Raw genomic sequence first — 287,630 nt, 5'->3', positions numbered from 1 at the left:
AATGTACTTGTACACTTCCAAAATTACCTGGGCTTTTTCCTAGACAGAGAATGAGCAAAACTGTAACCTTCAAAAGCAGCCCTTCAGATTTCTTTGAAGAATAACTCATCAGCAAACAATAATAAGGAGATGCTAAAGGAAATATAACATCCACATTAAGAAATCATATCATTTTATGCTATCTTAATAGTTACGGCTTATGCTAAAGAATCCTAGTCGTTTGAGGCTTCTCTGGCACAAAGTAATGATAGTTAAATCCACTTAAAGGCTGCAGTGTAGATACATCAAAAGACACATGTTGGCATTGCCTTAAAAAGATCATTTTTAAGTTTCTTTATCCTCCAATTTACCAGTGAGGCTGATCACTTGTAGGCATTTCTGGTTTTCATTTTGTCTTCCTTTCTTCTTGCAGAAGGACACCTCTGGAGATTACCGCAAAGCCTTGCTAGCCATTTGTGGGGAAGAAAAGTAACCAGCAGGTGTGACTCTTGTGGAAGCTCGTCCTCATGTCTGTGCCGGCGTCACTCACATATGTGTAGCCTAGATATATCACTGTTGCTTTTAGAAGCATCAGGGGATGTTTTGGATCCACTGAGAAGATTCACATTGGCTGGGAGGGGGGGAAGATATTGCAGAAGAGCTTAACACTGCAAACAACAAAGACCACACGGATTGCTCAGTCCAGCGAGTAGGGGAGTTGTCTAAACTGGTGCAAAACTAAGTAATGTACACAAGTCCAATGAAGTAGCACTGTTGTAGGTATTTTAAACCAAAGAAATAAAATGTTACACGTTGCTGGCCACCGGAAGGCTCTGGTCTGCTTTTTCCCTCTTCTGTTGTAAGAAGAGAACATGTAAACAAGAGACACTGATTCTCAGTAAGGTGCTGGGCGTACAAAAAGCTCTCACTCACATAGTTCCTATGTAGCAGTTCACAACTGTGTAGTCACAAGTGGTGACCCTCTCTTGAGTTAGGCAGCTGCCTGACACAACACAAAATGAATGATATTTGGGGTCTAGTTTCCTTACACTGGACTTCAGAGAAACTTGAAGGCAATATGGCTCTTCTCTGCTTTTGAGTCTCCAAAGCTTAGTGTGACAGAGGAGAGACCTGACCTGTCTCCTAAGCCTGGAGAAAAGAAGAGCTCCGCCCCCATCAGCTTGCAGTGAGCCAGTTGGTATGTTTCAGTTTCTCGTTTTTTCATTCTTTCTCCACATTTCCACGTCACTTTTTTTAAAAAATTACAAAAGTCCTCATGAAAATTCATCAGCAACTTTGTGAGAATTAAGAAGACGATTATTATTGTTATTTTTAGTGCCTCTCCAGTTAGATTCTGTGTGTCAGGTAGGGCCGGGGAATAATAGTGACAGACCCTCACAGAATTGTCGTCATAAATAAGAACTGTATATTTTACATACCCACATTTAAATGGTTGCTTTTAATGAGGCCGTTCTAAGCACCAGTAAACATATTTTGCTTGTGTGAGTTCAGTTCACTCAAGCAAGTAGCTGGCAGGGCTCTCATTTAGCAACAAGATAAGCATGATATTCAAGTTACTCAATAAAACAGCAAATGTATAGGAGCTTTCCAAAGCTAGGAAGAGTCAACAAAGAGGCTTGTAAGTGGCTTGCTGATTATTTTATTTGTTCTGGCCTGAGGCCCAGCTGTAGAATCACTCACAACATGACCTGTTTCCACCAGAAACCATAAGCTTGAAATATTTGTTCTTGCACATGAGGATTTTCCCCAAGCTGCAGGCATAATAATATATTCAGCTCATCCTTATCAATTTCCAGTTTTCATTTGGGCTGAAGGCTTTAGAAAAGTTCCTTATGACCATGTGAAGGCCCAGTGTGGAAGATTTTTGTTTGTGAAGGCCTCTAAATCTGCTTGCAAGAACAACGGGGGGATCACAGGCTTCTCACTGACCTAAGGGGGCTTGAAGCATGGGCCAAGATGGTGCTCTCGCTCACTTCTTCCTCAGCTTCCTAGACTAAGATGGTTCAGAGAGGGGACCATACATCACTATCCTCCCAAACACCACTCCCTCCCCCATTTTATCCTCACAGCAACTCTTTGAGGTGGGTTACGCTGAAAGACCATGACTGGCTCACAGTCAACAACTTAGCTCCATGGCAGTGTGGAGATTTGAACCTGGGTCTCCCTAGCCCAAGTTTGACGCACCTAACTTAAGAGACACATGGTGCTGAATTTGTGAGGAGTTAAAAATGTTCAGTCATTTTGATACATCCATCTTGATCGTATCATGCTGTCGAATAAAAGGTTTTTTCCAATTGTCTGTTCCTCACACAGCTTTTCTCCCTCAGCTAAGCTCCAATATGAGAAGGGTCTTGCGTAGGAGAGAAATGACAGCGAGGGGCTACAGAGGGAAGATAATGATGGGGAAAGGGTCTGCGTTCCTCACCCACATGCCTATTTTGTTGCTAAAATGTGACCACCTCTAAGCCCCTCACCTATATAATTGGGCCCTTTCTATATTATTTCACATGGATCTGCTGCCGGACCCTTCGCTCTCATTGGAAGCAGTTGTCGTTGACGTCAAAAGTGACAATTGGAGTTGTTGCTCATGACTTCCCCAAATTGTGATCTGCCCATGGCTTTCTCAGCAGTGGCCCTGTTGCTTTGGAGGTGCAGTCTCCATCCCTGGCAAAGTTGAAGAGGACTTTTAAGACTACCTCCTTTCAGTGCCTGGGTTTTCAGGTTGCTCTGTTGCCTTATTAATTAGATTAATCTATGCAATGATTTTTATTTTTTTTAAAAAAAATTGTAAAAATTTTAGTGACGACAGAATTTATTTTGTGCAGACTATTTCTCGGGAAGAGGGGTATACATTTATTAAATAAACTTTTCAAATCCGTTCTCAAAATGGACCATTTCCTGCAACAAAGGGGCCCCACAGTGATCCATGAGGAATAAAGGCCTCTCCCACTCACTCAGTCACAGCACGTTTGAATCCAAAGATGTTTAAATAAGGAAACTAATTTCTTACAACATACTGGGAAGGACCACCTAACAGCTGCATATATAACTGCTTTAGGGACCACGTCTGAGCTGTAGGCTGCCAGCTGGCCATCTCTGAGTTAGAAATGGAGCAATATTTTTTTTCTACCCCCACCCCTAGCCCTATCAAATATGAATTGAGGTGTGGTGAAAACATGTTGCTCCTAAGGAAAGCTTTGGAAAGGGTTGTGTGTGCAAGAAAGGCAGAGCTGACAATCCACATTTTAACATTCAAAGGGCCCTGCCCTGAAGAAAATATCAATGTTCCGCTATAGTGAGGTGCCAGTTCCTCTTTCCTGGTTGTACCTCTAGTCCCTTCTTTTCCCCAGCTCCTACCTCTGCTAAGGGCTGTGCTGTGTTGAAGCGACACAATAGGAAATAATGTGTTAGTGTTTAGGAGAAATGTGGACAGCAAATAATGCATTTTAAGGAAGGCAAGGGAAAACTGAAGTCATGAGAAAAACAGTACCCTAAATAGTTCCCACAGGAAAAACCACCGTTGCTAAAGGTTACAGGTTCACAGTCACATCCAGCTGCATTGCATGTCCTCATTTCAAATTGGGCAGCCCAGATAAAACTTCCAGGAAATGCTAAATTATTGTTTGTGTGTTGCAACATTTAAAACAAAACAGCAAACCTCCACCAACTATAATTCTTCTCTTCATGCTGCAACCAGATGTCTGGAGTCATCGGGGAACAATATTTCACATCAGTTTTGCCACTAGCAGACTCTAGAAGGAATGTTTGCTATGGGGCAGGAATGGGGAAGCTGCCGCCTTCCATATGGTGTTGGACAACAACTCCACCCCACCACCCATAGGCCAAGCTTGCTGGGATTGGAAACTTATTTACCAGAGGAAGAAATAGCTGGAACCAGTGCTTGCCCCCACCCCCCTAAAAAAATGTTTAGGGGTACTCTCATTTTCCTACTCATATTGAAATACTGCCCCTCAATGAGGCCAAACTTAGATTCACAAAATGTTTAGGGGTATGAGTCCCCCCCCCCAAAAAAAGCACTGGGTCTGGAACATAAGTAAACCAGTGACACTCTTGGAACTTGGGTGTTGCAAAAGTACTTCCAACGTTGCAGGATACGGCATATCCTTTTAAGTATATGCTAGTCACGCCTTCTGGTTTCTCTTCCTCCTCACCTGTCTCGAGTTCTGCCATCATCTGTATCAAGCTACAGATTCTGTAAATATCAGCTCTGATGAGAAAACCTTGGGAGTTATCTTAGCATCTTCTTATTTGATGAGAGCAAACGAAACATATAATCCTCACAAGATAACGTCATCTTTCCACAGGAGCCGAAACATAGCAAAGAGCTGCTGGGTAACATGCATTGTTTTGGAATCTTACTACAAGAGTTGTCACCTAGTCATGCCGGGGGTGGGAGGGGGGTGTTCAAATGCTATTTTTAAGGTGTTCAAGACACATATCTTGCCTGTAGGGTTTTACTATGTATGAACCTGCTCACCCTGGCAAATGCATTCCAGCCACTGAATATACCTGCTCAGCCCAGAGGGTTTCATCTTTCATGCTTTGATGATACCAAGCATTAGGTCATAAATAAGCCAGATGCTGAAGGTGTGCGAGCTGAGCCATATTAGTGAGTTGAATTCGATTAGAAAGAAAGAGATTGTCAGGAGGCAGCATGTTCTAGCTAATACAGTGGTACCTCGGGTTACATACACTTCAGGTTACATACACTTCAGGTTACAGACTCCGCTAACCCAGAAATAGTGCTTCAGGTTAAGAACTTTGCTTCAGGATGAGAACAGAAATCGTGCGGCAGCAGCGGGAGGCAAAAGTGGTGCTTCAGGTTAAGAACAGTTTCAGGTTAAGTATGGACCTCCGGAACGAATTAAACACTTAACCCGAGGTACCACTGTAAGTATTTAGACGGCGTGGGGGAGAAGATAGAGCTCCTGTGCCTTTAATGCTTGTGTAGAAGAAATGGGAACTTCATCTGGTGTCTCTCCCAGGACAAACAGCACTGGCTGAAATCCCCTCTCCTGTACAGCTATTCAATGTTTTTCTCCATTCCTTTTACCTGGCCCCTCTAATAATGGATGCTGCATGCACACCCTACATTTAAAATATCGTGATTCCTCCAAAGAACACCCTAAGGTACAAATAAAAATTATTAAAAAATCCTTCAGAAAATTTACTTTGGATGCTAAAAATGACTTTTAATTTATCTACAGGGTGGTGCAATACCCAAGCCAATAGACTTTTTGTTACATGGATTAATTTAAGAAGTTCAGAACACACTTTTTTAAAAGAAGAAGAAGATCTGTGTAGGCCCAAACCTTCTTTTCTGGTTAATTTGAATTCTGTCATGTCATGAACCACATCCCAAGATTCCTAGGTGCATCAGGAAGCACCCATAGAGTCATAGAATAGTTGAGCTGGAAGAGACCACAAGGATCATCTAGTTCAAACCTCTGCAATGCAGGAATCTTTCATCCATTTTGCACACAAAACAGGCATGCTCAATTGGCTTGCCACGCACTGCTTGTGGGTCATCATCTGCAAGCCTTTCAGGCCTATACCATGCAGATTGATAAACATTTTCATAGGCCCTAAATCAGGGGTGTAGAACCTCCCCACATCCTGTCCTAATAAATACAGTAAAAGAAGTTGAGATGCAAAGCCAGGGAGGGATGGGGCCTGGGGACAGAAGGCATGGCTGGGGGAAGTCATGGTGGGCCAAATCTGACCCCCATCCATTAAGTTCCATACCCCTTCCTTAAGTTGAGCATAGGGTGTTCTAATCAGTAACTAAACCTGTGCAATTAAAAAAAACAAAAAACAAAACAGCATGATACTATAGGGAGACATTGCAATAGAGAGCTGGCTTATACTGAATCAGGCTATTCCTATCTGCTCCAGTTGGCAATAATTCCATGAGATATTTGGCAGATAGATGCCTTGTCCAGTTCTGCTGTCTGAAACACTTTTACCTGGAAATGTCAGTGGTTGAAATGGCGACCATTTTCTGCCACCCAGCTATGTCCCCACGATGTCATGATGGCAACATAAGCCACTATGCCTGACTGTGCAAGTATTGAGCGTTTGGGAGCTGATGAATTTTCTCAAGGCCTATGTTTCTCCAGAAAACATGAGTAAGGTTTCCTGCAGAAATGCCCAAATGGAATGGTTCATCTGTGGTAGCCATAAGCTTTTGCATAGATGGTTCCTCTCAAGTGGGTCTGGTAGTGATGTTGCCTTTAGTGCTTTAGGTTCTGATTTCCCCATTCTTCTCCTTCCTTGGACTTCTAATACTGCTTTCTCCTACCTCAGTGGTACTCTTTTCATTCCCCTGGGCCACTAGACCACCTTCTATAAGTTCACAAGAATCAGTTGTATTGGGCCTGTTCAGAATGCACTCAGGTTAACCCAAGTACATGATTTGCATATCTCTGTGTTCTGGAAATCCCCTTCTCTTGACCAAAACTTCCTCCCTAGGCTCAGAAGGCGTCATCATTTTGTTTCACTGCTTTCTTTCAGACCAGAGCAACCAAACAGAGCAAACTGAAGGGGTAAACAAAACCCACTCCTGATGTGAACTGGCAGGCAGTGCAAACAGCTTTCTTCTTGACTTTGTGGGTTCAGCCCCTTTTGAGTTACCTAACATCCATCCTGTTGTGCAGAATGCAGCTTTTCTTTCCAAAATCAAACTGTTTACGAAGGATGTTAATGTTTCATTCCATGGTGGTGGTGAGAGCATTACGGCAAATTTGTGCCACCTTTCAAGTTGTGAATTTCTCCCTATATGTAATAAAAATGTAAGAATGTCATCATGCAAGCACCATTGGAGGATTTCTAGTGCCACATCACAGTCCTGGAGTTGCATGAAGTCAGCGCAGGATTGGGGAGCAAATGCAAACGCAGGTTATACTAAAGCAGTGGCCATGGCATGAGATTGAGAAGGGAGAAACACTGAGAGGCGGAAGGTGGTGGTTATAAAAGTTTGAGTAAAGTAGGAATGGACAAAACTCAGAAGAAAATGGCAATTGTAAGCAAAGACATAGGTTTGAAATAAAGTACTTTGGAATACATCAGGGATCTGCATCCTTCACATGAGGCAACTGAGGATGAAAACCTATATTTGTAATGAACTGCACAATTTTGAAGAGAGTAAAATTTTCCTCTTACAATCATATTTTTTAATCTTATATTTTGCGTTTTATTTAATTCATCATTACATTTATATCCTGCCTTTTCCTTCAAGAAACCCAAGGGGGCAGATATGAGTCTCCCTGTCTCCATTTTATCCTTACAACAACGATCCTGTGATGCAGGTTAGGCTAAGAGACAATGAGCAGCCCTAGGTCACCCAGAAAGCATTGTGCCATTTTATGTTTCAGCAGTATGTGCCACCTTGATATTTTATGATGCAGCCATGTAGATATAGATTAGATATAGATATAGGTAAGCGGAATGTGGCGTCTTCTTGACATCCATTCACCTGAAGTCCACACATTGCCCTGTTCTTCCTGCCTGCTCCTTTTACCTCAGAGCTGTTAGGCACAACACTGTCTGGCCCTGAGAAATAGGAGCCAATGAAAAGGTCAAACAACGTAGCTTTCCTCCACTGCTTTCAGAGACAGAGCTAGACACATGCCTCAGTGCTTCCTTCTAACCTACCAGGAACAGGTCTCGGTTAATTCTGACAGACCAGACAACTGAGAACTCTGTGCTGCTTACATCCGAGCATTCACCCAATCTGGCCTGCTGTGGTGTGTGTGTGTGTGTGTGTGTGTGTGTGTGTGTGTGTCCCCAACAACTGGTGTTTCCAATCTGCCTCTGGCACCATAGAGAAGTTGCAAGGCTGCATTCAGACTGCACTTTATTCCACTTTGTTTCCTTATCCGATAATTTTGTGTTTTATGTGATCTTTCCCGCAACGTAAAAGCCACTTCTGGGAATCTAGTGGAAGTTTAGTGCTCAGAACTGCTTCCAGAAAAGAAAAGAAAAAGAACTGTTTTGCCCTGTAATTGCCCCAGTTTCCATGGATCATGCCATGTGATGAAATTGGGGGCTGTATACTGCAGCTGTCATGAACTGGTTGGACACAGAGGAGTGGTGGGTGGAAGCAGCTGGGGAACCACAAAAGAATGTTCAGAGTCCAAGGAGTGGTGATGGGGCAACAATGAGAGGGGGAAGACTGGGAAGAGGAGGTGTCAGAATCTGAAGGGGTAACAGGGCTCAGTGAGTTAAGAAAAGTCTATGACAGAGAGAAGTCCAGAACCAGAGGCAGGGAACATGAAGCAGAAGAGTGGGAGGGGGGAGACCAAGAGGCAGAGATGAGCCAGGCTAGTAAAGATGCATGGGTGTCTCCACCTCCTGTCGCAACAAAGTCCCCTCCCCCTAATACCCAGGAGCAGGAGAGGAATGAAATGAGTGCAGCAAAGATGGGCTGCACACAGACACAGTCTCCAGTTCCTTGTAAGAAGCCCTGGAGAGGAGGAGTCATGTCCAAGGGCATCTGCTGCTGTGCCGTTGGGGGGGAATGAAGTTTAGCAGGACAAGGCAGCATGTTCATCAAAAAGCCATAATTCCATAATGCAGAGTAGAAGGAATGTTAGCAACCAGGACAGAAATGCTAGCATTATAACCAGGAAAGCTAATGCAAAAATGCCCATGTCTAAATGCACAGTCAGAACTGGAAAAATTAAGGTGTGGGTAGCCAGTGTAGGCCCTCCATATGTTGTAAATCTACATCATCCCTGACCATGCTGGCTGGGGCTGAATTTTAGTTCTCAGCATTTGGGGGGGGGGTACCGCTGGGCTAAAGCAGAGTGGGTGCCACTTCCTTCATGGTTGTCCCCCTGCCACTCAGGGATACACCAAAGCTTCTGCATATGCTGTTTGTCCTGACAATATATTTACACACCACACAATGGATTGGTAAATGGGTGTTGTGAGTGGTGTCCTGTAAACACTGCCCTGTATAGAGCATTGCCCTGGTAAAGGCATATGTAAGTAAGGTCAGGCCTAAGGACATTTTTCTATATGACGCTAAAACCACCTTTAGGTCTCCCTTGTGCTATTTATGTTCCTGTCTGACCTTTCTTAATCTAGGAGAAAAAGCTGAAAAAGAAGACAGGAGAAGGCACCTTTTATCATATGTGGTGGAAATGTAAGGCAGTAAAAGAATTTTGGGAAATGATATATAAGAAGTTGAAATAAATGTTTAAAATAACATTTTCTATAAAAACCTGAAACTTTCCTTTTGGGAATTCTAGGTGCCAAAATCCCAAGAGAGCAGAAAAGGCCACAGTTACACACATGTTACTGGCCCAGAGATGGAAAGAAGATAAAGTCCCTACCAGAGAAGAATGACAGATCAAGTTGATGGATTGTGCTGAAATGGCTAAAATGACTGGAAGAATCAGAAATCAGGAAGACCAAAATTTTAATAAGGAATGGGGGAAATTTATAACATCTTAAAGACCATTGTAAACAGTTAAAATCGTTAGTAGGATTAGAATACCACTTGTAGTTTAATGGTGAATTTTGGATACAATAGAGAGATAAAAGATTAGGATTATTATGAAAGATGCGGGAGGAAATGATTAATAACAGGATGCACAAAGGGGAGAAGAAAAGTCCAAGAGATTCCTTGGGATCTTGTTTTAATGTTGTATGTTGGACATGTGACTGTAAAATTTTAATCTGAAAAACCAAATAAACAAATTTTTAAAAAAGAAAAGAAGAAAAAGAAGACAGGTATTTGTGGGTAAATCTGTCCAGCTAATAATTTCTCAGAGGCTGGAAGCATCTGTAGCAACGTGGTATACGTGCAAATGTGGGGAGAATGACATGCACACAGAAATACCTCTGCAAGAATATGTTCACTGCTGGAAATAAGTTTACTCTGGATTGTGCATATATAGTGTGGCCTGCTTTGCATTGTCAAAGAAGGCACACATACCCCAAAATGAGGACAAAAATAGACACAAATCTGTACATGCTACTCCATATGTACACTTGCACATTTAGAAATCATTTCCGTAATTTAAATAGAAAAGTGGCCTATCTGCCTTTTCAATTTGCTGTCCAGGTGCTAGCCATTGATGAGCATCCTCAAGGCTCCTGCACTCCCTTCTTATATGTTTTTTAAAAATAGACTTCAGTAGGACAGCCCTTCAAAGAGAGAATGATTTCAAAGACTGACTTCCTGATAGCCCTTTCAAAGAGAGCAGTGTCATCTGTAAAGGTTGACACACATGGCCACCCTAGCTATAAAGCAATACTGCTGTGTTATCCACCAGCAGACTTTGTGCTGTAAAGCAAAGAGGTGGAACCTCTTGAAGTTGTTGGACCTGACTATTGGCCATGCTGTCTGGGGGGCTGATGGGAGCTGCAGTCCAACCACATCTGGAGGGTCAAGCTTCCCCGGGATCTGAACATACCTGGGTTGCTGTCTACACTCTACCAGCACTCCTCCGAAGCTTAATCTTCAGACACTGGCTGCAAAAGGTAGATCCTGGCTATGTGGGTTGAATGCCGAGCCAATGTCCCTACTTTTCTCACAGAAAACAAAGACTATATTTGCTGTGATTTGACAGAGGCCAAAGACTGTAACAGCAGAAAAAATATTTAATTATGAGAAGCCTCTTCTAAGACCAGAGATGCAAAGGGGTGCAGGACAAATGGGATTTCCCCCCTTCCTAGCACCCATTTTTTATGACCCTTCATTTCATGGATTTCCATTTTTCCCAATTGCCATCTGTCAGCCACATGGAATGACGGCGGAATGCAAGTCAGGTGGCAACCCTGGAGCCTCAGGCCCTCAAATGATTGTGGCTTGGACTCATCTGCGACTGGATCTCTGAACTTCTTTTTTAAAGCAGCAACAGGCTTTTGATCAGCGGCCCTGAGGAAGGGTTTGATCCTTTCTCTTCCTGCCATTTCCATGACATAAATCCTCCCCCTATTTTCTCCACTGGGAGGCTTGATGGCATTATCCCACACTGTCTAGGGCATTTTCCCATCACTTTCCTTATCACAAAAAGTCTGGTCTTTGGGGGAAGTGGGGCTTTTTTGTGTGTAAGACCCTCCCTATCAGCTGTAACTGAGAAACCTGGATTTGCTGGTATGTGGTTGAATCTCACCCCTCAAATATTTGCAGTCTGGATGCACCCTCAGTCATGGATCTCCCGTGTCACATTGTAATGTTAACAAAATGAAAATGGTAGTTATTTCTATATTCCAAAGGATTTGGAATACCTGGTTATAGAGGCTTATCAATCATGCAGACTCCCCAGGAACAATAAAACAGCTTTGTGGTTAGAATACGTAGCCCTTTAAGGAATGTGGCATGGAATAATAGTCTTTCCAAAAGTGAATCACATTTTTCCTCAGTGAATTATTCACTGAATGGTGACGTACTTCAGCATACCCCTCTGGGCTAGAGGGGAGCCCTTTAAATTACTTTTGGATCCTCTTCAAAAACCACCGAAGAAGAGCTGTCTATGGCCTCCGCTGGGGAATTCCCCATCTCCTAAGCTAAAAGTAAGCTTAGGCGTGCCTTCTTCCTCACATTCGATTAAAGCACCCCGAAAGGATCTTTTGGACCCCCCTCTCTTACTTATCTGAGTGAGTAGTCAAAGAAGACATTTTTAATCCTTATTTTGGACATTGTGGGAGTTTGGGAGGGGGTTACGTAGCTTGTGGTATATAGCTCAGAATTTGATCACAAGAAGCTGAAATCTCTCTCTACTCCCTGCTGGCTCCCCACTCCCAGCTCGTGAGCTAGAAGAACGTATACTGTTGGTTCTTTGCCTCTGACCTAGTATAGGAAACACATCATATGAGAGTCCATGTTTATAGAACAGACTATCTGGAAGGTGGTGAAATGTCCTTCATTTGAGGTTTTAAAGCAAAGGTTGGATGTCCATCTCTCATGGATGCTTTAGTTGAGATTCCTGCATTGTAGGATGTTGTAGGTGACCATCGGGGTACCTTCCGACTCTACAGTTCGGGGATTCTGGGATTCTATGAACAAACCAATGTTTATTTGAGCAGCCTTGGTGATGTCAAACTGGCCAGCTGGTCAGCTAAAGAGAAGGGGGTTTTTTTGTCTACTTTTCCTATGGCACAAGCATGGGGAATAAAAAGAGAATCTTGATAATCACTGGGCTTGGAATAAAAGGAAGAGATGAGAAGAGATTTACTGGTGGGTCTAAAAAACACTCTTGGCTCTGAGAAGTGCAAGAGGAACTCATTAATTCATGTCTCAGGGTTGATGGCTCCCCAAACGGGAGCTTGAAGGAGCCCCACCTGCATAGCTTCCAGCCCGTGCTTTTAAGATCTGCCCTGTTCATGCAGCCATTGGTGGAAGGTAGTCTTTCAAAATCCTACGTCAAGCTTCTTGGTAGTGTCCCTCACCTATAGCACTGTCCTTCCTGACTGAGATTTGGTTGTCTTTTCACATTCGTAACATTAACATAAAATATATTCAGCTCAGCAGTAGTTGCCTACACTTTTCAGTATAATTTATTATCCTCTGAACTGTATTTTAAAGTTTGTTACTGATCGGAATTTCTGTTCCTGTTTTATGATATTTGTATATCGTTTTAAGATTGCTATGATATGTCCTGCACTCTGGCAACAAGAAGGGCAGGGTAAAAGAACTGTGCAGGGAACCTACCCACACCAGCATCAATCCAGCACTGAACATTATTAATGATAAGCAACAGCTCTGAGAGGAAAAGAGGATCCAAATGGTGGAGAAGAACTGACAGCAGTTCTTGGCCAAGAGGACGGACTCCTCTTCCTCCTGCTATTTCCATTGACCAGGTTGTTTATGTGTATATGAGAAAAAGCTGCTTGCTTTTTCTAAGGTTGATTTTCTAATACAAGTACTGTTTTTCAAAAACCCAACATGAGAACCACGCCCCATTTCTCACCACCATTTTTCATGACTTCTCTCTCATTCATGCATATAATTTAGAAGCTGGGTGCTCCTCAGGTGACCAGATGCCATGCAGAGGGCAGGGCTCCTGCACCTCCAACGGGTTGTGCAAATGAGGAAAGTTCTTTGGACACCACTTTCCCAATCCCTGAAGCACATGATAAAGCAGCACTGCCAAAATTCCTCCTTCTATGCAACTCTTAAAGGTGCAGAAGCTCCCTTCTCTCTGCGGCCAGGCACATACAGGCAGGTTTTTTTTTTAAAAAAAAGAGACAATGGTCAGCAGATCATCTACCCCCCACCTCGAGGCCCCAGCTACATCTGGTTGCAATGCTGCTTTTGGACCGGGGCTACTGAAAACCTTGCTCCAAAGATAAAGTGTGTCTGGGACACTGTTTAGCTGACAGCATGGAAAGGCAGCCCTGCCAAGCCTGTGAGAACCAGCTTATTACACCTGTTATAGGCCTAGATAAAAACCCTTGCAGCAAGGCTCACCCCCCTCCCCAGGGCACCCCCATTTTATTTCATGCTCATTTTGGAAGAGAGATCCTGTGGAATCTGGAAGCTTACTTGATTTCATTTTTAGCCACTAGTGTAGTATAAACACTGACAACTGGGAAACACTGGCCTGCGAGAACAGTCTTTACCAAAGGTGTCATGGGCTTTGAAGACGCTTGAACTCAGGACGAAAGGGAGAAATGTGCTAAGAGGAAGGCATGCTTGGCAAACCCTCACCGTGATCAACTCCTGCCTGGAAACCTATGTCCCCACTGTGGAAGGAGGTGTGGATCCAGAACTGGCCTCCAGTCACTTAGGACTCACTTTTAACCGTGTTTACAGCAGCTTACTCGGCTACAAGTGACTGCCAAAGAAGGAGACACCTGGTGGCCCTCTTGCTCTGCAATTCCTCTTAAAAATCGAAGAAAAATCTCATGGAGACTTCTTTCACTGGGCCAAGTAAAGCTTTGTTTTTAAAAAGGAAACAGACTATTTTATAGAGAGCTTTCATCGAATCCCCCGCACACCACCTGGGGGAAGGACAGGCAATTGCACAGCTTGCTCATTAATTATTATTACTTATTTCTGCACCGTTTTATTTTTTTAAGGAGGGGGGGGAAATCACAAAGCAGTTTACAACCTGCATTAAAACATCCAAAAATAATTTTTAAAAAAATCCAGAAGAAAACATTGCAGAAGAAAGTCAAATATAAGAGAAAGCCTGTTCCACTCCTAAGTCAGCAGCCTACGGGATCAGGCTAGAAAGCGACCTGCCTAGCAGTTGCCCTTGTCGGCGATGCCAGCTAAGCTCGCCCGCGCGGGCTTTCCCCTCGGCCCGCCGCCGCTTCCTTTCTTGGGCTGGCGGGTCCCTTCGCTCTCCTGAGGTTTTTCGAGACGCCGTCCGTGCGCGCGGGGGTGGTTGGGAGGAAGCAGCTCGCTGATTAGCCGCTCGGCTTATCAATCACGCGCCGGGGAAATTCCAGAGTGGGCGGTCCTTCTGACTCACGCTTCCTTCCTCAGGAGAGAGAGCGAGAGAGGAAGCGGAGCGCGAGGGGGGAGGGCGGGGGGAAAGGGGAGATGCCCGCGGCTCAGAGCCCACTAGATCCGGGAGCTGATTGGGTCCCCGTCGCAGGATCTCCCGCAGGTAGGATCGGGGTAGCCATTACCCCAAGCCAGCCTCCTTTCTCCTTTTCTACGGGGAAAGAAACGGTCCCCCCCCACCTTCCTTGTATCTGTGGGGATAGAAGGGATGCTTTACGCTTAAGGTCGGAGGGGATGGATGCTTAGCAACGGGCTTGGGGTGTTTTCTTGCGAGGGGGGCGACCAAATGGTGCGCCTCCTCTTCCACGGTTCCTTGTGCCCCAGAACTCCGGTCCTGGAAAAGCAAATGAAAATAAGGTCAGCCCACCTTAAGAACGGAGACCCCGCTCCCCAAAGCGGGGAGGTGTCAGGGGTTGAAGTTCTGTAAAAGTTGAGACCCCGTTTCTCCCAGTGCCTGGTGGATTCTGTGTTCCGTCAGAGGAGTCGTTTGCAACGTTCACAAGAGGACGCAGGCACAAGTGGCTGGTGCTGAAGGCAAGGTTTCACAAGCGCACCTGCGTGGTGTGTGTATCTCCTTTGGAGTTATCAACAGGGAACCTGTCACACACTCCATAGTGCTGGATAACAAACGCGATTTTTAGCTGAGGGGTTTATTGCCCCTGTTTTGTTGAAGTGACTGAAGGGTTTCTTTCTTTCAAGGCTCTCTACAGTGGCAGTAACAGAATGCTCAGGTCATGTTCGCAGGGTAGTGGTTGTTAAAGGAGGTCAGATCCAGGGTCGGATTTACCATATTTTTTGTTCTATAAGACTCACTTTTTCCCTCCTAAAAAGTAAGGGGAAATGTGTGTGCGTCTTATGGAGCGAATGCAGGCTGCGCAGCTATCCCAGAAGCCAGAACAGCAAGAGGGATTGCTGCTTTCACTGTGCAGTGATCCCTCTTGCTGTTCTGGCTTCTGAGATTCAGAATTTTTTTTTCTTGTTTTCCTCCTCCAAAAACTAGGTGCGTCTTGTGGTCTGGTGCGTCTTATAGAGCGAAAAATACGGTAGGTTTGATGAGGCCCTAAGCTACTGAAGCTAATGGGGCCCTTTATATGTCCAGCTGTCCTTTGTCAACAACAAATTGTTGTTGTTTTTTGCATTGAATATATGCTATATATGGTAATTTATGGACCTAATAGGTATCTAAAGCCATTTGCACATAACAAAATATGCATTTTATTGAAGTAATTGTTGAACTGAAATACAATTAAGAAGTATGTTAATAGTGAAATACAATTAAGAAGTATATTAATAGTGAAATAATTATTAAGCTCTAACTTAAAATGATTTTTTATTCATAACAAACAATAATGCAAACACATTGGCATTGGGCAATAACAAAAGTTCCTTTAGAAACACAATTTACAAAGACTCATAATAGAAACTTGCTATAATATGAAATAATAGGTGTAAATATATGATGCAAACTACTAATAATTATAAATAGCAGAATGTAGGCACCCTATATATAGAAATGAGCAAACCAGTGATATTTTAGGGAGCAGGCAAGCAGGCGGGGCCCATTATTTACATCATAACACTGTTGCTGTATGTAGGTTTTATTTTATTTGGTTTTTTTATCTTATATTTAGGATATGTACATCCAGTTCCCCCCCTTTAATTTCTTGGGGTGGGGGCCCAAGAGCGTGGGGCCCTAAACTATAGCTTGTTTAGCTTATATGCAAATCCGGCACTGGTCATATCTTTTGCATTAATGAGGCTACAATCTTCTATGCGGGGGTAAGCACCATTGAATTCCGTTGGATTAACCTCTGAGTGATCATGCCTTGGGTTGTGCTGAGAAAAACACGTTCAGGTTTAAAGATTGTTCCAGACTGGGATTCCACATAAAAAAGTAAAATTATTTACTGATTTGCTGAGTGTTGCTAGTGGCTGAAGATATGCATTATGTTATTAATGCATTTTTAGTCTGTCCTTAATGAAGGCATATGCACATCAATATAAGCACTGAAATACAATGCTATGCGACAAAGACCTGTTATTATAAGATTAAAAAATACCACTGGATAGCTCATGTGGTTAGAGCATAGTGCTGATAACCAGTGGCATGCAGTGACATTTTTCATCAGGGCCAGAGGTGCCAGCTTGCGAGGGCGATGGAGGGGGCAGGGTGATGTGCATGTGGCCATCACCCCCCCCCCAAGCTTGGCAAAAGCTTCCTGGGCTTTGGGAATGAGGCAACAGGCTTTAATATTTTGATTTACTCGGGACATTTAAGGGACTAACCTAGTTCCCCATGTCCATTGACCATATGCTACTGCTGATAACCATGGTTGCAGGTTCAATCCCCACATAGGACAGCTTCATATTCCTGCATCGTAGGGGGTTGGACTAGATAATCCTCAGGATCCCTTCCATTGTAGAATTGAAATCTATGAACACAAAGAAAACATGATTAAGACTACAGTACACAAGGGACGCGGGTGGTGCTGTGGGTTAAACCACAGAGCCTAGGGCTTTCCGATCAGAAGATTGGCGGTTTGAATCCCCGCGATGGGCTGAGCTCCTATTGCTTGGTCCCAGCTCCTGCCAACCTAGCAGTTTGAAAGCATGTCAAAGTGCAAGTAGATAAATAGGTACCGCTCCGGCAGGAAGGTAAACGGCGTTTCCGTGCGCTGCTCTAGTTTGCCAGAAGCGGCTTAGTCATGCTGGCCACATGACCCCGAAGCTGTACGCCAGCTCCCTGGGCCAGTAAAGCGAGATGAGCGCCGCAACCCCAGAGTCGTCCGCGACTGGAACTAATGGTCAGGGGTCTCTTTACCTTTACACTGTTGCACTACTCGTATAAACCAAATCTGTTCTTCATAGAGTTGACTAGCTGTATTATGACTTAGAAACACCAAGACCCTGATCAAACAGATATGTTTTCAATGCTCAAAGGTATGGTGCCAACCATACCTCTAAGGGGGGCATTCCAAAGGGTGTGTGTGTCACCATGGCCTCATAACTAATAACACCTGATGCGGACACAAGGAAGGACCTCCTTTGAAGGTCAATGCATGGGGAGGTGATGATTCAAATGTTTAGGTCCCGGGTTATGACACCTAGGGCCCAATCCTGTTAATGTAGCCTCCACTGATTGCAGTGGAGCTTACTCCCAAATAAATGTGATTAGGATTGTAGCCTTAACTTTATGTATTTATTTCTGTCCTACCCTACTCCCCAGGAGCTCTGGCTGATATGCATAGTGCTGTACAATCTCGTCTTCTCAGCACTTCTATGAGGTAGGGTAGACTGAAAGATAGTGGCTACCTAGTGAGCTTCTTGGGTGAGCAGGGAATTGAAGCCAACACTATAGCTATCACGCTACTCTGGCTTTTTATATCACTTTTGTGTTCTTCAGCTACTTTTCTTTTTCAAAATAGTGAAAGAAGGTATTATCCATGTTTTGCAGTTGGGAAAAATGAAGCCAAGGTTTAGTGGCTTCACTTTGTACATGATAGTGACTCTAAAGCTGCAGGTCTATGCATGCTTATTTGAGTAAATGCTCCTGTGTGACTTATGTCTGGATAAACATGCATGAAATTGGATTGCAACCTTGCAAGCCCAAATAATGACACATGGTTCATTGTCAGTAACTTTAAATGAAACAGGAATCAAAAGAAAAGGAGTGTTGTTAACATATGTCTAGTTCCAAACAATACCTTTCTACTCTTGAGAAAGAGTAGGCATGCCCTTCTAAAAATTTTCCACCATGTATTGGCTAGTTGACTGATGAAAAAATAAAGGATAAATTAAGGATAGAAATGATTCTCACGAGCTATTTGCCCTAATTCCAATAGCTGATGCATGCTGAGGTATTTTGGCCAGCAGAATTTGTAAATGTTAAAAAAGTTAGATGCCCCCATAGTGTCTATTCTCCTTTTCTAATTGCTACTGAAATACATCAAAATGGAATAAAGGTATTTCCACTTAAACTTTTCCAATGAGAAATTTGCTGAAGTGGTCTTCCAGCAGGGCACAAAGCACATTTTGTAAATAACTGCATATTCTGGGCATTGTGAATGGATATTTAGCTGTTTTTTTTATAGACCATTAAAAACAAACAAACCCATAGATCAGTTGTGTACTAACATAAAGGTGATACAGAATTGCAGTGTGCAGAAAGTAGCAACTCAGAAAATGCCTTTACAAATGTCTGCTAACATTTTGCTTATTAATCTAATATTCTGTTTATAAAATAGAAGCTTTTTTTGTGGATGTGTTTGCTTCAGTTCTGGAACATAGAACCAGTTGTTTCTTTCTATAGATCTTTAGCAATATGAGCAATCTCAGGGACACACATTCCCCCAAGCTATGTATGTTCTTGGCACTTATGTTTTACAGATGACCAAATGCTACCACAGTAATAATGGAATACTATGTTGAAATTCTGGTGATGATTAAGCAATTCTAATGATGGCATTATTAGATTACATATGTCAATGTTGTTAGTCTCCTCCAGTGATGCTGTTGGTTGTGTGAATTACCTAGCCTTCCCAAACTTGAATGGTTTGGTATTCCTGCATTCTTTTCAGGTAATCAGAATGTTACATGAGTAGTTAACTCTGGTCATGTAACAGATGGAATTTTGACTATTGAATTACGTATCTCTACTTTCTTGTAAGGAAAGCTGACTTCATAGTTTCTCCTCTTGCGAATGAAATCATATTGGAAGGCTTCACTTCAAGGTAGCATTCTGATGGAGATATCCTGAGTTTCTAAGCTGTAGCATTCATGAAGGTAGAACCCAGCTTTGTTACATGCAGTCATGTGCTTAGTGAACCCAAGAGAAGAGGGAAGTGTGTTATTGTTGCTTCTAGGCTCTTGTCAGTAATAGCTATTGTCTTGGAGCCTTTTTCATCAGTTTCTCAATGAATATATGTGTAGAATATATGTGAAGCTCATGTGATTCTAAGTGATGTATATAATATTTAGTGACTTCAGAAAGTCTGATATGGGGGTGGTAGTGTTTAAATGGTTAATTGAAGATTATTTTGCCTGCAGCAAACTTGGAGGATCTATATTGACAATTACCACCAGAATTTGTATATTGCAAGTTGCATAGAGTTGGAGAGGGGTAAATGTGTTGCTTATAAATGTGCAAAGAGAGGTGCTAATTTTAATACCATTATGGTGTGTTTGATAAGTTGATCAGAACTTGTGGTCTTGCTGGCTGTTTCTATCCTGTTTGACACAAAAAAAGGATTGGGTACCTGACAGGCTCTTTTTCTTTTCCCCATGTGGTTTTCTGTTTGAAGGTGAAGGTTTAGAGTAGGCCGGGGGGAGGACCTATGGCCCTCCAGATGTTGCTGAACTGCTACTGCCATCTTCACTGACCATTTGCCATGCTTGCTGGGATTGACATCTGGAGAGCCACAATTTCCGCAGTCTGGTTTAGAATCCATTGCATCAGGACCTAAACTTTGGGAAAGTGCTTAATGCAATTATCTGTTTCTCTCTCTGCAACATTTTTCTGAACTTTGTGTTCTATTAGGGATGTCTGATAAACAAAATTCTAAAGCCAAGCAGTGTTAGAAACTGGGATAGAAAACTAGGAGCCAAATGTCTTTTGGGACATGAGTTGTGGGCGCCAAAACAGAATGTCTAGTCGCCATGGGGGGGGGGGCAGCAACACTTTTTATTTATTATTTTAATAAGCATTAACTAATACACAGTTCACATAAATAACACATTGTTGACACATTGTTAATATCACATTTTAGCAGAAATTGTTAATACATGTTTAATTTGGTGTTTGCAATAAAAACATTGGTACCAAACTTCAGTTTTCAAAACACTCTACTCTTTATTGTTAAACTCCTTTACATATTGCCTATCCTTAACATATACTCCGAGGCTTCAAAGCACATACATTTCAGTAATCCTTGAGTGCCAGCCAGGCACAAAAAATGGCATCCAGACTTTTTGAGGTGCTCCCAAATGGAGAATATTTAGGCGAAAAATGCGCCTGGCACCCTGCTAATTTCGAACCCGGCAGCCAAGGGAAGCTGCAGTTCCTATTGAAAGTTTGTGAATGTGTTTCTCTCTAACTACAATCTCTTTAGTAAAATTAAAATTGTTCTCTGAATTGCATTTTGCGCTCTCTCTGTGTAAATAGAAGAATCGCTTTAGTTTTTCATGATCTATTGTTACCAGATGGAACAGAGATGAGTTGCAAGTTTAATTCTAAAAAGATTTGACAGGTCCTGGCCACATTTGATGCTCTGAAGCACATGGAGTTTTGCTATGCTTGTGTGCGTAGGCATGTGGGTTTTTCAATGCAAAGGTCAGTGTACAGTGTGCCTTCTTTCAGGTTGAGCAAGGCATGACTTGTGGGAGGAAGGAAGCATGTTGCCAACTGCTGCAGTTGCATCCAAATATCAGCATACTAGATCTTTGCCAGCATAAATCGGAGCAATGTTGATCCATCTTCCATTATTTTTAACACACACCCAGCCTCATGCACTTTTTAGCCTCATCCTGTGACATAGCCTTTCCGCACTCCCTTCATTGACCCTCTTGTGATTTTGTTTTCTATACCTAAGTGTTAGTATGAATGTCAGAAAACTGCAACCCTGTCGGACTTGCAAAAAATTTTTTAGACCTGCATTTAAGGTGGTTGTTGTTGTTTTAATTGCGAGCTGCTTTGAAAGTCTTCAGATGAATAAAGTGTGAAAACAAAATAATCTTCAAAGCAGCAGCGACACATCTTGAATTTAAAGCAAATCGGGTACTAAAATTTTAAAAAATCTGAAAGAAAATAATAAATAAGACCTGGGCAAATGAAAGTACTTAAAATACATAAGGGTCAACCCTAGGCAAGCCTTATTTGGGAGCACGTTCCACAGCTGAGATGTTGTCATAGAAAGCATATTCTTAATTTTATTAAGCATTTTTAATATCCTGCCTTTCCAACAAAATATTGCTGATGGTAACTGAAAAGAAAATTTGTACTAGTGCAAGCAATGTTTTCCTATATATGCCTACTCAGGAGTAAGTTCCACAGAGTTCCACAGGGTTTGTTCCCAGGTAAGTAGGTGTAGGATAGCAGTCTAAAACATTCCATATAAATTACACACACAGAGAGAGAGAACTGTACAAAGATGTACAATTCTTTAAGTCCCTCTCCTGAAAACCTATCGATTTGATTTTCTACCAGATAGCATTTTGTGCATCTGCTTGCCATTCCACAGATGGCAGGTGTCATCACAGAGGAGATGTTTGTCCATATCTTGTACACACAGGTGCATAAAAGTGTACCCCCCCCCCAAATATGGAGATTTAGTTACCAGATGCAGATTTTATGAAGATTTAGTTGACTGATCCATTCACACTCACACATGAATGAATTGACTAAGGCTGTACACCTGTGCACACATACCTGGGAATAAGCCTCATTAAACAGAGTAAACATGCATAGGGTTGCATTTCTGTGTGGATTGTGCCCAGAGTTTCTTTATACCAGTTGAAATGCAGTGTTTCATCTGAGGAGTACTGGTTTGTCAACCAGGATTTATTTGGATTTGTACACTAACATTTCAGTCTTGAGTCTTCTCTACACCAGTGTTTCCCAGCCTTTTCAGCTTGGTGATGCACGGGTTCAAATTTACCTATCAACTTATTGTCAGATGAATTTTGGAGCTTAGGTCTCTGGCAGCCAACAGTTTCATTCATTTTAACTGTAAGTTTGCCTGTTCTTGAGACATCCAAGCAAAAATTTGCTTAACATGGAATTTGTTAAAATATTTACAGTTATTCACTATTTTGTTTATAAGGATGTAAGAGTGCCAACCACCAGTTTGCAGGATATTGCTTCATAAGCTGGTTATTTAAAAAAAATAATTAATACAGCTGCACAAGCAGCGTTAGATGTAACAAACTTCAACTCACCCTTGGTTTAACTGTTAACTAACCTGGCGGTAGATTCAGTGATGGTTCGCCATGGGATCCTTGTGCAGGGAGTTTTTTGTGGGAGTGTTACAGCTCGCTTCTGGTGCTCAGGTTCCAAAGGCCGTGGTGATCACTCAGGGCTCCTCCTTGTGTGAACACTTTGTGGTGGGCCATCACTGCCAGCAGTTCCCAAGTGCTTTTTTGAGCTTTTCCATCATTTTGTTACAGGTGTCAAAGCAGCCTTATGATATACCAACCGAGCAAAAGAGTTGTAAGGGGTATTAATTGTATCAGTTAAGTATTACAAGCCATAGTTATTTTGGGTTTGCTTATAAAGCATGTGACCCATTTGCGCAGGGTTTATGACCTGCAGGTTGGGAAATGCTGTTCTAGATTATACTTGTATATCCAGTTCGTTACCAAAACAGATACAATTGTTTCAGCCTTGGGGCCTGTAAACACTTCCAGTGGAACAATCCCATGTAATGATGCTAGGCTCCATCCTACGTTGGTGCCAGCCAGCATAGCCAATTGGGGATGGTGAGTGCTAGAGTCCCTGATGTATGCAAGCAACTTTTTCCCCCCTTTCCCTACTTAAAGGGAATGTGATGGGAGTGTAGAACTCTCTGTATGGAGATTTTCTCCATTCTCTAACACAGCATGAACAAGTTCTTCTGGTCTGCTAAAGCCAGATACTCTCTGTTGCATATGCATGAGTATCACTTACTGGCCCATTCTATGTCAGCATACAACTGACGCCCGAAAAGACAAAGTTCGTGGGAGGACAGATTTAGCAACAGTGGAATCTAGAACAAGAAGGTTGGGTGGCAGGAAAGCATTAAGAAGCCCAGCTCATGCTGTAGCAATGTGTGTGTGCTGTCCATTGGGAACCTGTTGAAAACCTCTCACTCCTTGGTTGGTCTGTGAGTAATGCAATGACTGTAGTAGTTTCTCATGTGTTCAAGGTGTCCACTTCTCATATTCCAAAGATTTTCTGGGATAGCTAATTTAGGATGGAACCTAACCACTAAGAATGAAGGCCCCCCCCAAAAAAACCCCACTTCATTTGTGAACAGGATAGACATGTGAATGCTGACTCCATCACAAATCAGCATAGAGAAAAGAAGATACTGTACCTGCAGACAGGTTTTGTTTTTTTTTAAGAAACGGAAACCCCGTTTTCTCTCCTGATGTGACTTATTATTAGCCTTCAACAAATTAATTTGGCTCCTGTCAATATTGTGGTCATGGTCATAGCTTATCCTGTCTCCAGAAAGGTAGATTAATTATGTAAAATACATTCTTCTTCAAATGTAGTCACCCAAATGGCCAAATACCTAGAATGAAGTTGACCGTCCTTGTGACTGGGATGCTGTGGACTCTTATTGGTTAGTCTGTTTTCTATATTATACTGCCCATTTCCTTGACTAGATTTTCTTTCCTTTATTATTTTAATATAATACGTATAATATATATTAAAGTGTTTAGAGGGCACTGTTCATCTAAATGAAGTGTGAGTGCAAGTATTACCACTAGCACAAGCGGAGTTTCCCTGCCTCCCCCTCTGTCATCCCCAAATCCTCTGTAGAAGGTTGGGGGGAAACTCAGAACAGATTGAAGGGGGATGGGAGGGAGAGGAGGAGAACATTCCATTGTGTAAAGTGAAGTCCTTGCGTTGATGGAATCTTTGTTGAAAACAACCCATGAGCTTCAAAAACCAATATAAAACAAAATACATAATTCCCAATTATGCAACCACCAGAATTTATAGGCACCCAGTACACCTCACCCCTCCTCAAAAACCTGGGCAAACTGTTGTTTGACAGTGGAATGGACTACCTCAAAAGCTGATGGACTCCCCTTCATTGGAGGTCTTTAGACAGAGGGTGGCTGGCCATCTGCCAGGGATTCTGTAGCTGTGATTCCTGCAATCAGCAGGTTGTACTAAATGACCCTTGGGTTCCTTCCAACTCTGCAATTTTGTTTTTCTTCCGCTACTGAAACAGAAGCAATGGCATGGTGAGGTGTTCCAAAGGTGTAAGGCTGCCACAGAGAGAGCCTCCCTGTGGGGCCCCAGACTATTATTCTCATTAGGTGTGGAAACCACCAGCAGAATATCTTCTGTAGATCTTAAAATTCAGGCAGGTTGGTATGGGAGGAGGCATTCCTTCAGTATTTTGGGCCTGGGTCCTTTAGGGCCTCAAAAGCCAGCATCATCACCCTAAATTGGGCCCAGAAGGCAATAAGCTGTCAGAACAATTGTCTGAGAATTGACATTGTATGTGAAGACCCCAAGGCAATGCCTAGGGCACGGCCCTGCACCAGTTACCAGTTCTGGACTGTTGTCAGGGTCCACCCCATGTGAACTGCTCCCCCCCCCCCAAATAATTGGCTACAACATACATTCAGATTTGGCAGAGATTAATGTTCCTTGCTCCTGGGGGGTGGTGCTTGTGCAGTGTGTGATCAGCACGTTCAGAGACCTACACACACCACTTTTCTCAATCAGCTTCCTGTCAGCTGCTAGCAATTCTCCAGAAATAGACACTGTACTCATGTGTCACCTGGTGAGCCAGTGACTCTGTCTCACTGCTTTGATAAGCTTTCTGCTTCATTGTCAGCTGGGCCTGAATTGTCAGGTTTTGACCTTGACCTGCTTTCAGAGTGGGTGCCCAGTGGATTAAAAGTGCCGAAAAAATATGTCATATGCCAATGAGATAAATGCAGAGAGGCAAAGAGAGAGGGGTGTGTGTTTCTTGTGCCATTAGTTCTTGCCATTTCTTAAGCATGCAAAACTTCTCGAACTGCAGGAGGGTCACCAGCTGCAAGTATTTTTATTTATTCCTTTTCTTTGTTACATTTATATCCTACCTTTCCTCTATGGAGCTCAAGATGGTGTTCGCAGTTCTCCGCCTCCACATTTTATGCTCAAAACAACCCAGTGAAGAAGCTTAGGATGAGAGGCAGTGACTGGCCCAAGGTCATCCTGTGAGCTTCGTGGCTCAGTGAGGATTCGAACTGTGGTCTCCCAGGTCCTGGTCTGACACTGTAACCATTACACCACACTGGCTTGCTGACTAAAGCAAGCATCACAGAGAATTGAAAAGGCTTTTTATTTCCAAGAGGTTCCCCACCCCTTGGCATTGCGCTACAATATGTTGCCCAAATTGCCTGTAGAGTGTTTAATGCACTGCTTCCAGGGAGATGAATTTTTGTGCAAGTTATGAAAGCTACGCTTCTTTTAATGAAGTGTAAATCTTCCTGTGGTTGGTCAAGGCTTAAAACACACACACACCCCAGATACATGCCAGAGCATCTGTGCAGCTGGATGCCAAACACATTTTGCAAACTTCCAAAATAGTTACTTCTTGACATACTTGCATGTAATTTCTCAATCTGTATTTATGCATAAGATTTGTGTGTGAGTGGGGGGGGGTGACAAGAGAGAGTGCACTCCAAGAGAGTGGAGCACAAAAGTGAAATTTGTGACAAGGCTCCAAAAATGCAATTATGTCTGGCATGCTCTGGGATTTCTTGTTTTTGAGTTCTTCATCTTTTGCTTTGCTTAAGAATTGGTTGCAGCCAACAGTAATGTCCGTTTTAGTTTGAGGAATTCGTTTGTGCATTGGAGCTTCCTATCTCTCCCCTTCAGATTTGTTCTGGGAGTTCCCATAATCTTCCAGAGCAGATTTGTGGGGATATGCAGAGAAAGGAGAGGGAGGGAAAGTTCTGTTGTGGAGGCGCAAGTCCTAATGCAGAAGTGAGGAACCTTTGTGACCAGATCTTTATATTCTCCATCCCCATGGGAGTAGCTAGGATTTTCTGACTATTTTTATTTTTAGTTAAGTAGAAACTACTTAACTAAACTACTCCCGCTATGCCCCTGTCCGCCCCTATGGGCCAGTGTTGACAGCAGGATGGGGCCACCATGTATCTGCTAACCCTCCTGCAAACTGCATGGGCTTCAGTCAAACCTGGACCACTAGGCCAAATGCAGCTGACCAGCCATGTTATGGAGTCTCAATAAACCTACCATTGCCCAGGGCTGTAAAAACTGGAAAGTTGACAAGGATGTGGCAAAGCTGGTGGGCTACCTTACTAGAAGGGCTGTAGCTCAGTAGTAGAGCATCTGCTTTGCATGCAGTGGGTCCTATGTTCAATCCTGGGGTGTTTATATATATATATATATATATATATATATATATATATATATTTATACATACCCCGCCCATCTGGCTGAGTTTCCCCAGCCACTCTGGGCGGCTCCTAATCAAATGTTAAAAACAGTACAGCATTAAATATTAAAAACTTCTCTGAACAGGGCTGCCTTCAGATGTCTTTTAAAGATAGGATAGCTGCTTATTTCCTTCACATCTAAAGGGAGGGTGTTCCACAGGGCGGGCACAACTACCAAGAAGGCCCTCTGTCTGGTTCCCTGTAACCTCACTTCTCGCAATGAGGGAACCGCCAGAAGGCCCTCGGTGCTGGATCTCAGTGTCCAGGCTGAACGATGGGGATGGAGATGCTCCTTCAGGTATACAGGACCGAGGCCGTTTAGGGCTTTAAAGGTCAGCGCCAACACTTTGAATTGTGCTCGGAAACGTACTGGGAGCCAATGTAGGTCTTTCAAGACCGGTGTTATGTGGTCCCGGCGGCCACTCCCAGTCACCAGTCTAGCTGCCGCATTCTGGATTAATTGCAGTTTCCGGGGCACCTTCAAATGTAGCCCCACATAGAGCGCATTTGAGTAGTCCAAGCGGAAGATAACTAGAGCATGCACCACTCTGGTGAGACAGTCTGCGGGCAGGTAGGGTCTCAGCCTGCGTACCAGGTGGAGCTGGTAGACACAGAATTAACCTGCGCCTCCTGTGTTGAGGTAGGACTGGGAGAGAGCCCTGCCTGAAACCCTGGAGAGACACTGCTAGTTAGTGGAGAAAATACTGAGCTAGATGGATCTATAATCTGACTTGGTATAAGGCAGTTTCCTGTGCCCAGCTTGGTATGTCCCCAGTTATGGGATCCTGGCCTAAAGAGATCCTTGCTCTTTTTCCAAAGACCCTTGTCGTTCTCTTCCTAGTCACATGTGTCCTCTTTCCCCACCCCATCAAGCTCTGGGCAACCGCAGAGGCGATGGTGCTACATGTGCAAACTAAGGTCAAACATAAGGGAAATGTATTGGAAGAAGGATTTTTCTTCTCCTGTTCCAGTTCTCCCCATTCCTCCGAAACATTCCCTTGGAAGTCTTTCTTGTAAAAGACGTGGTGGTTTCCTTCAGGGGAAACTCCCTACATTAATTCATGGCAAATGAGAAGTTTGGAAACCAAAGGCGTTTAACAGCAGCCTGGAGTCATTCAACCCCCTGTGCACTGCCTTAAATCATCTTGCGTTCTTGTGGCTTTTGCATTGGGGGCGGGGACACGTCTGTGTTTTTGTATAGAGGGAAAGAAAGAGATCTTAAATATATTGTTGTGGCCATTGCGTGGGGAAAATGCTGTCCCCCGTCCTGGCTTTTGCACAGCTGATAGATAGATATAATTTGTTAATGAGTCCTTGATGATGGAAAAAGTGATTTTGGAATTGAAATGTAGCCTACAAAGACAGAAGTCTGAGCAAGGAGAGAGGTGTGTCCCAGGGACATGTTGTCGCTTTTGTGAAAATTGGGGCATCCCTAAATATGAGTATTGTCTACCCAGGTACTTGTATCTTTGTAAATCTGCTGATAGCATGAAAAACACCCTCGTCATAAAAAATGGCCTCTACAGAAACTACCTCTGAAGTATTTCCTACCACTTAGTGGAAGGATGAGATAATATATTTGCTCAAAGGTTGGTGGGAGTCACATGTCCTTGAACAGTTCAGGGAGAACGCTGAACAATTGTTGTGTCTCTGCGTTTTCACGTGCAAGCAATTCTCATTGAAAGAACTGGGACTCGTGCAGACATGAGTTTAGAGACAGGACACAACTCACTTTTGTAACTGGGTGCCCAGATCATAAATAAATAGGAGTTACTCAGTTTTTACTTGGTGTGTCAGGAGAACTGCTAGTATCATGAGAAATGGAAACTTACTTGAAAGAGCCATGCTCAGATGGAAAACATTTATGACAATGTTTTCTCACTTAGCTTTTTAAGAACCTTCCTTTGTGGGAAGAAAAACCCCTCATGTTCCTAACCATCAGGCATTTAATTGCTGTTCTGGTCCTGGATTATGCCAGGTTTCAACCCTTGGCTGGAAAATCCCCAGCATTCCTGACAGGCAGGTTGTGTAAACTGGGAAACACCTCCAGAGATGAGACCTTGCAGGCTTTTGTTGTGCAGTAGCGGTTGCCTGCTCTGTCGCCTTCTTGCAGCTGGAGGGTGCCATCTGTCTGTCTTTTCTTTGACACAGGTTGTGTGGCAAAGCATTTTCTGCAAGTTGGCTGCCTTTGAAGGATAAAAAGGATGGTTTTGTGCTAAGAAGACAGACCTATAGTGATTGAGAACTCTAGACCTAAATACTGGCGTGCTGCCTGAGGAGTTTCTTCTGTTACCACCTTCTCCTTTTGCCTCCCTCACCCCCTCTCCCCCTTTTGCTGTCACCTTCTCTAATTTGGGGTACCTCTGAGACCCCTTCTTGGAGTGAAGCTTTGTGACTGAGCTGGCTGTGGAGAGAGTTTGCATTACTGCCATGTTGCCTGATTGATGGCAAATCACTCTGATACCTCACTCTGTTTAAAAGGACCCCTTCCTCTGCGTGAGGACTGGTGGACTGGGACAACCCTGTTAGGAACAGCAGGTTAGCTGAATCCCGCCTCTGGAGGTATTGGCAAAGTTGAGTTCCTTGAGTCCTGTCAGGGAAAAAGGCAGGGTATAACTAAATACAGTTGACTCCCCATTTATGTGGGCGTTACGTTCCAGACCTCTGCATGCATCAGTGAAACCATGTGAAATGGGGAGTCGCTTGTATCAGCTCAGCTAACGCATGGGGAAGAAGCACACGCAGAAGTATGGCTTGCACAGCTGAGGTCCAGGGAAGCAGCTGCTGCCATGCCACATTCTCTTTGGGCTCCCAGGAGGGTCTCCTTGCATGTCAGGAGGACTCTCCAGGGTGCTCCCCGTTTTTGGGATCCACTTCTGGGTTCCCAGCACCACGCAGGTGTGTGGTTGCGCACACAAAGAGTGTGTGTAAATAGGAAGTCGCCTGCAACTAAATAACTAAATAACAGTAGTACTGAATTGTAGTCAACTTCATTGTTCACCCCGACTCCAGATAACTTGCAAGTAAGTTAGATAGCACCAGTTCCAAAGTCCTGTGTGGGACCTATCCAATTATTTTTTAACCACTGAATGATCCCTGTGAAAGTATATCACATTACCCATTTCTGTGAAATCATGAGGGGCTTTTATCAAAACTTTTTTGGAAGTCCAAATATTGTTCCTTGAGGTGATCTGATATCTAAATATAGTTGTGTTTCAAAGGGTTAAGATGAGTAAACTGATTCTTTCTCAACAAGGCTTATTCTGCTCTGTGTTTTCATTATTCTTGTTTTTAGCAATGCTTTCTACCAATGCAGCCTCCAGGAGGAGCTAAAGTGGTAGAAAACATTGTTAAAATCAAGACGAAGAGCAGGGCACAAATCGCTTAAGTCAGAGGTGGACCTGCAGTCCTCCAGATTTTTTATTCCAAATTCCACCATTGGCCACACGGCTAGGGGTAATGATAGCTGTCATTGTGGCCTGGAAGATGCCTGGAAGGCCTTTGATTAGCCTCCCTCTGCTGCCCTAAATAAGCAAACATATCTTACAGAACTGGTGCTAGTACATGTAACACGAGGACTGGAAACTTTATTTAAAAAACAAACAAACACCAAAATTCTCTGGAATCCAGGACTCATAGCCTGCACCTGCCACAATTGAGTAATTTGATTATTTCCATAGTCAGAATGCACAAAATTGCTGATATGGGGCAGGGTGACGGGAGTTCTAATGAACTATAGTGTATGGCAGAGGGGTTTATGCAGATCATGAATGGGGGGGAAATAGTACTTTTATATGTACATGGAAATGCTTGCGTCATTTAATTTAATGACATGGGTCTGTGAAAACCCTCAGAGCAGTTAACTCCTGACTCTTCCACCCCCACACATCTGATCAGTAGTTTGTTCTTTCTTCTTGACTAGGCAACTCACGGCTTATTCATTGGTTCTAATTGTTTATATTTCACTTTAAAAAATACAAATCAAGCTGGCTTATGAGTGAAATCAAACTACAGTAATAATGTTGCAATAAGTTAATACTGGAAACTCATCCCTCCCGTGAGGCAGATGGTGTCCATCGCCCCATATTGTAGGAATGAATTTTGTAAGGTGAATGTGGGTTATGTGAGGAAGAACTGAATGTTGCTTTCTTCTGAATCTGCTGCCAGCCACATTGGGTGAAACAAGAAAAGGAAAATCTCTTCTGCCAGCAGTATCTGCTTTGTGGGTGGATGGTCACCAATGGATTTCACCCATGGTGCCATGTGTTTTCATCTTTCAAGATAGTATACACACATATATATTTACACAGTATACTCCATCAGGATACACACGCTGCAAGCATTTTCATTTCTGCTCATAGAATTGTAAGGAAACAAACAAAAAACCCCACAAAGCTAAAACTGAAGGAGATTTGGGGTCTTCCGATTTTTTTAACTGTGTCAGCTTTCTAGAAGCAACCTATATATATATACTGAGACGCAACAGGCTGACACCTTTGAAATAGTTCAACAAGTTGACTAACTGTTCTAAAGATACTTTGTAACAAGTCCCTGCAGAGATAGTATTTATGTTTTTATGCCAATACAGTATCTTTAAATCGGGACATTCCCAGTGCAAACGATAGCAATCTGCATTCGGGAGGGACTATTACCCTTCTCATTTATCTAGAGACTAGAGATGAAGCATACTAATTCACCTCAAGTCCATAAGCAGAAATGTGATGATGCTTTTAAATAATGAAATGCAGCCTTGCAAATAAATTACGAAGTCCTGTATAGAACCCAGTAGTCAATCACACTATAAAGTTTGTTATTTTGTGAGCTTTTGTTGGGTCTCACAGCAGTATCTTTTTACTCTTTCCCTGAAGCTAAAGAAAAAAAGCTCTAACTTCGAAGCATTGATTTGCAGGAAAAGCCCTTCTCCCTTTTAGGAGGAGAGAAGGCATCTTTCTTGAACTAATTTATAGTGCTGTCAACTTGGACGGTTTAAAAGGAGATTAGAGAAGTTCATGGAGTTTTTGGTCATCAATGGCTGCTTGTCATGATGGATATATATTTCCTCCCAGGTAGGCTTCCCAGAGGAATCATTGGCTGCTATAGGGAACAGGCAGCTGGTCTAGCACTGCTCTTATTATGTTCTTGTATCTACATACCCTTGAATGTATTACTGATGAAGACAGTGGCAGGCTTGTAACACTCCTATTGAAGACTGTTTCCTGCCTCCACATTGTGTGTTGCTTTAATTGCTACTTCACCTGCTGTGCTCTGTATTCATGGACTGCAGCAATCCTATCCTCTGATCTGAAAATCAGGAGGCTCTTTGTTCATTGGGTAAAAACAGCACAGGGAAAATAATTTTTTTCCATCAATGTCTTGTCAAAAGTTCAAAATATGCCTTGGCATCTGTGGTGCATAGAAGCTATGCATTCTGAATTGAGAAGTGAATTACAGTTGTCCTAGCAGAAGATTTTTCACAGAATTTTAATGATGGAGGGGACTTCAGGTGTCCTTATCTGTTGCTCTAGCATCTTTGATAGGTGCTCATCCAGCTTCTGCATAAAAACACCAACAAAAGGGTGTGCATTGCTTTCCATGTGGGATGTGATACATAAGTAGCAGTCAAGTACAACATTCCTTGTTTTCCTAGAGTGGACATGCAGGGGAATGTTTGGTCCAGCCAGTTGAAAACTTCCTGTTTTCTCCTGGCTGGGACATACTTCCTTTGCATGTGACTAGAGGTGGGTGTGGCCTTACCTGTCCAGGTAACAAAAGAGACAAGGCACACAACACTCTCTCTCTCTCTTTGACTTCCTCCGTCATTGGAGCAGCTTTTTAGCTAACCAACAGAGGACACTGGGATTATCCCCATATGGGATAGCTCCACATGTATATACTTTGTAACTAAGCCTGCCTTCAGGGATCCAACTGTGAACATAATGTGAGTAAACTACTTTTATATACTTTACGCAAGATTGTGGCGAGTTTATTCTTTTAAGAGGGATATAAGGGAACATACCAGGAACCTAATAGTAAGAGGCTTACACAAGCCTGCAGACAGCTACCCGCTGTGTGTTTAAAGGGGGAGTGTGAAACTCTGCTAAGTAAAGGAACTTGCTAGTGCAAGTTAGGAAGGATATTAATAAACATTATATCCTCTCCTGCTTCCCTGAACATTCCCACATTCCAACCATGTCTAACTTGTCTCAGTGCCCATGGGCCATTTCAAGAAGGATAAAATTCCGGGTGGTAGCTCTATCCATACCTTGAACCAGGGGTAAAGGAGGAGCATGATCACCCAGCAAACTCCAGAAATGCCAGTGACCCTCAGGGATCATAATCCCTGATGCACTAAGCACTGAGTCATCTCCTTGCTTTCTGAGAGTCTGCAAGACTTAGTGACTTAGTGCATCCATACTGTACATTTAGAGCATTCTTACATGGCTCCCCCCAAAGAATCCTGGGAACTATAAAGGTGTTGAGCATTGTTAGGAGACCCTCACAGTGCTACAATTCCCAGCACCCTTCAACTATAGTTTCTAGGATTCTTTCGGAGAATCCATGCCTTTTGAAGTGGCACAAGAGTGCTTTGAATGTATTGTGACCAGTGTGGCACCAGGTGGGGACCCTGCATTTCTGGATGAGGAGTAGGGTGCTGCCTTTCCCTGATTCTGCCTTTATCAGCTTAAAATGACAGTGTATTTGTGGATCCTTGAATAGTGTTTTTGTTTTAAGAAATAGTATTTAAATGTACTTACCCCTCCTTTCTGTTCCCGTACTGATAATTTAATAGATATGTATATTATTCAGAACCAGCAAGCCTGTTCTAGTTTCAGACACTTTCACTGGTCTGTTATCTATTTATGACACTTTCTTTCACACGGTTTGAACTGAAGCAAGGTTTGTATCAGCACACTAAATATCCCGGAGCTGTTCCTGCATCATTCAAGAAGAATGTGTGTGCACTTTTTAATGACGCCTGCTGACCTAGTTCTGTTCTCTGTTGACCCAGAGTGCAGTAACCTAGCTGAACTCTCATTAGTTTGGTGCGTGATGAGCATCGTTAAATGATGCAGGATTAAATTTTGCAGCACAAGATGTGCATAGGTGAAGGGAGTTGAACACTCTGTGCATTCGATCTGAATGTTCCATCACTTTGGGCATTTTTCTTCCCAACCTAGTCAACTTGTGCTAATGGAGTGGATCTATTCATTCGTCTGTTTGTTTGTTCATTTTTGCTTGAAAACTGAGGTGTACGAACCAGAGTAAAATACTGGATCAAGTGGGCAGGCATATACACCAAGAATCAGTAAGCAGGGTGCCTCTGAGCACATACTCAGACTGGGCATTAGTAATGCAGTACCAGAACCAAGTTTATACATTCTCTCTCACAAAAACCCCAGTCCTGGTTTTCTCCCAAATGTTCTTTATCAGCAACCTAATTTGAAAATAAAAGGCCTTTTAGCTGGTTGTTTCTGTCATTAGAAAAGTTAGAAACCCTTAAATCTACTGCAAGGCACCCACAGACTTACTGGTGGATCTCATTTTACCTGTGTGTGCGTTTCGTAATGGATTGCTTCCTCCTATATTCTTCCTTAACTACAGAATCCCATTCAAACAGCGATCTGGTAGTGAATGTGATGACGTCGCAAAGCGAATCAGATTTGGCTACATGCCAATGCTGATTAGGGCAAACCAATTACATTGTCGTTGTTCTAAACCCCCGTCTCACCTGGAGTATCATTTGAGTGTATATCAGAGAGCAGAGTTAGGCATGCATCCTTTGGAGAGTAGAGTATCCACAATCAGGTGAATGGCCTGTGAGTAGAAAGGCGGGGGAGCACAACCCTATTGGTTCTTCTTGCTCTCTCAGTAGCATTTGATATCATTGAACATGCTGTTCAAACTGTTTTGGCTGAGACTGCATTCATCTGGAAAGAGTAGGTTTGCAGTTTGGGTGCGCTTTTAGATTCACTTCTGTCTCTACTAGTCCAGATGATGTTGCTGCCACAGACTATCTTTTTACCAGCTGCGCCATTCCACAACAGGCATAGTCTGGTTACAGTGTTCCATAGTCTGGTAATACTTGTGGCTGCCCTTAAAGATTACAGTACTCAGAAGTTCAATTAGTTCAGAATTTGGCTGTCAGAATTTTAACTGGTTATTATTATTACTTTTCCCAAATACGAGTGCTTCTTCCCCTATACCTGCCTGCGTGTGTTGAGATCTTCAACAGGAGTTCAGTTTCAAGTGCTCTGTAATAAGAAATGAGAGGTATTTGAATGCCTTCCCCTATGCCTGGCACCTATTTGGCAATCTTTTCAGCGCTAGGTTAAGACATTCGTATTTACTGAGGCATTTTAATTTGTATACTCACTCAGCCTGCTTTTGTCCTTTTAATCTGCTGCTTAAAAAAATATGTTATGGCTGCACAGTGCTAGTGGTTTTTTTTATTTGGTTTTAATTTTATTACTCTGGTTTGTTGTACAATGCCCTGAAATCTGTTTTTATTAAGGATGGTATAGAAATATGTTTATTAAATTGTATATCCCAGCTCTTTTTTATTTCCCCCCCTTTTTCTTTTTGCTGTGGTGTTTCCATAAAATCACAGACTCTTGGAGTTGGAAGGGACCCCAGGGGTCATCTAGTCCAACCTCCTGCAATGCAGGAATCCTAGCTAAAGCATCCATGAGAGATGGCCATCAAACCTCTGCTTAAAAACCTTTTGTTTTGCAGAAATGGAGAAAATTACTCTGGCAATCAGGGTGCCAGTCCTTTCTCTACAAACACAAGCATAATGAAAGAACTGCTCAGCAGAGTATCATAAGGATCATATTTTGCTATGATCTTATGCATATAGACCACTCCCAATATTTCAAGTCTTGGCTAAGATCGATGTCTCTGTTAGGACTAATTATTGGTTAAAGCCAGTTCAGACAGGGTTCAGGAAGAGCAGGGGAACTGGGGCAAAGGAAGGCAAGAGGATATACACTTGCACCACCTGCTCATAATCCCTTAACCAAGGTTAAAAATAATGAGAGCGTTATATCAGTCATGGAAGCTGTAGCCTCTGACCAAGGCCACCCTATCTGGAAAACCCCTGAAGTCCCAGTAACAGATGAACACTATTATCTCCCCCTTCTGTTAAATCCCTCTGGTTGTTCTAGCATTCTTAAAGGATTTACACTGGGGATGCTAACCTCCTGTTCCATTGTTTCAGGCACAGCTACCAGGAAACTGGAGTATTAAGCTGCACCCATGGAAGGAAAGGGGCCTTATCGTATCTATGACCCGGGTGGGGGAACGGAAAAGGGAGCATCTGCTGCCTTTGAACGGCTGGTGGAGGAAAATACCCGGCTGAAGGAGAAGATGCAGGGAATTAAGTCTCTAGGTAACGGTGAGGATGACATGGAAGCGGAAAAGCAAAAGTTACTCATTGTTGCTGTTTCCAGAATGCCCAGGTCTGCGACAAACCTCAAAGAAGCTGCTTTCTTGTGTACTTAGCAGGAAACCTCTAAAACCTCTGTGGCACCATAGAGGCATAGTTGTAGCAGCACTTGAGCTTCCGTTGGGGATAGCCTACTAGTTTCACTGGTGGTGACCAAATCTGTGATTTGGACTTGCTGCCCCTTGTATGCTAAAGTCTTTCTGGGGGTGCTCTCTGTGTTATTGCTGTTGCTCAAAAGGCCTTTGCCTCGTGTCTGCATGTTGTTCAAGAGACGTCCCAGATGATGACTTACTGGCATTTCTCACACGTGGGCTGTGTGTGGGATATGGACCTTTTAAAATATTGTGACAGCCAGTGGAAGATCTTAAGGGTTTTTCAGTAACGCTGAACATCGTAAGTGTGAAAATTGTACACAGGTCCCGGATGTAGTAGCATCACATGAAGAATCTTTTACTGTTTGCCGTCTGAGAACATAATCGTTTTCAGAGGCTGAGAAACAGTCCTGAATATGTCAGTGGGTTCCAACTCAGCAGCGTTTCATTCCACAGATGCACCTCTCTGTAGATAGGGTTTTGAATTAGAGGTATATATTAGGAATTTCTTTACTTCTATTAAAGTTTTTAGTTTTTTTAAAGGTGTAGTTCATATTACCTAGCCTAAAGGAGAATTCTTTGTGCCTCCAAAAGCTTTCACCATTGCATATTAAACATGCATTGCTCTTTATTCCAAAGCCTTTTAAAATGAGATCTTGATAGCGATACATTTCTTAGCAAGCCCAAAATACTGGCATAAAATTTGAGCTTTGTACGTGTGTGGCTGGGGTGCTTGCCAATAAGTAGACAAGGCAAAACATTGCAGTTCAGCTGACTACTTTTTCCTACAGTTGGGAATATCTCCATGCTCGTCCCTTCTCCCTAATCCATGCAAAAATTTATGTGGCTGCTGTATACATTATTCACAGTTCCATCCCCTGCCCCCCATGGCACAGAGATCTTCTCTGTGTAGTAAAAGTACTGTGTATAAAGCAGCCATTTGAACTGAAATGCAGTGGAGTTAGGCTAGAATTGCTAGAGTTTGGTTAGTTCTTATAACTATGCTGAACGTGCTGCTGTAAAGAAAGATCCTGCAAATACAAAGGAGTGTTAAATCATGCCCTTGTTGTTTTGCCAGGGGATCTATTGGAAGAGTCTCAGTTAGAAGCCTCCAGGCTGCGTCAGAAAGTGGAGGACCTAGTGAAGGACAACGAAATGCTAAGGTCCACCTCCTCTCTTGACAAGCTTGCGGAAATGGCAGGTATGAGCATCAAAGGACCAACTGTTTGGCATGTCCCAGTAACACGTTCTATGGCAGACCTAGATTTTCACTGCATGTGTGTGTGTTGCATTTAAGGGAATTGCAAGTTGGAAGGAAGAGTAATAAGCCTCCAGTGCTGGTGTCGGCTGTCTTGCATTAAGTGTAAAAAGCCCTTTCAAAAAAATATACATTCTGATATTACTGGGCCATCTATGAAGCCAACCTGCGTCTTCAGGTCTGCAGCCTGAATCTGTGCCATTTTAGTTCCTAGGGGTGTTTGGCTCATGCAACAGACTTCACAGTAAAACTTGCACCTCTCCTCTCCCCTGCAGCCCCCTGTGCACCATCAAAATCTGCTGCAGCAGGTTGTGGGACCTCCAGAGCAGATTCTGTGGATGCTTGGCGAGAGGAGAGGAAGGGGAGGTTCCGTTGTGTGGGTAGAACTCCATTTGCATGGTTTTAGCTACAGCCCAGCCTCCTTGGATTGAATCAGTCCTGTCTTGTTGCATGCTACTTTCTGGGCAGGTTATGCATATGCAAAAATAAATCGAACAGCCTTTAGACGGTGGAACATGAGGGAAGTTTTGGCCATGCTTTTTGCTCATGTTCACTGCTGTTCCCCTCCCTGAGAAAAACATGAAATCAAATGACCAGTAACCAAAGGTTTTGAATACATTTTTGCTTCTGCAACAAAACTCTTCCTTCCACACCCCTGCCCTCAAACACTTTTTTCTTCTTTGAGGGCCGTGTGGTTTTAGGGGGCAGCTCACGGCCTACACTTTTGCACGCAGAAGGTCCCAGGAATAATCCTTTCCATCTTCAGGCAGGTGATGGGGCAGGAGCTCATTCTGTCTGAGACCCTGGAGAAGTACTGCCAGTCAGAATAGACAGTACAGGGCTAGGCAAACACATATGCCTTGGTTTGAGCCAGCTTCCTAGACACCCCCCTGTCCCGGTGTGTTTTCTTTTTGAGTCTCAAAAAAATCATGGGTGCTTCCAGGTGACTGATTTTATCGAGCATTCATTCCTGTTTGTTGGTGGGGAGGTCCATCTACTGGGGGAAAGTGGGTTTGTTGTGCAAAACCTCCCCTTCAACTGTAATTGCACAACCTGGGTTTGCTGGTCTGCGATTGAGTCCCACCTGATACTAGCAAAGTCTGGGTGTAACTATGTGCATGCCACACACATTGCGCACATACCCCCAATTCAGGGCTTGGTCAACTGCCTTGGGTGGTAGAATTTTTCATACCAAAGAGCACCCAATGGTCAATTACTTGATTTATTTGTTTAGACCATTATTGGGGGTGCTACTTAGAGGGAGCTTACTGGCTGGGACTAGTGGGAGCCTTGCAGTGTACCTGGGATCACACGTTTGATAGATCTGAGCATGAAAGCCCTGAGAGCAGCCTCCTTTAACCTTAGAAAAGGTGACTGTCATTCTGATATGCACCATATCATTCTGATATGGCACACTCTCACCTTCATCAACCTGTTGCTGGCTGGAGCTAATGAAGCTTTTAGTCCAAAACATCTGCAGTGTGCCAGGTTGGCAAAGGCTGATGCAGTGTACTTTAAAAAAAAAAGTGACTGTTCTGTTCTCCCACCTACCACCCCTCTTGAGAACTAGATGGGCTTCAAATGGAAAAGCTGAGGGGTGATTTTTGATCTTTCAGTATTACCGTATGCTGAGCCCAGGAGGAAGGAGGGAAATTCCAGCTGACACTCATCAAAGGCCATTTATATACATTTGCATCGCACACCAAACATTGCCGCCTCTGTGACCCCAGAGACCAGCTACTGGTTCTTGCACAGGGAAGGTGGGGCTTGACATGGGGGGAGTGTATGTGTAATTTGTGCATGGGGACTTAAAACAAGATGGAAAAGGGCAAGTACTGTTCCTTGTAGACTCTCTGGTGTGTGTTTTTAAATTGGTTATAAAATGGATTTGTTTTAGGCAGGTAATAGCTGCTACCAGCCCTCCTGCTCTTGAACCTGTTTCCTGTTAATGCAGAATGGGAGATCTCTATCCTGCCTAGCAACCTGTTTTCTCCTTTCCCCAACTTTCCCTTTTCTTCTTTGTACTTTTGCTGCTGTTGTTTCTGTTGGCAGAGTTGGATCTCTGCAATTAGAAATGTTCACTTGCTTCTTTTCTCTTTTTCCCCCAGGAGGAATCCCAGATCTTTGCTCTTCCTCAGAGGTTCCAGGTGAAGATCAGAAGGAGATGGAAAAACCCACACAGAAGCCACCTAGCAGTGTAAGAAATCAAACTTTAAATAACCACAGCTACATAAAAATAATAATAATGATTAAAGCTGCAAGCCCTGCTAGGCAGGCACAGGAGTAAGTCCCAATGAATTCAGCAGCAAGTATTTCCGAGTATGTATAGAACTAGGCTGCGAGAATGCTAAACACATTGTAAAGGCAGTGAGGGGAATGATATCAGAATGACTTTTTCTTCCAATGAACTACTCAGGTTTGAGGACTCTGGCATTTTTAGTCTGTCCATGTAACTGGAAGGAAGTTTCTGAACTAGAAGAATGCTGCATAACACTTTTAATGAGCCACATGCTCTACAGTAAAGTTGATCATCCCAGCTACTTTGGGAGGTGCTTTCTATTTTGCAGAACTGGAGCTGAAAGAGCACTCTCTTTTAAACCGCCCTGTGATAGTCATTGAGGTCCAAGGCTGGTGCTTTTATTCCTGACCCAAGATACATCTATTAAGTCTTGCAAGGCTGCGGGGAGAGTCCATTCCATGGTTCAGTGTCTGATCCCAAACTGCCTGGCTTTGTTGAGTGCCACTTAACTACAAAGAGATGTCTCTTAGATTGTTTCTGAGAGGTAGCTGCCTTATGCCGTTGGCATATCTTGTTCACCATGGCCTACACTGATGCCAGCAGCTCTCCAGGGCTTCAGGAAACAACTTTTCTGAGCCCTTCCTGCAGACACCAGGGATTGAACCCGGGATCTTTTGCATGTGAGGCAAATCCTCTGCCGCCAAGCTCCAGCCTTTCCCATAAAAATGTTGTAGTTTTGAATACTGTATTATTTGAGAAAATGTGTAGCCCTGTTTCATTCTGTATCACAGACAGTTACAGATTGCTATGGTTTCTAATAGTTATTAGGTAGATTTTGATCTTGCTACGCCTCCAGTTTGCTGTGTAAGATGCTATCTTCCTTTCCCACACGACCTTTTTAGATCAAAGAAATAAGCAACATTTGGAAACAGCTCCATCCAATGAAAGATGCAGTCCCACTCCCCTCTGACTTTAAACACATTGCCTCTTGCTGACAGAATTGGAGCCCAGAGAGGGTCAATGAGAAACGTTAGAGAGTTATTGGCGCACTCAGAGAAACCCAGAGATTTGCAGAACCACAAACAAACAAACAAAATAAAAAAGCAAACAAAACTGCAAAGGAGCCCAGCAAAGACTAGATTGACCTCCAGGAGCTCAGGAAAGTTGAGGATTAGGTGGGAAAGACTTGACAGAAAAGCAGAGACCTGCTTGAACCCTTGACAGCCTATATTATCATGGAGGAAGGCATAATTGGACCTGTGTATATAAAGGTATATTCCACATTATCAGACCCAGGACCCACTTTTGACCCAAACATGCATTTGGGGATCCATTTCTTAATCTTTTATTGCATATTTGCATAGTGGTGGTGCTTTCTGTTGCGCCTTATCTTGGATCAGGCAGCAACCCACCTTTTGAAGATCAGTATGCTGGGAGGTGAGGATTTATGGCAATATTTTGTTGCAGGTTTTTGCTTTTTTATCCTGTTTCTAAGTAAGCAGGACACCATATATTTGTTTGTTTGTTTTTTAAACACATTCAGTAGACAGTGGGGAAACCCAAATTACTCATTTAATCCCTACTCTGTTTTTTTCCTGTAAGGGGCCCACTGGAATTTGGGGGTATATAACTCTACATTCATTCATTTTCTCTACAGGGATCTTCATCTGAGTTTGAAATTGTTGGAGCTGAGGATAAAAGGTCTTCCCAGGGAAGCACCGGGAAATCGGTATGTTAATCCAAACAGCTTGTTTAGATTGAGACGCAAAAGGGGGGGGGGATGTTTTATGGGTCGTGTTGTCTTGGAAGTTCCTTTGTTTGTTAACTTTTTGTGTGTGCGTTCAGTTCTGATGTATTTTTTTCATACAATCTCCTTGTGTGGTTTGATAGCTCAGAGACAGGGAAATATAGAGGTCTCCAGAAGATGAAAGCTAAACTAGTCAGCAGGTTTTATTGAGCAGTTGAACTATTTTATATTGCGTTTCACAGAGTAATTTAAGCAAAAGAAAAGAAACAACAAAGGTATCTGCCATGAGCCACTCGCAGTCGTCTTTTTTTCACATGGAGAAAACATCAGGAGAAAGAAAGAGATGTGCTGAGGAAGAAATGACAAGGGGTGCTCAGTCACTGGAATATTTCCCCTCCCCATGTTGTGGTCTTGAACTGGAAGCAGCAATGAGTTGCTATAATCTGTAGCCACGTATCTTGTGGGGCAGAAGGGGTGCTCAATCCTTTTGCTGTGGACCGTTTTTCCTTTCACAAAACCCTCAGTTTCCTTATGCCCCAGTATGATTATATCCATACCCCTCTTTTTTCCTCCTTCATAGAGCTAAAATCAGCTGGGAAGTTATTGATGCTGGGGAAATTGGTACAGGAAAGAAAGAGAGAGCTGCTCCCTCTTTGTAGAACTTTCTGCTCCAGGTTGCTGCTTCTGCAACTGAGTGCAGTATGTGTAAAAAAGGTAAAGGGACCCCTGACCATTAGGTCCAGTCGTGGACGACTCTGGGGTTGCGGCGCTCATCTCGCTTTATTGGCCAAGGGAGCTGGCGTACAGCTTCCGGGTCATGTGGCCAGCATGACTAAGCCGCTTCTGGCGAACCAGAGCAGCGCACGGAAATGCCGTTTACCTTCCCGCCGGAGTGGTACCAATTTATCTACTTGCACTTTGACGTGCTTTCGAACTGCTAGGTTGGCAGGAGCAGGGACTGAGCAACGGGAGCTCACCCCGTCGCAGGGATTTGAACTGCCAACCTTCTGATCGGCAAACCCTAGGCTCAGTGGCTTAACCCACAGCGCCACTCGCATCCTGCAGTATGTGTAGTTTGCCCCTAAATAAGTGATTGTTTCAGGACCTGACTTGGGCCACCAGCTGAGTTTCCTTGCGCTGGTGCGCTGCCACTCACAGAGGCTGTAACCACACAAACCAGGCACGTGCCGCAGTTTTTTCATTTGGCCTCTTTCCCAGAACAAGCTGATGGGAACTCTCCTACTGAGAAATGAGAGTGCTGCTCTGAAAGTGCTGCTGTCAAGAGGCTTCTCTCCCCCCCCCCCCCTTTCTTGCTCACATATGCAAAGCTGTGTGGTGGCCAGCTACTTCCTTCTCCTCAATGAGATGTGCAGGCTCACAGGCTTGGGCAGCCAGCCAACAGGATGGCAGAGAACTCCACTTATATCCAGACAGCACTTCTCAGGAAAGGGGCTGGGAAAAAACCCAAGTGATGAAATGAAACTGACTGGAGCAATCTAGCGAATCCTTCTAGATCACGTGAACCAGTGTAATGTCGGCGGTGGTTTTAGTACCTGCTTTAAATAGCACCCCTGCCTCTCTGAAAGTTTTACAATCTTTTAATGCAGTGAATGAGAGCTCTCACTTCACCTTCATAAGCGAGGAGCTCTGGAGATCTGACAGATATCTCTGGATTTGGCTATCTGTTCGCTTCTCAAGCCTATCTTCTTAAATAGGAATGCTCTCCCAAGGGAAGTTCACCTGGCACCTTCATTATACACCTTTAGGCGCCAGGCAAAAACGTTCCTTTTTAACCAAACTTTGGTTGATTCAATTGACATCCTATGCCCTTTTAAAATGTGGGGTTTTTTTTGGGGGGGGGTTAATCTTGATTATATATATTGTGGTTTTATATTTTGGTTATTTTTCTGTGAACCACTCTGAGACCTCCGGGTATAGGGCGGTATATAAATTCAATAAATAAATAAATAGATACATGAAAATATTTTGTTAAAACATTAGCCCGCAAACAATCTGTCTTGTTCATTTGTGGTGGTGAGTTGCCCCCATCCTGTCACATCAGCACAGCTTGAAATTGGATCTGGCCAGTGGCAGAACAAGGTATACATTCCTGTCCAAACCAGTGCTAACCATGAGGGAGAAAAGGGACTCTTCCTCCAGAGACAGATAGGTAGCCGTGTTGGTCTGCCATAGTCAAAATAAAAAAAATCCTTCCAGTAGCACCTTTAAGACCAACTATATACCAAGAACTAACTTAGTTGGTCTTAAAGGTGCTACTGGAAGGATTTTTTTTATTTTTCCTCCAGAGAAATACTTTTAAATAGCTGTTTCTTAGCAAGAATCAGACCCTCTTTCCCTAGCCAGTGACTTCTGTTCCCGAGCCAAGTGCCTCCTCCTCGATTTGCCCATGACTTTCCTAGGGCTATTACGCAGAGCGAAGGGGGAATCCTAACTCAATTATTTTAAAGCTGTCGCAGAACAAGTCCCTTCGTGCGTTGCTCTTGAGCCAGCATGGGCGAGGCACAAGAAACAGAAGGTTAAAAGAAACAGCTCTTACATAAAAATATGTCCTAAAAAAAAAAAAAAAAAGATTTGGAGAAGGTGTGGAACAGGCCCAGCATCAGTGCTTGAGGAACTAGGTGGGGCAAACAGCCATGCATATTTAAGGCACACACAATGGGGGTTGTTGTTGTAATGTCAACAGCTTGGCTTGCTGTTAGTTGCCTGTAGTAACTGCTTCCCAGGGTTTGCAGTAAGTTAAAGAGCCTTTCCCCCAGATAAGTTGGCATCGTGTCAGCCAATGTGGCTCCTGCCACATCTCCAGGCTGGTGTGGTTAGGCGGCTGTGAGCGGCTCTCTTTCAAGAGGCAGCCATGCTTGGCTGCTGGCAGAAACAGCAGCTGGTGAACTCTGGTACATCACAAAGCTTTATGAATTCTTCTGACAACTGGTAAAAGTTGTGATGCCCCAAAAGGTGCACCGTCTGCCTTAGGCTGCGCAGTTCTGTGCCACTTGTGATGTTATTACATTGGATCTATAATGTTTAATCTGAGCATAAATTGTGTTATGAATGTCCATTGGACGTTCTCAGGATCTGACTGTCCCAAGGTAAAAGGTATCCCAGGTTTTGTGAGCAGGAAGCACAAGCAGAAACCAGTGCATATAACCGAAAGAGCTGTGACTGCAAAAATGGCACCAAGCTTGTCGTGCAATATGGTATTACTGAAATGAATTTATGGGGAGGTGTAGAAGCAATTGATGGGAAGTATAGAAACTTTAGAGAACTTAAGGGGAAAGCGTCTAGACCTTGAGCAGTCTGGGAGATTGATTCACAAGCAGTTTCTACTACAGTCAAACCTTGGTTCCCGAATGGCTCCGTTTTTTAACATTTCGGCTCCCGAACACCGAAAACCCAGAAGTAAATGCTCTGGTTTTCGACACGGCTTTTGCTTGAGAGCAGGAAGCTCTTGCAGCCAATCGGAAGCTGCATCTCGGTTGTCGAACGTTTCGGAAGTCAAACGGGCTTCTGGAACAGATTATGTTCAACAACCAAGGTTTGACAGTACTTCTACTGCTCCCAAATGAGACTGAAGCTTTAATATTAACTAGGATACTACAAGTAGCATCTGAAACATTTTCCTACATATTTGGGATAGCTGTTGCCATCAGAGTAAGATAGTGCAAGGTCTTTTGCTTCTTGAAAAAGGCTTTTGCCAGCACACCCAATGGGCAGGGACAACTGGCCGTGGTGTAGTCAGAGAGCCGTAGTCCAGCAACACCTGCAGGGCTCTGGTTTTCCCCATCCCTGCTTTGGGAGACTGGTTGGAACCTGCCCAGAGTACAGTTGTCTTCCTTGGTGTAACTTCTATTGAACTAGAAACAGATGAGGCAATAAAGATCTGGCACCAAAGACACACTATGATTCCTGTGTGTAATTCCCTTATGAGTCAGCAGCAACAGAGATGGACAAAGTCTCTTGCAAGACTGGGGTTTTTCATTTTGTGGACCAAGTTCATAGGGGCATGTTCACGGAGAGGCGGAGAGGATGAGTCAGCTCATGAGTCCTGGGTGAAAGCTGCTCTTTCCCTGCCTTTTACCTTCAAGGATTCCTTTCTGATGGGCTGCCTGCAAGGTGACTCTTTGAGCTGGCATGCAGCCTGATCTGGCCATACTTGCTACATCTACGCAGGGTGACATCCCTTTCCTGACCTGGATTGCTTGGCTGTGAATGGTGGCTTTCATCTCCAAGGCAACTGAGTAACTAATCAGCCATAACAACCCAGACCAGGTTAGTGCTCCACTATGCCCAGCTCAACCACGTCAGGGAGGAGGGTGTGGCTCTGCGGCTGCCTGTCAAGAGCAGGTGTGCCATAAACCCAGGGCCTCGTATAAAGCGGGTGCATTTCAGTTGTAGAGCTTCTGACAGAGGGACGCATGTGCCGCCATCACTTTGGAATTGAAACCAATTGGAACTGAACAGCAAGAGGTAGGAGTGAGAGAGGTGGGGAAAGGGGGAGCGAATTTAAGGTGGAAGTGGTGGTCCAAGTTGCAGGAGTGTTTTTCTTCATTAGCAGTTTGGAAATTACAGAGAATGGAATGAATAGAATCCTTATTCAGAGGCACTTGCTAGAGAGTAAAGAGGTGTGCTCAGCTTTTTGTTGTTATTCATTGGTTGTCAAGTTTTTCCCTGCGCTTGTGGAAGGGCCAGAGCATCTGCTTTGCATGCAGAAGATTCAACCCCTGGCATCTCTGGGTAGGACTGGAAGAGAACCCTGCCTGAAATCCTCAGTCGGTCTGTGAGGGCAATACTCAAGTAAAGGGACCAATGATTTGACTTGGTATAAGGCAGGTCTGATGAGGTGGCTCCTAGGAGTGTCTCTGTTTTCAGTCTCCTTGTGGGAGACAGAACATTTCTGAATGCCAGTTGCTGGAATCCTTAAGAGGGGAGTACTCTTTTGCTCAGGCTTCCCATGGGCATCTGGTCGGCCACTGTGAGAACAGGATGCTGGACTAGATGGGCCATTGGCTTGATTCAGCCAATGATTCCCACTGATTCAGCCTCAGAGCCAGTGTGGTGTAGTGGTTAAGAGCGGTAGTCTCGTAATCTGGGGAACCGGGTTCGCATCTCCGCTCCTCCACATGCAGCTGCTGGGTGACCTTGGGCTAGTCACACTCCTCTGAAGTCTCTCAGCCCCACTCATCTCACAGAGTGTTTGTTGTGGGGGAGGAAGGGAAAGGAGATTGTTGGCCGCTTTGAGACTCCTGAAGGGGAGTGAAAGGCGGGATATCAAATCCAAACTCCTTCTTCTTCTTCTTCTTCTTCTTATGTAAGCTAGCACATTGTCTTCCCAGGAAGCCACATGCCATAATTCCAAGTATACAGACCAAAGACAAGCTGCCTTGCTCAGTTGTGAAGGAAAGACACCAAGTACATGATCAGAGACACTTTATTTATCATTTATTCATTCATTCATTCATCCGTTCTTCGTATATTTAGTATGGAAAATGAACTCTGAAGCTTGGAAGCAAACTAGTTCTGGCAATCCTTTTTTTTTTTTTTTTTTTTTTTTACTGGCAAGGTCAGCTTAAAACATTTAGCAGTCCTGAGGTGAAGGAAAAATGGCACATACACAACTGGACTAGCAGTTGAATTTTTCTTCAGTTCCAGCAATGAGGAGGTGTCTTACTCTGCGCTTGAGGGTAGCAGGCACCAAACTATTAAGTAAGACACACAGCTCTGTCTTTCAAAGAGAAGAACAGCCAGGGGGTCATCCACTACTGTTCTTAGCATTTGCCGCCTGAAGCAGTAATCTTACTTTGCCTTAATAGGAGGGCGGGCTCCATTTGCTGCTTACAGCTAAGGTGCATTCAGGTGGAATTTTCAGCAATAATAGAAACAGGGCAAAGGTGAAAGGGGCATGGGTAATGCAATGATTTCTTCTGGAAGTGCAGAATACCACAGACAAAGGCAAGTGCCTTAAAGACACTGGATCTCTCTAGAATCATCTCCCATGCAGGGCCTCAAGGACTAAACACTGGCCTTGGTGTTTTAGCCCAACTTGCGTTCCTTTTGAGGAATCAGAGTTGGACGTTAAATTATGCTTAGAGTGCTGTTGAACATTTAGACCATAAAATGAGAGCAGTTTTGTACTGTTCACACTCCTGGTCAACCCACCTTAAAAAAAGAGAGAGGAATTTATTATTATTTTGTAAGTGGAAGAGCTGCATACAACGGCAACCCAAAAGACCAAGGGACTGGAGAAGCTGAAGTGTTTGGGGAAGGGCTGTGGCTCAGTGGCAAAGCATTTGGCTTCCATGCAAAAAGTCCCAGGTTCAGTCCTGGCATCTCCCAAGTAGGGTTGACGAAGACTAACGCCTGAAGTCGTGGAGAGCCACAGCCAGGGGGCTGACTGGGTATAAGGCAGCTTTCTGTGTTTTTTGTTTTAGAAAAAAACACCACTCAAGGTTGCCAGGGTAGTTGAGTGGGACTGTGAGGAGGAAAACTCTCCCTCTTCCCTCCCATGCCATCTTGTCCACCCCCACCCTGACATTGAAGCATGGGGGCAAAGTGCAGCTTCAGGGTGAGATTTTCAGAGGGAAAATGCCTTGTCCAGGAGAAGCAAACCGTGCTCCCCCCCCCCCCAACATGGGGACTCTATTCAGCCTGCTTACTTTGTAGCTGATATTTCTTTAAATGTCCAGAGTAACTCATCCTGAGACAAAAGTGTTGCCTACTCTAGGCCTCGGATGAAGGAAGGAAAAGGTGGCAAGCTGCTTCTCTGAGCCTGCCTAAACTTACCCCTTGTTTGCCCTCCTCCCAGATTTCAATGTTTCTGTGCCTCCGTGTCTTTTGCAGGACATTGAGCCACTTCAGAACGAGGACGGCAACCTGATGCTCCACCTCCAGCGCTTGGAGAACACGCTGAGTCTCTTTGCTGAGGAGTCGGACAAAACGCAGCTCTTTGCCCACCTGGGTCGCATGGCTCTGGAGTTCAACCGGCTGGCCTCCAAGGTGCACAAGAACGAGCAGAGAACATCCATCCTTCAGGTTCGAAGGCTGCTGGTAGATGTGCATAGTTCATTTTGCTTTTCGGTTTTCATGAACAACTGTCTTGGCTTCCTCTCTTCTCTACCCCCACCCCACCCCACTTACATGTGCCCATCACTATCTAAATGCATTTACTCTAGGGGGTGCAATGTGATGCACCAACCCACAACACTTTCCCCCCCGCAAAAATAATTTTTATTTCTGACAGTAAGAGCTGTCAGACTCCCTTGGAAGATGGTGAACTGTCCTTCATTGGAGGTTTTAAAGCAGAGGTTGAATGGCCATCTCTCAGGGATTCTTTAGCTATGATTCCGGCATTGCAGGGGGTTGGACTAGATGACCCACGCGGTCCCTTCCAACTCTACAATTCTATGATTCTATTCCATACAATGTACGGCTCCTGGTGCAATACAAGGCACCAGACATGCCCACACCTTCCACCCATGACACCCATCCATTACAACAAAGGTGCAACTCAGTACAAGTAAGCTCAACATACATTGCAGATAAATAATAATAATAATAATTTTATTATTTATACCCTGCCCGTCTGGCTGGATTTCCCCAGCAGATAAAAGCAAAATAGGAGATCAGGATACAAATAAGCAGAAGAAAGAACCTAAGATCAGCTATTGCACCAACCAAGAAATATTACAAGCCACATAGCTGTTTTGGCCCTGTGATTTTATCACGTTTTAATTTCTCCTTCCAGAGCTATTTCTCTGCCTTCCTTTTCACTCACTCCCCCCTTTAAAAACAACAACAACATGTGGCCAGTATTATCACTCCCATGTGATGGATGTTGAACTACGCCTGGGAAATAGTAGCAGCAGCTGTGCAGTTTTTTTGCAGCTGAGCTGAGTCTTTAACTGGGAACTTCTAGATCGCAGTTCCACCTTTAACCACTACTGTACTGATAGCAACAATTAAGCCCCGTTGAATATGTATGTTGCCAGTCACATTGCCACCAGGCTTTGCGTTCAAGTACTCTCTAAGGCCACCCGTGCTCTGGCACACTGTTGGCCTCATAAAGGTTCCTGACCACCATTCGCAATGCACTGTGTTGTCAATGGGGGAAACACTGGCATCTCTAAATGAAGCTTCGCTTTAGTTTTTATTCCGTCATCTCTTCTTCCCTTTCCAACTAGGAAGGGAAACTTTGAGGATATGACACACCCTTAGTAAGGCATCAGACACCCCCCACAACCTTTCAGGTCATAAACTCACCACTAAAAGACTTTTCCCTGGGGCAAGCCATTGTGCAATTGACCATTTAAAGGGTGATTTATACTTTGTGTCAGTAAATTAAACGAGGGAAGTCCTCAAGAGGAAGGAGAATTGCGTTATTCCTTTTTATTCCCTGGCAGTGATGCCCAGAAGTGCGTCCTTCTACGGGCCAAACTGAACAGGATGTTATTCCGTGTCATTTGGCATTGCACAGTTTGCAAAACACCATGACAAATAACCAGCATGCTGGGGGGGGGGGGGGCTGTCATATGGGGATCTGGAGGACTTTAACCCTTTTGTCCCAGTCAGTCCCAAAGAGGTGCAAATACAGGCTGCCTCTAATCCTGACTAAAGTGGCTGATATTCTTTGCACCTGCCATTTGCGACTTTCACCCCATTGCGAATAGCAGGTGTGGAGGGCAGGGCAACAGGGGCTGCCTCTGATCAGAACCGTGATGGGGCAGAGGTTTAAAGCCCCCTGCTCCCCCCCCCAAAAAAGTCATGCAAGGTCCACATGAATAATATCCTGTTTACTTTGGCCCTGCAGTTTTAATAGGCAGATATAATTCCTGCTTTCTTATTCCCATCTTTCCTCAACATTAGAGAGAACCAGAATAGTTACAGTGTCATACCAAGGCTATGTAAGTGCAAATGAACCTCACTGGATGAGCTTGAACCAGGGGCCATCTCTCAACCTAACCTGGTTCCCAGGGTTGTTGTGAGGATAAAATGGTGGGGGAGACCCAGTCTCTGTCCTGAGTTCCTTGAAGGAAAGGTGGGATATAAATAGCAAGGAAGACGGGGTGGAATATAGCTTTGGCATTCCTGTCAAAATATGAGAAAAGGGTTCATGGGATTGGGGACTAGGAAATTCAAATTTCAGCATCGACAGCTAGCTAAGAGCAGGTGGCCAATTTCCAGAAGCTGTTTATGACCAAGAAAATGGCCCTTGGCTAATATGATATAACTCTTTCCACTGCTGATGCTTCTTGTACCCCTCTCCCATTTCTTTTATACAGGCCTTGTGTGAGGAGCTGCGGAACGAGAATGAGGAGCTGAGGGCAAAGTTGGAGAAGGAACTAGAGCAAAGGAACCAGGTTTCAGAGAAGCTGAGGTGAGGGCATGTCAGGTGGGAAAGGAGAATGCAGTCATGCTGGGCAGAGCAGTGATCTAGGCGTTTTCATTGTGTGTCTGTGTGTGATGACTCTGAAGTTAATATTGGAAGCCTGAAGCTGGCGGAAACTGGCCCCCGCCCCTTGCCCTGCTCTGCTCCTAGGGAGATTTCTTAAGACCCATCACACTGTACAGCCACCCTGAGCAAGCATTAAAGAGCCCAGAAGAAACTTGGATTTGAGAGATGAGTGCAGTTATAGTAGAGAACACTGGTGCTTAGAAAGTTCATTTTAGAAAAGGAATTAATTCTAGTTCATCCCTTGCAAAAAAAAAAAAAAAAGAACTAATTCCATTCCAGTTCATTTCACAGTTTGCTTGTGATGGTGCTTGGCATATATTTTTCAGCCTTCAGAATTTTGCAAGCTGTCCTGCTAAAGTAAAAAATACACTGCAAGAACATCAGAACATGCAAGCATTTTATTTTTCCCAACAGTTTTGATCTTTAAGCTTTAAACAGCAGCATCACTTTTCAGATAGGTAAAAATGGCAAATGCAGTGGCCACAATTACGGAGTTATGTGCAATGAAACACATGCGCACACACATATATAATTAAAATGATTTTTAAGTCTCCCAAATTTCACTGCAAAGGAAATTTAATTCATGTTCAGTTGACCCAGAACTACTTTCAGGTGTAATTCGGAGATTTATTTTTTTTTAAAAAAATTTGGTGAATTAGTTAATCTGAATAGTTCATTCCAAGCACTGGGAGTCCAACCCACCTTGCAGTAAGGAACAGAAGGAGTGGAGCCACTCCCTGAAAAGTAACAATAATGGTGGGAAATCCCAGAGAAGGATAAGGGGAATTTCCTTGCATTGGGTAGCACAGGGTGAACCTTGGAAAAGAGACCCTAATACCAGTGCTGGCCCACCTTGGTGTTGCCCTTTCCCCCCAATAAGTAATCCCCCAAAACACTCTGCAAGTGTTTGTCTAAGCAAGCCCCATCCTCAAGTTGCCATGTAGTGCAACCGTCTGAAGTGCATTTTACGGAATGTACTTAGAAGTATTTACATGACAGATTCCTGATAAAGTCTGGTTCTCTATTTGCACAGAGGCCTCTAAATGCCTTCAGTCGAACCTGCATAGCAGCCTCCTTCAAGCCATGAAGGTTTAAAAGGAGCAAGTGGACTTGGAAACATGGATGCAGCAGGGTTTGCATGCATGCATGCCCCTGCCCCTCCACACACTTTGAACACCCCTGGGCTCAGGCAAACACCTTTCCCTAGCCTGAAGATCATGAAGTCCTTTGGCCTTCTAAGGCCCAACCAGCAGTTCCCTAGAGACAGCAGACACTTGTGTCCTGATTGCTTTGGCTGGGGAAGACCCAAGCTTCTCTGAATAGCTGGGCTTTCACCTTCTTGATATTTCCAGTCAAAAGACCTTTTAAAAAGTTGTCCCTTGGTCTTCCTAGATGAGATGCTGCCCTCTAGAGGCCCTGCCTGATTGTGACTTCCATGCGCTCTCTGAGCTGTTCTCCATTGTGGTCTATAACGGCAGAGCTGGCCCTCAGGAAAGAAATCTTGTCCTGAAGTCTTGTACTGCGTCACATTCTGTTGCTGAGGGGGTGCAAGCTTGAGAATGTAAAAGACTTTGACGCCAGGAAAACCTCCCCGTAAAATCTAGCCACCATACCAAGCAAAAATTCAGAACAAACATAGAAGTCTTGCATTTCAAACTTCAGGGGCAATTGTCCTCTTTTTAATTTACTTGCAGATCTTAGTAAAGAAGAAACTTTACCAGGTTCCATGGGGATGTAGACGCTGTATTGATTTGTACACTGCCATTGTTAACATAAAAGTGAACTAAGAGACTCATTTTTTTTCCTTCAAAGGTTATGTTACTTTAGAGTAATGAGATCCTCATTGGCACTGAAAGACCCTTAACTGGTGGTATGTAACCAGGGAGGGCATCCTTAGCAGGATCTGCCTCGCAAGCCAAACAGGACAGGTGGCTGGGGCTGCCCGCCTGTCAATCACATGCCATCCTTATGACATCACATGGTTGACAAGTTAGCCTGGCCTTGTGCTCTGATCTCAGAGGTTTAAAGGGAAGTGGGCGGAGACTCAGAAAGCCTTTTCCAAGTCTCCTCCTGCTTCCCTTTGCAGTCCCTTTAAGATAGGAACCTAGAGTTTTTAAGGCAGGCCTATCATAAGTAACACTGAGCCACTTGTCTCAGGTGGCAGAGGGGCAGCCAAGCAAGCAGCCCCCTGCACATACTCCCGCCAGTGTGCCAGAACAAGTGAGCCCTTTTGCCAGACACTCCCATGCCATTTGAGGTTCAGTTGCTGGCAGCTGCATGGCTGGGCACTGTGGCGAACCTTTTCAAGACTTGGGAGCAGCTTCACCATGGCGTTTACAGTAAGTGGCAGCCCTGGCACACACCATGGGGCAGAGGGGCTCTGCCATGCCTCAGCTGGCAAAATGTCTTTGGTCAGCTCCAGCCAGAAGAATGATTTCTCTTCCCTGGTGCTCATCTTGCTAATATTATTCCTTCCCAATGTAGGTGTGAGAATCTGGAGCTCAGGAAGATGGTGATGATGGGCAGCAAAGAAGGAGTCAAGGCAGAAGGCGTAGAATGTGCTGGACAGCAACAGGTGGGAGGCTTTTCCCTTTGAAACAGAGATGGAGAACCTGAGGCCCTCCAGAAGTTGTTGGACTGCACCTGCCATCATCCCTGACCCTTGGCATTTTGCTTGGGGATGAGGAGAACTGGAGTCCAACCACATCTGGAGATTCCCCAGCCGTGTTTTAAAACCAGATAGTCTGTTCATCTTGGCCCGCTACCCTGGGCCTGATCTTGCAGGGTAACTGTTCAAGAGCGCAGAACTGGAGTGGAGTGGCTGTTGGACTTCCTGCTCCAGCCACTTGAAGGCTTAAGAACTGCCTCTTCCCCACCCCCACTCCCCACCCCCCACATGCATGCATGCATGCATGCATTAAGCATGACAGTAAAACCACCCTGGTTGTTAAATAGTGATTGCTCTTATTTGCCTTTCCAATGTATATTGGATTGTGGTTGTTGTGGGAGAAAATAGGCCTTACTGTCCAGTTCTTTGGATGCTGACATTGGGAAGGAGAAGCTCTTGAATTGTGAGCTGCTTGCTATGATCGGCTTAGCCTCTTCTCATGACCTTTTTGTGTGCCATCATTTCAGAAGGGGGCCGCAGAGGAGAAAGCCACAGGGAAAAGCATGTTGGGGTCAAGTGAGAAGAAAGTGAAGATCCTCGAGCACCAACGCAACGAAGTAAGCAGGACGCCTGCCCCAAGTGACCTAAGGCCAGAGGAGAGCTCAGCACATTTATTATTTTAAGTGTTACATCTCCTGCCCCTTAAATGCACAGTTTCCTGAGGCAACTCACAACTGTAACGAGTCACAATACTGCCCCGGCAAGCGGAGAAACCACAAGGCAGGGCAGTGTCGGATCACGTTGAAAGTGTCAGAGCAAAGAGCAGTGCTTTCATTCCCACCCCTCACCCCCGAGAGGTGAGCATCAAGGAAGCCTGGGAAATGAACCAGGGAAGAGCCACAGAGGTGGATCATCTTGCAGGGTTCAAGCCCTGGCATCTCTAGGTAGGGCAAGGAGAGACCCCTGTCTGAAAGCATGGAGGACCAGTCATTGTAGACCAGGCATAGGCAAACTTGGCCCTCCAGATGTTTTGGGACTACAACTCATCCCTAGCTAACAGGACCAGTGGTCAGGGATGATGGGAGTTGTAGTCCCAAAACAGCTGGAGGGCCGAGTTTGCCTATGTCTGGTGTAGACTATACTGAACTCCGTGAACCATTGGTCTGGCTTCCTACATTCTGCCACAACCCAAAAGGCCCTGTTACCAGTTACTTGCCTCACTTGAGAAGATAGGGATAGCCTGATGAGGACCTCTGAAGACGGTCTTAAATGTCAGGCTGATTCTTGTTGGGACTAGACAGTGCTTCCCATATCTCCAGGAACCTGACATCTGCCCCCCCTTTCCTTGGAAACATTGAGATCTGATTCATACCCTCGACATATTGAGTGAGCTGCTGCTCCATGATGTTGTCATGTGGTCTAAACTGTGATCCCACAATGGTAGCCTGCATTAGCAGCAGGGTCAGGTGCCTTTTTCTGTTCAGCCCAGGATTGTCTGCTGACAATGGCTCTCTGGGGTCTCCTGCTGAGATCTTCCCTTTTAACATCGCATCACCTTTTTTAACTGGAGATGCCAGGTGGGGTGGAGCTGCAACAGTAGCATCCAGGCAGCAGCATCGCTGCCATGTGTCCAAAAGAGGTGGCAAGGTCGGGGCTGCATTGGTGCAGCAGTGGAGCCAGTCCAGTGCCGCTGCTGCTCAACTCCAAATCTACCACTGTCACTCCACTCCTCCTGCCTCCGATAAGCAGCAGCAGGTCTGCTGTTAGGCATTTATTGTTGCAGGAAAGCTGCTCCTGCTGTTCAAGAGAGGCCCAAGGTCAACCAGCTTTGGGTGCTATCAGGTTTGGCAATCTATGCAGAGCCTGAAGGAGGCTATTCCTGTAAGAGAGTTGCTGGACAGACTAGAAAGCGCTGGCAATATAGTGCTTTGGCTACATCAGTAGGGAATTGAGATTCTGTCCTTTGATAACTCTGTGCCTTTCCTTCTAGCTGCTGGAGGTAAATAAGCAGTGGGATCATCATTTCCGGTCCATGAAGCAGCAGTACGAACAGAAGGTAATAGCAGGGTACCAAATGCCTTGCACAAGTCAAGTTTTATAGGTGACAGTTATTTCACATAATATGACACCCAGAGAACTTTGCGTTTCTCTCATATGCCTTGTCGGAGAGGAAGAATGTAAACAGGCATGTTGCTAGAAGGAAAGCTGGGTCTCTCTATGGCACTGACATTTTCTCTCTGGCTTTAATGCTTTTTATGATAAATGTTTGTCTGCCATCTTACTGGCCTGCATCAATGCACCAAACTCAACATACGGTTGACAGTCAGCCAGAACAATCAGATTGTTGTTGTCTGCCATCTCTTAATCTCATTACTTCGGTTAGCTTGGCTTATGCTATATGCCAGATTTTATTTACCCATTCCTTACGCGTTGTGATCCTAGAACTTTTCCCATTTTTAGCTATAAGAAGCTGAGCAGCTGTTAATAAACCAGAGATCATTACCTATTGAGTGGGCATGTTTTCATGATAGATTTCCAGTTGAACTGGTTTTAATTCCAATAAAAATTCATAACCGGTTGTCCTTTCAATATCTCTTTTAATTTGACTTCAAAACATTGGAATACCAGGGCAAGGCCTCTAGGGTGTGTGTGTGTGTGTGTGTGTGTGTGTGTGTTTTGTCTGAGATGTCTCATTTTATTAGCATTTTTATTCTCATTTCTCTATAGTATTCTCATAGAGTCAGACAAGAGATACTGCATATTTTTAAATGTTTGCAGTATTTCTAGCTCTGTTCTGTGGTTTGTTTCATGTTTCATGTCATCTTCCCCTCCTGGCAGATAACAGATCTACGACAGAAGCTTGCCGACTCCCAGAAAGCCCTGGGGGAGCTGGAGGCAGAACGAGAGCAGAAGCAGAGGGATTTTGACCGTAAGCTCCTGCTGGCTAAATCCAAGATTGAAGAGGAGGAGGTGAGTCTGATAAGAGGTCCGACACTCCCTGAAAATGCATCAGCACCCACCATGACCAATAGTCAGGGATGATGGGAGTTGTAGTCCCACGCACAAGTTCTGCATCCCTGTTATAAAAGATGAGACCAAAGATACTGAGCATGGGATACCGAGCCTGTCTAGTGTGAAGGTAGATGAGCTAGATAGTATATTTGACCAGAGAGGATAGGACATGGGTTAGAGGGATGGACAGGCAGTTTGAATTATGATGGCAAAGCTATAGCCACTTGCATTTGTTGAGATTTCAGCAGGCTACCCAGTTATAGACAATTAGTCAGTGGCAGCTGTGGGGAACTTTTGGCCCTCCAGATGTTGCTGAACTACAACGCCCATAATCCCTTGGCCGTTGACCATGCTTTCTGGGGCTGATGGGAGTTGTAGTACAGCAACAACTGGCCTGTGACAGTATGTTCTCAAGAAGGTAAAGGAATCTGCAAGGCAGGAGCCTGAAATTTATTTTTAAAATCTTCTCCCAATTCTCATTCATTTCATTTCATTTCCAGTTTTTCTACTTCTGGTTTTGAGGCAGGGAGGGAGGGTGGTAGAATGAGGATCTGTGGTCCTAAGGTATACAGCTGTCTTGACTTTTATGACTTTGTCTTTCTCAGGCAGAAAAGGAGAGACTTGCCGGTGAGGTGAAAGACCTAAAACAGAGGGTGAAATTCCTTCAGGATCAGTTGGCTCCAGTCACCAGGCAAAGGGAGTACCAGGAGAAGGAGATTTTACGGCTTAATAAGGTGGGTAATATACTTCTGCTTCTCTGTAGCCATGCCAGTTTTTCCTACCCCAGGTTATGAGCTTTCCTGGACAGTAAGATAGCCTTAAATCTCTTACAATATCTGCAAACATATTGTTTACTGATGCTAAGCTGCTGTGGAGAAAAGACCATTTTAACTGTCCTCTCTGTTCCTGACCCCCCTCAGGCCTTAGAAGAGGCCCTGAATGTTCAAGCCTCTGCTCCTTCCCCTTCGGCCTTCAACAGCCCCATTGAACCTGGAGCATCTGTCCGGCATCAGGAGGTGGTGACCCAGAATGAGCTCCTAAAGCAACAGGTATGGCAGGCTTCCATGAAGCTAGGACTCCCCTTGGTTTGACGCCATTTGTGAGCACAAAAGTTATTTCCAGAAAACACAGTGTCCCTTTTGCCTCCTAAGCTTGTGCCTCCCAGGCTGGGGCAACGCAGTCAGATGGGCAGGGTACAATGTTGTTGTTGTTGCTGTTGTTAACGTCTTTGAAGTTGGGCTCAAAACACGGTTGTGCCCATTGCCTTTTCCTGACATCAGCGTTGGGACACTTGGCGCTTGCCATACATTGGGATTGTATCTCTGTGAACCAAGGACTTCACTGCCTCTTGTTCCCTGCCAGGTGAAGATTTTTGAGGAGGACTTTCAGCGGGAGCGGAGCGACAGAGAAAGGATGAATGAGGAGAAGGAGGAGCTGAAGCAGCAGCTGGATAAGCTTCAGAAGCAGTTGGTGCTCACCAACAGCCAGGTAGGAACCCAGAAAGCACATTCTGGTTTCAAAAATTAGGCCACTCTGAAATCCCAGCCTGCTGACTGATCCCGCTGCCCTGTGCTTTCCAAAATCCAAAAGACTGCTACATACCCTTTCTATCCATTAGTTTCATCTCCCATGTTCCCTCCCCCCACATCAGTGTCCAATTTAGGCACTTCCACTTCTCTCCCCCCCCCCCGTCTTTATCAGCCTGCTTCCCGTTGCCTTCTCCTAGGCCTAGCCATGATCTTCAGGGGATCCCTTGCTATATCCTGCATTGCTGCACTAAGACTGCCCCCTTCTCCCAGAGGGTAGCCAGGAGAACAAAGAGGCAAAATCTCACTTAGAAAGCGAAGGCATCTTCTGGAAGTTCTTCAGAATCTGGATGCAGTTCACAAACCACAGTTCAGTCACTTCACTCCTATATCAGGGCTGGGGAACCTGTGGCCCTCCAGGTGTTGCTGAGCCACAGCACCCATCATCCCTACCCATTGGTCATGCTGGCAGGGGCTGATGGGAGTCCAGCAGTGTCATGGAGAGCCACAGGTTCCCCATCCCTGCTCCACAGGTTGCTCACATCTGCTGCCTGTTTTATCCTTAAGGGAAAAGAGATAATTGTGTCATTTGTTTTGGAGGGAGAGGGGGAAGAGGCATGCCAGCAAGCAAAGACAAGGTGTGTTCAAGTAAGATTGGGTAGTTGCTCCCTCAGCCAGGTGGTTCTTGCTGTCTAGCATGTCCATCGAAATCTAGTATGGCCTCTTACTTCCCTCAGTCATGTGACCTCACTGGACCTTTGTAAGAGTATGCTGGGGCAACCTCTCCTTATATCCACGCAGAGGCCTAGAGCCAAAGAACTGTGTTATGTGCCGCCTTTTGTGCTCCACGAGGGCACCTAGATTCGGATGGAGCTCAGCTGCTCTAGCAGATTTGAGCACAATGTTTGTATATGGTCTCCTTTGATTTGCCTGGCCTCCTTCCCAGCGTGCAGTTGACAGGGAAGCCTTTAGCTCCTCGCTTACCTGTGGCCTTCTCTCTCCCTGCCAGATGCAGATTTTTAAAGAAGACTATCGTAAAGAGAAGGAAGAGAAGGACAAGTTCAAGAAGCTGCTCAAGCAGCACAAACAGGTACAGAACGCCATGCTAGGAACACCATGCACTGTGCTGAAAGATAGGACTGCTCAGGCAATACCAAATTTAGGTCACAGCCAGTTGAACTGCGGTGGACTGTTCAGAGGGGATGGGAGCTGGGGGCACTGTCATACAGTGGTTCTACTCCTTTCTCCTGGGCCGTGTCTAGAAAGCGGTGTTGGGGGATGAGTGTTCAGACCCCTGGGCCCTCACTTGTGGGGTGCCTCAGGGTTCCGTCCTCTCCCCCATGCTTTTTAATATCGATATGAAGCCACTGGAAGAGATCATCGGGGTTTGGGCTGGGTGTTCATCAGTATGCAGATGACACCCAGCTCTACCTCTCTTTTAAATCAGACACACACCGGGGGGGCGGGGGGGAGAGGAGGGAGAGAGATCTACCTCTTTAATCCACCCCAGCTGGTAAGGACTGGTTTTGGCCCACAGACTATAGGGCATGATATCCCATTAAACTGACAGTGTCAGAGTTGTCTGTAGTTACAGATAGGTAGCCGTGTTGGTCTGCCATAGTCAAAATAAAAAAAAATCCTTCCAGTAGCACCTTTAAGACCAACTAAGTTAGTTCTTGGTATGAGCTTTCATGTGCAAGCACACTAAATTTAATGATTTTCACCCCACAATCAACCTTACAATGAATCAATCTATGCAAGAAATACATTTTTTGGACACTACTATAAAAATACAGGATGGGCGCATGGACACCACAAAAAAAGAAGAAGTGTGCTTGCACACGAAAGCTCATACCAAGAACTAACTTAGTTGGTCTTAAAGGTGCTACTGGAAGGATTTTTTTTATTTAGAGTTGTCTGTAGATGGCTTTCTGTTTACCTATCCAGGGAGATCAAAACTGCTTCTACATGTAGGTCCAGATTAGATCTGAGTCATTTTTCCTCTTACTATCCACTGCTTTTATTTAAAAGGTAACTCCTTTTCCTCAGCCTACTCTTACTTTTTCCTCTTGGCAACAGTGAGATCAAAATACTGTGAAGGGGGCATGGTGTTCCTTCAGTCAGCCCAGGATGAAATGTCCCTGGATGAAAAGTACAGGATAACCAAAAACAATAATGCCTCCGCCTCCACATGCCCAGATATTCCAGTAGTAAATCATTAGCCTTGTGTATGGCTTATCTGTGTTTGCATCATTTTCAGCCTCCTGCTTTCTCCCTTACAGCATTCTGGTGACAGGCTTCATCCAGAGCCGCAGCCAGGACCAGTGGCCCCAGTCTGCCCCATGTACCAGTTCCAGTGCCCCACTCCAGTCCAGCCCCACATGTATCATGGTTACGAGGAGTGGCAGCAGATCCGTTACCCACCAGCGGCAATGCCAAATGAGCGTCCTCCAGTTCAGAACTACCACCGATTCCCTCCTGTGAGTTAACCAAATCAGAAGGCATCAGGGCTGTGGAAAAAAGGCAGCTGGGAACTGGAGGCTATAAGTATAAAGCCATCCATTGCCTCGTTAAACAATAAATGAAGATCAGAGGCTCAGGATTGTCCCAGATTCTGTGCAAAACTCCAGGTGCAAGTGAATCCCCAGAACGAGCAGCTCTGCTTCTCCTATTCCAAAATCTGAAATTGTTGGCTTTGCCTACCAGAATCTGTGCTCAAAATTTTGTTGCATGTCCTGATTCTTTCTTTAGTTATAGAATTCATATTAAGTTCTTCCTCTCGCAGGAGCCCAGGGCATGTTCACCCCAGTATGAACGGTTCTGCTTAGCCTATTGCCAGTGCCCCCTCCTACTTGCACAGTGGGGCCATTCAGTTTGGAGAAGCAGAGTTTCCATTTTAAAGCACGCATTAGCTGTGCGCCATGTTTATGCTTGTTTGTTTATGTCTTACTCACTTTAGCCAGAATATACCTGGTATCCACCGTGTGTTATTTCACAAAATCAGAACGCGCAAGCGCCAGATGGTGGGAAACAACTCCCCAAGGAATCGGGTAAGAAAGAGGTTCAAACTTCTTTGGTGAAATTCCCGAGAGCTATTGTGAATGCTGCCTTTCTTTCCTCTCCTCGAAGGGTCTTCTTATCTGCTATGATAACAGTGCAGAAACGTTTGGCTGCTCCACATGGTAGATCATTTCCATTGCAGGGGCGCCTTCATGCCATCACCAGCACCTGACATTGGTAGCTTTGTGGTGACATGCCAATTTGCCACACAAAACTGGGGAGGTTCACTTTACGGCAGCCACCCTGTGTGCTGTAAGGGCACTGTTTCAAGCTGCCTTCGCCTGCCTATCATAACACACAAACGGGCCCTGAACAAATAGGAGGAAAGGAGGCGGGATGCTTGAAGGTACACATCTTTGTCATGCCTGTAAGGTCACGTGGGATTCTGATGTATGCGATTCACAGAGATCTAACTGGTCTTCAAGTTCATGGAAAACTTACACCTCAGTGTTTCAGGGAGCCAGAGTGTGTGTCTTTGGGCCTAGCTCTCTCTTCACCGGGTGGGTGGGCAGGCGTGGAGCCCACAACAGTTTGTAACTGCTGATGACCTGCCAAAAACTGGCGGCTCATGCACTAAACCACAGTTTAGTGTGTTGTGCAGATGCGGCTGAAATATACTAAATGTCATCAGCCAGATTTTAAATATCCACCGGGCATTTGGCTATGGAGTTCTCAGCAGTTGCTGTTAGTGAGAATTGGGATGGTGGATTCAGTTCAGCTCAAATCTCTGTGAGCTGAACACAATAGTATATTGTTTATCAAAGACCTGTCTGCCACTTTTTGTAATATTTGTGTGTTTTTGTCTTTCAGACCCTACAGGCCTTGGGTTACCTAAAAACCAAAGGCCCGCCTAACTCTATGGCCATGTGCAAGAGCATAAAAAATGGAGTTGTGATATACGCATGTGAGTCTGCATGTACAGATAAAAGCCTCCTTGTGCTCCTGGACACTATTCACATTTATCTGTGTACATGGAATACATGTACACTTGGATGCTTGAGCTAACAGCAGCTTTAGCAGGATTTTCTGAAGACGTATGGAAGATACTGCCAAGGAGTGACAGTGGCCCAGTATTATGGGGGAAACCACTGGAAATAACTACCTGGGTCTCCCTCTCACTCACTCAGCATTTGGATGAATAACTCTTTCTGACCTCAAGGATTCAACTGCCATGGATCCACTATCAGATTCCAGTGGCAAACACTGGCAGCCCTGTGTCAACAGAACCTATATCTAGCTGATTCCCCCTGTGATGTGACAGCTTTACATTTACAGCATCTGAATTTGGTGGCAGCGGAAACATTCTATGTGCAAAATGACTTTTGCAGAGCAGCTGTTGTGGCCAATGCCTGGACAGGTTACAGACACTGAATTTTTGCAAGGGGGTAGGGAGAAGGAGAAATCCAATCCCTGTATAGTGTATAGGAAGTAAAATATACTTTTCCCATGCTGAATATATATTTTTTAATTTGCATGTCGAGTCCAGTGGTTTAGCCCAAGGAAACATTATGCTTCCACTGAGTCGTGCTGTTCAGCGTGGTTAAAATTAGTATTTGTTTGTGTATTGCGCCACATACTCAGTTTATACATATACCTTAACTTACCCTCCTCTTAGTATTGGCAGCTTCCTGCATTGTTTTCCTGAGCCTGAAACTCTGTTCCTGTCTCTTTTCGATCCCACAGTATGAAATCGAACCCATTAGTCTCAATGTAAATGTGGTCTGCAAACAGGCTAGCAGGTGTTGCTGCACAGCTTCTCTCTCTCAACTCTTGAAGACAGCTTGCTGGACTAGATGGACTTCCAGTCTGATCTAGCAAGGCAGTTTTTAAATGATTCCTGATGGACTGGATGTGCTAACGAGAATAGCTAATCTTTGGCTGCAATCCACTTTCCTTGGCGTAAGTCCACTTGAGGCCAGTGGGATTCACTCCAGAATAAGGTTGTGCTGTAAATGTGGTAGTTTAGTAAAAAAAACGAAGAAGAGTTGCACTCCTGGTGCAGGGCAATAGTGACCAGCAAAGGCTTTTGAGGAATATGTGTTGCATAAAATCAAAGTTTAAAAACTCTGCTATAAGTGGTACTGCTGATGTTACCACTGTTTTACATGAGTCGGAAGGAATCACAGCTGTGTGGCCACCAATTGCATGTGTTGTGGTCAGCTGTGTTACTCTTAAAAGAGCATTGATGGCATAATGGAACAGCTTGGATGCAATTGGGGCTCAGCTTTCTATAGGCATTCTGCACACTGGCTCGATATATGGTTTCTTCCCCAATCTCCTCCTCGCACGGAGGCTGGTTTCTCCAACAAAGCAGCAGCATCCTTGTGGAAGTGGCGAGGCTTCATTTTAAGATGGGAGGGACCTTTGAATGTGAATGAGTGAAAGATGAAATACAGGGAAGTGATGGTTGTTGCTTTTTAAGAGACAAATTAATTATGAGGGTGCACCATACGGTGAATAGGTAGGATGAAAAAGAAAATAAGTGCATATAGAAAGTGGCTGAGGCAGAGTCTGTAAAACCTGCAAAGACTTTGGTCAGTAAGGTTTCCACTGTTCACTGTTCCTCAGCATGATAATCCCTAAGGAAACAAAGGTGCCCTTTATTTTGACATTTCTGTAAAACCTACACTTGTTTCAACCACAGATTGCTTTAAAAAAAAAAAACTGTTTTGAAATGCTGATCCAGCTAACCTAATTGTCATAAACATTTCTTTCAAAGTGTGCTATGCAAGAGGTGGTACAAATGGCTTGTTACATGCTGCTGTAATAACTGGAATACTCCAACGTAGGGGTGTATCAGGGGTTGGCCAGGTTGGCCCTTGCCAAGGCTGCAGGCCCAGGGTGGCACCAAAATCGTGCCCCTCCACTCTGGCGCTCTGCCCATTGGCACGCTCCCTGGGCTGCCACTCCACTGCTTTGGGTGGCTGGACAAGGTGCACAGACTGCTCTGGGCACCTCGGCAGGCCCCCGGTATGAGCTTGGAGGGAAGAAAGACATGAGTTGCAAGAGGAGCGAAAAGGAAGGAAGCAGAAGAGGAAGCAGTGAGTGGAGGGTGGAAGAAAGTCGGGTAGGCAAACAGAGAGATCAGTGGAGGAGGTGGTGGTAGGGAAGCTGAGCAAAGTGGACTTGACCCTGATGGCCACAAAGGAAGTCAGTAGTGGAGCGTGAAAGGCAAACTCTTTGAGTTTCTGGTCCATGGTATCTCCTGGCTTCAGAGGGGCCAATAGAGTTCCTTGCCAGGGGTGCCCGGGAACTTAGGTATGCCTCTGCTCAGATGGTTAATGCCATCAAACTCGGCAGGGAAAACTCTTTCCTTGGGAAGTAACCATAAAGGATGGTCCTTTTTTCTTGTCCTCACAGAGGGAAAGAATAACAATTTACAAAATGTTACATTGCAAGATCAATGCATACCACCCCAAAAACAGATGTTATGGCGGGGGCACTTGTAACCCCCCTTTTCTTTCTGTCATAGGAAAGAAAGAGGTGAAGGAAAGCCTGATTAGAATTTACTGTACACATCACTCTAAATAGTAACACCTAGTATTTTTGCTTGTCGATCTTCCTATTGTATAAATGTTAGAGACATTTTGTTTCGGCAAAATGATATTAATTATATATATTAATTTTATTCTATTCCTAATAAAGTGTGATTTCCCCCCTCCCCTCCTGTGATCTACAGTCCCTGGAGTGTTATGTCGAAGTGAAATGTGTCTTTGTGCTATCCGGAGCTATTTATTAGATGCCTTTTGGATTGCCATAAATGAAAAGAGGATGAGTGTCAGGGTGCTGGATATTTCCCTTCATCATCTGTAAGAAATAATTCCCTGCACATCATAGATGGGGAGCCAGTAGTCCTCTGGATGTTAGATCCATTAGCACCAAGCAATATGGGCTATGGGATCAGGGGTGATGGGAGTTGTAGTTCAGCCACTGGTTAGCTACCCCTGATCCACAGTGCAAAAAGTGAAAGAGAAAATCCAAGTTCTCTCTCTCTCTCTCTCTCTCTCTCTCTCTCTCTCTCTCTCTCTCTGTGTGTGTGTGTGTGTGTGTTGTGTGCTTGTGTGTTTTATCTTCTCTTTGAATCTATATTTACATGATGAAGTGAACACCAAGGGGAAACTGCCTCAACCAGGGCATCTGGATACAGAATGGATTCAGGATGTCAGATTCTAATGCTATAACACAGTTTTGCAGTGGGGAAGCTGGTTTCTTTTCTTTAACAGGGGCAGTTTTTAGTATGGTAACACAGAGCAAAAAAGGATGAGCTCTAACCAGAAACCCTTTCTGTTCCATTTTCACCTAAATAGCAAACTCATTAGGTTGCCTTAAGCAAGCCTCTCTCTGTGTATGGGAAGAATACTGACGCAGCTTAGAGTTGTCATAAAGGATCATTGTGTGAATGGCTTCCGTACCCTCTAAAGGCACCCTATAAATTGGGGTGCCTAACCTGTGGCCCTCCAAATGCTGCTGAACCACAGTTTCCATAATCCCTGAGCACTGTCTGTGCTGCCTGGGATGGATGTGGAGGGCCTTGGCTTAGTGAGAATGCTAGTGGCTGTATAGACAAGCTCCCGTTTTGTTAAGACTGTAACCTAGCTAGAGGATTCAAATTCTCCAAGGAACACACATCTTGTATTGCCACCAGATCTGCACCCTTGCTTAAAGGAGAGTCTCTCACAAGTTGCATTGAGTGCTTGCTGTTTTTTTAATTATTATTATTATTATTAGGCAGTTTTTCATACACTGGGTGGGTGTGGAAGCAAAAGAGGCTAGGATCGTGGGGCTGATCAGAAAGACTGCATCTCTGCAAAGTTGAGTTGTGGGGCAGCACGAATGCACTAGAAGAGCTGCTCCACTGTCCCTTCGCAGCCTTGGGCTAGGTCCACCCTTTGGGAGCTTTCAGACCCAACCTTCATACTGATGCATCATCTTGTCCCCAGATCCCTCTCTCCTGTCATCCACACTCGGAGGAAGCAGTGCCATCTTTGAGAAACTTCAGTCAGCATAACCTCTCAGCCTGGGAGGGTCTGTTCAGTTTGCTGTGGAAGGGAGGTGGGCTGTGCTTTATCCAGAGCTATCCAAAATGGGGATCCCATCTGTTAGCAAAAGATCTGCCCATCCCTAACAGGAGCAGTGTGAGTTGGGTTCTTATACCAAAGGGTTGCAAATAAAGATCTCTAAGACCTGACAGTGATGTGAACCAGAGGCAACCAATATGATGTTTTCTAGATCTTGTTGGGATATGACTCCTATCATTCTTGATCATTAGCCATGCCTGATGGGACTGGTGGAAGTTTTAGTCCCAACAAGCGCTGGAGAGCACCGTGTTGGCTGCCCTGGCGGAAGCACTAGTCTGTGAAAGCTTATGCCACCATAAATTGGCATAATTGAGTTCTATAGATAGAAGTGAGTGTGGTTTGACTTATAAAGCCTGATGGCTAAAGACTGCTGAATATATATTTGTATATAAATATGTTAACAAAGAGTGGGGAAAGAGGTCCCTCCCATGCTTTTAATGTCGTAGTATCAAAACCAAAAGACTACTTTGTGTGTTGTAATATACAGTGATACCTTGGTTCTTAAATGCCTTGGTTCTCAAACGCCGAAAACCCGGAAGTAAGTGTTCTGGTTTTCGAACAATTTTTGGAAGCCAAACATCCGATGCGGCTGTCGGCTATTGTTTCCTGCACCAATCAGAAGCAGAGCCTTTCTTTTCAAACATTTCAGAAGTCAAACAGACTTCTGGAATGGATTAAGTTTGGCACTTTGTTTTTGCTATTTATTTTGCGTTTTTGTTTTTGAAGCTTTTTTGGTTAATTTGGTTTGTGACTGTGTGGAACCCAGTTCAGCTATGGATTGATTGATTGATTGATTGATTGATTGATTGTGTGACTATGGAAATGGATAAAAGCCCCCCATCCAAACAATGACTAGCATCAGAGTGCAGGTAAAAAAAAATTAATTTTAATTTTTATCACCTATAAGACTGTCTTACTTATTTTATAGTACAGTAATTGATTATTGCTTTCATTTTATGGATCAGTGGTCTCGTTAGATAGTAAAATTCACATTAAATTGCTGTTTTAGGGGTTGTTTTTAAAAGTCTGGAACAGATTAATGCATCTTGCATTACTTTCTATGGGAAAGCGCGCCTTTGGAACGGACTTCCGGAACGGATTAAGTTTGAGAACCAAGGTACCACTGTACTCAGCTTTGATCACAGAATTGTAGAGTTGGAAGGGACCCCAAGGGTTGTCTTCGTCAACCTCCCTGCAATGCTACCAATGTGCTATGGTGGGCTCAAAGTTGGAGTGATGGCAGGGAGAGATCCCACTTACAACATGGTAGGAGCGAAGCCTAGAGAGGTACTGGAAAGCTGAGGCCCACTTTCTCTTCCAAAGTGTGTTTGGAAAAATAGGTCAGTCGAGGAAGGGCTGCAGTCTGATTTTGAATAAACTAGTACATATTTAACATTATTTCTTAACCTTTTGCTTTTGGTCAAAGGAAGTTCAGTTTCTTTTTCTGTGATTTGAGGATTAAATGTCTGGTTCTGGATAAAGCAACAGGTCTCCCCACCCCCACCCCTCCCATCTTATTTCTCTACATCTACATGACCTCTAGCCCATTGACAGGTTCTGCTGCTCTCTCATGTATTTCAGGATGTCGCTCTTCACAGTGCCAATGTTGGTCCTGTGTGCCCACCTCATCACAGGCTTCCCGTCTGGACCAACCAAAAACTTCTCAAAGTTCCACTTGATATCGTGGACCTTCAGCGGTTCCCAAAAAAGTTTCTTGGGGTCACCAAAGCTTTCTAAAGGAGGCGGGCAGGAGTTCTACCAGAGAGAGAAAGAAAAGCATTATTTACTTTGCTGTTGTTAGAAATGGAGACCATTTGAGAGAAGGTGCTTTAAGAAGTATAAAAACAAGCTTTTCGTCATTGCTGTAGTGGTGTAGGGGAGATGTAGGCAACTGTGAACAGGAAGAGAGGAGTCTGAAATGTACTATATTTTTTGCTCTATAAGACTCACTTTTTCCCTCCTAAAAAGTAAGGGGAAATGTGTGTGCGTCTTATGGAGCGAATGCAGGCTGCACAGCTATCCCAGAAGCCAGAAGAGCAAGAGGGATTGCTGCTTTCACTGTGCAGCGATCCCTCTTGCTGTTCTGGCTTCTGAGATTCAGAATATTTTTTTCTTGTTTTCCTCCTCCAAAAACTAGGTGCGTCTTGTGGTCTAGTGCGTCTTATAGAGCGAAAAATACGGTACTTCCTGACAGTGACTTTTGAGCCTAATAAAGGGCCAAACTACCCTATCCGCAAGTGGATAATGATGCTGCAACCTGTTTTGTTCTTAAATGAATACCATTCAGGAGGGAAGAAGGCGCTTAACCCCTCCTCACCAGCTGCTTTTCTGCTTAAAATTTCTCCCCCTCCCAGCTGCTTTTTTCTCTCTGCCACGTTCCACATAGGTGCTTGCCTATCTAAAAACTTGTAATTTTCTTGGCAGCCTCACCCCTGGCATTTGCTTAAAGAGAACTTACTTTCTTGGGTCCCGAGTTACATTTCCATTAATGGGAGGGCCATGATCTATTTATGGGAGGGACCTATGTCCATTGGATACCCACACTGGCAGAAGAGGGAGAGAAAGGGAGGCACGTCTCACTGATTTCCCCTTATGGACCCCTGCTCCATCTCTTAAGCTCTTTTATAGGAGACCCCAGTCCTGATTATAAGAACCCTGCTGAATCAGGCCAAAGGCAATTCAGTGTCCTTGTTCTCACAGTGGTCAACCGTTGGAGAAGATTTAGTGGGGGCACAAGGGGAAAGGAATAAATTGATTAGAAATTGCCCCCCCCCTTCTGTCAGTGGGAGCATCATCGGAGCGGAGTTCTGTTTGCGGAATCCTTAGCTCCAAGCTATTTCCCTTAATGAGCCAGGATGAGACGTGGTAGAGGTTCAAAGGAGCCGATACAAACCTTCAAGAAGGTGTAGATTCTCTGTTCTTTATCCCCATTCACATCTCCTTTCTGAAAGAGCTGGAAATTTGGGACAAAACCTCCTCCAGGCCTGACGTATCTGGAACAGAAGGAGCAAGTTTAACCAGCTCTTTTTCAGAGAGGCTACAACAAGGAAAAGTTTCTACTCTGTTCAGAGGACAGCCTCCTGGCCCCTGCTCAGAATCTATTAGGCACAGTCCCTGCTGCCCAGCCATAAATATCCTTTCCATTCCCTGCTCCCACGCAATCACTATTTCCAAGGAAGTGTAGGTAAGTTCCCTTGAGATCAAAGAGTGTTGCCTGCCCCACCTTCTTGCCAGAAGGAGAAGAGAAGTGAAAATTAGCAATACAGTGGTACCTCGGGTTAAGTACTTAATTCGTTCTGGAGGTCCGTTCTTAACCTGAAACTATTCTTAACCTGAAGCACCACTTTAGCTAATGGGGCCTCCTGCAGCTGCCGCGCTGCCGGAGCACGATTTCTGTTCTCATCCTGAAGCAAAGTTCTTAACCTGAAGCACTATTTCTGGGTTAGCGGAGTCTGTAACCTGAAGCGTATGTAACCCGAGGTACCACTGTACATGCATGTGAGTCTGCTCTGGGGTACATGGTAGAGCCACAGGAGAAGGAGATAGTGAGCAACTGTAAGCATTAAAGACAAGAGGCTTTCTAAATTAGCCAGTTGTGCAGTGTAGAGTTACCTGGTATAACCATCAAGTCATGCAGTAGGTGTACTCACCTCAGTCCTGGAAGGATTTCTGCGTTCGTGCCAGGTTCTTGTTTTCCAAATTGATTGCATGGGAAACCTAGGACAACCAGTCCATGATTTCGCAGCTCATTCTGTAGTGCATTCAGTTCTGCAACATAATCACCAACAGAGCAAAATCCCAATTCAGACTCTAATTGAATTGCCACAGTCCCTGCATTCCGCTGCAATTTCAGCTACACCAAATACCTGCCATTTGAGGGTCACACTTCTGATGGTGACAGCTTATGCCACAATAAAAATGGTTACCATTTAAGGTGCCAAAAGAATTAATACTATTGGCTATCCCTCTAGAAGTCACCTGCAGGACTTAGCTCAATAAAATACTTGGCTCAAAGCATACTTATGTGACGGAGCCATCCTAAAGTCAACAAGAGGCAGCGTGGCATCTCTGAACATTGCGTTGTGGAGATGAACCTCCAAGAATGGTCCATTTGGTCCACCATGCTGTTCTCACAGTCGCCAACCAGATACCCATAGAACTGAGAAAGCAGGACCAATGCACAATAACACTCTCCCCTCCTTATGCTTCTGGCAACTAGTATTCAGCAGGCAGTATCACTGCTGACCATCAAGACAGAACACCGCCATCATGACTAGTAGCTACTGATAGCCTTCTCCTCCATGAATTTGCCCGATCCTCTTTTAAAGCATCCAGGTTGGTAGCAATTGCTGCATAAATTAATGATGCGCTGAAGGAGTAATTTATCTGTCCTGAATCTCCCAAGGGAAAGGCAAATCTGCCTAAGTGTAGATATGCCTGGGTTGAGCCTCGGAACCTGTGCTTAGGCCAGATCTCATCTGCTGCACGTGACACAATAATAAAGAGGAAAGTATCACAGAACAGATTATTTCCATCCCTACCAAATAATCTTAGCTAGTCTTCATGCTTCTGGGCTTAAGAGACAGGCTCTCTCAGCTTCTGACATTGCTGGAAGTCTAGTGCCTCTTATTGAAAGTATCCACCACTAGGGCATGTGCTGCTAGCTAGGCTTCTCTTCCTAGCTGAGAATCTTACCAAGGTACTGCATTGTGAGTCCTCAGTAGGTGGCCACATTGACAAAGAGGACCATCCTCCCCGAGTACTGCTGGAAAGGGATGTACTCATCACCGTTTATGGTGAGAGCCCCATAGTCGTAGATTGTTCCTGCTTTCGTGTTGTAGCAGTCCACCTGGAGGGAAACAAGAGAGACTCTACCTGAAGAAGGATAAGGAGGTGAAAGAAGATACTCTGGAATGCAGATCTGCACCAGGGCTTTTCTAAGAGCTGCTTTGACAGCTCATATACATTTCCACAAGTGTACCCGGATGCCCATACCATGGAAGGAGATCGGACCACAACAGGGGAGGGGGACCTCAGGCCAAATGTTCCATGCAGGTCTTTTTACCTAGCCTTCGGGACTCTACTGGTCTTGCTTCGCCTTATCCTGGAGTGTTTCTGCCTGGCTAAACTGTGCCCTAGAATTCTGAAAACAACTCTCGATTGCCTAGCTAGAGGGGGATGTGTGAGCATGTGCAGAATGCAGCCTACTGTGCAAAGATTATATTGGTTGTCCCTCCCACTTTGGGCTCTTGCCCTGCTCTCCTCTGGCATGTGGCCTCTGGCAAATTGCCCAGAAGAGAATGCAGCCTGAAGTGGCCAAAGATTCCCTACCTCTAGAGTAGTATGAGAACCAGTCATCCCACACAGTCTAAATGGGTGGCAGTGAGCTCTTCAGTGACTTCCAGCTTAGCTCTACAATACAAAACACTGCAGGGCTGACAACAGCACCTCTGTCTGCAGGGACTCGGGAACATCAGGGCTGGCCCAGATTTCCCCTGTGCATGGAAGAGAGTCTGCCTGTGTCTGCCCCTTCCCAAGCTCAGCGAATGCACAATGGCTCGGGTGCAAATGCCCAGTGTGTCTGATGTAGAGATAAGAGAAGCCATCCCTGCTGAACTCCCCCTTCTTCAGAGCTGGCAAAAAGGCACAGGAGCATCTTCCAAGCAGAGGTGTTGACAAACCTATGAATGTATTTAGAGGAAGTGTATAATGAAAGATGAAATAAATACAGTAGGGTGGGCACACCCTTCTGGTGCTGGGCACTGAAAATATATTCCATCCTCAGTGGTGAAGAAGGGAAGAGCTAAAGTTTAGTGGTAGAACACCTGTTTTGCAGGTCCTGGGCTCACTTCCTGGCATCTCTGAGTAGGGCTGGGTAAAATCCTGGGCTGAAACTCTCGAGAGCTGTGCTGCCAGTCATACATGCCAACTTCCTGGGGCCCTGGGTGCCCATGAAGGGGCCAGGCACCCACAAATTTCAGTGCCAGGGCCAGGCACACTGCATGACAGCCACAGCTCTGGGCACCCAAGCTGGCACTCCTGCTCCAATCAATACAGGTCTGGACCGATATAAAGCAATGTCCTATGTCAGAGCAGTTTATAATTGGTGACTGAAGAACTGCCCCCACCACTTATCTCTTGATGGTCACCTAGAAACACATGGTTACTAGGCTCTGATCGGTACGCTTCATTTCCTCTGAACTTCTGGTTCACTGCAGGAGAGAGGAAATCTATTTGCATCAGACGCCACAGATCAAGCACTGCTAAAGCTGTTTTGCTTTTCCACTTTGCAGGGACAGGTGCTGGATGACAGAGACGGGTCCCCTTGACTGCAGGCCAACCCAGATTTGTTCCCATTCGAAGTTTTGTTCCAAGTCAAGTCCTGGATTACAGCCGTGGGATAGGAAGGGGAATGTTAACTGTGGAGGGGGATTAACACTTGTGTACGTCTTTTGGCTCTAAACAAACCAAAGGCACATCACACAAAAAATACGAAGACACAGAACAAGAGGAGTCAGTTTCTGAGACCAGTTATTAAGTAGCGGTAGAAGGTACAAAGGTAAAAATAGCATTGGCCAGCGAACCCACAAAAGATGGACAAATATTTCAACCGTTGTAAACAGCTGAAATACAGACCACAGGAATGAAAAGCTTGGAGAAGCACTGTCATTTCCTTGGCTTTTAAAGATAGCCTTGAGAGGGCAGGGGTATATGGAAGCATTTGGCAAGCCGTTTCTCCATCAAATGCTGTGGATTGCAAATCCCATCAGTCTGCACAGTAGATTGCTGTAACGGGAACAGGACAGGAACAGTCTACCTAGGCTAGATGTATTTGTGACTGGGAGCAACAGGTTTGGAAGCTCTTCTCTTTCCTTCCCATAATAAAAGTGACGATGTCTTTGTGCCTCTGCAGCACCATCCAATGTGTTTGCTCTGCCGGAAGCCCCACTGAATCCAATGCAGCCTGTCTCCTAGCAAGTATGCTTGGCATGGGCCCCAATGGGCATCTTGTACAGCAAGCATGAGGCAACTTTGGCCCTGCAGTTGCTGATGGACTGCAACTTCCATTGGCCTTGATACTGGCCGCGCTGGCCGGGGTTGATGGGAGATGTAGTGCAACAACATCTGGAGGGCCAAAGTCTCCCCACCCCGCCTCACAGCTGCTGTTCTGGAGAGAAATGGAAACATATAATCATGGAGTTGGAAGGGGTCCCGAGGGTCATCTAGTCCAACCCCCTGCAATGCTGGAATATTTTGCTTACAGGGCTTGAACCTACAACCCTGAGATTAAGAGTCTCGTGCTCTACCAGCTGAGCTAGGAATGGTGATTTAATATTTTCACACCACTTGTTTTTGCACTTAGGTAATGCTTCCCCTCCATCTTTCTGTGACCCATACAAGTTGGTCTTGTGCATCGGTGCAGGTATGAGCAGAAACTGCTTTAAATGGACCAGCAACAAAGTGGCTATTGTGCTTCCCCTTTTTAGGCAGATTATATGTGGCTTTCTTATTCATAATAAGATGTCACTGAGGTTTTTCTCACATCTCTGCCACACTATCTGCCTGTGCAGATAGCCCTGGGAGTAAACAAGTCACATGGGACCTATCCTATCTTGCCTAACCTTGTCCTTTGGACTGATGACATTGGTGCACGAGTCGCATCCATCTCCCGTGCTTTAGACAGCAGCTCCCCCTTTCCCTGCTCGAGATTAAAGTTCCGTGCTACAGAGGATCCACCTGACCTGCAGCACTATATCTCCGGGTTCCTCTCCTGCCCTAGGAGGGATTCAGATATCAGTTAGGAGTTGGGGGATGAGATTCACATTGGGTCCTTTGCAACCATAGTGTCATTTATCATCGCAGCTATCCTGTGAGGTTGATCTTCTGAGGTTCACAATAAGACAAATGGGTATTTATAGCATTCCTGGCAAGAACCTAAGGATGTAAGAAGGACCCTGCTGGATTGGACAAAGGACCATGGCTCTGTGGCAGAACACCTGCTGTACCATGAAGAAGGTCTCTGGTTCAATCCCTGGCATCTCCAGGTAGAATAAAATAATTTTATTATTTGTACCCCACCCATCTGACCAGGTTGGGAATACACACACACAACCGCATTTGAAATTCTGGAGATCTGCTGCCAGTCAGAGTAGACAATGCTGAACTAGATGGACCAGTGGTCGAACTCAGTATAAGGCAGGCCCCTAGGTTTATGCTCCTCTGGCCCATCTAGTCAGTGGCGTAGCGTGGGTTCTCAGCACCCGGGGCAAGGCAAGTAATTTGCGCCCCCTAACCCGGGGCAAGGCAAGTAATTTGCGCCCCCTAACCCGTGGATTTTAGCACTCGAGTCTCTTCCGCACCCCCTCCAGATGTTGCGCCAGGTGCAGCAGGCCCCCCTGCACCCCCCACGCTACGCCACTGCTCCCACCACAAGTCTTCAGGACAGCCATCCGAAGGCTGGCGCGGGGAGAAGGTCTCTCCGCCCCACCTCCAGGCTTCGGAGCAGCCTTCCGAAGGCTGGCACGGGGAGAAGGTCTCTCCGCCCCACCGCCAGGCTTCGGAGCATCCTTCCGAAGGCTGGCGCGGGGAGAAGGTCTCTCCGCCCTACCGCCAGGCTTCGGAGCAGCCATCCGAAGGCTGGCGCGGGGAGAAGGTCTCTCCGCCCCACCGCCAGGCTTCGGAGGAGCCTTCCGAAGGCTGGCGGTGGGGCGGAGAAACCTCCTCCCGCCGCCAGGCTTCGGAGCAGCCTTCCGAAGGCTGGCGGTGGGGCGGAGAGCCCTCCTCCCGCCCCCAGCCTTCGGAGCAGCCTTCCGAAGCCTGGCGGCGGGAGGAGGTCTCTCCGCCCCACCGCCAGGCTTCGGAGCAGCCTTCCGAAGGCTGGTGCGGGGAGAAGGTCTCTCCGCCTCACCGCCAGGCTTCGGAGCAGCCTTCCGAAGGCTGGCGCGGGGAGGAGGTCTCTCCGCCCCACCGCCAGCCTTCGGAGGAGGTCCGAGGACAGTGGGGTTCCTGCTTCCTCCAGGAGGGCCGGCCAAATGCGCCCCCCCCAAATGTTGCGCCCGGTGCGGCCGGCACCCCTGGCACCCCCCACGCTACGCCACTGCATCTAGTCCAGCATTCTGTTTTCGTGGTGGGCAGCCTGCTGCCTTTGGGAATGCCACAATCGGAACGTGAACCTCCATAGCCCTCTCCTGTTCATGTCCCTCAGCAACTGGCATTCAGACGCATGCTGCCTCTGATACTGGACATCAGATATAGCCGTCGTAACTAGTAGTCGCTGATAGGATCAGCCTCCGTGGAGGTGTCTTATCGTGTAAAGCGCTTGCCCAGCAGCATCCAGGTCAAAATTCACAAGATCACACTGATATAATCATCCTGGAAAACGTGAAATTTCTGTTCAGAAACTAGCTGAGCAAGACAGAGAAACAGCCTGCCAGCTCCCATGCCTGGGAAGAAGGGGGACAGCGCAGGGACAGGCTGATCATAAAATGCGCTCCATTCCTTTCACCACTTGATAAGAAGCAGCGAGTTTACACAGCTAAAAGAAGCACTCCCTTTGTCCTCTGACAATGCCCACAACAATATAGGCTCAAATACATACCTTGATCTAGAGACACAGTTTCAAAGGCATTGTGGGAGAGGAGTTGAATATAAACTGGGATCTGCCATTCTGCTCATAATTTTGTGGTATGGAATCTCTGGTCCCTACGCAGGCCAGATCAGGTTGGTTCCCACTGGCTGCAGATTCATAAGGGGTGCTTGATGGTGCAGAGAGCATTATGTTATATAAATCACTAGGCAGCTGTTGCTTGTCCTCACCAAACCCTGCTGTCCGATACTGCCTGGTTTCAAACCAGGATACAAGAGCTGTCAGATCCCAGGTTATCTTCCTGTCTGAGCACCCACTGAATGGTACTGCAATATCTTACCTTCTGTTGTTCCTGTCCCAGATTTGGCTGAATTAAGCCAGCTAAGAGCAAGGGCAAAATCCACGTGTCCTTATGTCTGCCCCTCATGGTTGTGGCAGCCACGGGGACAAGGGGGGGTAAGCACCCTCCCTTTGCCTCCCCAGAGGGCTACTGCTTGCCGCAGGTGTCTCTCTGTCTCCGCCACTCAAACACGTTAGCACCTTCCAGCAAAAATGCTGCGATAAATAGGGTGAAGCAGAACGCTTCTGGCCAATCCTGGAACAGCAAGGACTTGTGGGCTGCTCCTGCAAATATTAACCGTGTAGGCTCTGCACTCGAGAATTCCTCGCAGATTGGTGTGCCATGTGCTGTCTTAGGGATGAGCTCACGTAAAATCCATCTTAGAGAGAATGTCCGTGACCAGAATTTGGACTAGAGAGAAGATTCAAGAATATAACATGTCCCCTGTTATCTGCTGGGAATTGTAGCTCTGTGACACACAAACCGCAGCTCCCGGGATGATTTGGGATGCACATAAATAAAGCTCTTAGGCTAAAATTCTATATCCACTTATCTGGAAGTAGCCTTGAACTCAGTAGAATTTACTTATGAGTAGGTATGCACAGGCCAGTTAATATCTCTGTATGTTCTTTTCTGCATTTAATTTCATTCTGGCTGACCTCCCTGCTCATAATTCATCTAATGATTTTGAAGATTTTGTACACTGTTCTCTTCCTAATGTTGCTATGTGCAATATGATTGATTCAAAATGGTATGAATGAAGATGAATGAATAGATTTTGTGGATCGCTGTGAGCTCCTTGCAAAGGTTACCAAATAGAAAAGCCCGTGGATGACTATCTTAAATAACTTAAAAGTGTGAGATGTGAAAGCAACATTTCTTGGAAGAAGACAGGGCAGTTGTGCCCATTTGCCTAGAAGCAGCCTGAGGTGGGACTGGAACATGATGGAAAAGGCCTTGCAATCTTGGTAAAGCTCAGTTGGTTAGAGCTTGGTGCTGATAATGCCAAGGTTGCAGGTTCGATCCCCGTATGGGACAGCTGCATATTCCTGCATTGCAGGGGGCTGGACTCGATGATCTTCAGGGTCCCTTCCAACTCTGCAATTCTATGACTCTATGAATTGAAAGCAGTCTCTACAGCTGACACGTCAGTCTAAAAGACTGAGCAGAGAGTATAGGAACTTGGGCTTGGGAGCGTGCAGGCAGCCAATGTTACTGGAATAGAATTGGTGTGATATGATCTTTTCACCTCGGTCCTGCCACCAGCTGGGCAGCCAAGTTCCACACTAAATGAAGCTTGACATAATAGTCCAGTCTTGAAAATCCAGCTCAGATTGCTGCAGCCAAGATATCCCTGTTCAAATAATTAATATGTTCGGATTACATAGTAGTTGGGCCACCCAGCAACATAAGCTGGTTGAAGGCACACTGTTCTACTGAGTCAACCTGTACCTTAAGCAATGTGAATGGCTTACCTTCTAGCAGTCCCTATAGGGCTGGGGCAACCCCAGAATAATGTCTAAAGCAGTCACAGCTTCTGTCTTGATTCTGGGGTGCCCCAATTTCTCCTGGCCAGCAGATGGGGGCTGCGAAAGCAACTCCTGGGGTGACAGCAGCATTAGGAAGGAGGCATGAGGGCTCCTTCTCAAAGCCTACTTAGCATTTACTAGGCTTTTGGGAAGAAATGGCAGCCTGCTATTTCTCTCTCTCTCTCTCTCTCTCTCTCTCTCTCTCACACACACACACACACACACACACACTGCACAGGAAAAGCGAGACCTTAACCTGTGGTGGCATATTATCAATATCAGTGCTTTTTTTCTGGGGGCGGGGAGACGCAGGGGGGACGCATACTCCTAAACATTTTGTGAATCTAAGTTTGGCCTCATTGAGGGGCAGTATTTCAATATGAGTAGGAAAATGAGAGTACCCCTAAACATTTTTCTAAGAAGGAAAGCACTGATCAGTATGGTGTGTTTCTTTGTTCTCTGTTCTTAACCTGAAGCACCACTTTAGCTAATGGGGCCTCCCGCTGCTGTTGTGCCACCAGAGCACAATTTCTGTTCTCATCCTGAAGCAAAGTTCTTACCCTGAAGCACTATTTCTGGGTTAGCGGAGTATGTAACCTGAAGTGTATGTAACCCGAGGTACCACTGTACTGCCTTGGCCTGTGGATCAGTGGAAGAGAGGTGGATCGCAGAGTAAATGGACACAGCAGATGGACTAGATTTCAGCAAAGTGTAATTTGGTGGGGCAACTCAACCAGTAGCTTTTGATAAGAGAATATCATATCAAAAGGTTATAAGTTTGCTGTGTTGGGGCTTAACTTTTAAAGCCCTGAACACAAGCTTGGCATCCAAATACATAAAGGAGTGTCTCTTTCCAGACCCCTTTCCTCGTGACTTAAGGTGTTGTCAAGTGTTTCCATGGGTTGTGGTGGTGCATTTTTAGTAGAATGGAAGGAGAAACTGGTGATGGTAGTCTGGTGACTGAGAGGGAGATACACAATTCCACATTGGATGCTTTGTTCTCTTGAATGGGGGGGGGCAATTCTGAGCTTGCCAACTTTGATAGCGCTGGTGAACTTGGGACGTCATGTGTGCATCTTAAATCCTGCATACAATTGCATAATGTACATAGCGCTCAACTGTCCTGATTTAAGCGAGACATCCTGGAATTACAGAAGCCATTCCGGGTTCTGATTGGATCCCAGAATGTCCTGTTTTTTGGTCCAGCACTCTGGCTTGAGTCAGCTGGCTTGTGCCAGAAATCAGGACAAAAAGGAGCCCGTTTTTTGGTCTCAATTTCTGGTACAAGTCAGCTGGCTCTTTCAAGAGCTTGGGACCAAAACGACTAGCAACCTGATTTGCCTCATCTGGATGCTGGAGGGTATGAATGTGTTCCATGGTGTGCCAAGTGGTGGTGTGTGTGTGGTCTCCATAAGAATTTTTCAAGTTTCCAAATACAGTGGTACCTTGGGTTAAGAACTTAATTCGTTCTGGAGGTCCATTCTTAACCTGAGACTGTTCTTAACCTGAAGCACCACTATAGTTAATGGGGCCTCCCGCTGCTGCCACGCCACTGGAGCACGATTTCTGTTCTTATCCTGAAGCAAATTTCTTAACCCGAGGTACTATTTCTTGATTAGTGGAGTCTGTAACCTGAAGCGTATGTAACCTGAAGCGTATGTAACCTGAGGTACCACTGTATGCCAAAATTTCATATTAATTCATTACAGATTGCCACTGATCACAGCTAGTTAACAGTGATCCTTTTTATTCCAATTTTCAACAGGCATATCATATATTTCTTTCCACCTTTTGTGGAAACTACCAAGACACTTCAGGGTGTGTTTTTCAAGGAAGGCAATCATGCCTTAGTTTGGTGGAGTTCTGAGCAGCGATTCAAATGCTCTTCAGGTTTTCATACCCAATTGAAGTCAACTAACAGTGATAGCATATACATAGATCAAATGGTGAAGCAAGAATTGGTCCACAATGTTTGCAGAGACCCACCTTGTAGATGCTGTGAGCAATGCTGAAATATATATGTGAAATATAACCATGTTGTGCAGAGCCTCAATGAATTTGAAGACTTGCAAAACTCATTTAGGCAAATGGGGCCTAATTCTAGATTTATCTCCATCTTCCCCATCCCCCACCCCCACCCCCCGCTGAGTCCTTTGCAAGTAACACTAAGACTAAGGAGGAGGAGGAAGAACCTGATTGGCCGTACCACCCCCTGAACTGGTTGTAAATAAAAAGTCAGGCAGATGGGGCTTGCTGGGGGCAGACTGAGGTGGTCAGGGCAGGGCCCCATTTGCAGGAAAGGGTTAGCCTCCCCTGCTCTCTACGTGGATGTTTTCTAAATCAGTGACACAGGCACTGTGGAACCAGATAGCATTTCAGGAACAAAGTGCACCTTTCAAAGGGTTCATAGTTTAATCCTACTGTAGTCCTGCCAAATCTTTTCGGCTAATTGATTAATGATTTTCAGGTCAAACAGCCTGCCTATTTATGAGACTTCACCCACTCCCTGCTTTGTCTTTGAGTCATCTTCATCTCAAGAATTTCAGTTTTTAATTGAGGTTTCTCAAGCAATCACCTTGGCTATTACAAAAAGATAAGCATATGCTGGAGCTGAACTACTGAAATCAAAATTTTCTCTTGAGAAAACCATCTTCTCAAGATATATATTTTATTTTAGTAGTTCTTCTAGTTAGGTAACGTGAAAAATGTCAACTGAGAGCCAATGAAGTTTAAAAATTACAGAACAGGGGAGAAATATAAAAATCTGCTGGAATGGAAAACACCTTTATGGCTATTTCCTTTATGGCTATTATAATTAAGAGAATCAATATGGATAGACAGTGGGCAACTAACAGGGAATTGCTGCACTTTACAGAGGGGGAACCTAAACTGAAATCAATGGAAAGTGTAAGGAGCCATGTTATGGACTGGGTACAATATGATCAGTTACATGCAATGTTTAAAATAGACAGGAAAAATGGTACTTCGGACCAAAGTTCTCAATTTGAAAAAGAATTTCTACAAAATAAAGAAAAACTTTTATCTAAAATGTACAATCTGTTATAGATTGGAAAACAAAGATGAGCTTGTCGAAGCTTCTATGACACACAGGGCAATAGATATAGGACATAATATAGATTTTAATCTCTGGGGGAAAACTTTGGAAAAGCAATATGAAATTTACAGCATGTTATTATTTGAAGGAGAACTACCTGAAAATGATTTACAAATGGTAATTAACTCCAAGTAGGCTTGCTAAGACGCGGGTGGCGCTGTGGGTAAAACCTCAGCGCCTAGGACTTGCCGATCGCATGGTCGGCGGTTTGAATCCCCGCGGCGGGGTGAGCTCCCGTCTTTTGGTCCCAGCTCCTGCCCACCTAGCAGTTCGAAAGCACCCTTAAGTGCAAGTAGATAAATAGGTACCGCTTTATAGCGGGAAGGTAAACGGCGTTTCCGTGTGCTGCGCTGGTGCTGGTTCGCCAGAGCAGCTTCGTCACGCTGGCCACGTGACCCGGAAGTGTCTCCGGACAGCGCTGGCCCCCGGCCTCTTAAGTGAGATGGGCGCACAACCCTAGAGTCGGACACGACTGGCCCATACGGGCAGGGGTACCTTTACCTTTACCTAGGCTTGCTAAGATGTTTAAAACTGAATCAGATAAGTGCAGGAGATGTAATGAGGTTGAGAGAATGTTTTTTCATATGTGGTGGGCCTATAAAAGGGTAAAAGAGTATTAGGAAATAATCCAGAATGAATTGAAAAAAATGTTTAAAAGTACTCCCCCTCCCCCCAAAAAACCAGAGTCCTTTTTGTTGGGGATAATTCAGATGGAAATTCTCAGGTGTGGAGAAAGGTTATTTATGTATGCAACTACTGCGGCCCGTGTTTTGTTTGTCCAAAAATGAAACCAAGGTCCCAACTAAAGAAGAATGGCTACTTAAGCTGAGAGAATATGCACCACTTGCAGACTTAACATACAGAATAAGATGAAGAACATACGTTTAGAGAAGACTGGGGGGAAATTGTGTACACTTGAAAAAGTTGGCAGCATTAAGAGAAATTCAACAGTGTAAATAAGTTTTGATGGATGTAATAATGGAATACTGAATGGTTTAGTTTATGTAAAATATGCAGGGATTTATGATATGCAAAATGAACCATGGAAAGAGAAGAAGGGAAGTCATTCCTAAGCCAGGCAAGCACTTCCTGACTTAGGAGAGGAGGCAGGAGAGGCAGGAGTGTTGCAGGATCCTGTCAGAGTTTAGCGCCTCCTTCCCAAACCCCAGGAAGCCGAACGCAGAGCAACAGAAGGCAACTTCATGTGCTGGAAAGAGGCAGAGAGGGTGATTTGGATGTTGCCAAGTGGCTGAACCCTTTGTCCCTGTTTCCTGCCCCAGATTCTGCTCCTCTTGAAAAGGCCTGAGATGCTCCTCCCAGACTCAAGGGCAGGTTCAAAGGGCATGGGAAGACATCATAGTGCCCTTTTGGGGAAGGTCGGCAGGAGCAGCGCAGAGCTGGGATCAGCCTGGCCAGAATGTCCTCAGGAAGAGACCTTGTTGCTTCTACCCGCAGGAAGGAGTTTTGCGAAATCTTTCCACACTTAAAACCCCACACGAGGCGGCGTACAGCAGGAAAGGATTTGTGTAATTTCAAAAGTATAGCAAAAGCAGGCCTAAGCAAGAAATAAAAAATGCACCAGAACATACGGTACATGACAAAATTAAACCACCCCCACATAAGTCATAATGAGATCTAAATATAAAGATACAAAAAAAATAGCAATAACAGCAAAATTAATGTCTCCATGGTGGACATCAGAAAAAAGCACTGGGTATGCTAGTGTTTTAAATTTATCGTGTAGATGGGGTCTCTGACTGACCTTGGCTCTGGCTCTACCTATAGTGTTGGCCTCCCTGCCTTCCACTATACCAGTTTTAATGGGCAGGCACCAGCTATCACTGGCAGAGAGGCAGCAGCCATTCAGAGGGGCAGAACGTCTTGATATATATATATGGCAACCTGAGCATTTTTAGGCAAGGCTTAGGCAGCGATGGAGGGGCTGCTTATATCCAATTAGACATATAAATAATCTCCTTTGACAATCACTCATAGCCGAATAAAGTTGTCTTCCATAAACATGGTTTTAACAATGAGTCTGTAAGTGACTGTGGAGGCCAATTCTGGATCCACACATCCTTCCACAGTGGGGACATTGGTTCCCGGGCGGGAGTTGATCACAGTGTGGATTTGCCAAGCGTGCCTTCCTCTTAACATGTTTCTCCCTTGCGTTCTGAGTTCGAGTGTCTTCCAAGTCCATGACACCTTTGGTAAATGCTGTTCTCCAACTGGAGCGCTTGCAGGCCAGTGTTTCCCAGTTGTCGGTGTTTATACTACATTTTTAAAGATTTGCCTTGAGACAGTCTTTAAACCTCTTTTGTTTTGCTTCAACACTGGTGATCTTTGCTTCATCCAGTACACTGATATTAGTTTGCCTGTCTTCCTATGTGATGTGTAAGATTTTTTGGAGACACCGTTGATGGAACCTTTCGAGAAGTTGGAGATGGCGTTTATAAGTGGTCCATGTTTCACAAGCATATGTAGTAAGGTTGGTAGTTCAATAGCTTTGTAAACAAGCATTTTGGTTTCCCTGCGAATGTCCCGGTCCTCAAACACTCTGCACTTCAATCAGGAGAAAGCCGTACTTGCAGAGCTCAGGCGATGCTGGATTTCGGCATCAATGTTGACCCTTGTGGAAAGGGTCTCCTAGGGAGAAGTGATCAGCATTTTCCAATTTTGGGCAAGGCTTAGGCAGAGAGGGAGGGAGGGGCTGCTTATATCCAATTAGACATATACATAATACAGCATAGCAGCTTAGATTACTAGGGCTTCTCCGTGCTCAGTTGATGAAAAAGATCACTCTCCATTTTTCAGTAGTATTTAATCACTGCTGCTTTCCCCTGAGGACTGGCTGCTTTGTGAGAAATGTGAGAAATGTTCATCAGAAACAAATTAGAAGTCTGTTTCGTCGGCCAGTCGTGCATGTGGGTGTATATACTCTTTGTATATACATTGTTTCCCAGTTTTATTCAATTATTCTCTTGTCTTGTGAAGAACTGTCGTGACAGTTCCATTGGCATGGAAAGCTGTTCCTTCAACACAGGGGGTTCATATGGGTGAACAGGCCCTCGTAGGGATGCAGGTGGCGCTGTGGTCTAACCCACTGAGCCTCTTGGGCTTGTCGATCAGAAGGTCGGCGGTTCGAATCCCTGCGATGGAGTAAGCTCCCGTTGCTCTGTCCCAGCTCCTGCCAACCTAGCAGTTCGAAAGCACAACAATGTAAGTAGATAAATAGGTACCGCTGCAGCGGGAAGGTAAACGGCATTGCCATGCACTCTGGTTTCCGTCACGGTGTCCCATTGTGCCAGAAGCAATTTAGTCATGCTGGCCACATGACCCGGAAAGCTGTCTGTGAACAAACGCCAGCTCCCTCGGCCTCAAAGCGAGAAAAGCGCCACAGCCCCATAGTCGCCTTTGATTGGACTTAACCGTCCTGGGGTCCTTTACCTTTTTTTTAACCTTAATATGGAATATCTCATAAGTTAAGGAATATGAAGGATTTGGTCACCACTACAACCACACTCAACAACAACAAAAGCCACCCAGAAATAGATCGGATGTGATTCCAGATAACTCAAGAATAGTTGCACCATAGCCAAGGGCTTTGGATGCTCAGGACATATTTGGAAGTCTTGCTTTCAGTCTTCTTGGAAGTTGACAAACATTTGTGAAGGAAGAAGAAGGCGTGTAGATCTGTCTTTGCAGTAATGTGAAATAGGAAGGAACAGAAGGATGCTTTGTGAGAGGGATGTTAATCTGGAGCCTGGTCAAGGCTTTGTAGGGAATTAAGAAGGAAGGCTGTTCCTCCTTTCCCATTTGAACTAATCTTTCTCTGGTTGCGTAGTGAGGGAGATTAAACTGATGTCCTGTTTTGATGAAACACACTACTATCTAGGTTGTTGTTCTATGCGCATCAGGAGATTAGTATCAAAAACAGCGAAGAGATTTATTCTAGTTATCTCTCTTTTTATCAGCTAGCAAGCCCCACTCCCTGATCCACTTTGCATGCAAAGACAAACACATTAATCTGAATTTTCATTCTAAGCAACCAGTGAGCCTGGCTAAATTCCACTAAATCCAATAAAAATCCCATTTTCTGGGGTTCTGGAATAAAACTCTAGGAACAAATCTTTAGTTATCTGAAGGCACAATCTATTCGAAGGCAGAGAGTTGCGATGGGTAGACAATAGGCGAAGAACAAATTTAAAATATGTAGTTAACATTTCAGTTAAAAGCAGCAAAAAAGTAACCCCCCACCCCACCCCACTGTTTTTACCAGCAATGTTGAGAGCAAGGACAAATGAAATGTGCAGAGAACTTTACAGATTTCAGATATGCAAACATGTAAGCAAACATGTAAGCAGAAATGAGAATTGATATCTGCAGGGTTGGTAAATATCTTCACTTCTGGAAAAGTTAGCAACACGATGAACGTAACCTGCAAAACGTACTGGATCCTGCAGTTAGGTTTGTAAGAGTCATACATCCATTCTAAAGCTATGGATGTGCCCTTTTAAAAAGGTAACATAAAAGGCCTTTCTCCAGCATTTGCCTTTCAATTATGGGTTTTGTGCCAAAGCACACAGTGCAATTAGCACTATCATGTTCTCTCCATATTATAGACAAGGATTATAGACAAGTAAGACAAGTTAGTCCACACAATCATTTAGTGTGAAACAGAAAACTCCATTTGCATTAACTTCCAGCAAGTTTTAAGTTACTCAGATAAAAATGTGATAATGCTGTACTGTTGTGTGATGTGCGTGACGAACCAGGCTCTGAGTGGCTTTGCTAGGTGAACTGTTGTGATAACAAAAGCAAGCTGGCATCCCAGAATATGTAATCTCTCAAAGGAGAGTTTAATCTTCTGAACAGCACCTGGTATAAGATCCTAGCTGTGTTCTTGGCAGCTACCATATATGCTGGCAGTAGTAAGCTCTATTTTATAAGTGGGCTTGTTCCTATAACCTTTTCTTCCCCAATAACTCCTGTTAAGAAAGAAGGATTATAGGAGGTGTGCTTTGCTGGCAGGAGGGCTTGCCCTGCCACTAGACACAGTGAGGCAATCGCCTCAGGTGGCAGATACTGAGGGCTGTGGTGGGAGATCCCCTGGCTATTGCTCTGAAGCTTCCTGCCCATTCTCCTCTGTTTGATATCAGAGCTGTGTCGGTCACACTGCCAGTCATGCAGACCCTCCAAGGTGGAATTTGCACCCATATAAAAAAAAACACACTGTGAAAATGAATTTTGAATTTTATTTTATTTTTTTGAAAAAATACATTGAATTTGGCATAGCTCACTATCACCATCTAGTGTCGCATTTGCACTTTACAACACATTTAAAATGTTTTATTTGCAGCTGTGTAGCTGTCCCTATTTTCCAGGGACGGATTTACAGAAGCTGTTCCAGTTTCTGATTTTATCCCGGAATGTCTCGCTTTTCCTTAGAACATCCCTATTTTCATTGGAGAAATGCTGGAGGGTGTGGTAAGACACCCCTATTTTCATTGGAGGGTACGGAGTTATTCAACCCCTCAGCCAAGTAGATTAGTAACTATACAACCTTTATACAACATCTGGAGACAGCCCTGTATAGGGAAGGTTTTTAATGTTTAATGTTCTATTATGTTATATAAAAACATACTATGGAATAGGACGTCCCTATTTTCATCAGAGAAATGTTGGAGGGTATGGCACAACTAGCCTGCTGCCTTCAGGTGCAATGGAGGGCTGATCAGTGGTCAGCCCGGTCAGCTTCTGTACAGGAATATATATATATATTTATGAAAAAAGTTCAATTCCTATCAGTACTGTGGAAGTCTGGAAGACAGAGTAACGTAGAATGCTTACCTTATACCAAGCCAAGACACCAGTTCATCTTGCTCAGAACTGTCTACACCAACTGGCAGCACCTCTCCACAATTTCAGAGCAGGGTCTCTCCCATCCCTACCTGGAGATGCTGGGCAAAACAGATGCTCTGCCACTGAGCCACAGTTCTTCTTTTTGCTAGAAAGAGATGGGGCTGCTCTGGAGTCTCCGCGGCCTGAGCCTGCAGAGCACAGTAGTTCATCTTGAGTCTTTGGCAGGATCTGCACTCACTCTTTAAGAGTTCTTGGAACGATATTTTTTGATATTGTTCTAAAATGTCAAGGCATTTGGTTTCTTGTTCGTAACATTTCCTTTTCTACAATGTCTACCCACTTATTTGATGGGGAGAGCTCTGCATCGCCCTCTGGTGTCTCATTTTAATAACGTATTACTAACTATTTACAGTACAGTGGTACAGTGGTGCCTCGCAAGACGAAATTAATCCGTTCCGCGAGTCTCTTCGTCTAGCGAAGCAACCCTATTAGCGGATTAGCGCTATTAGTGGTTTAGCGGCTATTAAAGGCTTCGCGGCTAAAAGGCTATTAGCGGCTTAGCGGCTTAGAAAAAGGGGGGGGAGCGAAAAAAATCACAAGACTCGCAAGACTTTTTCGTTTTGCGAAGCAAGCCCATAGGGAAATTCGTCTTGCGAAGCGCATCGAAAAACGGAAAACCCTTTCATCTTGCGGGTTTTTCGTCTTGCGAGGCATTCATCTTGCGGGGCACCACTGTACCTCGGGTTACATACGCTTCAGGTTACATACGCTTCAGGTTACAGACTCCGCTAACCCAGAAATAGTGCTTCAGGTTAAGAACTTTGCTTCAGGATGAGAACAGAAATCATGCTCTGGCGGTGCGGCGGCAGCAGGAGGCCCCATTAGCTAAAGTGGTGCTTCAGGTTAAGAACAATTTCAGGTTAAGAACAGACCTCCAGAACGAATTAAGTACTTAACCCGAGGTACCACTGTAAAGCTATTTGAAGCTGAGGCTCCAGTGCTTTGGCCACCTCATGAGAAGAGAAGACTCCCTGGAAAAGACCCTGATGTTGGGAAAGATTGAGGGCACAAGGAGAAGGGGACGACAGAGGACGAGATGGTTGGATAGTGTTCTCGAAGCGACTAACATGAGTCTGACCAAACTGCGGGAGGCAGTGGAAGACAGGAGTGCCTGGCGTGCTCTGGTCCATGGGGTCACGAAGAGTCAGACACGACTATGCTTTTTCACTCCAGATTTTTACAGTCCCATAGAACCAAGTAAAGAATATTCTTTACTTCAAGTAGTAGAACTCCAAAATTGCACTTATTTTTGGCTAAAGTGCTGGAGGCAGAATGGCTGAGCACTCTAAGGGAACAGGAAACACCCAAACTTTCCCAAAATGGTGAAGCAAGCAGCATTGTACAGACTGGTTTTATAACACAGCACATTGTACACATCAGCTATCTGTGTAAACTTTGTACATTTCAGGGAGTTTTCTCTTTCAGGCAGAGGTTGGCCAGGTTTTGATGACATCAACTCGTCATTCCCAAATCCTAACAAATCTATGTTGTCTCGGTTGCTGAATTTCCTGACGCTGGCGGAGAAAAGATCAGTGACCAGCCTCGATGACAAACACCCGATCAGCCAAACTGTCTATACACAGAGAGTAGATGAAGACCGTTTACAGGAAACATTTTTCGAGTCATGTGGGGAAGAGATGACAAAGCAGATTCTGAACTGTTTAATGATAAACCAGAATGCAATCCAGAGGGGGGGGGGGGAGGAAGGTTGCTAATATAAAAGGGACTGTCCCATTTTGCAAGGTAGCGTGGGGAATTTTGCAAGCAAATAAACTTAGGTAAAAACCCCTTCATTTATTTATTTAAATATGTCAGCGGGGTTAATACAGAGGGGAAAAACAGCATTCAAGATCCTCCGCCCTCTCAGACGTCCCCAAAACTGCTCCTCTTCTGCCTTCAACAATAGACTGACCACCAACACCCCTTCAGGGCCAGTGGCCAATGGCAGAAGTTGGATTTTATCCTCTTGACTTTAAAAATTAAGTTTAATAGTGCCAATAAAGAGATTGTGCAGTTGCACAAACACTGCATTCCATCATATTCAATTTTCTTTTGATGCTTTTGTTATTGAAAGCAACGGGCAATATATACCATTTTTCACTGAGAGCAAAAGCTACTCTCCAAGTGAGGAGAACTGGAGTCAAAGAATTTTATGAACATAAAAAAGCCCTGCTGGACCAGACCAAGCCCCTATCTAGTTCAAAATCCATTCTCCAAAGGCCTATGGGAAGCCCACAAGCAAAGCATACTCTCCCCCCTTGTTATTCCCAACAGCTGGTGCTAGAAGCCACTGACAGCCTTGTCCTCCATAAATTTTTAGGGTGCTACTAGGGACAGAAAGAGCATCTAGTGTGATTTTTGGCACCAGGGCAGAAATACCCAGTTCAAAGAGTTCAGCCCATATTGCATAAAGTACTGTCTCTCAAAAGCAGGGGGGAAAAGACACGAACAAATAGACCTTGAGGCATTGGCTGTGTATTACTTAGCAGAACATATGAAATCAAGCCGACCTCTTAGCACAAGCAAAGACAGGAGGGAAAATCCCAGACGCACCAGCCATTTCACATGGGAGAGAATGAGTAAGATCCTTCTGCCTATAACTAACTGCCAGCAAAACCTAGAGTTTACTTCAGCTAGGGCTGGATGGATATGCCAATTTCTGTCCTCTCAGTTTCTTATTTTTCCAATCTTATATTCAGTTCCTCACATTTCTGCAGAAAACTGCAGGTTTTTTTAAAAAAAGAACCATGAAAATTCATCAGCATTTTAGTGCCAATTTCTCCTAATAAATATGTCTATCTGTCTGTCTGTCTGTCTGTCTGTCTGTCTTCTTCCTCTTCTTTGACAAACACTCGTGGCCAAGTAAGATTGTCTTCCATAAACACGGTTTTTAAAGTGAGTCCATAAGAAACTGTGGAGGCCAATTCTGGATCCACACATCCTTCCACAGTGGGGACATTGGTTTCTGGGGGGGAATTGATCATGGTGCGGATTTGCCAAGCGTGCCTTCCTCTTAGCACATTTCTCCCTTGCGTCCTGAGTTTGAGTGTCTTCAAAGCCCATGACACCTTTGAAGTCAGAGCTAAACAGTACAAATTGAGAGCATTTGCAGATGACTTAGTATTGACATTACAGGAGCCAGAATCTAGTACCAAAAGAGTTTTGGAACTGATTCAAGAATTTGGTCAGGTTGCAGGATTTAAACTAAATAAATTAAAAACAAAGGTCTTAGAGAAAAATTTAACAGAGATTGAGAGAGAGAGGTTTCAGAATGAGACAGGTTTAACAGTGGTTAAGAAAGTGAAATACCTGGGGATTAACATGACAGCTAAAAATGGGAATCTATTTAAAGACAATTATGAAAAATGCTGGACTGAAGTGAAAAAAGATTTAGAAATCTGGTCAAATTTGAAGCTTTCACTGCTAGGCCGTATTGCTGCGATAAAAATGAATGTATTGCCTAGAATGTTGTTTCTGTTTCAAACATTGCAAATTTTGGATAAAATGGATTGCTTCAAGAAGTGGCAGAGAGACATTTCTAGATTTGTCTGGCAGGGCAAGAAGCCTAGAATAAAATTTAAAATACTAACGGATGCAAAGGAAAGAGGTGGATTTGCCCTGCCAGACCTTAGACTTTATTATGAATCAGCAGCTTTTTGCTGGCTGAAAGAATGGCTGCTTCTTGAAAACACAGACATTTTGGATTTAGAAGGCTTTAATAATGTATTTGGATGGCATGCATATTTATGGTATGATAAGGTCAAAGCACATAAAGCATTTAAAAATCATATTGTTAGGAAAGCATTGTTTAATGTTTGGATAAGATATAAGGACCTACTTGAAAATAAAACCCCAAGGTGGCTTTTCAATACGTAAAAATTTAATGTTATAATATATTAGGATTAAGGATTGGGACTAAAAAGGAGGGAAAGAAATTGCTGGACTAACAAACTGAATTGGAATACAAAAGAGGGAGGTATGAGGAGGTCCGGGAAACAAGTAAATGTAAAAGAAGTTATGAAAAGACGGAATTGTTTTTAATTGTTTTTTCTTTTTCCTTTTTGTATTTTGTATTGTGTATTTTTCTTTTTCTTTTTAAATTTTCCTTTTTTATTAATGTGATTCCTTTTCTGTGAAACTTTAATAAATATTAATTTTAAAAAAATCATATTGTCAGGAAAGCATTGTTTAATGTCTGGATAAGATATAAGGACCTACTTGAAAATAAAACCCCAAGGTGGTTGTCACCGATGGAAGCGAAGGCTCAGAAAAAGCTCAATATGGAGGCCAAATGGCCGAAATATTGGGAGATTTTGGAACAAGAGGGAGACAGATTGAAATTGCAGAGTTTTGAAAAATTAAAAAATAAAGTGCGAGATTGGCTTCATTATTATCAGATAATGGAGGCATATAATTTGGACAAGAAAATTGGCTTCCAGGTGGAAAAATCAAAATTGGAAACAGAACTGTTAGAACCCAAAACCAAGATTTTGTCAAAGATGTATAACTTGCTGTTGAAATGGAATACTCAGGATGAAACGGTGAAATCTGCTATGATTAAATGGGCACAAGATGTTGGACATAACATAATGATGGCTGACTGGGAACAGTTATGGACCACAGGTATGAAGTTTACGGCATAGAATCATAGAATCATAGAGTTGGAAGAGACCACAAGGGCCATCGAGTCCAACCCCCTGCCAAGCAGGAAACACCATCAGAGCACTCCTGACATATGGTTGTCAAGCCTCTGCTTAAAGACCTCCAAAGAAGGAGACTCCACCACACTCCTTGGCAGCAAATTCCACTGTCGAACAGCTCTTATTGTCAGGAAGTTCTTCCTAATGTTTAGGTGGAATCTTCTTTCTTGTAGTTTGGATCCATTGCTCCGTGTCCGCTTGTCTGGAGCAGCAGAAAACAACCTTTCTCCCTCCTCTATGTGACATCCTTTTATATATTTGAACATGGCTATCATATCACCCCTTAACCTCCTCTTCTCCAGGCTAAACATGCCCAGCTCCCTTAGCCGTTCCTCATAAGGCATCGTTTCCAGGCCTTTGACCATTTTGGTTGCCCTCCTCTGGACACGTTCCAGTTTGTCAGTGTCCTTCTTGAACTGTGGTGCCCAGAACTGGACACAGTACTCCAGGTGAGGTCTGACCAGAGCAGAATACAGTGGCACTATTACTTCCCTTGATCTAGATGCTATACTCCTATTGATGCAGCCCAGAATTGCATTGGCTTTTTTAGCTGCCGCGTCACACTGTTGGCTCATGTCAAGTTTGTGGTCAACCAAGACTCCTAGATCCTTTTCACATGTACTGCTCTCAAGCCAGGTGTCCCCCATCTTGTATTTGTGCCTCTCATTTTTTTTGCCCAAGTGCAATACTTTACATTTCTCCCTGTTAAAATTCATCTTGTTTGTTTTGGCCCAGTTCTCTAATCTGTCAAGGTCGTTTTGAAGTGTGATCCTGTCCTCTGGGGTGTTAGCCACCCCTCTTAAGGCATGTAATGTCTTAAGAGAGAATATTATGAAAATGATATACAGGTGGTACATGACGCCAGTCAAGCTTGCAAAAATCTATCATTTGCCCGATAATAAATGTTGGAAATGTAAAGAAACTGAAGGTACATTCTTTCACCTTTGGTGGACGTGCCCAAGGATTAAGGCTTTCTGGGAGATGATCTATAATGAAATGAAAAAGGTATTTAAATATACCTTTCTGAAGAAACCAGAGGCCTTTCTCCTGGGCATAGTCGGCCAATTGGTGCCAAAGAAGGATAGAACTTTCTTTATGTATGCTACAACAGCAGCAAGAATACTTATTGCAAAGTACTGGAAGACACAAGATTTACCCACCCTGGAAGAATGGCAGATGAAGGTGATGGACTACATGGAACTGGCGGAAATGACTGGCAGAATCCGAGACCAGGGAGAAGAGTCGGTGGAAGAAGATTGGAAGAAATTTAAAGACTATTTACAGAAATACTGCAAAATTAATGAATGTTAGAATGATGTCGGAATGAAGTTAAGTGGTTTTAGCAGCAATGTTACAAAGGAGTATGTAAAAATGGATTGTTAACAGGTGAGAATTTAAAGTTATAATATATTAAGTTAAAGGATTAAGATAAAAACAAAGAGGGAAAGGATTTGCTGAATTAACTAACTGAACTGGAATACAAAAAAGGGAGGTGTGAGGAGGTCAGGGAAACAAGTAAACGAAAGATAAGACATGGAAAGATTGATTTGTTTTTAAGTGTTTTTATTTTTCTGTATTTTGTATTTTTTCTTTTTTTTCTTTTTTCTTTTTCTTATTTTTGTAATCTTTTCTGAAACTTTAATAAATATCATTTAAAAAAAAAAAAGCCCATGACACCTTTGGTGAAGGCTGTTCTCCAATTGAAGCGCTTGCAGGCAAGTGTTTCCCAATTGTTGGTGTTTATACTACATTTTTAAAGATTTGTCTGTATGCAAATATGTCTGTACTGTATGCAGTTTTGACTAATGTGAACGTTTTGCAAGCAATTTTACCCAATATTTACGTGTTTTTTAAAACATTGCTTGGAGAACTGCATCACAAGCTTGGGATATAAGGACAGATTTCAAAAGCGGGCTGTGTTACAGTTCGGTTGTCATATTGTTTCAGAAAGTGTGAATTAGACAGGTTTGCCTTTAAATGTGGACTGAATCAAATTTCTCCCCCAACCCTAACTACATTCTATCTAAATAAAAAAAATCCTTCCAGTAGCACCTTTAAGACCAACTAAGTTAGTTCTTGGTATGAGCTTTCGTGTGCAAGCACACTTCTTCAGATACACATTCTTCAGATGTGTATCTGAAGAAGTGTGCTTGCACACGAAAGCTCATACCAAGAACTAACTTAGTTGGTCTTAAAGGTGCTACTGGAAGGATTTTTTTTATTTTGATTATGGCAGACCAACACGGCTACCTATCTGTAACTACATTCTATCTAGTTGGTCTCTAGCTGTTTTTGGCCTACAATTCCAATTGGTCCTGCAAGCTAGGGAAGGGCTTCCAATGACAAGCACAGGGACTGCAGAAGCACTCCCATTTTTTGATGCTTCTTGGATCATCCAAATGTGATTTGGAGTCCCTTCTTCTTGCATGACATGATTCCCTTTAGTAAATAGTCAGGATTTTGCATTTTGTCCTCTTTTGTTCAAGGTATTATAATCAGAATGTTGTAGAAAATATGCAAATGTGTGCTGACAAGTGATTGTCAGCTGTGTCTGTCAGTCTTGGGCTCCTCAGACTGCACAAGAAGCAAACTGCGTATGTGTGCAAACACTGTATGTAATTATCTGCACATCCCACTTCTGCCAAAAAAACTACTGCAGTTCATGAAATTTGTCAGTTGCATGAAAATAAAAAGACTTGTAAGATTTGGACTTCAGTAGTGCAAATATTGAACTTCAGTAACACAAATACACACCCTTGTTTGCACTCAAATCCAACACCAGTAGACTTTATTCATTATTTTAACCACTCCCAATTTTGTTTTTGTGTGTTGTTTTTGGCAATCTCACCAACGTCTGCAGACTCCAGAAATATCTGTACAGAGGAATATCTTTGGAGAGATATTTTCAGAACAGGAGCTCAATTTGTTATGGCTGTGTAATTTTTCTGCATATCTGTATACAGTACTCCAAACTTTCAAACAATACTGAAAACGAGTGAGTCAGACCATTAACATATCATCAGCCAAACCCAGAGTGGAGGCAGCTGCTGCTGATATGACACAAACATTCAGACAAGTACATAACTCATGCTAATCAAGAAACATTTCTGCTGAAAAGATGACTAAAGATAGGCATAAACCATTCTTGATGATGGGTCCCAGGGACTCTCATCTCTTTCTAACATTAGGACAGAAGCTAGTTAGAGGCCTTACCACTTAGACCTTCAGAGAGCATAGGAACTAATTTACTTTTCAGAACAGCTTCTGGCAGTTGACCTTTGAATGAGTTTTTTCTGCATCTTCTTATGTACGGTTGGGTGTTTGCTTCTTTTAACCATCTGTATCTTAGTGTGATTTGTGGGTTTAATATTTGTTGCATGCTGCCTTGGGTCTTGGGGAGTGGTCACAATATTTTAAAGAAAATAAATAAAAAATGAATGGGAAGCCCAATTTTATTATATGCTGTATAATAATAATAATAATAATAATAATAATAATAATAATATTTATACCCCGCCCATCTGGCTGGGTTTCCCCAACCACTCTGGGCAGCTCCCAACAGAATATTAAAAACATGATAAAACATCAGTCATTAAAAACTTCCCTAAACAGGGCTGCCTTCAGATGTCTTCCAAAAGTCAGATAGTTGTTTATTTCCTTGACATCTGATGGGAGGGCATTCCACAGGGCAGGCACTACTACTGAGAAGGCCCTCTGCTTGGTTCTCTGTAACCTCACATCTCGCAGTGAGGGAACCGCCAGAAGGCCCTCAGAGCTGGACCTCAGTGTCTGGGCTGAATGATGGGGGTGGAGACGCTCCTTCAGGTATACTGGGCCGAGGCTGTTTAGGGCTTTAAAGGTCAGCACCAACACTTTGAATTGTGCTTGGAAACTTACTGGGAGCCAATGTAGGTATTTCAGGACCAGTGTTATATGGTCTCGGCAGTCACTCCCAGTCACCAGTATAGCTGCTGCATTCTCCAGTCTAGCTGTCCAGTCTAGTATTCTTCTAGTCAATTACAACAAAAAGACCAAAGGCAAATCCACCCAGTGCTGCCAGTGTGATGATATCTTCCATCAAGGTCACTTACGCACAGGGTGCTCCTAGCACGACCCAGTTATTGCTCTTCCATTGTAAGCTGCAAGCAGAAGGGCAAGTACCTTTGCATACCATCAGGACTACTGCACTTTTTCTATGTGTCTCTCCCACTGTGTCCTGTCCAGACCAGTTGGCCTGACATAGCAGCTGTGGGTGAGGCCATTTGCAGCTCAGCACAGACAGTCACCATAACCCTTGTGGTGGGTGCCATCTTCATTTTTGCATTTTAAGGCAATTTTAAAATTATCACTAAAGCAGTGTTCCACCTTTTATTTGGAACAAAATAGAAGTATAGTGCTATAACATCACACTGCTATTATGCTGTAACGCTATACTGTACTGTGTTGTAGCTGTCATGAACTGGCAGGACAACGGGGAGGAGGAAGAGGATCCCGGTGAGGGATTGCTGGGACGGGGACACACCAGGGCAAGCAGGGGATGGGGAAAGAAGTATTCACAGGGTGGCAGAGGATAGTGAGGGGATGGGGGTCAATGCACAGCAACCAGAGCAGCAGGACCCATCACCAGAGCCAGAGGGGCTCCTGTCTCCACAAACACAGTGGGCTCTGAGGGAGCAGCAGGAGGGGCGCTCTAGGAGGCTGAGGCAGGCAGGGGCCCACAGCCCAGCTCCCTAGCTGGCCAGGTGAGGCTCACTAGCTCTGGGGAAAAGTGTGATTCCTCATCAAGCGCAGGTGCTGCAGTCAGCATGCAAAGTACAAAAGGGAAGCAGAGCTGAGGTGCTGTGTCTGCTCAACTGCCCATGTTCATGGATCTTGACTTGGATGCTCCTGGACCTGTGCTTTGGGTTTGCCTCTGAACTGTATCCTGACTGGTGGACTTCAGACTTGGCTACTTGGATTGACCCTGAATTGTGTTTCCTCACCTTTGGATGTGGGACTTTGTTTGTGTGGGCTGACCCTCATGACTTTGAACTTGGCATACTGACTTGCTGCCAGGTAGGCCAAGGGTTTAGGACAATAGCTGTCTTTCAGCATGGTCATAAAATAGCACCTATTGCTAATATTATCCTGAAAGTGTGGTGAGTTGTGATAGGTTCACTTTACAGTGGTACCTTGTTTTGGGTCAGGGATCCATTCCAGAGCCCCGGACGCTTGATGAAAAGGACGCTCGACAAACCGTGGCTCTGTGCACACACGTGGAGCGGTTTGCACTTCTGCGCATGCGTGAGCAGCAAACCCAGAAGTAACCCGTTCCAGTACTTCCTGGTTTGCCATGGATGTCCGCCGAAATGGATGCTGGACAGGGCGGACTTATACAGAGGTACCACTGTATTGATGTATCACTGACCATGTGTAGCACTGAAGCAGTGTTTCTCAAACAGTGGACTGGGATCCAGTGGTGGTCCATTTTCAAATGGGCCTCATTGCCTCTTCAATTGTCATCTCTCCCCTTAACCCACAACATTTTGGTTGGATCAGTGTGAGCACCAGCAACTGCTTGCACGCTGAGAAAGGTGGCTGGGGGAAGGAGGGAAGGAAGGTCTCCTTCCTGTGTGGGGAAAGGGCCGCAGAGGAAGAAAATTAGAAAGTGAGATAAAAGGTTGTGATGCTGGTGGTGCTCTCCTCGTGCTGTCAGAGGCCTCCAAATACAAGTCACAAGTGTGGAGAGTGCTGTTCCTTTCAGGTCCTGCTTACGGGCTTCCCATAGGTGTCTGGTTGGCCACTGTGAGAATAAAAGGTGGGACTAGATGAGTCTTTGGCCTGATCTAACCTGTTATTTATGAAGTATAGAAACTCCAGACGAGACACCTTCTATGGAAGCACTCCAAGTGGAGCATACGTTAAATTCATCAAAGGCATAATATGAATATCAGGCCGTCGCACAGAGATGTTTCATGCTGCCTAATTTGCTTCCAAGAAATGTGCAGTTCCTCTTGTGTTACGAGAAATCCCAGGTCTTTTTGCATAAATCACTTCCAGTCCACGATGTTGAAATGTTTATGCTATTAGACTAGGGGGACCCCTTCCCAGAGCAAAAGAAAGGCCAGAGCTGACTTGGCTCAGCTTGAGCAATCACAGCTCTAAACAGTGTATAAATACAATCTATTGTTGAGGCTAAAATGCCTCCAGGAAACAATACCGTTGCTCCACTGTGGACATGGTTCAGCCGTTGCGCTTAACTTACTTAAAACCCTTGACAGGGATTCAAAGATTCTGGACCAATTTTGTCTTTAAATAGCTAGGAAGGAAAGGGACTGGACCTGTGATCCAAAGCAGTTAGTGCTGCCAGCAAAACCACCAATTGTGCAGCCAAATCTGCCTTAATGTGGCAGTTTTCTCTGCTGCAGCTCAAATTCTTGAGGCCAGCCCCTTCTGTATACACACCATACATTTAAAGCACCCTCCCAAGAATCCTTAACAAAGTACACCTCACTGGATTATTTGGGGAGGGGATGTGCTTTAAACATATGCTGTGTAAGAATGCTACAGAGAAAAAGCCCAGCTCTAGCAAATACAGTGGTACCTCGGGTTACAGACACTTCAGGTTACAGACTCCGCTAACCCAGAAGTAGTACCTCGGGTTAAGAACTTTGCTTCATGATGAGAACAGAAATCGTGTGGCAGTGGCGTGGCAGCAGTGGGAGGCCCCATTAGCTAAAGCAGTGCTTCAGGTTAAGAACAGTTTCAGGTTAAGAACGGACCTCCGGAACGAAGTAAGTTCTTAACCCGAGGTACCACTGTATACTGTATTTTTACTTTGGCTCATGGCCCTCCCGCTGTAATGACAAGAAAAATGAAATGAAGTTCATGGGTTATATGTGGCTAGCTGCCATTGAACTCAGTTGGAATTACTTCTGAGTAAACAGCTTTAGGACTGTGCTTCAATCCCAAAATTTCAAATTATCCTCTCCCAAGAACAATCCTCCTTAAAAATGAAGGGTTTTGGGGGGCGGGAAAGGAAGTTGAGAGGGAAAGTCAAAACCACAATAACTTCACAAATATGCTTACAGGGAGTGTGAGACCTGGCAGTGAGTGAGAAAGAGGGATCTTGGGATTGTAGTAGCTCTTAAAGGGAGGGTGTAGACAAATTCCTGGAGGATAAAGCGACTAGCCATTGTGGCCACATATTGGAAGCAGCAAATATCCATATACCCGTTGCTGGGAATTGCAAGGTGGGAGACTGCTTGTGTCCTGTGTCCAGGCTTCCTATAGGCACCTGGTAGGCTACTGTGAAAACAGGATGCTAGGCCACATGGGCAAAGCTCGTCTCATGATCTGAATGCCCATGTATTCAAGTAAGCTGCTTAAATGTTGCCACCACCCAAACATTTTCCTTTGGCTTAGCAAGACCTCACAGTGCCAGTTCTGATCCTGAAGGTCCTGTTCCTTCCTTCTCCAAATGTATGGGGACATTTACAACAGGATTTAGAGTCCCACAGTTGGCAGGGACCCCATCTACTATCTTTAAATGGCATCCAGGAAACATGGCTATAGATGTTGACTTTGGCTGGCTTCTCACCACAACCTTAGTAGTGGTGTGATAAAAGTAATCTGACACGTGAATTTCTCTTATATAAAGACAATCACCACTATACTTACAATGCAGGGAACTGATACGGCAGGCGAAGGAGGCAGGTTGAAAGGTATTACAGTCCTTCGGGTGCATGGACAATTCACACAAACAGATTCCTATCCAGAGCCCTGTAACCAGAATATAAACCCATTCCAATATAAAATAAGATTTGAGCCTTTATCTGTCAAAACTGCCATCCCTTGTACAGTGGTACCTCGGGTTAAGTCCTTAATTCGTTCTGGAGGACCGTTCTTAACCTGAAACTGTTCTTAACCTGAAGCACCACTTTAGCTAATGGGGCCTGCTGCTGCCGCCGCGCCGCCGGAGCACGATTTCTGTTCTCATCCTGAAGCAAAGTTCTTAACCCGAGGTACTATTTCTGGGTTAGCGGAGTCTGTAACCTGAAGCGTCTGTAACCTTAAGCGTATGTAACCTGAGGTACCACTGTACACCCATTCTGCAATCTTGTCTGTTTCTGCTAGCTCAAGATATTGGATCAACCATTCACAGACAGCAGGGAGCTTCATAGCCCTGTGCCATTTTTGCCGCTACCATCAAATTCCCTATCAACAATTTCCCCAAATCAGGGATGCCTACATGTATCACATTAAATAAGACCATAAAAGGCTCAAAGGCAGTTCATGATACTGCAAAGGGATCATACCTGACTTAATTATGTTGTTTCCAAATGTTGAAATGATCATGTCTCAGTTTGGCAAGCCTGGCTAATCATCCAATAGGGTTTAGAAATTTGAAGAGCTGCACTTTGCCTGTAAAATGATAAGCGAAAACTTCATTTCCTGGAACAACGGGTAATTGGCAATTTACCGTCATTTCACCTCTGACTTTCTGTTCTAATTACACGACTGGAGACACTAGACTAATAGGCATGATGGATTAAGAGCCACTGGTTACCATTTCTGTCTCATGTCTGACGCCTGTAGGTATAACCTATTATTTGAACTGAGCCCTTTGTTTCCGCCTCGGCATGCTGTTTGCCTGTTTGAAATGGGAGAAGCAAACCAGAGACTGTGTAGAATTTGGGGAGGGGGGTGAGTTTCAAGCCTGTGGATATTTTCTCATATACCGTAATTTCCAGAAAGAAATTGAAAACAAAACTGCCAATATCATTTGTTGTTGTTGTTGTTGTTTAGTCGTTTAGTCGTGTCCGACTCTTCATGACCCCATGGACCAGAGCACGCCAGGCCCTCTTGTCTTTCACTGCCTCCCACAGTTTGGTCAAACTCACGTTTGTATTGACGAGAACACTGTCCAGCCATCTCGTCCTCTGTCGTCCCCTTCTCCTTGTGCCCTCCATCTTTCCCAGCATCAGGGTCTTTTCTAGGGAGTCTTCTCTTCTCACGAGGTGGCCAAAGTATTGGCGCCTCAGCTTCAGGATCTGTCCTTCCAGTGAGCACTCAGGGCTGATTTCCTTAAGAATGAATAGGTTTGATCTTCTTGCAGTCCATGGGACTCCCAAGAGTCTCCTCCAGCACCATAATTCAAAAGCATCAATTCTTCGGGGATCAGCCTTCTTTATGGTCCAGCTCTCACTTCTATATTACCTATGGTGCATCTGCATTTGGAATACTGTGTTCTGGTCACCTCACTTCAAAATGGATATTGTAGAACTGGAAAAGATTTAGCAAAGGCTGAAGCAAAGGCGTAGGAAGGTCAGGTGGTACACGGTGTGGAAAATTTCTTGTCACCACTGGAGAAACTTCCCTATGAGAAAATATTACATTTCTGGCTTTATAATTTGAGGGGAGGGAGATAGCATGTAAGATGGGACACGATAGAGGTCTTTTTCTCCCTCTGTCATAATTCTAGAACCCAGGACCATCCAATGAAGCTGAATGCTTTGAAATTCAGGACAGCGGGTAGTACTTCTTCACACAGCGTACAGTTAAACTATGGAACTCACTGCCACAGTAGGCCGCAATACCCTCTGCTGCTAGACAATATCCATTATGTAGGGATGGTATGATGGAATAGTTATAATGAAGTAGGACTTGGAGGAGTGTTACACATAAAGGGGTAATACAGTGGTGCCCCGCAAGACGAACGCCTCGCAAGACGGAAAACTCACTAGACGAAAGGGTTTTCCATTTTTTGAGCTGCTTCGCAAGACGAATTTCCCTATGGGCTTGCTTCGCAAGACGAAAAACGAAAACGTCTTGCAAGTTTGTTTCCTTTTTCTTAACACCGTTAATACAGTTGCGACTTGACTTCGAGGAGCAACTCATAGAACGCGGTGTGGTAGCCTTTTTTGAGGTTTTTGAAGACTTTGGTGATTTTTGAAGCTTTTCCAAAACTTCTTTTAAACTTGTAAAACTTTTTTTTGGGGGGGTTGGATTTTGGATTGGGGTGTTTGGAATTCAAGGACTTTGTGCTGGGGGGGGGGGTTGCAAGAATCTGGAAGCTTGTGTGTTTTTTTTTCTGCATTTTTATGATTTTCTGTGACCATTGGGCCACTCTGCTGTTTTTTAAAAAAAATTCTGGATTTGAATTTCTGTGTGGTGGGTGGCTGGGGGAACAGTTGAGGAGGGGGTTCTTCAGCAAGAAGCAAAGAGTGGAAGAGGAACCTTCTTCGAGTTGTCCCCCAGAGTCTTAGAAAATGTACTGTACACTTTGTTGATTTTTAAATGTTTTTCTGTCATGTTTAGAAACTTAATTTATTGTTCCTTCAATTTTTGAAATGCTCTTTACAGTATGTGTGACTTTAAAGAGCACTTAATAAACTCTTGTTGTACCAAATTTGGCTTTGTTTGGACTTTTTTTGACCATAGGAACGCATTAATTGAATTTCAATGCATTCCTATGGGATTTCGTGCTTCGCAAGACGAAAAATTCGCTAGACGAAAAAACTCGCGGAACGAATTAATTTCGTCTTGCGAGGCACCACTGTATTTGGTTGAGCACTGCATTTTTTTTTTGGTTGTGTGGAAGCTCTGCTTTCCTTTGGAGAATTCCTGCAGTTACCTAGGATGTCCACTAGATGGTTGGATAGGATAAGAGCAGTTTATGATGGATAAGAGCAGTTTATACAGATCTCTCTTTCTGTTTTACTCCTTCGTGTCTGAAGGATGGATATGAATGCTAAGTGCTCACTGTGATCAGACTAGAACTCTGCAACCAGGACTGGCTAAACAACACAGCGTCCAGTCCTGCTCTCTTTCACATCGCACATGCTTTTTTAACTCCTGTGGTGACGTCCCTGATGTGTCATTTGCAGTCTCTACAAACAGAGACCCCATTTCTTCTTTCGACCCTGATAACACAATTAGCTAAGGCACCAACATTTTCAGCTTTGTTAAAACATGAATTTCATTCCACTGCACCTAAATATATTCCTGTGGTGTCTACTCTTCTCTACTCCAGATTTTTTTTATTTGCATGCTGCTCTTTTCCGAGGGCTGTTTAACAACAAAATCAAGGAGGTAAGAATACATAAAATCCATAAAGTAGCACTCTATGCACTGGCAGCTAAGAAGATCAGGAGGAAGGAACTAGATAAAATAGCAGTCCACTGCAAAGGGGATTCGGATATTTAATTTGGCACATCTTACCTGAGAATCTTCTGCTATTCTATTCTATTTAATGCAACAAATAATTTTAGTAGCCGTGACCGTGGTTTTATTGTATGTGTGGTGCCCTATGATTTTTATGGTTATTGTTGTTGTTTTTGTTGTCCTTCTGAATGATGCCATGGCCTATGGCTAGTGCAATAAAAAAGTTTAATTGGAAAACATAAAATCCATAAAATAACAGTCCATTAAGAATGCACAGAAACAAAACACTGAATGCTGATGCATCTTCTTGTCCAGCTGCTTTAAACAAATGAGGCCAGACACATCTCTTTAAAAAAAATTAAAAAATTATTAGATTTTACATTTTAGTATTCAACACATTTATCATATAAACAAAGAAGATAGAAATTAAAACAAAACTCCCCGCATCCCGTGACATCCCTCAACTTCCCTCCTGGTTCTTTGACAATTTGTTACTTCTGCTTAAGGCCAGACACATCTCCACAGGGAGAGATTTCTGCATGCAAGCACCCACCTCTGACTGAAATAGCTCTGTCCCAGGCCCTCACTCAAGGGCCACTAGGAGGAGCTAATCTGATGACGTTAAAGCATAGGCAGGTTGATATGAGACATGAAGTTGCAGATATTTGGGTCCAAGCTGTTTACGGCTTTAAGCATCAGAGCAAGCACTTTGCATCGGTGCTTTCATTTGCAACAACATAGATTGTTTTAGTTTAGGTTTCATATACAGTGGTACCTTGGGTTACAGACGCTTCAGGTTACAGACACTTCAGGTTACAGAGTCCGCTAACCCAGAAATAGTACTTCGGGTTAAGAACTTTGCTTCAGGATGAGAACAGAAATCGCGTGGCAGCAGTGGGAGGCCCCATTAGCTAAAGTGGTACCTCAGGTTAAGAACAGTTTCAGGTTAAGAATGGACCTCCAGAACAAATTAAGTTCTTAACCCGAGATACCACTGTATATGGTCATAACAATCTACCTTGGGAGCTTGTGGGCTCTCCTTCTTTGGAGGTTTCTAAATAGAGGTTGGATAGCCATCTGTCACGGATGCTATAATCAGAATGATAATGATAATGATGATGACGATTTATTATTTATATCCCGCCCATCTGGCTGGGTTTCCCCAGCCACTCTGGGCGGCTCCCAACAGAATATTAAAAACACGATAAAACATCACAAATTAAAAACTTCCCTAAACAGAGCTGCCTTCAGATGTCTTCTAAAAGTCAGATAGTTGTTTATTTCTTTGACATCTGATAGGGAGGGCATTCCACAGGGCGGGCGCCACTACCAAGAAGGGCCTCTGCCTGGTTCCCTGTAACCTCACCTCTCGCAGTGAGGGAACGGCCAGAAGGCCCTTGGAGCTGAACAGTGGGGGTGGAGACGCTCCTTCAGGTATACTTTAGCTGAGATTCCTGCATTGCAGGGGGTTGGCCTAGATGACCCTGGGTGTTTCTTCCCGCTCTACAATTCTGTGATTCTATACATGCATCATTTTATTTGTATACCACCTTTCCCTTGTTCAAACCATGCTCAAGCCGCCTTGCAACGTGAAAAAAATACATCATTACAAACATAACCAAAAGTAGGCATAAACAATAAATAAAACATCAAAAAGGACACAACCAAATTAATTGCAACACAAATCATAATAAGTTTTCAACAAAAAAGTAATAATATCAATAGCAGCACACACACCTGAACAAAGCCCCCCAAACAATACCGAGCCCAAGAGTCTGTTCGGCAGCCTCAGTTTTTGTAGCTGGAGTCGGTCAGGGGCCCTGCCCTCCCAGGCCAAGAGGGAAAAGGCCTGCAAGGCAGGGAGCAGGACTTCCAGGACTCACAGAAAAGATGGTCGTAGCTTCAGTCAAGCATGAAACTTTATCTTTGCAGTTGTTGTTCTTTAGCATTCCCTTGTTGATTAGGCAGTTCTCCAGGCACTTCACATAAAGCAGTATTTATTACACACTAGTGATTCCTTTAGAATAGATCTCCACTCCCCACTGCCACCGCCAATATTTTTGAGAATTAAATTCAGCTTTCTGTTCATCCTCCAGCTAAAACCGGGATGAACAGCTGCACTCTCAGCCCTTACCCTCCGCCCCTTTTCAGATTTTGAAAGGGGAATTGATTTCTTGGCAGTCATGAAAGAGCAAGTGTTTTATCACCCTGAGTGACTTTTCCATTGCTTCCTAAATCTTTTATTGCTTAGCACACAGCAGTTGCCTGTATTTCTTGCCAGTATGGATGAGTCTTTTGGTTCAGCCTCAGAACCCTAAAAATCTTTCATTTCACTGGCATGCATTAAAAAGCATGGTTTCTTTCCTCACCATCGTTAATTTGTGCTTTTTAGCCTTAGCCACCATCCAGTAGCCCATGTCTTCAAAATCTCCTCGGCATTCAATTGCTTAATCGCAGGGCGATGGAGGAATCTTAGATTATAGTTTCAAGACAACTTTTAGAAGGTAGAACAAGCATTGCTAATGTGGCATCCCTGGGCGCCTGCAAAGTCCTTCCCTTGTGCTCAGCAGACTCTTCTCCCCTCACTGAAATTAAGCTTTTGTAGCCAAAACAATAGGTTGTAGTATATATGCTTGGTTGTGGTCTCTTTGGTTTTGCAAATGTGCCCTTGGGCCCCCAAAGGCTGGTGACCCATGATGCAGCTGTTCCTTGCTTGTACTGAAAATATTTATGTTGGAGTCTTGTAAAGTATTATTGTTTTTCCTTCCTGAAGGAAAGGAACAACAGCAGTGGTTGATGCTTGTGGCAGATATGGAGTCCATTCCTGAGAGTCTTATTTCAGCATTTAGTTTTAAAACAATAGTTTCTCCATCCGGCAATTGCACACAGGGATGTTCTTGGAGAGCAAGCAGAGCAAATGAAGAAATGTGCTTTCACAATATCCCCATCCTCAGGCCAGCTCTCAGCGGATAGGTCAGCCAGCCAATGTGAAGGCATGTATTTGACCCTTGTGGCTAGTGACTGCTTAGTTACATAAATATGTTGCATCTATCTTTGGAACCGGGAGTTCTGTGAGTTAAGAGCTTCCTTACGCAACACTAATGTGAAAAGTGTGTGGTGTTGGAAGACAATAGCCCTCCAGCTTTTCGTGCTATTCTCAAAGTGGAGGGTTCTCTCTCAGTCCCATTACTGAGGGATTTTCTCTGTCTGTGATATGTCATTAATTCATTAATTCCAATAGCTTGTCCTGTTCTAGCTTCTGAAGCAAGACGTGTTAGTAAACGGAGCATAAAAGTGTGCTCTATTAAACATCAAAATCTCACAGTAAATCTCATCATGCTCATTATAGTATACTGGTTGCTCAGAATCGTTGATCAATGTTTGTTCTCTGGATAGGTAGTTAGGGGAAGGATCAGGGGCATTTTGAGCCCACAGGTATCTATTTGCATGCACGTTGTTCACCAGAGTAAGGAACGATCTGAAACTTACGTATCTCTGATGCACTTGCAATATTTTTTTAAAAAAAGAAAGACATCTCATCTGATCATTGTTGACAAGAAGCGTACAAGAGGTCTACAGGCATAGAAATACTATGGGGTTGGTAAAACTATGAGCTATAGCCCTCTCCCTTCATTCAACTTTGCATTTGTAGACCAACTACACATCTATGATTTGGGGGGTGGGACTCAAAAGTAGTAAACAAGGAAACTCTGACATCAAGGCCACTTGCCCTCAACACATGCACACAAGGCCTTTTCTGGATGATCACTACACTGTGGTTGGATTAAGGAAAGTGCTGGCAAAGGGCTAAAAGTAAAATTAATGGGGATTTTGTTTTCTGCAAAGTCCTGTTGTTCCATATATTTTTTTTACAAAATGCTTTAACAGACCTCTCACTTGGGCAGACGTTTCTTATAAAATGCCATGGGAGTTGGAAAATGAACTAACTCATTATTTCTAAAGCAGATGCACTCAGCTTCCCTTTGAAAAAGGCTTTAATGAAATTTTGACAATGGCCACCTTTGGCAGCACTGTCTGTCTAATTAATAACATGCGTAGCCAAGCAGAAACCTCTGAAAAATGCATATCTGGGTTGGGAAACCATCTTTTGCTCAGTTCCTGACAAAACAAAGCTGTGAGGGGACTACAGAATGTTCCAAATCCCCTTTAATGCTGGGCTGCAATAGGGGATTTATAGATATGTGCAAAATTAGGGCTCCTTGTCACTGAGAATTCCCCAAGTTATTAGTATACATTGTTAACTGAGAGGATGTCTTTGAAAGATGACTACAAACAATGATTTGCCATGGTTGAATTCTAGCATTTTAATTCGATGCTTTCTTTCTATTCTCCGTTCTTCCTACTCCCTGATTAAAGTCAGCGGAGGCTGGTCTATTAGGGGAACCAGGGCTTAGTTGTACCAAGTGAAATGTAAAGCCATTTTTAAAAAAAGTGTTCCCCAGAATCTCAGAGCCACACTCTTTTCTCTTCTAAACATCTTTTGAACTTGGAGAGGCATTTCTGTCAATTGGCTGCTCTCTAGCTGCTCTCTGCACCACTCACTCCAAAAGTATTGCGAGGAAGTCCATCCCAAACCGAAAAACCATGTGATTGTATTTTTATTTTTATTAAAAAATAGTGACTGTCTGAAAACGTCCACAGAATGGTAAAAAGATAATGGAAGAGAGTTCCAATTCCTTAGAGAGTTTGACTCTAGGAGGAGGAGGCCAGGGAGTACTGTCGTACCTTGGTTCTTGAACGCCTTGGTACTCACCCGTTTTGGCTCCCGAACGCTGAAAACAAAGAAGTAGGTGTTCCGGTTTTTTAACATTCTTTGGACGTCCAGTGTGGCTTCCGAGGCTTCCAATTAAGTGCAGGAAGCTCCTGTAGCCAATCGGAAGCCGTGCCTTGGTTTTTGAACATTTTCGGAAGTTGAACAGACTTCCAGAATGGATTACATTCGAGAATCAAGGTACAGCTATAAAGCTGACTGAGGAAGCTGCCTCAGGTGGCTGATACTGAGGTGGGGAGAGTGGCCGGAGCAGTGAGTACCATGTGCACTGCCCTGTAACCACTACACTAGCCCACAAATGCAGTAGAAGACCCTTTCCTTTCACCAGTATTGGAATAAAATTCCATTGCCAGCACAATTGGCTTCTGTATGTACCTTGGGAAAGGACGCCATCTTGTCCTTTGCCTCAAGTGGCAAAATATATTGAGCTGACCTTGGAGGAAAAGGAGAGTTAAATCCTCACAGTCTGTCTTATCATGCATCTAATGAGTAGCAAGCAATAAACCCCTTATTTCTTAGTCTAACTGGAGTATACCCAGGCCTTTGGACTCCCTCCACATGCCGTTTCCACCTCTAACTGGCTGCGTTCCCCGTAGGCAGCTGGCTTTAAGGAGAAAGTGTGCACTCTGAGCCTCAGGAAACCGGACCTGGCAGGGTGAGTTTTATGGCAGTGGGTTGGACCAGTTGACCCTCAGGGAACTCTCCCAACTCTACGGTTTTTTGAGTCTATGGTTCTCTTAGGGAAAGACATGTGTCACATGACTCAGCCCCAAAAGATGCTAGTCCCAATTTTCTTCTGTGGTTTGTTGGAAGGTATGGGATTTACTTCTGAGAAGAACTGCATCGGATTACGCTGAAAAATGCTTGCAGCACTTTAAAGTCTAACAAATTAATTATGGCATAAGCTTTTGTTGTACATAAGCTTTCATGGATTAGAACCCACATCATCTGGTGAAGTGGATTTTGTGTCACAAAAGCTTGTGCCATAATAATTAAGATGCTCCGAGATGCTTTGTTGTTTTTGCTACTCCTCTGGAAAATCTTCAAAGGTCTGTTCCTTAAAAGACATTCAAGAAAATGCTTATCTGATGTGGTGGACTAATGCAATTGTTTTGGAAAAGAATTAGAAATTGGTTAGTCACTGTGGTGGAGATACATTATTAAATGCTGCTTTTATTTTTATTTTTTTGTTTTTATTGTATTGGTTTTATGTTATATACTGCCCTGAAATCCAGAACCTGACAATGTTAGGTTCTTTAACATTAACAGCCACCTGTTTAGGGAGTATTAGTACTACTACTAGGAGTAAAAAGGGACGCTGGTGGCGCTGTGGTCTAAACAACTGAGTCCCTTGGGCTTGCTGATCGGAAGGTAGGCAGTTCGAATCCACACGACAAGGTGAGCTCCCGTTGCTTTGTCCCAGCTTCTGCCAACCTAGCAGTTTGAAAGCACACCAGTACAAGTAGATAAATAGGTACCGCTACGGCAGGAAAGTAAATGGCGTTTACATGCATTCTGGTTTCCGTCATGTTCTTCTGTTGTGCCAGAAGCAGTTTAGTCATGCTGGCCACACGACCCAAAGCTGTCTGAGGACAAATGCCAGCTCCCTCGGCCTGAAAGCGAGATAAGCGCCGCAACTCCATAGTCGCCTTTGACTGGACTTAATCGTCCAGGGGTCATTTACTTTTACTACTTACTACTACTAAATTTGTATACAGTGGAACCTCTGTTCCCAAACAAAATCCATTCCGGAAGCTCGTTCGGCTTCTGAAACGTTCGAAAACCAAGGTGCGGCTTCCCATTGGTTATAAGAACTTCTTGCACTCAGTGGAAGCCGTGTCTCATGTTCGGGTTCTGAAAAACATTTGAAAATGGAAGCATTTACTTCTGGGCTTTCGGTGTTTGGGAACCGAAACGTATGAGAACGGAGGCGTTTGGGAACTGAGGTTCCACTGTACTGTCTTTCATCCAAAGAACACAGGGTGGTTCAGAACATAAACGGGGTGGTTCAAAGCTTATTAGGGACAGCCTAATATAGTACAGTTATCTATATTGGTTGACTACCATGGACCACTTCTCTGCTTAAGAGTATAAGCACGGTCAAGGTGGTTGTATAAGCTACACTACAATTATGATTACTCTATCAATCTGCTGTGTCAGCATAATTTAGAAAAATGTAGTAAGTTCTATGATGGCAACATTGTAATAGACTTATAAGGAGGCGGGGAAGCCCTCTTTCTTGGAACTTGGAGTAGGTCTGGACAACAGAAGGTGCTGCACATTGGCTAATGCATGAGTCACATTGCTACTCCAAGTGGTTTCCAGGAACTAAATGAAGGGAATGTCAGCATTGTTGTCTTGTTGTAGTATTATGCTTTATATTTTCTTTGCATGCATTAATAAAGAATGTGTAGCCTTCACCCATACGTGTGTTCATTGTCTTCCAATCCTAAAAGAACCTTTGACTTCTGGCAGCACCCTTTCTAATTGCATGCTATAAATTCCCGTCTACTCACCCCCCCCCAACTGCCATCTTATTTTTCCATAACAAGACTTTGTATCCAGTTTGGCTTGGGTCCAACAAAGAGGCGAGCTACTAATGAACATGAATGCATGTAAGTAACATGTTCTCTGGGTCATTCTTCCTGAGCACAACATTTTCAGGTAAAATAATCTGTGTGCTTCCCTTTTTAGGTCTGTTCTCTCAAGACCATCAAGTATTTCTGCACTATGTCTTGGCTATAAACAACTGTGTAAATATTCTTTTTTCCTGAGAATCTCATTCTGTCCTGTGTACTCTGCCTCCTTGTCCAAAGGCTCAGTGATTCAGGCTGCTTCCAAAGCAACAGATTTTATCCTAATTGTGCTTCCTTTTAAATCCTTGGAGAAAAGCTGTTTCCTAAGAATTAGGACTAATGGACCCAAGTGCATCCAATTAATCTTAATTGAATCTAAAGTACTTCACATTGTTTCCACTGGTACTTTCAAGTCTCTGTATAACAATCCTTGGCTCCTCCATATACAAGATTAAACGGCATTTAGATTCCATGGGTTTAATTTGAGAGAGTGACAAAACTGTGATTGAAACAAGGAAGAATTCTCTTCAAATCTCTCCTTCGGAATAAACTTGGAGGGGGCAATAATAATAATAATTTATACCCTGCCCATCTGGCTGGGTTTCCCCAGCCACTCTGGGTGGCTCCCAATAGAATATTAAAAACACGATAAAACATCAAACATTAAAAACTTCCCTAAACAGGGCTTCCTTCAGATGTCTTCTAAAAGTCAGATAGTTTATTTCCTTGACATCTGATGGGAGGGCGTTCTACAGGGCAGGCGCCACTACCAAGAAGGCCCTCTGCCTGGTTCTCTGTAACCTCACATCTCGCAGTGAGGGAACTGCCAGAAGGCCCTCAGAGCTGGACCTCAGTGTCCGGGCAGAACGATGGGGGTGGAGACACTCCTTCAGATATACTGGGCCGAGGCTATACTATTCTTAGTATAGTATTAGAATGGATAGTTCTGATAGTTTTGCTTGCAGGAGATCTGTGAGGTTAAAGGTTACTGTTAAACACATGTATTGGAGCTCTGAGGGAATGTGTGGGTTTTAAAAAGATTTCAAGAAATCAATCAACCTCACACTTGGTGTTTAGTAACAATATGCCCTAAAGAAGATGCATGTGGTTTGTATTCAACGTGCAGACTTAGCTGCCATTATTATTTTCTGTCATACTAAAAATCTTAGATGATGACGATGACTACTTAACACAATCATTTAGACCTCTGCTGCAGCCTGACTGAAAGATCCTAAAAACTGTTCCCATATCTCTGAACATTTATGCTGGACTACTTTCATTGTGTTCAAAAGCATGTCAAAGTGCAAGTAGATAAATAGGTACCGCTCTGGCAGGAAGGTAAATGGCATTTCCGTGCGCTGCTCTGGTTCGCCAGAAACAGCTTAGTCATGCTGGCCACATGACCCAGAAGCCGGCTCCCTCGGCCAATAAAGCAAGATGAGCGCCGCAACCCCAGAGTCGGTCACGACTGGTCCTAACGGTCAGGGGTCCCTTTACCTTTTTTACTTTCACTGTGTACATTAGACACAGCTAGGAGGATGATCACGGATGATGCCCTTAATGAGACTAGACTGATGGGAAGTTTTTCTTCCTTTAGACTCAAACCCTCAGACCAATGCCCACTTACAGTATGACAAGAACAGGTAAATTTAAGTTTAGCTCAACCACTAATCTAGGCACTTTGTGATCACAAGTCTCCTCTCTTAAGGCTGGGATTAAAACATAATGTACATGGTACATCATGGTAATGGTGAGCTTCCTGCACTAATTTCAATGTGCTTGTTTAATGTGGTTGATTGATATCACTCATACCAACCATGTAGATGCTGCTTGTTGATGCGCTAGATGTCAAGCAATATAGGCATGGGGAGGGGGGAGGGGGGCTGAACTTGCATTGACAGCAGCCACTTGCTCCTATGGCGGTGCACTCAGAGGAGCCCTTCCTACCATATTCGGACATTTAGCTCCATCCACTATTTCTGCACTCCTGTAGTGCCATGACATGTTCGTGGTAGGCCCACATTTAGCCTGACACCCGGTCTTCCTTCTTTAAATACCTCCAAAGAGCTACTGTCAAAACCACTATTACTTGTTTTGATTGGTAGCTCTTTGCAGCGTAATGGTTAACAGCCACCAGACATGTGAAACTCCCAACAAAAACCGCTTTGGAATGTGTGCAGAGCATGAGAAGATCTGTGGGTCAATAGTAGAGCATCTGCTTTGAATACAGAAGGTCCCAGATTCAATCCCAGGCATCTCCAGCTGGGACTGACAATATTCCCTATCTGCAACCCTGGAGCCAGTGTAGACAATACTGAACTAGGTGAATCAATGGTCTGGTTCATTTTAAGACAGCTTCCTATATTTAATTTATTCACTTCCCACCCAGCTACAAGAAACAGGATGTAAGCAAAGAAAACAATTTCTCTGACTCTGATTTATATCAGGCTGCAATCTGACTCATTTCGTTACCTAAGAAAGCCCTCATGTGTTTGGCTTTCGTCAAGGTCAAAATCAAACCTTATGAGAAAATTCAGCAAAATGTGCATATGACAGTGACGTGAGCCATGGTTGAGATGAGATTCAATTCACATCCTGTCCCAACCCCCTATAGAAAGAAAATATGTTGTCAACAAGGTATAGGTTATGTGTCTCAAACATCACATAACCAGTGGGATTTTTAAAAGCCTTTGTCCTTAGCACCTCGAGCTACTCTTTTTGCTATTTCTGTACACGAAGAATGTGTGTAGTAAAGACAGATCTTGACTGTAAGCTCCCAATCCTAGTCATCTAACAATTAGAGATGAATTTTCACCTGTTGATGTTCTTTCCTATCTTTGACTGCAAATTGCATTACTCTTTCAATTTTGGTGTTCATGTTTTGCTTTGTTGAAAGTGGTGTATATTTATTTCTAATTGAAATTCTAAAAAAAGAAAAGAAAAAGATGAGCTTTCCTGTGTCCCAGGAGGAAAAATGAGTAATTGCAGAGCATAGGGTAGGGCAGCAATAGCCAAGGTGGTGCCCTCCAGATTTTGTGGACTCTTGGCTCCTATCGTCCCAGACCATTAGCCATGCTTCTGAGGGGTTTCATGTTGGCTACCCCAGAGGCAGGGAATAGGAAGAACATGAAAATGAGCAACACCAATTTTCTATTTGAGACAGCCCATAATAACCATACATAAGATGCAAGGATGCTCAGCCAGATTGCACTATGAGATTGGTGTCACTCACGAGTGCTCATATAGGAACAATCAGGAGTCATTGCAGAAATGAGACTAGTATAGAAAGTCCAAGAATAAAAGCAGGCAGTTAATTCAACAATGCCTGATATTGAGATGATAGTTGTGCACAAAACAACCTAAAAGACAGTCTAACCCCTTATATACTTGATTGAACACTGTGTTCTGCAGAAGAGGGTCTCTCCTGCATAATAGTAGGAGATTCATTCAACCAAAATAGGAACCAGACCTTCAGTGTGGGGGCAACTGAGTCAGATGGGCAGGGTACAAATAAAACTACTACTACCATTATTATTATTATTAATTATTATTATTATTATTATTATTATTATTATTATTATTATTTTATTATTTCCCTCCCATTGCACATCAGAGAGGCACTATTTCCATTGTCTGTTGGGTTCTACAAAAGATCTTATTTTTAAAAATATGGAACTGTTTTTAACTGTTGATGCTTCTACTGCGAAATCATTTTGAGATGTTTCACGATAAGCTGTTCACAAATGCGATAAAATAAAATAACAAACGTTTATTACATGGATTTGCCACAATATCACAGTTTCAGGAGGAGTTTACTGCTGATACAATGAATGGAAATGCATCCACTTTTATGTACAATACACAAACAAATTCTACTTAAACCTCTGAAACCATTTTTCACAGGGTGGAGTGTTTCTTTCCATAAAAACAGATTTATAAGTAGACTATCGCCAGCTCTGAACTACGAACGGACAACATCTCCTAACACCTGGCCTGGCAGGATGTTGCAGTGCCACTTGTGGCTGAGCGGAAGGGAGAGGTCTGGCCGATCTTGAGTCTTCCTTCAACACCACATAGCAGCAAGAATAGCTGCTGAACCTTTCCCCGGTGTGCAGACAGTGAAGGCCCAAGAGCCCTCTTTGGACTAGGAGTTGCCAGTTCTGCTGTATGAGGGAACAGATGACTGTCAAGAAAAGACACAGAAGTAGAGGCCAGCAGTAGCAGAGAAGGGAAATGAATCATGCAGGAACTACAACAAATTGTTGCATGCTCATGCCAATTATATGTTCACTGTTGTCAGGCAGAAATAAACATCTAGTAACCTCATTAGTAGATTAATGGACAGTTGCCTGAGGGTGCGTGTGAAACAGGGGGATGGATGGAACAGTCCATATCGCGTCACAACTGCAAAGATCCCCAGTCTTTACAAGTTTATTCCCTAGTTGCCATTCCTTCAGTACAACTAGGAAAGGCCCTCCCATCCCATTCACAGAACTGCAAGATGCACAGAGTTTCACAAACGCAGCAGCAAAAGAAAGCCTCTTTCGCTCCATTTTTTCATTGCCACATTCTAAACTAAGGTTACCAGACGTCCCCGTTTCCCGGGGACAGTCCCCGGATTTACAAATCAGTCCCCTGACAAAATCCTATCATTCCTATTGAAGTTGAAAAGTGTCCCTGGATTCATTGAAAAAAATCTGGTAACCTTATTCTAAACTGTTCCCTGACAGCAAATTACTTTGTTCAAATCTCATTCTCCCCTCCTCTGTTTTTTTTGTATTAGATTTTATTAGGTTCCTTAAAAATTGATGTTTAATGATGAATCATTTTGTAACTGTATACCACAAATACAATTACTTCACTTATCTACCTACATCTCATTTCTCCCCCCCCCTCCGCCCCAATTCCTTTTCGGCTGCTGCTGTTTGGATTAGAGGGATCTTGGAGGAAAGAAAGAATGACCAACATTCCAGCTGGGAGCAATCAAAGCTTTCCCCCACATGGTTTTTACCGAATATGTCTATGCCTATGTCTCAATTTGAAGGGGATAGATAAAACAGGTTGTGTTTCCACATCTGGAATCTACATGGAAGGGTTTTTTTGGATCACATTTCATTATTCCTTTCTGACATCTGTTTTTGCCAATTCCTTAGTCCTTTGGAATAGCTTGCCCAGTAAACATGAAGAACCATTTTTCAAATAAAAGGACACACCAAAAATCCAAAACAAGAACCATCTGGAATCCTGAACCAGCCAACTTGATTCCATAACTGGAGATAAAGTCCTGGATGTGGAGCATTAGGGACACAGTTTGTATTGTGCAGCCAGGCTTCTGGGGCACTTCTGGTGACATGTGACGTCCTCGTCACATGATCATAGTCTCTGTGCTGCTGTCATATTCTTGTTGGCATGCCTCCATTGTCTCCTCAGATCTTGGCCTGGTGTCAGAGAAAGCCTGATAAACTGACAGTTTCCCTATAATCCTTTCCCCCCCCCATGTTTCTCAAAAGCAAAGCCAAACATAGTGACATGGAAGCAAGTTTCACACGGCTCCATTATGTATCGGGTGTGTCCGGACTCTGTAAATGATCACTGCTGTCGCTGGGCACAAGAGCAGGGATGTCATGACAACGATGGTGACCAGGATGATCAGGACGATGACCCACACTTCCAAGATGTGCTTTGGAAGGGGAAACTGTGTGGGCTCTATGCTTCCCAAAACATCCATGCTCTTCCTGTTCCTCCCTAAAGCAAAGAAGAAGAAAAGTATCAATAAAACAGGACACAGAGCAAATGCAATCCTCACAGGTGATAAGCACATAACCTTTCCCTAACTCCAGCCTTGAAATAACAGAGCTTGGATAGGCTGCTTGAAATTTATGTAAGTTAGAAGACTTATCTGCACTTCATTCGGTCCAGAAGAAGACATGCAGGGCACTCCTATCTATACACATATTGTTATGAGTTTGTGGGTGCCAGACACCCCTAATCCCTAGATCTAGTAAGTGTTAGAATTTAATCAATGCTTGGGGTGTTAAAATGGGTGCCAGACCTCTCTAATCCCCAGGTCCAGCAAGGATTAAAATCTAATCAGAGCTAATTAAGCCTGGCTAGCTTCCTGTGTTGAAGTGATCACCTGGGTGATGGACCATTAAGAGGACAAAGAATCAAAGGATTCCTCAACAAATAAAACCAAAGTTTACAGCATAGAGAGGTTAGGAAGAATAATGTGGCAGAGTAGCAGAGCAGCAAGCTAGAAAGCCAGAGAGGCACACCAATGGTTGATCTCTGCCATAGCTGCAGCTATGGGAGAAACAAGGCCCTTTTGAGGTGTTAATGCTGTGAACCCCTCCATCATAGGCTCAGGTTGTATATATGTGTAAATAAACCATATACTGTATCATAAAGGCACCGCAGTCTCTGCTGTGCCCCATTTCCAAAAGGAAACACGAACCCTGGGTAAGTACCTGGAACCCTTGGAATCTCATACTGCTCAGAGATTGGAGTAGCATGCAACAATACTTACTCAAGCCCCACTTCATGTAATGGGGCTTTCTGGCACATAAATAGGCATATGATTGCAGCCTTAAGGATGTAAGGATTTGGTCTGTGCCAACACTGCTGCGTGGGATCAGATGGAATGGATCACTTCTATGGCTGCCTGCCTGCCATCCAGATACTACAGAGAAATAGATGTCATTTAATGTTATTTCATGTGTTGTTGCTTTCTCAGATAATTTGCTGTAGTGACTAGTATATTGTACATAGAGGAAGGAATTCAATGTTGTACAGTGGTACCTCAGGTTAAGATCTTAATTCGTTCCGGAGGTCCGTTCTTAACCTGAAACTGTTCTTAACCTGAAGCACTACTTTAGCTAATGGGGCCTCCCGCTGCCACCGCACCACCGCCGTGTGATTTCTGTTCTCATCCTGAAGCAAAGTTCTTAACCCGAGGTACTATTTCTGGGTTAGCGGAGTCTGTAACCTGAAGCGTATGTAACCTGAGGTACCACTGTACTATGCTGAATATTCCGTCAGTGCAAGCATTTCAGCTTGCTAGATGGAACAGTTCCACCCACCCACCTTCTTCCATGTGCTGTTCTGGGGATTCTCCTGACCGCTACCAGGAGAACTAGAGGAAACCTCACTGTGCAAATGAAAGCCCTTGCACAGGCTTCTGTCAAAGGGATTCATTAGCTGAATCCCACCCAGATATAGGACTTCTAAGTCCAAATTCCTACTCAATGGAAAGAGGGTCTGGAGCAGGTCACGAAGCCAGAGCATAATTTGGCGCATGTGCTAAATTAACAATTGATCCAGTTGCGCATCAAAGAATACAATGAATGTTATTTATTTCAGAGGACTGCATTTCCACAAAATGTCACAGAAACAAAAAGAGGGCTTTGTTGCAAAACACTGCTGCGCAACCCTGCCACATGGTCATAACATCAAAATGTGAAACTGTGCATGGTGGCACAGAAGGGAGGCAGTTCTCAGGGTGAGTGTGGGCTGCTGTTCATACTTCTTAAGCCACATGGTGAGGAAATGTTCTGTTTAATAAGGTATCTTGAGGAGGGAAGGGAGCTGTAAAAAGAAAACCATGTACTCTGATACCCTCCAATAAAAAGGCATCGTAAAATGCTGGCTCTTCATTAGTATTCATTACATGTCATTATTTTAACTGCGCCACTATTGTATAATCTGATGGAAAAAATGAACAACTCTGCTATTCTGCCCCTCAGTGAGATAGAAACATGTTTACTTAATGCAGGAGAGCCAAAGTTTAATTAGCCTGGAAGGCTTTTTCGTCCTATAGGGCACACCGTATTTTTCGTCCCGTATTTTTCGTCCTATAGGGCGCACCGGTCCATAGGACGCACCTCGTTTTTTGGGGGGGAAATGAATAAAAAAAATTATTCCCCCCCCCAGCCGCGGCTGCAGCCCCAAGCCTTGCACACACCTGCCCGAAGCACGGGGCGCCTTCCGGAGGGCTCCCGTGCTTCGGGCTGCAGGCTGCCGCCCCAAGCCTCGCACGCCCGGCGGGACCTCCCGCCGGGCGCGCGAGGCTTGCAGACAAGCCTCCGGAGGGCGCCCCCTGCTTCGGGCTCCTGCCCGGAAGCCTTGTGAGCCCACGGGAACTCCCGCCAGGCTTGCAAGGCTTGCGGATAGCTTCCTGAAGCCTGGAGAGCTAGAGGCATCGGTGCGCACCGACCCCCTCACTCTCCAGGCTTCAGCAAAAGCCTGCATTCGCCCCATAGGACGCACACATATTTCCCCTTCATTTTTGGAGGGGAAAAAGTGCGTCCTATGGGGCGAAAAATACGGTATTTCAAAACGAGGATGAGGAACATCAGATCTACAGGCCAGATGTGGCCCTCTAGAGATCTCTACCTGGCCTAAGAATTGTACCCATTAAAAACCCCGGAAGTGCTGCAGGATATCAGTGTATAAATCTTCTCAAGCAACATCACAGATTCTCTGCAAACTGGCAGGCCTTTTGTATGCTAAAAAAAATGAGATACAGTACATCATTTATGCCATCTGAATGTGAAACTGTGCCTTAAAAATGGAACAGTGGGGGGCAGGGGAGGGAGAGGAATTGTTCAGTTGTGTGTGAGCTACCTAATTGCTATGTTGTCCTCCACTATGGGGGGGTGTCCCCTGGTTTTTTGCCTCCTTTTACAAGTTCCTGTCAACACCAATGGATGACTTAAAGATTAGATAGATTAGATAGATATGCACAGTGTGTGTGTGTGTGTGTGTGTGTGTGTGTGTAATAAGTTCCGTAATGAGTCAGCTCAAAAGCAAGCAATTTGGCTCCCATCCAATCAATTGTAAGTAGCCAGAGTCTCTTCTCTCTCAGCAGCATATTGCCACAGCAGAATATGCTTTGCTGGATTAGTCTGCAGTCATAGAGGCACTGAGTATCTGCAATGAACCATTCTGATCAGTTTGCTGTCCAACTTCAGGCAAGCTGACACCTGTTTGCTTTTTTAATCTAGCAGGGATGATTCAAGAAGAAGCAATTGCCCTCCAAAAATATTCCCCACTACCTTTTTTGGTAACTGCACAGATGTGTATATGCACCTGCAAGAAGAGGAAGGTGGGAAAACATACCATAGGGCAGAGGTTGCCAGTGTGGCACCCATGGGGTGCATATGTGCCTGCAGAGGATTTCCCTGATGCCCACAGGGTCCCCATTTCTGGGTTCAAAGGATCAGAACAGGGCCTGTGCAAGGCCCTTTTCCTCTCCAAACGCAAGCATCTAATGTTCTCAGCCCCTCAACCAAAAAGAGTTATAGCCCTGAATTTCATCACCTTAACCTCAACATACAGACCAGTATCTGCACAATACTATCTACCTTAATGAGAAACATTGGACATCCCAGGCTAATAAATTGCTGCAGTTCTCTCCCTCGCCCTCTCTTCTCCTGGACGAATCCAACTGGTGTCCCATGAACTGCCGGAGTGTGTCTATGTATGAAGCAAGATGCACACCCATTCATAGTGCCTCCTACTTCGGTACTAGCAAAGGGGTACTGCCCTGCCCCTGAGGGAGGTCAGCAGGATAGATATAAATGTGGATGGCAAAGTGTGTGACGCACAGCTCTCTTCTCCAACAGAACAGTTTGGTCAGGGAGCTCAGGAGGATATATGCTGCCTGAGACCTTACTTTGCCCAATGGCAGAACTGGCTCTGGAAGGAAGCTTGCAGCTTCTATGCCCATGGGACCCTCCCTCTCATCTGTCCAGTCTCCAGGGAAGATTTTGCCTGGGCAAATAAAATTAGTGATGGAGTAAAAAATCCTTGCCAAATCTCCAGTCACACGGACTGCCTCTGTGTATATTTAAACTACAGTAGGCGTTGACGCAGATTTCGTGTCTGATTCAGCAGCCTTGAGGCATCTCACCTGTACTTAATCATGGTTTCCTGAGTCACGAAATCCGTTTCTTTACCCGAATGAAGCAACTGATGACACCAAACTGTGCTCAAACCCCTGCCAGCTGGATACGTTGCTGTTTCCCACCCTGATCTTTTGATCCTGTTAACATTTATTTATTTATTTATTTATTTGCTTGCTTGCTTGCTTGCTTGCTTGCTTGCTTGCCTGCCTCTCCAGTCAACATCAGCCTACAAAGCAAACCAATCCATTCTTTCTCAACAAGAGACTCAACACCTGATTCTGTCAATGAGTCGAATCCGGACTAAGGCTGTGTACACATTATCAGCTCAAAACACAGCCACATCATTCTGTTTCTCAATTCAGATCAAAAGTGCTTTGGGGAAAACACATCAAAACACAGTATTTCCTAAGAAGACCACCTCAGACTACCTCCCTCCGCCCAACCTAGGGTGATCTACCATCAGCTGCCCTGTGGGAAAGATCCTGGTAACTTTTTAACATGTTGTTTATTGTGTTTTTAAAATATGTAGTTAGTTGCAAGCCACTTTGGAAGGATTTGTATCCTGAAAGGCAGGTTATAAATAAATGTAACCAGGGATGGGAATCCTGTGGCCTTCCAGATTTTGTTGGACTCCAACTGCTGTTTAATGCCCTAGATCAAAAAAGCAGCTCGTCCCCTTCCTGGCAAAGTAAGTTATAAAAATACAGAGAAAATGTCCACTTTAGGATAAGCCTTAGTGGAACAAAACTGCTATCATGTATGCAAGAAGAAAAGGACATGCAATTGTTGTTTCAGCAGACCTATTTGCCACGAGTTTTCATGGGGAATTATGTCCTAGGACTATCCTAATTCAGAACCACTGACGAAGTATGAAAAATGCTAACCTCTGCTCTGGTAACCAATCATCTCAATAAGAACCAACTGTGGCACTCAACTGTAAATACATGCTATAAAAATATCTGCTACTAATGGGAAATGGAGGTGTCATCATATGTTGATGTTTCTCTGCAACTTCTGAATCAGGAAAGGCTGTGCAAGCCCTGAACTTAGTGCCTGGACTTGGTGGTGGGTTAGGTGGGGATCGATAAACTGACTATAAATCCTGGGCAGATGGAGGCAACATGGATGGGCCGTTCCTGAGTCTGCTTTCGATTGGGGTTGTACTCCCGCATCTCTGTCGCTTAGAGGCCCAGGTGATCTCAGTGACTAGGAGTGCCTTTTACCAGCTTCAGTTGGGAAGAGAGCTACAGCCATTTCTGGGTTGGGGCAGCCTAATCACGGTCATCCAGTAACCTCCAGGTTGGTTGCTGCAATGTGCTGTATGTGGGGCAGGACTTGGAAGCTGCCACCTCATGCAAAATGTGGGGCAGAATATAGTAAGTCATTGTGGAAATAACTGCACTGGCTGCCAATTAGCTACTGGGCTAGGCTCCAGGGGCTGGTATTGCTGCATAAAGCCATGTACAGCTTGGGACTAGGTTACTCAAAAGTTCATCTCACCTTCTGCATAACCAACCAATCACTACATTCTGAAGGAGAGGGCATCCTGCAGGTACCATGCTATCAGGAAGTGCATTCTTCACAAGGTCAGAATCAGACTTTGAGAGTGGTGGCACCTTTCCTGTGGAAGGGAACTTTGGTCACATTATATATCAGATCAATGCCTTCTCTACTACTGTCATTTTAGTGCCTGCTAAAAACATTCCTCTTTCCACAAGCTTTCTAAACAGAGCTCTTTATTCCAGTTGCTATCTGTGACGGATATGAATTGTTCTTACATGTGTGCTGTTGTTGTTTTAAAATAGTTTTTTTTAATTTTATTATATGTGTGTGTGTGTACACAATTTTATTTTAGTACCCCAGGAAGACGAGGGAATGACTCTGCAAATTGTAGCTCTGTGAGGGAAACAGGGAAACTTCTAACAATGCTGACACTTTAAATCTCTACAGGATTCTGTAGAGGAAGCCATGGCTGTTTTAACTATATAGTGCAGAAGGGACCTTGGTTTTAAGAAGTTACTCCTTATGTTTTAGCCAAAATCTGCTTCCCTGCAATTCCCATCCACTGGGTCTACTCTTGGTTCTGTAGATCTCTTAGTTGCAGCCTAAAAGGACACTCCATTGACTAAAGATGTCAATAAACTGAAAAATAAAATGTTAACCAAAAATCATGGTTCAAAATTTAGGAAAGATAACCACAGTGGCTCTGTCAGGAATATAATTCATGAGCAGGATTCCTGGGAGTGCAGGCTGGTTGGGAGTGCTAGTTTAATTTGGGATTCAAGTTTCACCGCAATGCTATTTTGTGGGTTTCCATGTCAGAGTCTTACATGGAATAAGACTCTCCTATGTCATAGGCAGGCTGAGGCGTGTTTCAGTGGAGGAATTTGCTGGCAAGCTTCTGCTGAAATGGAAGGCCTTCCTTCTATGAGCGTGTGTGTGAGGCAGAGCCTACACACAGCACAGGAAAATGTGTGCTCCATGCTCCGTTTACAGAGAAGTGCATTAGTGCTGTCGTTATTTGGAATGAACTTCCTGGCAAGCAGTAATCTAAGCTGTTGATTTGCTCCGAGTGAAACTCAGTTATTTCCTACACTGACAAACGTTTTGTGGCTCCAGGCTCTGATCCCTGGACACTTCCTCATGTCGTGAGCAGCCTCAGTAATCGTATTAGTTTTGCTTGGACTTCATGTCCACAGTCATGTCACACACAGAACTAAACTGGGATGCTGGAATACTTGAGATTTAATGCCGGCGAGTCCCATTAATTCAATACAAAAGCAATCGACTTCAAACACAGCTTTCTGACAGCCATGATCGTACCATGAGTAGAACAAGGATGAGGAACATCTGGTCCTCCATATGTTGTTACACTAAAGCTCCCACCAACCTTTGGAGCGACGTGTTGGGCATGGATCCAGGAGACCCTGCTTAGCCATTAAGTTCACAGGAGCAGTCCCTGTTTCTCAGTTTAACTTCCTCTTATGCTTGTTGTCATGGAAATGAGACAGTACCACACATCATGTGTATGAGTATGAGAAGGTTTGAAGTGAAGGACTACACCTCTCTCTGCGTCTTCCTCTTCCTTTCCATTCCTATGAAGGGTTCCATGTGTGGCCCAGAGGCATTTCTAGGAAATGTGAGGGAAGAAGGTAGACTTGCTAGGTGCCTGCACATTGCTTTTCAGCCAGCACAGTACAAATTAAACAAAACAGAAAACTGGAAGAGACAGCTGGCGAAGAAGGGGCTGTCTGCAGGCATCATGTAAGGGACCTTGGTTTCAGTATAAGAAGCTTAAGTAATCCTTGCTTACTTACTTGCCCCTCTTGGGCAAGTCATTCCCTCTCACTTTAACCTACCTCAAAGGGTTGTTGTGAGGCCCCAGTGCTGTGCTGATCTGAGTGACAGGGTGTGATAAAAATGTCATACGAAGAAAAAGCTTACACAACTGTGCAACTTGTTATGCGATGACCATGGGATTGTGTACAATGAGCGAGCGGCCCCAACCGAGCAGCCTGACATCATCTTGGCTATACCATTTTTGTAATTTATCCCCGAAGTTTGGTGACGCTCGTTGCCACTTTGACATCAGCAAGAACAGGTTAAGCTGGAGTCACTGTGCCAATTCTCTTAAGTGCTCCAGATCAGAAAGATAACATGACGTCAAAACCTGTGGAGATTCAAAGGCCAGGCTACACCCATCTTAATGCCTTCAAGGGATTACTTGTTAAAACACAGGCTGTTTGTAAGAAACCCACAAACCTATTTATTACTATCACGCAGCACAGGGGGCTCCACATTTAAACCAGTTGCCGACAAACAAAAGGGGGGTGGGGACCCAACAGGCACTGTGCTCTGAATCCTGGCGTTTAATGAAATGAGAGAGTTTGGTGGAGCTTGGAGAAGATTCAAGAGCAAGTTACTCAAATTTTAAGAGATTCTTCATTGCCGGTTTTAATGGTCATTCTTGCTGAGCTGAGGATTTATGGAAACCATTTCTCCCTCAAATTGTGAACGCATCCTGCTGGGTGTTCAAATGCAAAGACTATAAACATGGAACAGTCTTCCCTTGGGAGGTGGTGGACTCTCCTTCCTTGGAGGTTTCTAAGCAGAGGTTGGATGGCCATCTGTCATGGATGCTTTAGCTGAGATGACTGCATTGCAAGGGCTTGGACTAGATGACCCTTGGGGTCCCTTCCAACTCTATGATTCGATGGACCTGTTGCTCTTGTTACTACTTTCTGCAGGCCCTGCCCAGTTCACCTGGCCACCCTACTTCTGGGGTAAATTCATCTAAATCTATGTCTACCCTAACATTACAGCTCTCCCAGCCAGAAGTGACCACCCCATCTGGTTGTACAGTGGCTACTGCCTCCACCTTCCTGCCCCTCCAAAGGAAATCCCTGCTAGTTCCTAAGTGACTCCAGCACATCAGGAGCTGGGGTTGTTCTTCGAGTTCACCTGAAAAGTTTTAATTCTTGTTGGGAGGGTGACCAACAAGGTACTCACCCACATATCAGGTGTTTACCATATTGTATCAAACAATACTTGATGCACTTAATTTAGCAGGGCACAGGGTTCAGTAACCCCAACCCAACTGTCTTAATAGGCTACAATGGAACAACCCTAAACTCATAACCAGAAATACAAAAGTCCAGGCAGCCATTAGGCAGTAGAGCCCCCCCAAAGCTGGGCCTGCTAGTAATTGGTACCTGGGTAAAAGCATAAGAAGAGTCCTGCTGGATCAGGCCCATCTAGTTCAGCATCCTATGGCAAATGGATGGAACAGCACTCTCTTCTATGGTGAGTCCCAGCAGCATCCTGCCTTTGACAGGAGAGCCAGAACATAGCTATTGTTGCTAGTAGCCACTGATTGCTTTACGCTCTATGAATCTGCCTAATCCTCTTTTAAAGCCGTCCAAGTTGGTCATCTTGTGGGAGCAAATGCCACAGTGTACAACCATCACCTCATTCTGTTGCATGTGTCAGCCCTTTGCTACTTTCAAATAAACACGAAACTCCATTATCCATAAGGTATGGCATTATACAGGAATGGAAATGAGAGGCAAAAGTCAACACTTGGCTCAAACTGTGCGCAATGGAACAGAGCAATGCAACCTTATTGCTCTTAAATGATAACAATGAATGGGTGTCAGTTCAGGGCCCAGAGTATAGGGCAGATAAAAGATTCAAAAGTTTGTTCCTGGGCAGATATTTAAATAAAACATTAAATAACTATAGCAATGCTATCAACACAGATTAAGCAGCTGCCCTTGGCACACACAGACCTGTTGGATTGCTTATAAGGGTCACTCGGGGTATTTACGGGTGTGGAAACCAACACATTGGGGTCCATTCTACAAGTTCTGCCCCAGCTTCCAATCTTTCCAGGTCTCCATTTGCATAAACCCAAGGCACATACCCTGCAGCAACATGCATAGGTTCCCATACATGTGATCCATGTGCCAGTTATTGATGGTGCATATGGAGAACTTGGAACATATGGAAGTCAGCAATGGGACGCCCATCTCCCACTCCATGCCTTAATTTGTACACAGCTGGGCACCTGATGAGGGCTAAGGTGTAGAATGGTGGGGGGGGGGAGAGCCCATGGCCCTCCAGATGTTGCAGGATCCCAATTCCCATCAGCTCCAGCTGGCATTATCAGAATCACAGAGCTGTAGAGTTGGAAGGAACATTGAGGGTCAACTAGTCCAACTCCCTGCAGTGCAGGAATCCTGCCCACAAGCATCTCTGGGTGGGCTTGAACCACTAACTTTCCGGTAAACAGCCAGTTGCAAAAGAAGATGGGTTTCATAATCTAGCAACATCCAGAGGGCCACAGGTTCACTACCAATGTTCAAAATTCGCCATGTGCATTTTGCACCTGGCTATCACCTACTTGCAACCACATGAAGATGCCCAGGTACCAAGATGGTGCCTGACATCACCATCTGGAGGTGCATGCCTGGGGATCCTGGGATCTTGACTGCTTTCACACACTAGCAACAGCTTCCTGTAGAATTCTATTCGTGATATTTTATCTGCATAATCAGAAGGAATTTCAGGAACCAAAACGTCGTATTGGGAAATATGACTTCCAAGACATCTGGCCACAATATGGCACCTAGACATTCCGTTTAGGTGACTGTAACCCTGGTTTAAGGAGTCATTTGGCTCCTAGCTTCTATATCTGAGTTTCTAACGCTGTTCCCTACCTCTAGTGTAGTACAGTGGTACCTCAGGTTACATACGCTTCAGGTTACAGACTCCGCTAACCCAGAAATAGTATCTCGGGTTAAGAACTTTTCTTCAGGATGAGAACAGAAATTGTGCTCTGGTGGTGCGGCAGCAGCAGGAGGCCCCATTAGCTAAAGTGGTACTTCAGGTTAAGAACAGTTTCAGGTTAAGAACGGACCACCGGAACGAATTAAGTTCTTAACCTGAGGTACCACTGTATAGATGTTTCCAATTAATAACCTGACACTGCCAAAAACAATGGGGGGAATGGCATTCCTGTCATGCAGTTCCTTAGAAACGCAACATAATTGACAAAAACTCTGTCCTATGTAAGCTATACAATACTTAAATGTTAATTGTTTATTTATTTAACAAGTATCTTTCTTGGATAGAAACTGCCTGTCTGCAGAAAACTACTACTATCTATTTCAAATTCAACAGGAGTGGAAGACGTGTTATTAAAGCACATAGCTTGCTTGACTGGTTAAGAGTCTGTCCTAATTTGATTGGAAAATCTCTTGCTTTCCAAAGAAAGTGGAAACAAATCAGAAGGGAGAAGTCTAATCAAAGCAGAGGCATGAAAATCAGGAAGCATCTTATCTGAGAGCAGAGGAAGCCAGTCTGAGATTATTTTGGTGGCCAGGTATAAAAATAAAATTAGTGCTCTTAGCACGCCACAAAATAATACTAAAAAACAAAATGGACATACAGTAGTCTAATAATGCCATGCCAAATCTGTCGCCTGAAGCTGCCTCTTAATGGGAGGTCCCTTTTCAGAAACATTATCAGTCCTTCCTTGAAGGTTCAGCTTTTATTTTTAAAAATACTCTGGCCCTTTTTAAGACTGGAGATATAAGGAGGGGGTGGGGAAGGCTTCAGGCAGCATCCTATCCAATTGCTCATTAAGAAGCAATGCAATTAAATCCCTTCCAACAAAGACAGATACCTGTATTTATGATCTTGCAGTTCTGTAAGTAATTCCCCCCCTTACCACAAGGTTTCTGGCTAGGTGCCTGAAGTAGAGCAGAGAGAGAGAGAGAGAGAGAAAGAAAGAAAGTAAAGGGGCCCCATCACTTTATATGATGAACAGATTGTTGTTGTTATTTACTGAATTTATATACCGCCCTATACCTGCAGGGCAGTTCACAGCATAAAATCAAAATATATCAACCACAACCATATGCTGTAGTTTTGGCACCAGTTAGCATCCCCCACTGGGGACATGAAGAACCTAGGATAGCAGGCAGCCTTCAAATCATCAGTAAGGGAGGAGGGAGGAGCAATTCCCATTTGTGAGGTAGAGACTGAAGGCTCCAGACCAGAGAATCTGCATTTATGTCCCTTTCACTTGTCTGCTTTCACCTAGAATTCCTTCAGCCCCAGAATTCCAAAACATGGGATGTTGCTTTGGGCTCACCTGCCTTGCCATCTCCACTGCCTCCTGCCATCCCTGGGAGCGAGACCCATCCAAATATGCATCTATTTTACATTCTGCACTTTAGCAGAGTGTGGTAGGATTGTTTTATAGTATTATTGCATGGGCACTTTAGGAAGTTTGTGTTTATTGTATTTCGCTTTCTCCTTGTTAACTGATTTCAGCTGTTGTTTGACAATTAAAAAGAAAACAAAACCTAAATGCAATAAATAGTAATAAGATGACATGTAAAGGCTTAAAAGCGTGCAGTTGATTTCTGGGTTTTATTTGGGAACCAGACGTGTCAATTTCCTCTACATGTGTGTAGGATTTGACAAGTGCTCATTCACATCCAGACAGGCCATTTCAGTATGGATGGCTAGAGATGGAGGAGGAAGCATGCCTTGCGGTGGACAGCTTCTTCGACTATTGTATAAACCAGCCAAATGTCTCTCAAAAGCAGCACAAGAGAAACAGCGGAATATCCAATGCTAAGTCAGTGCCCAAACACTACTGATCAAAATACAAATGGTACAACAGTTAAGGGTGCAGACATCTAAATGATGGCAAACTGGCACACTGTATGTGATAGGCTGTGTGGCAGAAAGCTACCAAGTGATTTAGAACACAGTGGAATTTGTTAGTATTGCTGGTAATTTACAATGTCCTTTACCATCTTTATTTCATGCCCGCCCTTAATGTCACAACAATCCTGTGAGCTGAATTGCTGTTATTTCCATTTCATAGACAGGTAAGAGAAGCTGAAAAATAAAGGACTTGTCCAGAGTCATACACATAATCCAAGAACGAAAAAGGAGTTGAACAGTAGTTCATCTTGTTCAACATCTTGTGCTGTACCACACCCAATCTTTTCCAAATGCCTGAACTAATAGAGATATCCAAAGCATCCCTATCCAGTCTTTCCTTTAAAACTTCAAAGGGTTTCTTGGAAAGTGGAAAACATAGCAGATAGGAAGCTTCCCCTAAGCTTTTGTTCATGCCAGAAGCTATAAAGGAAAGAGGGGAGGAAAAAAACAAAATAAAGACACAGCACATCTGTGGTTAGTACGGTTATGAAATTCATACAAGCAACATAAAACTTCCAACCTTATATTTGACTTTCTTTGCATTTAGGTACGTCTGTCACAATTAAACGGACAAGAGTAGGAATGTGTTTATTTCTTTGAATCAAAAGATGAACCTGGTGACACGCCTTGCAACTGTCCATTTCTGATCAGCTGCATAGAGAAGACTGCAAACGCACTAACCAGAAATGGGTTGAAAACCAAGAGAAAGTGAAAAATGAAAATAACAGAATATCATCTGAAACGATCAAACGCATACCCATATGGGAGATCATATACATTCTGTAGCCTGAGAGCCACTCCCAATTCTTTTTCAAGCACCGATAAAGGCAATTAGACATGCTAATGAATTCCAGCTCACTGCAATTCTTTTGGATAAGTACTAAATTAGCGTCATTTTGCTACTGGGAATAGAGACGGTTACACAACACTGTGTGGGCAACAAAATGTATAATGTACATAGGCCATCACAGGTGATTAATGTAAGCATCACTGTTATAGGTACTGGCTTCCCTCTGCATATGCATGTGGTGGATTAACTATGTCTAGTCATCGCATGTGCCCAACTCCATGGGTTTTTCCCATATATTGCTATAGGGAAATGAAGGAAAACAATTGCCTTTCGGAAACAGTCTGGAGATAAGGATCCAACAACAGAGGAACTACTGCCAAAAACCAGGATACGAACAGCAAACCGCACAACATTTTTACATCTTGGTTTCATCTCATAGTTTTTGTTAGTGATAGCTTTACACTAGTTGCTATAAAAATGATAGGCAAGAATACATGCAATACACATTTAAAGATCTCATGTTTATATTATAAACCACAGGAAAAAAGCTAACTATAAAACGAACAGCAGTAAAACAGCACAGGCATATCTAAAAGATCAGTATATACAGATATATAAATTACAGATGGGTAGCCGTGTTGGTCTGCCATAGTCGAAGTAAAAAAATTCCTTCCTGTAGCACCTTAAAGACCAACTAAGTTAGTTCTTGGTATAAGCTTTCGTGTGCATGCACACTTCTTCAGATACAGATGTGTATCTGAAGAAGTGTGCATGCACACGAAAGCTTATACCAAGAACTAACTTAGTTGGTCTTTAAGGTGCTACAGGAAGATATATAAATGTGTGCGCATGTGTCAAAGGTTTAGCTTAAGCAATGCTCACCAGAATAAAATAGTCGTAAGAGAAGGTTTGCTACCACCTTAAATGGCCCAGTGTAGAAGGAAACTTACAAATGGGTCTTGCAGGGTAGTTACCTGATCTTGCAGGGCAAGATCACTCACTTTCCTGAAAAAAATTATCCAATGACCTTCTGAAATGAAGATCAAAGATGGCATGGATAGAGCCCTTTCTTATTGACGAGCTACTTGTGGAATTTCCCTTGGGACTTAAAACTATTACTGATCTCCAAGGCAAGCAAGCAAGCAAACAAAAATCGGAGCAATGCTAAATGCAAACGGGAAAGGAAGTGAAGAGAAACTGACATGAAGAAGGTGTTGGAGGAATATGAAAGCGCACGAATAAAGCAAACAAACAAGCAAGCAAGCAAGCAAGCAAGCAAGCAAGCAAAAGAAATCGTGGCACTCGCCTCTCTCGAGAGTAAAAATTCACGGACAAGTCGCTGCTCATCGCTACAAAGAGGACTTACAGGAGTTTCTTATGCTGCTCTTGAGTCTCCGGGCTGCTTTCAAACCCCGCCTGGAGAGTCGCCTGCTCGGCTTGCGAGCGTCTGGTCCAAAGGAGCGCAAAATCCGCGGCCGCCGAATAACTGGACGAAGAAAAGTGGGGAGTAAGTTCACGCACACCCGGCAGATGGGATCCTCTTTCTCCGAGCCCGGCGGACAACTTCCACCCCGCAGACCCTGCTCTGGCCAACGGGATGCCGCCTCCCACGCCCGGAAAAGGGAATTCGAACAAAAGCGAAAGTTTCCCTCTCGCTTGCTCCGCGCGCTGGAACTCCGCGCTCGCCTCGTTTGCGCTGCTGGGAAGGTCAGGCTTCGGCTGGGCAGCCGCGCTACTACGCCCCGCCCCCGCGACATCAAAGGCGAGCGGGCCACCTAGTGGCCACATGCGAAGTGCAAAACCTTAGTTTGATTTGATAGGTTTGATTGATATACCAGTAGTATCCAGTTGTATACCTTCTCATCAGAAATAGCATGACGAGGAGATATTTGATTAAGTATAAAGTAGCTTGTCAAAGAAAAAAGAAAAACAAACCAACATGGCTGTATAACAATGAAGCATTTATTTATGATGGATATATGATGGGTGATTATCATGTATGATATCATGCATGAGATATTATATATGATATATGTTAATCAGTGCTTTTTTCTGGAGGGACGCAAGGGGACGCATACCCCTAAACATTTTGAGAATCTTTGTACTTCTGTCCATTTACTGTATTTATTTTTCCTGATTTGAACTATAAAATGGTGATTTTCTTGAGTCAAAATGAGAGTACCCCTAAACATTTTTTAAGGAAAAAAAACCACTGATGTTAATTTTAAAAGATTTCTGGGTCTGGAGTAGCCCCTAGACCCAATGGAAACGTGCACTCATGGCCACAGTGATATATGAGCTGCTTTACACAAAATAAAAACTCTGACATACGCAGACATACACATGTAGACCTGGTGAGAACCCACCATCATAGTAAAGAGTTTGGTGGCACCTTAAAGACCAGGAAACATGCTGTGATGTGAGTTTTCTTAAGGAAGAGCTTACTTCATTGGATCCATTTCTCTCAACTTCCTGTTACATGGAACATGCACATTTCCCAAACTTTTACTTAGTATCACAGAGTACATGTGGTTTTCCTATGCGGAAGTAAAATGCATTCATGTAGATAAGCAACTGCATAAAATGTGGCCCCAGAATGTGAACATATGCAAGACTTCACTTGAGATTCAGCACTGGAATCATTAATGTCAGGACTTTGCCCTGTAGTGCATGAAATAATAATAAAAAAAGAGAATTGCAGCTTGCTCTTAGTTTTCTGAAATCAACAGCTGTTCTTTTTTTTTATGTTCTCTCTTCACTGTCAGAGTTATGAAAATACACGTGCCAGATGAAGTAATGTGAGTCATGGAAGTCATATTTTCCTGGAAGCTCGCTATGGTGTCTGTTTCTGAGAGCTGAGTGGTGCACTCACAACACTATACTGAGACTCTTATATTGCCAATGATGACTAAAACTCTATTCAAAACATACAATTGTGACTAAATCAGGGGTAGTCAACCTTTTATACCTACCGCATACTAGTGCATCTTTCTTGATGGTAAAATTTCCTTACCGCCCACCAGTGCTCGATGGAAGGAGGATTCAGCTTGTGCCGTAGAACCCCCAACCGCCCACCTAGAATCCTGAAACACCCACTAGTGGGCAGTAGGGACCAGGCTGACAGACAACCGCTGGACAGGGTTAACTTGTTGCATCTCAAGGCCTATCCTTCCTGCCTCCCTGAATGGGCAACCTGGGTGGACCTTGGTTCACCTCTGCTAACATTCTGAAGCATTTCAGGCCACGGTGCCAATTTCACAGGCATCTATACATGCTCAGCTAAGTCCTGTGCTGGGGATCTTCAGCAAGTGAAGCTCCATGAAGTCCATGCTGTTAATCCACAAGGAAGGTAGCACATAAGAGAAGCTATTTGCTTAGAACAGCCAGGGCATGTTCAAAGGGTAAACAATCTTTTCTTCTGGATTTAAATTAACTTCAATGCTCTGTTTTTAATATTTGGTTAATGTACGTATATTTTGTTATATTTTGATTTTGTAGAATCCTATTGCTCTGTATTCTGCATGTGCTGGCAGCTAACGATTCATTGGGCTATTCTGTTGTGGGTTTAATCCTAGTGAAAAAGGTGGAACAGTTAGCTAAACTGGTCTTCCTGTTGACCCCAGAAGGAGCCATGGTACAGACAGGGACAAGAACTTCATTAAATGCTCCAAGGTGCATCACACCCTTTCAGAAGGAATGTTCTTTTTCTGGATAATTGTCTTATTTCAACCACAGAGTACATTTAAAAAATCTTCTTCTATGCCTTCTAGTGGCTAAGGGAAGGACCTCACAATTTAGGTCTTGTCTAGTGTAGACATCATCCCTCTTTAGAACATAGCTTAAATATGATGACCATTGAAAATAGAAGAGAGCCATCACAAGTTCAAGTGCTCAAAACAAGGAAGACCTACTTTGATTGGTGGTAACATTAACAACAACAACAGCAACAACAACAACTTTATTTATACCTTGCCCACCTGGGTGGCTTACAGCATATCTAAAAACATAATAAAAACATTAAACCTAAAAAACTTCCCTAAACAGGGCTACATTCGATGTCTTCTAAAAGTCAGATAGTTGCTTATTTCCTTGGCATCTGAAGGGAGGGCATTCCACAGGGAGCGCGCTGCTACCCAAACTCAGGAAAGCCATTTGGTCATTCTGCTTCCTTCTTCTTATGAAACCTGTCTTCGTCATATGAAACCTGCTAGAAGGACATCAAGGGACCCACTAAAGCTACAAAAGCAACCAGGAAATAAACTCGTTTAAATCAATTGCTTGTCCCTGAGGGGAAATGATGACTCTAATTGAGCTTGCAGGGTATGAGGAATTTCTATAGAGGTGAGCATGAGCATGTATTTGGTTGGGATTTGAAAGAAGATGAGGAAACTCCACACCAAAGTTCCTCGAGAAGGAAAAGTAAAAGCCCTTTATTAAGATCTCCCTGTGATGTGAAATGTTTGTTTTACTGAAAATTCATATTAAGGCATTTCTCAGGATGCCAAAAGAATAGCCCAGCCGTGGGAAACTGGATTTCCTCCATGTGGAACATTACACAATAGAAAGTTTCTCTTGGAATATTCCACTGTTGCATGATGTTAAAAGGCCAAGGAAATATGTCTATTCTTGGCTGACAATTTATTTATGTTTTAAGCAAGTAATAGAAACAGCTTCAGTTTTCAGTGGCCACTTCATACCAATTAGCTAACCTTCCAATATAGGGGCATGAGAGCAGCTTGTAAGTATATAGTTCAGAAATAATGCTAACCCACAGTCTGTTTTAGCAATACTTTTTTTTTGAAAAAAAAAACTATCAGTTGTCCAACAGATAACCAAACAAACCATAACCTTTCCCCCTGAAATATACTCAGAGTCGAGAGTGGATTTCATGCTCTTTATTCAGCTCATAGAGGTGAGGAGGAATGGAAGTTCCCCCACAATATCTGCTTTATATACATTATTTACACAATGGGCTGCACGTGATTGGCTAATTACGGGATTCTCCTGTAGGCCAATCAGGTTGTGGATTCACTTCCACCTGGAGCTGGATTGGGTGGCTCCTGCGGATCAATCACACTGCTGCATTGTTCTAGGACCAATCAGACTGCTGCATTCTGAATCCTATTGTTCTAGGACCAATCAGACTGCTGCACTTTCGATCCTATTGTTCTAGGACCAATCAGACTGCTGCATTTTGGATCCTATTCAACTCAGTACATAACACCCCCCAAAATTTGGTTTTTCCTTCCCAGCTGCTCTTGGCTTAAGGTACTTTTGTAGCTTTCTGAGCATCTGAGATGGGGTGGCCAAACAAACCATGGTTACGGATGGGTGCTGGATTAATATTATGCCAAACCACAGTTAAAACGAAGGTTTGTAAGCCAGAAACAAATGATGAAATAAACCGTAGAAGAATATAATGCTTTAGAATGGATGCTTTAGCTGAGATACTTGCATGGCAGGGGGTTGGACTAGATGACCGCTAAGGTCCTTTCTAATTCTATGTTTCTATGATTCCAAGGTGCCTCTTTTGACAGGAACCTATACTTACATGGTTCTGATGACACCGGGCATACCTCCCTGCTACACCTGGTACCTTAATCCTAAAACCAGTACCATAGTTCCATTAAGAGTTTTCCTGACAAACTTATGGCAAAGCTGCCTGCTACATTAGATAGACTTCACATACTGTATATGTATTTTTAGTTAATTAAAATGCTGCATTCTGAGAGGTTCATGAAAGCTTACAGTGAATGTGTACACCACCCTCCCCACAGTACCCATGCCACACACAGCAAATAAAACATATCTGTGGAAAGTCAATTTTCAACTCCATTTGGAGCTTACAGCACAAGAACAAGGATTGGATAGTAGGAGGAGAGGAGTCACCGACAGGTGGGGAAACACTGTAAATATATCTAAGCTTCCATAAACATTGCTATAGAACTAAGGTACTGGCTAAATGACAAAGTAAACACGAGTCTTCAGTTGTGCTTTTGCATAGTATGAGGTTTTCAGGGTGGATTATGTGTCCTAAACAGTTTCAGCTTGATCATCGGAAGGAATTCCGAAAATTTTATTTAAAGGGGGAAAAACCAATTAAGAAGATTAGGACTGAGATGCGCTTCCTAATATATTTCTACCTTTCACAGAAATGTCCCCAGGGTGGCTTACAACACTACAATAAACAATACAATAAAATATATGGTCAAAGTAATCTCTTAAGTATCAAAATCCATAAAAGAGTAGCATAAAAATCACCAGCAGAGATATTAATGAATGTGTTATATATAATATATATATATATGTTTTTATACACAGCTACAGACTTTATCATGCTGTAAATTTTGTGGATTCTGTACAGAAACGTTAAAACATGTTCTGTGGCATCCATGAAATCAAATTTAAAATTTAGAATCAGATAGAATAAATATAATATTTTATATAAAAATAATATATAAAAATTATCAATCTATGTATTTTTCTGTTTTAACCATCCATTTACAGTACGGTATTTCATCTCCCCACCAGGCGGAGATAAGAGAGCGTCACCCGGAAGTGACCGGCCACGTGGATCTCTTCCGGGTCACGTGACGGAAGTCGGGGCGGCTGGGTGCGGCGAGCGGCTGGAGAGGTTGGGGCTGGTCCCCGTCTTTCCAAAATGGCTTCGCTGCTGCAGTCCGAGCGCGTTTCGTACCTAGTGCGAGGCGAGAAGGAGATCCGCATGCCGCTCTCGCAGCTCTATTTCTGCCGCTACTGCAGTGAGCTGCGCTCCCTCGAGTGCGTCTCTCATGAGGTAAACCGGGCGGGGGCCGGAGAACCGGGGGGGGGGGGCGCCACATCCAACGCCTCGAGAGCCCGTTGATTGGCCCGTCCAGCCGCCACTCGCTGCTTCCCTTCATTCTGTTGGTTAGGGGAGATGGATGGATTAGAGGGAGGAGGGTCCATATCATTCTTTGATTTATATATGATGTGTGGAGGTAGCGTCGCCCTCTCCCTCATCTCTACCGCAGGATGCCAGTTCTGGCATCACTGGAGTTGTGTTGTTAATTATAGTCCTCCGTAGCCTCTCAGTTGCTTCCTGGGGTGGTGTGAGCCTGCCGGTTGCTCTGTTCTGCCAGAGCTGAGTTTTGCACAGGATAGTTAAGTCACAACAACCTCTATCGCATTCTGTAAGCAGTAGGCGGCTGTTACTCTGTGTGGGGGGTGGTAATTAGCTACACCTTCATTCCCTTTTTGCTTCCTAAACTGTATATTCAGCACATTAAAATAAATCTCTTCCAGTCTTCTTATTTGTTCTTTTAGCAGCCTGTGTGGTGCTTGAGTTTTGTGCCCCATCCCTCCATTTCTGTAGCATATTGTGTCCTCTGCAAGTCACAGAAGTCAATACGGATAAAATGCAGCACTCTTACCAACTGATTTATTAATAATAATAATAATAATTTATTTCTACCCTGCCCATCTGGCTGGGTTTCCCCAGCCACTCCGGGCGGCTTTCAACAGAACATCAAAAACAGAATAGAACTTCAAACATTAAAAATTTCCCTAAACAGGGCTGCCTTCAGATGTCTTCTAAAAGTCAGATAGTTGTTTATTTCCTCAACTTCTGATGGGAGGGCGTTCCACAGGGCGGGTGCCACCACCGAGAAGGCCCTCTGCCTAGTTCCCTGTAACCTCACATCTTGCAGTGAGGGAACTGCCAGAAGGCCCTTGGACCTAGACCTCAGTGTCTGGGCTGAAAGATGGATGTGGAGAAACCAGTTTCTTTCTCTTCTGATTAGCCAAGTCATTTTCTGATTACCCAGTCCTATCACAACCTCTAATTGAATGTCTTAAAAATTCTGTCTTCTTTCCCCCAGTTTATTTGGATGTAGAGGGTGGTATTCAGCTAAGTTTTACTCATAGTAGACTGGTTGAAATTAATGAACATAACTGAGATGGGTCCACTAATTTACTCTGGGTGAAACTTGGTTGAGTACCACCCAGGGAGTTTTCTTGTTACACAGAATGGTCATTTATAGCTTAGTTGAATTCTTTTCACTCTTAAATCTTTTTTGCCCTTTTAATCTGTAGAGAATGGAGACAGCCAGTTCATAGTGTGCCAACCTGAGTGCAGCTTCTACCTTGGCCATAAGATTACTAAATAGGCCTGGACACATGTTTTACTTTGTTAGAACATCAAAATAAGTAAAGTAGCTGTAAAACTTTTAAAAAGCCATGCTGCTTTGTGACTTTGGCTTAACAAATGTCTAAAGATTAGAGCCTGCTTCTGCACCTAATTTTGGCATAGTTGGGGGCTGAAGTTGCAACTCTGTTCACAAGTCACACCTGCCTGCCCACACCTTGGTCCAGTGTTCTTTTCATGATAACTTTGACTTGTGTAAAGAACACCTGTATTATTTCACAATCTTTCAGTGTAAACCCCTCCCCCCACTGCAATAACATTTTAGATGAGTGTTAGTAAGCCTTATCTCTTCTATTCAAGTTTATAAACTAGATGCCAATGTGATAGGTTGGGAATTCATTTGTAAAGCCTAGGTAAGTGGTGGAGCACATGCTGTACCTATAGAAGGACCCAAGTTCAGTCCCTGGCATCTCCAGTTAAAAGGATTCGGTGGCAAGTGATGGGGAAGACTTCTCCTGTTAGAGAAACACTGTTGGTCACAATAGAGCATACAGGCTTAGATATACAGATATCCTTACTTTTCTGTATTCCTGTGTTTATGTAAAAGATGGAGAAAGACAGTGGCAGGTAATTCGCATATCACTGTTTTTCACCAGTTCTGTATAGCTAAGAAGAATGAGAACAGCATTAGCATTGTTGATATGCATCAAACGCTGTGACTAGAACAGCCAAAAACCTGCTTTGTCCTGTCATCAGAAAAGGTTACCAAACAAATCTCTTCATTGTGTTGAAATGAATGTGAGATTCCCATACATCAAGTCAGTATGTGCTCTCAGAAGAAAGTGAAGACATTTCAGGCCAAATAATCCAAAGGGTTTTATTCCAGTTTTATGGGTTTTATTCCAGTTCTGATTCATGAAAGAATCCTTGGAATTGTTCTTTGACAAGGTTGCTGAATTTTCTCTGCTAGAAGTCCAAAGGTTCCTTTACTGAACTATAAATCTCAGAATAGTTTAGGAAGAGGTAATAACTATTAAATTAGTTTTTTAATTTGTATATGCAGATACATTGTATCCCCTGTATTGATACCCAGTTGATTCAGAGCTGAGTTGGTTTCTTTGTCCTCATTCACACCTAGACATTTCTTCATTTTCATCTATTCTTTAGCTAAAAAATTAATTCATTGCTAAATTATGATAAATGATTTCATTTGGGATAATGGAAGCATTCCTCTTTATTATAGGTCTGTGGATGTTGCAAGATACAGGATTCTATATTGAGAATTTTTTGTTTGAATAAAACATTGGATACATGGCTTGAATTTGATGACCTTTTAAAAATATATATAAATGGAACTGATGTTCCGAAAAACTAACATAATTTTATTAACAGTTCCTGATCTGAATATTTGCTCCTGTGCAGAAATCCTAATTTACGCTGGATTTAACTAAGATTATTAAAACTGAAATGTGTATTTTTGAATGCCTTGCAATGCAATTCTATACATGTCTACTCATATGTAAGACCTATTTAATAAGTGGGTATTGAATTCTGATATGCCTTGTTCTGGTGTATGAACCCTGAGTAAGCAAGGGTCAAGATGCATGCAATGCATAAACAAAGCAGAAAAGCTGAAAGACAGGCTCAGGAGGGTGAAGTAGTCTGTGTATTTGACTGTCCCCAGTAATTGTCCACTCAAAATCAGTCTAGTAAAGCTGTTTTATTCTTAAGGGTTATGGAAAAAATTAAGCACTCCCCTTCTTTGCTGGTTCTTTTAAAGGTGGGGTTTTATTACATGCATTTGTTTGTAATGTGCCCCTTTGCTTATAAATGATCTTTAAAATATACAATGTCTCAAGAAGTAGCATTATGTTATTCTGGAAGGACCGAAGGTTCAGACAAGTTGGAAATAAAGTACTTTAGTGTGAACAGGAAATTATTTGCTCAGTTATTTCCACCAGTGTTGAGAATAATATAGATGATGATATCTGTGAGAGTGGCAGTGTGGAAGGTTGTTAGCATATAGTTCAGCAACATACTGTTAAATTCCATCTGAATAGTAAGACAGTTATCATACTTGGCTTAGTTCCTGGGCATTAGAAAACTGAATAACTTTGCCAGAACAGTTTGTCTGTTGTTTGAAGATTTTTTTTTGTGTTTAGGTCAAGAAATTCCCCAGACATCTCAGTTTTAAGATGATGATACTTTTCAGTGTTTTGGGGGGTTGACAACATTTCACATTCCTTATAAAGGAATCTTTGTATTCATTATAACTACTCTGTAAGTAAAGAGTTATAAGGCTGTGTACTTATGCATGACTTCCTCCAAAGAATCCTGGAAACTGTAGCTTTCCCCACTCACAGAGCTACAATGCCCAGCATCCTTAACAGACTCCACTTTAAAATTGAGGTGGAGTGGCTTGCCTAAGCCATCTGATGAATTCATGACAAAGGTAAGAATCAGACTGGGGACTTAATGTCTCATAACTTGAACTACCTACTATGCTGTGCAGCCCTAAAATAAATCAAAGTTGTGGGGGTTTTTTGTATTGGAAAAGGATCTGGTGAAGGATAATGGTACAAAATGAAAAACGCCTTTTTGTATTTTTTTAAGGTGGATTCTCACTATTGTCCCAGTTGCCTGGAAAATATGCCATCAGCTGAAGCCAAGCTAAAGAAGAATAGGTAAGACTACATGCTACTTCTGTGATTCTCACCTTACTCAATACTTTTCTCATGCTTTAGGATAGTCTCCCTTCTATCAGTGTATATTTGTCCACAGCACCTTAGTAAGAATCTGAAACAATTTTGAAAATGCTCTAAGTGAGGATTTTATTTACAATGTGATCTCATTGTGATGAGGAAAGTGCTTTTGTGTATTTGACTTAGCAGTGCAGACTATAAACAGAGTGCTAACTACTGACAGTACTGGAGAAATAGTGTTGCAATAATTTACACTTGAGCACGAGCCTGTTTCTTTTTCACACTCTCAATGTGTTTTTTTGTGAAATCACAAGAAAAGCACACTGTGGAATTGCTGGTGAACTCCCATGCTGCAAGAAGGCTTTCAGAATGAATTTACATCTGTCCTACATTGACATCTGTGCTTTTGTGAATTTCTGTGAAATACATGCAGAGTGGATCAGAGCACTTGTGGAATTTTGAATGTTTACTGTGACCAGATTTGAAACTTTGCCTACAGCATGTTTTGTGCCCTTTCACAAAGGGTGATGGAAGTGGAATGAAATGGCTTACTTTGTTTTGGTTGACTGATTCTGTTAAGTCCTTTCTTTCATAGTAACACCTTTGGAAAGAATTTGGTTTTTTAAAACTTGTCAGAGGCAATTTCTGAGTTATAAAACAGAAAATCAGGAGCCTTGAACAGCAGGTATAATCCCTGGTGTGCAAACTTGAGTCAAACTTCCATGCTGGTCTCTCTCTGTTCAGGTGTGCTAACTGTTTTGACTGTCCTTGCTGTATGCACACTCTCTCTACCCGAGCAACAAGCATCCCTGCTCCGCTGCCTGATGACCCAGCCAAGACCACAATGAAGAAGGCTTATTACCTGGCCTGTGGCTTTTGCCGCTGGACTTCCAGAGATGTTGGCATGGCAGATAAATCAGTTGGTGAGTGGCATTGGTTTTCAGATGAATATTGCAAGTGTTGTTAGAAAACTTTTTCATGACATGTTTTGCAATCAGCCTTAATTAGAATGTGGAGTGTTGTTTTTGTAATTCAATACTAAGAGCTGGGAAGATAAGTAGGGCTGTGTGAAGAGCTTATAGAGGTTAGCTTCCATTGGTGAATGGTGTTATTATTATGCTACCAAAATAGTCAGAATTGAGCTCTGAGGATGCGTGCCTATGTCCTTGGAGTACTGTTCGCTCACAGGTTGCATAATATAAACTAAGCAAAAAAAAAGCGGGTTGTATCCCACAAAGTTGTCCTGTTAACACAAGAACTTCTGCCTATACCAGTGGTGGCCAAACTTTGCCTTCCAGCTGTTTTGGGACTACAATTCCCATCATCCCTGGCCACTTGTCCTGTTAGCTAGGTATGATGGGAGTTGTAGTCCAAAAACAGCTGAAGGGCCAAGTTTGACCACCACTGGCCTATGCAATGGGACTTCTTCATGGGCTTTCAGTATAAATATAAGTGGAAATTTCATGTGCTGTAAAATTTTTCATGCTGTAGGATTATTTACCATGTATATATGGTAGAAGGGAGGGTGCATTATTCTCCCCCACCCTGGAAATATCTTCTGCACCCCTAGCTATGTTTCTACTGTGTTTTACCTAGCTGAATTCTAAAACCCAGAATAGTCTGGGTAGGAGAATAATCCTCAAGGAAAGGGAGCATTTGTAGGTGAAAATATGTGGGTGTCAGATGGGTTCAACATCTCTCTCGCCTGTCAGTAATTTCCTACAGATATTTCTCTGTGCCCCTGCATTCATGTTGACCTTCAGACGCAAGTATAGAAAACACATCTTTGCTGGTATATTATGCAGTTCTGCCATTTTCAGCTTGTGATGCAGAAGAACTTTAAGCTTTTGGTATCTGATACGTTGATACTAATAATACCAGATTTAATGAACCGTGGTCTGGGTTAGATGAGAGGAGGAGAGAAGCAGGCAGTAATTTTGGATATGTTTCATTTTCTCTGTCCAGAGCATGTATGATCTCTCTCTCCCTCCCCCCACACCCACCATCCTTTAAAAAATTGCTTTGTTGTGTTGCAGCCAGTGGAGGTTGGCAGGAGCCAGAAAATCCTCATACTCAGAAGGTACGTAAAAGGAATTGCTTTTTCTTTCATAGAGTAGCCTGAAAAAGAAGAGCCTTTGTGTTGGGTCTGCTCTTGTCTATCTCTTAACTCACAGAAGAGAATCAACATTTAATTAAACTTGAAAGAATGAGTCCTGCATGGTTGAGGCTAGACTGCATCTTTCCCCAATTGATTTAGCACTGTAGCATCAAACGGGGGCTGGGGATGACATTATGTTGAGCAAAACATACCAAGTAGTCCAAGCCGTTTTCCACAACATGCATTCTTTGAGAAGTGGCCCATCTACATTGACCTCATTAGCTGCTGGAATGCAGTTTAAACTAGCAGTCATCAGGAATTAGCACAGACCTTGTGTCATGCAGAGGTCAGCATCTTTCCCCAGCTCCAATATACTACACTGATTTGAACCTTCTCATACAGATGCACTGCCACTAACATGAATTACTCTGTTCAGAGTAGTTATCTGAGAACGAGAGCTCTATTTCCTGCTGGCCTTCTTATCTGTCTGGCCCTACCTTTGAGATGTAGGGCGTAGCTCATCTCCACCTAAGAGTAAGATATGATGTAATGCAAGCTTCTTTTTCCGTTTCTCTGAGGAAAGAGCAGTGGGTAAAATTGTTAGGATGTGCATGACACTGCTAGCTAACTGGGTCAGTTAACTGATGTCAGGAGTTGGGCAAGATGCTGCTGCAGCTCAACTAAGGAAAAAACAAAAAGGGACACCCCCCAAAAGTATTTCCACCATTTTGTTTAACCTTTACTTTGGCAGGAACAGCTTTTCTTCGAGTTCACATCTTAAACTGACATTCCTTTCTAATCAGATTAACAAACTGGTCGAGTATTATCAACAGCTGGCTCAGAAGGAGAAGATGGAGAGGGATCGTAAAAAGTTGGTTCGACGCAGACCCTACATGCCCCTTGCTTTTTCGGTGAGCTAGGACAACAGTACAGAATTCTGGAACTCTTGGGCAAAATCAGAAGACAGTTTTTTAAACTTCAAAGGCATAAATGTTGTTTTTAGTTGAGACTTGTAAAAAAGAAGCAAGCAAACAAAACAAACAAAAATCTTCAGAGTTTATTGGAACCGTGTCAGATCAATAATCTTCCAAGAACAAGTTCCAAGCATCTGTGTATAGAAAGATTTCAGAATGTTTTGCGGTTTATTAAAGGATATTGTCCACTACTGAAATGTAGACACCTGTCATTTGAAATCCCTCAAGTAACTCAGGATTGTATTAAGAAGAGCAAGAATTAGTCTGAGCTGGAAATCAGCTAGGCCGAGATGCTGCTGCTTTCAGTTTTATTATACTGACTGATCAGTCACTAAATATTTGCTTGCCTAGCTCATAGTCAGCACAAACTTGCTATGTGCTAGAAATCATAAGATGTGACAATATTTCATTTCAGTTTTCAGCTGTGCAGCCTGTGTCATTTGAAAGGCTTACTTTTTGCTTAGCTGAATATTTTTGCATATGCTTCCTACCTCTTGGATACCCGTATAACCTGCTTGCTCTGTGCATTTGCTTTTGTCTTTATTGCTGCTTTTTTCTTGTCTCCGTTGCTACCTGCTGCTAATTTGGGGGCTCTCCGCAGCAACACACTATACATGTAGTGGTAAGTCCCTTCAGTTTCTGATAGTGTTAAAACCTTTGAAACCACTTGCGTTCTACTGGTATGTCAATATTTAGTGTACTCAGCCTTCTGGTCTTGGATCTGCTTGTAGTACTACAGTTGAAGTCCAGTTTGCATACAGTTAATGAGCTGAGCTTTCCAAGCAAGGTTGGTAGACCTATTGCTATGGACTCTGAGTACATTTTCATTGTCCGTATAAAGAATGATGTTTGCCGGTTCAAGTCCCTGCTAACAGAGTGAGCTGGTTCATACATGCTAAGCCTCAGTTTATCTTAAACCATGGTTTAATTGTGAACATGTCTTCCCTTATACTGCAAAAGTCCCTTTGCAGCTTCTCCCCCAACGCAAACCATATTTTGATTTGCTGTGATGTCTCAACTAGGAACATGCACAAGCAGCAAGCTAGAAATCAACTATTCTCTGACTTAGATGTAATATCATAGGTCATACAGGTAGAAAGAAGTACAGTCGAACCTCCGTTTATGTAACCCTCTGGTTACGTAAACTTCAGGATGCGCGTGTGGCAAACCTGGAAGTATTTTACCAGGTTTCGCCATGCACGCATGCGCAGAAGCGGTCCTGAGGTTGCAGAAACCTCAGGATCTGACTGGACCTCTGGAACGGATCCCGTCTGCAACCGGAGGTACCACCATACACCATTTTTTCTCCAAGTGCATGTTCCTTCTTCCTAAAATGACATGCACCATCACCATACAAAATGACACAGGATGTAACAGGACTGCTTCCTGGGAAATTTTCAGTTGAAATCCCCATCCCACGACCCCTACAGCCAATGATCTCCAGAGTAGCAGAGTAGCATTGGCCAAATCTTTGTTTCTCTGTTTTCCTGTATGTTGATTGGAAATCCAGTGACCTGAATTGCAGGGTGGTTATAGCATAACACTGAATCCAAAGAACCTTGAGTGGATGGAAACAGGTGTGCAAATAAATATTTGTGCAAGTCTTCTCTGTTGGGTAGGTTCTTGGTGCAGTGCTCTAGTACAAGAGTAGCCAACTCGGTGCCTCCAGATGTGATTGGACTTACAGCCCCAGCCAGCATGACTAGGAAAGTTCAGCTGTATATTCACCATGCTGTTTCTTTACGGTTGATACTGTTATATATATTTGTTACTAGTTGAATTGTAGCAACTTGTCAGTGAATACCTTGTCTGATGGTAGTTAATCTGAGCTGTAGAGTGTCATACCATTATCACAACTATTTCTTTCTGTCCAATGGTGTCTTAACTGTAGTCAAATATATTTTTGTCACAAAATTATACCCAGTATAATTGTCAGAAAATTATACCCAGACAGCTACATTAGCTGTCAAGTGGAGTATACATTGGAGCATCACATGAAAATAGGTCAGGGTAGGAGGTTTTGAAAAAATAGGGTTGTTTCAGTGGCATGCTGCGTCCCTCTTCCAGCATTTGATCAATTATTTTATTTTATTAACCAAGCTACTAAAAATTCATTTGAACAGAAAGAGAAAACCATATGCATTGCCTTTGTGTGTGCGTTTGTGTGCATACTTGATTCCTTATGCCCCTCAAGCTGTCAGAAACCACGTGAACTTGTTTTAATCAACAGACCTAACTTTCCTTGCATACTTCTTTCCTAGGACAAGTATGGCCTTGGAACCAGGCTCCAGCGTCAGAGGCCCGGGGCCCCTATCAGTGCCCTCACAGGACTTTCGTGAGTGCTAGGCCTTTTTATATGTATGACAAAAGGTGAAATGATGTAATTTCACAAGCTTGCCAACTGCTGCTCATCTAGGGTGCAAATAAATTGCCTGCAGACTGCCAAGAGTGATCCAGAGTCTCCCTCTGCAGCTTATATTCAGGAGGAGTCTGTCCCCCCCTTTTTTTAAAAAAGAAGAAGTGGTCCATTGCTCAGTTTGGAGTGTGCTTTGGCACTGATGTGTATTTCACAGTTGTGCCTAAACCTTCTGCTTTGTTTTACACAACAGTGTGACTGCTACCAGTCTCTTCCCTTAAGTTTTGCGCCTGAGATTGATTATCTGTGTTAGTGCAGTACACAGCTAGTGTACGGTGGGCGTCATCTTTTCTTGCAAACCCAGAAGCATTTGCTCATTTTATCTCTTTGCTGTTGACCTTCTCTTCAGAGGAAACAAACTCAGGTGCTTTTTGCATATCCACACCATACATTTGGTGCATATTTAAAAAACATGGCTTCCCCCAAAGAATCCTGGGAGCTGTAGTTCGTTAAAGGTGCTGGGAATTATATCTACAGTATGTCAAGATTCCTTGGGGCACAGTAATGTGCATTGGATGTGCCTGAAATGTATGGTGTGGCTCTCTTTCAGGTTCCCTGTGCATGATTTCTTGGAAGTAAGCCCCTGTGTGCTTAGCGAGTCTGAACTCTGCACAGTTTGCCTTGGGATTTCAGCAATGCAGTTCTGTGTAGCTTGATAAAAGCCATTTTGTGAGGGAAAGGTTGAAAGCAGGGGGTGAGGGGAACTATGCTTAATCCTTTTCTATGTCAACCATTTCCCATTCTAAATTGTTCACTGAACAGCTCACCCCTGCTGTGGGTTGGTTTTCTTTCTTTTTTTCTATGTATGTAGGGTTTTTTGTTTTTTTGCTGATTCCACCTTCCCTCTTCAGCTCTTTGTTGCCAGGAGGTTGGGAGATCCAAAATATTATAAGAGGTGGCATGGAGGGCTGTATGTTTTTGTAAACTGCTTAGAAGTTCTCTTACAAGCAAGCACTATATAAATGTTATTAACAAAAGAAAAATAAGAGAGAGGAGGAATTTGTGGAAATTGCCTCCCTTCCTCTTCTGTCAGCAGAAGCCTTCTCTGGATCAAGGAGCCTCCATAAATGGGACAACACTAAATGCAATGTGCTTTTTTGTCCCTTTCTGTATTTTTCCTTGTTGTTAATCCTCTAATCCCTAGAACAGCTGTTCTTAAGAAGTTTTTTTAAAGGGTGTGGCATTTAAGGATTGCAAAACTAGTGAAAATTAAGGCTAGTGAATGTCGATAACTTTTTCTTTATAATATTTACATGCCGATCTCATTTATGGTATTATCTTAAAGATGGGAAAATTTCAAGAAATGGTTTTGAAAAGCACATCAATTTTCACCTTCACCTGGCTGAGCAAGTTCTCTCTCCCACTCATTCTCTGTAGCCTTGTGTCATTGTTCTAGGTGTTGTAAGGAGGTCTGAATGTCAATCAGCAACTTGCTTACAGTTGCTCTGCGAAAGTTTTAATTTAGCCAGTAATTGTAATATTATTGAGGTTTTACTGTGCTCAGTTACTTCTAAGGAACTTTCTGATTATCCTAAGCAGCTGCTTTCTTTTTTGCCTCAGGCTGAAAGATGGAGAGGACCAGAAGGAGATAAAAATTGAACCTGCTCAGGCTGTGGAGGAAGTGGAGCCTTTGCCTGAGGACTATTACACACGACCAATCAATCTGACAGAAGGTAGTAGCTCTTAGCATATCTCTTGTGCTCTCCTGCCCCAGCTTAATATGTTCAGGTGGTGGTCACTCTTTCGTATTGCTCAAAACTGTTTTTTGTTTGTTTGTTTACTTTGTACTGTGAACAGTGACAACCCTACGACAGCGCCTCCTCCAGCCAGACTTCCAGCCAATCTGTGCTTCTCAACTTTACCCACGTCATAAGCATCTGCTGATCAAACGCTCCCTTCGGTGCCGGGTATGTAGATTTTGCTGAAAAATATGTTAGTTTCTACTTCTACTGCTTTTGGTGTTTCTTTTTTTAAAAAATTGTCTCAGTGGTAGCATTTGTAGTTGTAGGTTGTTGTCTGCTGTTTGGCCACACATTTTGTTAATGTTTGTTTCCCCTAGAAATGTGAACACAATTTGAGTAAACCAGAGTTCAACCCTACATCCATCAAATTCAAAATTCAGCTGGTAGCTGTGTAAGTATTTTGGATATGGGTGGAAGCAACAATCTATAACACTTACGGTTGGGTCTGTATTCTCTCCTGAGTTGTTCCACTTCAGACTATAGGTGAGAGCTCCTAAAACAGAAATCACAACACATAGCAAACTGGGATATCAGAGAACAGGGACCTAGTCTAGCCTTCCTTCTGACACACTAGTGACTTGTCTTCTACATGCAGGTACATAATAGTCTATGTACAGAGGGCTACTTGGTTTACAAACTCCAGTTTTGAAATGTCATTTAAACCAACCTCTTTAATTAAGTCTGGCCCCATGTTCTCATTTAGTCTCAGTTAAAACTTTGGAAGTTGTAGCTAATGTAGTACAGTTCCCTTTTAAAAAAATTAAACCATGTTGTGTTTGTAGTCATCTACTTTTTCCACTTTTTAAAACATCACCATGTTAAGAACCCATTCTGGGTTGAAAGGTAGGAAGCCAGATATCTAAAAGTGAAAGTGCAGTCAGAAGTCTAGAGATGTTGGGTTCATACTTGAATTTGCTATTTACTTTCTTTTATTTGTATTGTAGCAACTATATCCCAGAAGTGAGAATCATGTCTATTCCAAATCTGCGCTATATGAAGGTTTGTTCTTATGTATTTTGAACAGTCTTTCTAGAGGTGGGATTTTAAATTAGGGATGGGGACCAGTGGCCCTCCAGAGTTGTTGGGCTGCAACTCCCATCGTTTATGACAATTGGCTATGATGGTTGGGCCTCCTGGGAGCTGGAAGTTTTAAAGGTTGCATGTGAGTCAGTGTTAAACCAACTTTTTATTTATTTTATATAGCTTTTCATATTGAGTGCGTTATTTTTTATAACCTTGGCTCAATTTAAGACACCACACCAAATCATGGTTTGAGCAAGCTGTAGTTTCAGAAGAGCCGCAATTGATGTTTATTTGATTGGATGAATGAACTGGGGAGATCTTTAATCAACTAAAAGTCTCCCCCCTCCCGAATAATTGGATGACATTTAAAAAAACACCATCTTGAAGCACAACTCCGTTTCATGTATATAGGAGGAAATGCCTTTTGCAGTATAATGCTTGCTATGACAAATATAAACACTAACTAAATCACTAACTGAATGACTGGAAGACTAGCTTTTTTTTAAATGTGAGAAATTTGTGAATTTTAGAGGCATCAGTGAAAGGCAGAAACGTGTTTTTTGCAACAGCATAAAAACAGGGTGAAAGATTATTGCTGAGAGTGATCGTTTCCTTTGTGTGTCTGTCATTTGCACAGGAGAGTCAAGTTCTTCTAACTCTCACCAATCCAGTGGAAAATCTCACTCATGTGACACTGAAAGAGTGTGAGGAAGGTGATCCTGATGACACCAGTAGTACTGCTAAGGTACTGCAGCTTCTTCCTAGCATAGATTCTAGGCCATACTTTGATGCTGTGCTGGAAGCTACACTGACTGTATGCTCCTATAAATAGTCATCTGTCATTGAAGACTTAGTGTGGATTTATATGTAGCTATGCAAAAAGAGACTTCCACATGGTATTGGTACCCATGTGGGTGCCATAAGCACTAAGGGGTTTGCCATATTAGGTGGGGTTTGTTTGTTTGTTTGTTTGTTTTAAAAAGTGTATGTTTGCTCCTCTGCCTCTTTTTGAGAGGAAGGATGGGATATAAATATATAATAAATGATGATAGTAACATGCACTGAAGATGTATTGGGTATTTTCATTCCAGTGTTGTATCTTGCAGTTGGCCACAGGCAATCTCTCCCGCTCCATCACTTACCGTATATATACTACAGGGAAAGCAGGGTGAATGTTGGTTGGCTACTTGTTGCAAAACATATTTTCTACATAACTCTTTTTCAGGTGGTGGTTCCTTCCAAAGAGCTACTCCTGGCTGGCAAAGATGCAGCAGCAGAATATGACGAGCTGGCAGAGCCTCAAGATTTTCAAGATGATCCTGAGTAAGCTTTTCCATATGTTACAGACCTGTGTATCAATTTGTCATCCATGATTCATTGGCAGTTGATGGTGTTGGCTTCCGTCAGGTTGGCAACTGATAGCACAGTATTCATTTTCCTCTGCTGTGTAGTTTGGAATTTAGAAAGTAGTTGATAGAAGAACATCCCACCCCCAATATAATACTAGAACTTGGGGTGATCTGTCAAATTGATTGGCAGGGAATTCAGGGCAGTCAAAAGGAAGTGCTTCATGTAAAACAATTAGAGCCTTCCTTTAGAGCCCTTTAAAAGGAAATCTGTCAGGTTCATGGAGGAGGGATATATCAATGCTGGCATGCCTCTGAATGCTAGTTGCTAGGAAGGCAATATGTGTCAATTCTAGTTTCTAGGCTTGAAAGAGGGCTCTTGACTTCATGTCTTGCTTGTGGGATTCTTGGAGGTATTTGGCTGGCTGTTTGAAGCAAGATACTGGATTTTGTGGACATTTGGCTTGATTCAGAAGGGCTTCTCTTACTTTTTGAAAATTCAAATTCAGGCATACCCATGAACTCATCTTTTAGCACTGGGCAAGTCCATGTATTTGGTTAGTTCTGTCTAGCTATTCTAGTTGGCTTAAGCAACTAATAAACTTTCTTAGTGACATAGCTCACAGGGAAGTGCTGTGGAATTATATTAAAACCTCTCTTCTTCCTTTGCAGCGTCATAGCCTTCCGGAAGGCTAACAAAGTTGGGATATTCATCAAGGTCACTCCACAGAAAGAAGAGGGAGAAGTTACTGTGAGCTTTAAGATGAAACATGAATTCAAAAACCTTGCCGCTCCTATCCGGCCCACGGAGGAAAGTGATCAGAGTTGTGAGGTCATCTGGCTCAATCACCACGTGGAGCTCAGCCTGGGCCCTGTGCTTCCATGAAACTCGTCTGGAACTGGAACCTAAACGATGGCCACACACTACATTGTGTCACTGTTCTATAGAAGAATGCATCCTGACAAAATGCTGAAGGCACTGTTTCACAGAGGCTCCCATCAGATATGAGCTCGCACACCACAAATTTCAGCCAAAAGATGCAGAGGTCGGATTAGAAGAGAAGAGCCACACTCTTGGATGACTCTCCTCTCTGCAACACCTATGAATTGATGGTCGTCGTCCCCCCATCCCCCCCCCCCCCCCCACGCTTGGTCAGCTTTGTAGCAGAAAGCTTGGTGTGCACATTCTGTGGTCATCTTGTATTGCTCCTTGATAAAACGGCATGGAATTTCCCAGCAAACGACCTTACTTGGCGCTCTCTGCATCGGTTTTGCAAAGCTAGTATTACATAATGCCAACATCTCTCTCCCTTGTGGTAGGTTCTGTTCACAGTAAAAATTATTCCAAGGCTGCAGTAGCACCATCTATAGTGAAACAGCAAGCAGCGGCAGCAGTATAATGTTCTCTTGCTTCCACCTTCAATTGGATGTGCCATCTGTTTCAAATAGCACTTGTTGGCCTTTTACTCATGTACCAGAAGTTGATATTTCATAAGATGTTATCTTGTCCTGCATACTTTGTTAAGGAAAGGCTCTTAAGAAAAAAAGGCATTTGAATGCTCCTCCCAATATTCTGCAGGTTTTTGTGGGGAGGAGGGCGGGTCTTCTGCCACTCTTACATTGAAAGATGCAGGTGTAAAAATGGAACAGGTTCTAGGGTAGTTCATAAATGAAAATGCTGCTGTACTGCACTTATTGTAGCAGGGGTGCCATTGTGGGGAATCATTTGTGTGTTTTTTGTTAAATTATTTATTTAGGAATAGGTTTATGACCAAAGATAGCTGAGAATTTTGATACGTGAGATCACTTTCGGTATGCTTTGAAGTTTAAAATCTCTTGGAAAAAGTAGCTACAAGCGCCCACCGTGCATCCTTGCACACAATGTACTTAATATTTGATTCCCATACCATTATAAGAAAAAGTGAATGGCTTTCACAAGGCTTTGTTAGTAGCAAATTGAAGAAATAAATGGTTGTAAACTCTAATTCCCAGAGCTTGGCTCTAACCTTCCACCCATACTCAAAAATTCAGCATTGCAGTGTTGCATACACACAGAGACAGAAAATGCAGAGATATGTTCCAACACAAACTTCTTGGCTAATATTTTTTGTTAGATTACTAAGAAAAATGCATATGGTGGAACTCGGCTGCTTTTTCTTCTTATAATTCTCAGACTACGTAACAGATGTAGGTGTGCTTTGAATGGGGCTCTGCTGTTGTAGCCTGGGAGTAATGGGGGCATGTGCAGATCACGTGATTGAATACTGTTGTCAGCAGGTGTGCGTTACAATATGAGAGCTTATTTTGTAGCCTCAGAAGGAAAGAGGAATGCTTATTTCCATCTTGGATTAAAGTAAATGGACTCAAGGCTGTGGGAAAACTGTTTTCTTGTAGATTGCAAGTTGTTCAGAGGTGTGTCTTTTAAAAGTCTTCATTTGTTTGGCAGCATTTGGATGAAGGTAGCACCCTATCCAGTTTGTGCAATGGATGTAAAGAAAAAGAGAAGCTTGATGTTCACAAGACCTGCGTAGACTATACACAATATAAAGCATGAGTTTAATAAGTCTAACCAGTGTTTATTCTTAAATGTGTAGTGTTTAGTGTCTGCTGATCTCAGTTTTTAAAATAACTCAAACTAACCCCTGATTTAATTCTGTCAAGATAATTCTTGGCTGAATAATATTTGGGAACTTCATTTTCGAGAGCTGTTGCTGTGCTGAAGTGATACACACCCGAAGCTTCTTTGCAAAACATATAGGAAAGTTGGGGCATACATTGGAAGCTTTTTCCTTTTAATCTTTTAGGACTCTGTTCTGTATTACACACTTCTGCAGAAACATCTCACTGAATCCTCACTAGAGGGCACTGGAGACACACTGCCTTTATCAATATTAATAAAATGACTGTGTTGCCTTATTGTTTTACTTAATGTAGTGAACTTGAAATAAAGAAGCAGACAAAGCCATTTCTTTATTGTGTACTTTTTCTGATAGCACCAATCCTTAGGGTGTAATGTAGAGGACAGTATCTGCCACTGTCATTTTCTTGCTATGCAAGCATAATGGTGTTGGACTGGATTTAGGAGTGCAGTGATTTTAAGTGTACCTACTATGCCCTTATATATGGGCAAAACACAAGCTGCGAAAGCTTGGCATGAGGAATGCTGTGGGAGCACTTGATACAGTAGCACTGATGGACCTTAACAGGTGTCGGCCTCATCAGTGCCTGCTTGAGAGACCATTGAGAGCCACACATAAGCTGCTATTGGCTCCTAACGAAGACAGGTGTGTGTGTGTGTGTGTGTGTGTGTGTGTGTGAGAACAGCTGATACAGCCAACTGCCGCCATAGGGTGAGGTAGATCATATTAAGCTCCTGGAATTGCACTTGAGCTACAGCCAATTTTGGCTCAAGAGAAATGAAAGGAATATTGGAAGGAGACATGGGATAAAAATGGTTTAATGTTTTAATTGCTGACTACGGGGAATCCAGTCAGTCTGTGTCCCACTTCATACAAGGTAAAGGCTCATTTACACATTCCTTACTACTGTGAATTATCACTCGGCTTCGTCTGCTCAAGTTCTTCCCCATGAGAATGAGTATGTCTTAAATGCCTTTATCACTCTTGTCTGTCCAATTTTGTAGTACATTAGCATCTTGGGCATACAAGCACTCAAATGTGCTTAGACATTAATAATTAACATTTATATTGTGCATTTCCAATACCTTATTTTGCTTATTCCAATTGCTTATTTCAGTTATCCTTACATGATTGCTGTAAGACACTTGGGTTAAGGATAAGAGATTACGTAATGCTTCCTAGTGAATTTGTGACTGAAGTAATATTTGAACTAGGAATGGTACAGCTCCTAGCTGCTGGCAGTGAGTTATCACTTGCTACTGACATTACTTGTTGCTGGTTAGATTGCTATAAGACTGCCCCTTTTACAGCCAATGGTTGCTGCCATGTAATGTTTAAATTGGCCCCATACTGCAAGTACCTGTGCTTAAATTGCCACCTATCGTAATTTTTTAAAAATTGCTATACAAAGAGCCAACTGGAATCTTTGTTATTCTCAGACTAAAATTAATTGGGCATCACTCCTAGAAATTATAACCTATAGTTCCCATTTTAGGAAAAACATCTTTGCTTGTAGACTCATAGAATGTCTTATGTTATGAGATGATCCCTGGTATGAGATACAAATTCCTCCATCTGAAAACAATGCAAGAGCCACCTAGATTAGGCCAGTGGCCCTTCTAGTCCAGCACCTTGCTCTCAAAATGCCTGGGGAAAGCCTGCAGGCAGAATATGAGAACAACACTGCCCATCTGCAGGTACGATTTCATAGTGGCTCCAATACTGAGCAGTTGGGATGCCTCTAGGTTCCATCTTGTTCCCCTGTGCTATTTAACACCTACATAAAACTGTTGGGAGGACTCATCCGGAGGTTTGAGCTAAACACTCATCAGTGTTATAGATTCCTGGGAGCTAGGGTTAAAGCACTGATTATGCAGGCTAACCTTGTTTTTCGGACCAGGGCACCACCTTGGTAGGAGATAAGCTGTTAAGAGCTGGCTGATGATGGCCAGTCATCAACCTATCAATAGGGTGAAGCCTGTGTGAGAAAGGAGGAGGGGGGATCTCATCCAACTGTGTGTGCCAGTGGGCAGAGAAAGAAAACGTTTAGGGTTTTAGCCTGGATGATGTAGACCAGGCATATCCAACAGGTAGATCATGATCTATCTGTAGATCACTGGACATCTGTTGTAGATCACTTTATAGATCAATGGCTCCCCCCAAAGAAGCTCAACAACTTTTGCGCCACTAAAAAAAAGCTCAACAACTTTGACCTGAACCCCGCAAAGGGGGTAGATCACTGCCAGTTTATAACTCTGTGAGTAGATCACAGTCTCTTGGGAGTTGGCCACCCCTGATGTAGACAGAAGGAAAGGTTTGAAAAGAAGGTGAGAAGGGAGGGCAGATCTCTCGGTGGGCTGGCTGGAACAAGCTGGAAAAGGCAGACGGATGGCTGTTTGGCTGCCTTTGAATCCAATGCTCTTGAGATGTGAATGCTGGAGATCCCTCCACTGTATATACGTGTAAACGGAACACTTAATCATAAAGACACCACAGTCCCTGCTGTCCCTCATGCCAAAGGAAAAAAATCCCCGGACAAGTGCCAAGACCTCTGGAATCTTGCACTGCTCAGTGTTTGGGGTGACCTGTAATAGGATGCAGACGACTGGTCTGGAGGGTAGGATTTGAACCCATGGCTACAAGAAAGGAGATTCCGACTAAACAGGAAAAACCTCCTGACAGAGCAGAGGTTGGATGGCCATGTGCCATGGATTATTTAGTTGAGATTCCTGCATTGCAGAGGGTTGGATTAGATAACTCTTGGGGTCCCTTCCAACTCTATGATTCTATGACACAGCTCTACCTCTCACGTCTCGCCTTCTACCCACTGGCCTGTGGGGGGCTGTGAACTGAGCACTTTCCCACTAGGCACTTCCTACTAAACACCACGGAGGGGGGTAGGACTAGATGACCCTCGTGGTCCCTTCCAACTCCACGATTTTATCATTCTATGGCTTCCAGACAGGCTGCAATCCTGTGAGAACAGGACACCTGTGACCTCTCAGTACAGCTGAGCGCTCTGGACACCGGCCATGCTGCCTTGGGTTGATGGGAGCAAGAGGTCTACCCCCCCCAAAAAGCCCCCTCCCCCGGTCTGTAGGGCCGCCGGTTCCCCGTTGCAGAGGTAGCGCTGCCACTCTACCCGTCTCTATCTCTATGGCGAGGTGAGGAGCGCTTCCGGCGTGCCGACAGTCTACTTCCGGGCGCCCCTGTTCGGCGTGCCAAGATGGCGACGTCTCTGGGATCCAACACGTATAATCGGCAGAACTGGGAGGATGCGGTAAATACCCCCCGGGGCTGGGTGGTTCCCTCGGGTGCCGGGGCGGGAAGGAGAGGGGTGCGGGGGTGAGCTACTCGGGGCTCTTCAGTCTCCCGCGGGCGAGGGATCCGCTGCCGCCCGCCCGCCCGCCCAGTGAGGCGGCTGGGTTCCTGCTTCTTGCCGAGTCCTGGGAGTCGGCAGCGAGAAGCCTCGTGCTAACCACGATTTCCCACCTTGTAAAAGAGACGTTTTTGGGGAGAATCTAGCTTAGCGAAGCTAGTGAGGTGTTAACTGTTGCTGCGCAACAGTGCAGCAGTGGGCGTGTGGGCTGTTCGCCTAATATGCCGAAGTGCAGTTAGGAGGATGTATTTAACTGCATGCTTTAAACGTGAGAACTCATTGCTGTGCTTTCTCTCACGGGCTGAAAAAACCAGGAGATTTGAGTTGCACTCATTTGTTCTCCTCTTGCCGTTTTTTGCTATTGTGACACAGCACTTAAAAATAAAGCTGATACTGTACACATAAGTAGCACCCAGCCCCAGAAGTGCCCGTGACACTGAATGCTTTACATCAGATCCATTTACTGATATTAGGAATGTCTGAGTTGTTCGTTCTCACATTCAATTTGAAACGTCCTGTTTATAGACATCCTGTTTATTGACATGTTTATAGACATTCTGTTTATGAATTCAGGGTTGGTGAAATGTGCTTGCAGTGAAATTATTTTCTTTTCTTCTGTGTAGGATTTCCCCATTTTGTGCCAGACATGTCTTGGAGAAAACCCCTATATTCGAATGGTATGTGTTTATTGTGGGCTATTACTAAAGATCAGCAGAATGAAACAAAGATAAGAGGATATTAACTTGCAGGGAACTTCCAATTCTGACTTCATTGTTATAAAGTATGTACTCTTTATGTGATGGATTTTGCTTCTAAGAAAATATGTTTTAGATTAAGGTATTGAACTTGTGAATAGGGACGCGGGTGGCACTGTGGTCTAAACCACTGAGCCTAGGGCTTGCCGATCGGGAGGTCAGCGGTTCGAATCACCACAACAGGGTGAGCTCCCGTTGCTCGGTCCCAGCTCCTGCCAACCTAGCAGTTCGAAAGCACATCAAAGTGCAAGTAGATAAACAGGTACCACTCCGGCGGGAAGGTAAATGGTCTTTCCGTGTGCTGCTCTGGTTCACCAGAAGCGGCTTAATCATGCTGGCAACATGACCCGGAAGTTGTTCCAGCTCCCTCGGCCAGTAAAGTGAGATGAGCGCCGCAAACCCAGAGTTGTCCGCGACTGGACCTAATGGTCAGGGGTCCCTATTGTTCTTGTGTATTCACTTGCAAGAATAAGCAATGTATTGTATTATAGTTTCCTTGGTAGAAGGTTATGCTAAATATATTGAGATGAATATCTTAGTAGGTATTTAGATCACTTGTTTGTCTGTGATTGGAAATTAAGCATTTATAAATCCTTTTAAAATCAGTTTGACTGATCATAGTGATGTGCCTCAATTTGTGTTTGCAGGCTCTCCATAAGAATCATTTTTCTCTGAAGTTATTCTTTACTAATGCTCAAATTTACACTCTGGTGTACATGCACAGCTGTTATGTAACCAGCCATTCCCACAAAGATTTAATGTAAGAAACATTTCCCTTTTGCGTATAAAAAACGACTACTTCCATTGAATCCCTGGCAGGCAGTATCCTTTATGCTTGGAAGGGAGATCAAGATAACATTTCTTGTAGAAATATGATTTTCAGTCTCTTTAGAAAGAGATGTGAGGTCAGAGGTTTTTGCATATTCTTATCAGAGAAAGTGTGAATTCTCTTCTGTTCCCTAGGACAGTCTGAGCAGATAAAGTAACATTCAGTACAGTTAACATATATTGTGGAGATAATTTGTAGGAGTTGACAAGGTAAACTGGATTTCAAAAGGCATATAATCTTGGGATACAGTTATTTTTTATAACATGTATTTTCCTTTATTTTAGACCAAAGAGAAATATGGAAAAGAATGCAAGGTATGTTTGTCATTCAAAAGAGAGTATGTTACAGTGACATAATTTTAAAGGGTGGTTGTATTACTGGTAGAAATATTTCCTGACAATTTAGTGTCACAGCAATAAAGGATAAGCATTAAATCTTACTCATGCAGTTTAGTTTAGTTTAGTTTAGTTCAATTCACTTCAATGGTGTCAATAGAACATGTATACAACAGTGTTGCCAGATCTACACAGCAAAACGTATCATTCATTTCCACAATGGAATAATGGAGAACAGCAAAGATAGCATTGCCTAAAAAGGACTAAACACACTGCAATCAGTTCCCATCCTCATTGAGTCTTCCAGTAATTACTTCCCTTGTTTTGAGTTTATGTAGTGTTGACAACTGAAAGTGCACTAGTCATGTGTTCTTCTATAGTTAGATAGGCTGCTACATGTTAATGCAATCTTGTCTCAGATCTGTGCTAGGCCATTCACAGTATTTCGTTGGTGCCCGGGTGTACGGATGCGCTTTAAGAAGACAGAAGTGTGCCAAACATGCAGCAAGCTGAAAAATGTTTGTCAGACCTGCCTTCTTGACCTGGAGTATGGTGTGTAGCTATCATTTTACTATACTGTGCAAATACAAAATTAACATATTGTTGCCGAGTATAGAATGTTGTTGTTGTTAAAATTTTATATCCTGTTCTTCATCTCAAAGGATCCTGGAATGCTGAGTGATACAAAATTTAAACATCTAAAATCAATTTCAGTACAAAAACAGATTGTATATGGATTCCCCTTCCACATTTGGGCCTGCATGGCACATACTAGTGCTATTCCCTCTGCTTGGAGAGTCTGAATTTAGCATCAGCTTTCCAACGCTAGGCAGTCATTGCTGACATTTTTTAATAGTGGAGATGAAGTTGAAATTGTCTCTTGCAGTATGTGCTCAGCCTGCTTCTCTTAAGGGAAATAACTGGACAGAGGTCCATGGTTTTAGTCCATGATCTACTTTCAAATGCTCTCAAACTATTTGCTTAAATACTTTGCTTATAACGTTTGTGGTCATTATTGTTTTGCTTTTATATTAATTTTCTGTTTCCCCATTATATATTAGGTTTGCCTATTCAGGTTCGAGATGCTGGACTCTCGCTTAAAGATGATATGCCCAAGTCGGATGTTAACAAAGAGTATTACACCCAAAATATGGAAAGAGAGGTGAAGTAATGTTTCTTGTGTAATTGGTGGTGTTAAAGTAAATGAACCAGATCACTAAGACATGTGTTTTCCACCTGGTTTTATTGTGTACATCCCTGTTTCTCTGCTTTTGTAGATCATGAACTCTGATGGCACCCGACCTGTTGGTGCTTTAGGAAAGGCAACATCCACCAGTGACATGTTGCTGAAACTGGCTCGGACCACACCTTACTATAAACGCAACCGTCCACATATCTGTTCATTCTGGGTGAAAGGAGAGTGTAAAAGAGGAGAAGAATGTCCCTACAGGTATAATTATGGTGAAAAAGTAAACTTTATCAAGAAAGCAGATGTCTGAGTAATTAAAAGGTTAGACGAGACAGGTGAAATTGGCACTTAACAACAAATGTCATGAAATATTGCTCTTGAATCCTTAGACATGAGAAACCTACAGATCCAGATGATCCGCTTGCAGATCAGAATATCAAAGATCGTTACTATGGAATTAATGATCCTGTGGCTGACAAGCTTCTCAAACGAGCTTCCACAATGCCTCGTTTGGACCCACCTGATGACAAGACAATTACAACGCTGTATGTAGGTGGCCTGGGTGACACCATCACTGAGACTGACCTTAGGTAAGTGCATTTTTGGATCTACTTCAGATGGTATGGCTTGGCAGTGTTGGTTGCATGTCTTTTGGTATGTCTGCACAATAAGCTTTGAGGTTGTGGAGTATATTGGATTTGAAGCATCTTAGACTTCAGGAATGTGAAAAAGGGCATTTCTTTATTGGAATATGTTTCCTCCTCAGGAATCACTTCTATCAGTTTGGTGAGATCCGGACAATAACTGTTGTGCAGAGGCAACAGTGTGCATTTATCCAGTTTGCTACCCGACAAGCTGCAGAAGTGGCAGCAGAGAAGTCCTTCAACAAGCTCATTGTCAATGGTCGCAGGCTTAATGTGAAATGGGGCAGGTGAGTGATAAGAAAATCAAGTGATGGCAACATGTATTTTTCTTTCAGAGATTCTTCCTTGACAGAGTTTCTGCAGTTAGCTGAGAGCACCATCTTGCTTATTCTCCAAGCTGAACTCGTGCAGCTTCTCATAGAGCTATGACCATCCTAAGAAAGCCACCCAGTTCTCTTCCTATCTATACAGTATTAGGGAGCATTACCAAATATATTTTGCAAATTGGTTGAAATACACAGTTATTAAAGTATGGCACTGGCTGTGCTTTTTCTAAAAAATATATATAAAAATGTAAATTTGTTTTTGTTAATATATGCTTACAGTTTTTAAAATCTGGAAGTCCAGCATCCACCCAGCTTAATACTTGACCACAGTTCAAATGCTTTGATTTGGTTTCAGGTCTCAAGCAGCCCGAGGAAAAGAAAAGGAAAGAGAAGGAATCACAGAATCTGGTCTAAAATTGGAGCCAGTGCCGGGATTACCTGGAGGTAAGGAAAGTGCTCCTTGTTCAGAAACATGGGTTTTCTGACATTCTAGACAAGGTGAATTGCAGAAAAATTGCTTTTCTTGTTCTGTTTATTTGGAAAACAGAGGCGCAATAAACATTTTTATTCTGAGAGGTTAAGAAGGTCTCATTTGAAGTTGGCATAGCTAGAGACTGGCTGAATTAGTACTAGAGAAGGAAACAGTGCTTACGAGAGAGTCTGTGAATAAGTTTATCAGAAGGGAGGGAGGTAAAAGGTAAAGGTAAAGGTAAAGGACCCCTGGACAGAAGGGAGTTAAGTTATACTTTAAGGCAGAAATAAGGAACCTGTGGTCTTCCAAATGTTGTTGGGCTCTAGCGCCCATCAGCCCCAGCCAGCACAGCCAATGGGGCAAGGATGATGGGAGTTGTAGTCCAAGAACATCTAGTGCCTTGCAGAATTCTCCCTCCTGCTTTAAAAGTTGGGTGGTTGAGCTCATTTGAAACCTAATAATATAGGCCTTGGCAAGATGAGGCATTTGATTTAGAGTCAGGTGACTTTGATAGGGAAAGAAATTCCTTTACTGAACCTATACAAACGATAATAGACATTGAGAAAATGGACAGCAGTAGTGCTCCATGGACTTGGGTTGCTCTCGTCTGCTGAAAAAGGTTGACATCAAGGCTTTTGTGTCCCCACAGCTCTTCCTCCCCCTCCTGCAGCAGAAGAGGAGGCAGCCTCTGCAAACTACTTCAACCTACCTCCCAGTGGCCCTCCAGCTGTGGTGAACATTGCCCTGCCACCCCCGCCTGGCATTGCTCCACCCCCACCCCCAGGTATTTTTCCTTTGTTTTCTGGGGAAATATGCAGCAGAATGTCTTGTCTTTGCATCTATGGAGCTACTTTCTATTGCTTAGTTAATCTCTAGGACAGGCATAGGCAAACTCAGCCCTCCAAAACATATTTTATTGGTATTCGCTTAAAGAGAAGGCTAGTTGAGTGTGTTTGCTTCTTTAATCATCCCGCTCAACTTTATCATGGCATTTAGCAGCAGAGAAGCGATTGCTTGTGAAGCAACATTGTGGGAAATGTAATTGTGGGGTCAGACTATTTTTCATTGGAAGATTTGCAGCCCAGTCTTGTGCTTGATTGCTAGGAAACAGCCATGTGGCTTACCCAAGCAAGATGGATTAAAAAATGATAACTTGCTTTAAAAAATAAATAAAAAAGAAAGAAATTGTGTTAAAGACAACAAAATCAAAGTATCTGACATTAATTAAAGGAGTATGTCAGGTGCCGGTCACAAATTCAGAGAATTTTCTCTTACCTATAAAAGCTTTGATCAAGTGTCAAAGATTGTCTGTCCTCTTTTCCGCAGGTTTTGGGCCACACATGTTTCATGCGATGGGTCCTCCACCTCCTTTCATGAGAGCTCCGGGTCCTATCCATTATCCTTCTCAAGATCCACAGAGAATGGGTGCCCATGCCGGGAAGCACAACAGCCCCTAACATCGCAAGATCATTCTCATTGTTTATTTTCTTCTTCTTCTTTGTTTTTTTATGGAACTTTACGTTGGTAGCATACCACATTCAGTTACAATGTGCAGGAAACAAAATATCTCTCCTTCATAGTCACACGGCCCTGGTTCAATCCAGCTGTGTTACACAAACAAAAAACCAGATCACTTGTATAACCAAAGAACTTGATACAAGTATTTTGAGGAAACAGTGGCTTCTTTTTTTTTAATGACCTAGAGGAATTTTAATTCTAGTAGAACTACAAATCCCATCAGCATTTTCAATTTTGGATACTTTCAAATAAACTAGTCTTTGGCAACAAAACGAGACACCCTCCTTTAAGACAGTTTGGTAATCCCCAGTGGAAACTACCCAACATTGTTCAGAATGGCCTGGAAAGCCCTTCAGTAGTAATCTGTTTGAATGTCAAATTACTGTGTTGCCGTTAAAACTAGATTCAAGTTTCTCTTGGCGCTGAGCTGGAATGGAAAGATACAGGGAGGTCATAGACTATAATGAGGGGCATACGGATGCTGTGCCACTTTCTATTCAACGCTGTTTCTCATCATTCATGATTCTGTCTGTGATGCATGCTACCAAAATGTTGGGGCGGCAGCATTGCATGCTTGTTAAACCTCTGTTAAAGGGGTTGGTGACTCTGAGTTGTGACTTACGTGGCCTTCATGTCCATTTGCTACTGAAACTAGTCTGGTTTATTTCCTAACGCAACACTTAATTACTGATGGCTCTTTTAGATATGTGTTTTCGGTATTTACCCTGTACCATCTGTTTTTCTGCATCAAGTCTGTCATGTGTCCTAGTAAAGAGAATCATATTTTTACCTACGCCCAAGTCTTATTACCTTGTGTGCATTTTTTTTTCTAAAAAAAGAAAATACAGCACTTTGCAGGTTCACTCAGTGATATCTGGAATTTGCTTCCAGAGGCAGTTGTGTAAAAGAAATTGATTTGGCATTGCTTACTGTTTGCCCCATTTACTAAAAAGATGGAATATAAAAGTAACTGATGAACATTTGCACAAAGGCATTTTGATTTTTTAGGCCCCCACACTGGTGTGAAACTGCAGGTGGTATGCTATTTATCAAAAGTGCCCAAGTCCTTATTGAAGCAATTAGAAGGCTTTAACAAATTCTAAAATGACATCAGAGATGAATCTCAAATATTGAAGTGTTTTACCAAATAACCAAGCAACAAGCATTTTAAAATATAGTTCATTTTATTTTCCCACATATTTCCAAATGTAAACATCACTTCCAGTTCATAAATTTAGAACTATTCCTTCACTGACAAGGATTTTGTAACAAATAATAGTCTGATATTTCTACCTATTAAATTGCCTATATGCTGTGTTATGGGAGCTGGAATGGAAAGTCTACTCTCGATGTTCGGAATAGCTGTTGAAGTGCCCCCTTTGGTAGGAATTAGCTTTTAAGTTCCCTTTTAAAGAGTCCCTCTGACAGCTAATGTTCTTAATATTACATTTATTTTACATGTTGTAGCCCCTCAATCACTAACAGCAATCTAAGAAAAACTGCCTAGTTTAATAGCCACATAAATACCAATAATTTAAAATAGCCATAAAAATTACACAGGAGTTTCACAAAGCTGAATAAACAAAATAATAATAATAATAGCAGCTATAAATTAATGAAAGTAAGTATTTAAATGAAAACTCTCTTATTACTGCTGGTATGTTCTCATCTATTCCAAGATCTGGAATATGTAGGTCTGCTTTATAAAATGCCTGTAACAATACAGGCAGAGTTGAAAACCCAGGACAGTGTGATCAGACCAGTAGCGCCCACTTGCGGTCCATTTTGGGAACTGTATTAGTAACAAACAGGTCAGTTAAGTGGCAATCCTTTTTCCTGTTTTAATTTCAGTCCCTTTTCTCTGTTTTATTTCCATTTTGTGGGTAAGGAGATCTTAAGTTGCAATCCTAGAATGCTGTTTACATGCGATTTCCATTGAAATGGCAAGCATGAATTTACTGCCCTGCTTTCCCCCCTCAAGTCCATTTCCCACTAATTTCTCTAATCCTTAAATTGAAATTTAAATATTTTATATTAATGGGCTTCTTAGATTTCACATATCCTGCTACATATTTAATGAGGCTAAATAGAATAGCGAGAACAAAACTTTGTGTTGCTTTCCTCAAGAGCTAATGGGAAAGAGCTCCTCTCATCAGATGGCAGAGTTGGCTCTCTCAGCACTAGTTCATTAGCACCATGGTGATGTTGTATTTAGGTTCCATAGCAAACTGCTACTGTGTCCCCGCAACCTAATTTGTCTTGGGCCTTAAAGATATGACTCATCCCTCTCTGTTCTCAAGTTAGATGTTGGGTCTTGTCTTGAATGCAAAAAACAACTATCTGCAAATAGCTTCTAGGACAAGCGAAAAATGAAGTTAGAAGACAGCTTTCAAATCTTTATTGCTATTACCTAGATATTAATGTGATTTTTACTGTTACAGCATCTTACTTTGATGGCACCCCGTAGAAAATTTTGGGGTGGTATTTGACACAAACTTGGCATCCAGACTTGTTTTTCTCTTTAGACCAAAGGAAATATAACTCATCTGAACTTGAATGTAGCTTCATGCTTCTCAGAAGGAAATAGGTTCACTTTCCTGAACAAACTAGGTTCCTTTTGAGAGTTAAGCAGCAACCTGACATCTTGGCTTTTGCAGTCATGAGCTTGGTAGAAGGCCTCACTTCACTGTAGGATCCTTTCAAAAACATAAGAAATCCCAATATGAAGTGGGTTGCTGGCCGTGCTTGTACAGTTAAATTGTACAGTAAAAGCCCTAGGCGGGAGCTTGTGAAGGACGCATGTAATAGTAACAAGCATAACCTACTATTTCAACTTCGCCTTGAGTGTGAGTAGGGTATCTATTCTATGCTGGAGAGATTCCCTTTTAGCAGGTATATACAGTCATGGGAAAAACAAAGTGCACCCCCTTTGAATTAGGGGTTTTACATATCAGGACATAATAGCAATCATTTGTCCCTTAACTGGTCTTAAAATTGGGTAAATGCAACCTCAGATGCACAACATATCGTGCCATGATTTATTTACTAGAAATGAAGTCAAGATGGAGAAATCATGTGTGAAAAGCTAAGTCCACCCTTACTGTTTCCATAAGAATTAAGAAGCTAAGTAGCAGACAGGGGCTGCTAATCAAATGTCATTGCTTAATTGATGATCAGCATGTGTGCCCACCTCTATAAAAGGTGAATTTTTAGCAGCTTGCTGGTCTGGAGCATTCAGGCGTGTTTTAACACAACGTCAAGGAGGAAAGAGCAATCCTCAATGAACTGAAGCAATGTTGTAAAGAAGAATGGGCCAAAATTCCTCCACAATGATGTGAGAGAGATAAAGTCCTACAGAAAACAATTGCTTCGTGTTATTGCTGCTAAAGGTGCTTCTATGAGCTACTGAATCACAAGGTGTACTTCCTTATTTCACATATGGCTTTTCCATTTTGGCTTTATTTCTGTTAAATAAATCATGACACAGTGTAATAAGTCATGTGTTATTGTTCGTCTGAGATTGTATTTACCAAATTTTAAGACCTGCTAAGGAACAGATGATTGTTACGTCTTCGTGTGTAAAACCACAGAAATCAAAAAGGGTGCTTTCTTTCTTTTCCCCATGATTAGGAGGCTAGCGTGCATTGGCGTTGGAAAAAGTCAGGCAGCAGCATTATAGCAAGTTACAGATCTTCAGATTCTGGCATCGCCTGTATCCAGCCCCGAGGTGCTCTGTTGAAGCTGGGCCTGTTTAACATGAGTTCCAAGCTGCTCATGTCTGTTGGGGCTTCATTCATCTCATACCCAAGGATCACATCATTCAGTAATGGTCCGCCAAATGGGGTTGGGGTCCTGCGGGTACAAAAAGAGAAGGCACACGTTCAGTCTTAAGTGGGGAAGAGATTACGGTATGTGTTGGTCCTCCGTGGTCATGTATTATTAAATTTATTCTCCACACTTCGCCAGCAGGTCCCAGGGTGGGTTGAAAGTGGGTTGAAAATAAACGTTTCCCATTATCTGCTGCACTAGTCTGCTCTAAGCAGTTTCAGCTACATCGTTGTTGTTGTTAATTGAATTTATATACTGCCCTGTACCTGGAGGTCTCAGGGCGGTTCACAGAACAAAATCAAGATATAAAACTACAAAATAAATAATCAAAATAAAGACAACAATCCAATAACCCCCACAAAAAACCACATTTTAAAAGGGCATAGGATATCAATCAAATCAACCAAAGGCCTTGGTTAAAAAGGAACGTTTTTGCCTGGCATCTAAAGGTGTATAGTGAAGGCGCCAGGCGAACTTCCCTGGGGAGAATATTCCACAGATGGGGAGCCACTGCAGAGAAGGCCTGTTCTCGTGTTGCCACCTTCTGGAGGAAGCACACGAAGAAGGGCCTCAGAAAATGATTTTTAATTATGTTTTATGTTTTTACTTGCACCTACAGAGTTCACTGCTGGCATGTTTCAGTCAAGTTTTCCCTTGATGTTCTTCTAGTGCACACGCAATTCCTATAAATATTTGAGTTGCCTCACACTTGTGAAATATATGCATGTGTTTATTTTACAATGTGTATTTTTTTGGAAGGGGGGACTGCAGATGGCTTCAGTTCTCTGCTGCTTTGCACAGCTGGTCAGTGTCTGTTTCCAAAATATTTGTTACTCTGCAGAACTTTGGTCCTATGGTGAAAATCTAATTGTGCTTGAAAGTAGCTATGTGTGTTCTTGGTGTAGCAAGAAGCATGTTACATGGACTTATATCTTGAAAGCAGCACCTGGAAGGCAGATGTGCTGGGGGTGTTTTATCTAGAATTTTAAGATGCTAAAGACTAGCATTTATTCAAGTGTATTATGCAAACAAAAACGTTGTGTAAAACTCAGAGCCAGTTTATTTATTTTCACTTGCAACAGGGCAGTAAAAACTGAAAATCTGGGTGTATCTGAGAAAATAAATCAGTGTTGCTGGCACTGAAATGAAAGTAATTTTCAAGTCAAAAGGTTCTAAGTTGGAATGCTAAAGAGAAGCTTAACCAGAAGAAAATATTTTTTCCAGTATATATATTTTTTCAAAGATCCATCTTGGCACCTGGGCTGCCTTTGAAGACAGCCTTGACATAGTACCCTATGGTGCACTGCCCACTACCCTGATCCCAATTGCAGCCTTCACTTCATTTACCTATCAATAGGCAGCCATTTTTATTTCCCATAATACTTCCTGATGTAGCATTCCTCCAGGGCAATGTGGGAAATTAAAATGAGTGCAGACTGCTCCTGTCAATAGAGAAGCCTGCATACCAAATGCTGATTCTGTGTCCTCTTGGTCCCCTAATGGCCATGGTGGGTTTTGTTTTAAACATACAATAAATAATAATTTTCTTTAAAAAAATTTCCTTGCCTTTCAGTCAGGTTATTTGCCTTGAAACATTTGTTTTCTTGAATTGTTTTGTGGCAAGTCATAATCACTGAAACATTCAAATGAAAGCGTGGTAAGCACTGAATTCAATTGGTATACAGTGCTACTAAGGGTTCATTTAAAACATCAGAGAGAGGAAGAAACCAGGCAGCTATGTCTGTTTAGCATATATGAATGTATTTCTGCTACAGGGCCAGAAATAAACAGAAACATGAGCAGTAACCAAAACTAAAAGAGTAAGTCTTTGGAACAGTTCCCTGGTCCAACATATGTTAAAGATATTGAGACACAGGAAGATTCTGTTTTTTAAAAAGACGTTGCAAGACAGTAATGGGAGCAGGGCTGGCCCAGGACATTTTGGCACCTGAGGCAAATCACAGAATGGTGCCTCCCTCCCTGCCAGGGTAGAAGGGGTAAGTGAAGAGCTACATCAGGAACTAGAGTAGGAATAAATATCTACATCCAAATCTGCTGCCCCTGTGGATCCTGCCACCTAAAGCAGTCTCCTCACCTTGCCTCCACGGTGGGCAGGCCCTCATTGGGAGTGACGAAGACTAGTTGGTCTTGGTTTCAGCAAGATTTTTTTTATTTAGATGTGAAGAGGCTATGAATTATGCTTTAGCAACATACACTGCAGATGATGAAGTTTTGAAAGTTTCCAATTAGCAGCTGATGAAGGCAAAAATACGAGTGGCACCTTGACTGCATCGTGTGGATCTCTAAGATTAAAGTTGGTGACTCTTTTCATTTGCAAAGCTGTGGGTGGAATTGGATGTGGCAGAGGTTTCCTGGTTTATGCCAGGGGCAAGGTCATCGGGGGAGCTGTTGACAAGGTAGCAGCAGCAGTATTTCTGGTGCTGGTAGCCAGGGAAAGGGTCTGAATGGGACAGATTGTGGTCAGGGAAGGAGTGAAGTAGGTCAGCCAAAGATTCGCTGGGTCATAACCTGGGCTTGCAGCTGAGGAGGAGCCCAGTGTCAACTACTCTGTCTTGGTTAGGAGTTAGGATTGCTTTATAGAATCAGGTTGGCTGCACTGTAAAAACTGGGAAGTCTAACTTGCAAATTATTGCCTTATGAGTTGTGGAAAATTTTCTGCCATGAATGTGATAGGTTTCATTTAATTTCTGTTGCCAGTGTGGCAACCATATTAAGGTGAATGGATTAATACTGTGCTATCAAATCAGAGTATTTCCCCTTGACCTAACTGCATTGCCCTCTTGAATCTTTTCTTATAATATATACCCCCGTAAGTGAAAGACAGCAGTCAGCTAGTGCAGTTTAAAAAGGAAAAGTGCCACTGTTCAAGTACGCGTGGAAGCTACACTTTCAGTGCCAGGAGTTAGGGGTGGTTGAGGCATTAAGTATTAATTAATTCATACATGAAATAGCTTTTTAGATAATGATGTACGGATTGAAATTGAGCTCCACAACAGATTTCACACTTCTCCAAATGTCAGAACACAGTTCTCGGCAATTTAAGCATATCAAAATATAGATTTACATATGACTTTGAGAAAAAATATATATTTTAGATACCTAATTAAAATAACCTTTTCAGTGTTGTCGTTTTTTAATTTGCAGATTAATGCAGAAAGGAAACAGAACAGAACTCTTGGTTAAAAGCATGTGGGAGTGGCATGGGATGTAAACAGAATCCTCACTTGATTCCTTTTCCTCCAGTTCCAGTGACACAATGATGTAGGAGACTTACAATTTCAAGGTTCTGTTACTAGCAGTTGGGAACAAATTCATAAGCCCAATCATCAGTGAGCCCCAAGTCCTAAAGCATTTTTCATACAGTGGACGCTGGTGTTGCGAAACGTGCGGGAGGCACGTTTACAACCCGCAGTGTTCGCAACCTGCAGCGCTGCGCCTGCGCGCCTGCGGGTTGCGACTCAGCGTTTCTGTGCATGTGCAAGTGCCAAATCTGGAAGTAAACCGTTCCAGTACTTCCAGGTTTTGGCACGTCCATAACCTGAAGTGTCTGTAACCCGAGGTATGACTGTACTTACTTTGTATCCCTGCAGAATGGGACTTCTGGAAAAACACTTGCAAGAAGAAGGATGCAAATACATTAATAGCGCCACCCACATGTCCTCCAGCTAAGTCCTAGAAGTGATACCAGACTCCAGAGCAAAGCCCTACCTCAAACCAAGCACTGCCCAGGGCAGGCATGTCCAAAGTCCATTTTGGGGGCCTAATTTGGGCACTGCGGCAGTTTATTTCCTGGGGTAAAATCCTAAAAAAACCTCAACAACCAACAACTTCAATTCTAAAAAAAGGTCAACAACTTTGGTCGGCCCTCACGGCCCTTCATTTCATCAAATCTAGCCCTCTTTGAAAAAGTTTGGACACCACTGGCCTGGGGCAAGGTGAGGGAATCTCGCCCTCCAGAGGATGCTGGACTACAACTCCTATCATTCCTGATCGTTGGCCATGCTGGCTGGGGCTGACAGGATGTGAAGTTCAGCGACATCTGGAGGGCCACAGGCTCCCCATCCCTAGTTGATGGGGATGGGGGGGGTGTCCTGCACTTTTCTGAAAAGTTGGTTTATGATTATATGCTAGATTTTCTGGGGCCATCTTCCAACATTTTCATACCATAAGCCATGATGAACTGAAAGTATTAACTTGTGAGAATCTTCCACAAGGTAATGAATGGCAAAGCAGTGGCACATGCAAGCATGTCTTCTACACAATTGCTGTTACTTTAACAGTCCTACATTAACTACTGCTAGTGAGCCATGATGCTGGAATGGTTGTCTGCCTAACAGAAGAACATCTTGAGACGCCAGCAGTGCTGCAGCTAGGGATGCAATTTGAGGCCAAAGCCTGTGGCCCTGCAGCACTCCTAAATGACCACCCAGAGAGTGGCAGCAACAAACAGATCCTGCATCAGCCCCTTGGGTGGAACAGGCATGCCTCCAGTCACCACAGCATCCTTTCTTTATTTTGTTTTTAATTCTAGTCAGCGGGAGGCAGGAATGTTCATGGCTGCAGGTGCTCTTTTTATTATTTTAAACTTTAAAAATATATTATCCCATTTCCCCCCACAACAAAACGGTGCTTATTCCCAAATAAATGGGAGGAATTCAATCTTGTGCTAAGGGAATTGTTCTACCAGGGCAAGCATTTTGGCTTGACAGACAGAACAATCACCCCTCTATTCCCCCTGCGTACAGTTCTACAGGTTTTTCTGACACACACTCTAATTTCAGGGGTTGTTTGTTGTGGGGCAGGGGAAGCCCCATTGCATAATCAGCTGTGAATGCTGATTAAAGTATATGCTGAACATCCCAGCTCAAAATTCCACACGGAAATTGAATGAGGCCTTACCTATTGAAGCTCCTGACGTCAAAACTATTCACTTTTCTGGGAGGTTCAGGCAAACGGGTCTCATGGTCTATCTGGTAGTCCTCGCTGCTAAGGAACTCCCGCCAAGGGGACTGGTAGCCTTTGGGGATGGCTGTCCTGTTGAACTTCTCTGGTGGTACACCAGTTAGAGGTCCAGAATAGCCTGTGGTTCAGAATGACACATTCAATGAAAACATCTTAAGTACGATGGCAGAGAAACCTGAAGTATCTGATTTCAGAGGTCTTGTTCCTAGCAGAAACTAGAACAGATGATGTGAAAGAGCAGGCTGTTTCCAGATTTCGGAGGCATTCAACAATATGGCCCTCCTGTCCTTAGTAGAGGATCTGCGTGGCATCTAGAATGTCCCATGATCAATCGCAGCATCTCCAAGTAGAGCTAGGAGAAAACTCTGCCTGAAACCAGGGAGAGCTGCTGCCACTCGGTGTACTGAGCTAGTAGTGACTCAGTAGAAGGCAGCTTCTTCTCCTTGCCTTGGCATGTCCTGTCCTGCTTTTTGTAGATGTGCAGTTCACACACACACAAGAAAGCAGCACTGGCTCCCTCCCCAATCATTTTGACAAGCAGGGTCGCTGCATCAAAGGCCAGTTGCCATCCTTAGAAGCTCCCTCTTCCTTCCCCTGCCTTTCTGTATTTAATGAAGGACACCAGCTTGTCTCTGATTCAGCTGTCCTCTGCATCAGTCTGCTTAGAGGGAACGGGTTTTGAGATGTCTCCTCAGACGTCTCAAGGAACGTTGCTGGTGAAGTGAAGTTCCCGAAACTACAACTAACCTGGAAGTTGTGAACTAAACCTTGACTCCACCTGTGGTCAGGTACAAATGGCATCTGCTGATGCTAAGGGAGATTAAAAACAAAACAAAACTATAGCAGTGTCACGGGCTCCAGGGAATGTTGGAGATAGCACTGGAGTGGGGCTTAACCTGACAGCAACTAGGATCCTTCCAACGACTGCTGTTACCATTATTTGGACATTTATTGACATTAATGAAATTTAGGAAGCTGCCATGGTCCACCTAGCTCAGTATTGGCCCCACAGTCTCTCCAGGGTTTCATACAGGGATTTTTTTCCAGCCAGTTTCCAAATTATGGGATTGAACCTGGGATCTCAAAGCAGGTGCTCTACCAGACTTTTAGAAGACATTTGAAGGCAGCCCTGTTTAGGGAAGCTTTTAATGTTTGATGCACTATTGTATTTTAATATTTTGTTGGAAGCCGCCCAGAGTGGCTGGGGAAGCCCAGCCAGATGGGCGGGGTATAAATAGTAAATTGTTGTTGTTGTTGTCGTCGTCATTAAACTGCCCACTTGCACTCTTGCTTTTGTGCTGAATAAGAGTTCTGGTCCCAGTGGTGCTGTGCCTGGATCATACCTGGAGCGATGGCATTGGGATTCAGGGCTTTGCTCATCCGCAAGACTTTGTTTGTTTTCTTTGGCACTTTGGGAGGTGTCGCCTTTCCTGAGGCTGCTTCATGAAGTCCAGTCTGGTAGTTCTCCTTCCCGTCGGCATTATGGATAGACTAGCAGACAAAGGGAAACAGGCATAGGCTGCAAGATGTTTTCTGTCATCAGAAAGGTCTCCTCAGCATGCTTTCAAGACTGAGGTAGGCATGGGAATTCAGACAGAAGCAGAATGATAAAAGGGGAATGGAAGAAGGCCAGCCAGGCCCCTGGTTGGATGAGCTTTTTTAATTCATTTTTATTATTTTTTATTATTTTTTATTCATTGAGGAAAATAATTTTGCTTGAAGCAAACAGAACATATCTCCCAGCTGCTTCTGTGAATGGACCACAGTCCAAAACTGCCTGAATGCTTTCCAGTGCTTCCACTCCTGCTACTCAAGTGCCATGTATTCTACAATGGGATTGTTAGAAACTAGCATATCCACACTAAAGCCTTATATTGGTTTCAGAGTGCAGAGCTTCCCTCAAAGACTCTTGGTGGGCTGAGGCTTCTTGTTAGAAAGCCCTATCCTACCCCTCACAGAACTACAATTCTCAGAATTCCTTGGGAAGAGGCAATGATAATTATACCAGTTGGTCTGTAGTGTAGGTTCCCTCTCTCAGAAGAAAGGTACCAACGAATTTCACTTTTCAAGCTGCGCAAGGTGTTGAAACCTGATCAGCAAGCACTGAGAGCTAAGCTTCCATCACATGCTACATAAATGACAGGACATGCAGATCAGGTACATATTTGGGTGCATGCATGAAGACAGTTACACTACCTCCACTGAAATATTAACTTGGAATAGTCAGCGAGTCTGCTCCCTGTCGAGGAAATGGGTGACTATGGGAAAGAAGTCCAAATGACATAGCTTCAGGGTGAATCTGCCTCAGTGTGTCACTTTTTGGCTTCTCCAGGTCTCATGATGGACCCTAAACTCTAGCCTAAGCAAGTGAGATCTACCCCATGCAGCAGTCATGCAGACTACCTGTCCTTCTGACATGCCAACTCCATCGTAATCAGCGTGTGAGCTTCCTCCTCCTCCTCCAGAAGCATTTGAGATCTTGCAAAGAGAGCAAGGAAAAGAATATTAGTACATGACATGGGCAAGGGCCATGGAGAAGCCCTAAGGCTGAGAGAATGCAGACACTAGTAGATTAAAGCTAAATATGGCCTCCTGTTAGAATTGGCAGTCCTGCAGCTTATTCTGCAGTGGTTCATAATTTTGCCCTTGCATTGTATGCCCATTCCCATAGCAAATATGGTGGCCTCAGTTGTGAACCTATTTTTAGAAGATGGGGGGTGGGGGTGGAGGAGAGAAGTGGTTTGTCAAATGCATACTATATGAAAGAGTAATTAATAATCACGAGCCAGGTGATTTAACTTAAAAAGACTACTAGAGAATATATGTGTAGACTCCGGTTAAATGCTGGGATGACTAGATTTGCTCCAGCTACTTACAGACAGAGGTGTTAACAGTTAAATTGCTTTAGGAATGAGTTAAAGAAAAGCCGTCAAAGACATTTACTGTCAAAGGTATTTATTTGGCCTTAATGTAGCAGCTATATAAATGAAGAAGATCACAGGCTCACCACCCAACTGACGGTGCCTGTATAATTAGAAAATGGGGGCTTTTTCCAATGTGAATGCATTCAGCTCTAAGTCTCTGATACTGACTTTTGCTGAGCAAAAGAGACTGCAAAGCATGGCACTGACTCCTCGAGCAGGAGTAGATAAGTCCCTGTTCAGGGGCCTGATCTCTTAAACACTTAGTTTGGGCAGTGGCAGCAGCAGCAAAATGAGGGGGGTGAAACGGAGAGAGAGAAATACACAACGCTGTTGTGGGCACAGCCCCATGATCTAGCAGGGGTGTAAATTGTCCCCTCCCTGGACATCAGATCCATCATTTGGTGAGCAGGCAGGGAGCAATAAAGCCCCCCTCCTCAGTTGATCCACAACTGAGAAAGTGAGGAGGGAACTGTGTACGTGCCTGCCTCTATTATATGTATGTGCTGTGTGCATGCGTGTGTGCCTGTGAGAGAACGACACGCCAGGACATGTGATCCTTGGAGGATTGACCAAGGGTGACTGTGGCCCTCTGGCCCAAATAAGTCAGGCACCCTTTTTCTGGAAGATTCATGTCACAGCACAACAGCTGGTGCAATAAGCTTACAACTGGGTTGCATCCAATGCTGGTCCTACTCGGAGTAAACCCACTGACGTCAATAGACATCTATCTTAGGTTCATTAATTCCAATGGAACTGCTGTGAGCAGCATGCAGCTGATACAGCCCACTAATTCATTTTATTAGCCCATCGAAAAGCATCTGAACAGAGATAAGTCAGTAATTGTTTAGACCAGGAGTGGTATTTCTGGCCAAGGAGAGGGTCAGAGGTGCCTGCCTGCCTGCAAGATGATCTTGTCCATGCATTGAGTGCATGACCACCATGCCAAATCTTGCATGCCTTGTGAAGCTCAGAGGACAGAGGATGATCTGAGAGCAGAAGCGGCTTGACATCTTGTTCTGTCTGTCATCAGTAGCAGCAGACATGCCTTGGCATCTGTTCTCAAGGCACCCTCTAATAGCTCCTAGGTGTTTAGTTGTTAAAGCCTTTCCCCCTAAACGGTTTAGGATAAGGCTTTTTGGAAGATTGCCTTCTCCCACACCGCACATCCACTGAGACTTTGCTTCATGTCGTGTTGCCACAACCCAGTTTGCCCCCATCTTACTGACATTTTTGGCACATGTTTTGTTTCCTCTTATCCTTGGTTTGGTTTCTCTCCCCTCCTTTTATGGCTTTATGATCTGGCTGCCAATGCTTAGTCCTTGCTTGTTTTTACACTATTATTGGCTGTTGCTTTTAATCAGCAGTAGACAACCTCTGGTCCATGGGCCTCATTAAGCCTGGCAGGGGTTCCAGTTTGGCCCATGAGACTGTTTTCCCCAAGCTAGACCCAATGTCAAATATAATCTCAGGGTGAGGCAGATGAAGGCCCCGATTGGCAGCTCCTAAAAGCCCCTTGCAAGCACTGACAATCAGCTGATGAGTGGTGCCTGCAAAACTGTGCCTGGGCCAGAGCAAACCATCAGCTGGCTGGCAGTGCTTGCAGAGGCACAGGCCCACCTGATATCACCACGACATCACGTGAAGTGCTTTTCCTGTGTACGGGTGCTTGCAAAGCCCTGTTCCTCTGCCGATGCTGTTTGATTTCAAACTGTGTGGGCAAATGAAAATGCTTCTCACAGCTGATGGCTGGATCCAGCTCCCTGACCTTGCTTTTAATTGATGTTCCATGGACTATCTTGGGAAATGCTAGTGGGGCAGAAAAGTAGTGTGCAGATATTTCAATGAATAAAAATAAACAGGTGGAAAATAGACGGGAGAATGGCATGGAGGCCGTGGATGAAGATGGAACATAGCTTACCCACTACACTTGATGCTAAGCAACAGGATTTAAGAGGCCTGCCATTCCCCCTACCCATCTCAGCAACCTAACTGGGAAGGATTTGCTTTCTCATTCTTAGGCAGTCAGGGATCCATGGTTGAGAAACAAGAGTCCATTTGGTCAGCACTGCTGCCTCCCTTGCTGCACCTGTTGCTGTGGACCGACAGGTTGTTCTCACAGAGCTTCCTGCCTCTTTCCTCAGGACGGAAACACAACTCACAATTCTGTAGCCCGAAGGATGCTCCAGCACAAAGTTCTGCACTCTCCTCTGCCTCTTCTGGTACAGCCTGGAGCCCTTGTTGATTGGCAGAGAGAGCTCCTCCATCATCAGATCCTGAGGGATGCTCACCTTCTTTCCTAAATCGAGCTCCACCAGAGCTGAGAAAAACAGGCGTATGTCACATGGTGGCAGCAGAAATGAAAGGCTTTAATTTACAAAACGCTGGTTGTAAATTAATTAAAGGTGCCCTAATGTGAGGCGGGGAAGTGAGGCAGCTCATGCTGGAGGGGAGAGGGGGAAGGAGGTGTTGGAGGGCAAATCCTGCCCTGCCCACTCCCCTCACCTGCCCCCAATAGCTTGCTTCCCTCAGGCGTGATAGAGAGCACTGTCCCATCGCCAGTATTGAAGTGGTCAGCTTCAGTCTATGGAATGGGGGCACCATTTTGTTCTTCACCTCAGAAAGGTTGTTTACTGAGCGATGAGAAGAGCCATCTAAGTCCCACTTAGGCGAGGCTGTAGGGGAGGAGGAGTTGAACTGATTGGAGGCATCTCCAGCTGAACTAGCCTCCCACTGCCAGTGGAAGGACACAAGCACTAAAATCCCCCTCCTGGCAACTGGACATGCTGACAGGAAGGAAGCCTCTTGGTGGTATCCCTACTGACAAAAAAGCACTTAAACTGTTTCTTCTTTGGGTGGGTGAGAGGTATGAACCGGCCTGGGGTCTGCTGGAGCCTTAGCCAATCTCATTGCCCTTTGTGTGACATTGGGCCTAAGCTGGAAACATCACGGAGCCAGCCTGGAGCTGACGGAGGGATCCAGCCCTACTGTCCTGTTCCCGCTGCTACAGCCACCATGAGCTGCTGGCTATGAACGCAGTGGTGGATCCGCCTCTCCTTAAAGCCCCACTGACAGGGGGCAGGGGGCACTCTGCTTGGGACTGCAGCCTTTGCCTTTGTGAGCTAGAGACTGTAAACTAAAAGCCCAGCGAAAACAAGCTAATGCACGAATCCTGTGAAGGTCAGCTACCTCTGAAGATGATGGCAGTGGAGGACGGCTTACCTTCTCCATCAGTGAGCTCCCCCATAATGGTCTGGACCCGTGTCCTCGGCTCTCTGCTGTGATCTGAATGAAGGAGGGGAAACATTTTCTCGACTGCAAAGGAAAGCAAGAGATTATCAGCCTCCACACAAGTTTCATTAACATTTGGAGGGGGGTCTGAAATTTTGGGGTCACACGTTAACGAAGCTCTTCACACACATCTCTCGTGTGTGTTGTTGTTTCTACATAGTATTGCCTAACAACTGGCCCTACTTGGGATGTTTGTCTTTGTAAATTTGCTCTTTCCTCTGAATGTGAAAATGCTGGAAATGTTGCCACTGTCTTGGGCATGAGGCTAAATACATTTGTGCGATAATAACAAATGTGCAAGTGGATGAGACTAAAACTGGCTTTCTAGGTTACAGAAATGAGCAGCGAGTCATTTGGAGGATGAAACGTTTTAAGACCTTTCTGCCATTCAAAGCTGTTGTGACCGGGGAATGGGCTGCCTTGGAACGTGGTGGAAGTTTTAAAACAGAGTTTGGATGGCCATCTGTCATGGATGCTTTAGCTGTGATTCCTGCATTGGAGGGGGTTAGACTTGATGACCCTTGGGGGGTCCCTTCCAATTCTACGATTTTATGATTCTATTATATTTCACCCATTTTTAGAAACAGCCCATCCATTCGGCTTGCTCTCTCCATACTTTGAATTTTAATCCAGTTATGAAGCATTCAAAGCCCTAGAAACAACTGAACTTTGCTCTTGGAGGTGGGGACCTAGTTGTCTGCAGGGGACTTGTCCCCCTTCCTTTCTCTGGTATCTATTGAAGAAGGGCTGTGGCTCAGAGCATCTGCTTTGCATGCAGAAGGTCCCAGGTTCAATCCCTGGCATTTCCAGGTAGGGCTGGCAATGTCCCCTGTCTGAAATCCTGGGGAGCCGGGGCCAGTCAGTGTAGACATACTGAGCTAGATGAATCAATGACCTGAGGAGCATAGGAATCTGCCTTCTGCTATCTCTTTTGTGACCCAAACAGATCTTAATAAAATATATATATATTAAAAAATGTCCAGTAGCACCTTATAGACCAACTAAGTTTGCTTATACCAGAACAAACTTAGTTGGTCTATAAGGTGCTACTGGACAATTTTTTATGTATTTTTATTTCCCCCCCCCCCGACTGCATCAGACCTACCTAACTCTCCAAACAGATCTTGTCTCTCTAACAGTTTGGGGACAGGTTGGGGTACATTTGTAACAATGCAACTGATAAAATAAGCTCGGTATACAAGGTCCTCTTCTGAAACCTCTCGGTTCCAGAACCAAACTGCAATTAATGGATATATTCATTTGGTCTTTATCGTTATGCAGAATTATTCTCACTTAGACAATAAAAGGAGCCTTGCTGTTAATGCGCTTGGGTTGTAAACAAATGACCTTAGGGATATATTTTTTTTTTAAAAAAAGAAAAAGCTTGAGCTCAAGCTGTTTGAATGGAGCACATTACAGTGAGCAAAGTTCAGCTTCTCTGAACTACATAGTTCATGTAGGGCTGTGTGTTCCTCCTCCGTGCTGCTAGAGAGACTTCCCTATATCAGCAGCAACTATTTTAAGTTACTGACCTGGGAGGATTGGGAGATGTAACCCTGATCCTTGGTCCGTGAAGGATGGAAGCAGGCAGGCATGGATTTCTGACATGATGATCTCATGGGAGTTGGAGGTGGACAAAAGTACTTAGCCCTGAGATTTCAAAGGGCCTAATATTGCTAGGGGTTAAGCCGCGCATGTACACAACCATCAGGTCTCCAACACCATGAGCAACCTTGGTTTTATGGGCAATGGGGTGGCAATCCTAAGCCCATTTAGCTGGGCATAAGCCCCATAGAATTCAATACAACTTACTTTTGGCAAGGTTAGGACTGTGTTGTTTAAGGCATCGTTCATTATACACCCAATTCAGCTGGCATCATTTTGCAAGCATGCCACTGGCATAAACGGATATGCTCTGGAGGGTGGGGGGTGGCATTCCTGTCATTGCAGCATGGCTGAAAAAAATTCCTTGTAGATTAACTCCAAACCTGGCCTCTTGGATACTGAGTTTGTGCCATGTGTATTCACCAGGCAATGAGTCAGAATCCAGGATGGAAATGCAATTGCCATCATTGCCGGTTGCAGAATCACGTTCTCACTTCCTTATTACTGCTTCCTGAAATCCTTTCACCATTAGCTCTCTTATCCTTCAATCCATTTAGCAGGTCTGAAATGTTAACATGCCTCACACATCTACTATGTATTTTTAAAAATTTCTCCACCTGTCTATTTTCTATGCACCTGGTCACCTCTTACAATACAGTAGTACCTCGGGTTACAGACACTTCAGGTTACAGACTCCGCTAACCCAGAAATAGTACCTCAGGTTAAGAACTTTGCTTCAGGATAAGAACAGAAATTGTGCTCTGGCGGCGTGGTGGCAGCGGGAGGCCCCATTAGCTAAAGCGGTGCTTCAGGTTAAGAACAGATTCAGGTTAAGAATGGACCTCCAGAACGAATTAAGTTCTTAACCCGTGGTACCACTGTATTATAACCATACTTCACCTGATGGAGGCTGAGATCAAGGGGCAGGTTTTTTGTCTACATATGGACATAATTGGATGCCATTTTGATCAAGATGGTGGAATTAGCCTTTCAAAACTGCATAGATTTTTTCGGTTTCTTAGAATTATCAAGCAGCACCAGGTATGAGGCGACTAGTCTGATATAAGCAACCTGGACTTTGGGAAGTTGGCAGGATATAAATGTAAGATAAGACACACATATTCCTGCCTTTTCCACTGTCCTTCTCCATTTATCTCCTCCTACTCTTTACCTTTCATGAGCCTTGGAGTCAACCCAAATAGAAGAGTTGCTTAATTAATCAAGCAACAATTGCAATCCTGAACATGTCTGTTCACATAACAGAGTCCTACTGAATGCTACAGGGCCAGCTCCCTGGTAAGCAACCATAGGATTGCGGCCTACAATGCCAGCAAGGCGTTCAGACTAATTTTGCATTGACCTGCCATCCAGCTATCACATAGACACACTGGCCAGTTCTTCAATCTTGAACATGGCCTGCATCTAAAAACGTGATGTGGAATCCATAAACGATGATTGTAGGTGTTATGTACTGAAGTTCTCACCCTGGGCCAGCAGTGGGATACTGTAGAAACCATTACGATTGTAACTAACGCCTTATCTCAGTGGGGAGGGGTGTTATGTACTGAAGTTCTCACCCTGGGCCAGCAGGGGGATACTGTAGATAGTTATGCAAATGAAGGATCAAAAAGTGACGTTCAGTGATTGGATAGTTTTGTATGCAAATGAAGGATTGAAAAGTGACGTTCAGTGGTTGGATAGTTTTAGAAAATGGCAACAGTTACATTGTTCTGGAGCTCTATATAAGCAGGCTGACTGAGCTCCTCAGCTTAGTTCTGTTCTGACATCTGAATAAAGAAGAGCTGTTTGAAGAATTGCTGTGTCGTCTGCTATGTTTGCCCACAACTTAACAGTAGGAAACTGAACTTTGTGGTCACATCGTCCCTTATTTGAGAAATGCGTAGACAATGTTGGCTGGGTGAGAGAATTTACTCCCCCCTTGCTAGTTCCAAGCTTTGGCATATATAACATCCCTCTTTCTTGTCCTGTTTTCAGACCAAGCCTCTGGCTGCAGGCTGGAACAAGTCACATTATGCCCCGTAATTCAAGAACTGGAATTGTTTGGCAAATTTAAATGGCTTACCTCACAATAGGAAGCCTTTTAACCATCCTGTGTTACTTACTGCCACAGGACAGTCCAAAGAGAGAGACACCGTGACATCTGCAGAGCACATTAGAAACGGGAAAGCTAATTATCACTTAGCCGACAGAGCTAATGTTACAGAGGCAAGGGCTATGTATTGCATGGCCTGACGAGATTGCCAGCTTGGACTGAGAGCACATTTCCCTGCTTTTGCTCTGTGGGGGCATTCAGCATTCTTCCATTGCAATTTTGTGTAGGACAAGGTCTCCTAGAGCAAATGGTTAGTCCTGATCATAGTCTTATGATTTCCTGAGCCACAAGCCATTTTCCTTTATGGACTGAGCAAACACCCATCAACTCATGTTCTGGGGCTAAGTGCTAATATTTGCCCTATGGACATTAAGCTGGGCTGCCTAGCCGTTGCAAAGAGTGTTTCCTATATGGATACACTGAGCAGCCACCAAGTCTCCCTTTCCCCTTTTCTGCCCTCCTGTCTAAGTGACCTTGCAGTAATGATGCCTCATCTAGCATGCTCCCTAGCATGGGTTATCTGCTACCCACTTTGTGTCCTTGGGGAACAAGGTTTCGCACTCATGGTGCCCCAGTTGTATCAGAGAAACATCACATGGCACTATAAAACAGATATAACGCCCTTTCATGCAGTAGGGATGGATTTGCCATCATGTACCTGCTCTCTGCTGCTTTCCCACATCAACAGCTGCTGGAACGTCTCCTGCTTATTAAAGCCCCAAATTTGCATTTTAAAAGGAGGGAGGGGAATGTCCCAAGTTTCAACTCTAATAAGGATCTTTCTGTGTGTAGTCTTGATCCTCAATAATATACATATTATGCAAGCCACTAGAAGACATTGTCCAGATTACCAACATTTTCCCTCTGACATTTCCTCACAGCAGCCTCTCCCTTCTAGCCAACAACTATTTGAGTCCAGAGAAGAGATTCCCCCATACCTGCTTGAGCCCTTCCTCAGCCCTGTGGTGAAGTCCTGAGATGGCAGACACTTCCCAGGTGAGGATTAGAGCCCAGTTTGAGTTTCCTCGACCCCTTTTCTCGCCCAAGAGCGTTCCAGCTGTCCCAGGTCTTGCCCCCTTGTGTCTTTTTCGATCTCCTGCCGCCGAGATGCCAAGACCCTAATCCTCGTTACATCAGACATTTATTTCTGGCTGAGAAAAGGGGCGTGGTCTGAGCAGAGTCTTGGCGAGCTGAGCTGGTGGCAAGTGTTGAAAACTAGGAGTTGTTTCTTTCTGTTTTCCAATGTATTTCTTAGCAATTAAAAAAAAATTGGTGTGGCGTGAGCAAGTTTTTATTCTGAAAGTGTGGCACAGAGATAAAAGTTTGAGAACCGCTGATTAAAATACTCCCCCCCCCTTTCCATTTAGGATGACTTGAAACAGAATGAGCTGTAAGTTGAAAAATACAATAGTAGAACAATTTAGGGCCTAGCTCATAACCATGCATCCTATGTTCGTTTAGTGGTTCTCAGCCTCTCTCCTCACTCCCAGGTGAACCAAATGAAAATTGTGTTCTTGTAAATAAATCGAGTGCAGGGTCAGTACATATGATTTCAACTGTAAAGGTAAAGGACCCCTGGACGGTTAAATCCAGTCAAAGGTGACTATGGGGTTGCAGTGCCCATCTTGCTTCAGGTCGAGGGAGCCGGCGTTTGTCCACAGACAGCTTTTCGGGTCATGTGGCCAGCATGACTAATATGCATTTGGCGCAACAGAACACTGTGACGGAAACCAGAGCACGCGGAAACACTGTTTACCTTCCCGCCACAGCGGTGCCTATTTATCTACTTGCACTGGTGTGCTTTCGAACTGCTAGGTTGGCAGGAGCTGGGACAGAGCAATAGGAACTCATCCCATCACACGGATTTGAACCACTGACCTTCCGATCGGCAAGCCCAAGAGGCTCAGTGGTTTAGACCACAGCACCACCTGTGTCCCTCTCAAGTATACAACACCTTGTCCACCTGAATGGAGCTGGCAGACCACCAGACCACCAGTGCTCTACAGAAATTCTGCACGCATATAACAGTGCTCCAGAACACTTAAAAAGAAAAACGCAAAGGATTCCTGAAGGAGGAATTTAGACCAGATTGTATCCCCAAGCTGTTTCCATCCTGTAGGGCTCTGGGTGTGTTTTTACTTATTAAAAAAAAGACTTTGGGGCACTGTTACATGCATTAGCATGTCTTACTAGGCCCATAATCATAATCAAGGTGGAATTTATTTATAAAATTATTGATAGGCTGCCTTTTTCAGCACAGCCCATCTGTGGGTTGCTTACCTCATGTAAAAAACCCCACAAGAATCCAAAAACTATTTCAATAGCAGCGGTGCAAGAAATTTAACACAGGCCATTTAGAATAAATAAAGCAGCAAAAGAGGAAAGGAGAGAGTGTCTCTCTCTGCTCTGCGTCCCAAGATAATCAACCAGGTTTTTCAGACAACCACTTGGCACACCCTTTGTAAATGATTCAAGTTTGTTTAGTGCACAATAGACCCATTGAACATTCTACTATCAAGCACAATTTAATACATGTTCCAGAAAGAAGTCTACTTTTCTCCTGAACATGTGTATTAAATTGTATTTAATATCAGAGCACTCAGTGGGGCTATTGTGTTATAAATGAGATGGCAAACAAATATTACATAGGGTGTGCCAAATGCTTGTCCTAAATGCCAGCTTGACACCCCACCCCATGGGGTGAGAAAAATGCAAAATACAGGGCATCTCCCTGAATATCAAGAAAGGAAAGTTGGTGTGAACTTTCAGGACAACAGCCTATGTTCAAATGTGAAAGTCCTGCTGGAGTCCCTTGTTTCCAAGTGGCCCAGCAAATATGTAAAAAATAAATAAAAACGCAGTACAACATTTCCCTTGAGCACTGTGATATTGGAGTGAAGGCTGGTGGACAGCATTTTATATCTCATGTTCAAACCCAACTTTAACCACTGAACCCATTTTGAAGAGGGAAGGATATAAGCAAAACCCGTGTTCTGCTTTACTGTGGTTGCCATCTTGTGGTCATTCTTCACCACTGCATTCTCAGAGGTACAAAAGAAGCTTCCAATTGCATCCTTTAATTGGTATACAGTACTTAAACGTTAAATGGTTTTCCCACACAGCTTAGTCTGAAATGAAAAGGCTTCCACTCCTTAAATGTCATCCCCTGCCCCTCCATTACTGAATTACTAGGGGAGGAAGCAGAAGATGCAATACCAACCCCCCCAGACATTGTTTTAAATGGCTCAGATTATGGGTTTGGGGATTTCACCGTTCCATCGCCACCACATACACATAATAATTTTCACACTGTAATCATGACTCAGGACTGCGATGGGGTGTGCAAGGTGGAAATTGCTTCATTTATCTATTCATTTTCATCTTAAAGCTGCAATTTCTTTCATTTTCACTTAGCTGAAATCCATCCACTTTGGTTTTCAGTCTCTTTCCTTTTAAATCTTTCATTCATTTCATTTTTCTTTGCATTGCACTTGCCTCATTTTTCATTCATTATTAGCTCATTCATTTTCAGCTTCCATACATATACACCAAATCACATAGCCATATTCTGAAAGCAACTTCAGTGTTTTCTATCCAATGATATGGAGCTTTCAGGTGTTCTGATATTCACTCAAGGCATCATACCCTTCAAACTTGTGTCTATCTTGTATTTTATTCTGTGAGGCACCCTGAGATCTTATGGTGAGGGGCAGAATATATAAATTTAATTAATAACAAGAACAACTTCATACAGACTGATAAAAAGGGCTCCCCATTGAAGAGTCCATTGATCTTTCCATTGTTTTGGGAGGTACACCCAGCTGTATTTCTCCTGCTTTTAATGTCTGTGCTTTACAGCATATTTGCATGACATTTTCAAGTATTCCACTACTCCTCTAAAGCATCAGACCTCTCAGGTTCCAGGTAGATAGGTCAACGAATCCTCATTTCATAGACAGGAAGCCAGAGTGTCATTGGCTAAGGAGCCAGACCAGGTTCTTGGCTTGGAACATGTTGAACCCGAGTCCACCGAACCAGGTTTCACAGTATCAGGGCTGCAGAGCTGGAGCCAAGACCTTCATAGGCACCTTCCCCTGGGCCTGAAGAAGTGTGCCTCCTTTAGTACCTCACCAGTCACGAAGCACAGGGAGCATGCCAGGCAGGAGGTCATGGAATGCAGGAAAGGAGCCTGTCAGAGGGCTGGCCCTTTAAGAGATTTTTCTGCAAAAGGGGGCGGGGCCTATGAGAGACAAACAGGGGAGGCTGAAAGGGCTTCAGTTCACATCCAGCTCCCCTCAGAACAAGTTGCTGACCCGCCTTGCTCAGAGCAAGCCACCCTCATTCAAAGAGGTGCCCTGAGGCTGGGGCAGTGCATGCAGCAGCAATACCGCCTCATATTTCTACTCCACAATTTCAGCAAACCCTTTGACCATCAATCTCTCTCTCTCTCCTTTGCAGGATGAAATGAGGCTTTGCTTGCTAGAGGGCAAAACAACAACAACAACAACAACAACAACAACAGGCAGAGCAGTTTGTGTTCAATGCAGTGATAAGCCGAATGTTATGTCAACACACAGATTTCTCCTTGTGCAGTAGAAGGTTCTCTCCCTCTGTGAGCTCACATTCTGTTCTTGGGGTTCCCCCATCACCCTGGAACGGATTTTGGGGTGAAATGTGCGTGAGGCAGGGAAGAGGGTGCAAATCATGTCCTGTTAGTGCTAATCCTCACACCAGTGCAAGAATTTAAACCGCCCAGTCTCCATATCCTACTGAGAATGAAGTGTAGCAATTCAAGGATGTGTTTCTCAGCCTCAGAATTCAAACTCTGGTTTTAACCTGAACAGAGACTGCCCCCCCCCCCCGTGTCTCAGTGGATGTTTTGATGCCTGTTGTTGGTGATACAATCTCTGCATCGGGTTCAGAAGTAAGGGCACAAAGAGAAGTGGTTTTTTAGTGACTGATTCTTTCCTCTCAGCTGACTTGCCAAAGTTTGAGCCTGAACACCTTTCGGAAAGGTTACTGCAAAGGTTACTGTTTGCACTGGAACTTTAAATCAGAAAAGGGTGTGGCAGTTTCAATTATATTTTAACACAAGGCTTATTTTGCCTTGCTAGGGGAAGCCCGAGCGATTGCTTTTGTTACCTTTGGGATGGAAAGGACCATGAAGCTAAATAAACACATTGGATTAAGAAGAAACACAAACACTCTTACTTCAACAGAGTCTCTCCCCCACCCCTGCCCCAGTGACTGACCTCAGCTGTCCTACAGTTTCGCAGCGCTATTATTTTTATTTCCAGCAGCCATTTTTGTTGTCAGGTGATTGCCACCAGAGGCATAAAGATCATCCCCCTAGGGCAGCATACAGCTAAACGGATACAGTGTGCTTTGAGCGATGACTTTTAGCTGTGCAGTGCAACTGCTTTGCCCTATCCTTTCCCTGCGCACCACCTAAATCTGCTCTGGAGGGTTGCAGGGAAACCTGGAGCATATTTTGGGAGGGCATGGGGGAGGAGAAGGGGACTTCAGTGGAACTTCAGTTGGATACTGCCCCTTCCCAGCAAAAGAAGATTATTTCTGAGATTCTGAGGCCCTTCTTCATGTGCCCCCTCCTCAAGAGGTTCGGAGGGTGGCAACATGAGAATGGGCCTTATCTGCAGTGGCTCCCTGTCTGTGGAATGCTCTCCCCAGGGAGGTTTGGCTAGTGCCTTCATTATACGCCTTTAGGTGTCAGGCAAAAACATTCCTCTTTAACCAGGCCTTTGGTTGATCTGATTTACATCCTATGCCCTTTTAAAATGTGTGGGGTTTTATTTGGGGGGGGTACAGTGGTACCTCGGGTTAAGTACTTAATTTGTTCTGGAGGTCTGTTCTTAACCTGAAACTGTTCTTAACCTGAAGCACCACTTTAGCTAATGGGGCCTCCTGCTGCTGCCGCGCCTCCAGAGCCCGATTTCTGTTCTCATCCTGAAGCAAAGTTCTTAACCTGAAGCACTATTTCTGGGTTAGCGGAGTCTGTAACCTGAAGCGTATGTAACTTGAAGTGTATTGGGTTGCTATTTTTATTTTTATTATGTATTTTGTGGTTTTGTATCTTGATTTTATTCTGTGAACCGCCCTGAGACCCTCGGGTATAGGGCAGTATATAAATTTTAACAACAACAACAATTATTATTTTCATTTATCACTACTTTTATCACTACAACTGTATCCCACCTTTTCTTGGAGTTTGAGATGGAGCTCAAAGGGAGCACACACAATTATCTCTCCCCCCCCCCTTTCCATTTTATCCTCACAACCCAGAAAAGTAGGTTAGGATGAGAGATAGTAACTTGCCTGAGGTCACTCCATGAGCTTCATGGCCAAGTGGATATTTGAACCCTGATCTTCTGGGTCCTAGCTGAATGACCCCTACACCACATTATGTGTCTATGGAAGTGAACCCATGAAGACTGCATGTAAGCACGACCTCTTTTCTTGTGGCTAATAATTTGGTTCCCAAATAACACGAGATGACCAGACCGTGTGGGCTAATGTATTTATTTTGGAGTTTCGTTATACAGAGGCATGGTGCAGTGCTAACGCAAAGAGCATCTGGTGAAGAGACAGCAAGCCCAGTGTGTTCTTGGTTATAGAATTTCAGAACAAAGACGTCCCACAAGCCAAAAAGTCATGAGTTGCCCAAGAGGCCCCCTAAGTGAGACACTTGCAATATTTAATTAACAACATCTTTTCTCCTCCAGCAATTCCTCCGTGTTCCTCTTGAATTGAGCTGCCAGCTCCAACATGGCAGTGTGTTACAGTTGGAATAGTAATACATCCTTCCTCTTGCTCTTTGTTTTCTGGGAGAGATGCCCAGGGAAACAGCAATACTAATAGAAACTACACATCTGCTTTGCATGCAAAAGCTCTTGTGAACTGGGAATCAATTTTGCTCATAAGACCTTTGGCATATATCCCTATCTGGGACCTTTCAAGAACGGGGAAGTCAAGGCTTCTGCTGTGAATCTGAGTCCAGGTGTTTGCAAGGAGACCTGACCGCTGATTTATAAGCAAGGGATTTAAATTTAGGCTCGATGCTTAACTGCCCCATTGAGTTCAATGGGGCTTACTTCTGAGTAGCTGTGCAAAGGTTTGCGCTGTTCAGTGTTGTGCATATTGACCCTGATTCATCTTGCTTTGTAACTTACACGAGGGGCAGGTTTATGTGAAACAACACATGCTTGATAACTGATTCCCTAATGGGAAATAAACATAGAGAATTATTTTTTTTATAACAGATTATCAAAACCGTTTCTTTGCATTGAGTGAGCAAGTAGGAAATGGTTAGCTGTGCACATTCTCTTGCAGAGTGGATATCATACATTGTTTCAGAAGTCATTGCTACTATTTACATGCAGTATCTGTATACACTCTGTGTGTGGGGGGGGGGGATTCATTGTCACTATTTTGAAGAGGGGGAAAAACTAACAAGGCTTTTAAAAAGACCATCAGGAAAAACGGTATCCCTCCATCGATTAATCGTTGTGGTTTGGTTTGTAAAAGAAGGGTAAAAATTCTCATTTCTCTTCAAAGGAAATCAGTCTTCAGATTGATTTAGAAGGATTATCTTAACTGTAAAAAGAAGTATTATGCTACTGAATTTGAGTCCCTGGAGCTTGATAATACAACTTAGACTTCATAGTTTATTCTCACACTCCCAAAGGAGGTTGGATCAATGCCGTCACACTAGATCAGACATCTCCAAATTTGCACCCATGAGGGCCACCTGCAGACATCCAGCCTGCAAACATAACAACACAGCAATTGCCTCCTCAGCAATGAGAAGCATCTCACACACATGGTAAAGGTGGAGAAGGTAGAGCCTGTGAAATCAGGGACAAGAGGGACAAGCAGATGCTTTTAAACGTCCTCCTCTACCCTAGTAGAGCTTTAACTTTTCTTAAACTCACTCAGTTTTTCTTTAAATGCAACATCGCTAAGCAGTTCTTCAAAAATTGCTTGGAAGAGGGCTTAGACCTGGAGAGGGAGTTTTAGAAGTCTGTACCGGGAACCAAGGCTATAATAAGTTTATTCTTTCAAATATAACTTTGCTTTCTTTTCTTTTCCTTTCCTTTTCTTTTTAATTCCTCTCTCGGGGAAAGCAAGAGGTTTCTTGTCTCTCAGGAAATTCAGGGATATGCTATTACTGATACGGTTTGCATCTCATGTTTTCAATTTCCTTATCTTAGCTTCCCTCGGCTGCAAGCAACAGTGTGTTCTAGAGGCTGCCCGCATGGCTCAGGGAACAACAAGGAGCCCTTTAGAGATTCATGGCATCTTTCAGCACCTTCTCCCAGATCAGTGCCTCTCTCCCACACACTCAACGACATGCAACGCTTCCATCTGCTAACTAACCGAGACCTTCTTCCTGGAAGATCCAAAGCTGAGCTTTCTCTCTGGCACAGTGTTCTCTTTGTCAAAAGCTCAATCAACCGCTGCTGCTTTTATGCTCAACTTTCCCTTAGACACATTTTTTTTCTGTCTCTACCATGCTCTCGGGAGCAGTGAAAAATCTCGTAGTTGATCCCACGAGCCTCTAGAGGGCATCAGCAACCTTTCCTTGTCCCCATCAGTCCCTGCCCTCACTTTGCTGCTGCTGCTGCAAAGGACAAGTTAACTGGCTAGAGAGAGGGAGAGAGAGAGAGAGAGAGAGAGAGAGCTAGCTATCTATCTGAGAACGGTACCTGATGTACCCATAAGTTCCCTGCCTGTGGGACTGAAATTTATCACTTAGGCCTGTCAGTCACAACAGAGGGCCTCAGCGTGGGATCCAATGTGTGATATGCTCTTCTCCCTTGCCATTCCTCCGGTGAAACCGGAGCAGCAGCAAAGTATCTGCTTGACCTCCAAGCCCGAGGGGCCAAGCAGCTGCAGGGAAGAAGCAAACATTTTGTAGCACTGGGTGTTCTTACACCTCTCCATGCTGAGTCAAGGAGGCAGAACTCAGGTCCTCATGGCAGCAGCAGCAGCAGGATCTCTGTTTTGGCTTCCCTGAGCCCCTGCCGTTGCTGACTACAGCAAGCAGAGGCATAAGGGCTCCAAAGTTGGGTTGACAGGTTGCTTGAAATAAGTGTCAGGGGCAACGGAGAGCAATGGGTTAAGGCAGATATGTGCAGGTCCTCTTCCCTGAAACAACCAGATTCCATTGGTGGATCCCCTTTATAATAAGTCTGGGAACAGTATGTAAGAGCATTAGAAGAGCTCTGCTGAGTCTACCCCATCTACTCCAGCTTCCAACAGTGGAGGTAGAACAAAACTATTGTGGCCAGTAGCTACTGATAGCCTTGTTGGATGGAAGCAGTCCAATTGCTTTTCGTGGTCCTATATACACAGGGCTTGTGATCTCCACATGCCTCCAATGGTGCCTGCTTGAATCACCTGATGGTCTGCCCTACCCTGCTTCTCCTTGTCCCCACAAATGGAAGCCTTTGACTAGGGGGGGTCTGCCATGAGTCTGTACCGCCAGAGCAGCAGAATGGCGACAGTACGTCCATGCCACGTGACAAAGCTGGGCTGGCTTGCTCGGCCACCTTTCCAAGGAGCCCACCGCTTGAAGTGTCCCCTGCCTGCTCTCCCCATCGCAAGCCATGCATGATCAGAAGGAAACAAAGACGGGGGCCTAGCTTACTCGTTTCTGGCTCCCCTTGAATTAACACCTAAGGCATGCTCCTGTCTTTAAAGGTTAGCGGGATAAAAATAGAGGATGCCTGCAGAATCAAGGGCAAGTGGGGCAAACATCTGATACGGCCCTGCCCATGCCAGTCAGAGTATCGCCTACATGGCAGCGCGTTACACAGCATCGCACAGGGAAATGGGCTGGACGTGGGTGGCCAGATTTGAAAGGGAGCTTCTCTGGGCAGCACAAAATAGAAAAGTCCATTTATCAGGTCCTTGATGGTGGTGGCAAGTGGAAAGGACGCAGAAAGAAGCAAAGTCCAGTCAGCCAATTCCAGTCCCAAGCAGCCTCCTTTTGACCTTTCCATCACACAGGAGGCATTCCTGACTTTGGCCAAACAAGGCCCACTCGCCATTTATTTATGGTTATTCATGAACCCATTGGCAAGGCCCACTTCTGCTGTATCCAGCCTCTTTTCTAGAGGAGCCTAACCGAAGGAGTCTCTTTCTCTTGGAGTCGTCGTCCTTGCACAGTCTTATACAGTCTTTAAAATGGGCCTCCACCTGCTGATATTGCTGTCATGAGAAATATAACTGATTTGGGAGTCAGTTAGCTGTCTGTCTTCCAAGTCCTAGGTCAGCCCTGCCTCTCTTCCCAACCCCTTCAGGAGATCTGCAGTCTTAATGGAGTCATACTGCACTACTCAGAGTGTCTCAGGCCTCCCATAGGAATACCTCCAGGCACACAGATTCTCATCGGAACAGGCTTTATAGCAAATGCTTGGGTCCCCACCCCCCAATAAAGAGGGTGTTTGCCAGGGACCAACTTAGCCTTGATATAGTATTGCTGAGGAAAAGTAGTCTCCATCATGCTCTCTTGTAATGCTTGGCTAATGTTCCAGGCATTTATCAGTTTTGGGACCCAGATAACATTTGGACATTGGCTGCAGGGATGTCATTTTTATGTTGAGTATTTTGCCTTTGCCTTCTGGACTGAGCAGCCACTCCACCTGTGTTGTGGTGGAATATTCCACACCTCCGCCCCAGGATACAGGATTGCTTGGGTCATATCCCAGTGTGGATTTCCAGCACCCTAGAGCCCATGAGGCTAACTTCTTTGGATACACAGGGCTTGTGTAAAGCCAGGCCTTCTCTTTGGAGCTAAAGCTACATTGCACAGATCAGCCACCAGGGGTAACTGCTGACTGGGATTCTTGGCCATGCCTCACCTTCATGTCCAGCCCCCCTGGTGTGAGGGCAGACTAGCGGCCACCGTCAGAATAGAGGGGGAAAGCCAATAACAGCTATCATATGGAAGGCAAACAAAGCTGTTGGCAGGCCTCTCCTCCTGTTCTCTCGTGTTGACAGTCTGCCGGGGATTATGCTGCAGGCTGTGTGTGTACAATTGTCCTCATCCCACAGGATGTTACTGCGTGACAACAAAAGCAGCCAAAGCCTCATTAGACTCCCTTGAGCGAGGAAGTCACTGGTGGCTCCAGTCTAGCAGAGACAGATGAACGCCAAAAAAGCAGGCAAATGCTGTGAGGATGGAGCCCATGGCGATCTGGTGTGTTGGTGGGTAGAATCTCAGCCATGTTTCGTTCGGTTTGAGAGTACCTCTGATCTGAAAGGTCTTCCCCACAAACAAATGGGCTCTGATCCATTCTTCTAAACCTCAGAAAGGAGCAGGCTTTTTGGGAAGGGATTGCATCTGTGCAGGCCCAGCTCCTTCCTCCTGATGCTTAATGAGATGGGTGGGATTAAGTGGCTGTAGTAGGACTTCATAATATTTTGGCAACAGGCAACTTTGCAGGTTGTTTCTCCTTCTCATCTGCTGTCCTAGGTTTAGGATGTACAGGGGGCTTCTGCAGGAAGGCTTCCCCGCTTCAGCCTCAGGCTTCCATTCCAGCCCCGGGGACAAATGTTGAAGCTGCGGATGCTGGGCGACTTGATCCCAGAATCTTCCGAGTCGAGGGATACGTCTGAGTTGGTGGGTGACAGGGAGGTGAAGCGCTTCAGCGGAGAACGGACTCCTACCATGGGAGACTGCAAAGGGCTTTTGATGGTGGGGGAGCAGGTGCCCACATTCTTAGGGCTGGGACATGATGATTTCCTGGTTGTGCTTCCTGGAGGTGTGAAGATCCTGTGACTCTCCACGATGGAGGGTTTTGGAGACTGGGCCACAGAATGGGTGCCTGCTGTTCTCAGGCCATTGTTGGATGCCGCTGCGTGGCAGAGGGATGCCCCAGTGCTGGCAGGCATGGTGAAATACTTGTTCCCATTCATCCGCACTGCTTTGGGAGACTGCAGTGGGCTCTTGTATGTCGGGGACTGGCTGCCTAGCAACCTGGGACTGTTGTTTGAAGACGCACTGGCATGAGGCGGTGCGGCAGAGAGAGGAAGAGACACACGCCTGTATCCGTCCGCCCTTGTTGGCCTGGGAGATGGCAGTGGGCTTGGGGAATGGTTGCCCACACTCTTAGGACTTCCGCCTGAGGGAGTGGCAGGAGGAGTGAAGGGCCTGAAGCTCTCTATGGCCACAGCTTTGGGAGAAGAGCTCTTCCTCTTGGCAGCGTTGATGATGTTTCTGGCCAGCAGCACCTGCATCTGTCGGCTGGACTTGGGGTCAGCCTCTTGCCGAAATGGGGACACAGATCTTTCGCTCCAGGATGGAGACATGGGCGGAGGAGGTGGGGTCATGACACTGGCTACTCGAAAGGCCTCTATAAGCCCTTCCTCGGGCTCTGGAGTTTGGGCTGGGCTCACCCAGCCGTCTAAACTGCTAGGTGGTCGGCGCAGCAGTCGGGGAGTCCACGTCGGGGAAGCAGGGAGGGACATCTTCCTTTCCTGTAAGGGGAACAAGAGATGAGGTCAGTGTCCTGCCCCTTTGACATCCTTCAAGTTCCGTTTCAAATACTGAAATATCAAATAAGATGGATAACAATGTGTAATAGAAAAAGAAGTATGAAATTAGGCTAAAGGTGTGTGAAAGAAAGTAATAGAAGTGGAAAGAAATTGTAATTGAGTAGATTGGAAGTCAAACACAAAGGTGGGGTGAGGGGTGGTGGATGGTGATGGGGAAAGGAATTATTTGTGGGATTGAGTGTAAGTATGTTTGAACACTTTTAAGGATTGTATGAAATGTATGTTTGTATGCTTGTATATGTGTATTAATGATGAACTATTTTAACAATAAAAACTTATTAAAAAAAACGTTTATCAGTGGAAGGCTGGTATATTTGGCAGTCTCAAATGGTCACTGAAAGAGGAAGTATGGGTCAGAGAGCAGGACCTCTGAAATTCCTTTCCCAACTGTATCAGTTTCTCTATGGGTGACCTTGGGCAAGGCACATGATCTCACAGAATTACCATTTCTCAATGAGTTCAGTGAATAGAATATCCTGCTGACATCACTGTAAGAGGGACGGGTTCCTGTGTGAGAACTAATCAGAAAAACCTTGAAAACAGAAGGTGGATAGAGAGAGAGAGATTCCAGAAAATGACATACAGCTTTCAGCCAGACACAGTTAAGTTCCTAGCACAAACACTGCGCTTCTAGAACCAATGACAGTGACACACCTGTGTGGCTTCCACTTGATAGTATCTCCCACCCAAGCATTTTATACCTGCTAGAATAGGGTTTGGGGAAGGGAATGGCAAGAAAGAAAAGCAATGCATGGGTCTGCAGGGGATACAACTAAAACTTTTCTTTGCTATCTGATGGCTTAACTAGCTGTGGAATATGTTGCTTGTTTTTAAACCATCATTTCCCTTTAAGCTGAAGGTCTTAGGTCACACACAAAGTCATAGGCACACACAATTTTCTCCATCACATGGGCAACAATAGGAGTATTCACGTCCTATCCCTGCATATACAAACAAGTACGGTAGTTTAAATCTCCTCTGTCCTTATAAACTAACCCAAGGAATTCTGAAATACTTACTTGTATTAAGCAATGGTTTTGCCAGAACCATTTAAAAAAAAGGCTGTATATTTGTACTTTGAGCCAACCACTTCTGCTACAGGCATTTGCACAATGGGGGGGGGGGGGACCCTAATCAATGAATCTGGATGTTATGAGACACTCAGGTTTCCCAAAACAAGCACAGGCAGGGATATCTCAGATCCCTTCTCTCCCAGCTGTGCCAGTAAAGAGGTAGGAAACTGCAAGAAGGGTTTGGTGAATGAGCAAATGTGACTGGAACCTACCTGGAACCAAAGTCCCACACTCTAGGGAAGAAGCAATGCAGAAGCATCCATGCTCTGACATGCAGGCCAGTGTTGCAGCCCTCAGTTACAAGGAGCAGCAATTACTTTTTGATAAAGGACCCAGGTATCCTCTGTTTCTGATATCTCAGCAGAATTGAGCTGTGCATTTTTGGACACTTGAAGAATGCATCTCTCTCTCTCCCCATACCAGAATGCAAGCTCTAAGAGCTGGTTATGCATGCTATTTCTGTTGGATCAGGCACATAGATGGTTTAAATGAAGTAGTTCCTCTACACGGAGGACATAACATGTTGCAAGGCCCCTCACCACTTAGATGACTGCATGTGGCAAATCTCCATTCAACTGCTGGTGCACATAAGGCAGATAAGCCACCCAGCAAGTTTTACTACATGCTGTGTTCAAAGCATGAAGTTCAGTTCTCTAAATAAACATGAAAATCTGTCAGAATTTTGTGTGAATTTCTCCTAATGAACGCGCTTGTTTGCAGATATGACCCACGTACCTATTTTTTGCAAGCAATCTTCCTCAATATTATGCATGCTGATTTCACTGATATATGCATCTCTACGCACACTTTTCTCCAATATATGCAATTTGGCAAACAATGGCTGGAGTAGTGTGAATTTGGAAGGGTAGCTGTGCTACGGTTCTCATACTGTTTTGGAAAATGAGAAGTAGGTAGGTTCATCTTTAAATGTGAACTGAATCAAATTTCTCTCTCAACCCAACTCTCTCATCCCATTAGAACCATGTGCGAAACCTATGGCTTCCCACATGGTTCTAATACATCATGCTGAGCAAGAGTGGGCATATTTCACACTTGCAGAATGTACAGTGGTGCCCCGCAAGACGAATGCCTCGCAAGACGAAAAACTCGCTAGACAAAAGGGTTTTGCGTTTTTTGAGTCGTTCCGCAAGACGAATTTCCCTATGGGCTTGCTTCGCAAGACGAAACGTCTTGCGAGTTCTTGCGAGTTTGTTTCCTTTTTCTTAAAGCCGCTAAGCCACTAAGCCGTTAATAGCCGCTAAGCCGCTAATAGCCGTGCTTCACAAGACGAAAAAACCGCAAGACGAAGAGACTCGCGGAACGGATTAATTTCGTCTTGCGAGGCACCACTGTACTTTGCTTTTCCCTAGAATACTGAGGTCCTCAAACCAGAGCCAGGGGCAAAATAATGACTTGAGGGAAGAGCCAGATGAAAAATGCCAGCTTGTGGGGTGGAACCAATGAGCAATGAGCCATACACCGAGGCAACCTTCAGACACTAGTATAGCCTGCCCAAATCTGCTGTCTTCCAGGAGTTTTTGGACTACAAGTCCCATCAGACCCCTGTCGGCATGGCTGTGCTTGCTGGGTCTGATGAGAGTTGTAGTCCCAAAGAGAGACTGTGGCAGAGACTGTGTTAGGTTATACTGGGTCAGATCACTGATCCAAATGGCTCATATTGTCTACAGGACAGCCAGAGGCTTTCTAGGGTTCCAGATAGAGGTCCTTCCTAGCCCTGCCTAGAGTGGCAAGGGATTCAACCTGTGACCTTCTGCATTCAAAGCATGTGTCCTAGCTACTGATCTATGACCCTGCCAGCCTACAGAAACACTCCAAACTGCAGTGGAACCTCGGGTTACAGATGCTTCAGGTTACAGACTCCGCTAACCCAGAAACAGTACCTCAGGTTAAGAACTTTGCTTCAGGATGAAGCTTCAGGCGGCAGCAGGAGGCCCCATTAGCTAAAGTGGTGCTTCAGGTTAAGAACACTTTCAGGTTATGAACAGACCTCCAGAACGAATTAAGTTATTAACCCGAGGTACCACTGTATATCCTGCCAACCTAGCAGTTCGAAAGCATGTCAAAGTGCAAGTAGATAAATAGGTACCGCTCTGGCGGGAAGGTAAATGGCGTTTCCGTGCGCTGCTCTGGTTCGCCAGAAGCGGCTTAGTCATGCTGGCCACATGATCCGGAAGCTGTACGCCGGCTCCCTCGGCCAATAAAGTGAGATGAGTGCCGCAACCCTAGAGTCGGCCACGACTGGACCTAATGGTCAGGGGTCCCTTTACCTTTTACCACTGTATAAGAAAGGTGCTTCAGATGCTTTATGTGATTTTCCAAGTCATATCAGCAGTTGGGCAACAAACATTACAAAGAGAAGTAGAATCTCCCTCTCCCTCTCTTTCTCTCCCTTTCTTTGTTCTTCCTATCCACTGCATGAACCTCTTTCATTTCCTCAGTGTGTTCCCCCGCTACCAACCATTTCACTGTCTGCCGCTAGCGGAAATGCTGACACATGAAAATAAGTGGTTTGCTTACATTTCTGTGCCAAGGATTACAGAGGTTTAGTTCATGCTCTGTATCCCACCCATAACTTCATCACAGCAGAAACTATTGGAAAGAGTGCTTAAATTTCCTTTGCTTCCAGTACCCTATTGTCTATGGAGGCTCTGTTCCCTCTCCACTGTTGCGATGATGTTTCAGCAAAGGGAAGGGGATCTAGATGCAGCCAAACAGAGGAATTTTAGACATGAAGCATCTGCCAAACCAGATGCATTTTGCAGTCACCTCCCATAGGCACTGTCTAAGAAGACCCAAAACAGTGGCCCAAGGGGTCACAAAGATAGCACCCATGAACACCCATGTGCTTTAAAGGTATAGCATGTATACAGCCTCATTTTCACATATTTCCAATCTTACAATTCAGTTCTCCAAGTTTCCATGTCAGTTTTGCGATTTTAAAAAAATCCTCATGTAAATTCATCAGCTTATTTCTCCCAGTATAAAAAAATGGTTTGTATGCAATTTTGCCGGTGTACAGATTTTGGCAAAACAATTTCCCCTAATATAATACTTTTAAATGTTATTATTACTAATAATATACAAGGTAAAGGTAAAGGACCCCTGGATGATTAAGTCCATGCATTTTTAGGTACACTTTAATCTAGCAGTCGCATTTTTTTGGGGGGGGGGTATACATTACTTGGCTGAAAAACCCCATTACAAAATTTGGAGGAACTGCAGATTTTGAAGACTGGTTGTATTTCAGTACAGTGGTACCTCGGGTTAAGAACTTAATTCGTTCTGGAGGTCCGTTCTTAACCTGAAACTATTCTTAACTTGAGGTACCACTTTAGCTAATAGAACCTCCCGCTGCTGCCACGCCGCGATTTCTGTTCTCATCCTGAAGCAAAGTTCTTAACCTGAGGTACTATTTCTGGGTTAGCGGAGTCTGTAACCTGAAGCATCTGTAACCTGAGGTACCACTGTACTGTTTTGAAAAGTTGTGCAAAGAAGGTAGGCTGACCTTTCAATAGGAACTGAATCAAAATTCCCCCCTCCCATATCCCTTATCCAGGCAACAAGAGCCCTTGTCAATACCATTCAAGGGCACACTCCAGCTGGGCAAAAACCCTGGAGGAGAATGTGGAGAAGGACTGTGACTTGGGAGGAGGCCTGGCATGGGGCTACACCCAAGAGTGTAGGAAGTGCTTAGGAAGCCACATTTGCTTCCTGGACCTCAGGTTCCCCACCTCTGACCTAGTTAGTTCTCCCTAATACTACCATTGCCATCACTGCCACTGCTTTGGGGGAAAGCGGGTGAAGGAGAGGAAAAGCCTTCAGTCATTCACTTTGTGCGGTGATGGCAAAGGTGGTAGCAGTACTGAACAGGACTCTCTGTTGTGTTTGTTTACCTTGGAGGCAGGGCACTGTACGGTTTCAGTACAGAAACTTCATCCAGCCACATTTATTTTTCATGGGAGTGCTGAATCTCAGCAGGGCTACTCCCATTTCTCTGCAGCGACACCCTGTCATTTTGCAAACCCTCTGTTTTGTTTGGGTTTTTTTAATCCATTCTTTTTGAGGTTGTGCATTCCCTCTTACCTGTGCTGGAGCGCACAGGCAAACTTTCTTTTTTTAAAGGGGACCAACAGAGGCAAGTCTATCCCGCCCCATCTGCTCTATTATGTACAGCTGGGATGCCAGGCCTTTGTGGCTGTGGGTGTACACCGGGCAAAGGCTAAAATGTGGTTGGAACACAATACTTAGGCTGATTCGGAAGAAAAGCCTCAGTGCAATGCGAGCTTATGGATTTTTTTTTTTAATGCTATGTAAAAATGTAGAGTGGTTTATAAATAAAAATAAAACCCACTTCCCTCAGTAGATGTGTTAGCCTAGTGAAAGAGAAACCTGCTCCTAGTTTTTGCTCTAGCCTAACTCAGGCATCTTGCAATCTTATCCTAAAAGTTTCCATCACACTTTAAAAACCCAACTGCTCAGCAGCAGAGGGAAGGCAGTGAGCTGGGGAATGTTTCCTTGCTGCTTTGTTTCACAGGGCGTTGCCTTCGATGGCCTTTTGTTACAAGGCAGACTTTGGTCACTCTCCCATCCCTTCCTCAGGAAGAGACTGTGAACCCCTCCAGATTTATGCTGCTGGAATCTCACCCAGGTGCCCCAGTAGCAAAAAGCTCAGGTTCTGAGCTTCCTGCCATTGCTGCACTGGCCAGCAACTCTGGAGGTAATATAACTGCAAAGTTCCGTATTTCCCCAGGGCTACATGACTGAAGAAGAAGATCCTATAAGCATGACCTACCGTATTTTTTGCTCCATAAGACGCACTTTTTCCCTCTTAAAATCTAAGGGCAAATGTATGTGCGTCTTATGGAGCGAATGTGTGGTCCATGGGGCTGGGGGGGGGACCCAGGTTTCCCCCACCGCCAGCCCCACAAGCTCGGGGAGCAGTGGGAAGGCTGCGCGCAGCCTTTGCGCTGCTCCCCGACCTGCTCTTTGGGGCTGGCGGTGGGGGAAAGCAGCTTTCCTCCGCCAGCCCCAAAGAGCAGGTTGAAAGGAACCTGAAGCCTCTGGAGCACAGCGGGAACTCCCGCTGCGCTCTGGAGGCTTCAGGTTGCCTTCACTGAAGGTGACTGAACGCACATTAAACGCACTGAATGCACCTTGGAAGGGGCTCCGTTTCTCCTGCCGCTTCACTGAAGGGGCGCTACGCAGAGAGGGGGAGAATTTTTTTTTTCTTGTTCTAAAACAAGGTGCGTCCTATGGTTGGGTGCGTCCTATAGAGCGAAAAATACGGTATTTATATGGCCACCTCTAGCAAGAATGAAGGCAGCCCTGTGGTGGGTAGGAATGAATGAATCTATCTTGATTCCTCTCAGTTTCCAATTTTAATTTACTTCTCCACAATCTTTAAGCTCAGTTCTGCATTAATAATAATAATAAAAAGTTCTCATGAAAATCCATCAACATCTTAAGCACTCGTTTCTCCTAATATAGAAATTTATGAATGCAGGCTTGTCTAATATAATGCATTTTTGTATGTTACCCTCACTAACATATGCATTTTTATTCACGCTTTCCCATAATGCTTGCACATGTTGTTGTAGAACTGCATTGCAAAATTCAAGAAGTGCAAACTCGGAAGCATATTTTGATTCTTGTATTGTTCTGGGACGTGCAAATTAGGCGGGTTTGCATAAAATGGTGAACCAGACCAAAATTCCCCCTCACTTTCTCTAAAGATGGGTAACATCCCGTGGTGAATTTAGCATTGCTCCTGCAAATGTCTGACTTTCTCCAGACTTGACCAGAAAGTTTAAAAAAACAAAACCAAACTCCTGTGCTGTGTGGAACCATTTAAAATGCCTTTACAGGGAATATTGTTTGTGTCACACACAGCAGTCTTTTATTTCTTCATCACTAGACTATGAGAAATCTAATATGTGCACACCTGAACACCTGCAAATGGACAGTGCCAAGTTTTGTTTTTCTCTTCTGAAGAGGCTGCAACACTTAAAAGGCAGAAGAGCTTAGCAATGGTTTGGTCTCCTCTGACAGGGCATGTGCTTTCATTTTATTGAAATGCAATTGGGATGGAGGTGAAGAGGGCCTTACTTGCCCCTCATCAGATCAATACAACTTCCATGCAATTTCGTTTAATGGTGTTTTATGGTTTATCATTGAGCACCTCCCTGGAATTTTATGACGTGGCAGGGCAGAAATACTTTTATAAATAAACTCAATTGTCAACATTGGTGGAAACGTCTATCAAACTGGCTAGAGATCTGCACAAGTATGCATAAAGGCTTCCATCTTAACTAAATCCCCAAGGATTCTGTCAGACATTTCTGAAGGAAATGGTAAAAAAGACTGCTATACCTCAACTACACTGCAGATATCTGTGGCCATAAACAGCAGTACCCTGTGTGGACATGTAACTTCAGAGTTGATGGCAGAAGCCTTTGCTCTATAAATACCCAGCTATCCCATAGCACTTATCCTGTAATTTTCCTGCCATCCCTGTAACTATCCCATCTTCTCCAACCTATGTCTACTGCTCCTCCACAGGCATTTGCCCTATAAATTCCCTAGAATTACAGAGCTTCTCCACATGTTCTCCTACTGGGGACATGGCCTACAATTGCCAGCTAGTTAGCTCTGCTGGAATGTAGCCTACAGCAATTGGCACACTTGACTCTAGGGCTGAATCCAGATTTTAGTCCTGCTTCGAGGAGACCCCTTGAAATCAATGGACTTAAAAATTAGCTACTGGTTTCAATGGGCCCACTCTTAGCATGACTGAGTCTGGAGCCAAACCCAGGGCTCAAGCTTGTAATGGGAATTTTCACTTGTATGAAGCTTCGATGCACGGTACTAATTTTGGCCAGGGGTGAAGATGTGGAACTGAACAAACACTGTCGTGTGGGATTTGCATTTAGTGCTACCAGCCAATGGAGGTTGTTGGCTCACGTGTCTGATTGGTGATTCTGGAAATGCTTGATTTTTTTAACTCCCTTCAGTTATGTCCTCACAGAAGGATTTGTCTGGCAGCCTTGTGGGATCACAAAGAAAAGACAGAGATGTATAGAGAGACAGAGAGAGACAGAGAGAGAACTAGATTGTGTCCTTTCGTGGCAATGGGTTGAGTAAATACACTGCATCTACTTTTTAAATTTATTTGAGCTGGCTGATCCAAACTGTCATGGGACTGGGGAGAGACTGACTATAAAGTACTACACGTTAGATTTAATGGAGGTTTGGTTGCTCAACATGAGCACCTGGTTTTATGGAGCTTGTCTATTCCCAAAGGGCAGTCTGTAGTTAGCTTCCTTCAAGAGACACTTCTTAATGCCAAAATTAATGAACGAATGAAATCCACTTGTACGTTCTGTATGCAGGACTTTATTGGCCTCTCAGTTTTGCAACTAATGCATGGCTCCTCGTGGTCTTAATGCTACCCCAGGTTGTCAGCTGTATTATGTAGTGCCTGGTGTGTCTCTTTTGAAAGAAAATGACAGGTGCTTGATTACTCTGCACAATACCAGACCATAGACCCCCATGGACGATGCTATGCTGAAAGATCTGCATAGCTGACTTCAAAGTCTGTGTGGAAGTAAAACACTGCCGGCCTCTAGCCTTTGCGGGGGGGGGGGGTCCTTACTATCCAAATCCCAGGAGAAATAAACCACCTGTAGAACTTCAGTTATTGGGAAGTACAGAAATGCAGAAAGTACCTAAACTTCTTTTTGACCAGTGTGTTGGTGGTGTTGTCAGCCCCAAATACTCAGTACTCTTAATCAAATCCATGGGAGGTAATGAAACAGCAGTAAAATTAAAAGAGATACTTTGAGGTTTGCTTTATTTGCCTTCTGGTCTTTTCAGAGCACATTCTGTGCTTCCTCTGCCCTCGTCCAACAGCCATGAGGGCCAGAAACGTGTTTGTTAAAACTAAACAATTAAACAATCACATTTTTATGCAGAAGATACTGCACCATGGGATCATATCCCGTACACCCCTGATTTCTGTTAGTATTTGCTAGGGTGGACAATTTTGCCTCTGCTGTGGGACAACTGCAGAGTCACTTTGAGAAATGCTACTGATATTCAATCTTCACAATCATCCTATCGTCTGCTGTATAAAACTTCACTATGATATTCACCCAGGGCTAAACAGTGGCACTGAGCTATATGTATGCCTGTGCCACAGTTGTTTAGAAGCCTGCTTTTGCCAGCTTTAATAAGAATATTATCCTAAATATGTCTGGGTACAGATTTCTTTGTGTAAGATAACAGCAGCACACCTGCAAAAACCTCTTTGGCCACCAAAGGAATAATTTCAAGTGCGTCTTTAGCCTAGACCCTTCATGATGGGTGGGGTGGGCTGGCTAGTGTGTGGATTTCCAGATCAGCAAAACAGGGTAAGTACATCAGCATTGCTGTGCAGTACAAATGGGGTGCTTAGAGGCTGTTTGCATCTTCTCTTCACCCTGAAGTGATTCTCAGTGTTGCTGTCTAAAGGAGACAACGAAAGAAAAGTAGAGAGTGGGGAAATATACAAAGCAGAAACATATGGGAAGCAGAAACAGGTATCAGTGGAAGTGACATTGTCCGAAATCAAAGATGTTCGAGTGGGGAAAGGAGCACGTGCCTTTTGGCATCAGCAGAGAGCAGAGGTTGCAAGCAGGTCATGCTAAAGTCTCCGGATGCATAGAGAACAGAGAAACAAAAGTCTTGCAGAGCAGGGAAGAAATTCAGAAGGCAAGGCGGAGAGATGAAGCCAGAGATTTGATGCTCCATAAAGTTTCTGGGCAGCAGAAGAAAGAAGGCACCAGACGCTCCTCCTGTTTCAGTCAAGCTTCTGCTAACAATCTTCTAGGACTCCTATGCTTGGACTACTTTTATGCTCCTACTGGTCACTGCATTCACACACTCTTTAGCTCCCTTTGGAACTTAAATCTGCACAAATGTATGGATCCGATTGCACAAGTTCTGCTAGGACAGCCAAGGCATCCCAGGATTATGTTAAACTGGGCTTCCACCACAGACCTTGGCTGCAGAAATGCCTGAGGGGAGCACCTGTCTGCTCACTTGAGCTCAGTTTCCTTAGTGTAAACGTTGTCTGGCCCATTGGAGTTTGAGATACGGCTATATTGTATGCAAATCCAATTGGATTTGTAACCTGCAAGCTGTCTTCATTTTGCTTTTTTTGCCTTTTTTTTTGCACACCACCAATCAGCAGCTAACAATGACACTGGCCATTTGCCCAAACCCCTGTACAGATACCATTACTTGTAGTAAAAAGGTCTCCACACCTGAGGCTCAATTCCAGCATTCTTGGTGGAATAAGAAGGCCTTGGAGCTTGGAAGACTCCTTTTGCTCTCGGTGACAAAATTCTTGAAGGGTATTCAAAAGGCGGCTCCTGCGATGCTTCCATGCTTGTCTGGACATTCTGAGGGGCAAGCGAAGTCCCGGGTGATGGGGCGAAAGGAGCAGGATATGGTCTGCCCTGGCTGAACTGGGCAAGTGGATGAAAAACAGGAGAAGGAGGCAAGGGAGATGTTGGGCAAGAGGCCTGTCTCATATACGTGGGCTCAGCAACCACAGGCTTGGGCGGCGGTGCCCCTTTTGGTAAGGACCTCACGGGGTCTTTGGCTGGGGAAAGGATGAACAAGGAGGACTGAAGCTGGTAAGGCTGCTGCTTGGAGATCTCCAGCTCCTTTTTGGAAATCTCGCTCTCCGACATGTTGCTGTTGTACAAAGGCAGAGGAGGAGCTTTGGGAGATCTGGCTGGGCTTTTGGGAGGGGCCTGGAATGTGACTGGGGAGAGATGAGTTTCTGAAGCGTATTTCCAGGAGGGAGGGAGGGACATGGTAGGAGAAGGTGACCTGCCTATGTCTGGGTGCGATGGAGACTCAATGACATACTTCTGCATCCTCGACTGCCTTCTGGCAAATAGTTCTGCCCCCTTTCCTCTCGCCTCTGATAGGCTTTGGTTGGATTTGATCATCGGCTTGGGTTGTATTCTTGGTGACCTTAAACACGAAGACCACTCTGGGGCATTATCTGCAGGAGCCTGGGCTGGTCCTCCTATTGATCTGTTTTCAGGCAGGAAGTTAGAGGCCTCCGCGCCCAGAGCAAATGGCTCCTCTTCCAGACTGGATGCTCCTCCTTGTCCTCTCCCCTTTTTCCTGTTATCTGCTCTCTGGACTAAATTCAAGAGATCTGGATTAGGAGCCACTTTGGGCTTCTCGACAAAGGTGAACATGGACTTCTTTGTTGCTCTGCGGGCTACGGACTCCTCCAGAAGGCCTGTTTTGGTTGCTGGTGACTCCCTGTCCTCTCCTCCAGGAAGAGGTCCTGGTCTGCTGTCCACATACGTAACCTCATGGGGAACAGGAGCTTTCTGCTCTTCAGTAGGATACAGCGCTGAGTAGGCCGGAGGTGACCTGACCCTCGTTACTGGCGGAGGGCTGGAAAACGTCTCTGCATAAGTGGGTGGAGGAGGAAACTCAGCCACAGGACTCTTCTCTGCTGGTGCCTGAGCTGCAGCCAGCAGTCGAGTCCCAAATGGTCTTGCAGTTCGGTTCTTCACAGGCAACGGTTTAGACAAAGTCAGGCGTACTTCACAGTACTGCTTATTAGTGTGTGTCACAGTCTCGCTGGGCTGCGTGTCGGTAGCTAGCATGGGTTTCTCTTCCTCAGCAGCAGGCAAAACGTCCTTGTCCTCAATGATTGGTACATCCGGCTCCTTGTTGAGAATCTCTCCGTTCTCCTTCCTGTCAATCACTGGTTCACTCATTGGCTTGTCAAGAAAAATATTGTTTTCCTGATCAAGAACAGGTGCATACAGCACCTTGTCAGGGATGTTGTTGTTGTTATTCTTGCTGTCAATATTTGGCAAATATGGTTCTTTATCGAGAACATTGTTTTCCCTGTCTGTATGCAGTACGCATGGCGCCTGTTCAAGAATGGTGCTGTTATTCTCCCTGTCAGCGACAGGGACAGCATCAAAAATAGGCAATATTTTTTCCGTATTGTCAACAACTGGCACTTGCTCAGTAACTAGTGCCTTTTCAAACTCGTTGGCGATAAGTTCGTGCATTCCATTGGTGGAGGCTGTCCCCGTAGTTTCCTTCAGGTACACGCTGAGAGGGATTTGCTCAAAGTCTTCAACCGGGATTTCCTCAGAGGACAACGTGGTGTGGATTGTGGAAATGGCCTCCTCACTTCTTATTTTATGCCTTTGAGAGCCCTGTGTGTTATCTAGAGTCTGCTCCAGAGCCAGGCTTTTCTCGTACTTTTCCATGCTGCCTTTTTGCCCCCGCAACTCAGAGTTCTTGGCACGGGATAATCCTTCCGATGCTCTGATGTCTATTGAGGCCTGCTTCAAATGGGGCTCTTTCCCATGTCTTGGGCTGCTTTGGTGCTTAGGAGTAGCTCTGGGGATGTGTTCGGCCCCTGCTTGCTTCGCGCTTGTTGTCTTGGGGGCTTCTAAGGTAAAAGCATTCACCCGCTGCTTGCGCCGGTGAAACAGAAGGACCCCTTTGGAGTTGGAGCTGGGTGGGGTTGTCAGCTGAGCAGCAATTCTCTGGCTCCTGGCTTTCGCTTCCTTCAGCTCTTTCTCAGAAAGGCTGGCACTTCTCGAAACACCTGAGGAAGAGAAAGGATACAGAGAACAGTGTTAACTCAAGAATCAAAGAGTCCCAGAAAACACACATACATACTACACATCCACCCAACTGGAATATGATTAATTTAAACTAAAACTTGTTGGTCATAACCCAGAAAAAAGCACCCGTAAAGCATATACAGAAAGCAGTAACTCAAAGCCAACAAAATCACAAGCCACAAAAGTAAATAGTTGTCAAGACTTTTTTTTATATGCTAATGTATTTCGGCAGATAACTGCCATTGACACTAAGTTGTAATCATAACATAAAATTAAAAAGTGACATACTAGTCATAGTTGGCCAAAATGAATATGGTTGTCATTGTTTTAAATGCCAGTAATAGCTGCATAATTATTGCTATTAATAATAAAAAGTGGACAGCAGTACCCTGTTGTACACTCTGAATACCAGTTGCTAGGGGACAACAGCAAGATTCGTTGCACTAGGGCAAGAGAGTGCTTTTAACTCACTTTAATTGCTCTAGCCTAAATTTCTGGTATGCAGTTGAATCCCATAAAATACTGGCAGCCTGGAGGCAGCCTTCTTCATTCCTGCAGAACGATTGCTAGTTATGCTGCAGGTGGCAAAAATAGTTGTTTAGAATACAGAAGCCCTGTCCCCTATCCTATGGTTACCAGATTTTTTTTCAATGAATCTGGGGACATTTTTTATTTTTTTTTTGAAGCTGAGTAGCAACAGGGAGTCAGTAGTGGGGATGGTGAGGCAAAAGACCCTGGGTCCAAGCACACATGCATATTGTATAAAGGTGCAAAGCCCTTAATTCACACCCTGAGGAACAAATGCGCAGAGGTTTTTTTAAAAAACTGGGCAACTCCCAAGCCTCTCCCAATCAGTCAAAACAAAGGGGGAAGGGCACAGGAGATCTGTACCGCCGGATGCCCCCGGTTCCCCTTTGGCAGTGGTGGTGGTGGCAGCGGCAGTCAGCAGCCCAGAGCACAAGACACATCATATGGGGACTTCCGGCGAGGAAAAATGGTGGGCGCCACGGCAGCGAGCAGCTCCTGAAGCCAGCCAGAGCCAACTGCGCTACCAGGCTGGCTCTGGGCTGCTGAGGCTGCCGCTGCCACGTTTCCCAGGGACAGATTTGCAAATCTAGGGACATTCCAGGGACAGAATTTGTCCAGGGACAGATTTGCAAATCCGGGGACCGTCCCTGGAAACTGGGGACATCTGGTAACCCTACCCTATCCATGGATGCAGAAATACTGGGTTTTGATGATGCTCTTCATAATACTGTAGACTTCACCGTGACCCACTGTGTCAGAGGGCAGAAAATGCTGGGGTGTTTTTCAAGTGCACTTCGGATCACTCTGTATCACTGTTTAGAACTTTGGGGGACTGGGTTTCTAAATGGGTTTGAGAAGGAATAATGAAAGCAACAAACAAGAGCAGCAACAACGAGAGCAACAATAACAGTCCACATTGTTTTTCTTCCACTTTTCAGAAAATTCAACTTAAGCACTATGTGGATGGTTTATGTATTCCTACTATATATCATGTACCCAGCCTTAAAATCTGTCTTATAAATATATCAGATATAGAGCAAGGGTCCACAGGACAGCATACATATGATTTTCAGGTAAATGCCAACCAAAGTAAATTGAAGCTATTCTGGCCTTTCCTATCAATGAAGTTTAATGTAATTAAAGCAGACATACAACAGAGTGGGCAGTCATCCCATTATTTGGGAGGGCTTGGAAGTTAATCATTGATTGCAAGAATTGGGAACTATTTCCCCATCCCAACCTTGCATACAATTTTTTCACTCTCCTTAGTGAATTATGTGGACCTTCCCTCACACCTCAAGTCCCTGCTCCCAGGACCAGTGCATATGTGTATAACTGCCTTCCAGCAAAGACATTCTAATGCCCCCCCCTTTTTTTTACAATGGAAAAATCCCAGGCATTCTACTCTCTTTATTTTCAAGATCAATTTTTGCAAGAAAAAAAGTCACTGGGAGATTGTGTCCCTGTTTTGTACGCAGCTTTGCTTTGTGATTGTAAATGACTGCATGCAAAAGGAATTTATTGAAAGACTTCAAATGGTTTCAGGTTGCAGTTCACTTGGTTTAAAACACCCTGTACAAACATGCTCCAAGCAGGAAGTTGGCCAGCTCGAAACTGTCTCACAGATCTCCCCTTTTCTACAGAGGCTTGGCTAAGCACAATGAGCCGGGTTATCACAAAAATTAGAAAAATAAACTATTGTCTCTGAACACTGCGGGAGGCTCACCTCTTGCACAGCAGATGCACAGTGCCGGCCTAATAATTTTGTTTGAACTTAAACACAAGATGGCAGCGTCCGATAATAAATTTGCATCATTTGGGGCCTTTCGTATGATTCCTAACCAATCAGGGATTCAAGCTAATTAGCCAACGGCTTCCTAGAACAGAGTCCACTTAGCATCTCATAAAAGCATGAAATATAGGCTGCTTGGGTTCCTCCTAACTCACCTTAACTGTCTAGGGGAGGTGGGGAGCTGCCAGCTTTTAAAAACTGTCTGGCCATGGGTCATGGCATAAGTGGCTATTAGCAACGTTCCAGAAAGGATGTGGAAGGACACAGAATGCATTTTCTTTGGGTGAGCCATTTCCTATGAGCAACTTTTCTGAAACTCCCATGATTTCATACATCTGGCAAGAGGAAACATCAGAAACAAAGGGCAGTTATAAAAAGTTTACAGGCCAACCGCTGACATTCCTACTGAGGACGGTGGCACGAGGGGGAAGCAGGATGGCTTGCCCAGGCAAAGTATTCTCCCAGTTCCCCTTTAGGCTTTTGGGCTCACAGCTGGGGTCAGAATCATGCTACTTGTCGGGGATTTTGCCGTTTCTAGTGAGGGTCCTTAATTCAAATTCAACACCATAATTTTGAATTATGAAGAGAAGACTCCCTGGAAAAGACCCTGATGTTGGGAAAGATGGAGGGCACGAGGAGAAGGGGACGACAGAGGACGAGATGGTTGGACAGTGTTCTCGAAACTACGAACATGAGTTTGACCAAACTGCGGGAGGCAGTGGAAGACAGGAGTGCCTGGCGTCCATGGGGTCATGAAGAGTCGGACACAACTAAACGACTAAACAACAACAAGAAGTGAGGGTCCTGTGAAGTTTCTTTGAGCAGAAGATGACATATTCAATTATTTCTGATTAGGTTGACCACTATATAAGGGAACTGATGTTAAAACCTGCCTTCCACAAATAGGCTGCATAAACACCGTACCTTTCAAGCACATTTAAAGGACACAGGTCATAGAGTTGGAAGGGACCACAAGGATCATCAAGTTGGGAATCTTTTGCCCAACATGGGGCTTGAACCCACGACCCTGAAATTAAGAGTCAAATGCTCTACTGATGACTTCCCCCAAAGAATCCTGGGGACTGCAGTTGGTTAAGGGTGCTGAAAACTCTCAGTCTGTGAGGGGGAAACTACAGTTTCCAGGATTCTTTGGGGGAAGTCATAGCCTTTAACTGTATGGTGTATATGTACCCTATATTAGATTATTCTGACTGCAGCAAGTGCCCTGATTATTCTGAGTGCAGGAAGTGTTGCTAATGGAGAATTAACACTTTTGTTAATAGGGGCACCAGCTCCTTCCTTCGTAAGGACTATGATGAGAATGTAGGACCCTAGCACAGACAGAGAGTGATTTACACACACAAACATATCAGTAAAAATGAAAGGAGGGAGAAGAGGGGAAAGGGTGAATGTAGAGGATAGGAGGGTAGGAAGCAGAGGATAGGAAAGAAGACTCTAAGGACCACTGAATGAAAGAAAAAGAAGAAAGCCAGGGCATTGTGTCTCTCCTTCAGGCGCTCCAAGGATCACATAATATCTTGGAACTTGCATCTCAAAGTCTTGGGTTCTGTGACTGAAGTCTACCCTCAAAGTTCATAGCTGGCGGTGAGCAAAGTCAGTGCCTGGCAATGGTTGCTGCCCTCTTTTACTACATCCTGAATTATTGATTGCAGGGTGATAATGATGATTAACTTCACTTATGAATTGCTTTCTGTGATGTATCTCAGAGTGATTTCACAATACAATAAAAGCACATATAAAACAACTGCATCTATTTAAAAAGCTATTTTATATATATACACCATCCCCCTCAAACCAAGCAGAACGTTGGCAAATAGAAATGTGGAACTGTGATAGGAGGGTGGGATTTTTGTGCTCTCATAAAAGGCTGACATTTTCTCTCATTATTCAGCATTCTCATAATACAAATAAGGCTTAAATGCCTTTTTCGGGAAACCAAGCCAGATGGGCAGGGTATAAATTATTATTATTATTATTATTATTATTAATCTTTCCAAAGAGAGGAAAAAACTTCCATGAAACATTTCATGCAGACATCGCAGATCCCAAAAGATTCATTCAACTGTTGTTTTAAGTTTAAGCAGGAGGGGGTTAATAATGGGGTAACAAGAGCCACTTCAGTTGGACAAAACTTCTGGGCAGGTCTGCCTATACCTTCCTTTTGTTGGGGAGATTTCTAGCTAAGTGGCCAGGAGATGATCTCTCTCAGTTCCAAAGGAAATAAAGCTGGAAGTTCCTGGATGTTTTGTGCCATGCCTTGCACACTTCCCATTTAAGGATGATGCCAGGAAGATATGAGTGAAAAGAAACAAAACAAGCTGCAGTTTTAGCACCATACTAGATGTGACACTAAAGGTGTAAGTAGGAAGCCTGTCACTGTCAAGTTTTTAAAAAGTTAACAGCATATGTAGGGAGAGGGTGGGGGATTTTCATATGGACTGAGGGGGTTAAATCATTTCATTCGCTGCCTCTTCCCTGGAGCAGTAAGTTGTAAACCAGTGTGGTGTAGCAGTAAGAAGACTAACACCTGGGAGACCAGGGTTCAAAACCTCACTTAGCCATGAAGCTCACTGGCTCACCATGGGCCAATCCCCACAGAATTATTATGGCCACTTTGAGCTCCTTTGAGGGAAAGTGGAATATAAATATAAATAAATAAATCACAAGTGTGTTTGACCACCCCCATTCTCACTTGCAAACCCTTGTGTGCGTGCGCACACACTGAGGGAATCACAGCATGATGTGTCTGTTTTATTTATTTTCTCTTTTTGACACCACCACCAGAATTGTTGGGATTACGGAGGGGGAAAGTTTACTTGGAAGCTGGATCAGGCCCTTGGACTGAGGGAAACCAAACTCAGATAAGCATTGCCCCTGGAACTTCTGTAACCATAGGGCTTTAACACAAACCTTCAAGCAGTCTTCATGCTCTATAAGGGCAGATCTACACCATATATTTAAGACACATCTGCTTCCTCCAGAGAATCATGGGAACTAATGTGTGGTGTGGATCTGCCCTAATGATTGCTTTAAACATGGCAAGTTTACTGCATGGATAGCACTTGTGTATAGGAAAAGTGAGTGCACGGCAGACATGGTGTAGTCATGTGTTTAGGTTTCCAAAAGAATATGGAAAACATATTCCTTCCTGACCCCTCTCCTTATTGCTCCCATAGGAGATGCTCACATTAAACACTGGCTTGTTTAGAACCAACCAACAGGAAATCCCACTTCATGCAGCAGAAAGAGACACAATCACAGGAAACAATTGACTCCTGACAGCAAGACAGAACTAATACAAAACGTATTGATTGGTTTATATGTTTGTAGTCCACCCTTCCATCTAATAGATCCCCATGGTGGTTAACATCAACTGCAAATCAAATAGAACCTCTTAGAAAACAGAATTAACAAATGACAAAAAGACGTATCGGGCAACCGACACCAATGGTGGAATATTGATCCTGCATCTTGCAAACTAAATAGAAATGTTAGCAAGTGCAGTGGTCCTCATCTCTCCCCTTCTCTTCTAGCCAATCTAGTAATATTAAGCAGGTGCTCTGAAACTCTTCAGGTCTGACTGCTTCAAGATCTGTCCAAGCAGATTGTTTGGGAAGGAAGCTTGCTGTGCCACACATCTCAAGAGAAAAGTACAAGGAAAGAAGGAGTCTGAGTAAGTCAATGGTGGGCAAGGCAAAACCAGGCAGCTCAACTACCCCAGATACTGCTCAGACCCCATCCTTGGCCAGGTCATAAAACAGGGGTAGTCAACATGGCACCTTTCAGATGTTGTTGGACTACAACTCTCATCAGCCCCAGCCAACACGGCTGATGGTCAGGGATGATGGGAGTTATAGTCCAGCAGTGTTGACTACCCCATACACACCCTGAACTTCTCACTTTTCTGATAGGATGAAACGTACCAGGACTAAAGAGAATTCTTCTATCCCATTATCCCTACCCAGTAGGTTTTCCCACCACAGAAGGCTCGAGCCAAGTTGGGGTTCCAAGAGAACTTTGTTCAGTTCCATGAGCATGCACTCCCTCCATTGTGAATGTTACATGCTAATTTCACTGGCATCTATCTGTGATCTCATAGCCTTTTATTATTTCAGCCTCTGGTATAAGGGAACCACTGGGGATTTGATAATATTACACCGCCAAGATCGTTCAGGAAATTTGTTACAGAAAACTATGATCAGAACTGGGTCTTCTAACCTATGGAACCATTCCCCTATCGCCTTACCATTGGCATAGCTGGGCTGTGTCAGCAGGCACCAGCTCCATTTTCATTTGCCCAGGCATGAAGTTATAAATTGCTCTACACAATACAAAACACGGAGCTGGCGGGGAGAAGCCAGGCTAAGCTATGTTGAGGTGCAAGTTAATAAGCTGTTAGTTACTACTAGGGAGAAAATAATACACAGATTAGATAATGTTGTAGGCTGGATGTGGCCTTTTCTTTTCTCCTCTTGACAAGATAAAGCTATAGATTCACAGATACTTTGGGATTTGCAGCGATAAAAGAACTGCAGGTGTGTCTACAAAGGATGACTAAAGCAGATATACCTTTTGCTTGCACCATGCACATGCTGTTTCTTAGCCATTCCCCGAAGCCAGAGGTCTGACAACTCTTAATTTTACACAAGTCATTTGAGAACAAAGCCTGGCTTCTCCATTGTCCATCTAGCTGTCACCATTGCTACATGTACTCATAGATTATGCATTGGGAAAGATAATAACCCACCGCCTTTGATGCTTGCGTGATGAGAGATATTCTTGGGAATTTAAAGTATTTCCATCTCCTTTCCTTTTCTTTTGACCTGCAGTTTGCCAAATCCATTAATGACAGGTTTTAACAGCATTTGCCTCCAACAAGTGAGTTTATTCAAAGGTAAAACCTCAAAGAAGGAGGAGAAAATTGCCAAAAGGTGGCCAGGGGGCTCTGGGGGACCATTAGTAAATAACCAAGAGTTCCACAGAACTATACGCTGTAAGGGCACTTACTAAATTTAGAGGGGGAGAAAGGGGTGCCATAAAAAGACATTCTTTTCGAAAGAAAGATTCACAGGCATGAATAAATACAGTGATACCTCAGGTTAAGTACTTAATTCGTTCCAGAGGTCCATACTTAACCTGAATCTGTTCTTAACCTGAAGCACCACTTTAGCTAATGGGACCTCCCGCTGCTGCCACGCCGCGATTTCTGTTCTCATCCTGAAGTAAAGTTCTTAACCTGAAGCACTATTTCTGGGTTAGCGGAGTCTGTAACCTGAAGCGTATGTAACCTGAGGTACCACTGTAGAACAGAAGAAGAAGAAGAAGAAGAAGAAGAAGAAGAAGAAGAAGAAGAAGAAGAGGATGAGTTTGGATTTGATATCCCGCTTTATCATTACCCGAAGGAGTCTCAAAGCGGCTAACATTCTCCTTTCCCTTCCTCCCCCACAACAAACACTCTGTGAAGTGAGTGGGGCTGAGAGACTTCAGAGAAGTGTGACTAGCCCAAGGTCACCCAGCAGCTGCATGTGGAGGAGCAGAGACGTGAACCCGGTTCCCCAGATTATGAATCTACCACTCTTAACCACTACACCACACTGGCATAAATTGGACATGCCTCCTATGAGGTAGCTTGATACGCAAAGACATGAAGGAGGTCATTCAAAAGACTAAATCATATGCAGGTTTCACCAACAGGAGATTGCAAAGAACTTGTGGTAGTAGTAGGCCTTGGCAGCTGCCCAATGATTCCTTCTCCTGACACACCCTTGAAAAGTAATGTGAAAGTTTACCTTTCCTACCTTGCCAGAGCACCACAGCTGAATCAAGGAGAGAACAGCATGGTTGTGGATTAAGAGAAATAAAGGCTCAAAATGAGCAAGTCAGGAAAGAATGATAGCGAGACCTGAGGAAGCCCAGTACTCACTTGGTTGTACAGCCCTGGTGGGAAGCCACAAATCTGAGGGGCGGGGGGGGGGGTATTGTGGCCCTCCAGGTCTCTCTATACAGCCCTTGGGACTCTGACCTAGGCCGGCTGCCCACCAAGCCACACCCTTCACAAGATTGCTCCATGTCTTCCTCAAGCGCTTTTGCCTGGCTAGAATGTGTCCTTGAACTATGGTAATGCCTCTTGCTTGCCAGGACGGAAAGATGCATTTCTGCCTGGATAGCTCAGTTGGTAGAGCATGAGACTCTTAATCCCAGGGTCATGGGTTCAAGCCACACATTGAGCAAAAGATTCTTGCATGGCAACGGGTGGACTAGATGCGACCCACGTGGTCCCTTCCAACTCTACCATTCTGATTCTATGTGTGTGAGTGTGTGTGGCAATGTGTCTCTCAGACTGAGAAATATTCCCCACCCCAATCCATGTTGGGATCATCAGTGCTATTTAAATTAGCTCTTGTGATAGCTGGAGATGAAAAGTGGAGACCAGGAGAGCAGATTGTTTTTGTTTTGTCCTGGGAAGGGGAGGTTAGTTGCTGGAGGAATTTGTACACATCCTCTGCAACTCCACCTCCTTGCATCAGTGTTTGAGGACTCAGGACAATCTCAATTAAGTTAGCATTGTTTAAATTATGTGTTGTTGCTTAAAAATGTCATGGTGGTGGGGATGGGGAGGTGGGGGAAGAAAGAAAGAAAGAAAGAAAGAAAGAAAGAAAGAAAGAAAGAAAGAAAGAAAGAGTAGGATGTTCTACAGAGCTGCCAGGTATGCTGTGGGTTGTTACTGCCACCGATTCCACCCACTCAGAGCTTGTCTAACTTTTATGCATTTAATATGTTTTTCATTTTCTTGCCTTCTGTGCTGCTTGGAATCTTTCCAGGGTATTTTTATCAGTGGTTCAACCCCTTCAATGTACCAGCAGCAGAGAAATGGAATTACTAATTTAAAGCTCTTCAGTGAGATGGAGGGGAAGAAAGAAAGATTTCTTTAAGGGAAAGCCTATATTGCGTTGTAAATTTCCTCCAAAGACATTCTTTCTCTTCCAGGACACCCTCCAGCAGAATATAAAAATCACCAACACATCAACAAAAAGTTTTGCAGGGAGATTCCAGTGCGAAGCCACTGAGTTGCGGCAAATTTGACAGTGTGAAACTTGGGCTCAGCACAAACTGAAGAAGACTAGCTGTCTAACTGAGAGAGGCATAGAGTCCTCTAGTCCAAATCCCTGCCAGTGCTGGCAACTTGCCACTACAGCTTCCCTGACAGGCTCCTCGCAGGAGTGGAATGAGCATGATGTGGCACTTGTAAAAAGTGATCAGAGATCCATAACAGCTTCCTAGGGCCCGGTATTTCTCAAAACCATCTTTAAAAAATAATCTCAACTATTGTTTTCAAAAAGCCAATGCTGTGGTGATGTCTTGGTGGTTTGAGGGAGGGAAAGAGGGAAGAAGAGGTGGTGGCACAGAAATTGGTGACACCTGTCCCAATGGCTTGCAGTTGCTGAAAAATATTGAGAATGAAAGCAAGGAGGAAATGGTCAACAATGCCATTTCAGGCTACATCAGAGAGATGGATCATAGCAGTCTGGGGACCTCTGCTCTGAGTCTGACCCCAACCTTTATTAAATAAGCTATGAGATTCATGGCGCATCCACCAGCAATCCTGTGTGACACAACCAGGTTCTGAATCAACTCAGATAGTCATATAACTAACAAGATGGAAATGGCAGCTAGAATGCTAGTGAGCACATGTGCTCGCTCCTGGGAGTACAAAGGCTTTCATGTTCTTTCAATACAATTCTATTCTTTTTACCCAGCATCTCAGTAAAGGCACATAAGGCAATTGACCTTCACTGCCATGCCTCCTGCTTTTTAGCACCACACTCTGAGCTGCAGGGGGAGGACATGGGACCAGCTGTGAAGCTTCCTCCCTTGGGATTTCTATGTACATCTCATCTGTGGCTCCTTTCCAAAGACCCTTTCCTGTTTGATCAGCCATTCCACCGTCATAGACTTCCTCTTGTCCTCACTTAACACGCAGTGTAGATAAGGGGATGACGACAATGTGGCTGGGAGACCCAGTTCCATTTTAAGAACAGCAAATGTGCTATCCACCTGCACTGAGAACAGTGAAGGTGCTTCTAGATAGTAGTAGAAGAAGAATCTGAAGCCAGTTTGATGAACCATCATAATACCAGCCTGCAGTTCAGAATTTCCCACATTGCAATGACGATGGTAATAGCATTAATGTTACTGTTTCAGAGCGCTAAATCTGGCTGGTTCCAGAATGTTGCAATTTTGTGAGGGCAATTCGGTCACACACTGGCAAATTCGGGTTGTGCAATTAAAGTGGATTTGGTGTTCTTGTGCAACAAACCTACTTTTAAATAAACAAACAAATCGGACCTTCTGGGGTAGGGAAAGTAATTGGAAGATGCACTGGAAAGTGTGGGATCAACATAGCTTGGCGCAACGTCAAACAAATCAGAGCAAAAGCTCAGAGAATAGCAATCATCACACAAGTTTCCCACAAAATTTGTGCAAGCAAACAAGGAAGAGACATACTGTATAAGCAGGTAACCTGGAAGCAATCACTCAGCCCCGACTGGGAGACAGTACCAAGATGCAAACATGATCTTCCATTATTTGGTATCACTGAGAGCAGTAATATCTCAGCCATCCCTGCCATTGTAAGTGTTTACTTTATATGTCTGTTAATCCATGACCACACCTTTGTCCCTTTTCTCCCTTAACTCTGCAGTGAAGTGGAGCCTGACACTTCCTGGCAAGAAGCCACTCCATCAGAAGAAGTTGTCCTCATTGGACAGCAACTGTAGTGTGTGTCTCATTTGCCATACTTCTTATGGGAACATGGCTCCATACCCACCATACATTTAAAGCACCTGGCTTCCCCCACCAAAGAATCATGGAAGGTGTAGTTTGTCCCTCACAGAATTTTGTGAAGGGTGCTGGTAACTATAGCTCCGCAAGGGGCAAATTACAGTTCCCAGGGTTCTTTGAAAGAAGCAAGGTGCTTTAAGTTAATGGTAGGTACGCAGCCCAGGCTCATTCATCCAGCTGCAATGAACTGCAGGCAAGTCTTGGCCTTGGATGTTTTCCCACCTGAAGCAAAATCTCAAAATGGCTCCCTCCCGTGCTGTTTTCTTTTTAAGTGACACACAGAAAGGAAGTCCAGAGACAAGAAAATAGCATCCCCTATGGAATACGCTGCCTGAAGCAACAGCTTCTTGGGACTGTCATTTTGTGGTAGAGCTTTCTGAGCCGGAGTTACATATTTCATGCCTTGTGAAGTTATTCAAATAAAGTACCTTAAGTGAATCAGGACACCCAAGAGGGTTTACATCATCTGTATCATCTACGATGATCCAGTTCAGAATTTTCAAGCTACTTGTCAGCATTCCAGGAGATTGTGAGTGTTATAGTGTTCCTCACTTTGCCATTGTAATGTTTTAGTATAGCATTTCATAGCTCTGTAGCGTTACTTAAAAAAAACACCAACCCATCCTGGATTCTTTTTATATTATCTTCTCTTTTTACAGATGTATTGTGACATATAATGCAACTTTAATACTATCACCGCAGTGTCCATTATGTCACTTTCTGACCTTTATACAACTCAGCAGTTTTAAGTGGCAATCTTTGGAAGGTTGGAGTGGAGCTACTGTTCCATCCATTGCCCCCTCACCACAACATGTTCGGTCCTGAAGGTCACATTGGAAATTAACTGTGAGCTGGAGAACCCCAGCAAATTTGCACATCTCTTTCTCATGGCAGTAATACAACATGCATATTGTCTTGATGAACTGAAGGGTGACAGAATGTATGCTCTTAGACCCAGGATGTCCCAGTGACCACAGGAAGCATCAGGGCAAAGTAAGATGACTAACTTCAGAGAGAGAGATCAGTGAATGTCAGAAGCCAGACCTATGTCAGCAAGGCCCAGAAATGGCTGTGCCTGGGCAAATTGGGGGCATGCTGGGGGAGGACCAGGGAACAGCTTGCATCTCCTTTATTTCCCTCTCATGTAAGGATGTTCCTCTCACTTTCTCATTTTTTTCCAGTCTTAAATTTGGACTTCCACATCAGTTTCCATTTTTTAAAAAAGGGGGGGAAAGAAGTCCTTGTGAAAATTCATCAAGGAATGTCTCCGAATATATGATGTTTGTAAGTGAGTTTGCCTAATGCATTCATTTTTGCAAAGGCCATTCCTCCTAATATAACACATTTTGGAATGTTATTGTCACAAATGCATACATTTTATGCACTTTCCCCTAGCTTATGCATTTTTATACATATCCCTTGGCTGTAGACGTGCATTGCAAAATCTGGAAAAGTGCAAATTTTGAAGGATGGCTGTATTTGGGTGTGTGCATTGTTTTGGAAGGTGCAAATCAGGTCGGCTCGCCTTTAAATGTGAACAGAATTGAATTTATCCCATATCCCTACTCTCATTGTTGCTAACGGGAAAGAAGATTATATATGAGCATTCGGCAAGCCTTTGTTTCTTCCTCTCCCTCCACCTCCAACCCAGTTTTAGGATTGCAGCCTCAGTCTGCAGTGTTCTAATGCAGTTACCTTCAGCTTGATAATAATTTTGTGCTTGCAATTGTGGGTGTTAAAACACAGCTATATTTAGCTTGTATGTGCTAATAAACTTGCTTGTAGCACATTATTATTTTGCCATCACATTTTCAAATTAAGAATTTCAGTGTTCACAAAGACCAAAAATATATGAGATAGAGAGCTGGCAGCAGACAGCAGGGAATTCCAGGTTTCGAATTAGATTGAAAACAAAAATAAAACAAAATAAATAATGACCCGTATTTCCTTTATGTCCCTCCCGCCCCCAAGGGGTTTCTTCTTAGATAAAGTAATTGTGGGTTGGCTAGAGAGGGAACTGTTATACCCTTCCATTTAAGGAATTTATCCACTCAAAAGCACCCCCTCCCTTAAGCTGCTTTTCTCTCTAATAGGTTATTATTATTATTTTTACAGAGAGCTCTTGGGATAACTTGGGGTAGAGTGATTAGAGGACAAACAGCTGAGAATGAAAAGGTTAAACAACCCCTTCCTGCCCCCTCTTGCTGCCTCTTTGCTTAACCTGAAGCCACACAGATACAGTTTATAGTCCTTGGGAACAACTATCACCCAACACAGACCAGGTTGTGCCTTAAAATCAAAGGCTGTGGATTCAGCCCATTCCTATTGAAAGATATAAACATGTTGGGCAATGTATCACAAATGCGGGGGGAGGAATACGTCCAGTCAATAGTGGAGTATTTCAGGTACTATTACATATTGGTGACCATTCATACTGCACGTTTATACCAAGCCAGTGCATGATAACTGCATGAATAACAATGGGAGAAGGGAAGTGCTTCAACCCACCATATCTTCTTGAAGGAGGAGCGAAAAGAGGGAGAGGAGCAAAGGAAAGGAAGCCAAAGTAAGAGCATGGGACAGGAATGTGTTAAGCGTGCTTCCTGCGAACCATTCGTATCCCATGTGCTTTTGTCACATTCCATTTTTATGCAAGGAGGAAACACTACACACACACACACCTGAACTCTAGCATAAAAGGGCAGCTTCTTTTGGAGACAGACATCAGTTTTTCCATGGCAAATGGGAAATCGGTGGAAACAAATAATGGAAATATACATGTTGTGATGAACATGACTTAGACTGTGCTGTCTTCCCCACAGCCACATCGCCACAATTGTGTCACAGGAAGCCATGTCACCAGGGACTGGACTTTTGCACTGGTGTCAACAGACTGGCTCTCTATATGTTCACCTTCACAGATATTATGCTGCCACAGGATACATTAAAATAATTATTTTTATAACCCACCTTTTAAAAAAAGAAAACAAGAAAACACCCCCCCAAGGCAGCTAAGAAATATTGTTTGAATAGCAGAGCAATCTAAATCCACCTCCCTTACTTGAAGGGGACTGGATTAGGCAGAGTCAGCCTGCAGTTCAGCTCTCTTGGCTCAGCTGATCTCCCACTTTCCGCCAAAGATGGAGCAACATGAGCCCCACTCTGTTGGTGACAACCTCCCTCTTCCCAGCACTGAATGGACAGAGAGACAGGAGACCCACCGGTGGGATCCATGCTGTGGAAAGCCAGAGGGTAGCCCTGACATAGGGTATTCTAACGGCAGAGCTGAATTAGCTTGGGATCTGCTGGATCTTGAGTTGATCCCACTGCCTTTGTGGGAGCTGTCTCTGTGACTGGTCCTAGACAGTGTGGATCTTGCTGACCTGCACTTTCTGTTAGCATTTCACTCCTCCGTTGTTGGATGTGTGATTGTTATATCACATCTCTGTATTTACTTTCCAGGCTTGGAAAGTGTGAAAACGGAAGCTAGTCTTATCTCTTCCGCTCTATTGTACTTTTGTATTACTTTTCTTTCTCTCTCTCTCTCAGAGGAGAAGTGAGAGGATGCCATGATTGCTTTGTCCTGTATTGTTGTTGTTGTTTAGTCGTTTAGTCGTGTCCGACTCTTCATGACCCCATGGACCAGAGCACACCAGGCACTCCTGTCTTCCACTGCCTTCCGCAGTTTGGTCAAACTCATGTTCGTAGCTTCGAGAACACTGTCCAACCATCTCATCCTCTGTTGTCCCCTTCTCCTTGTGCCCTCCATCTTTCCCAACATCAGGGTATTTTCCAGGGAGTCTTCTCTTCTCATGAGGTGGCCAAAGTATTGGAGCCTCATCTTCACGATCTGTCCTTCCAGTGAGCACTCAGGGCTGATTTCCTTCAGAATAGATAGGTTTGATCTTCTTGCAGTCCATGGGACTCTCAAGAGTCTCCTCCAGCACCATAATTCAAAAGCATCAATTCTTCAGCGATCAGCCTTCTTTATGGTCCAGCTTTCACTTCCTTACATCACTACTGGGAAAACCATAGCTTTTACTATATGTTGCTTAATAAATACTTAAAATGCACACACCAAAGCTCCACTTTGTTTCTGCTATACTCTGCTGAGTGAGTGTGAACATAGTCTTCTGATATGTGTCGCTGGTGCGTGCTGGGACTGAAGATTTATGGACGTCCCCGGCTGCGCTGCATCAGTAAGATGCCTGGAGAGGTTTGTCTCATTCCGGGGGCTGCGTGTGCCCCCAGGCATATTCCAACACTTTCTACTATGGCTACAGGGCAGGAGGGAGTTTCGATTGCACCCTAAAACATTTACTATATATATTTCAAAATATATAATAAAAATGCCTGTACAGAAGAATTGTGCAAAAACAGCAGGGCTTTCATACAGAGTTCTGTGCTACATCAAACACTCAATGGAAGAAGTTGTTTATTTGCGGTGTAGGAGAAAGTCAGCAGTGATAGGGTCAGATGGATCCAGGTCATTTCAGATATCCTGCCTTGACTGAAAAAACCTATCTTGTGTATTCACCCGCCATACATCACATGGACCTTTGAAGATTATTTAAGTATTCAGGTAGGTACATATAGATGGTCTCAGATCATTTAAGGTTTTAAAGATCAAGACCAGAAGATTGAATTGGGCCAGAAAGCAAACTGGTAACCAGTGAACCAAATAATGGCTGTAGCTTCCATCTAGTCCTGCTGTTACATAAATAAATAGAAATAGGTTGCATTTGTTGGATACTAGAGGATAGCCAGTGTAGTTACTGCCTATGACTTCTGAAATACAGAGTTTCCCCCTCTATGAATAAGAACAGACTAGGGCTAGCTTTTTTGCTTAAGCCTGCATGTAACACACATGCATACATTGCTGCACATCCTATGGATAATTAAACCAAATACGAATGCGCCCACACAATACAGTCAACACTACAATTTATAGCATTTTGATGTAAACGCCTTCTCGTCTTTCACCACAGAGTCTTTCCACCATGTCCCATCTTACAAGACAGTTGCCTCCTCAAAAAGGAGTATTTTTGATCTCCTAAATTACTGAAGTCTAAGAGCTTACTTACCAGCGCTTACTTCCCAGTAAGTACCGTATTTTTTGCCCCATAGGACGCACTTTCCCCCCTCCAAAAATGAAGGGGAAATCTGTGTGCATCCTATGGGGCGAATACAGGCTTTCGCTGAAGCTTGGAGAGAGAGAGGGGTCGGTGTGCACCGACCCCTCTCGCTCTCCAGGCTTCAGAAAGCTATCAGCAAGCCTGGGGAGCCTGCGGGAGTTCCCGCAGGGCCCCCTAGGCTGCAGATAGCAGCCTGCTGCCCGGCGCACGGGCGCCCTGAAGCAGAGACCCCTCGCGCCGGGCAGATATCCACAGCCTGGGGAGCCCTGCGGGAACTCCCGCAGGGCTCCCTAGGCTGCGGATAGCAGCCTGCTGCACGGAGTGCGGGGAGTGCTGAAGCAGAGCGCCCCGCGCTTCGGGCAGACATCGGGCAGCCCCACAAGCTCGGGGGACAGCGGGGAGGCGGAGCGCCACCATACCGTTGTTCCCCGACCTGGTTTGGAATCCCCGACCTGGTTTTGGGCCGGTGCGTCCTATGGGACGAAAAATACAGTATGTTTAGGGTTAACAATTTAGGAGAACAGCATCATATATCAAAGAAAATCCCTCCAAGGAAGCCCTGTGTCTGAGCATAAGCCACCGCTATATTGTAGATGCAGGTGCATTGCACACCCTATACCATATACTGCCTCCAGAAGCACTCACACAGCATTCCACATTTGCTGTTGATTTTACATGTTTATTTGAACTTTTGTGGCTTTTCAAAAATGTCAAGCTGGCTATGTAGCAACACAAAGTTCCTTTCCTTTTCCCACTAAGTGAATATGTATTGTTTTGGGGGGATTAAAATGCTCTTTATCACAGGAAGGTCTATTTATTTCAATTTACTATTTCCCGCAACACAGACAAATGAACAAAATTGTATTCCAATAATAATAATTGCTTTTTTAAAAATAACATGGCTATCTCTGAAATTTTGCAGAAGTGATGGCAAAGAGCCACCCCATTGGTTTACTGGACAGAGGCTCCAGGAATGCATCTCGCTTGGGAGCATTCCTCCGCCTACTGATTGCAGTGGTAAATTATGATTTAGCTGTAGCCTCGTGATCTGGTCCCTTTTAGAAGGAGTCAACAGAGACTCAGCAGCGCCTGCCTGTGCATTCTCAAGACAGTGGTGTCATGCAGTCACATGGACAGGCACTGCTTTTATTTTGCTTCTTTGGACATTTGCATCCCACTTTCATTTTCTGATAAAATGTCTGATGTGGCTTTCAGAATAATTGTCATCGTCGTCCTCATTAATGATTTATAGATTTATACAGTGCTCCCCCCCCCCCCCCAAGAAAACTAGGTGCCGGTACTCGCCATGAAGTTGTTACAGTAAGGGCCACACTTTTTAACAACAACAACAAAAAAGAGGTGCCAGAAATCACTGGATTTATATATCCAAATAAATTTTATAGAGAGACTTACATAGAGACAAAATAGACTTTAATATTATTCAAAGCAAACAAAATGAACACAATATCAGAAAAAGGAAGACAAGATAGATAAACATCAGAGAGCCATGGCTAATAAAATCAAGATGAAAAGCCTGGCAAAACAGCCTTTTTTTGTCTCTGGGCAGTGACATATATAACCAAGATGAGTGCTGAACAGATTGTGTGTGCATGTGTGTGAGGTGTGTGTGTGTGTGTGTGTGTGTGTGTGTGTAGTCTGGATACAACAACAGAGAGGACTCACAGCATTTCTATCAAGAACAGTACTTCAAATAGTGGCCAAGAAGTCAAAAAGGTATCTGAGTGGATGGAGAGGTTCATCTGGGAAGATGGGAAGTCCTAAGCCGCTGAAGATGGTATAAAAGGTGATTAACATGCTCCAAACCCTCATCTCTGGTCAAAACTTTAGCCAAAACTTTTGTACCAGCTTTTCAAAGGCAGTCCTATGTAGAGCATCTTGCAGCAATCCAGCCATTATGTAACCAACAGCGGGCATGTTTGTAAAACCATCAAGCTTGCCTTGCCTACTTATAATGCTTTAGGGGGAGGTGGGAGGTGGAGGTGGAGATGGTTAGGACCTGGCATAGTCTGCTACGATTTAGGGAGCATGTGCAAAACATGGTCACGCTCTGCTCATGTTCCTGTCCCCCCCAATGTCTGTCCACCAAGTTCCATTTGCATGGTGCGTTGTCCACCACAAACATTTCATTTCGTCCACAGCGCAATGGGAATTTTTGAGCAGCATGCAACAACACACCACACCACTCATTCACATTAAACCATCATTTGTTTTAAACAATGGTTTAATGTGATGTGCAAACCAAGCCTACGAGTCCCAAAAATGTTGTATTACCAACAAATGTTAGAAATCATGGCATATGTTCAAAATTTTAAACTGTTTCATCAAGAATGTGGGGGATATTTGTAACATGAGCAAACATCTTCTTGTCCCCCTCTGAAGGAGCTTTTCATGAGGAAAAATCAGCCACCAATGCTTCTTTGCATTTAAAATGACTTATTTGTTGCCACATTGGGGAAGAATCTGTTAAAGAAGCTAAGATCAGGTGTCAAAAGTGTGGGTTGCTGGCTACGGAGGGATATAAGAGTGTGAATGGCCATATGTAAAAACAACAGGTCTAGACCTAACACAGCAAAGATAATGCAGTACAAAATATTCTGTTCTTTTCAATCTTAAGTAACATTGCAGTTCTCTTTTCCTTGGCAACAGCACAGAGAGAAAAGTTTCCTCAGTTGACCAGAGAGACTGACCCCACCTGGAGACGGGCCAGAGCAGGCCTGAGTTTCATCCTCCAGTGGGTCACCCTTTCAAGTGTTTATCTTCCTAGAATGTGGAAGAAATATGGCTGCAGGATGCTGGTGGGACTATTAAAAAACAAACCGCAGGGGCCAGATGATTATGAATTTCAGGCTTAGAAGCTGAAACACTCTGAACACACATCCAGCATTTTCCCCCTGTAGTGCTGAAGGCTGCTTGGGGAAGAAAAATGAAGCTCTTGCAGGAACTGTTTCTGAATACTATTATTTATGCTTCTATAATATCTTTTCTGTGTTCAGAGTGCCTCATAATTCTTCTTATAACCATCCGTGAGGCAGGTTAGGCTGTGACCTATCCAAGGCCACCCAGTGAGCTTCATGGATGAGCTAGGAATTGAACCCAGCACTCTCAGGCCACTGCACCACGGTGTCCCAAGAGGGCCCTTCAGAGCGGGTTTGAAGGACACCACTATTAAATACAGAATTATAGCTTGGTCAGGTCATTTGCCAGCCTCAGAAACCTACCTGGCTCCATTTCGGCTGATTCTACATTGAACACATGCCTGTTGAAACACATCCGGGACACAAGCATTGTCACTTTTGTCACCGTTATATAGAAACATTCCCAAAACTATGTACCTAATGGAACACCCTGCCACTAGAGAATCAGTGGGCGTCCTTTGTGCCAACTTTTAAATGCCCGCTGAAAACTCTTCTGTTCCATCAAGCCTATGCCGGCAGTTAAGAGTACATACCCACCACAATGGTCTATTTATGTTTTTTTCTAATTTCTTTTTGCTTTTAACTTGTTATAATATTACTGTTTGGTTTTGTGGCTTTATATAATTACATATCTCTTTACTACCCTTATCAGGCTCTTATTTTTCAAGAATTTGTGTCCTGTCAACAGCCAAGCTCAACAAAGTGCTCTTCACTTGCTCATCCACTTTTCCCTTTTCCCTCAGAGTCTGAAATGGAATGTGGCATTTTAACTTGTCTTAACATTCCTATCCCATATAGAAGAGGAGAGGGGTTCCCCGCCTCACAGACCCCACTTCCCCTCAGGAGTCGCTAACTGGTCTTCTGCCTGCTACAGGCAGAGCATTCCAAATGACCCCAATGTAATTTTATTCTTCATTGTTACGCTTCATTAAGGTCTCTTTTGCCCCAGTGACCTGTCTTGCAGGATTCTCCCATCTGCTTTTCACATCCTACTCCATTTGCCTGACTTACTGCCCCAGCGAATGAGCTCTTAATCCCTCGCTTGCTATCTCTGACAGGTTGGGAGCATCTTGGAGGCTTTAGGTTTCTCTCACCTTCTCTCACCTCTTCAGGCTTAGCCCAGAATCAAGGAAGTGTAAAATAAATAAATAAAAATCCAGGTGTTCAGAAACAGAGAGGGAAAAGGAATGGTGTGTGAGCCCCATTCACTTCTGGATTTTTTATTTTAATGCAGATATTTCTGATTAAAAAAGAAAAGGGGCTCACATGCATCACAGCCACAGTGCAACATATAATCAGTTGACAGAGAAGAAGCGTGGATCCTCAGAATTTGGCTTATTCAGTATTACAGTCTGTGCCACAAATAAACCCAAATTATTTCCAAGGAATACCTGCATTGTACAAATATAAGTACAACCTTCCGTAAAAGCATTAGTAAATGCTAAAACATCCATTAAAAACACACACACACACCAGACTTTTTCAAATTCCTACAGGTGAAATATAACTTCTAATTCCAATGGGCAATAGTCTCTTTTACAGGAAAATTACTTCTGGTTCCCAAGTGTGCTTCAGTATGCAAGACAAAGCTGACTGAGACAGTATTATAAGTCCCTTTCTGGTGAGGAGGCGTTGCGGGATGGCAGACGCTTCTCTGTGGCCCCGATGAGGGAATCATTTCATTGGAGCCCTGTTTGGATAGGGGGCATGAGCATAAGCCCGCACCACCTATCAGAAGCCGGATCCTTGCCTGCATCCCAGAATGGCAAATAGGGATGCAGGCTAGGACATGGGTTGGGCTGGGGGGCGGAGTCGATGGAGCAGGAAGGCTTCCCTCAGGTCTGCTCCCTGGCCATTTAAGCAGCCTTCACCTGGGGCCCTACCTGCTTTTCCCTTGTTGGGTTCCCTGTTTGATGTACCGTATTTTTCACCCTATAGGACGCACTTTTTCCCCTTCAAAAATAAAGGGGAAATGTGTGTGGCTTTCGCTGAAGCCTGGAGAGCGAGAGGGGTCAGTGCGCACCGACCCCTCTCACTCTCCAGGCTTCGTGCAGCTCTCCGCAAGCCATGGGACCCTGGCGCCGGGCTCCCACAGCTTGCAGAGAGTTGCCTGCATGCTGAAGCCTGGGCGCGCTGAGCTCAGCGTGCCCAGGCTTCAAGCTTAGTGCAGCTCTCCGCAAGTCGTGGGAGCCCGGCGCTCCCATGGCTTGCGGAGAGCTCCCAGGGCTCTCGCGGCTTGCGGAGAGCTGCCTGTTCTGGGTGCTGGGGTCGGGGGAAGCTCGGGTTTCCCCCGCCCCAGCCCCACGCCTGGGGGGAAATAATTTTTTTTTTTTACTTTATTTCCCCCCCAAAAAACTAGGTGCATCCTATGGGCCGGTGCATCCTATAGGGCTAAAAATACGGTAAGTCTTAGGACTGACCTACGTGTCACTTCCGGTGGCGGGCCAGAAGTATTTTGATTGCCCCATGCCCAAGCCAAACCTCTTTCATTTGTATTCAATAAGGTTGTGGCCTGTTTCGATTCAAACCAGCCTATGTGGTCCTTTATTTGTCTGTGGGTTGTGGACTGCGGAGCACAATGCCCAGACCCGCAATTCCACTGGCCCAGGAAAAGAATTATAATAACGTTATTTGGGTCTTTTTCTTTGCAGCAGTGGCGTGGCTAGAGGAACAGTGCTGCCTTCCTGGCATTCACTGAGACAAAGACGAAGCAGAGTAGGTGGTGGCAAGGCCACCCCTGCCAACTCTGACCTCACCACTGCCTCATTCCACTCCATCTAGGAATAGCAGAGAAAATGGATTCATTTCCCATTTAAAGGTGAACCTACCAAATCCACCCTTTCTGAAACATTACACAAACCGAAACACAGCCATTTTTTGAAATTTGCCCTTCTCCAAATTTTGCAGTGTGGTGTTCCCGCCAAGTAATGTACCCAAAAGTGCATATAGTAGGAGAAAGTGTGCATAAAAATGCATATACATGTGTGTGTGTGTTTGGTACACACACACACCTGTATATGCATTTTTATGCACACTTTCTCCTACTGTATATATTCTCCTACTGCGTAAATACACACACACACTGCATTATACGTGGGGAAATTGTTTTGCCAAAATGTGTAATCAGGGAAAATTCTATACAAAAATGTATATATTAGGAGAAATTTGCACTAAACTGCTAAGGAACTTTCAGGAGGTTGGTTGTTGGGTTTTTTAAATGCAGACTGGTGTGGAAATGTAGAGAGATGAACTGAAGAATGGGAAAATGAAAAACTGGAAGAAACAGTCAGGAGAGCACCACTGCTGCTCAGACACCCTCTCCGATCACACACTGCTGCTGTTACTTGTGCTGTAGGACTCTCTGGTACTCTCACAGGGTGTATTTTTTAACTTCAACTCTGCATTCTGTCATCAAATCTTAAGGCCAGATAAGCTAAGAAATACAGCTGACGGGCCTCCTACCCGGCCTCAAGCCCAGTCCGTCCCTTTTATGCCCTCAGGTCGTCTGGGAGACGCTTGCTAGCAAGCGAACCTCGAACCTCCTCCCTCGTGTCAACAGCATCACGGCACTCATCTTATTGTGAACCTCAGGTATTCACTGAAAGAGCTGGAGCACAGGTTATGCTTGCCTGTGGGCAAAGTGTGGAAATTCGTAATATGGTGGTGCCCAGCCCATGCAGCAGACATTTCCAAATGCAGAGAGGGATGGCGGAGTTTCCACAGCTCCGGGAAACAGGTGAAGGGCTCAACAACAGTGTGAACAGATGCCTTGCTAGAATTCTCCTATTAGCAGGTAACTCCCAAACATGAGTCCATCAAGTGCGAATGAGCAGCTTAGGCGCAGGGGAGGTGCTTGCTAAAGTGTCTGTAGCAAGGAAGAGTTCTTTTTCTGAAAGATGCATAGTAAAATCAGAGATCTGCCTGTGTTCACGTAGGAAAGGAGAAAACAACAGAACTTTTGCCCACTGCTCTTAGGTCTTGTCAGTGTTTTTTACTCAGGGGTACGCAGTCCCGGCACCTCTCTCTCTCTCTTGGTTAAAAAGTGTGGCACTTACTATAACAACTTCATGGTGAGTACCAGCACCTATTTTTCTAGGAAAAAAGCATTAGATCTCATGGTGTGGCACTCAGGTCCCATAGCCGTTTGGTGGGCTGCTATGAGAAAGGCAACAGGCTCTCTTTATGTTTTCTGTTTCAGCTTATATGGATGTAAATCAGAGGGTGGAGCTGCTGCTATTGGCCCTTCATCCCCTTTCCATTTCCAAATAAGTCTCTCATTAAAAAAATAGTTGTCAACAGAGGCCTAAGATGTCATTTAATCCACTCTCACGCTGAGCTGGACTTGCCAGCAGGGTTGCCAGCTGTCCTGATTGTCACTCCATTACTCTAATTTTTTTAAAATATCATCCCTCTTGAGGGCAGGGGAGTCTCTTGTGCAGATTATTACCAAAAATATACTCGATTTTGTGAGAGAATGCTGCTTGCTATACAATACGCTTGTGCTACTAACACAGACCAGTTGGCACATTCTTTCCTCTGGGATAGATATGGATGCTGCTTACATCACATTTTAAATTGTGCTGATATCTTCAGGCATGGAAGCAGCTACAAATTCTCCAGTCTGCTGAGTTCATAACTACAGTCCCCATCATTCAAACTGCCCCTCTCCCTGCTTCCGTTGGGACTTGAGGTGAATTCCAGAGGGCAAATAAGAGGGCAGGCAGAAGCAAGGGGAGGCAGGATGAGAATATGAAGAGGCTCCTTGGCCCTGTGCACTCAGGTGCAAAAAGATGTAGCAGCTAGAATTTCCTGTATCAAGCTCAACAGAACTGCTTTTCAAGGGACAAAATCCAGTTCTGGGTCTGAATCTGATTTCATATTCCAGGGACATAGCCTGTGATAGAGTGAAGTGCCTCGCCCCTGCCTAAGAAACAAGTCATTTGATTTCTACAAATCTATGAAATGCTGACAAATCTGAAGGGCTCAAGAGAGCAAAGGGGATAGGAAAGGCAATCTGTTCCAACAAGGATGTGAGAAAGATACTGCTTGTGGGTTTTTTTGTTTTTAAAAAGTAGGTCCCATTTGACCACCTCCTGTTGGCCTTATGAAGCAGTCCAATGGGCCAGTTTATTGCACAGTGGGCAATACACCTATAAAAGACTAAATGAAAATAGGGGAAGAAGCCATAAGAAGAGAGTCTCCGTCCATTTAATGTTCATTTCAGACTGAGGGAAGCAAAATAAAGGCTCGTTTTGCATCAACTATTCAAAATACTTGTGTCCCCTTAAAAATAAGCCTATATTGTATGAAGGCTAAACCTCCACACATGATTTAAAATACAATGCAGAAATGACAGGCATTTACGGCCAAATTGCTATAGTGATTTGGACTGCTGATATTACGTTTATGTGTGCCATCTATTATGTGAAACCTCCTAATGGAGAAGCAAGTTGTATTTTCCCACAGTGCATAATGCCACACACACACACTACTGTTAAGTTTCTTATTGAGGGTGAAGAGGAGTGACACAGATTTTCAATAAGGCTACTTTGAAGGTCACCATGCAGAAAGGTGGGAAATGGCTCTGCTCTGTTGCCACTGAAGGTAGAAAATGAGGCGAAGGATTTCAGACCTAGATGGAATATTTGTAAGCTTCACAAGACATTGTATAAATGTTGACTTCCTTTGTTGGAGGCATCACAAACATTGCCAGTCTGTAGAATATGGCTGCAGTAAACCCAAAAGTGCTTGTGACCTTCCACCTTGGCTTTCTCAGAGCTGTGGGCACTTGTGAAAGAAAAGTGTCAGGGGCAATGAACATCCCAGAGATTGCCTTTTGCCAGTAGCAAGTCTGACTGAGGGTAGAGGTACAGCCATGACACAGACTAAAGCAGAGGGAGCCAAATGGGTGTGGCCAGAGTGGAAAAATTAATACCGTCTAAATTCATTTTCAATTAAATGCTGAATACACAGAATATGTTAACTCTCTCCCCTTCATCCCCTTCCCGACATTCATCGCATTAACGATCCCTTCCCTTTATTAATCCCAAACTCATGTTAAATTCTTTCCACCCAAAGCCAGTCCATTCCCTTCCTTAATCCTCCCAAACTCATTCTATTTGCATATTCTTTTACTTTTTAAAACTTCTTTTATTTAATGCATTTATGCTGCTGCTATCTATCCAAAGTGAGGCCATTCCTTTCCTTATTTCCGACTGGTTATTTTATTTTACTTTTTTAAAAAGGTATTTAGTTTAACTGATTTTCCTAATTAATATTATTTTTTTCAAAGTTCCTCTTCCCTCATCCTAAATTCCCCTAAATGGAAAGGTGGTGAGTGGTTTGGTTTTTATGAATGCATGCATGTATGCATCAATCAATCAGTCAATCAATCAATCAATCAATATTTAACTTGTCACTGAAATGGGGGGGGGGCACCCAAAACCTCTTGGAGGGCTATATATAACCCATGGGCTAAGGGTTTGCAACTCCTGCTCTGAAAGAATCCTTGGAATCATAGTTTATCAGTAGTGTTGAGGGTTTTCTCTATCTTCTTAAACAGATTTTCCCTATCCTCTTTTGCACCTACAGTTCCCAGGTTGCCTGTGGGAGGGGATAACTGCTAGATCCGTTTAAGGCTGCAATCCTGTCCATATTTACTCACTGGAGCACCGCAACTGAGCACAACAGAAATAACTTCAGAGAAGAAAATGCATAGGATCAAGGTAGACACGGGAATGTTTTAGTCACTAAAATTTAGTGCACTCTAGAGTTTTATGGCAAGAGTAGAGTCAACCTGTTTCTAAAAGGAGAGCCTTACAGCCCTAACCATGTTAACTCAGATATATATTCTACTGAACTGAAGGAGGCTTACTCCCAGGTTATTGGAGTTAGGATTGGAGCCTTAGTTATCAAGTTAAAGTCAGTGATATGGCATGGAAAGGGGGAGCACCCTGAGAGTTTGCTATAGGATTGTTTAGCAGCCAGGGTTACGCAGAGTCAGGAAAGTACTGCCTCTCAGTACCCTGAAAAAAGAGTGGCTAAGCATAAAATCAACAAAAGAAAGTAAAAGAGAGAATGAAAGAGATAAGGGGAATAATGGAACAGACCGGCTGGACAATTGCCAGGATTGGGAGGGGAAGGGGTTGACATCACAGCGTATTTGTCCACACTAACCGCAAAAAGGTTAGTACCTTCTGAATAATGCACCAAGAGACCTGAAAGTGGAACAATAATCAGCGTCAGTAAACAGACTGTGGCAGAACTCTCAAGGTCTTCATGCTATTTCTGTTGGTAAATCATGCCAAAATAAGCTGCTGCAGACTTACCCAAAGTGCTTTGCTGCTGTTTACTTTTCTACAGTGGTGGCCAAATCCACACAAACAACCCAATCTCATTCCCCCCACCTCCAAACTTTAATTCTCCCTGCCCTGCTCCAGCCTTGTTCTCGGAGACTACTATTTTATCCACGCTTAAGCTGGGCATGCACTATGCTTGATCAGAGAATTGGAACATAATGGCAGAGGGATGGTACATTGCCTCCAATGCCTGTGTGCTTTCTGACACCTGTGCCCCTTCAATGGATCGAAAATTGTAATGGCTGAAGATGGTGGGCTTCACTTCTAAGTAAATATGCTTAGGGTTGCACTGTCTGTGATTTAACATGCATCCATACTGAGTGAGTCTGAAACCGCCTGCTCCGCTCAACAAACTGGTCACAAGTGTGTCGAGCCACCCTATCAAATCCACCTGATACTTTTAAATATATAAGCCAATGCAACCCATTGTGGATTAAAAAGTGTAAGTTGAAAAACAAGGGGGAAATTAGTTGCCTGCACAGCCTCTCTGGCGGTACGTTGAGAGAGCATTCAGTAAAAATGCTGACAGGCCCAGAGCTGCTTGAGAGCCACTGGAATTTCTTCCTGCGCATTTGTCACTTGACAAGCTCCCTGGATTTCTAAATGTCATGGTCATGACTTCCAGTAACATCCCTGAAACTCAAAGCTTCACATTTTCTTTCCATGCTGTCAAAGTCAATCCGTTATGTGGCAAGGACTTCCACTCCTTTCTTCAGAAGCTGAGTGCCAAAGATAAGAGAGAGTGTTGGTGAAAATAAAAAAAATTCTAGGATGGGAAGGAATGTAAAAAAATCATTACACTTGACCTCCTGAATTAAGAATGTAAGAAGTGACTTGCTTGACCAGACTGAAGGCCCGTCTAGTCCAGCATCCTCTTCTCAAAGTCCCAATGCGAAGCATGCGAGCAGGACCTGACTGCAACAACACTTGGGTTGGACTAGTGTCAAGGGCTGGACTGAGGAGGAATGGTGGGGGTCACCCCCCTTCTGCTGAACCTTCCTGAGAACAGGAGGATAGTATAGATTTAGAACAGTGGTTTGCAGAAGGGCATAGTTCAGAGGCTGCAGAGGGCAGAAGCTGGGAAATATTGGGAGAGGAACAGCAGGAAGAAGAAGAAGCACCAGGGGAGGGACAGCTGACAGACTTAGTGTCCTTGGAAAGCATTCTTGACCCCCCTCCCCTCCCAGAACCAGGCGGGCATTGAGGGTATTAGAACAAAGAGTTCAGAAGCAGAAAGCTCAGATTAGTGGGCGCAGGAGTGACATCTAATAGGGGAGACATACGGGGGTGGGACTTTACTTGGAGCAACACCATGATAGAGAGAGGGACCGCATTCCTTTGTCTCTCACTGTAATTATTGAATAAAGTAATTGGCAAGAACTCTTCTTTTTTCTCTGCTTCTTTGCTGCCACCGTAGGGGGATCCTATTCCCCAAAGCCTAATAACTAGATGATCCTCAGGGTCAGTTCCAAAATTATATGATACCATGATTCCAGTTCTCAGTAACTCATATATAAAGGAACACTGCCTCTGACAGTGCAGACAGAACAGCAAACTTATAGCACTTCTGAACTCAGAGCTGCTTATCCTATATTATCTACTGTGCCCACCAAAAACAACCCGTGGACTTGGCCAGCTGCAGCAATGCTCTAGTGCCAGCCTGACATATTTTTGTACTCAAAAGGGGGAAGTCCACCTCTCTTTATCCCTTTAATACCACTGGGAGGGGTTGCTCAAAGTATTTGCATAAGGCCCTTGATCAGAAATTGAGTCCAGGGTGATTCATAGTAATACAATCATTACACATACAGAGTTAGGAGTGGTAAAATGCCCCATCTGGAATTTGCTGCCTTTGGAAGGTCTACTTCATATTACTTCATGCATAACTCAAGTTTTGTTTTTGGAGTTCTCCTCTGATTTGTACAGCCAATAACTTTTTCAGGGAACAACTGATTCCGTTAGCACTATGTTATTCATATAATACTACTATAACAGCAATGTGATTGCTGCAAGAATGTTAGAAGAATTGCAGTGAGTGTGTGTATAGTGAAAGTTTTTCAAAAAAAGGAAACCAACCATGGGTTAGATCCAATGTGGGAGCCTGCTTGCACAATGGAAATCTGCTTCTGCAAAGGACTTCAAGATTACCTTCTCCCCCCGACTCCCCAGAACCAGCTCCAGAATGTCTCTCAACCATCCACAGCAGATTTGGGGCATGTGCAGGGGTCATGGAATCATAGACTCATAGAGCTAGAAGGGACCCTAAGAGCCATCTAATCCAACCCCCCTGCAATGCAGGTTGGGGGTAGGGCAGGAAGGAGAAGCACTGTTGCATGAGCAGACACCCATTCACACTACATTGGATCTCACCCTCTAGAGTAAAATGATTTAGGGGGGCTGAACGGCTGCATATTGGGCTAACACTTGCACAGCCTGATCCTAAAGATGCTAACTTGGAAATGGGGATTTGCATCCATGGAAGCATAGGATTGCAGCCTCGAATGACCAACAGGAACATGAAAATGGTTGGTAATTAGATCTCTCTCAGTCAATTATTTCCTCACCTGGTAAAATATCTAAAACTGACCCAGCTCCTAAAAAACTAAAGGCAATTAGAATTTCACCCAGTTATTAGATACATTACTGCACCATCATCAATCCCAAAGACAATTGTTAAACAGTCACAAGATTTATTTTTAAAAGAAGTCCTCCAGCTTTAACGTTTATCAACTAACTCAAAAACAAAATATTGGCTGCAGTTTTTATCTGCTTTGTTGCTGTAAGTGTTTTATTTGTTCTTTTTTATTCTTTGAGGGATTTGAATAGCTAGCTAGAAACAGACAATGAGAGGTACCAGATAGTTCAAAGCGGTTGGCTATATATTTCTCATCAAAGCTTTTTACCCTCTTTCACATAGCAAGAGAACGAACTGCTCAGATGCCCAGAGGATCTACAAACCTAAAAATAACTCATGAGCTACATGGAATCAAAATAAAGTATATCATTTCAAAAAACGCATTTTGAAAACCCTGTTTTAAGCTCCCCAGCTACTCCCAGAAATCCGAGATTAAAGAATGAAGAGGCACTGTCTGATGGACTCAAGGAAATTTAGCACCATCCAGATGGATCCACATGTTCAGAAGGAGGAGAAAGACACATTCTCGCTTAATATACTGGGCCCATCATCAAGCAAAGAGCTGAAGTCCACAGGTCAAAGAACACTTCTTCTTCCTGCTGGATTCTGGCCTCCTTGTTTTCATTCCAGGCTATTGTGAGGGTTAAAAGAAAATGAGGTGGAGCTGGCAGGGTTATTGTCTCCCCCTTGTTCTAACAATATTTTCTACTGAGCCTTTGGTAAAAGGTACTCACCACCAGACAATGCCAGGCAAGATTATTGTCTGGATTCCATTCCGGTAGCAACATGACTGTATCTGGTGTGAGTTACGGCTTTGTTCAGGCTAGGTCTATTATGTTAGGAATGTTATCCAGTGTGGCTGAATGAGCTTATGGTAGGGTTTGTCAACTTCAGTGGTGAGGAAAAATGAGCCAGACAGGGGTGGATTGAGTCAGCTGAGCAATCCCTTTGCAGGTGAGACTTTCTTCCTTTCTTTGTTTCATAGGCAGTGGCAGGCCTACAAGAAATGACCCCAAGACCTAGTGAGTGTGTGTGTGTATATGCATGTGTGTGTGCACGTGTGTGCATGTGCACAAACACACATATATTCATCCCATGTAGTGATATAAGATAAATAATTTAAATACATAATGCAGCATCCTATATATAACCAGAGAAGGAAAACACTGCATTTTCCTTCAAATACTTCAAGTTTTTGAAATAAAGACAGGTTTCTTGGCAAGACAACTGACTGGCTCTTTGCCTTAGCAACAGCTGTGTGGGATATCCCCCCCCCCCATCCCCCATGTAAGGCAACATACGCATTTGCTTGTCCGCCTATGAAATTTCAGACTTTTGCTCCCACACATCAAAGCTCTGCATAACACAGGGCTTGCAGATCCATCTGGTCCAAGTGAAACAGGAACCCTGATTCCTCTGAGGATGTTGCACACTCATTGACCCTGGTGGAAAGATGTTTCCCTTGATGTGCATTGACTTGTGATGGAGAAGGTATTCAGAGAACTTGTATCATTGTGTAAAGCTCTCAAAAGTAGTCCTTGCATTGCCATGCTCTTCCTGTGGCAGTGTGGGAGACAGAACGGTGGGGGCAAAGAACTGCTTCTTTTAAGGTGAGCCTTAGCAGGTGTAAGTACTGCCACACCTGCCAGCAGCTCAGCAATGACCCAAGGCCTACACACACGAACATAAATGGCCAAAGGTAGAAATAAACAGTGCCCTGTATGACCAGGAAAGGAAAATGTTGCCCTTCCTTCTTCTTCTTCTTCTTCTTCTTCTTCTTCTTCTTCTTCTTCTTCTCTCTCTCTCTCTCTCTCTCTCTGCAATATCTGGATGTAGCTGATATATGAGAGCTACTAAGCAATGTTAATAGAGTGGAAGTAATTGCTACCCCTGCCCTTTCCGCTTTGCTACTTCTTGGTGGCATCCCTTGCCATACTGTCCCATCTGCTCAAATGAGTAGCGCTCATCTTTATCCTAGAGCAGTTAGCAGCATAGCAGCTGCAATGTCTACCATTGCATCTGCTAGAAAACATACCTTTATCAACAGCGAAAGGTAGGTTCACCACCTTGCAGCCTGGCAACCCTGGCTGATGTACAGATGAAATATAATGCCTCACTCTTATAACTAGTACAGAAGAACCTCAAAAAACAAATGTTCTCTAGATATTGCTGGTAGCTATCACATTCCAAGTAAAGGATGGCGGCTGCCCAAAATTGGGCAGATCCGTTTGGAGATTATTTGAAATATATATTGTAAGCATATTAAAAAGTTAACAGTAACAATGGATGTGAACTTCTGCAGATTACACTAAAACACAAGCGATGTCCTAAGGTTATTCAACCTCCCAGCACTAGGCAATACCACTACAACCTGTGATTTTGAACCTATTTTTAATGGCATGCCGTGAACAGTAAACAACGAGAGTCAGAGCCGAAGAAGTGTGACTTGCTCTCATCTGACCATTCTTAAAGGAGTAGAACGGATGACTTCACTAGACCATGAGATCAGAAGATGGTATCGTCCGTTGGAAACAGCCTGGTGATACAGATACCTATCTGGCAAAGGTTGAACTTAAGTTTGTCATTTCCTAAGAATCTGCAAAACCACAAAAAACTTCCTCCCAGAGCATTCTGTTCCAAATAAAGAGTTCCAAGGAAGTCATAAACTTCCATAGCTTCTCTCATCAAAAAGCTACTGTTATTCAATGTTCTTATGGAATGTTGCTCTACTTGAAAGCTCTCTAAAGGACAGTTGCCTAATCCCTTGTGGAATATCCAAGAAGCCATGGAAGCTGTGGAGCTATTATCTCTGAAAGCAAATTTTCCCCAACACGGCATATTGGAAGCTGGGGCAGGACTCAACTAAACAGTTGTGCTAGTGGGAGCCAGCACAATGAATCCTGCTAGCACAACAGGGCTTCTCCCTCTCTTCTTATCCAAATCAGCTCAGGGTGGGGGGTGTCAGGAGAACCCCCCAGAACAGTGCATGGGGGGCGGATGAGGAGAAGGGAGATTGTTCCATCTGGCAATCAGGAATGTTTGCTTTGATGTAAGGATCATAATAGTGCAACACTGAAGTCCTCCCGGGGATTGGTTCGTACCATCTCCGCCATTGAAGAAACAGCACATGGATAAAAACCATTCACAGACCCTGTCAGCCGGGACTCTTTACTTGTGATGAAAATACACACTTTAGTGAACCCATAACTGCAATCTGAGATAAAAGAAAATTTGCCAGTGGATTGTGCCTGGCCTGAGGCCAAGTGAGAGGATCAACAAAAAGAGTCCATTTGACATACAGCAACACAAACCATAGATGATGAGCAAGGAATCTGAAAGGGTATAGATCATCACTGACAACTATGCTCAGATCTCCTGGGCACCATGTGGGAGATGGCATTTGTTTCCCAAGGAAGATCCAGTCCAGTCTATGCATGGCACTGAAGCTCACACGTGGCACCACCACAAAACCAGCCGAAGACAACTATCATTTGCGCAATACACCGGTATTCTAGACTGACTTCATGATGACTCCTTTGCAATCACAGGGTGACCCTTTTGCCCTGAATAGTCACTCAGCATTTTTCCAGTGCCATAGCAGATCTGTAGTTACTGAGAGTGTAGCCCTGGGCTAATTTTGTGATGTCTGAATATGAGTTTAAAGGAATGCCAGATCCCAATGACTTGAGAATTCTAGAAAACTGAACTCATCAGCATTTGAAACTGCTCAAAAAGCTGAAACCTGTACCCACCAAGAATCATCCTAGTTTTGCCAAAAAAAAAAAAAAAAAATCCTCCATCAATTTCTGTCTAGTTCTCATTTTTGTAAATCATGCATTACACCTGCCAATTCTTTGCTCTACTAGGGGACTTGTTGGATGTAATTCAAATCAGCAACAGACTCACCACTGCTTCCACTGTGGTCTTGCCTGTGTGGCATACTCTACTTTGGTTGAATTGCTGAAGTCAAGCTGAGCTGGCCCCACCATTGAGCAAAGTGAGACAGTCAGCTTAGGCAGTTGATTTGGGGGATCATTCGTGAAAGGGCAGCAAATTGCTAGCTATTCAGTGCTAGCTATTATTGACACATTACTGACATGGAAAGGATATGTTTCCTGATTTTTCTGCCTCGGGTGGCAAAATAACTTGCGTGGCCTTGGGTACCATGTATCTTGACTTGTGGGTGCAGCATTTACTACTTCGCTCAAGGAAGAAAGCTGCTGGGCTCACACTTCGGGAGATACTGTAGCAAAATATCCGCTCCAGAACCATAGAATCCAGTGGCACCTTAAAGACTAATGACTAGCACATTTATTGTGTCATAAACATCCACAGGTACTCTTTGTAGCTGTAAGTATGAGTGTTCAACCTGCTCATTGCTCAGGGATGAGACTGAGCACTCACAAAATCCTTTGCACAAACATCCTCCCAGCTTCCAAATTCTAGAAAGCTATCTTCTAAATTCCTATCACTCAAGACCTGACTGGACAGTGCAGGTTGAAGCTTGGGTGAGACATTTGATTGTTCAGGCAATTTTGAGAATTATAAAAATTCCTCAGAAAAAGGAAGTTGAATTTTTTTTTACTATAGAACAAAGTAGTGGTTTCTAAACTGTGTTCAGGAGAGTCCTTGGTTGCTTATGAGAGATTCCTCAATGAGAAGGCCCACAGCGCAGTGGCAGAGCATCTGCCTTGAATGCAGATGTTCCCGGGTTCAGTTCCTGGCACTGCCAGTTAGGACTGAGATTGACCCAGGGCCCGAAATCCAGGACACCCATTGCCAGTCAATGTAGACTATTCTGAGTTAGATGGAGCCATTTGTCTGACTTAGTTTAAGGCATTTTCTCATGTCCCTACATTCCTAAGGAGGCCAAGTTGACCAATGGCAATCTTTACTGTATTTCACAATTGCAGAAACACTACAGGGTACATTCTAAAATATGTTCTGAGTGCATGCAGGGCTTCATGCAGATTGGCCTAAGTGATGTGGAGGATACAATTTTGAATCAAGGCAAAAAAAAATAACATTGATGACACCCAGTGGCATGTTCAGTGCTCCTTCCAGCATGCGCCAGACTCTTCTCTAACACAGAGGGGTCCCCTGTGCAGACATTTGGGGTTTTCTCATCTCAGAAAGAAAGTCCATTCTTAAACGGTTCTTTTTAAATGTAGAAAGTTTGAAAATTACTGGCAAATAGAAAAGCAAGGTGACTTGCCCAGCGTTGTGTGGCAGCCTAGTGGGAGGGACAGCTACAGCAACTAAACTTTCTGTGGCTTCTGGCCCACATCTCTCAAGAAGTTTCATCTGATTTAGCATTAGCAGGAGAGTTGTTGGCTAGACACAGGGAAAGAGACACCATAGAGGTGGCTCAGAAGTATTCTTCTCCTTGGGTATTTTTAGTGCGGTGACTAGAGGGATAAACTAGGACCAACCATGATGCTCACCTTGGGCGAGTCACCAACCCTCCCCAACTGTTGTGAAGATATAATGGAGAAAGGGAAAGCCATCTATATCACCTTGAACTCCTTGGAGGAAAGGTGGGGGGATATACGTATGCAATAAATAAATGAGTAAAGTGACAGGTAGCTTAAGTAGTCTAAAAATATGCATGGTGGATCTGAATTCCTGATGCATAGAAAGCTTTGGCTGCAATGCCCAAAAACCCAGGCTCTGAGCAAAGGACGACATGGCTGTGAATGGACTCATCCCCCAGAAGTGCTCTCCGGTTGGCAGATTATTTTTACTGACTTATAATTTCTATTTATACTCCCTTCTTTCTGCCTGTTGGGTTTCAAGGTGATAATAGATGGAAGGGAAAAACTAACCCTGAACGAGAGGCTGAGCTGAGAGTGGAGAGTGAATAACATGATGCAAGACCTGATGACCAAAATATGGAAGATGTTCAGCTCCATCACATCCCACAGGATTCCCTTCATTGTTCTCCTCCCGCCTCTGCTTTCAGGCACCACAATCCACAAATTTGAAAGTCAAACCATTCCTTTTAGACCACCACATGAAGAAGGTCTGCAGAGGCTAGAGGCCAAATATATAATTAAAGGCTGTGTCTACACTCCCATCCAGCGCTCTCCCACCACACAACATTAGCCACAGTCCATGTCTCTCCTGCCGTTTCTTATGAAATAGTGCATTTTGATGCATTTCCTCCCAAAACCAGCCTCAATCCGAATTGAGAAAAAGAAGGACCTCACTGCATTTTCAGCCCAAGCAGCCAAAGAGACCCACGTGCCTTTGGAATGAGGTCATCCCTACATCATGGGAGCTCCCAGTGCACTCTCTGTTAGTGCAAATCCCCAAGGCACTACCTGGAATAGAGGTACTGGGAAAGGGCCTTTTCCCTCCATCCCTCCCAAATGGCATTCCCAACACCTGCTGCTGCTGACCATTGCAATTCCTCTAGTCTGCCATGCCAGCTACCGGTGACACCAGCAAGGCTGTGGGCATCATCGTTGCCCTGTATGGGGAATCGGATTCTCCAAATCAATGCATGGGGGGGGGGAATGTGGACATGCAGTAAACCCCCTCAACCCACAGAAAGTGCAAACGTTGGGAAAGAAGCAGAGGGAAAAGCAGCAGCAACCTCAGTCACCCAGCAGGTCCTTCATCCTGCGAGTGTTTATATACTGATCGATGCCTTATACCATTACGGATGGGGAAGACCCTTAAGGGACGCTTCCCCTCCAAGAGCGGCTGTCCTTAGACTTATCCAAAAGCACCATCACCACCCAATATGTGCCCAGACGCGCGTGGCAGCTCTTCCCGAGGGAAAACAACCCCCAAGAGTTTGCTGAGGTCGCAGCAGGAGGCGATCGGATCCCTCTCCGGCAACAGCTGGGAAGTTGGGCGGCAATCGCTGGACTCCGAGGGACTTGCGAGCGAGCGAGGAGACGCCAACACCGCAAGCCGGCCAAAGAAGTGACATCAGCCGCCCCTCGACTCGCCCTCCGCGAGCAACAAGTAGCGCAACCAAACAAGCGCACCGGGTGGGGATCCCAGGAGGTTTCGCTTGTGGGGGAGAGAGAGGTTTTACCTGGGGCCTCGTGGGGCAGGTCGCCTTGGCACGCCCCTCAACTCCCAGCCCAGCGGCTAGTAGCCACCCATCCGGCCCTCCTTTTAGCTCGCCCGCTGCTCCGCATGAGAGCCCATCCGGCTGGAGGCGAGGAGAGCAGGCGCAGCTTTCACTTTCCTTTCTGCCCGCCGCTCCCCCGCAGCCCCTCCACCTTCCACGCCCCCGCCTCTTACCTCCGCTCCGGACCCCGCGACTCCCCGCTTTGCCGCTCGCCCGGCTCCTCGCTCTCCTCCAGGCGCCTCCTCCGCCAGCCTCTCTCTCCCGCTGCCGGGGTTTTTTTTGCACAGCAGCTCTGTGTTTGTTTGTCTGCTGGCGGCAGCAGCGGCTCCCTGGGCTCCTCCGAAAGGGAGATCGGGTGACCCGGCTTTTCGCAGCAACTGGCCGTGTCTGTCAAAAGGGAAAAGGGGTGGAGAGCCGCCGCCACCCCAAACCCCTTCTCGGACTCCCCACGGCGAGCAAGGATGGGCCAGCCGGGGACTTGACTTTGCCCCACACGCTCTGGCTGCGTGTGCAGCGGCGGCAGCCAGAGAGCCGGAGGGAGTGCGCTGGCCTCAGCCCGGCTGACTCACTGGGACTTGCAAGCTTAGTGCCTGCCGAGGTGCTCTCGGTTTTTATTTATTTATTTCAACGCTCGCTCGCTCCTTCCCACCCCCGATCGCCACGCGCACTTCTTTCTTTTTTCCTTTTCTTTTTAACTCATCACACAAATTTCTCCCCATCAGATATATAGCCCTTTTGGTTTCCTGCAGCATTATCCGCCCCCTTGCCTATTTAAAAAAAAAAAAACAACTTGTCAGTTCCCTAAAAGGTGAATAGGAGTCGTACCTAATAGTAGCAAACGCAGCTTAGGCGTTGTGCAAGCGCAGAGATCAAAACAGTCGCTCCTCCGCTCGGTCCTCCGGGCGGCTACTGGAAATCCAGGCACGCCCCTCCTCGATCCGAAGCTGATCCCAGGAGGAGGGGACCGGAGGGCAGCTGAAAATGGCCCTCGGCCTCAGTTGCATGCAGGTGACAAGGTGGGAGGGAAAAGTGGGGGAGGGGGGCTCTGCCCGCTATAGGCATGCAGCCCCCTATTAGGGATGCCAACTTGAATAAAATATTGGGAGGAGGGCCAGTAACCCACCCCACCCCCGCATAATCGACCACAAGAAGTGGTGCATGCACAATGCCCATCAACTTCGGGGGGCAGCCCCCTCAAATATTTTATGGGGGGCAAAGGGATCTCAGCCCCTAGGAGTTGGCTCCAATGTCCCCAACAGGTTACCAAGGCAATGTGACCCTCTATATTTCTATTTATATGTTCTCCATCCTCTCTGAATGAATGAACAGAAGGGAGGAGGAATCCCAGGTGAGGAATGATTTGCACTGTGCGGGCCTCTACTGAGAGGTAACGTTCATGCCCCATGTTTTTGGAGGATAAGGGGCAAAGGGTCATATCTGATACTGCAAGCTCTGCTGACACAAGGGGCTTCCATGCAGAACTATGCTGTTTAAGTCCACCTGTGTACCAAATTGCAGAGTTCACACTATTGTGGCAGTAACTCAATCTTTGGGAGCCCACATGCGCCTTATTCTGAGGCAGAAATGTAGAAATGTCCCATCTGCAGACATCTCTGGTACTGGGATATTTTAATGTGCATGAAATTGTAGCTTTCCCCAGCCGTTTGGGGGATATATTTCAAGAATCCTTTTTTGAGTGAATTCTGAAACCAAATACGTTTAAATGCATCTGTCTTTGCCTTCCTATACCAGCCTTCTCCAAGTCAAAGATCAACTGTGAACTTCCTAACATCTTTCTAATATAATGCAGGTGGCACCTTCAGTTCATGTTCAGTTTGTCTACTATCCCCCTCCTTTTTTTACTAGAACCTTAAGATCCATCACTATGACTCCCATCAGCTCCAGCCAGCTGTGGTGTCTGGGGCTGATGGAAGTTGTAGTCCAAAACCTCTGCAGTACTCCAGGTGGGGGAAGGTTACCTTGATGTCTTTTCTACCCCTGGATCTTTCCCTTTCTCCCCACTTGCACTGTCCACCAGACTCTCCTCTCATCCAAGGCCTCGGTCCAGTATATCTGAAGGAGCGTCTCCACCCCCATTGTTCTACCTGGACACTGAGGTCCAGCGCCGAGGGCCTTCTGGCAGTTCCCCCACTGTGAGAAGCCAAGTTACAGGGAACCAGGCAGAGGGCCTTCACGGTAGTGCTGCCCTCCCTGTGGAAAGCCCTCCCACCGGATGTCAAAGAAAACAACAAATACCAGACTTTTAGAAGACATCTGAAGGCAGCCCTGTTTAGGGAAGCTTTTAATGGTTGATGTATTACAGTATTTTAATATTTTGTTGGAAGCCGCCCAGAGTGGCTGGGGAAGCCCAGCCAGATGGGCGGGGTATAAATAATAAATTTATTATTATTATTAATTATTATTATTATTATTATTATTAACTACTTTCCTGCTGGTCTTTGCATTGTTATCTCTTCCCTTTCCAGAGTCTCTGTTCTGTGGTACATCTGTGGCAAATGCACAGTAAATCAGTGCAACCTGGAGAGCCCGGCCACAGTAATTCATGCGCCAGTAAGCTGAAGACCAGATCATTGCAAATGCTTTATCCTTGCACCTAGTCCAGAAAGCTCCAGCTGGTGAGAAATGTTGTGGCTAGACTTGATGGGAACAGACTACTGCCAGCGAGGCTTTCTGACTTTTTAATTTTAACTGATTTTATCCTTTGTAACTAGTGATGTATGGAAGTGAGAGCTGGACCATAAAGAAGGCTGATCACCAAAGAATTGATGCTTTTGAATTATGGTGCTGGAGGAGACTCTTGAGAGTCCCAAGGACTGCAAGAAGATCAAACGCATCAATTCTTAAGGAAATCAGCCCTGAGTGCTCACTGGAAGGACAGATCATGAAGTTGAGGCTCCAATACTTCGGCCACCTCATGAGAAGAGAAGACTCCCTGAAAAAGACCCTGACGTTGGGAAAGATGGAGGGCACAAGGAGAAGGGGACGACAGAGGACGAGATGGTTGGACAGTGTTCTCGAAGCTACTAGCATGAGTTTGACCAAACTGCGGGAGGCAGTGGAAGACAGGAGTGCCTGGCATGCTCTGGTCCATGGGGTCACGAAGAGTCGGACACAACTAAACGACTAAACAACAACATTGTAACATTTGTAACATTTTTTGTAACTTCATTATACACCACTTAGAAACTATGGCGTTAGGTGGTATAGAAATTGTTGAAACAAGTAAATAAATAAACCCAAAGATTCAAGTAGTGCAGACATGGCCTCCGAGGCAAGAAGACACTTATCACCAATATCACCAACTGCGCAACAGCAAGGGCCCATTCATAGATTAGGTTGGTGCACAGAGGCTTCCTGAAACCTGCCAAGCAAAAGCAGATTACAAAAGAGGCAGCTGTACATAAGGAAGGGCTGTAGCTCAGTGGTAGCAGAGAATCTAGTTTACATGCAGGAGGTCCCTGGTTTGATCCCTGGCATCTCCAGGTAAGGCTGGGAGAAACCCTAGTCTAAAATCCCAGACAGCCATGCCAATCATTGTAGACAATCCTGTGTATGATAGGCCTTTCAATTATAATACTGGTTAGCTTTATGACTGCTGAATGTCAAAACAGCAAAGGCGCCAGATAAGCTGTTGCTAATAAGCTATATCTTTCAAGTTGTCCCTATAAAACATTACAAAACTAATCAGTCAAGTTTTAAAGTCCAAGCATCTCCAATCACTGGCCAGTTTTGAGAACTCTAGCTGAAACAGTTTAAAGTTTATCATTAACAATGTTGGCAGGGCAAACCTTATACTTCAGGGCAAAGCACCACATACATCTAATTTCTATATACTATAATTTCTATATACGTCATAGCTTTGGTTTATGTAGCAGCTCTGCTATTTAATTGTCATTTTAAAAAATGATCCAGGAACAATTGTTTTTCACTTTGGAAAATAGACTGCAGTTCCATCATGTCTGCCAACCTGGACTCTTAAAGTAACCCAACAATTTCTGGAAATGGTTTGTTGGTAGGCATCATAGCATAAGAATGGCCATACTAGATTAGCTAAAAAGCTCCACCCATCTCCACATTCTGAGCTAAGGGCAGCTCTTCAAGATGCCACAGTTTCGTCAGATTCTAATCCTAATTGGTTCCCGTGAGACTCAGCAAGTCTAATCATGGGAATCCCAAAGCAAGGTTTTTAGACAAACATCCACAGATATATATGGCTTTATAGTGATGGACGGTTATTATGTGAGATTCTAAGACAGACAGCCATATTGTCCCCTAGACCATGACATTATGCTGCTGTTTTACCCTGCACAGAGCATGCTAGCATCAAAACCTGGGGCGAGAGATCCTACATAGTATGGAAGAGAATAACTGAAGGATAGAGTTTTCATGGGCACCCTTGGCTAGGTGTAATGTGCAACCAGGGCCGGCCCACCTGGACTGAGGCAGCTGCCTCAGGTGGCAGAATCCCATGGGCCAGTGCCCTTGCAGGCACCCTGCCTTCCCCTGCTGCCACCCTGGAGAAGCAAGGCTCACATTAACACCCCCCCCCCCAAGTTGTTTTAAATGTACAGTAACCACATTTAGAAAAATTATATACATGCACCTGAGAACACGCTCTCTGCATAATGAATGGCACCTAACATGTTATAAGCCTTTTTCAGTTGCTTTGCTGGGGCAAAATCTGCTGTTCTTGTGGACCTGGTGTAGTACCTGGTTAGGCCCTTCAGTATATTCTCCTAGCACAAAAGGTGGCGGAATGTAATAGAAATTAATCATTAAAGCAATCGAGAAATAAAAAGTCAAAGGAAACTCAGATCCAGCTGAGCTGATCTCTGTCAACCACTAATCAGGTGAGTGCAGTACTGGCTAAATAATTCCCATCTCCACACAAACATTAAAAGCTGCTCTGATCTGCACCTTTTGTGTGTGTCATACTGGAAGCTACTTCCAGCTAATCTTGCATCCTAGGAAAGTTATGATCACCATCTCAGCCTCATAATGGCCAAACAAGCAGCTACTTGCCTTACCCACAAGAAAGAGTGAGGTTGTCCCGTCCCTCTCCCACAAGTGATTAGCTTGCTGCTCTAGGCAGTGTGGCAAGAACACCCACATGAGAAGGAGAGCAGGGGTGAAGAGCCTCACCATGACGGAAAAATACTGAACGATACTCACAGGAGTGGGTGAGTACTGGCTGCTAAACCATACATGCAGTGTGATTCAGGAGAAGCAGCACTGAATCTTATGGGATTCATAAGCAAGTAACTGAGCACAGGGCTGCACCATCAGTGACCACATGGAACGTATAGTGTTTTTCTTTCTTTCCCATGACAAGAATCAGGGCTGGGAGAAAAAAGTAAGGCCGCACTTACTTGCTTTCCTAGGTTCAGCCACAGGAGAAATAAGGACTCGCTTCACTTTCACCACTTTCCATTCTTGACTCGGGTCGCCGTTTTTGCTAAACCCAGGCTGGAGCAAGTCCAAAGCTGGCCTTGGAGAGTCTCTCGTCGTGGGGCACCCACCCCCTGATATCAGCCCGCTGCCATCTCCCTTGAATGGTAGCATATCTCCACTGGTTTTCCAAGATTCCTGCAAGAAACTCTTTCTTGCTGACTCTTTCACCTCTTGCTCTTCTGGCTCTGCTGGGCGATTCTTCCCAGCTGGGAGACATCTTTCACTGCTTTCTCTCTCCTTTCCTTGCAGGCCTTCCAAGCAGCCATATCCATCAACCAAGTCAGGCTTGGGCTTCTTAAAACCGTATGGATTTTGCTTTGCTTTGCTGGTCCCAGCGCAGCTGGATTGAGGTTGGAGACAAGGTTGCCGTAAGGTTGCCTCTAGCATTTTGTCCCTTTCTGCACTCTTACTGGGAAGGGTTCAGACAGTGCTTCATTGATTGGGTGTAGCAAGGACTAGCCTTTGATTCCTTCTAAGGGGAAAAAAAGATAAACCTCTACAATTTTGAACACTTGTCCAGGAAAGAAGGTTGAGTAAATAATTGCCAGGATGCTTTAATGCACTAATCTTTGCCCCAGCCTGAACAAGAAGATATTGAATGCAGGAACAGAGAATAGGATACCAAGTGTGGGTGTTGCACTTCTTCTTTTCAAAGAGGAATTGCAGACCCTTTGCTGTGAATTATTCTCTGGGAATCAAGCTGATCTTTCTGATGCTTCTTTATGGCCTTTAGCTGCTCAAGATGATCAAAGTGGAGCATCTTATGGAATTCTCCTTGTCTACTGCAGGTATTCAGAGCAAACAAATCTGAAAAGAAAGAAATGCACAACATTTAATTTTTAAACTTTGTCTCTTGCAGGAAAACATGGATCTCCAGCTTTTCCATAGTCTACTTAGATGTGTGGCTATACTGTTATATTTTAAATAACAAATGGTGGCTTTGCACTAGTGAAAGCATTTCCACACGTGCAAGGCAGGGCCCCTGATTTTCACCAACTGTCCCCTTCTCACTGCAAGACTCCCCATACCAGGCAGGCCTTTAAAAACTAGTCATGGGGGTTGGTAGAGTCTATAGAACAGTGTAAGGTACCATACGTAGGACTACAGCAGGAAGGGAGGATGCATGAAAGGGTGCCACCAGGCAGAAGTGATGTCCGCCAGTGCAGACATGGCCAACCTGCGATCCTCCAGATATTGTTGCACTAAAAGTCCCATCATCCATGCTGGCTGAGGATGATGAGATTTTGAGTCTGGCGATATCTGGAGGGTCACAGGTTATCCACCCTTATGAAACTGTTTAAGTTTAAATTGAAAATATGAATCTACATTAGCTTTAGAACCACAGAGTACCTAGCTTACAGGGGACCTGAAAAGTATCTAGCCTGGAGTTGCCCATAGGAGTTTGGGAACCCAGGAAAAGCATTGTAGTGTTTCCATGGCCAGCCATGCCACCATGAATTAGGTGAATCCCACCCTATGCTTTTTCACTGGTAGTTGGAATGGTCCTTTTTTTAAAAAAAATTATTTGATTTTACAAAAATGAGTTTATAACAATACCAAATGCATATCCATATACAGAGATTTCTCTGAGTCTCACGACTTCCCCCTTCCATGAGTCCTATTGTGAACATTTTCAACTGCATAATCTAATCTATATTTTGTATTCATCCATATTAACCATAATACCTGTTACATTACAAGTGATATTAAAATTCTGCTAATGTTTTCATCTCCTAAGTAAATTATAAATGTGGACATAGTACTTTTAGGCCACACATACATTTCTGGGTTAGAAGCGAGCTATAGTATTACAGAAATGCTTCTTTCTTCTCATACGGCCTCAGTCTAGTATATCTGAAGGAGCATCTCCACCCCCATCATTCTGCCCGGACACTGAGGCCCAGCGCCGAGGGCCTTCTGGTGGTTCCCTCACTGCAAGAAGCCAAGTTACAGGGAACCAGGCAGAGGGCCTTCTCAGTAGCGGCACCTGCCCTGTGGAACGCCCTCCCAGCAGATGTCAAAGAGAACAACAACTACCAGACTTTTAGAAGACATCTGAAGGTAGCGCTGTTTAGGGAAGCTTTTAATGTTTGATGCATTACTGTATTTTAATATTTTGTTGGAAGCCACCCAGAGTGGCTGGGGAAGCCCAGCCAGATGGGCGGGGTATAAATATTTATTATTATTATTATTATTATTATTATTATTATTATTATTTACTTGAAATATGATGTATTGTGCATAAAAGAGTCAAATTACAAATACTACACTATGAATGGACAGTCAATAATGTTTGGCTCTAAATTTTAGTCTCAAATTTAAGTTAGATTCTATTACACGGAGAATAAAAATGTGATCTACACTTAAAAAACTCTGGTTACATATATCTAAGCATCAGGTGAAAGCATTCCTCTTCTCCCAGGCCTATGTATTTTTGTGTTTTTTATATTGTAAACCACCCTGTGATCTTTGGATGAAGGGCAGTATAGAAAATTAAACAACAACAGCAACAACAACATCGTCCTGTCAATATTTATTCAACTCATTTTAATTTTGTATTATTGTTTTACACATGTATACCTGCTTTACTGACTTTGTGGCTATAATGCAGTGTAAATAATATGTTGTTCTAGTTAAAGCTTCCCCGTTTCTTTGTTGTGCTTGGGTGCACATTGCAATCACTTTGTGGTCTTTCATCTACATGCTAGAATTTACATGGGGTGGATTAGAGCAGGCACCATATGGGAAAGGAAGGAAAAGAACTCTATAAAGTGATGGCAGTGAAGTTGCTCTAAGCCAGGAGTCAGGAACCTTTGTCCCTCCAGATATTGCTGAACTACAACTCCCATCAAACTTGGCTAATGGCCAGGGATGATGGGAGTTGTAGTCCAGTAACATCTAGGGGGTCAAAGATTCCCCACACCTATTTTCGGTCAATGAATAAATAGAATTTAAGGCAGAAACAGAACAGACTTTTCTTACAGAGTCATCCCTGTAGTACTGAGATGACTACATCCCTTAACTGTCATCCATGAAATGGTTAATTTTGCTTCTTCTCAAAGATATGTGCTTCATTCATTTTTGGCTTTGTGTTGTTGTTTTTTAAAGAAGAAGTGATGATAAAACGCCCAAAGGGGCTTCTTTGATGACTCAAGTTCGCTGAAAAATTCCATACATTCTGGGATGGCAGTCTTAATCTCCCTGACCTGGGAGTTCATTCTGCTTCTTCATCAAGAGTCACATCACCAGGCTAATATTCAAAGAGGGCCTAGACAGAAAAGAATCTGTCAGGTACAAGAGAAGAGATGTGGTAGGCACAGGCAGGTGTAAAAACTCTTGCTAGCTGGGGCTCTTGCGGCATATCTCTTCCTTTTCTTCCATCTCTGATTTTCAGTTATAAACAAAGATAGATAAAATAAACTCTTGCTATAAGCAAAGACAAAACAATGGAACGTTTTTTTTTTAAACCCACTCTAACTGATCCCAGTTATATTATCTAAAGCCCCCCCCGGGGGGGGGAGAGGAATGGGATTACCTAGGAAGATGCTAAGAGGCATGGGGGGGGGTCATGAAATGTGTAAATAAAAGCTGGCATCATTCGATCAAGTTCATCAATTTTGCTGAATTAATTAAACCAAATACAGTGGTACCTCAGGTTAAGTACTTAATTCGTTCCTGAGGTCCGTTCTTAACCTGAAACTGTTCTTAACCTGAAGCACCACTTTAGCTAATGGGGCCTCCCACTGCCACCACACTGCCGCCATGCGATTTCTGTTCTCATCCTGAAGCAAAGTTCTTAACTTGAGGTACTATTTCTGGGTTAGCGGAGTCTGTAACCTGAAGCGTATGTAACCTGAAGCGCATGTAACCCAAGGTACCACTATAATTTTAATTGGCTTCTGACTAAACATACCTTTGTAAACTGTTTTGAATTTTATTTTATTCCTTCCAAACATCTGTTCTGAATAATGCTTTTATAGTATAGGGTCAGGAATGCCAGCCTGGCCCCACGATTCTGGGTGTGCATGGCCCTGGCACTGAAATTTGTGGATGCCCACCCGCTTCATGGATAATTTTGTGGGTGTCCGGGCACCCAGGGCCCCAGGGAGCCAGCACCTATGGGTAGGTAAAGTAGGGGGAACTGGGGATGAGTTTATAGAACCAAGTGGGTGGAGGCCCAAAAAAAGTTTGGGAACTGCTAGCCTCTGTATTGCCCTCTATGGCACAGCTCTCCTCATTCTACTGTGTCCCACCTGAATAAACCTCACAGAACTTTGCCCGCCAGGTATATATATATATCTGCTTGTGACTTAAAGCCTGCAGCATCTGTTGGCTTGAGGAGTGGCAGGCATCAGTTTCAAGCAGTAGGCTGGAAGTCCCCCATGAAAAAACTGCCCTCCTGCCATGTTCCTCAGATAGGAATGGCTCTGTTTCAAGAGGCTTGCTGAGGAGAATCTACTGATGAGTGAGTAACAAACACACACACACACACACACACACACACACACACACAGTTTGAAATGGAGCAGGCAGATGGGAGTGCTTACTCACAAGTAATTTGTCTGCTGTTCTTTTGCAAGTGTGAGCTGGACACCCACTGAAGAAGAAGAGGAAGAGGAAGAGGCGGCAGTGTTGGGAGAGCTTATCTGTCTTTCTCTAACAAGGAACCTCCCAGTGTAAAACCAATTTAAAGGGCCAGTTTCCTCCCCATTAACCTGCCTGATTCATGCCTTATCAGCTTCAGAGGTCTTGTTCCATGTGTCAACCGCCTCCAGCCCTGCCTGCTGCTGTCTGCTTTGAGGCAGCAAATGACAGGAGAGACCTGATCATGCAACTTATTCCCAAGGGAGATTCCTCTGAGTCTTTATTTTCTTTTAGATACCATTTTCTTTATTTGCTCAGAGCTTTCTGTCCTGTGTTTCTTTAAAACCAACTGCTCAGCTTTGGGTATTTTTACCATGGTGAATTTCTTTGTATTTTGATGTTCTTTGTTTGCCATAGCTAAAGAATAGCAAATGGGTATTTCAGACAAACCAACAATAGGTTAAACTGAGCAATTTACAAGGATGGTAAAGAAATTTGATTCAGCTTGCATTTAAAGGAGAACTTTCTCAGTTTGCACTTTCTGTAACAATAGGCAAACTGAAATTTTGCAATCTTACAAAATTCACGCTTTTACAAATTTCTCCAACCAAGTAAGGTGTGCAAAAATGCATGTACTAGTGTAAAGTGTGCGTATAAATGCATATATTACTGAAAATAACACAAAAACGCTTTGCAAAAAATTATATATTAGGGGGAAATACACACAATTTGGGAAAATTTTACATACAGCAAAAATGTGTATATTAGGAGAATTTCCACTGAAATACTGGTGTATTTTCAGGAGAGCTTTTTAAAACAAGAACAACCCCCACCCAAACTGATTAACATAAGAAATGAAGTTAAGATTGGAAAAACGAGTAACTGAGAAAAACCAAAATTGACATGTTTGCCCATCCTGACATGCAAACAAACTTCAATGGTTGCTCCACAAGTGGCCCACAAGGCATTGTTCTGTGCACAACAGACACAAAACAAGGAGCTCTGAAACAAAACTGTCTAGCCGAAGAGCCCTATCCACAAAATAGTTATATCAACAGCAGAATAAGGTTGATTTTATTGGGATGCAAGCTTTCTGCATATGAGTGCAGAGAGGGTAGACTTCTATCAGGGGTAGGGAACTTTTTCTGGTCAGTGAGCCAGATAGTTATCTCACCAGCCCCTGGCAGGCCAAATTTGCAGATGGGTGGGTGTGCCCATATGTCAATCACCTGACATCATAGTGACACCAGGTGATGTTGTGCTTTGAATGCCTGATTGTTGGTACTTCAAAGCACTGTGCTGGCTATCTGAAAGCCCTTTGCAAGGCTGATTGCGAAGGGCTTTCAACCCAGCCTGCTTGTTTAAACCCTCAAGGTTTAAGAAAGCCTGAAACTGATATCTCCTCCTCATGCTGTAAGATCATTATGGACTGATTCACACATGCACTGGAGTATAGTATGTCAGAGCTTTGCTCTGTGTCTTCCATCACACAGAACTTTGACCAAAATAAAAGTAGTTATGCCACATCAGCCTTAGGTATATATTGTTCTGTGCTGCATGGCATACAGTGCCATTGGTACAAACACTAGCGTCCTCCAGAAGCACAAATAGAGGGCTTATTCTGGATGTGATGGCTGAAGTCATTATGAATGTCAATGTGTTTTAATAGCAGCTTTAAATAAGTGAATTGGATTAGGGCCCATGGCAAAAGTGGTAAAGGGGAAGGGTTGGATTTCCCCTCTGACTAGACTGCTCTGATCTATATATCTTCACCTGCACATCCCATTTTAGCAAGGGGGAAAGATGTCACAAGTGTTAGTGGCAAGGAAAAAACTAGGTATAAAAGGAGACCTCCTGGATGTCAAGATCCAAGTTTGGGGAAAGAACTCTTTGGTGAGAGAACCCTAGCAGAGATTTAAATTAAATTTAAGTTTCCCTCTTCCCCCAGTATAGAAATATGATCACACATTTGTTCAATTAAAAAACGGTTCACTCACAAACTCTTCAAAGGTCCGGTTCATGTGATTTTCCGTACATCAGTTGGAAATGTTGCACAGGCAGTAAAACTTGGTTTAGTTACAGTCCTGAAAGTTCTTAAATTATTGGTATATGAACTCAAGAGTGCCTTGTTACAGCCATGCTCTTCACACACAGAGCATCCCTGGTAGACTGGAAGGGAACAAAGCTTGTCTCTAGTCCCTCCCAAAACGAGCTAAGCCTGGCAGGAGAGCTTACTCTATGCTCTTAGCCTCTTCTTGCATTAATTAGATGTAGGCATGTTGGTTATATGAGACTAGTAGTCCCACAAGAGTGAATGCATTAAATTTGTGCATTATGTCATATTTACTTAGGCCCTGGTAGGCACCTGGAAAGTCCTGGTAGGTATTAGGTAGGCATCTAAAGGCTATGTTTAGATATCTAAATGTGGCTTACAATCTCAATGGGTGTGAACATCCAGCAATCTCTATTGGATTTCCTAGAACCAGATTTGGAAGTCTGCATGTGTACTAAGGCTGGGAGATATCAACTTTTCAAGATCACAGTGTATCACTAGCCAAACATCGCAGTTGAAAAAACAAGATGCATTGACCTCTGCCCACGGGGTTGGGCTGGGACAATGCAGCTTGTTTGCACCACTCAGCTGGGGGAAGGAAACCCCCCCCCCCCAAGCTGAGACAGCCTCTGTGCTCTCGCCACTGCGGGGAGTGGAGCATCAGGGGTCCTATAACTACAGGTACTCACTGCGGGGAGTGGCAACCACACTCCCTCAGCTGAGCAGTTTCCATAGCCCCCACCCATATGAGGGCAGAGTGGGATGGCAGTTTCACTCAGCGATATATCACTGGTGAAACCACCACCCCTCCTGAGTCCCTCTGCTAGCAGCGCCCACTGGAGGAAGAAACTCTTGAGTGAAGCCGACTTCACAGTTTGCTCCTCATATTGGTCCTGGGCAATATATCAATATATCTCCCAGACCTAATGTGTACATTTTGCACTCTGCAATTTCTAGTCTCCTGGACTCAGAAGTATAGAACCTACCCTGTAAGATTCTGTATGCTTCCAATATCATGCAGCATGACCTCTGAAACCAGGAACTGCCAGCTTTTTGATAATTTAACAGTAATGCAGTAATTTCCTTTCAGAGAACAGTAGAAAAAAACCCTGTATCAAGCTCTCCCCATGATATAGGTTATTGCATACTCATTTTGCATTTTATTTGATGAAAGGGATGAATACGCCCCCTTCCAAAAGGAATACTAAAGTTAACTTTCCACCTCCTACACAAATATGTTTTGGCAGGCACGGCTCTCTTCAGCACTGTCAAACTAAGGAGAAAAAGGGCTGGGAAAAGGTTCTTATTCAGCTATCCCCATCTGGTGGGGAAGGTGAGTGCTTCAGCAGCCCAATTCAACCATAAATATTGCAACCCCCAAATGGGCAGGATAATCCCATAATATGCCTTAGGTAAACTCAGTGTTTCGACAACCAAGTATTATTCATGCTGCGCAAGCTCATGCAGCGTTTGGTTTCAAAAGCAAGTTTCTATTATTGGCCGCAAAGGTAGGTAAAAGCGTGTGAGCAATGTCTGGGGAAATATCGGAAGCTCTGGGAGGAAGGATGTTTGTGAAGGGGTGGAGTAGTCGAGGGTGAGGTTTCACTGCTCTGTGTAGCTTCTTGTCCTTCCTCAAGACTGCCATCACCATCATACACATAGGGTGCAAATATATCAAAGCTAGTATATTTGTGTGATGTGTGTACAATGTTCAGCCTTTCTTGGCACAGACTCTGGAGTGTGTGTGTGTGAACAAACATACCCACAAAGAATCTGGATCATCTTGATACAGAGTTCTGATATTTTTAGTGCAGGCTGCTGTACCAAGCCCTGCTTTAAGGTTAATGAAAATGACCACACAATATGATAATCCTTAACATTTGTTCCCTACTCAATAGAGCTGTAAATAAACATTACATAATCAGTGCTAGCAGCAGCTCAGTAAGGGACCTCTAGCAACAGGAATAGTATGCTGCCTCTGTTTTTAAGTCCCTTTTACAGCAGAGATCCCAAATAGTGGGTGTATGTGCCTTCTTCCAATCCCACGTACTGTGGATATTACTATCTACGGTCTGGATATTTGCTGAAACTGTAATTTCTAACTGTGTTAACCATGTAGTTTACCAGTTTTCATTGTGACGACAGTGAAAGTGATTCCCTCTCTCAACCAGAACCTCTCTGTTGGAAATTGCAATCCCAACCCTCGGGTCATGCTCAGCTGGTTGGCCAAGACCTGTCAATGAGTCATGGGAGTCTTGCAGGTTCCCAGGAACAGTTGAGGCATCAAGGATCACAAGGTCAAGGAGTGGTCTGACCAACAAGAGCACCAGTTTGGCCCCTAACAAATCTGAAATGTTCATGTTGGGTCCTTTTAATAATACCTAGAAGCCTATCCTGTGAGACTGTGGGTACCAGCAGGATCTTTCTGAGGGGAAACTTCTGGAATATGAGATGGGAGTCAGCCGAATTCTCCAGGGACCACTTCTGAAATATTGCATTGGAAATACTATACCATGCCATGAAAAAAAAAGCTCACAGATGTGCATAAAGTGACCAGGTAGCTGAATGGGTCCCTTTTTGAGCTTCAAAGCAAAAATACATATAAGAGGCTGCATGAAATGGAATAAGGCAGCCTAGGGGGAAAAGAGGTTCTTGGGACCCAACCAGACCAGAAAACAGAGATCCATGAATGGGTTTTCTAAATTTTGGCAAATGGTAGCTGTACAGAGATGGGTGGGACCCATATCAGGACTGAAGTGCTGGTGGCAGGGATTAACCCTATTTCCATTTTCCAAGTGAAAATGCCCTCTCCAGTTGCTCTTAGTCCCATTAGGAAAAGAAAAACATGTATTAATAAGCAATACATTTAAGTTTGGAGAACAGGCAAGATTTTCATCATGGAACCGGTACAGGAGAGGGATGAACAAAACAGTCTTCCCATTTCTCCATGTTATTTGTGAATGACAAAACTGAGGGAATCATTTCATCCAATATTCTCCTCATGACATTAGACTTTCGCATCAATTGGGGATGGGTGGTAAAATAAAATATAGCAGAGGGCATTTGACAGCCTCACCGAGTGCTAGAAGTCACTTCAGAAGAGCAGCTGGTCAATTCAGAGGTCAGGAGAGTGAAATGCTACCTAAGCCTAGTGATGCAATCGTTGATACCCAAGATGCCATTCCAGGTATAGCTCTGGATAAGATCTGATGCATAGCCAGAGCTGACAGGGCAGCCCTATGTATTTTGCTTGCCATCTGTTGCAGTCTAATATTGCTCAGTCAGTGAACTGGCATAAAAGGTCCCTCTGAGCTTCTTTGCAATATCTCTCTTGCACCCTTTTCTTATGGGGAGAACTTCCAACAACATTGCACTGGGGGGCAAATAATGAATGGAGCCACTAGAAGAGGGATGAGGAACTTGTGGCCCTGCAGATGTTGTTGGACTTTAACTCCCCCTATCAATCCCATTCTGCATAGCCAATGGTCACGAACTATGGGATTCGTAGCCCGGCAACATCTGGAGGGTCAACGTTTCCCTACCCCTATGCTAAAATATAAACATGCTGGTTACTAATACAGTAGGACTGAACCAAAATTTATATATATATAAAATATTCTGACAAATTTTTGAAAAAAAATTGAAGTACAGTATTCTTGAGTTGTTGACGAATTTAGTCTCTCCTAAGGAGACTTTTCTGTGAAATTGCCTCCCCAATTTCCCTATTCATCAATTTTGGGTGCAGCTGTGGATCTAGTTTTTGTACCAATCAATATTCCTTTAATGTTCTTAAAGGAAGCAAGGGGCTAAACTCTTCTTTCTTTCAGTCCTCCTGTCTTAACCTATTTCTTCTTTCATCCACCAGTACGAATTTGCAATAGCATTTCATTCGACACTGAGCAAGCCAAAATTTATCCAAAAACAATATTCTGAAGAAAAGCTGTCCAATAATTCATCTACCCACCCTCCCCAAATATGAGGCAAAATCTTGCTGTGCTTCCTGGACCTCCAACAAGGATGTTCTACATTGTGCAAAACTGTGTCAATGCTTGTTTTTTGTTTGTTTAAAAAAGCATTCCGGCCATTTATTTATTACCTTTTATAAAAGGATACCATATTCCAGATGCCTGTCCAAAATCTAGCCTTTTTTAAAATAAAAATTCTGTCTGTGATTTGTTTACTGCTCCTGCTTTCCTTTGCTTCTGCGTGGTTCTAGCCAAGCAGCAGAGGAGTTGAGGCTTTCCGGGTGGAGACAGTGTGGGATGGGGCAAAGGGTGCCCCATAAAAGAAAACTAATGGGATGGAGATGATGTCTGGCTTGTGTTGCATTAGCCCCAAGATGCACTGGATTTCATTAAGCCTGTATGCTTATCCAGTAATGTGATCTGAGGAAGCACTCAGTGTTGCTTTTAAAACTTGGACAAAGAAAGAGTAGAAGAGAGGAGAGGGTTTTAAAACAAAACCTCACTTTTCTGTGCCTTTTACAGTCTCTTACTGCCTTGCTCCAGGTGCTTTCATAGTGAACTAGAGACTCCTGCTCTCTCGCACAGCCTGCTTTGCTGCCTTTCTCCTCCCCTCCCACTCCTTTTTGACCATCCTTGACCTTCTTGTATCTTCCCATAAGAAAGCCGCAGGATGCATTTGAAAGTCTGGAACATCAAGACAAACTCTAGGTGGAGGAGGGAATGAGACATCAAGACCTTTCCCCACTCCCACTCAGACTTCACCCACCCACATCCATTCATCACGCACAGACTCCCTGAGTAGAGAAGCTGGCCTGAGCCCAGTTCTTCCTTGGCCTGTTCTCAACAGCAACAGCTTCAGAAATGAATAGGCTAGCAAGTAAGTGTGGGTGGAGAGTTCCCATGCATCACTGAGACTATGACAATTTTCTTGGGAGGGGGTGAGGAAGAGATGGGGAGCCAGGACTATTTATCCAAACCCAACTCTTCCCAAACTAAACAGGAGAAGGAAGTGAGGAATGCTGCCCCGTCCCAAACCAGAAGTTGTCAGGGAGTGACCCAAGCATCAGCAACAAGGACCACCATGGAACTGATGGAGTGATGGCTCTCCTCCTGCTTCCTGTATCAAGTCCCTGGATCTTTGATGGATAGAACTTTGAAGGAACTCAATCCATCTGCTTCTCTGATGGAACAATCTCCCCTCTCCTCCCCCGCCATGTGCTCTTTTGGAGGTTCTCCAGACATCCCCCCAAAGCCAATTTGGGGAGGCATGGGAGGAGGAAAAGCCCCATTGTAGAAGTCTTTGTATGGGCTTCTGCAAGCAGGACCAACTTGCTAAATCTGGCCCATTGCTCTCATCCCCATAACCCTGGATCTGCCTTTGGAAGGTGAAGGAGGGACATTGCTCTATTGGTGCTTAGTACACTTGATGTAAACGCCCACTAAATGATGCTCTTTACATTCTTCATTGAAATAGGTGGCCATATGGGAGGCAATACATAGGTGCATTCAGGGCTGGGAGGCCTATTTGCACAGACAAACCAAGTTGCCCCTCAAACCAAGCCTCAGTCCAGCAACAGTGGGCCTCTGAAGCCTGGGACCCTCAGACCAAAGACTCTGACATAGAGGTTGCAAATTCTGAGCTAAATACCACTAAAGGACCAGCACTGTTGCCCCCAAAGTCTCACACTCCACAAAGTCCAGTCACCACTGTGGACAATGTTCCTAGTGAGAGATAGAAGAACGGCAATGGAAAGCTAGATTTAAGGTAAGATAGGAACCCCTTTATGGATCTCCAATCCTCAGTAAGGGGGTGGGATGGAGGTTGGAAAGAGAGTCCTGCTGACCAAATTATTGTCTAAAATGTACAACTTCTTACTAGAATGGTACACAAAAAATGAAGACAAAGGAGGTGATGATGTTGCCTGGGTAAAACTGTGGAGTATAAAATTTACAGCGTGTACCACCTTAAGAGAGAATATAATGAAAATGATGTATCGCTGGTGTTTGACACCTGTTAAACTGGTGAGAATGAACAGGATGAGCAGTAAGACATGTTGGAAATGCAAAGATAAAAATGGAGATTTTTACCACATGTGGTGGATGTGTGAGAAAATGAAACAGTTTTGGGAACAGATTTATAACAAATTGAAAAAGATATTTAAATATACTTTCCCAAAAAAGCTGGAAGCTTTCTTGCTAAGTTTGATGGGAGAGGAAATAGAAAAAGCAGATCAAAGGTTATTTATGTATGCTACGACTGCTGCCAGAACTTTGTTAGCCCCAAAATGGAAAGTACCAGAATTACCAACAATAGAGGAGTGGCAGACGAAGATGGTTGAGTATGCGGAACTAGCAAAACTGAACTGTAGAATCCGAAATCAGGAGGAAACAAAATTCCAAAAAGATTGGAGTAAATTTATGGAGTACATAAACAATAACTGTAGAAATTTGAAGACTCTGGCAGGACTGAAATAAATCTTACGATGTAGATAGGATTGGATACAATAAGAAACTGTGGAAAAGTAACTGACATAAGAAACCTGCTGAAGGGAGGGAAGGAAGTCAATACTGAGCAGAGTGTGGGGAAAGAATGTGGGTAAATGATGGTTGAATTTTACTTTATTTTGTTTGTTTGTATTAAATGAAACACCAATAAAAAACATTTTTAAAAAAAAAAAAAGGAAAGAGAGTCCTGCCAATGACTATATAAGGGCATTTCTTTGAGAATGTGCTACACTCAGTGACCTGTCCATCACTGTGAAAGACCCCTTGCTCCCCAGGTTTGCTTGCTTGGTTCATTCCTGATCTGCCCAACTGCCTGGGGTGGACTCAACATGTCTGCTTGCAGCTGCTCTTTCCTCCTAACCTAGATTTGCCACATCTGCTTCTTCACCTTCCCAGTTGGCTGTGAGATCAACCTCACCAAGACCAGGCAGACTTGGCAAATTAGTGGTGGTGGTCTAGACTGTTTGGACTGGATACCTATTTTATACATAAAATCAAGCCATTGTATTATCACAACGTAGCTAGAACAGAATCATAAGCATTAGAATCACCTCTCCTCTTATTGCTAGTCAATGTCAGCAAGTCTAGAAAATAAAAAGTGTTGCATCATCTCCATACAAATCATCAGCCCAATTCAGAACTGCATGCCAATATTATATGTGCACAGGGGTAGAGACCCCTCAGTTCATTTCCTTCTTTCTCACAGTACCTGCTATTTTTGCAAGTGTAACAGACAGACTCAAAACAATGAGATCCTGTCTGGCCACAGAATATAAGGAAAAGCCATAGTGCTAGTCATATCCCTTGCAGCACTGGGTGGGGAATTAGTATGATGCAGCCTTTGCGTTGCCACAGGGTAGCATGACTGAGCAACATCTGGGGCAGTAATCCAGATTTCTCATAAAGCACATCAATCTTGAAAGAAAGCTCTTGTCCAGTGCTATTGCATTTCAAAGCAAGCGCCCTGGCTTTAAAGTAATTACACATTGTGTTCCCCGACAAATAGATGTAAGGGTTGTGCCATTGGTGATGACTGATATGAGATATTTACACCTTCAAAAGGAAAGCTTGGGAAATGCCTGAACATGTCCTTCACCTGGGGGAGGGGAGGAAAATCTGATTCTACTTTGTCAATCCAGAGTCTGGAAATGCTCTAGAAGACGTTCTTGAAATACAACTCCCATCAGTCTCAGCCAGCATGGTCAGGGATGATGGGAGTTGTAGTCCAGCAACATCCAGAGGACACCGGGTTTGGGAAGGTGGTCTAGTGGATAGGATTGCACACAGGTGTTCACTGTGTGAATGGAAGAGGGAGGCTGTGGCAGGAGGCTCTGCCCTGTCATGTGACCACTCTTCTTATGCATTGGTCAGAATATGTGCAGACTACAGAGCAACCAATGTATGTGTCAGCATCGCCCTAGAGCCAGTGCACCAACTGGACTCGTGCACCTCAACCCCGACTGGGCTAGGCGAGCTGGGTAGCACCGCCAGAGACCTCCTTTCTCACAGGAACAGGTCACAGTGCTGTGGACTCACAGCTTAGAGCTGAGAGCACCGGATTCACTGTCTCAATAATACAGTCGTTGCGCAGCAGAGTTTTGCAGAGTCTTGCAGAGTATAAACCACTCGGAGAGCAGCTCTGTAGAATATCTTCCTTTTATTCTATAACTACAACTATGATACAAAACTATATACAGAGCTGAATATTCTAAGCATAAATCAATGCTACACTGAGAGTCTGCAGCTGCTCTAACAGCAATCTTATCTCTAGGATCTCCAACACTCTCACTCTCTCCGATACACTGACTGACTGACTCTCTCTCACACACACACACAGATATGTTGCTGGGCAGAATAAGTAGATAGGCAGGACACGCCTCCTTCTCTCTGGAGAGTCAGCAGAGACCATCAGGAGATGATCAGGAGATTCTTGGGTATGGGAGGGGTGAAATCTCCTCATCCTCCCCCATTTCATCCGACCATTTCAAGAATCTTTAACATAACTGCAATTTGCACATACACTCCAAAAGTTGTTCTTTGCTTACAACCTTGGTTAACATATCTGCAGGTATCTCTTTTCCCGGCATATAACACACTTTTACAATACCATTGAATAAGCAGCTTCTAGAAAAATCTTCACACACATTTCTTCCTCTCAAATGCAAATTGACATTTCTAATTAGGCAGATTTGAACAAACCACTTTTCAGAACTCAAATACACGCTTTCCTTCAAATATCAGGTAAGGAAATAAATACAGCGTTTTGTGCTATTACTCTCAGCACACTTCATGCCTGGTTTAAAAAACCCACCAGAGTTGCTCGTGACCGCAGTCTTTGCAAACTCTTCAGAAAACCTTTTCGGTGGTACACCCTTGGTTGTTCTTTCGGATCTGCGCAAAACTCTCTGATCCTCTAGTTCTGGTGCTTCCTCCTCTTTGGGAGAATGGGGAGCTAAAGTATATGAAGCTGCTAAGTCTGAGTCAGCGTCAGACTCACCTGAGGCTTTTGGGCTCTGATAATCTGTGCCATCATCTGGAACTACATTGGCATCAGGATTATCACCACCAACAACACTTGCCTCCCTCTTAACTTTCTTTGTCCCTTTTGCACCATCATCACAAATGGGATGATACTGAAAAACGCCAACTCTGTCCCATTGTGGATTGTCATCAATACTCCTGGTCAGCCTTATGGTTTTCGTGTCTGTGATCAGAACACGATAAGACCCTTTCTCATATCCTAGGAAAATACCATGTTCTCCACGCTTGCTCAGTTTGTCACCCTGTGAGGTGTGCACCCAAACCTCCGAACCAAAAATTTTAAAATGCTTTACACATGGCTTTCTTCCGTGAAGCATCTCATATGGGGTGCAATTTACACTAGACTGGTACCTCCTGTTATACACATGACAGAAAAATGAAAGAGCTTCGGCCCAAAAAGGGTTGGGTAGCCCTGAATCATGTAACAGCGTTCTGATTCCTTGCTGCAGGGTCTGGTTTACTCTCTCACATAAACCATTCTGCCAGGGTGATCTGGGCGTGGCCGTCCTATGCTCAATGCCCTGTTCAGAAAGAAAACTCTCAAACTCTTCTGAACAAAACTCTCCACCCCTGTCTGTGAAAAGAAAACGTACATTCTCATTATGTACATTTCTGAGCCATTTACAAAACTGGCGAAACTTGGTAAAGGCTTCAGACTTTTTCTGCAGCATATAGATCCAAACATATTTTGAATATAGGAGTCTATCAGAACCATGAAAAACCTTGAATTGCCTCTAGAGAGCACTAGAGGCCCTACTAAGTCTGCATGAATGACTTCATATGGTTTCTTGGCCTCTCTCCCAGACTCTGTACCTTTGGGAGCTTGCCTTGCCTTACTCTCAGCACAAGAAACACATTTCATGTGGTAGGGACATTCTTTCAACTTCATACCCTGAACCATATCAGGCATTTTTGCCACAGCCTGGAAATTCAGATGACCATAAACGCGATGGTAATAATGAATACATTGGTCATGCAACTTCTCATTCTTATCCACAGATAAATTGCAACACTCTTTCTCAGTTGCTTCTGCAGTGCCTGTACCTGAAACAAAAGGCAATTGGTACAACCCATTTACACATTTTGCATACAGAATGAGCTTGCCATCTCTAAGAATTTCACAGCGAGATTTAGCAAACACCACCTTAAACCCTTGACGATCAAGCTGGGAAACACTCAACAAATTGTCCTGAATACCAGGCGCATACAGGACATTCTTAATAGTTGCATTCAGGCTCTTTAAGAACACAGTTCCCTGAGCCACACTCGTGAGAACTGTCCCATCTGCTTGATGAATTTCTTTCTCTTGCTTCTCAAGCTGAACAAAGAGAGTCTTATCTTTGGCCACGTGGTTTGAACAGCCAGAGTCGACCACGAAGAAACTCCGCCCACGTTGACTGGAACAGCGAGAGATCAAGGCCTTTGAAGTAGCAGGTGCTTGGGGATTTCTTCCTCCTCCCCCTCTGCCTCTGAAGTTTCCCTTCTTCTTTGAAGATTTCTTGCACTGGAAACTCAAATGGCCTTGTGCTCCACACGAAAAGCACCGCTTCAATTTCAAAGCTTTAACAGCAGCAGTTTCACTTTCACTTTCCCCTGCTGAAGACTCAGGCACATTTTCAAGCACATTTTTAACAGCACAGTCCCGGCTTTCTTTAACAGCCTGTCTACGATCCCACTCAGTCAGGAGCACGCTAGACACATAATCTTCTGTTAGCCGGTCAGAAGGCATTGTGGAAATCTGGGCAGCTACTCCATCATAAGACTCATCTAGGCTATTGATCATCAGCATTGCAAACACAGCCTCTGAAATAGCCAGGTCTCGCTGAACAAGGTCCTGTCTGAGACGCTTTAATTGAGATAGATGGCTAGGCAAATCCTTTCTCCAACTGCAGCCTGCACAGCTTCTTAAAGAAAATCACACTGGAACCAGCATTCTGCCTCAGATGCATATCTCTCAACTTATGCCAAACAGCTTGTGCAGTCTCTTGACCCTCTAAGTTCACCAGCAAGTGGTCTGAAACACTCAAAACAATTGTCCCTCGGGCTTTCATGTCTGCAGCATGCCACTCAGCCCAATCATCATCATCCTTATCTGGAGGGTCATCTTCTATCGTGTGAAATAGCTTCTCCCTCTGTAAAAGCGCTTTCATCTTTACTTGCCAAACTGCATAGGTTTCAGGCGTGAGGAGAGGAAAGGACATAGCCATCTGGCCAGAATGTGCACAGGCCATGTCTGCTATTACTTAGAGCAAGACACTTCCCTCGTGCAACACAGATAAAGCCTTGACTCCTTCAGCCACTCTCTCTCCCACTCAGAGCGCAATTAACAGGCAAACAGGGATGCTATCTTCTTTCTTTGGCAGTCAGCAACATACCTCCATAAATCAAGCAGCAGCAACAGCAACAGCGGCAGCTTGAACACTCTGCTCCAAAACAGCTCTGCTTCTGGGCACCGCAAATCAGTCCAGCATGCAGCATCCGTTCCACCGTCCGGCAATCAGCAACAGAAACCTCTGGCGACTGGGACGCCTGGGACGACTGGGATGACTGGAACAACGTCAGGTCAGACGACTGGAACAACGACTGGGCCCATAACCGATGTCAGCATCGCCCTAGAGCCAGTGCACCAACTGGACTCGTGCACCTCAACCCCGACTGGGCTAGGCGAGCTGGGTAGCACCGCCAGAGACCTCCTTTCTCACAGGAACAGGTCACAGTGCTGTGGACTCACAGCTTAGAGCTGAGAGCACCGGATTCACTGTCTCAATAATACAGTCGTTGCGCAGCAGAGTTTTGCAGAGTCTTGCAGAGTATAAACCACTCGGAGAGCAGCTCTGTAGAATATCTTCCTTTTATTCTATAACTACAACTATGATACAAAACTATATACAGAGCTGAATATTCTAAGCATAAATCAATGCTACACTGAGAGTCTGCAGCTGCTCTAACAGCAATCTTATCTCTAGGATCTCCAACACTCTCACTCTCTCCGATACACTGACTGACTGACTCTCTCTCTCTCACACACACACAGATATGTTGCTGGGCAGAATAAGTAGATAGGCAGGACACGCCTCCTTCTCTCTGGAGAGTCAGCAGAGACCATCAGGAGATGATCAGGAGATTCTTGGGTATGGGAGGGGTGAAATCTCCTCAGTATGGCTAACTCCAGACATTCGTGAATCAACATGGATAATCCCTACCCATGTTGGCCTGGCTGCTGGGTAGATTTTTGGACTGAATTAACCTTGGTTGCTTTGGTGGACAAAGTACACCAGGAGCTGGGGGAATGCAACACATGGGCTCTTCTGGACCTTTCAGCAGTTTTTTATGCTACCCACCATGATATTTGTCTGGTCTGAGAATTAGGGACAGCACAGTTTGATGGTTCTGCTCCTATTTGGAAGGCAGGTGCTGGTGGAGTTGTCTTTTTGTTTTGTTTTGTTTTTGCTTTATTGGTTCTTCACAATTCTGTTACAAAGTGCTTCAGAGTTTATTCCCACACCACCACATATTGTTTAATATCCATATGAAATTGCTGGATACAGGGATTTGGGCTCAAGTGTCACTAGAACTCTATTTCAGCTTTTCATCTAATCCAGATATAGCAGTGGATGTCCTGGACAGATGCCTGGAGTTATAATGGACTGGATTGGGATTTACAAAATGAAAGTCAATCCAGAGAAGCTGGAGGTACTGTTTTTGGCCAGCTTGTTCTACGATCAGTAGGTCCACACCATACCTTTAAGGTGCATCCAATGTACATTTAAAGCACATGACTTCCCTCCAAGAATTCTAGGAACTGTCGTTTGCTCCTCACAGAGCTAGACTTCCCAACACACTTCCCAGAATTCTTTGTGCTTTAAATGTATGTTGGATGCTCTTTAAATATGTAGATCTGCCCCACGGAGATTCTTTGTGCTATAAAGCTCCACATGGCCTAGAACCAGAGTTTCTGGAAAACTACCTTCTCCCACATGAACAAATCCAGCATTCAAGACCCTACTCTGGGTGTCTTCAGAGGGGGTGATGACACCTCTGAACATCATCCTCCCCAAAATATTCAGCATTCAGTCTTTTATCCTTTAAGCACCAAGTGAAAATGGTTCCATTTTGTTCAGCCTTTTGCTGAGTAATATGATGTACTGTACTTTATTGCTGTGACTAATGATAACTCAGCGTGTGCTTTGAGTCATTTTAAAATAGACCTTTTAATTATTTAATTGTATGTTGAACTGTAAACTGCCTTGAAGAATGTGTGATGGAAAGCTGGGTTATAAATGTTTAAAATACGCTTTAAAAAAAACAACACAAAAACAACCTGCTTAGATAAAAATTAGCAGGAATAGGGGAAATAAAACCTCATTCCAACCTCTGTGCACCATGGTCTACATGTGTAGTCACCGCACACGTGTTCTAGCCAATGCATGGGGGATGGGCCCATAGAGTGGGCTAAGTCATATTCATACCATACATCTAAAGCAGTGTAATACCGCTTTAAATAATCATGGCTTCCCCTAAAGAATCCTGGGAGTTGCAACTTGTTAAGGTTCTGAGAGTTGTTAAAGGTAAAGGGACCCCTGACCATTAGGTTCATTCATGGCCGACTCTGGGGTTGCGGTGCTCACCTCGCTTTATTGGCCGAGGGAGCCAGCGTACAGGTTCCGGGTCATGTGGCCAGCATGACTAAGCCGCTTCTGGCAAACCAGAGCAGCGCACGGAAATGCCGTTTACCTTCCCGCCGGAGTGCTACCTATTTATCTACTTGCACTTTGACTTGCTTTCAAACTGCTAGGTGGGCAGGAGCTGGGACCGAGCAACGGGAGCTCACCCTGTCACGGGGATTCGAACCGCCAACCTTCTGATCAGCAAGTCCTAGGTTCTGTGGTTTAACCCACAGCGCCACCCACGTCCCTCTGAGAATTGTTAGGAGACTCCTATTCCCCCTTCCCAGTGAAAAGGGCTTGATTGTTAAGCCACTCTCATAATCGTAGCTCTGACTGTTTCAAGTGGTATCATAGTGCTTTAAATGTATGGTGCAAAAATGTGGCCAGAGTCACATTTCCTCCTACGGATGAACAGATGTGCAGGCTTGCATCTCACTCTCTCTTTTCCTGTGTATCTCTGTGCAGCTGATAACATTCAATGAATTTAAATGTCTAGATCCATTTCCCCACAAACACTCGATGTGAATTGGAAATGCACACGGCAAGGGCACATGCAAGGCAGCACAAATAGCTTCTGTCAATCATTTCATGCCTACACTTTGTGTTTTTCTTCCTTTTCTTCCTTTCCACTACCCATCCTCAACTTCTTCAGAGCCACAGAGCAGCACAGGCTTCCGTATATAGGCATAATTGCTCTGTCACTAACTAAGCAACATGGAGAGAATCAGGCCAGGACAAGGAGAAGGGCCACTTCTTAGAAATGCAGGAATAGTAAGGGGTCTACAGTCTGAGAGCAGAGCTTGTCTTGTGGCCAAAAGACAACAGGGGTCCAGCACAGACTCTTCAGGGCATAGCTGCAACGTGTTACCTGAGTGGCTCCATTAGGAAACTGCCTGCTGCATTCAACACAAACTTCTGAAATTCATCCAGGGCATCCCCATGTAGCACTTGCTACCATTGTCCAGCTTGCTGATGGCACTGGGAGCCACTATAGTGGGATGAATTTGGGCTGGAGACACTTGCTTTCAAATACAGTGGTACCTCGGGTTACATACGCTTCAGGTTACAGCTCTGCTATCCCAGAAATAGTGCTTCAGGTTAAGAATTTTGCTTCAGGATGAGAACAGAAATCGTACTCCGCCGGCGGCGCAGCAGCAGGAGGCCCTATTAACTAAAGTGGTGCTTCAGGTTAAGAACAGTTTCAGGTTAATAACGGACCTCCGGAACGAATTAAGTACCGTATTTTTTGCTCTATAAGACTCACCTTTTCCCTCCTAAAAAGTAAGGGAAAATGTGTGGGCGCCTTATGGAGCGAATGCAGGCTGCGCAGCTATCCCAGAAGCCAGAACAGCAAGAGGGATTGCTGCTTTCACTGCGCAGCGATCCCTCTTGCTGGTCTGGCTTCTGAGATTCAGATTTTTTTTTTCTTGTTTTCCTCCTCCAAAAACTAGGTGCGTCTTGTGGTCTGGTGCGTCTTATAGAGTGAAAAATACGGTACTTAACCCGAGGTACCACTGTAATTGGTAACATCTTTGCTTACTTCCCTGGGCAACCTTGGGCAAATCACTCTCTCTTGGCCTAACAAACCTCTGAAGGTTGTTGGAAGGATTGAACAGCCATTGTAGTGGAAAGAGTGCTAGACCTATGCCAGGGGGGTGCAGGCTCAAATCCTTGTTCAGAGATGATGGCCCTATACATGACATGCATAGGGTCAGGGCGACCTTGAGCCAGTTATCTTTTGTCAGCCTAACCTAAATTGCAGGGTTGAGGGAACCTACTTCAGAAGTAAGAATGAAGAGGGGAGGGTTTCATATACACCACCTTGAGTCCCACAGAGAAGGGGTAGGATAAAAATCTGCTTTGAACAGAAAGTGATAGTCCTGTGTAGGCTGCCCCCTGCTCTCCTTTGAGGAAAATGGGGCAGACCTTCCAAGTGTCCCTATTTTCCAGGGATGCACCTGATTTAGAGAATCCCAGTTTCTGATTTGATTCCAGAATGTCCCACTTTTCCTTAGGATGTCCCTATTTTCATTGGAGAAATGTTGGAGGCTATGGAGTTATCTGACCCCTGAGCTGTTTGATGGCAATCCTGTATTGGGAAGGTTTTTTCTATGTTTAGTGTTTTATTGTTTCTATATAAGTTGAAAGCTGCCCGGAATGACTAGGGCAACCCAGTAAGATGGAATGGGACGTCCCTATTTTCATAGGAGAAATGTTGGAGGGTATGGTGGGGTGCAGTTGTGCTAAATAAATAATTGGATTTATATTAAGACAGGGGCAGGATATACAAGTGTCAAAATAAATATAATGCATTTATGGAGAGAATTGCTTGGAGTGAGCGGGAGACAGCCATGGCTGGGGAGCAGGAATTACACAGCTGTAAGAGAAAATTAGATTGCGCAAAGAATTTACAGCCTTTGAGGCAAAAGTGGGGAAAGGAGAGAGGAAGGTGAACACAGGCATGCAGAATAAGAGGACTATAAGGACCCTTTGGCTTCCCTACCATTCTAACAGTAGAAACCATATAGTCTGAATCTGAGGGTGTCTGTCTCCAAAGCTCGCTAGCGATGGGAGGAGAAATTTGGTCCAGTTCACATTTTAATGCAAATCTATCAAACTCCCACTTCACCCTAAAAATGGGCGGACCTAACCTCAGCCATCCTTTGAGATCCACACTTGTTGCAATTTTATGATGCAGTCCCCCGGCCATAAAATGTGGGCAAAAAAATAATAATGAATGAATTAATTAATATGGAGAAACTGTGCAAATAGAGGAAATTGCTTGCAAAAAATGCATCCTGGTGAGAAAAAGCACTTGCAAAAACATGCATATCAAGAGCAATGCACATTAAAATGCTGGTGAATTTTCATGGTGTTTTTATTTTTTAAAATCACAATCTGATATGGAAATGTGACAACTTGAATTTAAGATTAGAAAAATGAAAAACTGCGAGAAACTTCCATTTAAAGATTCACCCAGTCCTGTCTCCATTCCATTCCAGCCCATGTTGCTCTTAACCCTGTTATTTTAAATGTACCACTTTTTATTCAAACTTTGGATTAGTCTACACTTTTGAGAACACATTGTGATGAATTTGTGGTTGGACTTCCCTTTAGAAACTGTTGTCTTCCTTTAGATCACTGGTTCCCAAACCTTTCCCCCCTGGAAATTGTGGAGGGTCTTGGTGGACTGTTTAATGCTTCTTCTGCTTGTTATAATGCACTATAATAGAGGTTGCATGATTCTAAATTGCATTTTAATTGCTTCTTTGATTTCTTATATTGCATTGTATAATGCCATTGTATTATAATTTGCAGTCCATAGATCCAAGTTGTAATAGAATAGAATACAAGAAACAAAAGAAACAACAAAAATACAATTAAAAATCCAGTTGAGTATTTAATGCAGGCATGCCACAGACAATCTGAATGAAGCTTTCGCACCACTGGTGGTCCAAGGACCACACTTTGGAAATCCTTGCTTTAGAATCACCAATATCAAATGCATTGTTATGCAGTAATGGCAAGAGAAGGCAGGACCAAGGGACAGCAGAATATTCAGAATGTGCCAGTCAGGTGGCATTGTATTTATAATCTTTCTTTTTCCCCACTGTTATTTCCTTCCTGACTTTTTTTGCTAACTCCCTTTACCCTCCTCTCCTCTTCTGTGCAGCTCTTCACCACTAACAGCATCCCCAGCATGTTGACAGGACAGACAAGTCAAAGGACATTCTGTTGATTTAAGGGTGATCAGGAAGGCCTTTCATCACGATGGCAGATGTCAGCACCTTCAGCCATCCAAAAGGCAAAGGGAAGAAAGTCATGCTTTCCAGGCCCACACAGAAATTTGAGGACCTTTACTGCTAAAGTACCCCATGTCTGTATCTGTGTCTGTGTCTGTATGTGTGTGTTTTAAAGAGAAGGAGCTCATCCAGATATCTACTTGTCCTGCTGCTTCCCACTGGGAAAACCTGATATTTACCACAAAATCAGAGCCAGGGCTTTTTTTCAGTCGGAACTCATTGGAACTCGGTTCCAGCACCTCTCAGGTGGGCACCATTGCCATTATAAGAGAACAAGGGAGACATTCATGGTGAGTTCCGGCACCTCTTTTTCTAGAAAAATAGCACTGATCAGAGCAAACATCCATTGAGTTTTCCATGGATTGACGTTTGCTCCAATTCAGTGCTAAAAAGTGGGTTTTCCCAGGGAAAACGGCAACGCAAATAGAAAACCATGCAGACCCATGCATAGAAAGCAAGTGTGGACAACCCCAAGTTGAATGTAAAGTTCAGGCTGCAATCCTATGCTCTCACCTGTAAACCCCATTGAATAAAATAAAGATGCATAGAATTCCGCTGACTGGATGATTTTCAGAACAACACAAAAATAGTCAATAAGTCATTACAATTTGCAAAGTCTGAGGGCCCAAATGAACATGCTGGCCCCTCAAAGCTTCTTTTTTAATTTAGCGTGAGCAAAGGAGATTTTGTGCATAGTTGTGTGAAGCTGAATTCATGCCTGCAGCTCACTAAGGATGAAACACACACACACACTTCCATTCCATCAGGTAACGGAACCCAGCGAATGGTCTGATTGGTTTCCCCCAAACCACGTGATGCTCCTGTACTTTATTCCACCACGCTTGCCTAATGAAAGGCTCATTGTTAAATAAGAACAGGAAAGGGATGATATACGTGTCCATTTCTGGAGGTCCATATCGGCCCTTTGGCTCTCAGATACCAAAGGGCAGACAGGTCAGTGTCTTTAAGCAGTAGGGACAGGCTTCCTGATCCTAGGAAAGCACTCATGATCTAAAGGAAGCTGCCTTGCTGAGAGAAATGCACAAATCAAACTGGAGTGGCAAGAAAAAGACTGTGCCTCACACAGATGGCAAAGCCAAGCCTGTGGAGAAGGAATCTCCTCAAGTCTTCCATTAATACTGAGGGAAACATGCCAAGTTCTTGGTCCCTTGACCTATACAAGCCACTTGTGAAATATACCAAACTTCTGATCACTATTTGGCTTCATCATCCCCCATCCATTTCCAGCCTACAGCCTTGAATAAAGTCTGCCCTCCGGCCTCCGCTAGGCCCCCTTACCTGCAGCAGTAAAATGATGCTCTCCCCCCGACTACCATGCCAGCCAGCAGATCCTGTCTTCTCCATCCACCTCAGCCTGCATCTCAAAGCAACTGGGTTTCTCCTCTCTCTCTCTCCCTCCCCTCCTAGTTGCCTGAGCAGGAACAGAGGAAGGAAGGGTGAAAGGGGGTGGGGGTGGGAAGGGGGAGGGAGGGAGGGAAGGGGAGCGTGGAGCTGAAACTTTAATAGCACAGAGCCCCTTTTGTTTCACAACATATGGTATATTTCGTACATACTGAAGACATTAGCCACCTATATTTTTTAAGAGCTTACTTCAAAAGTATACATGGAGCTCATGCCCGGCTCTCTGAAAACACACTCTGGGAAGGGCTGGGAGCTCCTCAAAATCCAAACAGGAAAAAAAGAAAGAAAAAGAGAAAAAGGAAAACAGTCCGCACTGAGATGCTTTGAAAGCCAACTCAGTGTTTCCCCCCCCCCTTTCTTTTTTTAATTCCAGGGATACATGTGCGCAGCTTTATATACAAGCCTTTGCGGACGATCTGTGTTAACCAAGTTTATTTATTGCTCATCTGGCTGAGGTCTCAGTCCAAGGCACATTTACACAAAAGGCAGGCGTGTTCTCTGTAGATTCTGGGGCATGGCTTGGTGCTGAAAGAGGACAGTCGTCCCATTCCCCCCCCCCCCAAAAATCTCTGCACTACTCCACACTTCATTAGCCCCACTGGAATTGACCCCGCTCCAAACATTTGCACATCACTACCAGATCCTAATGAATGGGCAGCAGGGGGAGAGGTGTCCAATGAATTTTGGAGCACATAAGCTCTAACCCGCATGGGACATGATGCAGTGGCAAAGATAAGAGACTCCACACATCTGGCAGTGGTTTCGAAATGCATAAATATTTATCTTGAGTCCCAAACCCTTACAAAGCCAAAGAGACCATTTGAAAGAGCCTAGTATAGAGTCACAAATGGTAATTTTTCACACAGCCCTCGTAAAAAAAGAAAAAGCCAAGATAGAAAAGCACTTCAGGTAACAATGTTGTAAATGACTGAGACTAGGTGATTCTGAAATTCAATATAAATGTTATTTATTTTTGGGACTACAATAACGTTGCCAGATTTTAAGATTCTGGTACCTGGGTGAGACCTCAGGGATGAAGTCTAGGATCAAGGGACAGAATTTTGTGGTCAGACAGAGTCCAATGGTAAAAGGATGTGAAAATACAATTTCTCTAAGTTTTTAAGCTGTTCCATGTGTTCACAAATCCCCTCCTAGCAAGGGATACATTTGCGCGTGATATCAGGCCAACCATTTATCCATTGAGGCTGTCAGTTTCTAATTCAAATGACAATCAGTGGCTTCGTGGCAGACAACTCAGAACCCATACAAAGCAGATTTTTCATGGAACTGAGCCAAGCTGCAGATTAGTGAATTCATGGCAGGGAACACAAAACTCACGCAAAGCAGATCTCACACACAAAAAGTGCGGGGTGTGTGTGTGTCATATGAATCTTTGGCAGAGAAGTTGGGCCCTTGCTAGAGCCTGCAACAGAGTTGGCTATTTCCATTACAGTTGCAAACTTCTTTTTTGACCTCTAGTTTGTGGCGCTGTGGGTTAAACCACAGAGCCTAGGACCTGCCGATCGAAAGATCAGCGGTTCGAATCCCTGCGGCGGGGTGAGCTCCCGTCGTTCGGTCCCAGCTCCTGCCTACCTAGCAGTTTGAAAGCACCCCTAAGTGCAAGTAGATAAATAGGGACCGCTTTATAGCGGGAAGGTAAACAGCGTTTCCGTGTGCTGCGCTGGTGCTGGCTCGCCAGAGCAGCTTTGTCACGCTGGCCACGTGACCCGGAAGTGTCTTCGGACAGCGCCGGCTCCCGGCCTCTTGAGCGAGATGTGCACGCAACTCTAGAGTCGGTCACGACTGGCCCTGATGGGTAGGGGTACCTTTACCTTTACCTTTACTTGTGGCTATGTTGCCTCACATTTTTTTAATGCTAGTGTGATCTAGTAGGGTCTGCATGGAATTTGAATTCTGTAAAGTTGTGCCATCGCAAGCCTTCCAGACTTTATCCTTGGATGAGCTTTGGAGATAAATGCTATGCTCATGAAACGGCTGCCACCTGATCCATATTCAAACATTTGTGTTAGGTCCACATTTTCTGATTTAAGTAGTGATCTTTGGATGAACCTTTTCTACGCTTCTTATGAAAAATTAAGGGGCTTCTCAACTTGTAACTTCCTCTCAGTTTGTTTCTGTCACCCAAACACATCTCAAGGACAAATGCCACAAAACCGGTCTCCTTTTGCTAGGCACCATGCAGTCTCATTCCTGGGCATTCCACCAGCCTGCTTCTATCCAGTGTGACCAATAGGCTTTCTCTCCTTCTATTGTCTTAGAAGATATGGCAGGGGAATAGACTGAAATGAAAAAGTTATTCTAATGCACACATGAATTGGGGTAAAGGAGTGAGTGTTCCACAGCTAGGGACTGCGGCTAATTATGAGGCCCCATAAATCTGTCACTACAACTGCTGTCCACATGCTGTGCATGGGGTGAGGGCACATGGCAAATTGGTGCTTTGTCCAATGTTTATCCAGTTGCATACTCTGATTTGCAATTGTAAAAGCTGCCAGTAAAAGGGCTTTATGGTTCTTCAGTGCTCATAAAGTTGTAGTGCCATAGCAAGGAGGGGAGGGGGCCCTGATTACTATGAGGCAGCAAAGCAAATTTATTGCAGATTTGGGTAAGTTAATATTACAGTACAGCACTGCTAGCACTAAGCCTTGGATCACCGAGCAACCCCCACAAAAGAGACAAAAGAAACTTGATGGTGGGTGACGTGGAAAAGGCTGTCATTTGCTCTTTTCCTCTCACATAGACTTTCATATTTTGCCTCCCAGGCTATTGCAAGGAGGCCATTGATTGGATATTTTCAACCTGAGATAAAACAAACAAGAACTTCTAGGGAGTTAGTCCTGTGCAAACAATCTGGCCGCCATTAGCAGTCATCCTCTGAAACAGCATCTGCCCATAATAAAGAAAACGTTTTTGAAGAATAAACAAAATTAAGCTCTTCTAATCAGCCCCTTTTGGCTGTGGTTCTTTATCTTCCATTTGCAACTGCAGTCACATCCAAACCATACATTTAAAGTGCATGGCTTCCCTCAAAGAATACTGGGAGTGTAGGTTTGTTATGGGTGATTGGAATTGTAGCACGGTGAGGGATAAGTTACAGTTCCCAGGATTCTTTGGGGGAAGCCATGTGCAAGCCAAATGTATGGCATGGATGTGACAGGTGAAACAGGCCCATGAGACCACAAGTATACCCACCAATATAGCACAGTGCAGAAAGGCTACCTTTGTTGGAGAGAGAGGTTTGAAAGAGAGATTCTTACTTTCTCATAGCAAAGTTAAGCACAGAGTTAAGCACATTAATACTTGGCTAGATTTACATCTGTCCTCAGCCATCGTTAAACAAATGTTCCTCGTAAAAAATACTTAGGCTAGAATAAATCACAGGCACTTAGCTTCCAAATAAGTGAATATTTTACTCACAGAGTTTCCAGAAAATAACAGCAAGCAAGTCTCCATTTGGTCCCAGTAAAACAGGGATGAAAAAAGGGTTCCAAGCAACTTAAAAGTAATTGGTTTTCTTACAAAAAGGATCGTGCAGCCTTTGGGTTACCAAAGATACGGACTTTAAAATCTCTCTTTTGGAGAGATTCAGTTCACTTGGGTTTTTTTGTAGCTGTGAGCCATTGGCTGCATGGCTTCTTGCTTGTTCAAGGAAGCACAAAAAGAAAAGATCGAAAAGAAGGAAAGCAGAGGCTGCTGACAGCCTGCTAAGCCACACCCACTTGCAACCTGAACTCTGGGATCAGGTTAACTCCGTCATGTATACAAGTGTAAGTCAGTAACTATATTACTACAATCTTCACTTCCAGAACCTAAGAAGGGTCCTGATGGGTCATACTATACATCTATCTAGTCCATCATTTTGTTCCCATAGTGGCCTACTGGATGCCTATGGGTAGCCAACAGACCCATAAAAATGAGACATCCAACCGCCCTGTGTTTCTTCTCTTTTACTATATTTCTTTGCCACTGTTTAAATACATGATCAGGTCAACTCACTGGGCCATATTCCACTGAATCATTGCACTAACAGAAGCCAATGCAAAGATGCCTGCTAGCACATTGAGACTTCCTCCCTCACCCCTTGTGCATGCTATCCATGCCATCCCCAAATCTGCTCTGGATCCTTGGCGGAACCTCCAGAATAAATTAAAGGAGTGCATGGGGAGAGGAGCTGGAGATTATTCCACTGAACAAGGAGAAATCCTTGCACTGATGGAACAATCTGCTCAACATAAAATTGAATCCCTACCAGTCCTAGTGGGCACAGCTACTACTGAGTTTGCTCATCATTAGCCATGGGTGGAAATTATTGTGTGAGGCAGAAAATAGTTTATTAGACTCCACAGATATGGCTGTTGACTACTTTCAGACCAAAGAGAAAGTAAATTCACCACAGATTTTGAAAGAGCAATTGCCAAGGCTAAATGAATAAATAAGAAGCTACAAGCACATTTAGAAATATGGCTAGATGAACCTTGTTAGTCATGGAGGCTACTTTATGTTTAAAGTAGATGATGTCTGAAAATGTCATTATTACCCATCACTGATGCTCCTTTTGTCTCTCCATGTCTGAATCTTCTGATGAATTTTAATAACATTCCAGCTGATACAACTCTTCAAATTTTCTCCAAATGTTTTGAGTGCTCATGATCTGTTCTCATGCCCTTGGCTTCTGGTTTCATTATGGTTTGCAAACAAATGTAAGAGCTGGGTGGTCCCCTACTCAAGTCTTATTCATACATGTTGTGCTGTGATCATGTAATTTTGGGAAGATTGGTTGCCTTTGATTATGAGAGCCTTGATCTTTAATCGTAAACATCGCTGCAGGCCTGAAATGTAGCAGATTGACAAGGTGGGAGTAGGGAGCTCCTAGCAATTGAATGTATTGCAAGACAGAACCCAAAAAAAGTGCCATGGAACTGTTTTCAAAAGGCAGCTGGAATGTAAAGTGGAAGCATTCTGAGAGTTGACAAAAGTACTCTGTTAAAAGGGATGACATTTGGCAGATACAGCATTGTCCCATGTATTGCTTCCAGACCATGCAATCTTTCTAAATCAGGGTGGGGAACCTGTAGACCTCCAGATGTTCCTGGACTTCAACTCCCATCAGCCCCTGTCAGCACAGCCAATGGTCAGGGAGTAATGGGAGCTGTAGTTCAACAACATCTGGAGGGCCATAAGCTTCCCCAGCTCTGTTCAAAAGCAAAGCAGGTCTGCATCTGGTTAACATTTTTCACGGAAACCATGTACATATATAACTTGGCAAATGCCACAAACCACATAATAGTTAATGAGCAACATGCACAGCTTCTCACTGATACAGATGTAGCCTGCCATGGCAACTGGTTCTTGTGGTTCTGGAAGTGTGAACCATGCCATACTAATGAAGGAACAAGCAGCTGTTAGTAGATCCTGCCTAATCCCTCTTTCTCCTGTTCTTTGTTGGGGCAGGAAGATGAAGTAGTACTCCACCCTATCCATCCAGATCAGGGCAACATAAAGAGCCCATGGTGAAACTCATTGATCACATGGTTTGTTGACGGAAAGTGCTAAGGGGCAGCTTCCTTTCACCATGGAACACTGGTGAAGAAGACCGAGCTTCTTGCCTCTGTAGATGTTCCAAAAGGGTTTGGGTTAATGGTGGTGCTGTGTACAGGGATGCATGCGTCATTTTTAAGCTTAAGGAATCAAGAGGAGTCCACAAAAAGATAGCAGCAGGAAGAAACTTTTCCCAGGCTAAAAGATGAAAAATAAGTTTAGATCCCAGCAAAGTCTGGAATTCAAAAGTAATTTTGCATAGTTTACATTTCAGGAGATTTCATCCCTCCTCATCTTGCCTGAAGATCTGTCTCTCCAGTGTCTGCTTTCCAAGCAAGGTTTTTCAAGAGTCAGGAATTGTGCAAGAGACAGTAATTATATTTTTTGGTCTTTCAAATGTGCATTTCCTGCCTGTAGAAACATTCAAAACGGCAGAAATACAGTAATGGAACTGTACAAATCAAAGATAGTGGACTAGCTCCAAGTGGCTTCAGAGCTGCTTTTGAAAGTTAATGGCAGATAATCTACATCTAGAAATGTACAGGTGGTGCAATACTCTTTCTAGATCTTTCAGAAGCTTTCAACATTGTTGATCATTACAACTTAAGAAGTGTGGCTGGGGTGTGGGTTCTGTCTTAGGTTATTTTGGACCTTCTATAATCTGAGGGTCCCCAGGGTGCTGCTTTGTATTCAACAGCTTGTGAATATGCCTGCGAATTACTGCAGGCTCAATCCCATTTAATATTCATGTCTGTCTTCCCCAAACTGGTGCCCTCCAGATGTTTTTGAATCAAATTCCCATCAGACCTAGCCCGCATAACACATTGGCCATGCTTTCTGGAGTTGATGGGAGTTGAACAACTGGAAATGATACTCTCTTAATGACTGGGGCTATTAGCATTTTTTTAGGTAGCATCCAATTCTGTTTTTCTTTTCCTTCAAACTCAGGAGCAGCTGATTGGGTTCTAGATTATGTCATATGGTAATTAGAGAGAAGATATATCAAACACACTGAATTTGTATCTGGGCAATATGGATGTGATTATCATTGTGGATAACATGAGACCTCAGATAATGTGAAATCTGAACTGGATTTCAATTTCTCTTAACTGGATTCCCCACCCCTTTTTTTGAAGAAGAAGAAGACGAAATAAAATGAAATAGACAACTCGCAGATCCAGTTATAGCTGAATAACTAGCCATTCTTTCTTCAAAGACCTAGTATCTATCATGCATATTTATGGAATCCATTAGATTGGCTATTGCAATGCATCCTTCTTGAGGCTACCCTTGAAAATGTCTTTAAAAATGCAGTTAGTGCACAATGCTGTACACAGAGCCGTCTTTCCCATTGGTGTTAGTGGTTCATTGTGCCAGGGCGCCAGCCTCTCAGGGGCGCCCTAGCGATTGGGATGCTGTGTGGCTTTGCCGGCAGCCTCCCCTTTCCCTGCATGCCCGCCAGCTGCACCCTGCCAACTATATGGCTGTGCAGCTTCCTTCCCAAGCCTCTGCAGGAGGAGAGCAATCCCCACAGAGGCTTAGGATGGAAGCTGTGTGCATCTGCTAAAGATGGCCCTGCTCCCAGTCGTTGTCCTCCTCCTGTTTCCTGGCGAAAGGTGGTACATAGCCTTCCTGGGCTGCCTTTCTGGTCTGCCTGCTCAGGGCGGTGGGGGGGGCAGAGGACATTTTCCACACACCCCTCCCTTGTTTTGGAGTTGCCTGGGGGGGGGCACCGGAGGGATCTTTGCACCACGGTGCCAGATATGCTTAAGACGGCCCTGGCTGTAGCATGCCAAATGACAAGAGAAAGGCAAAGATAGCATATAATGTAAACATAATATGTAACATGGCTGCATGTAAGTTCCCAGACTCAATTCAAGATGCAGGTTACCAGTTTCCTACAATGTTATCTATGGCCTTGTCCCAGCATATCTCAAAGAGATCTGCTTCAGATTACATCAGCTGACGAAGTCTGTAAGAACATGGAAGAGCAGGAGTTTTCTCAGCTGAGGCACCCCAGCCAGGGAACTGCCTCTCAAGGGCATTCTTGGTCTGGCTCACCTAACATTACAGGATTTCAGGAAGAGGGCAGGAGCTTTCTTGTTCCAGCAGGATTTTAAAGATAATTGGTGTTTTTTTATTGGCTGTATGTCACATTTTGGGGTTTTTCAAAATCACTGCTCAGAGGTTTTAATAAATGTTACTAGTTTTCTGGGAAATGTTTCCAGTCCTTTTATGATCCCGTGGTCTGCTTTAAGCATCCTAAAAGGGAGGGGAAAGCAGGGCAGGGCACTCGCAGAGTACTCATTATTGACCAACAGAAATGAGGCCTATGGTTTAACTCACCTGTTAAGCGTTCCATTTGTAAGCTTGCTTGTTGCACTGCTTGTCAGTTTGTTGGTCTGGCCTAGGTACTGAGGTACTAGAATGAAATGTGGTTCACATGTTCAGCACACCGTTCCTTTGAGTAGAAGTATGCCCTAATTAGTGGGACGCAGGTGGCGCTGTGATCTAAACCACAGAGCCTAGGGCTTGCTGATCAGAAGGTCGGCGGTTCAAATCCCCGCAACAGGGTGAGCTCCCGTTGCTCGGTCCCAGCTCCTGCCAATCTAGCAGTTTGAAAGCATGTCAAAGTGCAAGTAGATAAATAGGTACCGCTCCAGCAGGAAGGGACTGGCGTTTCAGTGCGCTGCTCTGGTTCGCCAGAAGCAGCTTAGTCATGCTGGCCACATGACCCGGAAAGCTGTCTGCGGCCAAATGCCAGCTCCTTTGGCCTGAAAACGGAGATGAGTGCTGCACCCCATAGTTGATTTCAGCTGGACTTAACCATCCAGGAGTCCTTTACCTTTACCTGCGATGCACCAATTTTCAAAGAGACCAAGAAACATGTAAAACACATCACAATGTGTATGCCCCTTGAAAGCTGAGCTACTGGGATTAAAAGTTAGTGCACACATTCAGAACACCACTTTTAATTTCACGTATGAACCCCATCACACCTGTTTTCAAGGGTGAATAGACTGTAATGCAGCAACATCTAAACGCCTCTCAAGTGCTATGCTTTACTAGTATGAATAAATATAACTAATTATATGCCATCACCACTAATTATATGCAACCACCATCCAGGCTTTTCTTTAAGAAAATAACAAAGGAACCTCTATAACTTCCTTAGGTTGTCTGCTCCAACATCCAGCTTTTCTTATACTGGAAATCTTCATGTCTGGGTTTGCTCCTTCTATATTATATAATAAAAGTAGCAAAACAGAGGTAAAGGTTCTGCAGATGATTTACGTTACAGAGAGGCAAAGATTGGTTAGCAGCTATTAAGATAAACCTCCCAACCATAAGCGCACTTGGCAATGGATGTGATTGTCTAGGAAAGTTGTCAGCAGGATTTCCTTCTTTGGAGCTGCCAAAGGCGACTATTGACAGACATGGGCTTAGCTGCAGCAAAGAGTGTCTCACTGCACCAGGGTGGAGCAGAGGCATTTCCAAGCCGCTTGTGAATTCTCTTCACCTTATCTCTCCCCCAGCCTCACAGCCCTTGGCTTTGTCTGCATTAGTGGAAGTCTGCAGAGCAGGCAGGAAGAGTCTGGGCAGCCAAAGTTTGCAGTGGGAATTGTGAGAACAGAGGCAGAATGTGAGGAAATGGTGGGGTGTGTGCCTGCTGGCCAGCTGATTGGGGAGATCAGGGGGGCAGGGGAGGGGAGCGATTTCTGTTCCCCTGGCACTGTTTTGGCTGCTACAGTGTGAACTTGTATAAATGGACTTCTTATCTCGCAGACCATTTCATGTTTGCATTAAAGGAAAATAGTCTGCAGTGGGGGGCGGGGGGGCGGGAATCTTGATAAAATATTTTGTTGGCATTGTGAAGAATACTAACTGCTTCTAATCAGCCAGCTGCCTTGTCACATCAGGGCTCGCATATTTCTAGAGTGAGCCACTTCTGTCTGACACAGAAATATAGAACAGCAGCACATTATGTGGGGGTTGAACTGTTCAGGACTGGCTTCATAGTGGTAGTGGACCATTTCTCACTCTTCCTCTCTCGTCCACACAGAAGTTCATGAAAGAAGCAAGGCTCGGTGTTCCATCTTTGACAAAGCCAGATTTGTGTCTGTGTGTCTGCATGTGCAAATCTGTGATTTTTCAAGAACTGGTGTGGTGTAGTAGATAAGGCAATCCAATACACTTTTGTTGCGGGGTAAGTCCCTTTAAATTCAGAAGGTTTTTCTTCTAAGTAGGGATGCGCAAATGTGGCTTCATCTGTCACTCATTGGCACTTTAATCCGGTGTTTTCTAAACCACTGCAATTGATTTACTTTGCCCAAGACTTTCTTCCATCTTTTCAGCTGCTGATGTGGAAATATGCATTTATTTATTTCACATATCTCATAGCACACAATTGGCGTGCATTATCATATATTTACAAATCGGTTACCATCTCTGTGTGTTTTCCTATCAAAGTTAACGAATTCCCCGAGGGGTAGCCCCTTGATCCTTTCTCAGCACAAACAACAAAGAGTCTTAAATAACACACATTACAAAGCAATTTATGCATTTATTTACGCATAATGCGTGAATATTGAAGGGAAAAACCCTCTTACATTGTAGAGAACTAAGTCAAAAACCATTCATATCAAGAGTCTGTGCTGTGATATAGGTTGAGTTGGGGATGGAAAGAATCTGCTTGATAGTCCATTTCCAACAGATTCCTCTAGCATCTGTACTAGGGAGACATAGACAGTGGTACCTCTGGTTACAGGTGCTTCAGGTTACAGACTCTGCTAACCCAGAAATAGTACCTCAGGTTAAGAACTTTGCTTCAGGAGGAGAACAGAAATCACACAGCAGCAGCGCGGTGGCAGCGGGAGGCCCCATTAGCTAAAGTGGTACCTCAGGTTAAGAACGGTTTCAGGTTAAGAACAGACCTCCGGAACGAATTAAGTTCTTAACCCGAGGCACCACTGTATAGGACTGTGTTGCACAAATGTAAGCTAGGAAGTCCTAAGTGAGGAAGTCTTACTGTAACCAAATATTCATTGGGCATGGGCAGGGAGGGTTAATTCCTTCAGTTTTGGTTTCTCTCCATTTCTCATTTTTCCAACCATAAATCCAGCATTTTTGTATGCAATGGTCCCAAATATACACATTTTGTAAGCATTTCCCCCTAACAGAATACATATTTCTATGTTATTTTCACTAATACATGCATTTCTATGCTCACTATCACCTCGCATATGCATTTGTGTAGGCATCGTTTGGTTGCAGAAGTGAATCGCAACATTCAGAGGAATGTGAATTCCAAAAGGTAAGTTTGCTTATTGTTTCAGGAAGTGCAAATAGGTAGGTTGGGGGTGGGGGCGGAATGCTAACTGTATACGGAATTTCTCTTTTCTTTCTTGGAGAAGGCTGCTTCTGCTAGGCCTGGCCTGCCTCTCCGGCACCATCCCTCCCTTCTCTGCCTCTCTTTGCACACCATGGGCTTCCAGGACACCTGTATTCATTCATCTGTGCTCTGCTGGAGAGAATCTACATCGGGCCCCCACACCATCACAGTGTTTTTCTTTGGCACCACAACATAAAGCAGACATCTAGATTTTCACAGTGCCACTTCCTGCAGTAGATGCCTTGCTGGCTCACCAGTCTTATGAATGCCCACATCCCTGGCTACTTCCGTAGCAGCGTTTTCTCTGCTCAGGCTCCTCTGCTTACGTTTCTCCCAGAAGTTTCTCCCAGCTCCCAGTTTTGAAATCTTAATGGCTGGCATTGGGCTCTGCAGAGTGCTGTTAACATCTGTTAACAATCTGCGTGAGGTAAAAGATCGTGCACGCTGAATTGCATCAGTGAGGTTCTTTTGCATAACAAGCCAGCTAGTTTCTGAAGTTGAAACCGGGAGCAGGCCACACCTTCACTTCCCTGAGAAGACTTTCACCTGAGGATTACACTGTGAAGTTATTATGTCAGATAATTCAGTTCGGCGCTTGCTGTTTAAAATGCTACAGGGAATATACCAACTGCAGAAGTCTCTGGTGTTTTGAGGCCTTTTGAGCCTTTTGCTCTTTGCGCAAAATATGAACACTGCAAAATTCTGTCAGCATGTAATACATGGGGAAGTGGGGGGCTTTGCCTTATTGCAGGAGTGCATAGGGGTGGGGTGCTATTGGTTAAACCACTTTCATTTTTAAAAATGCACACTCTGTGTTTAGGAGAGAAGTACAGAGCTTCCAATAAATACATTTTAAAAGCAGAACAAGAAAGTTCATGTAATTGGTTGGGCACTGTTTTGGGGAAGGAATGTAACCCTCCTAGCATAAGACACTCTTCTGGAATAGCACCATTGTCATCTTAAAAAACAAAAACAAAACAAAATGGAAAATGTTTATATCAGAACTCTGTTTCCCCCTCAGAAATCCCATTCCCCACATAAATGCCAATCAAGCAAGGATCAGAAGCAGTAAAAGAGCATATAAAAGGAAAACAAATGTGCATTGATTGTGCAACAAGCTGATTGCGCAGAATGGAATTGATAGATACCGAACCAGCTCCTCTGAGGGCAGCATAGATTTTCGCACTGTCTGGAGAAAAAGCAAATTCCAAGTAAGGCTCCCATTCATTCCTAGAGCTCTTCTGAGAAATTTGCCTTGCAGCCTCTCTGACGCAAATCATGGCTTTCCTTACCCCTTGTTGAACCAGCGCAGCTTCCCTTGGGTAGTACCAGAAAGAAAGCTCTTTTTGTTCATTTCATTGAGCAGGACTATGCCATTGAACAATCCCCCCCACCCTCCATTTCTTAATTGATGTCCCCTGCCTATGTGCTGTCTGGGCTCACCCCTGCTGTCTAACAAACTGCCCTGACATTAACCTCATGTTTTTATAAATGACAGACTTCCTCAATTCAGCAAAGCAGAGCAGCCCTTTGGAGTGAAAGGAAGCACATTAATCTCCACCATGTCAGAAAGAAATGTGCATTTTGCAATGGACGCACCGCCACATGTCTCTCAGCCTTGGAAAAGGAGGAATTGATGAGCAGGCCTTGAGACAGTGTTGAGAAGAGGGTTGCTAGATTGCAGCTGGATGGGGCAGTGGAGATCTTGGGTTGCGTCTTCCACAGTCTTCAAAAATGGTAAGTATAATCATATAATCCAAACTTCCTTGGAGATGTGTGGGGAGTATATGTGTGCACACGTATTAACCCTTTCCCCATGCCAGTCTCCCGATCCAAGTTGGTCCACCCTTGAAACTGCCATTTGCTCTACAAGGCAAATGATAGAAGTTTCTGTTCCAGGCATCAGGGGAAGCAAGGGAGGGAGGAGAGATGGAGCAAGAGACTTTCTTTTTTTTATCGTTATAAATTTTTTATTCAGTTTTCCTTTTGCTTATATTGGCTACAACCATGTTTACAAATTTACAGTTTTTGAACCTCCACCAGCACCTCCCACAATCATCCATTTTTCTTATTTTCCCGCATTTCCTTTATAGTATTGCTGGTTTACCATTATCTTACACCTCTCTAATTCTGTCATACAATATACCTTATAGTATTACAAAGTCTCTTTAAACCCCACTAGCGTTGTTTGTTGATCGCATATAGATTCCAGATATGCCGCAAACTTTCCCCAGTCCTCGATGAATTTTTGATCTTTCTGGTATCTTATTCTTCCAGTCATTTTGTCCAATTCTGCGTATTCTATGAGTTTCATCCTCCATTCGTTCAAGGTCGGCATTTCCTCCTGTCTCCACCTCTGGGCCATCAGTATTCTTGCCGCTGTGACAGCGTATTGGAACAGTTTGTAGTCCTGTCTTTTTATCTCTCTTCCTGTTATACCTAGCAGGAAGGATTCTGGCTTTTTCACAAACGAATATTTAAACATCTTTTTCAATTCACCATAAATCAATTCCCAGAATCCCCTCACCCTCCTGCAATCCCACCACATATGAAGAAGAGATCCCTCTTTTTCTTTGCATTTCCAGCACTTATTGCATGTCTTGTACATCTTTGCTAATTTTACCGGTGTAATATACCATCTGTACACCATCTTCATTATGTTTTCCTTTAGTGCTGTGCATGCAGTAAATTTCATGTTTTCGTTCCAAACCTTTTCCCAATCCTCTAATTGTATACTGTAACCAAAGTCTCTGGCCCACTTAATCATAACCGACTTAATCTCCTCGTCCTTTGTTTGCCATTCCAAAAGTAATTTATACATTTTCGAAATTATCTTAACATCATTATCAATTATATCTGATTGAAATTTAGACACTTTTTCTATATAACCTTTTTCTTTAAGATCTTTGTTAAACATTGCATTCACCTGGAAGTAGTGCATCCAGTCATAGACCTGGTCCTTAACTTGTTCATATGGCTTCAGTTTCCATTTCTCCCCCTCTTTCACTACCAATTCGCCATATGTTATCCAATTTGGTCTCATATTAGTCTTTTTTACTGACATTATCTCTAGTGGTGACAACCAGTGCGGGACTTTAAATTCCAAAATATTTTTGTACCTGTCCCAGACCTCTATTAAAGAACCCCTAATAACATGGTTAGTGAAACCTTTATGGACTTTCCTCTTCTCCAACCACAAATAGGCGTGCCATCCAAACCTATTGTCGTGGCCCTCTAGGTCTAGTAATTTGTTGTTATTTAACTTTATCCACTCCTTTAGCCAGCAAAGACAAGACGCCTCGTAATATAGTTTTAGATCTGGCAGGGCAAAACCGCCTCTTTCCTTAGCATCTGTCAATAACTTAAATTGTATTCTAGGCTTCTTGCCCTGCCAGATATATCTCGAAAGCGTTCTTTGCCACTCTTTAAACACACTTATTCCCCTGATTATAGGGATCATTTGGAACAAAAATATCATCTTTGGGAGCACACACATTTTAATTGTTGATATTCTGCCCCAAAAGGACAGTTTCATTCTACCCCAGGTTTCTAAATCTTTCTTAATTCCCTTCCACACTTGAATATAGTTGTTCTGATATAAATCGATGTTTTTTGGGGTCAGCCATATTCCCAGGTATTTTACCTTTTTGGTCACATCAATCCCTGATTCTCGTTGCAATTCATCCACTAGACTCTGGTCAATATTCTTAACCATTATTTTTGTTTTCTTTTTATTTAACGTAAATCCGGCCACTTTACCAAACTGGTCTATTTCCTCCAATACCTCATTTAAACTGCTTATGGGTTCTTCAATCGTAATTACTATGTCGTCGGCAAAGGCTTTAATCTTATATTCATTTTTGCCGACTGTCACCCCCTTTATTTTATCATTGTTCCTTACTGAGCCTAGAAGGACTTCC

General features: G+C 44.0%; 8 protein-coding genes and 3 long non-coding RNA genes across 22 annotated transcripts in view; 6 read left to right on the top strand and 5 right to left on the bottom strand.

The window, feature by feature from the left end:
* Positions 1–802, top strand: part of LOC308472131 (annexin A6-like) — a 23,168-nt gene extending 22,366 nt beyond the window's left edge. Inside the window, exon 10 of the mRNA XM_080996628.1 lies at positions 413–802. Coding sequence (XP_080852754.1) covers positions 413–472 — 60 coding nt within the window. The 3' untranslated portion in view covers positions 473–802. The remainder of the gene's footprint in view (positions 1–412) is intronic.
* A 10,695-nt stretch (positions 803–11,497) lies between these two features.
* On the top strand, positions 11,498–73,090 carry TNIP1 (TNFAIP3 interacting protein 1). Of its 7 annotated transcripts, XR_013983145.1 has the most exons (19): positions 14,451–14,591; positions 35,874–36,050; positions 37,272–37,394; positions 39,560–39,648; positions 41,348–41,419; positions 48,293–48,499; positions 50,731–50,825; positions 53,388–53,478; positions 54,039–54,128; positions 55,502–55,567; positions 56,350–56,481; positions 57,129–57,257; positions 57,444–57,572; positions 57,886–58,011; positions 59,059–59,139; positions 60,332–60,529; positions 61,009–61,099; positions 61,920–62,013; positions 72,481–73,090. XR_013983145.1 is itself a non-coding variant. In XM_080996027.1 (18 exons), exons 2-18 carry the CDS (start codon positions 35,912–35,914, stop codon positions 61,961–61,963), a joined length of 1,902 nt encoding a protein of 633 aa, XP_080852153.1. In that variant the 5' UTR covers positions 11,498–11,631; positions 35,874–35,911; the 3' UTR covers positions 61,964–64,770. The 7 variants fall into 7 exon arrangements, 6 of the variants coding, with proteins under 6 accessions (XP_080852153.1, XP_080852157.1, XP_080852154.1 ...); XM_080996027.1 differs by lacking the exons at positions 14,451–14,591; positions 72,481–73,090 and adding an exon at positions 11,498–11,631 and having other exon boundaries at positions 61,920–64,770; XM_080996031.1 differs by lacking the exon at positions 72,481–73,090 and having other exon boundaries at positions 35,874–36,044; positions 48,293–48,484; positions 61,920–64,770.
* GPX3 (glutathione peroxidase 3) lies at positions 65,796–76,326 on the bottom strand. The gene is made up of 5 exons (XM_080996043.1): positions 76,114–76,326; positions 70,883–71,036; positions 69,838–69,955; positions 69,081–69,180; positions 65,796–67,942 (listed from the first exon to the last, which is right to left on the bottom strand). Exons 1-5 carry the CDS (start codon positions 76,198–76,200, stop codon positions 67,727–67,729), a joined length of 675 nt encoding a protein of 224 aa, XP_080852169.1. The 5' UTR covers positions 76,201–76,326; the 3' UTR covers positions 65,796–67,726.
* A 17,316-nt stretch (positions 76,327–93,642) lies between these two features.
* On the bottom strand, positions 93,643–106,028 carry LOC308469254. Its single transcript, XR_013982057.1, has 3 exons — positions 104,262–106,028; positions 99,677–99,782; positions 93,643–97,161 (listed from the first exon to the last, which is right to left on the bottom strand). It is a non-coding gene; the product is annotated as an uncharacterized lncRNA (long non-coding RNA).
* A 111-nt stretch (positions 106,029–106,139) lies between these two features.
* On the top strand, positions 106,140–109,736 carry LOC308471519. The gene is made up of 2 exons (XR_013982992.1): positions 106,140–107,369; positions 107,426–109,736. It is a non-coding gene; the product is annotated as an uncharacterized lncRNA (long non-coding RNA).
* Positions 109,737–113,646: 3,910 nt separating this feature from the next.
* On the bottom strand, positions 113,647–130,553 carry SMIM3 (small integral membrane protein 3). Its single transcript, XM_080996608.1, has 2 exons — positions 130,195–130,553; positions 113,647–115,637 (listed from the first exon to the last, which is right to left on the bottom strand). The coding sequence occupies exon 2, from the start codon at positions 115,618–115,620 to the stop codon at positions 115,435–115,437; it is 186 nt and encodes a 61-aa protein (XP_080852734.1). The 5' UTR covers positions 115,621–115,637; positions 130,195–130,553; the 3' UTR covers positions 113,647–115,434.
* A 4,859-nt stretch (positions 130,554–135,412) lies between these two features.
* On the top strand, positions 135,413–152,219 carry DCTN4 (dynactin subunit 4). Of its 2 annotated transcripts, XM_080996208.1 has the most exons (14): positions 135,413–135,624; positions 139,567–139,637; positions 140,400–140,578; positions 141,692–141,735; positions 142,557–142,664; positions 143,329–143,349; positions 144,989–145,062; positions 146,704–146,816; positions 146,941–147,050; positions 147,203–147,276; positions 147,830–147,884; positions 148,546–148,653; positions 149,134–149,231; positions 149,927–152,219. In XM_080996208.1, the coding sequence occupies exons 1-14, from the start codon at positions 135,490–135,492 to the stop codon at positions 150,138–150,140; spliced, it is 1,404 nt and encodes a 467-aa protein (XP_080852334.1). In that variant the 5' UTR covers positions 135,413–135,489; the 3' UTR covers positions 150,141–152,219. The 2 variants fall into 2 exon arrangements, with proteins under 2 accessions (XP_080852334.1, XP_080852335.1); XM_080996209.1 differs by lacking the exon at positions 143,329–143,349 and having other exon boundaries at positions 135,414–135,624.
* A 2,844-nt stretch (positions 152,220–155,063) lies between these two features.
* Positions 155,064–162,129, top strand: RBM22 (RNA binding motif protein 22). Its single transcript, XM_080991513.1, has 11 exons — positions 155,064–155,173; positions 155,896–155,949; positions 157,141–157,170; positions 157,611–157,743; positions 158,253–158,353; positions 158,469–158,641; positions 158,770–158,970; positions 159,147–159,311; positions 159,706–159,794; positions 160,472–160,606; positions 161,149–162,129. The coding sequence occupies exons 1-11, from the start codon at positions 155,120–155,122 to the stop codon at positions 161,277–161,279; spliced, it is 1,266 nt and encodes a 421-aa protein (XP_080847639.1). The 5' UTR covers positions 155,064–155,119; the 3' UTR covers positions 161,280–162,129.
* Positions 162,130–162,505: 376 nt separating this feature from the next.
* On the bottom strand, positions 162,506–181,202 carry MYOZ3 (myozenin 3). The gene is made up of 7 exons (XM_080991514.1): positions 181,020–181,202; positions 176,295–176,387; positions 175,235–175,392; positions 172,555–172,629; positions 171,495–171,642; positions 170,089–170,269; positions 162,506–165,192 (listed from the first exon to the last, which is right to left on the bottom strand). The coding sequence occupies exons 2-7, from the start codon at positions 176,377–176,379 to the stop codon at positions 165,024–165,026; spliced, it is 816 nt and encodes a 271-aa protein (XP_080847640.1). The 5' UTR covers positions 176,380–176,387; positions 181,020–181,202; the 3' UTR covers positions 162,506–165,023.
* A 5,400-nt stretch (positions 181,203–186,602) lies between these two features.
* On the bottom strand, positions 186,603–272,746 carry SYNPO (synaptopodin). Of its 5 annotated transcripts, none has more exons than XM_080991348.1 (5): positions 272,637–272,746; positions 247,842–248,026; positions 247,138–247,691; positions 203,057–205,395; positions 186,603–192,582 (listed from the first exon to the last, which is right to left on the bottom strand). In XM_080991348.1, the coding sequence occupies exons 3-5, from the start codon at positions 247,604–247,606 to the stop codon at positions 191,581–191,583; spliced, it is 3,810 nt and encodes a 1,269-aa protein (XP_080847474.1). In that variant the 5' UTR covers positions 247,607–247,691; positions 247,842–248,026; positions 272,637–272,746; the 3' UTR covers positions 186,603–191,580. The 5 variants fall into 5 exon arrangements, 4 of the variants coding, with proteins under 4 accessions (XP_080847474.1, XP_080847475.1, XP_080847476.1 ...); XM_080991349.1 differs by having other exon boundaries at positions 247,888–248,026; XM_080991350.1 differs by having other exon boundaries at positions 247,138–247,688; positions 247,888–248,026.
* A 12,487-nt stretch (positions 272,747–285,233) lies between these two features.
* The window catches only part of LOC308469252, an 11,082-nt gene continuing 8,685 nt past the window's right edge, over positions 285,234–287,630 (top strand). Inside the window, exon 1 of the long non-coding RNA XR_013982055.1 lies at positions 285,234–285,447. This is a non-coding gene — a long non-coding RNA (uncharacterized lncRNA). The remainder of the gene's footprint in view (positions 285,448–287,630) is intronic.

Source organism: Podarcis pityusensis (assembly GCF_964106645.2).
Source record: "Podarcis pityusensis genome assembly, chromosome: 2".
In the NCBI taxonomy this organism is placed as follows: domain Eukaryota; kingdom Metazoa; phylum Chordata; class Lepidosauria; order Squamata; family Lacertidae; genus Podarcis; species Podarcis pityusensis.
The sequence above is the reverse complement of the archived record's forward strand: the minus strand, read 5'-3'. Positions and strand labels throughout refer to the sequence as shown.

Coding starts and splice junctions, on each gene's coding strand:
- TNIP1 (XM_080996027.1), top strand. CDS start 35,912: ATGGAAGGAAAGGGGCCTTATCGTATCTATGACCCGGGTGGGGGAACG. Junction 57,573..57,885: donor ATGAGCTCCTAAAGCAACAG/GTATGGCAGGCT, acceptor GTTCCCTGCCAG/GTGAAGATTTTTGAGGAGGA. Junction 61,100..61,919: donor ACAACTCCCCAAGGAATCGG/GTAAGAAAGAGG, acceptor TTTGTCTTTCAG/ACCCTACAGGCCTTGGGTTA.
- SMIM3 (XM_080996608.1), bottom strand. CDS start 115,620: ATGGATGTTTTGGGAAGCATAGAGCCCACACAGTTTCCCCTTCCAAAG.
- DCTN4 (XM_080996208.1), top strand. CDS start 135,490: ATGGCTTCGCTGCTGCAGTCCGAGCGCGTTTCGTACCTAGTGCGAGGC. Junction 139,638..140,399: donor GCCAAGCTAAAGAAGAATAG/GTAAGACTACAT, acceptor CTCTCTGTTCAG/GTGTGCTAACTGTTTTGACT. Junction 141,736..142,556: donor AAAATCCTCATACTCAGAAG/GTACGTAAAAGG, acceptor CTTTCTAATCAG/ATTAACAAACTGGTCGAGTA.
- RBM22 (XM_080991513.1), top strand. CDS start 155,120: ATGGCGACGTCTCTGGGATCCAACACGTATAATCGGCAGAACTGGGAG. Junction 155,174..155,895: donor GGCAGAACTGGGAGGATGCG/GTAAATACCCCC, acceptor TCTTCTGTGTAG/GATTTCCCCATTTTGTGCCA. Junction 157,171..157,610: donor AATATGGAAAAGAATGCAAG/GTATGTTTGTCA, acceptor ATCTTGTCTCAG/ATCTGTGCTAGGCCATTCAC.
- MYOZ3 (XM_080991514.1), bottom strand. CDS start 176,379: ATGTTTCCCCTCCTTCATTCAGATCACAGCAGAGAGCCGAGGACACGG. Junction 170,270..171,494: donor TCCCAATGCCATCGCTCCAG/GTATGATCCAGG, acceptor TCTGAACCACAG/GCTATTCTGGACCTCTAACT. Junction 165,193..170,088: donor GACGTCAGGAGCTTCAATAG/GTAAGGCCTCAT, acceptor TTGTACCCGCAG/GACCCCAACCCCATTTGGCG.
- SYNPO (XM_080991347.1), bottom strand. CDS start 247,606: ATGCTAGAGGCAACCTTACGGCAACCTTGTCTCCAACCTCAATCCAGC. Junction 205,396..247,137: donor GGCTGAACCTAGGAAAGCAA/GTAAGTGCGGCC, acceptor TCTCTTCCTCAG/GTGTTTCGAGAAGTGCCAGC. Junction 192,583..203,056: donor ATGCTGGAATTGAGCCTCAG/GTGTGGAGACCT, acceptor TTCCCCTTACAG/GAAAGGAAGATGTCCCTCCC.